General features: G+C 46.6%; 1 protein-coding gene across 5 annotated transcripts; it reads right to left on the bottom strand.

Annotated features, from left to right (window-relative positions):
* Positions 1-102,544: 102,544 nt before the first annotated feature.
* On the bottom strand, positions 102,545-282,280 carry CDC25A (cell division cycle 25A). 5 transcript variants are annotated; one of them, XM_069210821.1, is made up of 17 exons: positions 282,167-282,280; positions 281,317-281,534; positions 280,045-280,130; positions 253,852-253,897; positions 253,695-253,733; positions 252,914-252,950; positions 252,523-252,615; positions 252,054-252,173; positions 251,470-251,607; positions 250,775-250,846; positions 249,967-250,125; positions 249,730-249,825; positions 248,749-248,811; positions 237,074-237,172; positions 204,057-204,187; positions 135,520-135,631; positions 102,545-103,516 (listed from the first exon to the last, which is right to left on the bottom strand). In XM_069210821.1, exons 2-17 carry the CDS (start codon positions 281,496-281,498, stop codon positions 103,376-103,378), a joined length of 1,614 nt encoding a protein of 537 aa, XP_069066922.1. In that variant the 5' UTR covers positions 281,499-281,534; positions 282,167-282,280; the 3' UTR covers positions 102,545-103,375. The 5 variants fall into 5 exon arrangements, with proteins under 5 accessions (XP_069066922.1, XP_069066925.1, XP_069066923.1 ...); XM_069210824.1 differs by having other exon boundaries at positions 252,914-252,947; XM_069210822.1 differs by lacking the exon at positions 282,167-282,280 and adding an exon at positions 282,057-282,157.
* Positions 282,281-288,358: the final 6,078 nt, after the last annotated feature.

Genomic DNA, 288,358 nt, shown 5'->3' with positions numbered 1-288,358 from the left:
CTTTCTTCTGTTAGCTGAGGAGCCACCCACTCAGGCTTAACAGTTGCCTGACTAGCCAGGCCTTCTTGTGGGTCAGGTTGGACTTCACCAGTGCCACTTTTGGAGTTCTCTCCTAAGGGAGCAGAATCTCCTTGCCTTGCTGGAACCTTGGCTAAAGGTTGTCCACCCTTCCTGTACTGTTTTCTTTTATTTTTCTTCTGGGGCCCACTTGCAGTTACTGCAGGGGCAGCACCTCCAGAATCCGTGGGAGAGGACTGGCACTGGACCAGTTCTTCTCTTGGTCTCTGACTAACTTCTGGGTAGTCATTTCCAAGGAAACAATCAAGGGGGAGGTCGGTATTGACTACCACCCTTCTCCAGCTAAAAGTCCCACCCACATCTAGAGGCACAAAGCCACAGGCCTATCAGTGACCTTGTCTGGGCTAACTCTTACTCTGGCAGTCTCACCTGGGATGTACTGGTTTGAGAACACCAGCCTGTCATGTACAATAGTGTGACTGGCACAAGTGTTTCTCAGGGCAGTAGCTGGGATTCCATTCACCAGTAGGTGGTAGACGTGTCTACTTTCCTCTGGAATCTCCAACTCACCTGTTTGGGCCCTTTTTCCAGCTGAAGGCTATGAAGACCTCCTCATCTGAGGAGTCATCCCCAATGGCTACACTGGTCACCCCTGGGATTTTGCTAGGGGGTTTGTTTTTGGAACAAGAAGTGTCCTTGGTGTGGTGCCCTGTCTGTCTACAGTTTTGGCACCATGTCTTAGTGGCATTCCAGTTCTTACCCTGGTATCCACCTTTGTTTTGGGTTGTGTCTTGGGGCCCACCCACCTGGACAGGTTTTTGGGGGCCTACAGAGGACTCTTTTCCTTTATTTCCAGTGTCACCCACTTTCTCCTGGGGAGGCTTTGTAACCCCTTTCTTTTGGTCACCCCCAGTGGACGTTTTGGTCACCCTAGTCTTGACCCAGTGGTGTGCCTTATTTCCCAATTCTTGGGGCTAAATTGGACCTAGGTCTACCAGGTATTGATGCAACTTTTCATTGAAGCAGTTACTTTACTTCATAAACAAATTATAAAGCCCATCATAGTCATGCACTTCATTTCCAATTACCTAACCATCCAGTGTTTTCACTGAGTAGTCCACAAAATCAACCCAGGTCAGGCTCAAGATTTTCTGAGCCCCCCTGAACGTAATCCTATACTCCTCAGTTGAGAATCCAAAGCCCTCAATCAGGGTAGCCTTCATGAGGTCATAAGATTCTGCATCTTTACAAGAGAGTGTGAGGAGTCTATCCCTACACTTTCCAGTGAACATTTTCCAAAGGAGAGCTCCCCAGTGAGATCCGCCTAATTTTCGGGTTGCACAAGCCCTCTCAAAAGCTGTGAACCACTTGTTGATATCATCACCCTCTTCATATTTAGTTACAATCCCTTTGGGGATTTTTAGGATGTCAGTATTCTCTCTGACCCTATTAAGGTTGCTGCCACCATTGATGGGACTTAAACCCATCTCTTTTCTTCCCCTTTCTATGGCTAGGAGCTGCTTCTCCAAAGCCAGTCTCTTGGCCATCCTGGCTACCAGGAGGTCCTCGTCATTGAGGCTGTCTTCAATGCTCCCAGAGGCACTGGTCTCACCTGTGGAAGAACCAGGCTCTCTGACTATGATTTGTGGAGTCAGGGTTCTAGGAACCCTGTCTTCCCTATTTAGGACAGGAGGGGTGAGTTCTTCCTCCTGTTCACTAATTTCCCCATCTGAGGGAGTATCCTCCAACTCAGAAGGGTGGTCCCTTGTGAACTCTGCCAAGAGCTCCTGGAGCTTTACCTTGGTACGGTTGGACCCAGTCTTTATCTTTTTTAGCTTACAGAGAGTCCTTAGCTCTTACATCCTTAGATGCAGGTGTAGTGTAGCCATTTTTAATGTAGCTTTCTGCGCGTTTGCTTAAAGTATTAGGCCTCTGTGCACTTTGCCCTAGATGCATTTTATTTAGCCTCGCACTGTTATTTTACAATATCCAGTTTCACAGTCTTGTTTTATTTTCTTCTATCATACTGTTTAGCTTACTTCAGCACTGAAGTTCTCAAACAATACATTCTTGCTTGCTCTGTGCTTCAGTCAAGGATACAGTCTGGTACATTGCCGATAGACGTGGTAGAAGTTTAGTCTTTAGGGTTCGTAGAAAGTACACATTCTTACGTAGGGACGTTTCTTAGAACACCGGCGTATTAGTTATATAAACTTCCTAGTCCTGGTACACGTAAGAGGGAGATTCCGACCAGGAACCCACAACTAGACGCTGACTGCCCTGTTGCAGATGCTGATCCCGATAACAGGCCTTTGCTCAGGTATGAGGGTCGATGTCCTCCCAGGGGAACCTGAAAGGCAGGCTTAGAGCTTAACATGCTGTGCTCCAAATAGAACTTAGAAGAGAGAACGTAATCTAGTTGCACTATGATAGCGTTACTCTTATGTTTCACTCTCGTCGTTACTATTTCAATCCTACTGTGTTGTATGGTTCTGGTTATTGCGGCTCACGCCTCGTTATCTAAAATGCAGTTGTTTTATTAAACCAATCTTTAAAACTCAATCTGCCTTTGTCATTTATATATGAGACCATACTGTGTATGAGAGAACTGGTTGGGACCTGAGTGACCACGACTTCCCTGGGAAGCACTAAGATATCTTGCGCTCAGCTGCCCAATTGCCCCTTCCTTTTGGGAGAGATATGGTACTGCTAGTTAGCCGGAGCTCAACCCGGATTTGGGGTGACAAGGGTCCTTCGCCATGGGTTAGACTTAGGGGGTCATTCTGACTCCCGCCGGGCGCGGTCACCGCGCGCCCGGCGGGAGCCGCCAAAATACCGTACCGCGGTCGGAAGACCGCGGTGGGTATTTTGAGGTTTCCCCTGGGCTGGCGGGCGGCCTCCAAAAGGCCGCCGCCAGCCCAGGGGAAAATGTCCTTCCCACGATGAAGCCGGCTCGTAATTGAGCCGGCGGAGTAGGAAGGTGCGACGGGTGCTACTGCACCCGTCGCATATTTCACTGTCTGCTAAGCAGACAGTGAAATACAAGCGGGGCCCTCTTACAGGGGCCCCGCAACACCCCCTACCGCCATCCTGTTCCTGGCGGGCGAACCGCCAGGAACAGGATGGCGGTAGGGGGTGTCAGAATCCCCTCGCCTTGGAGGATTCCAACGGGCAGCGGAAAACCGGTGGGAGACCGCCGGTTTTCCATTTCTGACCGCGGCCAAAGCGCCGCGGTCAGAATGCCCTGCGGGGCACCGCCAGGCTGTCGGCGGTGCTCCCGCCAACCGCGGGCCTGGCGGTCTAAGACCGCCAGGCTCGTAATGAGGGCCTTAGTCCCCCACACTGTGAACGATCTTTCCGCCCAAAAATCCAGTAGTCTCATTAGGATAATGAGAGCCTACGTGACATGGCGCCGCCAACGATTGGTCTGGCTCAAATTTTTGGGTCCACCAGTCTCTCTTGGTTTCATATATTATAATGATCCCTCAAGTTCCTTTAACGGAGACGTCCGTGGCACTGAGGACTTCCACCACCGTGATATAGGTAACCCTAAATATAGCGGATGGTTGTTCAAGCTTGAACCTTAAAAGGAAAGACCCCGTTTTGGTGTGCCTTCTCTGAACCATAATGGCGAATCCCCAGGTAATACAAATAGCTCTTGATATGAGACAGCTGCTCACAGTACATTTGCTTGCACATGGTCTTACGATCCAGGGTGGTCCAGTCAAGTTTGTGGTGGCCGCCCATGCAGCCTATAGAACAGAACTTTTCTACTCCTGGGTCACATTTCCAGCAGTTGATGGGAATACAAATACATTTCACACATATACGGTTGCGAACGCGCCTGGCCAGTACAGGGCGTACGCATACCTAGAGATACCTCTATCTTATCAAGAACATAACAATTGGCTTGATGGCACCCTACCACATACAATATTGCCAGTAAGGTTAGGTCCACTGAGTAATGATGGTCCGACCTGGCCTTTATTGGCCACATTTACACCACATCCTGCGGTTGCAAATATGCCGGTGGCTGAAGTTTGTCGTTTATATACAGACTCAACAGCTACATATAGACGCTTAGGACAATTTGTGATGCAGACACTAGATACAAACCCAGCGTGTGCTGCTCCAGCACAACCACATGCAGTAGCACCAGGTATAAACCCGGTGACTGTACACTGTATCATGGGTAAAGTTCCAGCAAAACGGGAGGAGACTCCATTTTGGATGGCACAGAAAATTAATACGCTGGAGGCGGTATTTCCCCATACGGGACCTCAGGACAAACATAGAATATTAACTATGTGTTTACCACTTGGCATGGTTCCCACAGTGGAACATTGTAATACATGGGGCACGGTGTTTGCCACGCTCTATACAACGGCACACGGTACACCGACCTTGGCCAACCTACCGGAAGTGCTTAAACAGACTCAGGATGAATATGGGGCTGCTCCAGCCTTAGATTTAGGAATGCAACTGATGGGCGACTTTGCCACGGTTTCTTCAATAATACTAAAAAAGGGGGAGGCGGTTGCACTTGTGGTGCGTATGCGTCTTTGTGACGTCCCGCAACTAGATCAGGAGCGGGAACTGCCTAAAATAATAGCGGAAACATAGTCCAGTATCGGTCGAGAGAGCCTAGGGGCTAGACCGCAAAAACAACAGTTTCAAGGAAAAATTTGTAAAGACAATGCTAAACAGCAACCTGAGGGTAATAAGAAGCGCTGGGAGAAAAAACAACAGACACCTAAAAAAGAAAGGGGAGAATCTCCGCGTACGGAGACCCCTCAGAATAGGTATAATCTCAGAAATAGGGATAATTTGAAGACGCCTGATATATATCAATACACTGATACACGCCAATCTTGTTCCTTTCAAGACTCATCGGAAAAGAGAAATGAGAGAGGTGGGCGGTCAGAGCGGAGAACAGAGTACGTGAAACCAAGACAGGAATCACAACGCTCTTCTGAGGTTTCTGTCAAGAAGGAAGAGAAACCGATACAACAAAAACAACAGTTTAAAAAGAAAAAGGTGGCGGCAGTCTCAGTTAGACATGCCACACAGGAAGAGAGTTCTCTTGACGAACAAGACATGGGCACTAGCACTGCTAGATAGCGTGGCAGAGGTCACAATAGTTCGCCGAAATCTTCTAGAGCATCTGGAGTTGAAAGCAACTGATGACTTCATACAAGTTGCAACAGCAGATATGCGTGTCTCTGAACCCGATAGGGTGTATACAGTGACTTTACAATTGGAAGGAGACATTGAACGCACTATAAACACAATCTTTTGGGATCGTGTAGTCAAGATATATGACATTTTGCTGGCTGAACAGGATTGGCCGCCTGACTTTGTTCGCACCTGCCCAGTTGGGGAGGAGGTTATTAAACCTTCGTTCTCACCACTTGTTCCAGGGGAACACACAGAGTCCTATTGCATCAAATGGGCTCTAGCACAAGCACCTGCCTTATATAGAAATCACATAGGGTGGGATAGGGATTCTCCATATCATGTAATTCCGATTAAAGGTGAACCTCAGCCACAACCGCAGTATCCAATAAAACATGAAGCAAGGGCACTGGTGAGGGAAATACTTACACAACTGGAATACCAGGGGGTAATTGAACCCTGTGTCTCACCGATGAATAATCCCTTATTCCCTGTAGCTAAACCGGACCATTCATATAGAATAGTCTTAGACTACAGTCATTTGAACGGACATACACATGCTATACAAAATTCACATAGCGCCGCACTGATGAACAACATTGAGCGGAAAAAATATAAAACGACTTTAGACATCTCAAATGGATTCTTCTGCCAGAACATAGCACCCGAAAGCAGGGATTTGACAAGCTTTAGCGCATTAGGCTCCCAGATAAATTCTGTCGTTTGCCTCAGGGGTATAAGAATAGCCCGGGACTGTTTGCGTCTCGTGTGACTGTAATTTTACACGAGTTGGACCCTGAAGCATTGTCATATGTAGATGATATATATCTCATGGATGATGAGTTACTACAACATTTAAGACGGGTTGCCCGCATTGTTGTATGGTTTGCCAAAATTGGCTACAAATGTAACTTCAAAAAATCTAAAATTGCCTTCCTCAGTGTTATGTTCCTGGGATATGAGCTGTCGAATGAAGGAAAGAGCCTAGCGCCATAATTTTTAGTAAAGTGTGCACAATTGCAACCACCTAATACGATTAAGAAACTCCAATCATTGTTGGGCTTTCTAAATTTTTGCAGAACATACATTCCTGATTATGCTACACGCATAAAATCTTTCTACGAATTAATCCATCCTGATTTTTCAAGCAAATTCTGGACAATTGAACATACACATACTCTTTGGAAGTTACAAGCAGACCTACTAGCAGCAAAACATTTACATACACGGGACAATAAGATTCATTTGGTCATCAGGGTGATAGCTTGGGCCATTGGGTTTACGTATGTCACATTTAATGAAGGTGAGACAGTCCCGATTGGATCCAAGTCCCACTTGTATTCGGCTGCTGAAAAACGATTTGCACCAACAGAGAAAATTCTCACTGCTGTACAGATGGCCGTTATTAAGGAACGACTTCTTGCCCAGGGTAAACGCATTATTGTTGTTTCCCCTATTCCGGCCCTGGAGGCTGTTACAAAAGCGAGCGCTCCTAACGCAAAAGCACTACACCCGCGATGGATACAATGGGCTATGTCTTTAACAGCCACTGATGTAGATTACATTTTTGACCCAAAGTTACAAACTCAGGAATTTCTGCAGTATGAAGTTGAATATCCAGTTCCCGTTGACACGTTGCCTATTGATCAATATCAAGTAGTCATGTACACCGATGGCTCTGCGCAACCAGTGGTGGGGACAAAACACCAATATTCTGCTGCATGTGTGGTAGTGAGCAGCCATATGGAAGGGGAGAAATTCTGCCCCCAACATACTTATACACAGACCTTAGGGGATTGTACAGCACAGTTGGCTGAGCTGAAGGCTCTACTGACGGCATTAGAACATACCGATCCAACGCAGTTTACACTGATTGTTTGTGATTCATATTATTGCGTCCAGTCTTTTAATGAATACCTACATTACTGGCGCTTGAATGGGTTCAGAGATTCAAAAGGTAACACCATAAAACACAGACTACTGTGGGGGAAGGTAGCAGACCTGAAGGAGACGCTACCCAAAGTCCATGTTGTACATACTCTTGGACACTAGCGGGTTGGAATACACGTTGCTGGGAATACTTTGGCTGATGAAGCCGCAAAGTCAGCAGTGGCAGTTGCCACTGTGGCCGCAGTGACTCGTTCGAGTTCCAAACCAGACACAGAAATTCTGGCTGCCATAAAAGCTACGGTTGATGGCACGCCATATCCTAAAGGATTTCCTAATAAATATCAATACTTCATGGGAAGTATGCTCAACGCTGAGGTTAAAATACCTAGTGTAGGCATACGCGAGATCCCCAAAAAAGTTGTAAGACCACAATTGAGAAATGCAGCGCATGGGGGAGTGGCATCTGCACATACTGGCGTGGCCGCAACAATTTCGCTATTACAGGCCTGTTACTGGTGGCCTGGTCTCTATAAAGAGACTAAGCAGTATGTCCTTTGTTGTGACATCTGTCAACAAATTAAAGTTTCAACTGCCAAGCGCCCGCCGCAGACACCCCTCTTAATATCCAACAGACCCATTACAATGTGTGTACTTGGATCATTGCGGTCCGCTCACACCGGATAGTGCATACAAATATATACTAGTGGCTGTTGATTCTTGCTCCAGATTTGTGTGGGTGTGGCCACAGCGCTCGGCTGACGCTCGAACTGTTATTAAAGATTTGCGTGTCTTTGTCTGTACACATGCAGTTGCGGCATTCCATTCGGACCAGGGCCCTGCTTTTGCCTCAAGGGCATTCAGGGACACCATGGCTTCGTTGGGGGTCCAGCACCAGTTCTCGTCTCCATTTCATCCCAAGGGAAATTCTGTTGTGGAGCGATTAAACCGCGATTTAAAGCAATCCTTAACAGCCAGAGTCTTAGGTACGGGTCGTAGTTGGCTAACCCACCTGTATGGAGTTCAGAGAGCACTAAATAACCTGCCTAGAAGGTTCCTGGGGGGTCGTACTTCATATGAGTGCCTGTTCGGAACATGAATGTGTGTTCCGGATCTTGATGGTCCTGGTGTGGAGGCAGCGGAAACGCCTTTTGACATAAATGATCGTGTCACTGTTTTGCAGGAATTACAACAGTTCCGTGAAGAGAACTCTTCTAAAAGTGCTGCCTCCACAGGAATTAAGGATGTGCCAGTAACACCTACTGGTTGGATTCCCAGAGTTGGGGATCTTGTGCGTGAAAAGGTCGCAGTGAAAAAATAATTTGGCCCTTCTTATCGAGCACCAGTCCCTGTGTTGGGGATACACGGAACGAGAACTGTTATTTTACAACAGTTGCCAGGTGCCAAAGAAAATCGCTTTGTTTCTATTGACAATGTCAAGTTACAACATGTGGCCGATTCTGTACCGCAGACCAAGAGGAACGTCCAGTAGTTCTCGAATCCCTCTCACTACTGGGGAAGATGTTCTGCTCCAAGTTATTTATACCAACACTGTTGCCTCTCCGAGCTTGGGGAGGGTGGATGATGATCTTGCTTTAGTTCCACTGGCAAAAAATAACTTGAAAACATTTGATCGAGTCACTATGACTACTGACGTTGCGGATGGTACCACCACGAGAAACACCAACTCCTCCATTAAATACGGCGACACCTTTTGCACAAACTGCCTCTGGGTACTTTGCCCACAACAACAATGGTCTATCGGACTCGTTTGCCTCTTCAACTACTGACCCAGGTCCACGTAAGCTGATGTGTTGGCTTAAAGATACGTATTTTGTTTTTCCTTGGAACTATCTGTGGCTCTTATTGACTGTCAGCATTTTTTCTCTGGATAGGGTTTGTCATTACCTTTTTTCTGTTGATACAAGGTAATTTTCTTCCTGAGAGATCAGCGGTTGAACAGGTGGAGGAGGTGTTAAAGCCACATTTTTCATCACATAAGGTTCGAAGAGACTTGTCCTTTCTGAACATTTCTGCAGTGCCAATTCCGGATGGGATTGTGTGGGATAAAGTATGTTTGATATATACGGTCCCACTGAGATAATTCAAATACCGTATGTCCTAAAGATATCTATGAATGATACATTAATACCAGGCATTGTATCTGATGATTGGGATGTTAAGACAGTTGATTCCATGATGACTGAATTACAATATTATACTGTCTATGAAAATGAAGATGTTTACTAGTTTAAAGACAATTATGGTGACATGATTTGCTATAATTATTATGGGCACCATTTCATACATAAAGCAAGTAGTCTGAAAACGATATTTGACTATACGCAATGGGAGCATTGCCCAACTCCCCCGCAAGGGAGTTCCAAAACTTATGCCGACAAATTTACGCACCTTTCTGGGCATCATCAAATGAATGCTAAGTCATATTATTTTAAGTTAACTCCGTCTAAAGATAAGCAAATGTTGTTGACTAATACGAAATTCATATACTCAGATTCCTTTGTTTCCCGACTGTCGATTGAAGGTTATGAATATTGGTCAAATAATGTTGATTTGAAAAGTGTTTGGGGAACAAAACATAGGCAGACGAAGGGTAGAGAAACATTGTTTAGAGCATGTCTCATTGCCGTCCAAGTGATTTTTTTAAATGAAACAGTACAACAGACTAGCTGTTTGGGCTTAGCAACGATTAGAGAATTGAACATGCCTAGTATACCTGTCCCTACAAAGATTTATAACTGGCAGAAATACATAAATGCCACTTTTAGTGAGCTTACAGACTGGGTCCAGAATGGTACATTTAACACTTCATTGACACGTCTGGGCGGGTGGTTATTGTGGCCTATAGACACCAATGGATGTCATCAACGTTTTGTCACCTCCTCTGGGGGTTTCAGGACGAGTCGGGCAGACCCTCGCTATATATCACCAGAACATGCTGAAATTATTACTACATATAGGGGGTCATTACAACCCTGGCGGACGGTGTTAAAGCTGCGGTAATACTGCAAACAGGCAGGTGGAAAAAAAAAGGGAATTATGACCGTGGCGGAAACTGGCAACATAGACAGCCACTTTAACACTCCGACCGCCACGGCAGTACAGACAAGCAGCGCGGCGGTCACCGCCAACAGACAGACGGAAGACAAAGTACCGCCCACACTATTTCAACCCACCAATCCGCCACCTTTTCCGGGGCGGATTCACCGTGGATAAATAAAAACACGGCAGAAACAGCTTTTGCAATGGGAAAACGCTCACCTTAACACACTCCACGAGGAAGGAGGCCACCATGGAGCCGGAACTCCAAATATTCCCTGCGTTTGTCTTCCTGCTCCTCTACGAGCACCAGCAACGGCGGCGCCGAAGACAACGGTGAGTACTGCACCTACGACATAGGGGAGGCAAAAGTCAGGGGGACACACACGCAACACCCCCACCCTCAACCCGACCCTCGCACACTACAACACACACACCAATGCATTTCCAAACATCACAGTAACAACCCCCAACTCCACGGAAGAATGCAAAGACAAAACCAAATTACTTGAACCATTGTAATGTATCCAAATACAGTAAGCTCATATATACAGAAATATATACACATTCCAAATATATACATCACGATTAGTAGTGCAGGTATGCACATTTCAATGTCCGTGGACCACTGGGCCCACAATGCATGGGCGAGGCCCACACTAGATACCTGTCCACAAACGGAGAGAACACTGCAGGGGCATCAGATAGAAATACAACGGGCACCTCAGGGGGAAGGGAAGGGGGGCACCTCAGCCGGATGAGTGCACCACGCCAGATCCACGACGGGGCTCCATGCCCATTGATGTATCCTGGGGAGTGCAAAGCCACAGTCTCTCAAGTCTCTAAGGTGGGTGGGTTGCCCACTGTACCATTCTGGAGAGTGCAAAGCCACAGTCTCTCAAGTCTCTACAGTGGGTGGGTTGCCCACTGTACCATCCTGGGAGTGTAAAGCCACAGTCTCTCAAGTGGATAACAGTCTCCACTGGTTCTGGAGGGGGACTGGTGCCCAGAGTGCTTCATCCTGTGAAGGATTCATGTAGTGGATGCAGTTCTCCACTGGTTCTGGAGGGGGACTGGTGCCCAGAGTGCTTCATCCTGTGAAGGATTCAGGTAGTGGATGCAGTTCTCCACTGGTTCTGGAGGGGGACTGGTGCCCAGAGTGCTTCATCCTGTGAAGGATTCATGTAGTGGATGCAGTTCTCCACTGGTTCTGGAGGGGGATTGGTGCCCAGAGTCCATCACGCTCCCCGTGACGGTCCCAGTTCCGTCACTGTCCCAGCTGCACATGGGCTAACGATGCTTGATTTGGCGGTCTTTGCCCTGTTCAGCGGTGCTTGACTTTGCAGTTTCTGACCTGTTTAGCGGTGCTTGCCCGGTTCAGCGGTGCTTGCCCTGTTCAGCGGTGCTTGACTTTGCCGTCTCTGACCTGGTCAGCGGTGTGTGGCATGGCGGTCTTTGCCCTGTTCAGCGGTGCTTTGCCATGGTGGTCTTTGCCCTGTTCAGCGGTGCTTTGCCATGGCGGTCTTTGCCCTGTTCAGCGGTGCCTGACTTTGCAGTTTCTGACCTGTTTAGCGGGGCTTGCCATGGCGGTCCTTGCCCTGTTCAGCGGTGCTTGCCATGGCGGTCTTTGCCCTGTTCAGCAGTGCTTTGCCATGGCGGTCTTTGGCCTGTACAGCGGTGCTTGACTTTGCAGTTTCTGACCTGTTCAGCGGTGTGTGGCATGGCAGTCTTTGCCCTGTTCAGCAGTGCTTGACTTTGCAGTTTCTGACCTGTTCAGCGGTGTGTGGCCTGGCAGTCTTTGCCCTGTTCAGCGGTGCTTTGCCATGGCAGTCTTTGCCCAGTTCAGCGGTGCTTGACTTTGCAGTTTCTGACCTGTTCAGCGGTACTTGCCATGGCGGTCTTTGCCCTGTTCAGCGGTGCTTGACTTTGCTGTCTCTGACCTGTGCAGCGGTGTGTGGAATGACGGTCTCTCAGTGACCAGCGGGGCTGTGGCTGCCGGGGCCCTCCAGGGCACTGACGCTGGCGGTGGTCTCCGGACCAGTGACGATAGTGCTGCCCTCCAGGGCACTGACTCTGGCGGTGGTCTCCGGACCAGTGACGATAGTGCTGCCCTCCTGGGCACTGACTCTGGCGGTGGTCTCCGGACCAGTGACGATAGTGCTGCCCTCCTGGGCACTGACTCTGGCGGTGGTCTCCGGAGCAGTGACGATAGTGCTGCCCTCCAGGGCACTGACTCTGGCGGTGGTCTCCGGACCAGTGACGATGGGGCTGGCAGTGACGTCCTGGCCAGTGGGCAGGATGGCGACCTTCTCCGCCGTGCTGCTCTTACCAGACTTTGGAGACTTCTTCTGCCCCTTCACCACCTTGGGAGGAGGCACAGCTGACTCGGCACTCCCCCCCGGACCCTTGTGAGCGGCTTTGCCGGCAGTAGTCTTCACCTTCTCCCGTCGGGCACTGTCTAACTTCTGGTGCTTTACAGGGGGTGGACTAGCAGTGCTTTGGCTCCGTGTCACACTGGCTGCCCTGGTGCCCGGTGCACTCCACATACCTCTCTAACACGCACCACTGGAACCGGACTTTTTTTGGCTGAGGTGCTAGTACGGGACCTATGAATTGGAGGGGGGGGTGGTGGGAAAGAGGTCAAAGTTGCTCAGGAAAAGTTTCTGACGAGCACTGGGACGGGTAGCTGGAGTGGGTCTGGGAGTGGAGGAAGAGGAGGTGGTTGTAGGAGGTGTAACTTTAGATGATTTGGGTGCAGGTGCATGTTCCGGAGGCTGTCGTGAGGTGGATGGATGTTGGGTGTGTGGGTGCCCGCGTTTGTGTACTTTGGGAGGGGGCGTCACAGACACACTGGGAGAGGACACAGGGGACGTGTAAATGGTAGTGGGGTGGCGAGTGCAGGTGAGCGGGGTGTGGTGCTGGGTGTTCTGGTGCGAGTCCTAGTGGCTGTAGATGTAGTGCATGCAGGTGAAAGTGTAGACGACACTGGGAGGGAGGAGGGAGACGACGAGAAGGGTGACACAGGGGAGGCAGTGGATGTTGCTATGTCTGTATGTGGGTCATGCTTGTGTGAGTGCCTGTGGGATGTGTGGTGCCTATGTTTGTCAGAGCCACTTTTGTGTGTTGAGGTGTGTGCATGCTGGTCTGATGGTGTGCTTGGGATAGGCTGGGGTACAGGGGATTGGGTCTGGGTGGAGGAAGTTGAAGGGGGGAGGCTAGACACAGGGACAATGGGTGCCATCAGTGCTGAGGCCAGAGATTGCAGGGTTCGATGATGGGCAGCCTGACCAGAATGAATGCCCTCCAGGAATGCATTAGTGTGTTGCAACTCCCTTTCTACACCCTGGATGGCATTCAAAATGGTAGACTGCCCAACAGTGAGTGACCTGAGGAGGTCAATGGCCTCCTCACTGAGGGCAGCAGGGGTGACAGGGACAGGGGCTGAGGTGCCTGGGGCAAAGGTGATGCCCACCCTCCTGGGTGAGCTGGCACGGAGCAAAGACTGAGGGGCTGCTTGGAGGGCAGTGCAGGTAGGGGGGGTGGAGGCTGTACCTGTAGAAGTGGGGGGCACAGATGGAGCCGCCACCACAAGGGAGCTCCCATCGGAGGACGAGTCCGTGTCGCTGTTTGCTGATCCGGTGACCGACGTGAAGCTCCCCTCGCCCTCCGTCCCACTGGTGTATTCGGAGTCCGTGGTGTGGCCCTCCATGGCCATGTGGGATGCAGCTCCCTCATGCTCCGGTGCCACTGTACCTCCGCCTGATGATGCTGATGCACAAAAGAACAGGGAGAGCACAAAAAGGGGGGGGATGACAGAAGAAAGACAGGTTGAGTGCATGGCTTACCGCTACCGTTGGCGGACAATACAGACACAGCAGCCCCCTGCACTACACCGTGCTCTTGGCCTCTACAGATGCAGTTCCTGGCATATGGCCTACATGGCTATGAGTGTCATCTGTCCACATAGATGACACAGGGGCATGTATACCTGTACTTGGCACTCTACAGAGGTGGAGTGGCACATGGCCTGCATTCTGGAGGGGCCTAGCCTACGGAACTCGCCCTGGTCTAGGGAAACACACAGCCCTCCTCCCCCACCCAGACCCCTCCACTGCCCGCAAAGTCATCAGAATGATGTTGTACTCACCCCCTTATGTGTGCTGTGAAGCTCTCAAGCGCCCATCCAACTCAGGATAGGCCACCGCCAGGATCCGGAACATCAGGGGGGTCATGGTGCGATGGGCACCCCTCCCACATTGGGAGGCCATCCCCAGCTGAGCCTCCGCCGTCTTCTTGCTCCAGCGGCGAATGTCCTCCCATCTTTTACATCAGTGGGTGCTCCGTCTCTGGTGGACCCCCAGTGTCCGGACGTCCTTGGCGATGGCACGCCAAATATCCTTCTTCTGGTGGGCGCTGACCTACATGACAAGTACAGGGGAAGAAGAGAAGTCATCAGCAACAGCACCGTCAAAGTGAGTGGCCCACATCCCTGCCCTTGCCATGTGGTGCATGCATTCACACTCCTTCATGCTCGCATAACTCTGCCCCCTTCCTACTTACATCCAGCCCTCTCCACCCAGGCATAGCCCATACAACTTGCACCCTATGTACTCACCTGTTGATCTGGAGGATCGTAGAGTAGCGTGTACTGGGGGAGGACCCCGTCCATGAGCTTCTCCAACTCCTGTGCAGTGAAGGCAGGGGCCCTTTCCCCAGACGCACGTGTCATTGTCTCTTCCAGACCGAGGTCACAGCAGCACTTGCAGTGTAGGTCCTCTCCTGTCGAAGATCAGGTATCGAGTGATTGAACAGATAGAAAATGGCGGTCACGTCCGCGGCGGTGCGTATCATCACCGCCGGCGCTCTTCGTCATTGGCTCCTGGGACCCATAGGGTCCAATGTTAACCAATGCAGCATTGCGCCGCGGTCTCCGACCGCCTACCGCGACGGTGTACAACGCCAGCGCAGTTACCTCACATCCCATTGTCCTGCTTTAGAGGTCAGGCAGCCGCCATTTCAGGGGCCCACATGGCTTCATTTACAACTGCGTCACACATACCTAGGCCTGGACTCAACACACTTACAGACAACTTTTTGGATTATGTTTCGTGATCTGTGTAGCTGTGGGTAAATACCTCTGAGTTGGCTGACTCTGTGGTCGCTGTTGTCCTTCCTAGGCACCGTCAGCTGGGACATGTCAGGAGATTGCGGAATCCTCCAGTGTACCGACCGCTGGTGGACCTGTTGACAATGGAGGAGCGACATTTAATCATCACCTACAGGTTTGACCGTGCCACAATCCAGGAACTGTGTACCCAGTTGGAGCCAGATCTGATATCACCAATCCGCCATCCCACAGGAATCCCCCCTCAAGTGCAGCTGCTGTCAGTACTCCATTTCCTTGCAAGTGGGTCATTTCAAACAACAGTGGCCATGGCATCAGGGATGTCCCAGCCTATGTTTTCCAACATGTTGTCCAGAGTGTTGTCTGCCCTGCTGAAACACGTGAGGAGCTACATCGTTTTCCCTCAGGTGGAGGATTTGGCTACAGTTATAGGTGACTTCTATGCCCTGGGACATATCCCTAACATCATAGGTGCCATTGATGGGACCCATGTGGCTTTGGTCCCCCCCACAGGAGTGAACAGGTGTACAGGAACCGGAAGAGTTATCATTCGATGAATGTACAGATGGTATGTTTGGCAGACCAGTACATCTCCCAGGTAAATGCTATGTTCCCTGGCTCAGTGCATGACGCCTACATCCTGCGGAATAGCAGCATCCCTTATGTGATGGGTCAACTCCAGAGGCACTGTGTGTGGCTATTAGGGGACTCTGGTTACCCCAACCTGTCATGGCTATTGACCCCAGTGAGGAATCCCAGGACCAGGGCAGAGGAACGCTACAATGAGGCCAATGGGCGGACTAGGAGGGTGATCTAACGCACCTTCGGCCTCCTGAAGGCCAGATTCAGGTGCCTCCATATGACAGGTGGCTCCCTATTCTACTCACCAAAGAAGGTGTGCCAGATCATCATCGCCTGCTGTATCCTTCACAATCTTGCTTTGCGACGCCAGGTGCCTTTTCTGCAGGAGGATGGTCCAGATGATGGTGTTGTGGCAGCTGTGGAGCCTGTGGACAGTGATGAGGAGGAAGCAGAGGAAGAAGACATTGATAACAGGGACTCTGTCATACAGCAATATTTCCAGTGACACACAGGTGAGAACAATCTTTTTACTATTACATTTACTTTCACACTTCTACCTCTATCCTGTCTGTCAATTTGAAGCAGCATATGCTAACTGAGTGGTACATTTCCATTACCGTTTCACAGGTGTGGTTACCAAGGTGTGTCATCTGCTTATATCCTTCATGGGCTAGTGATGTGTGAAATAGGTATGTTGACATTACATTTTCGAACGGATTTTGTCATTGTCATAGATAATACACATTTTCATAATCACAGACTGACTCCAGATTATTTTGTGGTTCAAGGGTGTTTATTGAAGTGCTAATTATTGGAGGGGGTGGCAAAATGGTGATGGGTGATGGTGGAGGAATGTCCATGGCAGAGTCCAGTTTATTAGTCTCACAGGTGCGCTGCCCATATGGGCATAGGAAGTGGAGCTGGAACAGTTCCAATCCGGACAGGGTAACAAAGTGGGACGGTGGGATGACAATCAGGGTGGTCTCATTTCCTGGCGGGGGTCTTGCTATCTTGCTCTGTCCTGTTCCTGGATCTCAGGGACCGCTTGCGGGGTGGTTCTCCGTCTGCAGGGGGTGGGGTGGTGGTGTGGTGGTCCTGTGGCGGGGCATCCTGTCCACTAGCGCCGGCGGAGGTGGTGGGCAGTTCATCGTCCAGGCTAGTGTCAGGGGCCCATTGGAGTGCCACGGTGTCCCTCATGGTCTTCTGTATGTCCTTCAGCACCCCTACGATGGTGCCCAGGGCGGTGCTGATGGTTCTTAGCTCCTCCCTGAACCCCAAATACAGTTCGTCCTGCATGCGCTGGGTCTCCTGAAACTTGGCCTGGACCGTCGCCATCGTCTCCTGGGAGTGGTGGTATGCTCCCATGATGGAGGAGAGGGCCTCGTGGAGAGTGGGTTCCCTAGGCCTGTCTGCCCCCTGTCGCACAGCAGCCCTCCCAGTTCCCCTGTGTTCCTGTGCCTCCGTCCCCTGGACCGTGTGCCCACTACCACTGCCCCCAGGTCCCTCTTGTTGTTGGGGTGGTGGATTATCCTGTGTTCCCTGTAGTGGTGGACACACAGCTGATTGACGTGTCCTGGGAATGGAGGTATGGGCCCGCTGGGTGGGTGCTGTGCTGGTGTTACCAGAGGGTGGAAGGTCAGTGTTGGGCTGTGCCTGTGCGAGGGGAACGGACTGTCCCGAGGCCCACGATGGTCCGGGCTGGTCATCTGGATCCAGTTGGCCAGAGCTGCTGTCATCACTGTGGGCCTCTTCTGTGGGTGGGGTAGAGATGTCTGGACCCTCCTGTCTGGTGACGTTAGGTAGTGGTCCTGCAGGGGTATAAAAGCATGATTATTGCATGTGTGTGTCTCATGGTGTGCAATGGGTGGGTGAGCGTGTACCCGAGTGCTAGCATTCCTGTGTGGGGGCTTGTGTGATGATGTTTAGGGGTTGTTATGGGTATGTGCAGCGGGCATGCTTAAGTGATGGATGCCCATGCTTTGTTGTGTCATGCAGGGCTTGGTATTGGGATGGGTGGTTTGTGTTATTAGTACATTAGTGAGGAGTTGGAGTGATAGGGGAGGGGGTGAGGGTGGGGGTGTGTGATAGCATGCAGGTAGGGTGGGGGATATGATAGTTAAGATTTGACTTACCAGTGTCCATTCCTCCACCGACTCCTCCGAGGCCCTCTGGATGCATAATGGTCAAGACCTGCTCCTCCCATGTTGTTAGTTGAGGGGGAGGAGGTGGGGGTCCACCGCCAGTCTGCTGAATCGCGATGTTGTGCCTGGAGACCACGGAACGCACCTTCCCCTGTAGGTCATTCCACCTCTTCCTGATGTCCTCCCGATTTCTTGGGTGCTGTCCCACTGCGTTGACCCTGTCCACGATTCTTCGCCATAGCTCCATCTTCCTAGCCATAGAGGTGTGCTGCACCTGTGCTCCAAATAGCTGTGGCTCTACCCGTACGATTTCCTCCACCATAAACCTGAGCTCCTCCTCCAAAAACCTGGGGTGTCTTTGGTATGCCATGGGGTGGTGTAGGTGATGTGTGGGGTGGTGTATGTGGTGATGAGTGTGGTGATGTGTAGTGGTATGTGGTGTTTTGTGCATGGATGTTGTGTTGGTGATGGTGTTGTGTGCCTCTGTGTGGTGGGGTTGTCTATTGCTGTGCTCTCTCTGTCGCCTTCGTCTCTATTTTTTGGTCGTAGGGGTTTGTGGGTGATGTGGGTGTGTGTTTTATATAGTGTTGGGTGTGTGGAAGTGGTGTTTGCATGTGTATCAGGTGTGTGTATTTTGAATTGTCCAATGTGGCGGTGTTTTGGAGATGTGTGTGTATTTTGAGCGTGGCGGTGTGTACCACCAATGGATTACCGCGGTTGAAAGACCGCGGCGTGGATCCGTGGGTCGTAATAGCATGGGCGTGTTTCTGTTGGCGTGACGGTGGAGGTTTTGTTTTCGCCAGTTTATCACTGACCTTTGGTGTGGCGAACTTGTGTGGGTGTCTGAATTTCCGCGGATTCCGAAATGTGGGTCATAATAGCTGTGGCGGAATTCCGCGGCCGCGACGGTGTATTGGCGATCTTCTGCACGGCGGTAAGCGGCTTTTACCGCCGATGTTGTAATGACCACCTGTATGTATTTATGCTTACTGCAGGCAACATTTGTCATAAAATATCAGACAGACAAACACCACAACATGGCCATTACGTTAGCCCACAAAATTCTGAGTGATATAATAGATAAAGAGCTGGGGGGGGGGATATTGGTTTGTGGGTGAGTTTGGCGCATCTCGGGAACTGCGAATCCCAAAATAAGCAAGTACCTCTGTCGCACCGGCCTGTAAGGTAATATGGCAATGTTCGAATGAGTGGTCTGACAGGTCAGTATGTGGGCCAGCTTTTTACTTTGGATCTCTCTGAAGGTACAGCAAGCAAGCACAAATGCAGTCCATACCTTGCAAAACACCTACACAGAGTGTATTTACCAGTTCAAATCTGCCCTGATTTATAAGCGTAGCTCTTCTTTTTACCAATATGATGGGGGAGCACATTTCTTAGTAAGCACAATGTTCCCATGAGGAGCGCAATAACGCCCTCCTTAGGGACGCAAGTGTGCCTCCCAGGGAAAAAGCTAACTTTTAGCCTATATTTTCCGCTAATGGAAGAATGCATACACAGCCTTGCCAAGATTCCCAGGCCCATGCATTATTTGCAGCTCCAGTCCCATTTTTTTCTTTGAACTCAGACTTTTTTTTCTTGTTTATTGCATTATAAAAAGAACTGGAAGTCCTAGAATAAAAAGGAAAAACCTGGTCTAGAGCAGCACATCAAGCATGGACCTGGGAAACTTGCCAGCTATACATAGCCACTTTATTTTTCCCCATGGAGAAGCGAATGCACCCTCCACGACTCCATGGGGGCGCAACTGCAGCCTCCACAGGGACAGAATCGCACCCTCCATAGGGACACGACCATTTCCCCACAGCACATCAACACATGGCCACCATTTTGTTTTCACCTGGGGGGTGTGCAATCATGCCAATGGGGTAGTGAGCACACCCTCGGAGGGACAACAATTTTTTTTGAAAATATAATGCTCCTATGGAGGTTGACCAGACCCCCAAAACAAAGAAATCTGTGCCTCCAACTACAACCCCCGCCATGGGGGACGTCATCATGCCACCATGGTCGTGCACTCACGCCCCCAGGGGAAATAAAAATCTTCACATTTATAAAACCTGCCTCTCAGTGAAGGTTGGGCCATGTGACACAGGGGCAGACCCACCAAATACACGGCAGCCATTTTATTTCTCCTGGGGAGCGTGAGTGTAAGCCCCTCCCCCCTAGGAAAAACAAACTTATTTTTAAAATAAATTGACCCCCATAGGGGGTCAGCCTTTAAACTAGGAGACCGTCCTCCAAAACAAAAAACGTTTGTGCCTGTAACTTTGTTCCCCACAAACATCCTGAAATTTGAAAACAATATGCACCATTTGAGGGTTGGCCCATGTCCCAAGAGGGCTGGACCCCCAAATGTCTAATCCCTGGTTTTTAGTGGTTCCTGCTTATGGATAGATGTCCATGCACAAGCAGGAAAGGTTATGAGAAAGGCATTGCTGCAAAGGGGAGTTTTGCGGCGCACTGAAATCACAGGTGGGTAGGGGGGCAAACAGAAGCAACTTCGCTTCGCCCCCAGATTTTTTATTTTTTTTATAATAATGAAAGAAAAGATTCCTCCAGTACAAGTTACCAGAGGATCCTTTCAAGCCCTCTCCAGGGTAAGCCAATGGCCGACAGACTCAATTGTGAGGTTAACCTCTCAAAAGGATGTCATGAAATTGCATCATGGCAGAACACCACCATATGTCCTTCCCTTTCCCTTCTACCTACTTCATTGTTTTTTACATCCTTTCAGAGCCATATCCCTTAATAAAAGAAATAATGTAGCTTTGAATGGTTGACTACCTACTTGGTCCAATAAACGTTTCAAATTAATACTTTGCACAGCAGAAAATCCAACAATTGTGATGTATTGCTTTTGTAACTTGTGAAAAATAATGTAATGTTTACGTGTGTTATGTTTATGTCTAGGACCAAAGTACTCTAGGCTCCTGTGAAGGATGGCAGAAGAGACCATCAGGTGGAAGGAGATGGAGTGACTACTGGGACAAGTTTTGTAAATTCAAATATGTTTATTTTGGAATAAATAGAATCCTTAAAACATCATAAAAGATAAAACACATAAAATACAATAGCTGGAAACAAACAAGTGCATAGAATCATTGCAATCAATACATCCTTGCATAAGTGGGTGTTCAATAAGCTAGGAGTAAACTCATTAATGTAAAACAAATGAATACCCAGATTATTTTTTGCAGTAATTAAGCTCTACTGGATACCCATTATGGGCACTAGGGCGCTAAATGAAATAATAGATCTTCAAGGGTGGGCGGAGCGCCACACACAGGTTGTATGAGGTACAACCTATACACCTCAGGCTAGGACCATCACAGACAGTGGTTGGCACTACATTAAAAACAATATCCGCACAGTTAAAGGTGCTTCATATAAAGTGCTACATGTAAACAGCACATACTTATTTTCCAGTGCAAGGGCTCGGTTATCATTAACATTCACTGTAGGAAGCTGGCTGTGTCTATACTATAGCAAAGAGAGATATAGGTGGTCATTACAACCCTGGCGGACGGTGTTAAAAGACAGCCACTTTAACACTCCAACCGCCACTGCGGTACAGACAAACAGCTTGGCGGTCACCGCCAACAGACAGGCGGAGGACAATGTACTGCCCACAGTATCACAACCTACCAATCCGCCACCTTTTCCGGGGCGGATTCACCGCGGATAAAAACACGGCGGAAACAGGAATTTAGAAGGAAAAACACTCACCTTCACACACTCCACGAGGAAGGAGGGCACCATGGAGCCAGAACTCCAAATTCTCCCTGCGATAGTCTTCCTGCTCCAATACGAGGATCATCAACGCCAGCGGCGAAGACCACGGTGAGTACTGCACCTAGGACATAGGGGAGGGGGAGGCAAAAACACAGACACACACACAACCAACATCCCAACCCCACCCCGACCCTCACCCACTACAACACACTCACCAATGCATATCTATATATTACAGTAACACCCCCCACCCCCTCGGAAGAATGCAAAAGACAAAAGGAAATGAGTTGAACCATTGTAATATATCAAAATACAGTAAGGAAATATATACATATATATATATATATATATATATATATATATATATATATATATATATATATACACACAATATACAAAATATACACCACGATTAGTAGTGCAGGCATTGCACCATTCATAGTCCGTGGACCACTGGGCCCAAAATGCATGGGCGAGGCCCACAGAAGATACCTGATCAAAACGGAGAGAACACTGCAGGGGCATCAGATAGAAATACAACAGGCACCTCAGGGGGAAGGGAAGGTGGGGCACCTCAGCCGGATGAGTGCACGACGCCAGATCCACTAGGGGGCTCCATGCCCATTGATGTATCCTGGGGAGTGCAGAGCCACAGTCTCTCAAGTCTCTGCAGTGGGTGGTTTGCCCACTGTACCATCCTGGGGAGTGCAAAGCCACAGTCTCTCAAGTCTCTACAGTAGGTGGTTTGCCCACTGTACCATCCTGGGGAGTGCAAAGCCACAGTCTCTCAAGTCTCTACAGTGGACAGACGGAGTGGATGCAAGTCTCCACTGGTTCTGGAGGGGGACTGGTGCCCAGAGTGCAGCACAAACCCCGTGACGGTCCCAGTTGCGTCACTGCCTCTGCCGCAAATGGGCTAGCGGTGCATTCCATGGCGGTCTTTGCCCTGTTCAGCGGTCCCAGGCCTGTTCAGCGGTGCTTGAGTTGCCAGTGTCAGACCTGTTCAGCGGTGCATTTCATGACGGTCTTTGCCCTGTTTAGGGGTCCCTGGCCTGTTCAGCGGTGCTTGAGTTGCCAGTGTCGGACCTGTTCAGCGGTGCATTCCATGGGGTCTTTGCCCTGTTCAGCGGTCCCTGGCCTGTTCAGCAGTCTTTGAGTTGCCAGTGTCAGACCTGTTCAGCGGTGCATTCCATGGCGGTCTTTGCCCTGTTCAGCGGTCCCTGGCCTGTTCAGCGGTGCTTGAGTTGCTAGTGTCAGACCTGTTCAGCGGTGCATTCCATGGCGGTCTTTGCCCTGTTCAGCGGTCCCTGGCCTGTTCAGCGGTGCTTGAGTTGCTAGTGTCAGACCTGTTCAGCGGTGCATTCCATGGCGGTCTTTGCCCTGTTCAGCGGTCCCAGGCCTGTTCAGCGGTGCTTGAGTTGCCAGTGTCGGACCTGTTCAGCGGTGCATTCCATGGGGTCTTTGCCCTGTTCAGCGGTCCCTGGCCTGTTCAGCAGTCTTTGAGTTGCCAGTGTCAGACCTGTTCAGCGGTGCATTCCATGGCGGTCTTTGCCCTGTTCAGCGGTCCCTGGCCTGTTCAGCGGTGCTTGAGTTGCTAGTGTCAGACCTGTTCAGCGGTGCATTCCATGGCGGTCTTTGCCCTGTTCAGCGGTCCCTGGCCTGTTCAGCGGTGCTTGAGTTGCTAGTGTCAGACCTGTTCAGCGGTGCATTCCATGGCGGTCTTTGCCCTGTTCAGCGGTCCCTGGCCTGTTCAGCGGTCCTTGAGTTGCCAGTGTCAGACCTGTTCAGCGGTGCATTCCATGGTGGTCTTTGCCCTCTTCAGTGGTCCCTAGCCAGTGACGATGGGGCTGGCCTCCTGGCCAGTGACTCTGGCGGTGGCCTCCTGGCCAGTGACGATGGGGCTGGCCGCCTGGGCAGTGACTCTGGCGGTGGCCTCTTGGCCAGTGACGATGGGACCGGCGGTAGCCTCCTTGGCAGCGGGGATGATGGCGGTCTTCTCCGCTGTGCTGCTCCTCCCAGACTTTGGAGATTTCTCCTGCCCCTTCCCCACCTTGGGAGGAGTCACAGCTGAGTCGACACTCCCCCCGGGACCCTTGTGAGCGGCTTTGCTGGCTGGAGTCTTCCCCCTCTCCCGCCGGGCACTGTCCAACTTCTGGTGCTTCACAGTGGGGGGACTGGCTGTGCTGTGGCTCTGTGCCACACTGGCTGGCCTGGTGGCCGGTGCACTCCACATACCTGTAACAACAGGCACCACTGGTCCCGGGGAGTTTTTGTCTGAGGTGCTAGTACGGGACCTATGAGTCGGAAGGGGGGTGTGGTGGGAAATAGGTTAAGGGGGGCCAGAAAAATTGTTTTTGGGAGACACTGGGACGGGTAGATGGAGGGGGTTTGGGAGTGGAGGAAGAGGTGGTGGTTATAGGAGGTGTAACTTTTGTCAATTTGGGTGCAGGTGCATGGGCTGGAGGCTGTCGTGAGGTGGATGGCTGTTGGGTGGGTGTGTGCCTGTGTTTGTGTATCTTCGGAGGGGGCATCACAGAGACACTGGGAGAGGACACAAGGGACGTGTAAATGGTAGTGGGTGTGGTGAGTGCACGTGAGCGGGGTGTGGTGGTGGGTGTGCTGGTGCGGGACGTACTGGCTGTAGATGTAGTGCATGCAGGTGTGAGTGTAGATGAGACTGGGAGGGAGGAGGGAGACGAGGAGGAGGGGGACACAGTGGAGGCAGTGGATGTTGGTGTGTCTGTATGTGTGTGATGCTTGCGTGAGTGCCTGTGGGATGCGTGGTGCTTATGTTTGCCTGAGCTTCCCTTGTGTGTTGAGGTGTGTGCAGGCTGGTCTGATGGTGTGCTTGGGATAGGCTGGGGTACAGGGTATTGGGTCTGGGTGGAGGAAGTTGGAGGGGGGAGGCTAGATACAGGGGCAATGGCTGCCATCAGTGCTGAGGCCAGAGTTTGCAGGGTTCGATGAAGGGCAGCCTGACCAGAATGAATGCCCTCCAGGAATGCATTTGTGTGTTGTAATTCCCTTTCTACACCCTGGACGGCATTCAAAATGGTAGACTGCCCAACAGTGAGGGACCTGAGGAGGTCAATGGCCTCCTCACTGAGGGCAGCAGAGGTGACAGGGGCAGGGGCTGAGGTGCCTGGGGCGAAGGTGATGCCCACCCTCCTGGGTGAGCGGGCACGGGGCACACGCTGAGGGGGCTTCTGGGAGGGCGGTGCTGGTAGGGGGGGGTGGCGGCTGTACCTGTAGAAGTGGGGGGCACAGATTTTGCCGCCACTACAAGGGAGCTCCCATCGGAGGACGAGTCCATGTCGCTGGTTGCAGATCCTGTGACCGCCGTGGTGCTCCCCTCGCCCTCCGTCCCACTGGTGTATTCTGAGTCCGTGGTGGGGCCCTCCATGGCCATGTGGGATGCAGCTCCCTCGTGCTCCGGTGCCACTGTACCTCCGCCTGATGATGCTGATGCACATAAGAACAGGGAGACCACAAAAAGGGGGGGGGGGACAACACAAGAAAGACAGGTTGAGTGCATGGCTTACCGCTACCGTTGGCGGACAATACAGACACAGCTGCCCCCTGCACTACGTCGCGCTGTTGGGCTCTACAGATGCAATTCCTGGGATATGGCCTACATGGCTATGGACGACATCTGCACACATAGATGACACAGGGGCATGAATACCTGTACTTGGCACTCTACAGAGGTGGGGTGGGGTGCCACATGGCCTGTATTACGGAGGGGCCAAGCCTACGGAACTCGCCCTGGCCTAGGGAAACCCACAGCCCTCCTCCCCCACCCAGACACCTTCACTGCGCACAAAGTCCGCTGAATGATGTTGTACTCACCCCCTTGTGTCTGCTGTGATGCCCTCAAGTGCCCATCCAACTCAGGGTAGGCCACCGCCAGGATCCGGAACATCAGGGGGGTCATGGTTCGATGGGCACCCCTCCCACGTTGGGAGGCCATCCCCAGCTGAGCCTCCGCCATCTTCTTGCTCCAGCGGCGAATGTCCTCCCATCTTCTACGGCAGTGGGTGCTCCGTCTCTGGTGGACCCCCTTGGCGATGGCACGCCAAATATCCTTCTTCTGGTGGGCGCTGACCTACATGACATGTACAGGGAAAGAAGAGAAGTCATCAGCAACAGCACAGTCAAAGTGAGTGGCCCACATCCCTGCTCTTGCCATGTGGCGCATGCATTCACACTCCTTCATGCTTGCATAACTCTGCCCCCTTCCTACTTACATCCAGCCCTCTCCACACAGGCATAGCCCATACAACGTGCTCCCTGTGTACTTACCTGTTGGTCTGGAGGACCGTAGAGTAGCGTGTACTGGGGAAGGACCCCGTCCACGAGCTTCTCCAACTCCTCCGATGTGAAGGCAGGGGCCCTTTCCCCAGACGCACGAGCCATTGTCTCTTCCAGACCGAGGTCCCAGCAGCACTTGCAGTGCAGGTCCTCTCCTGTCGAAGATCAGGTATCGAGTGATTGAACAGATAGAAAATGGCGGTCACGTCCGCAGTGGTGCGTACCATCACCGCCGGCGTACATCGTCATTGGCTCCTGGCACCCATAGGGTCCTATGTTAACCAATGCAGCATTGCGCCGCGGTCTTCGACCGCCTACCGCGACGGTGTACAACGCCAGCGCAGTTACCTCACATCCCATTGTCCCACTTTAGAGGTCAAGCAGCCGCCATTTCAGGGGCCCACATGGCCTAATTACCAACTGCGTCACACAGACCTAGGCCTTGTCTCACAACACAAATACAGGCCACATTTTGTGTATGAATGGTGTTCTGTGTAGACTGTGGGTACATACCTCTGAGTTGTTTGACTCTGTGGTCGCTGTTGCCCTTCCTAGGCTCCGTCCGCTGGGACATGTGAGGAGATGGCGGAATCCTCCGGTGTACCGACAGCTGGTGGACCTGTCGACAATGGAGGAAAGACATTTGATCATCACCTACAGGTTTGACCGTGCTACAATCCAGGAACTGTGTGCCCAGTTGGAGCCTGACCTGATGTCAGCAATCCGCCATCCCACAGGAATCCCCCCTCAAGTGCAGGTGCTATCAGTGCTCCATTTCCTTGCAAGTGGGTCATTTCAAACAACAGTGGCCATGGCATCAGGGATGTCCCAGCCTATGTTTTCCAACGTGTTGTCCAGAGTGTTGTCTGCCCTGCTGAAACACGTGCAGAGCTAAATCGTTTTCCCTCAGGTGGAGGATTTGCCTACAGTTAAAGGGGACTTCTCTGCCCTTGGACATATCCCCAACATCATAGGTGCCATTGATGGGACCCATGTAGCTCTGGTCCCCCCCCACAGGAGTGAACAGGTGTACAGGAACCGGAAGAGTTATCATTCGATGAATGTACAGATGGTATGTTTGGCAGACCAGTACATCTCCCAGGTAAATGCTATGTTCCATGGCTCTCTGCATGACGCCTACATCCTGCGGAATAGCAGCATCCCTTATGTGATGGGTCAACTCCAGAGGCACCGTGTGTGGCTATTAGGGGACTCTGGTTACCCCAACCTGTCATGGCTACTGACCCCAGTGAGGAATCCCAGGACCAGAGCAGAGGAACGCGACAATGAGGCCCATGGGCGTACTAGGAGGATGATCGAACGCACCTTCGGCCTCCTGAAGGCCAGGTTCAGGTGCCTCCATATGACAGGTGGTTCCCTATTCTACTCACCAAAGAAGGTGTGCCAGATCATCGTGGCCTGCTGTATGCTTCACAACTTGGCTTTGCAACGACAGGTGCCTTTTCTGCAGGAGGATGGTCCAGATGACGGTGTTGTGGCAGCTGTGGAGCCTGTGGACAGTGATGAGGAGGAAGCAGAGGAAGAAGACATTGTCAACAGGGACTCCGTTATCCAGCAATATTTCCAGTGACATACAGGTGAGAAAACATTCCTGCCTACTACAACTACTTTCACACTTCTACCTCTATCCTGTCTGTCGATTTCAGCCAGTATATGGTCACTGAGTTGTCACCTTCCCTTACGGTTTCACAGGTGTGGTTTCCAACGTGTGTCATCTGCTTAGATTCCTCATGGATTTGAGATGTGTGACATAGGTATGTTGACATTACATTTGAAAACGCATTTTGTCACTGTCATTGCTAATACACATTTTCGAAATCACAGACTGACTCCAGATTGTTTTGTGCTTCAAGGGTGTTTATTGAAGTGCTAAATATTGGAGGGGGGTTGTAAAATGGTGAGGGGTGATGGTGGAGGAATGTCCATGGCAGAGTCCAGTCTATTAGTCTCACAGGTGCCTTGCCCATATGGGCTTAGGAAATGGAGCTGGGGCAGTTACAATATGGGCAGGGTTACAAAGTGGGACAGTAGGATGACAATCAGGGTGGTCTCATTTCTTGGCGGGGGTCTTGGCATCGTGCTCTGTCTTGTTCCTGGATCTCAGGGACCGCTTGCGGGGTGGTTCTCCGTCTGCAGGGGGTGGGGTGCTGGTGTGGTGGTCCTGTGGCGGTGCCTCCTGTCCACTAGGGCCGGCGGAGGTGGTGGGCAGTTCATCGTCCATGCTAGTGTCAGGGGCCCCTTGGAGTGCCACAGTGTCCCTCCTGGTGTTAAGTATTTCCTTCCGCACCCCTACGATGGTGCCCAGGGCGGAGCTCATGGTTATGAGTTCCTCCCTGAAGCCCAAATACTGTTCCTCCTGCATGTGCTGGGTCTCCTGAAACTTGGCCAGGACCGTTGCCATCGTCTCCTGGGAGTGGTGGTATGCTCTCATGATGGAGGAGAGGGCCTCGTGGAGAGTGGGTTCCCTTGGCCTGTCCGCCCCCTGTCTAACGGCAGCCCTCCCAGTTCCCCTGTGTTCCTGGGCCTCCGTCCCCTGGACTGTGTGCCCACTTCCACTGCCCCCAGGTCCCTGTTGTTGTTGGGGTGGTGGGTTATCCTGGGTTCCCTGTAGTGGTGGACACACAGCTGATTTACGTGTCCTGGGGATGGAGGTATGGGCCCGTGGGTGGGTGCTGTGCTGGTGTTACCAGAGGGTGGAAGGTCTGTGGTGGGCTGTGCCTGTGTGAGGGGAACCGACTGTCTCGAGGCCCACGATGGTCTGGGCTGGTCATCTGGATCCAGTTGGACAGAGCTGCTGTCATCACTGTGGGCCTATTCTGTGGGTGGGGTGGAGATGTCTGGACCCTCCTGTCTGGTGACGTTGGGTAGTGGTCCTGCAGGGGTGTAAAAGCATGATTATTGCATCTGTGTGTGTCATGGTGTGCAATGGGTGGGTGACCGTGTACCCCAGGGCTAGCATTCCTGTGTGGGGCTTGTGTGATGATGGTTGAGGGGGGTGTTATGGGTATGTGCAGTGGGCATGCTTTAGTGATGGGTGTCCATGCTTTGTTTTGTCATGCAGGGCTTGGTGTTGGGATGTGTGGTTTGTGATATTGGGACATTTGTGAGGAGTTGGAGTGCTGGGGGTGAGGGTGAGGGTATGTGCTGGCATGCAGGTAGGGTGGGGGGATGTAATAGTTAAGATTTGACTTACCAGAGTCCATTCCTCCACCGACTCCTGCAAGGCCCTCAGGATGTAGAATAGCCAAGACCTGCTCCTCCCATGTTGTTAGTTGTGGGGGAGAAGGTGGGGGTCCGCCGCCAGTCCGCTGTACCGCGATGTGGTGTCTTGAGACCACGGAACGGACCTTCCCCCGTAGGCCGTTCCACCTCTTCCTGATGTCGTCCTGATTTCTTGGGTGCTGTCCCACTGCGTTGACCCTGTCGACTATTCTTCGCCATAGCTCCATCTTCCTAGCTATGGAGGTGTGCTGCACCTGTGATCCAAATAGCTGTGGCTCTACCCGGACGATTTCCTCCACCATGACCCTGAGCTCTTCCTCCGAAAACCTGGGGTGTCTTTGCCGTGCCATGGGGTGGTGTAGGTGATGTGTGGGGTGGGGTGTGTGGTGATAAGTGTGGTGATATGTCGTGGTGTGTGGTGTTTTGTGCGTGGCAGTTGTGTGGGTGATGGTGTTGTGTGCCTGTGGCTGTTAGTTTGTGGATGGTGGTGTCTCTCTCTGGCCTTCTCTCTGTAATGGTGGTCGTAGGGGTTTGTGGGTGTGTGTTTTAAATTGTATTGGGTGTGTGGGAGTGGTGTGTGTATGTGTATCAGGTGTGTGTATTTTAAATTGTCCAATGTGGTGGTGTTAGGGAGATGTGTGTGTATTTTGAGCACGGCGGTGTGTACCGCCAATGGAATACCGCGGTTGAAAGACCGGCGCATGGATTCGTGGGTCGTGATAGCATGGGCGTATTTCTGTTGGCGTGACGTGTTGGTTTTGTTTTCGCCAGTTTATCACTCACCTTTGGTGTGGCGGACTTGTGTGGGTGTCTGAATTTTGTCGGATTTCGAGATATGGGTCATAATAGCTGTGGCGGAATTCCGCGGCGGTGTGTTGGCGGTCTTCTGCACGGCGGTAAGCGGCTTTTACCACCAATGTTGTAATGACCCCCATAGTGTGCACAGAGTCCAGGGGTTCCCCAGAGGCTTGACAGAGGCAAAAATAGATAATACTAATGCTCTATTAGTGGGAGTGTGGTCGAGCAGTTAGGCTTATCAGAGGGTTGTGATAAGCATTTGTTGTACACAGACAAGCAATAGAAGAAACACACACTCAATGACGTAACTCAAGACCAATAGGATTTTGTATAGAAACAATATGTTTTGGGAATTTATTTCTAGAACCACAAGATTCAATTTGCAGGTAAGTACATAAAATAAAAGGTACTTTGCATATATATGATCAGGGCTTTGAACAGAATCAACAATGTATACCGTTTTTCTTAAAATGGCAAAAAGCTATTTTAAAAGTGGACACTGCATTTTTCAACAGCTACAGTACTTATCTCTGGCGTTAAGTTAGTCAGTAGTTTGGACTTCAAGTTAACCCCAAACACCCATCACCAGCAACACTGGGCCGGTCGGATGCAGAGGTCAAAGTGGAACCAAATTATCGTGGGGTCCTATGGAGATAGGAGGTACTTGGAATCCGGCCAGCAGGTAAGTACCCACGACTCAGAGGGCAGACCAGGTGGGTTCAAGAGAGCACTGGAAGAGCCCAAGTAGGCACCAAACACGCACCTTCAGCGGCACTGGGGAGGCTGGGTGCAGGGTGCAAACAGAGCGCCAGGTTTCAATGCAACTCTATGAGGGGACCCTGGGGGTCACTCAGAGGCTGCAGGCGAGGTCCAGGGGGGCTTCTCGGGCAAACCACCAGCTGGACAGGGAGAAGAGTCACCTGCTGGTCGATGCTGCACTCCGGGTCAGTTTCTCCAAGGCCTGGGGGCTGCGGATGCAATGTGTCTTTTAGGCGTCAGATATCTTCATCCAGAGCTTGCGTTCAGGGGGAGGTCTTCGGAATTTCCTCTGCAGGTGTCGTCGTGGAGGTTGGAAGTGGTCAACCCAGGGTGAGCTCTTGCTCCCAATCGCCTGGGGACCCTTTCCTGCTGCTGGGTGAACCACCTGGACATGGGCTGTGTGCTTTGGGTGCACAGGAGTCAGGACTCACGCATCTGAAGTGAGGTGGGAGTCCTTAGTTGTAGGTTTCTTCAGACAGAGCTGCAGTCTTCAGGAGTTCTTGGTCCTTTAGGGTACAGGGCAGTCCTCTGAAGTTGGCAGAGGTCGCTGGGCCTGCTGGACGCGTCGCAGGTCTTTTTGCAGGTTCTTTGAAGCAGGAGACAGGCCAGTAGGGCTGCGGCCAAAGCAGTTGTTGTCTTCCTTCTTCTCTGCTTGGGTTTTCAGCTTAGCAGTCCTTCTTCTTGTAGGTCGCCAGGAATCTGACGGGCTGGGTTCAGAGAGGCCCTTAAATCCTAGATTTAGGAGTGTTTTAGGGGTCAGAGGGTAGTAGCCAATGGCTACTGTCCCTGAGGGTGGCTACACCCTTTTTGTGCCCCCTTCCTTTGGGGAGAGGGGCACATTCCTATCCCTATTGGCCCCTGTCCTCCAAACCAAGATGGAGAATTCTGCACGGAGGGGGTCACCTTAGCTCTGGACACCTTAAGGGTGGTCCTGGCTGGGATGGTCACTCCTCCCTGTTTTCCCTAATGTTCCCGCCGGACTTGCCGCCAAAAGTGGGATTTTCTCTGGGGGGGGGGGGGGCAGGCATCTCCACTAGCTGGAGTGCTCTGGCGCACTGTAACCCGAGGCTTGAGCCTTTGAGGCTAACCACCAGGTGTTACAGTTCCTGCAGGGGGAGGTGTGAAGCACCTCCACCCAGGACAGGCTTTGTTTCTGACCACAGAGTGCACAAAGGAACTCACCCTATGTGGTCAGAAACTCGTCTGAAAGTAGCAGGCTGGCACAGACTGGTCAGCCTACACTAGCAGTTGGGCTAACATGCAGGGGGCATCTCTAAGATGCCCTCTGTGTGCATTTTTCAATAAATCCCACACTGGCATCAATGTGGGTTTATTGTGCTGAGAGGTTTGATACCAAACTTCCCAGTATTCAGTGAAGCCATTATGGTGCTGTGGAGTTTGTAATGACAAACTCCCAGACCATATACTCAGTATGGCTACACTGCACTTACAATGTCTAAGAATGGACTTAGACACTGTAGAGGCATATTGCTCATGCAGCTATGCCCTAACCTGTGGTATAGTGCATTCTGCCATGGGGCTGTAAGGCCTGCTAGAGGGGTGACTTACCTATGCCTCAGGCAGTGGCTTGTGGGCATTGCACCCCGAGAGGGGTGCCATGTCGACTTTGCCTTTTTCTCTCCACCAGCACACTCAAGCTGCAAGGCAGTGTGCATGGGCTGAGTGAGGGGTCCCCCAGGGTGGCATAATACATGCTGCAGGCCTTAGAGACCTTCCCTGGCCACAGGGCCCTTGGTACCATGGGTACCTTTTACAAGGGACTTTACTGTGTGCCAGGGCTGTGTCAACTGTGGAAACAAAGGTACAGTTTTAGGGAAAGAACACTGGTGCTGGGGCCTGGTTAGCAGGGTCCCAGCACACTTTCAATCAGAGTTGGCATCAACACTAGGCAAAAAGTGGGGGGTAACCATGCCAGCGGCACTTTCCTACATTCACTCAATAGCAATGTGGGTAGTCAGCCTTTAAAGCCAGGATGTGCAGAATTAGTGACTACATACATTATCAGTGCACCTTTGCATGGTTTTTGCATGGTAACTAAACACTGTAGCCACCCTTCAGTGGTGCTAGAAAGGATGAGAACTTCTATTCAGAGTGCATACCAAGCTGACTGGCAGTTCAGGCTGGACTGTTCCTATGAGGGGCAGGATCAGTGGAGGCTCAGGTTGCAATGACCATTTTGCTATAGTTTTTTGTTTAAGGTATTCCTTCCTTTCTTTCAAGCCCACTTAACAATCATTTTCTAAATTATCTCAGTGTCCAGCCTCCTATGTTTCATCTCATCCTCTCTACTATTCAGTTATTGGAAGAAAAGGGGTGGTGACCAATGCCCACTCCCCTACAACTTACACCATTCCTCCTGTCCCACCTAGACCATAAATTGCAATCCCATCACAGCATGTGTCACAGTTCTCCCACAGTTTCTGCCCAAGTGACTACTTTCATGGGTTCCATTACTGTTCCATCGTCTACCTCCCCGTAATAATGTGACTAAGCCTATTACCGTGTGCTACCCTACCAGTCAACAGCCAAACAAACCTAGTCCGCAGAACCTTTTGCACCAGTGAGCCAGGTGGAAGCTGTGGAGACCTTTTTTTAATAAGGGGAAGTGGGGCTTGTGGCAGGTTGAGGGTAGGAAGACAGGTGGGGCAGGGTGTTTTTGGGGTTCAAGTGAGGGGGTCGGGCTGTTGCGGGAGGAGAGGGTGTGGAGGACAATCGGGGAAAGGGTATTTTGTTTTTTGTGTGTGTTTGGGATGGGCCCCTTGTGGGATGAAAGGGTGTGTTTGTTAAATGGGTTTGTTACTAATCAGGAGTACAGTATAAGTCTATGCTCTACTGGGTAAAGTAACATTTCACAGTTAAAGAGGAAGTGCTACCAAAGCAGTGATGACAGAGGCTATTTTGTGCAACTGTGCCATTGCAAACCAATCGTCCCACTGTGTCCATAACCTTTTCCCCTTCAAGTTTTTAGTATTGACCTGCCTGATTTTCCGTTTGATGTGTTAAGTAGGGTTCTCACCCTACTAATTCCAGTCCAGACCTCCCCCCCATGCAAACAGTGTTGTAAAACAGAGTATGAGACACCATACACAACACTCCTACCCTTTATTGGCTTGATCAGGCTGCGTAGTTCCCATAAGTGTCAGTAAATATTTGTACACCACTTACTGCCCTTCCCTCTGCCACAAGTGTCCACTAATGAGGTACATCAAAATACAACAAAAACAATCCCTCCTTCCAGAGAGCTTATTTTCTTACCAGAGTAGATAAAGTGATGTATGCTACATAATCAGTCCATTTCTTAAATTTAGGGTTTTGCAAAGGGCATTCTTAATGCTAAGCGTAATGGACCAACGGTGCTAACAGGGACGAAATCACTGAATTTTCAGCCATTCTTATTCCAAATTAATCTCATGAGATTAACTAATGCATTACTGTCAGCAACTAGCCTAAAAGAAAACAGAATCAGTGGAAAATCCAAAACAGACTACCATGATAGAAACAATTAGGTACATAGTGTTGAGTTACTTACTAAAGTAAGCACAATGAAACCCTAAAGTCATAGGAGGGGTCAGAAGGACTCAGTAGGTTACTTCTGTAAAATACATGGGGTGTAGACTGTGGATAAAACTGAACACTACTAATCCTTGGACACAGTGCTGAGTCTTGAATACAACAGAAGCCTTTTCACGCATGGGTGGGAGGTTTGGCATGGGCAAATGTCAATTTTGTTAACCACAACCTGTAACAGTTAGTGTTGCTTTAACCACATTCACCCCAACAAGTGTGGGATCCATTGATGGTGGAAATTAACCTAACTCAACTGATCACACACCCCGGGGAAGAAGATTAGGGGTTTTATGGCTTGATGGATAGGAGGAATTAATGAGAGGTTTGTCTCTCACTTTCATCGAGTTGATGATCCCATCACATCTGTTGTGGAAGGAATAGGTGACAGTTCAGTTACCAAATGCAAACAGTTCTTTAGCCCCCTGACCCCCAAGTTACCTAATGAATATGTTAACTTGGCTTCAAAAATGCAAAATAGGGATGACTCCCAGTTCAAGAAAAATGTTAGAAAAAGAAAAACAATACTGTATACAAATGGATGGTGCACCTGTATTCTTCTGGGACTGTCCACCTTTGGTAAAGGGTTGAACTGCAAAGCTGGAGCGCTATGGAACATTCTTTCTACAGACAAGATGGCCTATGGAACGCAAAAAAATGCCAGTATTGGAGAGGTGCCTGAGGAGCAAGAGCGCATAGGCTGGTGCAGTTGTGTTCCATTAACTAAGTGAGACGAACTAATCTTGTTCCACCATTGTCAGACTATTAGTTTCATAATACCTGGCTCACCACTCTAACAATTACATTATGCTGTCCAGTCAAGCGGACGACAAGTCAACCACTTTGAGTATGCCATTTGAGGGACTACTTTGCATTTTCCTTATCAAAGCACCTCTCAGGTACAAAAGGGTAGACCTCTGAGTACTCTTGTTTCCCCCAAATTGAAGCAGATAAGCAAAGGTCGCCCTTCTGGTTGCCAACAGTACTTTAAAACTTCACCTAGACCTCAGGTATTGAACAAGAAAATTAAAAGAATCTGAAGATTAGCAGCCTTGAGGATCAAACTGGCTGGTCTCAGAAGAACCTAGAAATGATGTACTTAAGTTAACAGAAGGAAAATTAAAGTATATATCCCAACAGAACGTGAAAGACAAGCGCTTACGCAGAATGATCCCCAGTAAACATTACATTATCCATTGTAGCTTACAACACCCTTGCATCCACAACATGAAAACACAAGGCAGTATTAAGAACAGAGATGGGAGATGTCTTGTTCTTAAATTTCTTTTTAGAAAACAAAGGCTTATTATAGAAGAGTATCACCATTTGCTCATTTTAAAGTCAACAGTTGAAGCAAAGATTGAATTAGCCACTCAGCTCTCACTGCTCGGCCAGCCTGTGTCCTCCTTGATTAACTATCAGCGTCATGAACACTGGTCCACTTTGTTTCAGTTTATTATTTACAATAGGAAGTGTGAGCTATACACCAAATATAAATTATATATACTTTTTTTTTAACTCAGTCCTCCTGCATGTAATTTATGTTGTATTAGTCAGGAAAGTAGTTTGTTCTCAAACTCAGGCGTCGTTGTCTGGAGAATAATCGCTGGTCAAATATGAGATGTCAGACCAATTGCCCTAGTCATCCTCTGCTGTTTCAGGAACACTATCGACCTATGGAATGAAGTGTTTGTTCATTTCAAACACCACCAGTCTCTACACGTTTTGAAGGGAGAAATTTGTCCTGACTGACAATTGCACCAGCTACACTGAAAACATGCTTTGAAAGAAACACTGGCTGCTGGACATGCTAGATATTATTTTGCTTGTCTCATGAGTTCTGGCCACAGTGCTGCTTTCTTCCAATATCAATAGATCAATGGGTCTTGATCCTAGTTCATCTCTTTTGGGTCATCCAGATAGTCTTGCACCTTTGCACTTGGCTTAAGTCCTGCTGAATGAAACCAACCCGTTCCAGAGGTGGCAATGAACCTGAAGCAGTTCCTGCTGTGGATTTTGGAGTGGCTGGCGATGGTGATGTTGGCTGAGGCAGAGCCAGCCAACAGCACCGCCCGGTATGGAGGTTGAAGACAGCACTTCAGAATTTCTGTCCTAGCCTCGAATTTGCAGTTCTTCTTGATCGCTCGCTTTACTGATGATCCAAGTGTTGTAAACCAAGTCACCCATTTTACTGAAAGGAATGAAAGTAGTCAATGCATTGGTGCATCATGGATCCAGTATCATAGCACAGATGTAGTCTTTGAAGGACACAATCTCTTTGCTGCCTTTGATTAGTGTTCAAGCAAAGGATTAAGTTATCCCTCAAAGAAGAAGCTTCTTCTTTGACACTGGTGAGCATTTGTTTCAAATTTTTAAATTGATCCTGTAGCAAATCCAATGGATTGCTGATCTCATGGTACCATCTTTCTTGCTGACTTCTTGTATCATAATCTCGAAAGGAAGTGGCATTTGTGTCAGGCACTTCAGTAGCCCTCATTTGTCTACCTCTATTGTCATATTTTTGACTGTCAATCCCTTCTCTCTTGAATTACATAACTTTTGACACTGGTGAACATTTGTTTCACCTTTTCAACTGATCCTGATTGCTTGGTTCAGGATACCATGATACAGCCTTCCTTGCTGAGTTTCTGTGTCAATCTTGAAAGGAAGTAGCATTTGTGTAAAGTACTCCAGTAGCCCTCTTTTTTCTACCTCCCGTAATGCATTTAGCAGTTGCATCACCTCTCCTTTTTTATGACAGAACTGTTGATAGATTTGTGCTGCTCAAATAGGCATTCCAGCATGTAGTAGGTTGAGTTCCAAGCTCTGAGCACCTCCTGTACTAGGGTTTTACAGATAGTTAAATAGCTTGATGTAGGATCCTCAAATGCTTCCTGGCTTTCAATGAGTGACTGAAATTTGTGCATGTTTCTGTGTACCTCCTCTTTATCGAGAAAATCCTGCACAAGTAGGTTGATGTAATGCTCTAAACTCAGGACTCTGAAATATCCACCATCAGTCATGGCTTTCACCATATCACGGACAGTGGTAAAAAATATAACTGAGACATCTGGGTAGATTGGTATTACTAATATGCATGAAGTGATGGGACTAGTTTCCATTTGGGTGATTATTTAACTAACTTTGCCATAGATGTGGTATGAGTGAACCCTTCTTTCTCTAAACGATGTTCACCAATCTCTTTCACTACTTTCACAATGAGCACGGGTGACATGATCATATTTCGGTGATGGAACAAGAAATTACAAGAGAACGCCTTTTAAAAAACGTTGATTATATCTGTAATTTTGTTATAGCCCTGAAGAAGTCATCTGTAATACAGGCAGCATTGACAAAATACGTGTTGACATGGGCAATGGAGTTTTGATTGAAGGAGAATAAAGCATATGCAAATACAAATATACAGTGTGGACTTACTTTTGAGTGATTAGAGATTCTATAGAATTTTGGAGGCATCTGGGTTTAAGCCATTCAGACCGTAATGGTAAAATCTTTCAAGTTGTTGGTAGCTATATGCACTCTCTGCTTGGCAAACATCACAATTGTTGCATGCTGCCAAATGCCATGAAGAGTATTATTAGCAGTGAGACCAGCAGCTAGCTTTTGCTTAACTACCTGGAAAGAGATCCAGTTTGCAGGGATGCACATATAATCTGCTGCTGGACAACTGGTTTGCATACCCATTGTGAGGTGGATAGGCTGAACAACGCTCTGCTTCACAGTATTGCCAACCACTTGCAGCACTTTATGATGCAGCACTGGCATGACTACTCTGGCAAAATAGGCCTTCCATTTTGGGCAGAGTGCTCCACAAAGTTCGGAAAGCCCACTCTTTCCCCCCCAAAAAAAGAATGAAGGTGGACAAGTGCAAACATTTTAGCAAGCTTCACATTGTAGAAACTGTTTTTTGTGGTTCGGGTGCTAAGGGGACTTCTTGGCAAACAGCCTTAGTAGTAGGCAGTGTTTCATATGCTACTTCTTCCATAAGTAACTTACGGGTACCAGCAGCAGGTAACAGTTTGGGGCGGAAGCTGCTGTATCACGCTGTGCCTTGTGCCATGCAGCTGTGTCTGTGGATGAGGATTATATATCATGGGGGAGGCTTACAGGGCCGCTTTGCGTGATGCTGCTGCTGGCATCCCCTTCCTCCTGCTGCATTCTTCTATAACTTCAACTACTGGTTCTCTTTTACCACCATCATCTATGTTTTATTAGGTGCTTGTCACATGGTTGTTTTTTTCAAATGGTACAATTGGCCTCCAGTACAGTAGTGCCCATCTGGCTTACCATGACAAACTTTCTTGTAGAAAATTAAGCATGTTGCAACATTATCCTCATGCTGGCTGCGGAGGGTGAACCTTCTAACTGTGCTGAAGCCTGAAGAACTATAAGCAGAGTTGGGTGGTTGTGTTGCCTTTCTGTAGGGCATGCTGCAACTGTAGTAAGGGTGGTGGTAGCTTCAGGATTCTGGGATCTTGAAAATATAGGAACCAGCAGTGTTGGTGGAACCACATGCCCTTGAGCAGGCTAATAGGGGTGATATGTATCTCCTCTGTGCCATTCTCCCCATTAATCACTGGCTTGTCATCACCACCACCTTTCTAACTTGCAAGGTTTTCAGGAGCCTTCCTTTTCCTTTGTTTCTCAGACTCGGCTGGGGCCAATCTATGTCCAGATAATCAGTAGGTGGGCTTGTAAAAGATAGGGAAGCACTTATTTTTCACTTTGCTGGAGATCTTGAAACTGACAGAGGCTGTGGGGGAGAGGGAGGAGAAAGGCAGTCTTCAACATCTTACTCAGGAGCCTCAACCTCCTATCCTACTCCTACTTACAGAAGATGTGTTGCTGACTGCTGTTCGTGTTGTCGACTTTTGTGCAATGATTCAGTTTGCGGCTGAAAATACCATTTCAGCTTCACTACATTCCATGACTACAGCACCACAACACTGAGACACAGGGCCCGAGGTTTTGGTGGTAGTGGTGCTGTTGATGCAGGAGTGATCCTCTCAGCCTCTTTCTGCCCAGAGGACGGTTTAGCAGGCAAGCCATGTGTCCTGATAAGTATGAGGGATTGATGCCAGTAGAGGCAAACCTGCTTCTTCTCTTGCCCACTGCCACTTTCTGGGTGATAACCTTTTTTGGGGTCGATCTTATCAGAGAATGACGCGGGAGTCACAGCTGATACCTTCGTATCAGTAGTGTGTAATGTCTTGTGCACCTGCAAGCAAAGCAACCAAAAATAAAAAGTCAGTGGAACAGTCAATCAAAATCTAGCTAATGTGACAAGTCAATTTCAAAGGCTCACCAATACTGCGCCCAAAACATGTGATAAAATAGTTTATGCTTGACAACATACACATAAAATGTTAGTTTGTGTTCATCCAGTGTCACAGAACACCATAGGAGCTCCGGGGTACAGGAAGAAAAAAAATACATTATATTATTGTTGGTGCCCCATCAGGTCCCATGGGGCCGCTATGGAAGGCAGGTGAAAATTGAAAAATGGAATAACACTGTACTACAATCAGTCACAGGCACAAATATATCAGGAAAATAATTGACAAATGGCATATGCCTCTTCTATCAATGTCCTCAAAATGCTTTTACAAGTGCAATAAAGGATTTGAATCACACACTGCTAGCACAAAATGGTGGAAACCAGCTCATCAAAGTCATGACTGCTGAATGAGGCAGCACAGAAACCAAAGACAAAATAGCTAAACACACACTAACTGGCTCCACCAAATGGTGGTTGCTGCACGTCCAGCAAAGGAGGTATACAGAAGAAAGACAAAATTGCCACCACAAGTTACACAAAACTGCCACCACTGCATGGCCAGCAAATGAGGCATAGAGAACAAAGACAATTGGCCACAATACACCATATATATATATATATATATATATATAGACACAAATTTGGCATGGTGGCTGCGCACCTAAGCGCCGGTGGTGCTCGACACCTAACGTGCGCCACTGCGTTCATAAATTTCCACTTTCCTCTTTCAATAAAATAGAGGATCAGCACTCCAAGGCGTTTCAATATAGTTTATTCGGAAGTAACAACAGGAACGCGTTTTGGCATTCCTGAAAATGTTGAAACAGGCCTGTTGAGGCCAACGAAGGCAGAAATGCCGAAAAGCGTTCCTGTTGTTACTTCCGAATAAATTATATTGAATACACGCCTTGGAGTGCTGATCCTCTATTTTATTGAAAGAGGAAAGATATACATCTAGTATACAAAATGGCTACAGCCACATTGCCCACAAAGAGGAGGCATGGATTTACAACAATCCAATAAGTCCAAACATTTTATGTTTAACCCCCTAAGCCTGTTGGGACTTATTGGCTGATAGCTGATGGCACATCTTTATTTCAACCATATAATGGCAAGGTAGAAAAAGGTATCTATCTGTGGTAACAATGATTCTGGTGCATACTCCATCTATCTGCAGATTCCTCACCTGTAGAACAATCTGAGGCATCAGACTAAATCTGGAAACTTAAAAGCTCTTACGTCTCGAGTGGAGGACACTGGCTTCAAACTGGCGCAGTAAGTGGGGTCAGGTAATGTCCTTGAAAGCCATATAGCCGCCAACACAACAACATCTGTTTCCATTCCTTTTTTCCCCACTGTAGGAAAGTGCCCCTTTTGGCATGGTCCCCCCCCCCCACTTTTGACTGATATCTGATGCTAACTTGACTGACTGTGTGCTGGGAACCTGCTAACCATGCCCCAGCACCTGTGTTCGTTCCCTAAACTGTACCATTGCTCCCACAATTGGCACATCCCTGGCACACAGCTAAGGGGGTCATTCTAACCCTGGCGGTAAAAACCGCCAGGGCGAATGACCGCGGTAGCACCGCCAACAGGCTGGCGGTGCACCGCTGGGCATTCTGACCGCGGCGGTTCAGCCGCGGCCAGAAACGGAAAGTCGGCGGTGTCCCGCCGACTTTCCGCTGCCCTTGAGAATCCTCCATGGCGGCGGAGCGCGCTCCGCCGCCATGGGGATTCTGACACCCCCTACCGCCATCCTGTTCCTGGCGGGTCTCCCGCCAGGAACAGGATGGCGGTAGGGGGTGCCGCGGGGCCCCTGGGGGCCCCTGCAGTGCCCATGCCAATGGCATGGGCACTGCAGGGGCCCCCGTGAGAGGGCCCCAAAAGGAATTTCAGTGTCTGCCTAGCAGACACTGAAATTCGCGACGGGTGCTACTGCACCCGTCGCACTCCAGCAACTCCGCCGGCTCCATTCGGAGCCGGCTTCATCGTTGCTGGGTCTTTCCCGCTGTGCTGGCGGGCGGCCTTTTGGCGGTCGCCCGCCAGCACAGCGGGAAAGCCAGAATGGCCGCCGCGGTCTTGTGACCGCGGTGCGGTCATTTGGCGGTAACCGCATGGCGGGCGGCGACCGCCGCCCGCCGCGGTTAGAATCACCGCCTAAGTCTCTAATAAAAGGTACTAGTGGTACCAAGAGCTCTGTGGCCAGGGAGGGCCCCCAAGCGCTGCTGCATGTATTATGCCACCCCACGGGATCCTTCACCAAATACATGCACACTGCCATTGCAGCCATGGGGTGAGAGCCTGACTCTCAGGAGTCAGAGACAAAGCCTGCTCTGGGTGGAGGTGCTTCACACCTCTCCCCTGCAGGAACAGCAACACTTAGCGGTGAGCCTCAAAGGGTCCTGCTATTTGTTTTGCTGCCTCAGGGCACTCCAGCTAGTGGAGATGCCTGCCCTGGAACCAGACCCCACTTACGGCAGCAGGACCAGTGGGAAAATTAGTAGTCACCAGGAGAAGTGTCCAACCCAGCTGGGACCTCCCCTAGGGTGCCCAGAGCGGAGTTGAACCTCTCCTGGCAGAAATCTCCATCTTGTTTTGGAGGGTGATAGCCAATAGGGGTAGGAATGAGCCCCCTCCCCCAAAGGGAGTGGGCACAGGAAGGATGGAGCCACCCTCAGGGTCAGTAGCCATTGGCTACTGCCCTCTGACCCCATGTAAAGCCCCTAAATCTAGTATTTAGGGGCACCCCTGAACATTGATCATCAGATTCCTGGTGACCTCAAAGAAGGAGGAATGAAGAGCCACACCAGCAGAGGACTCCAGGTAACAACTGACTTGGCCTCAGCCGTACCGTCCTGTCTGCATCTTCAAGACTCCTGCTACAAAAAGGCGGCGAATGCTGCAGGACTAGCAACCTCCACAAACCCCGTAGAGGACTGCTTGCCTACCTAAGGACCAAGATCTCCTGAAGACAGCAGCCTTGTCCACAAAGGAACACTCCAAGAAGGACTATACACCCCCCGGGATCCGAGAGTCCTGCCCACTCTGCACCCGATGCCCACGGTCCGGTCCAGAGAAGGTCCCCAGTCAATTCCAACCATGAGTCCACCTTGGGTTGACCCCTCCTGACCAACCTGATGAAACCTGCAGCCTAAATCTAGAGGACCCTCCGGACCGCACCCAGCTCCAGTGAAGATTTCAAGACACCTAAAGGTACCCCGGGACCCGCAGCCTGGACCAAGCCTACATCATCTTTGTGACCTCCAGAGTTCCTTAATTGAAAAGCATTGGGTGCCAGATGCTGTGTTTGAACCCTGCCCCCAGCCGCTCCCGGGCCACTGAGGGTGTGTGTTTGGTGCTGACTTGTGGCCCCCACAGTGCTTATCTAAACCCCAAAGTCGCGGGTACATACCTGCAAGCTGTTTCTTTTTAAGTGCCCCTCAGTCTCCAAAGGATTCCATTGGGCGCCCAACACCAACTTTGACCTCTGCATCCCGTCGGCCCTGTATTTCTGGTGGTGCACCCTTGGTGTGTTCCTAAACTTTGCTCTGTTGACACCCTAACCCCCCAAGACTGGGATTGTACTTACCTGTGAATTGTGTTGTTACTTTTCCTCCCCTAGGACTGCATTGCTTTCCATGAGAAATTGCACTGTCTATTTTTCAAACTGAAAAGTATTACTTACCTGAAAACTGTTTTATCTGTAAATTCTATACAAAGTGCATTTGATACTTGAAAGTGATACATTGTTGAAACTTTACTTACCTTCACCAAAGATCCTTTTGGTTCTAGAAATAAAGTACCAAAGTATATTTTTGATACATAAACATTGGCCTGGAGTTAGTCATTGAATGTGTGCCTCATTTCTTGACTGTGTGTAAAACAAATGCTTAGCACTACCCTCTGATAAGCCTAACTACTCGACCACACTACCACAAAACAGAGCATTGTTATTATCTACTTTAGCTTCTGTAAAGCCTCTGGGAATCCAATGGACTCAGTGCACACTATAGCTTACTTTGGTATAGTGTATACAGAGCCAGCTCTCTACATTGGTGGATCAGCGGTGGGATCTACGACTGCATTTGCTGGACTACTCAGCCAACATCTGATCACACAACTAAGTTCCAAAATTGCCTTCAGAATCAATTGATTTCTGAATAGACAATTTTTAAAATTATTTTAAAAGTCCTGCTAGGGCCTTTGTTAAGCCCCCGTTAGCATGTTTTTTTTTTAAGTTCAAAAAGTTACCATAGTTAGGGTTAAGTAGCTAGAAGTAGTTTTAGTTCCTAAAAAGAAATCCCCAACCTTAGTAACAATGAGCAGCTCAGAGGACATGGTTGAGGAACTCAACCTCACCCCTTACCTCCATCTCAAGATGAGAGCTAAGGTCCCTCTGCAGCCTCAAAAAGATTAAAACTGGTTCCAACCCTACCAAGATCAAGCTCCAGGAGCTCTTGATAGAATATACAAAGGAACACCCTGCTGAGGAGGAAGACCTCCCCTCAGATGGGAATTATGTTAGGGATCAGGAGGATGACCTCCTTCTCCTAAGCTAACTAGGGAGGACAGGGCCCCTGTGCCCCTGACTCCAAGGATAGTACTCACAGGACCGGAGTCTCCCACAGGGGAGCCAGTTTCATCTGGGACCACTGAGGGCAGCCTCAGTGAAGTGGACCTCCTTATAGCAAGGATGGCCAAAAGACTAGCTTTGGAGAGACAGCTCCTAGCTATAGAGAGGGAGAGAGCAGAAATGAGCATAGTGGTCATTAATGGTGGCAGCAACCTGATACTTAGGGACAGAGAGCAATCTTATGACCCTAAAATCCCCAAAGGGATTGTCCCCAAGTATAAGGATGGTGATGACATCACAAAGTGTTTCACAGCCTTTGATAGGGCTTGTGGCATGAAGAAAGTAAAAAAAGTGTCGCTGGGGAGCCCTCCTTTGAGAACTGTTCACTATTAAGTGTAGGGATAGACTCCTCACTGGAGCAGAGTGCAGGAAAGTCCCCTCTTTCTGGCATTGTTACCCCTGCTTTTTACCTGATGTCAGTGTGCTTAGACTGTTTTTACTGGGATCCTGCCAATCAGAACCCCAGTGACTGTGCTCTCTCCTCCAAACGTGGTTATTTTGGTACTTTATATGCCCTCAATTGGCATACTGGGATACCCCTGTAAGTCCCTGGTAAATGGTACCTAGGTACCCCGGGCATTGGTACACCAGGGGTCTCTCATGAGCTGCAGAACATATTATGCCACCCAGTGGAGCCAATGCAAAATGTGTCTGCAGGCCTGCCCTTTGCAGCCTGCGTGAAATGGTGCATGCACCCTTTCACTGCTGGTCACTACACCAGGTAAATGAAAGTCACCCCTATGGTAGGCCCCTTCAGCCAAAATGGCAGGGTGCAGGTCCCTGTGTGTATGGGCACCCCTGCAGGAGCAGAAGTGCCCCTACGAACTCCAGTTACAATTCCCTGGGCTTTGTAGGTGCTGGAAAGCTATTTTATCTATGTACTGGCCACTGGTCACTACCTGAGGTCCAGATACATAATGGTAACTCCGAACCTGGGCATGTTTGGTGACATGTCGGAATCATACCCCAATACTGATTCTAGTATTGGTGGTATGATTCCATGCACCCTGGCGGTTCCTTTGAGGATCCCCCACAGTTCTGCACATACCAGTCTTTTAGGGTCTGCAGGCAGCCTGCACTGCTGCAGCCCCCAGACACGATCCTGCCCTCCTGCTGCTTGAGCAGGGGACAGCAAGACAAAGGATTTCCTATACGAGAGGGGTGCAGCCTCCTCTCTTTTGGCAATAGGTGTTACTGGACTACAGAGGGTAGCCTCCCCACACCACCGGACTGCTTTGAAGGGCACATTTGGTGCCATCCTTGCATAATCCAGTTTGCACTGGTCCCGGCTCAGGCGTGAAACACACAAAGGCAACAGGGAGTGATCACTCTCCTGTCCATCTCCACCCCTAGGGTGGTGCCCAGATTTCCTCCAGGTGGCCACTTAGTTCTGCCATCTTGGAACCGAAATATGCTGAGGCCTCTGAGAGCATCTGACTGGGTAGGCCAGGTAGCTGACGTCAGTGACCCCTCCTGATAGGTGGTCGCCCCAGAGAATGAACAAACCCCCTTTTTGGGCTATTGAGAGACTCCCTTGTGGGTGGGTCCCCAAATTTGCACTGCAAAACACTGAAAGGAACTCTCTGCAAGACATATTTTACTCCTGGCCTCTGGAACCGCTGCTGGACTACACAGGAACCAGACAGGACTGCACCGCCTTAGAAGACTTCTCTTTGTTTCCGCGGCTCCTTTCAGCATTCTGCAACATCTCCAAGGCTGTGCATCCTCTGGGGTTGGCATGACTTTGACTGCACCAAGAAGGAATTTCCCTTGGAGTGAAAGAGTCACTCCCCTGTATCCGCAGTCACCTAAGGCAACAATGTCCAGCTGGTACGATCTTCTGTCCATCAGATCTGCAAAGATTCTCCAATACAGGTGGTGGTTCTGAGGGATCTCCTGGGTCCTCTCTACTTTCTATCCAACGTGAGAGATGGTGAGCCCTTGTCTCTGCCTCTGGGACAGAACCACTGTGCAGCACAACTGTTGCACTAACCAAGGCTCGGTGACTCCTGCTCCAAGGGCTCTTCAGACTTCAAGTAGCTCCAGCCCCCAGCCCTCTACCTCTCAAGGACAGTCTTCTCTGTGCAGCTTCAGCAACATGGGACTCCTCTTCAGGTATGCTGACTGGGCTTCAGTGCGACTTACTGTGCCTGCTGCCAGTGGGTTGTCGTTGTGGATTCCGAATGCTTCCGCTGGGTCTCCTGCGTCCTGAGAGTCACCCCAGGCTCCACCCCAAGGTTCCAGTCCCCAACACCTTGATGGCCATCCACAGCCTTGCAAAACCCTCAACAGCTCATTTTGCATTTGCCTGTGTTTGTTGCTGGTCTTCCTGACCACTAACCCATCTGCAATCCGGCAGCCATCAAGGGACAAATCATAGGTGACTTCAGGGACTTCTCTGCAGCTTTCCTGGACCTCACTTCTGGAATCCAACCATCACTGTCGACCCAGATCTTCAGCTACAGAAGGGTGGGCATTGCCTCCTGCCTCACCTAGACACTCCTGGCTGGACTGGACTCTGTCCCCTTCTTTTTCAAGTCCTCCTCACCCGGAATACACCCTTAGGTTCCACTGGCCTGGTCCCATTTCTGCATTCCTTCAACCACAACGTCCCCGTTTTAGCCTATGGGAAGACTGGGTAACCTACCTCTCTGCACGAGGCCGCTGGAGATCTTCTAGGAACTTTCCTTTTGGGGTTCCACTCTTCCCCTGCCCTTGGCTAACTATTCCATACACTCTGGTGGGTGACAGCCTTTAGCATTCAATTTTTTAGTATATGGCTTCGACCCCCTTATAAGGACCTTGCTAATTCATGCTTTTCCTGAGTACTTACGAGTGTATATGGAGTCCATACCTCCAGAGGGTGGTATATCAATGTTAGTCTAGTTTGGTGTGCATATAATAAAGTACTTTTATTTTTGCAACACTGTGTCGTCCCTTTCATGTGTGATAAGTTACTGTGTGACTACTGTTGTATTGCAAGTGCTTCACATGCCTTCTAGATAAGTCTTGGCTGCTCACCACAGCTACCCTAGAGGGCCCTGGCTGTCTAGACACTGTAACACTATCTAATCAGGGTTGCCTGGACCCAGTATAATGTGTGACACCATAAACTGTGCCAGCTTCCTACACAGATGCTGAGTCCTATGATAATATGAAGGCTACCCTGATTTAGGGCTTTGGACTCACCACTGAGGAGTATAGTATTAGGTTCATGGGGGCTCACAAAACCTCAAGCCAGTCCTGGGTTGATTTCACAGACTACTCAGTCGAAACACTAGATGGTTGGTTAGCTGGAAGTGAAGTGCATGAATTTGTTAATCTTAAGTAACTGCTTTAATTAAATGTTGCATCAATATCTGGCAAACCTAGGTCCAATTTCTCCCCAAGAATTGGGAAAGAAGGCAGACCACTGGGTCAAGACTAGTGTGACCATGACTTCCACTGGGGGTGACCAAAAGAAAGGGGTTGCTAATCCTCCCCAGGGGAAAGGTGGTGAGACACCTAAGGATAAAAGTAAAGAGTCTTCTAAAGGCCCCCAAAAACCTGTTCAGGATGGTGGCCCCCCAATCTCTTCACCGTCCACTTATGGGTACAAAGGTAAAAACGTTAATCCCAAAATGGCCAGGTGTTTCAACTGTAGACAGAATGGACACCAAACTGGAGACTTGGTCTGTCCCAAAAAGAATCCCCCTAGTTCTGCACTAGCTACCACTGGTATGGCCAGTCTCCAGGTGGGATCTACAGTGTGCCCAGATTAATTCAGGGTCCACACTGAAGCTATTTTGGTCTCTGAGGGTGGGGTAGATGTTGCGACTCTTGCTGTCTGGCTCCCTAACATGAACACATACAGACAGCATCTCTTGATTAATGGGACTAGAGTAGAAGCCCTGAGGGATACAGTTGCCAGTGTCACCATGGTGACAGAAAAACTGGTTTCCCCAGGACAGTACTTGGCTGGACAAACATATCCAGTTACCAATGCTGATAATGTAACTAAGGTCCATCCCATGGCTATGGTGACCTTAGAATGGGGAGGGGTTACTGGCCTGAAACAGGTAGTGGTCTCTTCTGCAATCCCAGTTGAATGTCTGCTAGGGAATTACCTGGAGTCCTCAGCATGGGCTCAATCAATCAATCAATCATGAATTTGTAGAGCATGGCTAATCACCCATAGGGTCTCAATGTGCTGTTTGTGGGTGTGCTGCTCAGTCAAAGAGACAGGTCTTGAGGTCCTTCCTGAACTGCTTCAGTGATGCAGTCTGCCTGAGCTTGTGAGGTACCGTGTTCCATGTCCGGGCTGCTAGGTAGGAGAAGGATCTTCCTCCTGCTGTGCTTTTCTGGATCTTGGGGACGGCTGCAAGGGCGAGCTGGGAGGAACAGAGGCACCAGTTGGGAATGTAGAAGACAAGGTGGTAGTTGAGGTATGGCGGTCCTATGTTGTGCAGTGCCTTGTAGGTGTGGATCAGGAGTTTGTATGTGTTGCGCTTGTGGACTGGGAACAAGTGTAGGTCTCTGTGGTGGAAGGAGATACGGCTGTGTTAGGGGATTTCCAGGATGAGTCCGGCTGCTGCATTCTGGACTCTTTGTAGTCTTGATTGAAGTTTCTTGGTAATGCTGGCATAGACTGCGGTGCCGTAGTCCAGTTTTACAGTGATGAGCACATGGGTGATTGTCTTCCTCGTGTCAGAGGGAATCCATTTGAAAATCTTCTGCAGAAGTCTGAGGGTTTAAAAGCATGGCAAAGAGACGGCGTTGACTCGGTGGGTCATGGATAGAGAGGAGTCCAGGATGATGCTGAGGTTGTACGCGTGGTCTGTGGGTGCGTTTCCCAGAGCAGTGGGCCATCAGGAATCATTCCAGGCAGAAGGGATGGAGCAGATTATGAGGATCTCTGTCTTGTCCAAGTTGAGCTTGAGGCAGCTGGCCTCCATTCAGGTGGCGACTGCTCTCATCCCGTTGTGGGAATTTTTCTCGGCCTCCTCGGACAGAGAGATGGACAGGGAGAGGATCAGAGGCTGAGTTAGAGGTTGTGTCACAATCTGCACGATGCTTCTCACCTTTGACTGAAGGGTTTGAAAGAGCACCCGGTCTTCTTCTGGTTCTGGAAAGACCAAGATAAAGGCGACCCTTTCTAGTAGCCACAATGCTGCTTGACAGGAAAATGCCAAAGCAGTACCCTCCAGAAGGAGTCCCAGAGGTAAAAAAAACCAAAATTGGAAAAACCTCAAAAACAGGAACTCCTGAAAAAGAGGAAAAAACAGGAATGAAAACTGGAAAAACAGAAGAAAAATTCACAACCAGAGGAACAGGAACTGGAAAACAAACACCAAGAGGAAGTGTTTGCAACGCAAGGCAGATCAGGACTGAGTGACTTATATACTGGAAAACAGGAAGTGACAAAACAGGAAAAGGTAGCAACACCATCTTGGATTGGGAAAAGGCCCATAGAAGAGAATGGAAAAAAGTAGCAGTATAAGAGAAAAAGGGCATTCTGGGAAAAAGGAACAGAAAAAGACAGCATGAAACCCTGCAAGGGGACAGCATGGAGACCAGAAAGAAGAAAAAGACAAGAGCACAGAAAATACAGAAGAAAAGAAGAAAAAGAAAAAGGAAGGAGTCCACCACCTACAGAAAATAAAAAATAAAAAATATTACAAGGACAGGTAAGGACGACATGACCAGGAACATGAAAAATGGCTTCATGGCACACGTTGCGAGAGCCGGGCAAAAACACGGAGGACGGCACTCCAATAATCGGAGGCACGGTCCGACAGCGGTTGTAAACAGAGAAGCCGTAGTTAGGCGCGGCGTCACAGGTTGAGGTAGAACTCAAAACCCATGCAGCCATGCTGGGAATCCCTGAGATGGTGTAGGTGAAAATAAGCACACAGAGCCAAGCACAGGTGAAAAAGAAGTGTTAGAGCCTAAAATAATGGCCGAACCTTCGAAGAAAAAGGGCAAGAAGACTGGGAGACCAGCGTCTAAACAGCCAAAAGCTCAGGACACCTCTTCCCAGGAAGAGGACTTACCCACCCCATAGGGAACTGAGCCCATGGAACTAGAACCTTACCAGATTGAGCTCTTGGGCCCAGGGGGACACTCTAGGGAACAGCTGTGCCAGGAACAGAGTGCCTGTCCTACTGTTGAACACCTGTGACAGCAAGCTGCTGCACAGGAGAAGGGAGATGTCAGTGGCTCCCACAGGGTCTTTTGGGAGGAGGGACTCTTGTACACTGAGGCCAGAGACCCCAAACCTGGTGCCACAAGGTGAGTGGTGGTGCCTCAGCAGTTCAGGGAATTCATCCTCACACTAGTCCATGACATCCCCCTAGCTGGGCACTTGGACCAAACCAAAACTTGGGATAGGCTAGTCAGCCATTTCTTTTGGGCCAACATGTCTCAAAAGGTGAAGGAGTTTTGCAGCTCCAAAGTCACATCATGAGTTAAGCACAAGAAATGAATCGCGCGTCTTGCCAATTCGAATACCACTGTGACTGCCACAAAATGGTAGCGCACAATGAGTAACATGAATTCAGCACAAGAAATGAATTGCGCGTCTTGCCGATTCGAATGTTACCACGTAAATGCCATGAAATGGTAACACACAATGAATATCATGAATTAAGCACAAGAAATGAATCGCACGTTTTGCCGATTCGCATGCTACCTTGCGAACGCCATGAAATGATAGGGCACACTGAATATTCATGAATTAAGCACAAGGAATGAATTGCGCGTCTTGCCGATTCGAATGTCACCATGTAAATGCCATGAAATGGTAGCGCACAATGAATAGCATGAATTAAGCACAAGAAATGAATCGCGCGTCTTGCCGATTCGAATACCACCATGTGAATGCCATGAAATTGTAGCGCACCATGAATAACATGAATTAAGCACAAGAAATGAATTGCGCGTCTTGCCGATTCGAATGCCACCACCTGAATGCCATGAAATGGTAGCGCACGATGAATAACATGAATTAAGCACAAGAAATGAATCTCGCGCCTTGCCGATTCGAATGCCACCATGTGAATGCCATGAAATGGTAGCGCACAATGAATAACATGAATTAAGCACAAGAAATGAATCGCGCGTCTTGCCGATTCGAATGCCACCATGTGAATGCCATGAAATGGTAGCGCACAATGAATAGCATGAATTAAGCACAAGGAATGAATCACGCGTCTTGCTGATTCGAATGCCACCATGTGAATGCCATGAAATGGTAGCGCACCATGAATAACATGAATTAAGCACAAGAAATGAATCGCTCGTCTTACCGATTCTAATGCCACCATGTGAATGCCGTGAAATGGTAGTGCACCATTAATAACTTGAATTAAGCACAAGTAATGAATTGCGCGTCTTGCCGATTCGAATGCTACCTTGTGAATGCCATGAAATGAATGCGAACAATGAGTAACACGGATTAAGCACAAGAAATGAATCGCTCGTCTTACCGATTCTAATGCCACCATGTGAATGCCGTGAAATGGTAGTGCACCATTAATAACTTGAATTAAGCACAAGTAATGAATCACGCGTCTTGCCGATTCGAATGCTACCTTGTGAATGCCATGAAATGAATGCGAACAATGAGTAACACGGATTAAGCACAAGAAATGAAACGCGCGTCTTGCCGATTCGAATACTACCTTGTAAATGCCATAAAATGGTAGCGCACAATGAATATCAAGAGTTGTACACGAGCAAATAATCACGCGTCTTGCCGATTCGAGTGTCAGCATGTAAATGCCATTAAACACCAAGCGCACATTCACACGCACAAGAGCAAAATTGTTTTATCATCTAAATTAGGCCCAAGAACTCAAAAGCCTTCGAGAACGGGATCGGGGGCGCAGCCCGACCTCCGTCTTACCGCCCTGATCAAGAATCACCAACAATGTGAAAGGGCAATGCCTGGAAGATCAAAGTAGGCCTCCGAAACAGGAGCTCAGGAAGTTGCTGCTGCTCTGCACCGGGACCTCTGAATAGTGAGCACATGGAGCTGGGCTGGCTCCCTTATATAGAGTCTTGGCCCAGCCCACAAACCACACTTAGGCATGCTGCAGGGAAAGCTTCTAGAAGGCCCTGGAAAGGGACCACACCCTGACACAACTCTGAAAGCCTGCAGCAATATATTGTAAATGAACAGTATTTATAACCACCTTGAACATAAGTCTTCAGGATTAAACTCTGCAATGCAAAAGGTTAAACAGCAGCATATCAGCACAATGCATAAATTACGTTATCTTGAAAGTGCTGGGTTTTTGCATTCTAGTCGCCCGTAGAGCGTGCACTGCCCTGATGTTGACAGTACTCCCCTCTCCCAGACACGCTCTAGGGCCTGGTTTGACTGGATTGAGACAATGAAAGCGCCTCACAAGTACTGGAGCATGAACATCAGATGCGGAAACCCATGAGTTACTTTCTGGGCCATAACCTTTCCATGAGATTAAGTACCATAGGTTACGCCCTCTCAGTTTGGAATCCAACACCTTCTTGACTTCGTATTCTACTTCTCCCTGTACTAGAAGTGGAGCTGGATGAGGGCGGACCTTCTGGACTGCCTTTTTCAAGAGGGAAGTGTGGAACACTGGATGAATCCGTAATGATCTTGGCAATTGCAGTTTATAGGTAACAGGATTGATTTGCTGAAGGACAGTGTAAGGACCTATGAATTTGGGGTTAAACATGTGCTTCTTTTTGAAGTCTATAAGTCTATATGTCTTGTAGAAAGCCACACTTTATCACCTGGTTGATACTGAGGTCCCTCACAACGTTTCTTGTCATAATTCTTTTTGTATTTTTGTTTGGCTTTTTCTAAATGCTGTTGAATCAATTTCTGGGTTTGATGAAGATGTTGAATGGTTTCTGACACAGCTGATGTAAGAGAACTTTCTTGAGGGATCGTGATGGGCAAGGTGTCAGGATGATAGCCAAACAAGCCAACAAAAGGTGTAACGCCAGTTGAAGTGTAGATTGAGTTATTGTAGGCTAACTCAGCTAACCAGAGCATTGATGTCCAAGAATGAAGTGCTTTTTCAGCGTAAGCACGCAGGTGTTGCTTTAGAGTCTGATTTAGTCTCTCAGTTTGACCATCTGTTTGAGGATGATGGCTAGTAGATAGTGTGGATGTGGCTTGAAGTGTTTTGCACCATGTCTTCCAGAAATTGGAGGCAAATTGCGACCCTCGATCGGAGATGATCATTTTCGGCAGCCTATGATAATGGACCACTCTATTCAGTAAAATAGTTGCCAGTTCACTGGAGGTGGGCAATTTCTTACAGGCAATGAAATGTCCATATTTCGTGAGACTATCTACTACCACAAAGATTACTGAATGTTGTTGAACCATTGGTAGTCCTGTAATAAAGTCTAAAGAAATTTGCTCCCAAGGACGACTTGGAGTTGGGAGTGGATGCAACAACCCTTTCGGTTTCAAATAACTTGTTTTAATGCGAGCACAGACTTCACAGTTTTTTACCATTGCTTTTACGTCTTTTGTCTGGGTGGGCCACCAAAAGTAGCGTTGGATTAATTCAAGAGTTTTAGGAGTACCTGGATGACCTGCCGTAGGTATAACATGCAACCAATGAAATACTATCTTGTGAAGTTTGGTAGTGGGCACTAACAAACGAGCGTCATGGAAAGGTAATCCTTGTTTGATTGACCTTTTGGGATCTGCTTGGGCCCATGTCTGCCATTTCTCAATGGTGAAAGAATTACGCATGTCTTCAAAGAAATCTTCAGTTTTTATGATGCATAGGACTTTGTCTGAAGTAATGATAGCTCTGGAGGTTTGAACTGCAGGCAACATGGTAGACTCTTGGCAGGACAAGGGGTCAGCTTTGCAATTGTCTTTACCAGGACAGAAAGTTACCACAAAATCAAATTCGGCAAAAAACAGCATCCAGCGTAATTGCTGAGGAGTGAAAAGTCTGGCAGAACTCATGAACTGGAGATTGCGATGATCAGTATATACTGTGACAGTATATTTGGCACCCAACAAATGATGTCTTCATTCTTTAAAGGCGTCACGAATCACCAGAAGCTCTTTTTCAGCAATGACATAGTTCTGTTCAGCTTCGTTCAGTTTCCGAGACATGTAAGCTACAGGATGAAGTTGGCCAGTGTCTTTGCTTTGTTGTGGCAAGACTGCACCTATTGCCACATCTGAAGCACCAGCTTCCACTATGAAGGGACGGTCTGCATCAGGGTGAGTCAAGACTGGGGCAGTGGAAAAAGCTTTCTTCAAAGTTGAAAGACCTTGGCCAGCTTCTGGGGACCATACAAATTTTTCTTTCTTTCTTGATAGCTTAGTGATTGGGGCCACTGTCTGGGAAAAATGATTTATGAACCTCCGGTAAAAATTTGCAAATCCCAGGAAACATTGTACATCACGAACAGTTTTTGGGGTGGGCCAATCAGATACGGCTTTTACTTTCTTTTCTGCCATCACCATACCTTGAGGGGTAAGGATAACCCCTAAAAACTCAACTATGGTAACATGAAACTCACACTTGGTTAGTTTGCAATATAAATGGTGCTTTCAAAGGGCTGCACGAATTTTCTTGACATGTTGTACATGTTCATTTTCATTGTCAGAGTAGATCAAAATGTAATTGATGTAGACTATGGCAAATATGTCGAGATACTCTCTAAGAACGTCATTCAAGAAAAATTGAAATGCTGCTAGAGCATTACACAGACCAAAAGGCATGACGGTGTATTCAAAGAGGCCATATCTTGTCATGAACGCTGTTTTCCATTCGTCGCCCTCTCTCATTCTGACCAAATGATAAGCACCTCGTAGATCGAACTTAGTGTAGATTTTAGATTTCTTTACTTGTTCCAGTAAGATCGGAATCAGGGGCAAGGGATATTTATTCTTGATGGTGACCTTGTTCAAACCCCTATAGTCGATACAAGTTCGAAGATCTCCATTCACCTTCGGAACAAAAAACAAAGGAGAGGCTGCAGGAGACTTAGAAGGGCGGATGAAACCATTCTCCAAAAATTGATCTAGATACTTTCATAAATGTTGATTTTCATGTTCTGAGAGGGCGTATACTCTACAGTTGGGGAGTATCGCACCTGGGATTAGATCAATTTGACAGTCATAAGGTCTACGAGGAGGCAAGTTTTCTGCTTCTTTTTCATCTAAAACATCTTCATAAGATGAATACTGTTTGGGCAATTTAACTTCTTTCTCCGCGGCAGCAGCTATGAAAGAGTTGCAAACTTTTGGTACTTGAGACTTTTGGAGGCATTATTCTTTACATAGCGCTGATGAGAACACGACCTTTCGTTCTGCCCAATTAATCTCAGGACTGTGATGAGTTAACCAGGGTAAGCCAAGGATAATTCCATACTGGGGAGCATGGATCACGTCAAAGCTGAGTTTCTCTTCATGTTTATTTCTTTGGTTCTTACCCTCACAGATCACCGACAAGGGGACAGTCTGAAGAGTTACCGTACCTCCAGTCAAGAGTTTTCCATCTACTGCCTGTATGATTTCTGGAGTCTTCTTCTCAATACATGGGATCCCCCATGCACTAAACAATTGGGGGTCAACAAAGTTCCTGGTAGCCCCAGAATCTACTAGGGCCTTCTTGAAATAGGTCTTTTTTTTACTTGAACTTTTATGCCCAGCTTAAGATGTCTAGATTGTGAAGGGTCCACGGTGACACCCAAGAGCAACCCTTCTTTACATCTTGGGTGTTTTAGTTTTCCGACTCGACTTGTGCATTGGCTGCAACTTTCTGGACAGGACCTCGTTTGCTCTTTGGTTTGATTGGACATTCTTTGGTGAAATGACCCTTGCACCCACAATAAAGACATTGTCCATTCTTTCTACGTAGGTCCTTTTCGTCTTTGGTCAAAGGTCTCCTGATTGTTCCAATTTCCATCGGTTCTGGCGTTCTTTCTTTCTGAGTTCTTGATTCTCTATTATCGTGAACACGCCAGGAATATTTTTCAGTCTTTTTGCGTGTTCCCCTTCGTTCTGCTAAACGATGATCCAGTCTCAAAACGAGGTTTATCAGGTCTTGACAGTCTGTAGGCTGCGGGCCTATTTGAGCTAGAATATCTTTTAACTCCTCTTTGAGTCCCTTGTAGAACAAGGCCGCTTGCCTTTCTTCAGGCCGGGATGTCTCGGCTACCAGCCGATTGAAGTTGGCTAAATATGACACTAAATCCTGGTTACCTTGTCGTAAGTCTAATAGTTCACGATCTGCCGACAATGTTACAGTTCTACGATCAAATACTAGTTGAAACTCACAAACAAAATGTCTCCACTTGTAAAGCAGGGGACTGTATTTACGCACAAGAGGAATAGCCCAGGTAGCTGCATCCCCAGTCAGGTATGATAACAAGAAAGCCACTTTGGACTTGGCATCAGGGAAAGTATGTGGTCGGCAGGTGAAGTGTAATTCCACTTGAACCAGAAAAGATTGCGCTTTCAAGGGATCGCCTGAGAAACGTTCTGGAGGAGCTAAAGGAATGGGTGAAGGAACATTGAGGGAAATGTTTGTAGAATTACCTCCAGAAGTCTGAGAAGAAGGACCTGGCCAAGACACACCTGTGGGATTTTGTTCCTTCTTCTCTACCTTATCCTGTAATTGACTCACTCTCTCAGCTAGGCTAGCAGCCAAGTCTTTTGATGACACCACCTCTGCTTGGAGCTGCGTGATAGCCTTGACTAGCTCGTCCAATGTGGCCATGCTGAGAACATAAGCAAACCAGGAGGATTATTAATTCGTGGGCTCACTATTCTGTCAGAGTCACCAGATCCTCGGGGTCTGCGCACGTTCCCAACACGTCCACCACAAGACAGCTCTGATTAGAATGTCACAGAGTCTAAGAGAGTCCAAGTGGGGAAAAGGGGATTAGGTAGGGAACAGCTGGGAAGGAGACCTGTAGGAAGCAAAAGGTTAAAACATACAATATCAAGATTATATCATATTAATCATTACTAGACTATGATTCTAAGCATTGTCATGCTGGAAACATGGATAACTTAAACGTGGACTAAATAACTAGGCCTCAAGATATCTGGTTACCTGTGAAGTATTCAAGAAGGCTTAATACAACTTTCCAATGAACCTCTCAATGAAATGTTACACATGGATTAGAAACATCAGAACCTTCTAGAATTACGTTTTCAAATTCAAGCATAGACTGTTGCATGAGGACAAGAAAATAATCTGAATGAATTCTATAACACCATAGGAATTGTACTTAAAGCACTTATTATGCACACACAATATAACATCTAGAATTCTAGCACTTTAGTTTCTTAAAATGCAGGAACATGAATTGCACACATTGCGGATTTCCACAAGAGTTTGTAAATGTCATGAAATGGTTGCGCACAATGAATAACATGAGTTAAGCACAAGAAATGAATCGTGCGTCTTGCCGATTCGAATGTTACCACGTAAATGCCATGAAATGGTACACACAATAAATATCATGAATTAAGCAAAAGAAATGAATCGCGCGTTTTGCTGATTCTAATGCTACCTTGCAAATGCCATGAAATGATAGCACACACTGAATATTCAGGAGTTAAGCGCAAGGAATGGATCGCGCGTCTTGCCGATTCGAATGCCGCCATGTAAATGCCATGCCTTGTAGCGCACAATGAATAGCATGAATTAAGCACAAGAAATTAATTGCGCGTCTTGCCGATTCGAATGCCACCATGTGAATGCCATGAAATGGTAGCGCACCATTAATAACATGAATTAAGCACAAGAAATGAACCGCGCGTCTTGCCGATTCGAAAGCTACCTTGTGAATGCCATAAAATGGTAGCGAACAATGAGTAACACGGATTAAGCACAAGAAATGAATCGCGCGTCTTGCCGATTCGAATGCTACCTTGTAAATGCCATAAAATGGTATCGCACAATGAATATCAAGAGTTGTACACGAGCAAAGAATCGCGCGTCTTGCCGATTCGAGTGTCAGCATTTAAATGCCATTAAACACCAAGCGCACATTCACACGCACAAGAGCAAAATTGTTTTATCATCTAAATTAGGCCCAAGAACTCAAAAGCCTTCAAGAACGGGATCGGGGGCCCAGCCCGACCTCCGTCTTACCGCCCTGATCAAGAATCACCAACAAAGTGAAACGGCAAGGCCTGGAAGATCAAAGTAGGCCTCCGGAACAGGAGCTCAGGAAGTTGCTGCTGCTCTGCACCGGGACCTCTGAATAGTGAGCACATGGAGCTGGGCTGGCTCCCTTATATAGAGTCTTGGCTCAGACCACAAACCACACCAGGCATGCTGCAGGGAAAGCTTCTAGAAGGCCCTGGAAAGGGACCACACCCTGACACAACTCTGAAAGCCTGCAGCAATACATTGCAAATGAACAGTATTTATAAGCACCTTGAACATAAGTCTTCAGGATTAAACTCTGCAATGCAAAAGGTTAAACAACAGCATATCAGCACAATGCATAAATTACGTTATCTTGAAAGTGCTGGGTTTTAGCATTATAGTCACCAGTACAGCGCACACTGCCCTGATGTTGACAGGAGAGACCTCTCCATGAATCTAAGCAGAATGTTGTGCACTATGTACTGGGCCTACATTCCAGGATGGCAGAGTACATGGAGAAAGCATCCGAAAAACCTTGAAGTTGAAGCAGTGGTGTGACCAAATGGCTACACTGGTGGAGTTCCAACCAGTGCAGAAGGTGTGGGTTCTGGAACGTGTTTCTCCAAGGGCAATACAGGAGTGGTGGAGTGGTCCTTACCTTATCCTTGAGGAGAAAAGTGAGGTCACCTACTTGGTAGACCTGGGCACTAGCAGGACACCCAAAAGGGTAATCCATGTGAACCGCCTCAAGCTTTTCTGTGATAGGGCTAATGTAACCATGTTGATGGTTACTGATGAGGATCAGGAAGCAGAGGGTGAACCTCTCCCTGACCTCCTCTCTTACAGTCCAAACATTGGTTCAGTTGATGGGGTTGTCTAGTCAGACACCCTCACTGCCCAACAGCAGACTGACTGCAGGCAAGTCCTGCAGCAGTATGCAGAGTTTTTCTTTTTAACCCCTGAACAGAAACACTTGTGTACCCTTGATTTGGACACTGGAGACAGCTTGCCTGTCAAATCCAAGATCTATCAGCAGTCTGACCAAGTTAAGAAGAGCATCAAAGTTGAAATCAACAAGATGATGGATTTAGGGGTTATAGAACCCTCTGATAGCCCCTGGGCTAGCCCAGTGGTCTTAGTCCCAAGCCTCATCCCCAGGAGGGAAAGAAAGAAATGAGTATCTGTGAGGACTACAGAGGCCTCAACTCTGTCACAGACAGATTCTCACCCCATATCCAGAGATGATGAACGCAGAAAAGTTCCTCAGTACCTGACCTGACTGGAGTTTACTGGCAGATTTGCATGGCACTAGGAGCAAAAGAAAAGACAACATTCTCCACGCCTGATGGGCGTTATCAGTTCACTGTTATGCCCTTTGGTTTAAAGACTGCCCCTGCTACCTTCCAAAGGTTGGTGAATCAAGTTCTTGCTGGATTGGAGTCCATTAGTGCAGCATATCTAGATGATTTTGCTGTCTTTAGTTCCACCTGGCAGGACCACCTGGTCCACCTTGGGAAGGTTTTATAGGCCCTGCACTCTGGAGGCCTCACTAAAAAAGCATCCAAATGCCAGATAGGGCAGGGCACTGTTGTATACTTGGGCCACCTTGTAGGTGGAGGCCAAGTGCAACCCTTACAGCCCAAGAACCAGACAATGCCGGACTGTGAAGCTCCTACCACACAGACTCAAGGCAGGGCATTCCTTGGCTTGACTGGTTATTATAGAAGGTTTGTGAAGGGGTATGGATCCATTGTGACCCCTCACAGAACTTACCTCTAAAAAGATGCCCAAAAAAGTTAACTGGACAGTTAGTGGTCAAAGGGCCTTTGACACCCTGAAGGAGGCAATATGCTCAGCACCAGTTCTCAAAGCTCCAGACAACTCTAAGCAGTTCATTGTGTAGACTGATGCCTCTGAACATGGGATAGGAGCAGCCCTAACCCAAACCAACGATGATGGCCATGACCAGCCTGCTGCTTTTATTAGCAGGAGGTTACTCTCCAGGAAACAGTGTTGGAGTCCCATTGAGAGGGAGGCCTTTGCTGTCATTTGGTCCCTGAAGAAGTTGAGACCATATTTGTTTGGTACTCATTTAATTGTTCAAACTGACCACAGACTTCTCAGATGGCTTATTCAGATGAAAGACAAGAACCTTCAGCTTTTGAGGAAGTCCATCCCTACAGGGAATGGACTTTACAGTGGTACACAGACCTGGGACTGCCCATGGCAAGGCAGATGGACTTTCCAGATTCTTCCACTTAGACAATGGAGACTCTCTTGGAAAGGTTAGTCTCATCCTCTGTCGTTTGGGAGGGGATTGTGTAGGAAAGTGCACCTTTTGGCATGGTCAAACCCCCCACTTTTTGCCTGACATCTGATGCTAACTTGACCAAGTGTGTGCTGGGATCCTGCTAACCAGGCCCCCGCAGCTGTGTTCTTTCCTTAAACTGTACCATTGCTTCCACAATTGGCACACACTAAGCCCCTTGTAAAAGGTACCAGTGGTACCAAGGGCTCTGTGGCCAGGGTGGGTCACAAAGGGCTGCAGCATGTATTATGCCACTCTAAGGGACCCCTCACCAAACACATGTACACTGCCATTGCAACCATGGGGTGAGAGCCTTTGTGTTCTCATGAGTCAGGGACAAAGCCTGCTCTGGGTGGAGGTGCTTCACACCTCTCCCCTGCAGGAACAAAACTTGGCGGGAGCCTCAATGGGCCTTGCCATTTGTTTTGCTGCATCAGGGCATTCCAGCTAGTGGAGATGCCTGCCCCAGGAGCAGGCCCCACGGGAAAATGAATAGTCACCAGGAGGAGTGTCCACTCCAGCTGGGACCACCCTTAAGATGCCAAGAGCTAAGGTGAACCCCTCCTGGCAGAATCCTCCATCTTGTTTTGAAGGGTGATAGCCAATAGGGGTAGAAATGTGCTCCCCTTCCCAAAGGGAGTGGGCACAGGAAGAGTGTACCCAACCTCAGGGTCAGTAGCCATTGGCTACTGCCCACCATCCCCTGTAACACCCCTAAATCTAGTATTTAGGGGCACCCCTAAACCTTGCTCCTCAGATTACTGGTGACCTGAAAGAAGAAGAACTGAAGAACTGCACCAGTAGAGAAGACTCCAGATGACAACTGACTTGGCCCCAGCCCTAACGGCCTGTCTGGTGCTTTAAGACTCCTGCTACAAAAAGGTGACACATCCTGCATGACCAGTGACCTCTACAAACACCCAGAAGACTGCCTGCCTACCTAAGGACCAAGATCTCTGAGGACAGGAACCCTCCAAGAAGGACTCCAGACCGTCCTGGATCCGCAAGTCCTGCCCACTCTGCACCTGACTCTCATGTCCCGAGTCCAGGTGGCTCACTGGTATACAGAAGGTCCTTAGGCAATTCTGACCTGGAGTCCACCCTGGGTTGACCCCACCTCACCAACACAATGACACCTGCAACCTAAATCCAGAGGAACCCCCCGACTGCGACTAGCTCCGGTGAATATTTCACTATGCCTAAAGGTACCCCTGTACCCTGGCCTTGGGTAACCCAACCAACAGTCCACCAATGTCTGGTGGGCTCTCCACTTACCTGTCCAGCTATTGGTCTTCTTCAGCTGGCTCCCTGGACCATCCCTGCAGCATCTTAGTGACCCCTGGGGTTCCTCCATTGGAAAGCATTGGGGGCCCAATGCTGTATTTGTACCCTGCATCCAGCTGCCACCGTATCGCTGAGGGTGTGGGTTTCGTGCTGACCTGTGGCCCCCATAGTGCTGATCTAACCCCCCCCCCGAGTCTCTGCCCTGAAGAGGCGGATACTTACCTGCAAGCTGTTTCTAACTGCCCCCATTCGCTATAGGATTCCATTGGGTGCCCAACACCAACTTGTGCATCCAGCCAGACTTGTGTTGCTGGTCGTGCACCCTTGATGTCTTCCTAAACTTTGCCCTGTGAACACCCTAACCCCCGAAGACTGGGGTCCTAAGTAGAGTACTTACCTGAAAATTGTGTTACTTTCTATAAGAAATTGCACTATTTTTTAAATTTAAAAGCATTACTTACCTGAAAACTGTTTTATCTGTAAATTCAAAACAAAGTGCATTTGATACTTGAAAGTGATAAAATCTTGAAACTATATTTACCTGCAACAAAAATCATTTTGGTTATAGAAATAAAGTACCAAAGTATATTTTTTTTATACATAAACATTGGGCTGGAGTTAGTCATTGATTGTGTTCCTCATTTCTTGACTGTGTGTACAACTGCTTAGCGCTACCCTCTGATAAGCCTAACTGCTCAACCACACTACCACAAAAGAGAGCATTAGTATCATCTATGTTAGCCTCTGGGGGTCCACTGGACTCTGTGCACACTACACCTTACTTTGGTACAGTGTATGCAGAGTCAGCTTCCTACACCCATGTCTAAGGCGAGTGATGGACTGAGATTGGTAGAGGTGTGGAATACCAAAAACAAAAATTGGGATTTTATTAATACTCCCCATAAAGCATCCATCAAACTGGGACATGAGGGGTTCAGTAAGGAATCTGCAGGTAGATTGAGTATCCTCCAGAAAGATTATTACAGCAAGTAGGTAACTTTCTTCTGATTGATACTTCTACCTCTAGATTTTTCACTTGTATAACAGATTACAGAGCAATACTCTGCCTCTGGAGGAAATTTAATGGATAGCTGGACAAACGTTCTGCAGAACAGCCATCTCTGTCTTTCAGATTTCTGCCACAGATGCTCCTGGCAAGGGCCAAAAAGGTGAATTTAGAATGGACACTGGAGATTCTTTGCCAAAGCGCAGAGAATGATTCACCTGGATAGAGTTCTTCTGCACCAGTTTATCCTTTTTAGCACCTCAGTATACTATGAGAAGTTGGTCATCTATTCTTAGGTCCTTAGTGCAGTTCAGATGAATTTTGACATGACAACCCATCTAGGATTCAACTGATGCAACAGTTCCTCCTCTTTAGTATGGTTATGGATAAGAAGCTGGGAAGGTGATTGACTGACTGAGATGGGTGTCACCACTTTTGGCAGAAAAGCAGCTGTTGTTCACAACATCAAATTGTCTGAATAAAATGAGGTAAAAGGGGATGGGACTGAGTAACTATGTTGCGACTCAAAGCAAGTTCCCACAAGAAAAGTCATGACTAAGTTAAGGATTCCACTTGGGCACAACAACGGATTGAAAGATACATATTAATGAATCCCTTCAAAACATTGTGATAATAGAGGACTTCTAGAGGTATGGCTGATCCGGCAAAGGAATGCAGACATTGCAGCTAAATCCCCCTTGAAGGTGACTATCGCACAAACCCTCTAAGTAAGAGAAAGTGCGTATTGCAGGAACAAAAATAGCATGGCCTACAAGGGGTCCATATTGTCTGCACCCCATGCACCAAAGTAGCTCTACCTGCCTGAGTAAGCAGACTTGGTTGAACGGTGACAAGCTGACATCTACCACCTCTGGTGGCAAGTGAAAAGAATTCAGAAGTCACAGCTTAATCTCCAAGTATATAGGTGGAGTCTGATATTTGGGTGGTGAAGAATTTCTCCCCCCGACTGGGAGCGAAGGTTCGGCCTGAATGGAATTTGTAACGGGGGAAATGCGTAATGAAGTTGAAAGTTCCACCTCCAATGAAACACCATCTCCTGCCCTCCTGTCCCCCTCCAGAAAAGCTCTCTTCGACTGATACTAGATGGTAAAGAACTGCTGGCAGTGAGAATTTCATGAGAAGTCAACCTTAGATGTGCCCCACTAAGTGAAGATGTCCTGGAATATCTCAAGTAGAAAACAGCACTCGTGGTCAGCAAATTAAGACCAGCTTGCAGTTGTTGGTTCTGACACTCTACAATGAGTCAGATGTCTTGGTGTGCCCAAGACTACAGTCTCAAAACATCAGGGCAAAGGAGGTGGGACCATACTCTTTTTTTCTTTTTTTTTTTTTGGAATACATTTTATCGATTTTACAACAGGAGCAAGGAAATGCCCCAAGCAATATCATTGTCACAATACCATGGTCACACATCAATCTTTCATACGTCCATTGTAGCTTCACCACACGCTGACCGCCAAAGCCATGTATAGCAGTATAGTTGTGCACATCCCACTTGTTCATGGGGCTTTGTGGGCGTTGTCCCCCCAAGTATTTTCAAACCCCCAATAAGTGCCCATGGCCCGCTAGCACACTGCTCCTGTTGTAGCCCCATGTAGTCCGTCCAATCCTCTCAAATCTTGTAATGTTTCTGGGGGCAGCCCCCGTACAGGTATATCGGACGTTCCAGCACCATACAGTGGTCCATGCATGTGGCCCATGCCTCCACCCTGGGGCCTCAATCACCTTCCAAGCCTTAGCAATATCCCTCTTGGCGACTGTTAGAAATGGGGTCTTTGGTTGACAGTCAGGTTACCCCTTGTTCAAGCAAGGACCCTCACTCTAGTCAGGGTAAAAGAGAATCACCATCAGCTAACCCCTGCTTACCCCCTTGGTAGCTTGGCAGAGCAGTAGGCTTAACTTCAGAGTGCTAGGTGTAAAGTATTTGTACCAACACACACAGTAACTTAATGAAAACACTACAAAATGACAACACCAGTTTAGAAAAATAGGAAATATTTATCTAAACAAAATAAGACCAAAACGACAAAAACCCAACATACACAAGTCAAGTTATGAATTTTTAAAGATTTAAATTCAAAAATAGCACTTAGAAACAAAAAAAATGCTTTGATGAGGTGTTAAAACGGCGTTGTGACGGAGTCGTTCCCAACAAGCCGACACCAGCGGCGCCGGACACGGAATCGCGTAGACCCCCAAGTACAGTACCTTTGGTGAAGAGTGAAAACAAGCCGATGCGCGAAGTCGGGGATCGCGGCGTCTGTGCGAAACGTTGAATCTGCGCACTTCGAGCGGCGTCCATCATGACGTGGTGCGGCGACTTCCACGGAGTCGTGGACTTCAGCGAGGCTGAAGCGGCATCGGGCCTGCGAAGAGCATCGCGTTCCAGCGAAGGTCACAGCGTCGGGTGCAGGCGGTGTCACTGGATTCAGCAGCGGCGTCGGTCCGAAGTCGATTTCCTTGGATTTCCACCAGCTTTCCTTTCAAGGACCCAGGGACTGGATAGGGCCCCACTTGTGAGAGCAGGAGTCTCTCTAGAGACTCCAGGTGCTGGCAGAGAGAAGTCTATGCTGTCCCTGAGACTTCAAACAACAGGAGGCAAGCTCTAAATCAAGCCCTTGGAGATTTCTTCACAAGATGGAAGGCACACAAAGTCCAGTCTTTGCCCTCTTACTCTGGCAAAAGCAGCACTGCAGGAAAGCTCCACAAAGCACAGTCACAAGCAGGTCAGCACTTCTTCCTCAGCTATTCAGCTCTTCTCCAGGCAGAGGTTCCTCCTGGTTCCAGAAGTGTTTCTAAAGTCTGTGGTTTTGGGTGCCCTTCTTATACCCAATTTCTCCTTTGAAGTAGGCCTACTTCAAAGTAAAGTCTCTTGAATGTGAAATCCAGCCTTGCCCAGGCCAGGCCCCAGACACTCACCAGGGGGTCAGAGACTGCATTGTGTGAGGACAGGCACAGCCCTTTCAGGTGTAAGTGACCACTCCTCCCCTCCCTCCAAGCACAGATGGGTCATCAGGAAATGCTACACCCCAGCTCCTTTTGTATCACTGTCTAGTGTGAGGTGCAACCAGCCCAACTGTCAAACTGACCCAGACAGGGAATCCACAAACAGGCAGAGTCACAGAAATGGTATAAGCAAGAAAATGCTCACTTTCTAAAAGTGGCATTTTCAAACGCACAATCTTAAAATCAACTTTACTAAAAGATGTTTTTTTAAATTGTGAGCTCAGAGACCCCAAACTCCACATGTCCATCCACTCCCAAAGGGAATCTACACTTTAATTAGATTTAAAGGTAGCCCCCATGTTAACCTATGAGAGGGACAGGCCTTGCAACCGTGAAAAACGAATTTAGCAATATTTCACTGTCAGGACATATAAAACACATTACTATATGTCCTACCTTAACCATACACTGCACCCTGCCCTTGGGGCTACCTAGGGCCTACCTTAGGGGTGCCTTACATGTAAGAAAAGGGAAGGTTTAGGCCTGGCAAGTGGGTACACTTGCCAAGTCGAATTTACAGTGCACATTTACACACACAGACACTGCAGTGGCAGGTCTGAGACATGATTACAGGGTTACTTGTGTGGGTGGCACAACCAGTGCTGCAGGCCCACTAGTAACATTTGATTTACAGGCCCTGGGCACCTCTTGTGCACTTTACTAGGGACTTATCAGTAAAACAAATATGCCAATCATGGAGAACCAATTACATACACATTTTAAACAGAAGCACTTGCACTTTAGCACTGTATAGCAGTGGTAAAGTGCCCAGAGTAATACAAACAGCAAAATCAGAGTCCAGCACACATCAATAACCTGGGGAATAGAGGCAAAAAGTTAAGGGAGACCACGCCAAGGATGAAAAGTCTAACACGTGTCCCCCCCCCAGCTAAAAGTGGGGAGCAACTACCCAACCTCATGGGAGTTCTCATCACTAAGGCGGAAGAATTTGGACAGACCATCAACATTGGCGTGTTCTGTACCAGGACGATGTTCCACCGTAAAGTCCATCCCCTGTAGGGAAAAGGACAAACTCAACAGTTTTGGATTCTCACCCCTCATCTGCATTAACCATCTGAGGGGCCTGTGGTCAGTCTGAACTCGGAAGTGAGTCCCAGACAAGTAGGGTCTTAGCTTCTTCAGTGCCCAGACCACAGCAAACGCTTCCCGTTCTATGGCACTCCACCTACGTTCCCTGGGTAGTAACCTCCTGCTAATGAAGGCTACGGGTTGATCTAGGCCCTCTTCATTAAGCTGTGAGAGTACTGCTTGAATACCATGCTCTGAGGCATCTGTTTGCACAACAAACTCCTTGGAGTAGTCAGGTGCCTTCAGCACAGGTGCTGTGCACATGGCAGCCTTCAGGGCATCAAAAGCGTTCTGGAAAGCCTCTGTCCAGATCACTTTCTTGGGTTGCTTCTTAGAAGTCAACTCAGTTAAGGGGGTAACAATGGTACCATATCCCTTAACAAACCTCCTGTAATATCCTGTGAGACCTAAAAAGGCTCTCACTTCAGTCTGGGTCTTGGAAGGCTCCCAAGCCAGAATCGTTTCAATCTTAGGCTGTGGGGGTGCAACCTGGCTACTCCCCACCTGGTGTCCTAAGTACACCACAGAACCCTGCCCTATTTGGCACTTGCTCGCCTTAATAGTGAGGCCTGCCTTCTGCAGGGCCTCTAACACTCTCCAGAGGTGTTGCAGGTGTTCCTCCCATGTGGAACTAAACACAGCAATGTCATCCAGGAAGGCGGCACTGAACTCATCCAGTCCTGCCAACACCTGGTTGACCAACCTCTGAAAGGTGGCAGGGGCATTCTTCATCCCAAAGGGCATCACGTTGAAGTGGAAGTGCCCATCTGGGGTAGAGAATGCTGACCTCTCCTTTGCCCCCTCAGTTAAGGCAATCTGCCAGTACCCAGATGTTAAATCAAACGTACTGAGGTACTTGGCAGCTCCTAACCGATCAATGAGCTCATCAGCTCGGGGATGGGGTGTGCGTCAGTCTTGCTGACCGCTTTGAGACCCCGGTAGTTCACACAGAACCTAAGTTCCGGAGTGGCACCAGGAGCAGCAGCCTTTGGGACCAATACCACTGGGCTGGCCCAAGGACTGCTGGAGTGCTCAATAACCCCTAGGGTTAACATTTTGGAGACTTCCTCCTTAATGTAAGCCCTGACCCTGTCAGTCACCCTGTAAACCTTATGTTTAACAGGTGTACTGTCTCCAGTGTCCACATCATGTGTGCACAGGTGTGTGACTCTTGGGATCAGGGAAAACAGCAAGGCAAACTGTCCCAACACGTGGCGACAGTCCCTCTGCTGTTCCTCAGTCAGGGAGGGGGAGAGGATCACTTCCTCCACAGACCCATCTTTCTCTTCTGCAGACAGGAGGTCAGGAAGAGGCTCACTCTCTTCTTCCACCCCGTCATCTGTCGCTAGGAGCATGGATAGCTCAGTTTGCTCAAAGTGTGGTTTGAGGCGGTTGACCGCCTCAAAGGGTTCCTGGGGGATTGCAAGTCTACCAGATAGGTGACCTCGCTCTTTCTTTCCACCACTTCAAAAGGCCCAGTCCACTTATCTTGGAGAGCCCTAGGCTCCACTGGTACCATGACCCACACTTTTTGTCCAGGCTGAAACTCAACCAGAGTGGCATTCTGGTCGTACCACCGTTTCATATCCTCCTGGCTTGCTTCCAGGTTCTCCTGAGCGAGACTCCTGAAGCGGGCAATCTGGTTTCTTAGTGCCAGCATGAAGCTAAATACATCGTGGGGTGGTTTACTAGGAGCTTTCTCCAAAGCCTCCTTCACCAGACTGAGCGGTCCCCTCACAGGGTGGCCATAGATGAGCTCAAAGGGGCTAAAGCCAGGTCCCTTTTGAGGCACCTCCCTGTAAGCGAACAGAAGGCATGGCAAGAGGACGTCCCACTTATGCCTAAAGGGCTCTGACAGGCCCTGAATAATGCCTTTCAAGGTGCGGTTGAATCTCTCAACCAGACCATTACTTTGGGGGTGGTAAGGTGTGGTGAACTTGTAGGTTACCCCACAGACCTTCCACAGAGACTTCATATAAGTGGATATGAAGTTTGTGCCTCTATCAGATACCACTTCCTTGGGGAACCCCATGCGGGTAAAAACTCCCATCAAGGCACGTCCCACCACAGGGGCAGTGACCATCTTTAGAGGAATGGCTTCTGGGTATCGTGTGGCATGGTCCACCAAGACCAGGATGAACCTGTTGCCCATGGCTGTCTTGGGGTCCAGAGGCCCCACAATGTAAATTCCTACCCGTTCAATGGGGGTACTGACTATTGGTAAAGGTTGGAGAGGAGCTTTGCATTTCCCCCGACTCTTCCCACTTGCCTGACAAGTCTGACAAGACCTACAATAAGCAGCTGACTGCTTGTGCATCAAGGGCCAGTAAAAGTGGGAGACAAGCCTCTTATAGGTCTTGTCCTGGCCTAGATGTCCTGCCAAAGGCACATGATGAGCCAAACCCAGTAGGAAGGCCCTAAAGCACTGGGGTACCACCAGTATACGAGCTGACCCAGGCTCAGGAACCTTAGGCTCACTATACAGGAGGCCATCCTCCCAATATATCAGGTGAGTACCTGCCGCCTCGCCAGCCGCCTGGGCTGCAGCCTGCTGCAGCAGACCCTCAAGAGTAGGGCACTCCTGCTGCGCTGTGCAGAAAGCTTCACTGGTGGATCCCCCTTCCTGTAGCCACTGTGACAGCTCAGGGACCTCCCCAGTTCAGCCACCTGCTCCCCTGTAGGTTCCGGGGCGTCACCCTCAGGCTCCGCCTCCTCCCGGACCGTGGGAACCTCTGGGGCCGATTTCCCGCACCCCCTGCCCTTCCTCTTCTTGGCTGTCCCCTGGGCCACTGTTTCAGGCTCCAGGGGCTCTTGACTACCCTGATTGGCTGCCATAGACCGGGTGGATACGCATACCCACCCAGGCAGACCCAACATCTCCAAGTGAGACCTGTGTTCCACCTCCTTCTAAGGGGAATCCTCCAGGTCGTTGCCTAGCACACAATCAACAGGCATGGTTGGACTCTCAGCTACTTTCCAGGAACCTGAGACCCCCCCCCTCCCCTATTCAAAGGAAACCTGCGTCACTCTGCAGAGGCGCTCAGAGTTGTCTACCACAACTACTTGGTGAAGTACCCGGGGATCAATCTGCTCTTCAGACACCAGGTGACTCCTCCCTGTAGTCACTCTGGCTCCTGTGTCTCTCAGAGCCTCCACCCTCTGTCCATTGATGGTCATCCATTGCCTGTACTTCTTAGTGTTATCAGGCACTAGGTTTCTCTGGACCATCTCACTGTCCCCCAGTGAGACAAGGGTAATTTCTGCTGGCTCCCACCCACCTGGAACCAACTCCTCACCAAGCGCTACACTGGCCAAACCCTGGGATTGCGCACCAGTGGGTGCTGGTGTATATTTGGGGCATTTGGGGTCCCCCCTCACATGACCAATCTGGTCACATGAATAGCACTTACATGGGGGACCACCTACCGGTGGCTTCCCTTTGGAGAACCACGGCTTCTTTTCACTGGGAGGCTGGGAATCCTTTCCCGACGGATCAGTTTGGGGCCCTTTAGAGAACTCCCCCTGTTTACCCTTACCCCCCCTTTCTTCTGAGAGGGACCCTGCCTACCCTTGGCGTGGTCTCCCCGTACCTCCTTTGGACCCTGGTGCTCTCCCAGCGGTCCGCTTCCTGTGCAAGCTTCCTGGGGTCAGTCAGCTTGCTGTCAATGAGGTGCTGGCGCAGCTCTGGAAAATATAAACTGTACAAGTGCTCCCAAGCAATTAAATTGTAAAGCCCCTCATACGTGTTTACCTTACTGCCCTTCACCCAACCATCCAGTGACCTGCAAAAAGAATCAACACATTCCAACCATGTTTGGGATTCCTTTCTCTTGTAGGATCTAAACTTCTCCTTGTACTGCTCAGGGGTGAGACCACACCTGGTGAGTAAGGCCTCCTTCATGGCAGGGTAGGTGAGACTCTGAGCATCCCCTAAGGCTGTCAGTGTGTCCCTCCCCTCTGCCTCAAAATCCTTCCACAGGGCTGCCCCCCAATGAGCTTCAGGGACTAGGTTCATGTGGAGAGCTGACTCATAACCCTTGAACCACAAGTAGATATCATCTTCCCTCTTATAATCCCTCACAAGGTCTTTTGGGATGTATACCCTTCTCTCAGGCTGCACTGTAGGATTGCTGCCACCATCCCTACTGGACTGGCTCCTCTGATCTAACTCCTTTAAGTTAAGCTCATGAGCCAGCTGCATCTTCCTTTCCTCAAGGACTGCTCTTCTCTCATCTCTTTCTTTCTCCAGATTGAGCTTCTGCAGCTCCAATTGGTATGCCCTCTCTGCCTGTCTGCCCTGCAATTCTTCAGGCATCAGACCTTTGGAGGATACACTGCTACCTGCCCTAGAGACTCTTTCCCTGGGAATAACAGGTCCCCCCACTATACCATTATGTACTGATTGCCCTCCCTCCTCCTCCTCATCCTCAGTGTGCCCTCCTGTGCTTCTGGTTGTCACCCAGGCCCTCAGCGCCATTTTCAGCTCATCCTTCTTGGAAGAGATCTTAATGGGACAACCAACATTTTTACAAAACTGCTTTAGCTGAGCCTTGTTATAACTATCCAATTGCTTCAGGTCAAAAACAGCTTCAACTGATGTATCTCCAAGTTGAGACATGATGAAAGGTTAAAAGAGTGCAAAGTTCCAAATGCAGAAACAAGTTCCCAAATGAAGTTCAAAGTCAATCAAAGATGAGCGAAGAAAAACAAAGTGGACGTAGGGAAAAATCCACAAAAAAAGAAAAAGCAAAAATCTCAATACAAGCAGTATGTGGTCAAGTAGTGGTCTGCACTCAAAATAATAGTGTACACTTAATCACTGTATGTCAAGTACAAATACAAGTCCAAATCCCAACCGCTGATCACCAATGTTAGAAATGGGGTCTTTGGTTGACAGTCAGGTTACCCCCTGTTCAAGCAAGGACCCTCACTCTAGTCAGGGTAAAAGAGAATCACCCTCAGCTAACCCCTGCTTACCCCCTTGGTAGCTTTGCAGAGCAGTAGGCTTAACTTCAGAGTGCTAGGTGTAAAGTATTTGTACCAACACACACAGTAACTTAATGAAAACACTACAAAATGACACAACATCAGTTTAGAACAATAGGAAATATTTATCTAAACAAAACAAGACCAAAACGACAAAAACCCAACATACACAAGTCAAGTTATGATTTTTTAAAGATTTAAACTCAAAAATAGCGCTTAGAAACAAAAAAAATGCTTCGATGAGGTGTTAACACGGCGTTGTGACGGAGTCGTACCCAACAAGCCGACACCAGCGGCGTCGGACACGGAGTCGCGTAGACTCCCAAGTACAGTACCTTTGGTGAAGAGTGAAAACAAGCCGATGCATGAAGTCGGGGATCGCGGCGTCTGTGCGAAACATTGAATCCGCGCACTTCGAGCGGCGTCGATCACGACGTGGTGCGGTGACTTTCACGGAGTCGCGGACTTCAGCGAGGGTGCAGGCGGGGTCACTGGATTCAGCAGCGGCGTCGGTCCGAAGTCGATTTCCTTGGATTTCCACCAGCTTTCCTTTCAAGGGCCCAGGGACTGGATAGGGCACCACTTGTCAGAGCAGGAGTCTCTCCAGAGACTCCAGGTGCTGGCAGAGAGAAGTCTTTGCTGTCCCTGAGACTTCAAACAACAGGAGGCAAGCTCTAAATCAAGCCCTTGGAGATTTCTTCACAAGATGGAAGGCACACAAAGTCCAGTCTTTGCCCTATTACTCTGGCAGAAGCAGCACTGCAGGAAAGCTCCACAAAGCACAGTCACAGGCAGGGCAGCACTTCTTCCTCAGCTATTCAGCTCTTCCCCAGGCAGAGGTTCCTCTTGGTTCCAGAAGTGTTTCTAAAGTCTGTGGTTTTGGGTGCCCTTCTTCTACCCAATTTCTCCTTTGAAGTAGGCCTACTTCAAAGTAAAGTCTCTTTTGAATGTGAAATCCTGCCTTGCCCAGGCCAGGCCCCAGACACTCACCAGGGGGTCGGAGACCGCATTGTGTGAGGACAGGCACAGCCCTTTCAGGTGTAAGTGACCACTCCTCCGCTCCCTCCTAGCACAGATGGGTCATCAGGAAATGCAGACTACACCCCAGCTCCTTTTGTGTCACTGTCTAGTGTGAGGTGCAACCAGCCCAACTGTCAAACTGACCCAGACAGGGAATCCACAAACAGGCAGTCACAAAAATAGTATAAGCAAGAAAATGCTCACTTTCTAAAAGTGGCATTTTCAAACGCACAGTCTTAAAATCAACTTTACTAAAAGATGTATTTTTAAATTGTGAGCTCAGAGACCCCAAACTCCACATGTCCATCCGCTCCCAAAGGGAATCTACACTTTAATCAGATTTAAAGGTAGCCCCCATGTTAACCTATGAGAGGGACAGGCCTTGCAACCTTGAAAAACGAATTTAGCAATATTTCACTGTCAGGACATATAAAACACATTACTATATGTCCTACCTTAACCATACACTGCACCCTGCCCTTGGGGCTACCTAGAGCCTACCTTAGGGGTGCCTTACATGTAAGAAAAGGGAAGGTTTAGGCCTGGCAAGTGGGTACACTTGCCAAGTCGAATTTACAGTGCACATTTACACACACACAGACACTGCAGTGGCAGGTCTGAGACATGATTACAGGGTTACTTGTGTGGGTGGCATAACCAGTGCTGCAGGCCCACTAGTAACATTTGATTTACAGGCCCTGGGCACCTCTAGTGCACTTTACTAGGGACTTATCAGTAAAACAAATATGCCAATCATGGAGAACCAATTACATACACATTTTAAACAGGAGCACTTGCACTTTAGCACTGGATAGCAGTGGTAAAGTGCCCAGAGTAATAAAAACAGCAAAATCAGAGTCTAGCACACATCAATAACCTGGGGAACAGAGGCAAAAAGTTAAGGGAGACCACGCCAAGGATGAAAAGTCTAACAGCGACCACCAATCCAAGCCATAGGAGCGCCTTCTAGTATTGCGTGCCCCCCAGGTTGTCTGTGATATGAAAGAGTATGATTTTGGAGTCTCGGGGAATGGCCAAACCCAGCACAGTCTCAAGTCCATCCAGCACTTCTTTCAGAAGCAGACCAGCCCCAGGCAATGCCAGAATGTATGTAGAAGGTCACCCTGCGGGTCATCACACAAAGGGCAGCTCCCTGCAGTGAACAGCCCAATGCAGTGCAGTCAGGCTTTAGTGAAGTAAATCATGTGGAGTATCTTTAGTATTTTTAAACTAAATTGTGAGGTAATGACCACCTCCTCTGGAACCTCCAGTCTCCCTCCAGTCCTTATTCTCAAAGGCACCCAACTCCCCCTCCCAGGTCCTTCTGACCCCCCCTTCCATGGGGTCCAGGAGACTGATATATACAAAATGTTGTTGCGCATATAGTTTGGGCTCTGTGAGATTCGTAAGGAGGATCTTAGCCCCCCCATCGGGGTGAGCTCAGGGATGTCCTCCATCGGCAGAGTAGGGCATGGCTGAGCTGCAAATACAGGAAAAACTTAGTATGGTGCAAGTCATACTCCCCTTGCCGGTCCAGGAAGGACTTCAGCGCCCCCGCATGGAGTACATCTCCCAGCTCAGAAATGCCTACGACATCCCAAGTGGAAAATCCCCAAAGGGCAGTAACCTGTGGGATTAACACCCTGCCACAATAGGGTCTCCAGAGTGAGACAGTTCGTCCATCCTATTCTCTTCATGGCCGTGCTCCCTATCTCCAGCACTTCCCGTGTGGCCAGTAGAAACGCCATGGGGATCCTCCCTCTGTACAGAAAGTGAGAGAGATCCCGATCTCCAAGCATCCAACCCACAGCCCCATATGTCAGGTCTCAGAAGCTGCCAAACCACCACTCATTCAGCACCAGTAAGTGGACTACCTAGTAATAAAGGAACATGTCTGAGGTGACAATGCCACCACATCAATTACTGGTTTACAACACTTGCCCAAGGAAATGTGGGGTGTACCTCTTCCCAGAGCAACAATCTAAGTATTGCATTAACTTTAGTGTAAAAAAAAAAAAAAGTTTTAGTAATCAAGTATGGGTGGTCTGTAGGTGGTAGAAGAGATGCGGAAGGGAAACCATCTCCAAAATTGCTGAACGTCAGGCACAATGGGAGAGCAAATCAGAACTTGATGTTTCATCCAAGACCCGTCAGCTGAGGTGCCAGACTGCGATCAAAGTAACGGGTTGCGTTGTCCATAAATTATACCCCTAGGTACTTAAATCCAAGGGAAAGTCTCAGGAACCCTGCCACCTGCAGTAAGTCCATCGGGCAAGGAGCTATTAGATAAATTGCCAATTTGAGGAGTTCATCCGTAGGCCAGAATAGAACCTGAAAACATCTAAGATTTGGAGCACTCTGTGGCCCGAGGTCGCCAGATCACCTATGGCACCTCAGGCGATTCCCTGATGCAGCGGTTCCCACCCTGTGGCCCACAGACCCCCCCCGCCCCCTCCCCCCCAGTGGTGGTTCGTAACACATTCCCAGGGGGTCCGCAGGGCTGGATCCAGCAGGAAGGCACTTCTCCAGCTGGGGCCTATCGCTGCATGTTTTTATATTTATTACTTAATTTGCGCAGCAGTTTTAAAAGCACTGCAAAGTTCCTTGTACATCCAGCTGCTTTCAGGCAAAAATAAAAGTATTACAATAACTCTGGTGATGAATGTACCTGCTGAACAGAGATGGGAGTTTTGTCTAGTGGCAGGTTTGACTCATCTAAGGATAACGCAGATGGTTAATAGAGGAAAGTGTACCACGCAAAGAACAGCATTTTATGTGCATAGCACAGTGGGTTACTGCTTTTGTCACAGAGATCCTTTTGCTACTGTGGAGTTCATAATTTACAATCATAATCTAGCACAGTGAACTATGAACTTCCATCAAAGAGTTGCATGCAAACTGCATGGAACAAATTAGAAAGTTGTTCTTTCCAGTCTTTCATTATCCTTATGCTGCTAAAAAGCTTTGCTCGCATAGATATGTATTCTTATTAATAAAGAAAATGCTACCCACTGTGTTACGTTCTGAATCCTGAGTTTGTGCTTCTCCAAAACAAGCATTCTTAGAAAATGCAATATGGATGACGTGAATCCTACACCTTGTAGTCCCATGTAAAGTGCTCCGACACTCTACACTGGTATAAGAGGTGCTATAAAGTAAATGAATTACATGTAAAAGAGAGGCTATGGAGAGAGGAGAGGCCCTTATGGTTTTACTTTGTTTCCCCACCACATATTTATGTGGAAAATATTTCTTGGATCTTATGTACCTAAAAATTTTAAACTGAAATCGCTCATAAATGTAGAATCTGACCCGAGTCAGCTTTCCTAAATAAAACAAAACATTGAAAAGTTAGTCGCCAATATGCAGTGCTAACCTTCCCATTAAAATTTTTAACTTTTTATATATACGTTTTCAATATAAAATAATTATATCTTTAGTAATTTGAGTATTTGTTTGGTGTTAGAAATAGGGTCTCTAGTTGGCAGAGGTATAAACCCTTGTCCAAGTAGGGGCCACAATCCTAGTCAGGGTAAGTCACACACAATCCAAATTATCCTGTCCCCACCTTCTGACAGCTTGCCACTGAGCAGTCAGGCTTCACTTAAAAGGCAATGTGTAAAGTATTTGTACAATAAATCATGCAACAACACAGTGAGAACACCACAAAAAGACACCACACAGGTTTAGAAAAATATAGGATATTTATCGGATTAAATTAAGGTCAAAACTATCAAGATTTAATAATCACAAAATGAAATATCACTTTTGTAATGATGAGTCTTAAGTTCTTAAAAATAACAACATTTGTCTCTTGCAAGCACAAAGTAGCTGGTTTGCGTCAAAATTACACGTACGAGGACCGCAGAGGAGGAGATGCGTGGAAAAAGGCAGGTGTGCATCGGATTTCCGGACGCCCAGAAGATGCGTCGATTCTTTTCCACGCGGCAAGGGCTTTGCATCAAATTCTGGCGCACAGGCTTGAATCCTCTTTGCGATGTGGGGTCTTTTGACACCCAGGGACGATGCGTGGAAATCCTGGGCATGCGGGGCAAAGTCATAGCTGTTGCGTCGATCCGGTGGGTGAGGCCGTGGAATTTCTGCCACCCGGCTGACGCTGCGTTGATTCCTCTTGCAAGAAGTCGGGCTGCGTTGTTCTGGCTCGGCGATACATCGAAGTTCCGGTTGCAGCATTGGTGCTGCAATGATCGCCACTCGGGGAGCCGGGCTGCGACGTTCCAGTTTGGTGATGCAGTGTTTTTCTCACTATTGGACAGGCTGTGCGTCCATTTTCAACGCACAAGTTTCTTTGCAGAGATGTATGGCCCTGAGACTTCAGGAAACAGGAGGCAAGCTCAATCCAAGCCCTAAGAGAGCACTTCTCAGCAGAGCCATAGGCCAGCAAGGCAGCAGTGTTTTACAGCAAAGCAGTCCAGGTGAGTCCTTTGGGCAGCCAGGCACCTTCTCGGCAGGTTGCAGGTTCTGATGCAGAGTGTCTGTCCCAAGAAATGTCTCGTTTGGTAGGGTCAGGGAACCAGTTTATATACCCAAAAGTGCCTTTGAAGTGGGGGAGACTTCAAAGAGTGGTTTTGAAGTGCACAAGGTCCCCTTTCAGTACAACTCTGTCTTCCAGGGTCCCAGTAGGGGGTTGGCAGTCCTTTGTGTGAGGGCAGGCCACTGTCCTTTGAAATGTGTCAGGCCCTCCACCCTTCCAGCCCAGGAAGACCCATACAGTATGCAGGTGTGACTGAGCATCCTGTGTTTGTGGTTGTCTGGGTGAAATTAACAAGGGAGCTGTCAACTAATCCAGACGTGGATTGGAGACAGGCTGTAAGGCACTGAAGGATTTAAGTGCAGAGAAATGCTCACTTTCTAAAAGTGGCATTTCTAAAATAGTAATATAAAATCCAACCTCACCAGTCAGCAGGATTTTGTATTACCATTCTGGCCATACTAAATACGACCTATTTACCTCTTTCTAATCAGAATCTACCACTCAGTTTATGAGAGTAGCCTTAATGTTAGCCTATGAAAGGAGCAGGCCTCACAGCAGTGGAAAACAAATTTAGGAGTTTTACACTACCAGGACACATAAAACACCCAGATATATGCCCTGCCTTTTACCCACACAGCACCCTGGGTTAACTAGGGCCTACCGCAGGAGTGACATATGTAGAAAAAGGGGAGTTGAAGGCTTGGAAAGTACTTTTAAATACCAAGTCAAAGTGGTAGTGAAACTGCAGACACAGGCCTTGCAGTGGCAGGCCTGAGAAAGGGTTAAGGGGCTACTTATGTGGGTGGTACAATCAGTGATGCAGGCCCACTAGTAGCATTTAATTTCCAGGCCCTGGACACATACAGTGCACTTTCCTAGGGACTTACAAATAAATTAAATATGCCAATTGGGTATGAGCAATGTCACCATGTTTTAAGGGAGAGAGCATTTGCACTTCAGCACTGGTAAAGTGCGCAGAGGAACAAGCAAAAACAGTGTCAAAAAGTGGAGGGAGGCAGGCAAAACGTTGGGGTGACCACCCTAAGTCTGTCAGGTTTAACATTTGGTGAAATTTATTTTTTATTTTTAGGCAAATGACTGTTTTGATGTTTTGCCCAGGAGGTGAGTCTCCTGAAGCAGTGCTGTATCTGCATTGGTCCATAGGGCCACCTTAATCACCACTCCTCTCTTAAGTTTATCCAACATCCTATTAACATTTCAAGAGAGGAACTTTAGCATATTTATGGGTATGTGTCCTTGCTCAGTCTTCAGTGGACTAGTATTGTCTGCCATGTCACTGGTGTGCCCATGTATTGTGTCAGAGGATAACGTGCGATTTGTGTGTATATGCGCTCCTTTGCCGCAGCTGAAAAGAAATACAAACAGCAACAATCTCCCAGCCTCCCCACCCTCAACTCACTCCCCATACTTCATGAACTGGAATTACCTATTGTGGTGCAACTAGGAACCATAGCCAACCAGGCTGTTGTGTAGTACATGTCTCCTATTCTGCCCATGTCCCCCAACAAAACCAACCTCAACAAAAAGAAAAACAGAGTGTGGGCAAACCAGCGGCAAAGGCACAGCCAGTATAGCTTACATAGGCATTGCGCTAGCAGGACCAACCCCACTCAATTGCAGAGTCTATGCATCCTGTTGGGGATCATCATCACAGCCCCAGGGGTCACTACTTGTCGCTTGCCAGTGCCCAGGCCACACTGGACAGCTCCTCCCACAGGTGCACAGTGCCTCTCTCTTCACCCCCCCCCCCCCCCATAGAGCTCAGGGCCTCCTTGCACACGCATACGCCCAGCTCCACAACTCCACCACCAGGCCTGCTGTGCCTCCATCTGCCACGGCCCTTCTTTGTCACCTACAGACCATCAGTGGCGTCCCACAGGGCCACCATCTCCTGGGGAAGGCTCCTGGCCAAGTCTCTGGGGCTGCTGCTGCAAAGGCTGTCACAGCCCGCGTCTCTTCACGTCCTCTAACCTGCATGGTTCACATTCAGACTTTCTTCAGCCACCCATGCCAAAATTGGTCCTCAGCAATGGCGAATCAGAACTGGGGCAAGATAGCCCTGGGGACAGGCAGTAGATCACGGATTCACTGCCAGGTGCATCATGCTCCTTTACAGAGCGTTCACTGTCTTCACCGGCATAGCCACGCCAAGTCCCCCCCGGGTGACCTAGGGATGAAGGGGGAAGCAACCTGGAGCAGCAGCTGCATCGTCTCCAGCTCCAACAGGTTGATGTGAAAAACCTGTCCTTCCAAAGCCTAGAGGCCTTTGATCTCCAAATGGGCTTCCCACCCTAGGGTAGAGGCCAAGACATCCACCATTACCGTAGTCAGTGCTGGAGGAGTGAACGCAATCCCAGAGCTCAGATTAGTCTTGCCACAGTGCTGGGGGATACGGCAATGGAGTCGGACATGTCTCCCCTTTACTGTAGCCACGGCTTGCAGAAGCACTACTGCAACCCATCATGTGCCAACATGCATGAGTCACTAGATGAATGCAGTAAGCCACCAATCCTAGGAATTTTCACACTCTTAGGGCTGAATTTGTGCTCCTTGCTAGAAAGTTTGAACCATTATCTGGATATCAGTGATCCTTTGTGGTGAAGAAAAAGCGCAGAGAAATGAGGTGTCCAATACTGACCCTATGAACTGGAGTTGTAGGAAGGACTACAGGTGAGATTTGTGGTATTGATTGAAAAGGCCAGGTCGAACAGCAGGTATGCGGTTGACTCCAGATGGTGCAGCATCACTTCTGACAAACTAGCTTTGATCAGCCAGTTGCCCAGATACAGGAATACTGGGATGAACAAACTTCTAAGTAGGGCCATGTAGGAGGCTGGCCCTGTATGTAGTGTGCAAAAATAGGCACACTGTGCAGGAAGTAAAGGCAACCACATGTTGGTTTCCGGAGGTAAAAATTAGAGCGTGAGGTGATCTAGTTTTTTAGGTAGCTTGGTCAAGCAGAAAGGCCAATCTTGGAGAAGTTCAAAGCATTTTTTGTACTCACAGTATCAATCATGCAACTCTCACACTCAAAGGAATAACAAGACCAATTTATAAAAATACTTCAGATTTTTATATAATTTGTGACCAAGATTATCTATATCGGTAGGCACTTTTTAAGATATGGACTTTTTAAGTTTTAATAAATTCAGTCTTTCTGTGCGTAATTACACACCATAGGAATCAATAGGCAGTTACTCTTAAAAATGCATATAAATTCATACAGTTGGTTTACCAAGTTCCGCTTTTGCAGGTTGGTCGAGGTCATCGGTGGGCACACTGGCAGCTGGAGAAGTTTGGGCAGCTCCTGGCTCCGGCGGGAGCAACAGTGGAAAGTCTTTTGGAGCTGGTGGAGGGCCACTGAGGGGGACCACTTGGAAAAGGTCTGTTCTCAGATTTAAATGTGGTTCCTGGAGGTTCCCTTGGAGTGTTGAGGTCGTAAGGGGTGAGGGGGACCCTTGGGGCACAGCTGGTTCTTCGCTGCAGGGCAGAGGACAGCCAGGTGCAAAGCAAATTGGTGTGCCAGCTGCTGTGCACAAAGGAGCCCTTTGGGGCTGCAGGTAGGTCTCTTCATCGGTCACTTACAGGTGAACAGGGCACTCGCAGGAGGTCCGGGGTGTTCCTTAAGTCCCTAGACTAGGGCTTCCTCCTGGCCCTTTTTCAGCTCTGGGGGGGAAGCTGGTTTTCTTGGTGTCCGACATCCACTGACAGTACTTAGGGTATTGGCACAGTCTAGCCACTGGAGAATGCAGTGCCACCAAACGTGGGACCCTTGCAGGGTTTGTCCTCTTGGTCATTGGTGTGTCGTCAGGTCCAGCTGCAACTTCCAATTCGGGAGATATTGTAGTGACCTTCACTGGGTTGCTGGTTCTTGGTTTGTTGCAGAGTGGTACCTCCACTCTGGAGGGAGTTCTTGGGCGATTGGACTGACCTCAAGAAACACTGAGGACCGCCAGGCATCAACAGTGTCCAGCTCCTCCGCAGCAGCAATTGTCGGGTTCTGGGTGCAGCAAGCAGGATTTGGCACCTTTTCTTGGTGCAGCAGGTCCACAGTTCTCATGCCTTTGACCTTCTTGGTGCTGTTCTTTGTGTCCTTCGAATCTTATTTCTTGGTCTAGGGGTGCCCACTAAATACTGAATTTAGTGGGTGTTTTGGGGGGGGGGGGGGGCCCTGGTAGTGTCCAATGGGGCACTTACCGTTGGGTGGATACACCCACTATAGTGACCACTTGCTGTGGGAAGGGTCACTACCCTAAACCTCATTGGCTATTTTCCTTCCATCTATGATGGATGAAAATAAAATGGAAGTTCCACCTCGCAGGCAACACCTTAGGGGTAGTGCATGTCAGGTGGGACCTCACCTCCTATCCTTTGGGTGGTCCCCTGCCTTTGCTCCCACCAAAAGTGGGTGTTTGCAAAGGGGGAGGCCATCTGCTTCTAGCGGTGGGCTTTAGGGTCGAGTTTCAAGTGCGGTAAGACCTTTGAAGCTTATCGCTAGGGCAGTGCACTTTCCTGAGGGAGGGGGTGTTAGCTCCTCCACCTAGGAAGGGGATTGTTTTACAAACCAGAGAGACTGGGCTCTCCCCCCAGGTTTGTGTATTGGCTGCCTGGAGGTGGCATGCCGGATGGAACCAATCAGCAACCATGCCAGGATAGTTAGATTTTGGTGACCCCTGGGTACATTTAGGGATAAACCGAATACTGGTACAAGCCTGGATTTATTCGGAGTTATTTGATACCAAACAACCCAGGGTTCAGAGGGGCCATCATGTAACTGGGGAATTCGTGTTTGACCCGTGTCCAGCACATGTATTAAAATGGCTGCTCTGTTCACTCACTATGTCCCAGATTTGACAAGGACACAGGGGGGGCATATTGCTCATTCAGCTATGCCCTCACATACAGTCTGGCACACCCTGCCTTAGGGCTGTAAGGCCTGCCAGAGGGGTGTCTTACCCATAGTAAATGCAGTGTATGGTGGACAGGGCACACAGGCAGTGCACCATGTCGAGTTTGTATTTTTGGTTTGTCCAGGTCACTAAGCGTGCAATGGCATGCTGGGTGCATCTGGATGCATGGCCCTAGAGGGTGGCACAATTAATGATGCTGCCATCAGGGGTCCACCCATAGTACCCCATGCCCTGGTCACATAGGTGCCCACTTACTAGGGACTTATAGTGGTAGCTAAGTGTGTATCCAATTTTGTCAATGCATCACAACAGTTTTAGGGAAAGAGCTCTGGCCCAGGGAACCTAGTTAGCAGGGGCTCTGGGCACTGCAACTTCCAGCCTACATCAAACATCAGGGAAAAAGTGGGGGCTAACCATGTCAAAAAGAGGCCTTTTCTCACACACTGCCACCACTGCAATTTCCTTCATGAAGACACCAGGCACAGATAGTAAGCCAAAGGGTAGTAAAACAAATTGAAAGTACTTTCAATGTGAACACAGGATATGGTAGCGTGCATCCTGCAGGTCAAGTGACCCCATCCAGTTCCCAAATTTAAACACTAGAAGTACATGAGCTAGGGTCAGCATCTTGAACTTTTCCTTTTTGAGGAATAAGTTCAGATCCTTGGGGTCCGGGATCGGACGCAGACCACTGTCCTTCTAGAGCACCAAAAGGAAACATGCATATCATTCTTGGCCCTTTTCCTGTTCTAGCACTAGCCTCACTGCTCCTTTCAATAGGAGTGCTGCTACTTCCTGTTGTAGTATGGCAAGGTGGTTGGTGGGGAGCAGGGGGAAGAGGGCGGGGAGGTGGAAGAGGGCAGAGAATAATGGGCAGAGCCTGGAGGGAAGGTTGTAACCCCTTTCCAAAAGACCCACTAGTCTAAAGTAAGGGCCTCCCTAAGCCAGTAGAGAGCAGTACACCCATCCTCCCACAGGCTCATGGTGGGTTTGGGGAGGCAATCTAAGCCTGCTTTCCCGTGGTGCAGTAGAGTAGGAGGTGGTCTGCAGGGTGGGTCCACAACACCGTCCACTGGCTCTGCCCCTGTACTGTTTGGCTGCCATTTAGTTTACAGCTCGTATTGCCGATGTTGGTGAAAGGACAATCCCTTAAACAATCATTAAAAATACAGAAACTGGTGGTAATTCCACATGAGGCGGCAATTGCAGACCCAGCGAGCAAGCAGTGGCCTTGCTGGTCTTAAAACACTCCAGCGCTGAATCAGCCTTATCACCAAACAGGGGCCCTTCTCAAATGGCAGGTCCATTAGGCTTCCCTGGATATCCAGTGTATAGATGTAGGACCTGAGACAGTCATGTCTGAGGATGCTTGAGCTGCTCAGGCCTCCAAGTCCACTCTATTCAATCCAGATTTCATGAAATGCCAGAAGGCATCTTGGACGCCTTGCATTACCTCTGAGAATCGCTGCCGTATTTCCTCCGGCATATGATGGACCAACATATGGGCCATATCCCAGAAGGCATGGGTGAAACGTACCAGGAGACAGGTTTTATTTGTGAATGTCACAGAAAAAGGCTTCTTTTCTCTGGACTACATTCACTTTGATTCCCTGTCAGCAGGGATTGTCAGTAAGGCTCCCGATTGACCAGATGCTGAAGCCTGAATGATTCAGCTCTCTAGTGAAGTGTGAAGAGAGAGTAAAAGGTGGATCAGTGGGCACTTTACATCTCATTACAGGGGAACAAGGGCCAAGCCACAATCTCAGGACAAGGACTTCTGGAAGGACATTTGTTTTGATATCAGCAGTTGGGAGCTGTAGATCGAATACCTTTCAGTATAATCTAGTGCAGGGAGACCACTTCAGGTGCTGGGGGGGAAAAGGGTAAATCTATAGACAGTTCTGGGGAGTTGTGCAAGCTATTAGAGTGGAAAACCCTGGATGTCACCCTCAAGTTCCTCGGGAGTGTCCTCAAAATGCCAGAGATCCAGAGGGTCTGAATCCTTCAGAAAGTCATGTAATGTATTTCAGTATTCCTCTGCACCAGAGGAATGTAATCTGGTGCCAGAGGTGGCTCTAGTGACTATGGTGCAATCTAAGGAGATGTTTATTGGAGGACCAAGTAAAAAACAAAAAACAGTCTGCATGCTGTGGAAAGTATGGCGCCAGGGGCAGAGGACCATTTGATTGTCCATATGGAGCCAACAGAACCGCAGAAACGCCAGATTTCATAGACGCTGTAGGAAGTTGGCTCTGTGCACACTACCTCTCACTTTGAGATTGTATATACAAAGTCCAAGAGTTCCCCTTAGAGGTTGATAGTGGCAAAATTAGATAATACTAATGCTCTATTTTGTGGTAGTGTGGTCGAGCAGTAGGCTTATCAGAGGGTAGTGTTAAGCATTTGTTGTACACACACAGGCCATAAATGAACACACACAAAGACTTAACTCCAGGCCAATATGTTTTTTTTATATAGAAAAATATTTTCTTAATTTATTTTAGAACCACAAGATTCAGAATTCAAGTAAGTACATAAATTGTAAGGTACTTGGCATAGGTAAATATGGAACTTTACATTCAAACAGTTATGTACAATTTTGGCAAAAATGGCAATAAGCTATTTTAAAACTGGACACTGCAAAAATCAACAGTTCCTGGGGGAGTTAAGTATTGGTTAGTTTTTCAGGTAAGTAAAGCACTTACAAGTTCAGTCTCTGGGGCATAGGCAGCCCACCGTTGGGGGTTCAAGTCAACCCCAAACACCCAGCACCAGCAACACAGGGCCGGTCAGGTGCAGAGGTCAAATTAGGGCCCAAATAGCATAGGCGCCTATGGAGACAAGGGGTGCTCCGGTTCCAGTCTGATAGCAGGTAAGTACCTGCGTCCTCAGGAAGCAGACCAGGTGGGTTTTGTAGAGCACTAGCAGGGGGAAGGGGGGGGGGGGGGGGGGGGTGGAGGGAGGGGGGGAAATGGGTGTCACAAACAGGCACACAAAATACACACTCAGCAGCACAGGGGCGGCCGGGTGCAGTGCAAAGAAGGTGTCTGGTTTTAGGTTGAAATCAATGGAGACCCGAGGTCACTCTGGCGATACAAGCAGGGCATAAGGGGGGCTTCTCGGGCTAGCCACCCACTGGGCAAAGATAAGAGCCGCCTGCTGGTCACTCCTGCACCAGTAGTTGGCTTCTCTCAAGCCTGGGGGTTGCGGGTGCAGTGCTTCTTCCAGGCGTCGGGTTCTTTGTTACCAGGCTGTCCGGGGGAGCATCTGGATTCTCTCTGCAGGCATCGCTGTGGGGGTGCAGGGAGGTAGTCTCAGGGTGTCCACGTCATAGGAGTCACCTGGGGGTCCTCTCTGCAGTGCTGGTTCTTCTGGACACGAGACGGGGGCGTTGGGTGCAGAGTGTTGGGGACTCACGCTTCCGGAGTGAGGCTGGAGTCCCTTTAAAGATGGTTTCTTTGTTGCTGTTTGGACAGACGGTGTCCACAGCAGTTTCTTGGTCCTTTGGTTGCAGGGCAGTCCTCTGAGGTCGCTGGTCCCACTGGATGCGTCGTTGTGCAGGTTCTTTGAGTCTGTAGACAGGCCGGTACGGCTGGGGCCAAGTCAGTTGTCTCAGTTGGGCTTTCAGGTCAGCAGACCACCTTCTTGTAGGTCATCAGGAATCTGGTTTCCTGGGTTCAGGGTTGCAACTAAATACTCAATTTAGGGGTGTGTTTAGGTCTGGGGGCAGTAGCCAATGGCTACTGTCCTTGAGGGTGGCTACACCCTCTTTGTGCCTCCTCCCTGTGGGGAGGGGGGAGTACATCCCTAATCCTATTGGGGGGAATCCTCCAAAACAAGATGGAGGATTTCCTAAGGCAGGGGTCACCTCAGCTCAGGACACAGGGGTCTGTGTCCAAGGGTGGGGTGGGGGGCATCTATCTCCACTAGCTGGTGTGTCCTGGGGTGCTCTAACACCAGGCTTGAGCCTTTGACAAAGGCACTCACCCCATGTGGGCAGAAACCCATCTAGATGTGGCAGGCTGGCAGAAGCTGGTCAGCCTAGCATTAGTAGCTGGACTGGTATACAGGGGGCACCTCTAAGATGTCCTCTGTGTGCATTTCTTAATAAATCCCACACTGGCATCAGTGTGGATTTATTGTGGCGAGTAGTTTTATACCAAACTTCCCTGTATTCAGTGTAGCCATTATGGAACTGTGGAGTTCATGTTTGACAAACTCCCAGACCTTATACTCTTTATGACTACCCTGCACTTACAATGTCTAAGAATTGGCTTAGACACTGTAGGGGCAACTGCTCATGCAACTATGCCCTCATCTGTGGTATAGTGCACCCTGCCTTAGGGCTGAAAGGCCTGTTCGAGGGGTGGACTTACCTATGCCACAGGCAGTGGGTTGTGGGCATGGCACTCTGAGGGGAGTGCCATGTCAACAGTCTTTCTCCCCACCAGCACACACAAGCCGTGAGGCAGTGTGCTGAGTGAGGGGTCCCCAGGGTGGCATAATACATGCTGCAGCCCTTAGAGACCTTCCCTGACCACAGGACCCTTGGTACAAGGGGTACCATTTACAAGGTACCTATCTGTGTGCCAGGGCTGTGCCAATTGTGGAGACAAAGGTACAGTTTAGAGAAAGAACACTGGTAATGGGGCCTAGTTAGCAGGGTCCCAGCACACTATCAATCATAACTAGCAGCAACAAAAGGCAAAAAGTTAGGGGGGGTAACCATGCCAACAGAGGCATTTCCCTACATATGCCTTTGGAAAGGTGTTTTACAAATGCTGCCAAATTCAACCCAAGTGTTGGAAATTCAGGGAAAATTTGTGCCGGCACTTGGAAGCTGAAATGCAGTCCAGGGGCCAAAGGATCCTGTTGAGTCAGAGGCTGATCTGGGGTACGGTCAAGAGGGGTCACTGGAGTCTGGCTGCTTTGAGGGAGATCCACTCGGGACAAGACTAACAACTCCAGCTCTAAGGATGAATGTCCTTTGGGAATGGGAGAGTAACAAGGTGACTTACCCCTGGAACGTTTCTAGGCTTTATCATGCTGCTTCCTTTTGCTTAAAGATAAGGAAATGGCTCCTTACTAGTCGGAGAAGTTTTGCGGGTTGAAGAGCTTTCTGGATTCACATGCTGTGTATCTACTCCATCTAGTGATTGGGTCAGGAATCTTGTCTTTTTGAGTGTGGGTGTTGACCATCATTTGGTAGCAAGTCAACACTCTGTGTGACAGACGGCAGCCCAGAAATTCCTAGCATGGTCGCCATCTTCAGATTCGTTTCGTCTACTGGCATCTGTTGTTTGGCGCTTCCTGTGTTTTGAAGTGTTTCTCATCTCACCCATTTGCTTAATCCCCATTTCTGAGGCCACAGGTGGGTTGCATTTGAATCCAGAAAACTCTTTAGTCTGCAAGACTATTTGCAGCATGAATCATTTTCTGTATTCACATGCTGTGCGTCTAATAACGTAGCTGTGTTTGGTTCCTTGTGAAGGATAGGCTGCAATGTGGGTGAATTAGCAAACAGATGCTGTAGTGTGATCTGTCCCAGTTGTGCTCCCTTGTTAAACTGGATGTGAAGGGGTGTGAGGATGGCCAAGTAGCAACCATGCAGAAGTCACCAATGGGTATGTTTGCTAGGAACACTAGAGTTCCTCCCTACTTCCTCATCTAGTGTGCCAGCAGCTGGTGGGTTACATTTTCACTGTCTTTGAAAAGCAGATTTGGATCGTTCCCACTATCTATTGTGCAACTGCTCCCTTTGTCTCCTTTGCCTGGACCAGCAAATGTCCCCCACTGACAAATAACTAGTTCCACTTACAAACTGCTTTGGCCTCTTGTAGGTAGTACATGAGTGTTCTTAACATGTGCAAGGGGTGTAGTGCTCTTTTGGATGGAGTTTAGATCCCGCAAAAAGGCCAGTATTTGGATGATTTGGTGGATGTGGAATTGTGATACCACCTTTGGTAGGAACTGGGGTTTGTGACCCCATTGACTTGAGGGCATGCTTCCTGGCTGTGAGAGCTTGTAGCTCATCAACTCTGCTGAGTGACATGATTGTTCTTAACAATTCTGTCTTTATTCGGGATGTAAAATACAACAAAAAAAACACAAAACTTTAAACTCCATTTTGTGTACTGTCTCAAATGGCTGTCAGTTGTGTGAGTACTGTGTTCAATTTCCACATTGGTGCTGCACTTGCTGACACCACTCTTTGATCCTTCCAGGAATCTTTCACTACCAGTAGCATGAAGGGACTGTTGTGCGTTGTTTCTCTTAGTTATGCGACTACGGCAGCCAGACAGACCTTTAGTGATGCATGCATCAGGCCGCTATCCAGTACGTGGATAAGGTATGTTAGTACTGTACCATGATCCGTCAGTTTGCCCATCTTTTTGTTGTCCTTACACCAGTGGATGTATCTACTCCATTTGCCCTTGTAGCACTTCTTAGTGCCTAGCTTTCTAGACTGTCAGGATTGCCATTATCCTGCAAGGCATCTGCCCGAACTCTAGGTATTCAGGAGCCAAGATGCTAGGTGGAGTGTGGCAGGTTCGGGGTGGAAGGTTCTTTCGTTTTGCATAGCTAACAAGTCCTGTATTGCTTTGATTGAAATAACCTGTCCTCTGGACATCTCTAGTATGTCCAAATACCATGTCTGGCCAACTACAGCACAATGAGTGAGTGACGTTCCTGGTTGTCTGGCCTTGTCCAGTACCCTTAGATCAGGGAACATTGGTGGAAAGATGTATGCAGATCTCCCTGACCAGTATATCAACAGTGCATTCCCCTCAGACTAGTGGTGTGGAAACCTGAAACAGAAGTTTTCACATTTTGCATTTTCTGGACTTGCAAAAAAGTCTATGCCTGGTGTGTCCAGCATCTTAACACATTGTCCAGTACTTCCTAATTTCTCTTCCATACATGGGAGGTGTGCTCGTCTGCCTCGGTTTTCTGTTCCTGTGGGTGGTATATTGTTACCAGGGTGGTGTTCCTTTGGATCACCAATTTCCATATCTTTAGAGCTAGTTTCAACAGCAGGAAAGACTACCCTAGCTTGCTTGTTGAGGTAGAACATAGTTGTGTAGTCAATTTGAATGAGCACGGTCTGTCCCCCTTGTGTGTGACTGGAATGTTTTTAGCGCTATGAATACAGACTTTAGTTCCAGGTAGTTTATGTGCTTTATGGTGCACACAAGTCTCCAGAGTCATCTCAAATTCAGATTGCCCATTTGTGCTCCCCAGCTCGAAGGAGGAGCCAGTAGTCAGTCCTCAAGGGGGCTGTTAATTTGAAAAGTTTTCCTATACTCACATTTATTGTGTTCCAAAAATAATTTTACTTTCGAACCCTTGCTGTGCCAACCCCTAGATCCTCCAAGCTCTTGGAGGCTTCTCACCACCCTTTGGAGAGACATTCCTGTATGGGTCACATAATCAGTCTCATGCAGTATAGGGGTGATGAACGATTCCATCATGCCCATCAATTTAATGACATACCTCACTGTCAGACTGCCCTTTCCGATAGAGATTAGTTTGCTTTTCTATTGCCATCACCCTCTTGGTAACTGAATATGCACATGCTGTTCTTGAGTCATCATTGCCCCCAGGAACACCTTCATCTGCTGCGGGAGTGATGAGTTTTCCTGGTTTACAGTGAACCAAGGGCACTGTAGCATGACAATAGTACGTGTTGGTGGCAGTTTTTATTTTATTTTGAGTGTGCCTTCACTAGTAGATCGTCCAGGTATGGGTTGGCATGCATTCTCAGGCGTGCTGCCTATGCCACGGTCAGGAGGCTTTATGTAAACACCCTTGGTGCACATTTTATACCAAAGGCTAGCACTCTGAGCTGGTAGTATACCTTGTCCAGTATGAACCTGAGATACATTTGGCGCCTCGGGTTCATTGGCACGTGTAGGTAAGAGTCTTTAAAGCTTAGGGTGGGCAGGTTATCTCCCTTGGGAGTGGGATTACTTATTGTAACATTTTGAAGTGTTGAGTTCATGTGAACTTGTTTAGGTATCTGAGACCTAGAATCAGTCAAGTCTTTTTTTGGTACTAGGAAGTACGTGGAGTGCAGGAAGCTGGGTTCTAATTGCAGTACCCCAACGCACTTTTCTGCCTGGTTTTTGATGCAGCTTTGACGGATGCTCACTGGGTTCCTGCTAACCGGATCCCCAGTGCCAGTGTCCCTTCCCCAAAACAAGACCCCTAGTCACTTAAGGGGCCAGGATGTTTAGCACCTCTAAGTCCCTAGAAAATGGTACCCCCCCAGTACTCAAGGCATGGGTACTGAAGAGGGCCCCTAAAAGCTGCAGCACAATGTTGGTCAATCTAAGGGACCCAGCACCAACCTCATCCAGACTGCCATTTCAGGCTGTGTGACAAGGTGCTCACAAAATTGAAAACTACATGGCACACAGCCTGTGTGCCAAGTCCCCTAAACACTGCATGTAATATTTTTAAGACACCCCTAGAGCAAGCCTCACAGCCCTAAGGCAGGGTACATTAAATTACATATGTGGACATATCTCCAAGAGCAGATATGCCCCTACTTGTCCATTGATTCTTGGACATAGTAAGTGAACAGGGAAGTCAAGTACATGTACTGGACACTGGTCAAATGAAGTTCCCCAGCTACATGATGGCGTCACTGAAACTAAGTATGTTTGGTATCAAACAGCTCATTAATAAAACCTCACTGACACCAGTAATGAATTTATTAATACATGCACTTCTAATCAGTCTGGCACCAGATGAGAATCTAAACCCCCCCCCCCCCAAAAGGTGGGGGCCTTTGCTCTCGGTGGAGGTCAGAAGAAAAAGCCTGCTCTGGGACAGGTGTTTACACGCCACTCCCAACAGGATGACCCGCAAATATGCATGTCAAGGCAGGCAGCTTCAAAGAAGCCCATCCCCATTAGTATGCAGAACTGGCTTTCCTCAGATGAAGAGACCAACCCCCTGCCTGTTTTCAGTGTGTTTGACTGTGTTCACTGGGATCCTGCTAATCAGGACCCCAGTGATTATGCTCTCTCCCTTCTAACTTGGTAACTTGCACCCTGCCCTCTGAAAATGGTACAAGTACCTGTGTGTGAGGGCCCCCCTGCACTAACAGAGGTGCCTCCACAAACTCCAGTGCCATTTTCATGGACTTTGCGAGTGTGGGGACACCATTTTATGTGTGCACTCGACATAGGTCACTACCTATGTCCACCTACGTAATTGATATCAAACATGCCTATGTTTGGAGTTTCTAACATGTCGTAGTCAAACTCAAATACTGTTACCAGTATTGGAAGTATGATTCTATGCACTCTGGGGGTTCCTTAGAGGACCCCCAACATTATACCTACCAGTCTAAGGGTTTTCCAGGCAGCCCAAGCTGCTGCCACCCCTTGTAAATAGGTGTTATGTGGCTTGGGAGGATCAGCCCCCACCAAGCCACTGGTATGGTTTAAAGGGCCTATTTGGTGCCCTCCATGCATAAACCAGTCTACACTGGTTCAGAGACCTCAAGTTCCTGCTCTGGCGCAAAACTGGACAAAGGCGAGTGACCACTCCCCTGTCCATCACCACCCCAGGGATGGTGTTCATAGCTCCTCCAGAGGCACCCTGGGTTCTGCCATCTTGAATCCAAGGTTGGCAGGGACCTCTGGAAGCATCTGAGAGGCCAGGCAGGTGATGTCAGAGCCCCCACCTGATAGCAGGTGACCACCTAAGGGATCAATCCCTCTTTTCAGGGCTATTTAGGGTCTCTGTTAGGTGGGTCCTCAGATTCGGCTCGCTAGATTCCAGCAGGATTCTTCTGCAACCTTACTTTAATTTCTGGCCAGTGGAACCGCGACTGGACCCTTCAGGAACAGACAATCTGCATCCACGAAGAAGACTCTTCTTGCAACATTGTTTCCACGGCCCCTTCCAGCTTCTGTATAATTTCCCCAGCTGTGCATCCTCTGAGGGCGGCAAGTCTTCAGCCTGCACGACAAGGCAGAAGGAACCTCCCTTGGAGTGAAGGAGTCACTCCCCCCTGCATCCGCAGGCACCTACTGCAACGACAACCAGCTGCGTGGATCTCCTCTCATCCTGAGCTGCATGGATCCTGTATCATAGGGGGTAGTCCGGAGTAGTCCTCTTGGTCCTCTGCCAGCTGTCCAACGTTGGTGAAGGTAAGCCCTTGCCTTCCCAGACAGGACAGTATCCCATGCACCATGTCTCTTGCTGCTGCCAAGGCATGTTTGCATCTCCAAGGGAACTCCAGGTTATGTGTAGCTCCAGCCCCCCAGCACACTTTCCTGCAACACACAGCCCTATGCATGGTTCTCCTGTGGCGTGGGTTCCCTTTCTGTAGTGCTGTGTGGGATCCTCCTGTGCGACTCCTGAGGGTGCTGCATCTGTTCCTGTGGGCTCTGTCACCGAGGATTCCCTGTGACTCCCCTTCTGGGGAGAGTCCACCTGTGCCTTGCTGGTCCCCAGCAGCACCTCTTTTCCTCTAACCATGAATTTGCCTTTGCAAAGGATTGTCGGTGGAATTATTGCACCGACACCCATCTGCAGTCATCATTTCAGCGTAGGACATCAGCATTCCTCAGAAACTCTTCTCCGGCTACAGTGCTGTCCTGTTCTTCCTCACCATCGACCAACTCCTGCAAGTACAGCTAGGTGGGTAGTAGCTCCTACTCCTCCTGGACTCCACTGACACTCTTGGACTTTGTCCCCTCTTTCCACAGGTCTTCCGCTCCAGGAAGTCACCGCAGGTTTCTTGCAGTCTTGTGTGGTGTCTTCTTTTCTTCCTTTTGGGTAGTTTGGGGAAATTCCAGTGATTTATTCCTGCTTTCCTGGTCGCTGTGGGGGTACTGTGTTACTTACCTCTGGTTTCCTAGTACTCCTAGCTCCCTTCTACACATTCCACTTACCAAAGTGGGGGTCCTGTGTTTGCATTCCATTTTCTTTTTAGTATATGGTTTGGGCTCCCCCTAGGGTCACTATTGGTTATTTACATTTGTACTGTTGTCTAACCTTCTCTATGCCTATTGCGGATTACTAGTGTATATAATTAGTGTATTACTTACCTCCTTTTGGAGGGTGGCTCTTCTAGTATCTTCTGATAGTGTGACCAAAAATAAAGTGCCTTTATTTTTGTACAACTGAGTTTTTTCTTTCATGTGTGTAAATGCCTTGTGACTACAGTGGCTTTGCATGTCTCCTAGATGAGCCTTGGCTGCTCATCCACAGCTACCTCTAGAGAGCCTGCCTTCGAGACACTGCCTACACTTCCCTAAAAGGGGATACCTCGACCTTGTATAAGGTGTAAGAATCTTGGGTACCCACCACACACAAGGCCAGCTTCCTACACTTAGTAAGTCTGTCTTTGGTTCAGCCCATAAAGATTTTTTGCTTCATGCTCCTTTATAGCCTTGAGAAGGATACTGCGATGAACATGCTCATGAGTCATGGTCCGAGCCCATGCACCGGAAGCAAACAGTGTGCGGTCCGGGATGGAAATCTGCCCCTTGCAGTAACTACAAAGTTTAAAAAAGACTTTTCTGACAGGGGCATAAGGTATTTAAATATTGTGAGTGGAAAAGGCCCTCAAAGTGCAGGTCCAGGTCTGCATTTAAAGCACGAGAAAAAGGGAACAGACATTGCACCAAGGCAGACACTATATGGCTTTGGTGACGTCACCTGGCTCCACTTCCGCATCATTACAAAGACAGCACCCCTACCAGCGACGTGAGAGGCTTGAAGTTTCCAGATGCAATTTGACATCTGGAATCCTTCTATACTTCGATGTGAGGTATCGGCAAGTAGAAGTAGCTATCAGGAAAAAAAAGCTTATTGAATTACAATTGGATCTCTCAACCAGAGACTTGCATAGAAAACTACTTGATGAATACAATTTAGTGGGACTTCAACACCAGGGGTTCCTGGATGTGAGAAAAAAAAAAAAAAAAAAATCTCAAAGTGCTCCATAGGGAGCCTGTGGTGTTTGCACATCCAACACACATGAAGCAAAAGCAGATGAAGCATGCCACCTTGGTTAATGAGTCATTGTATCCTTCAGACCATAGACATTTGGTGACTCAGAGGAAAGTACCCCTTTTCTTGGAGAACACTGCTCAGAACACAGTCACTTTTTTGGATAAGTAGTAAGCTGGGTGAGGGTGCCATAGACCCCTAAAATAACCTCTCGCTCCCCCTTTTTATATAGGCTCCAAACAGCATGTGCACCACATTACCCTTGATGAAATCAAGTAATTTGCATTTATTTTTAAGACCCATTTTTATTGTTATAAGCGGAGTATGAATGAAGCCATGCAATAAGCTGAGGACCCCTACACCCAAGACCAAACAAAAGGATAAGGTGCTTTACTTTGGTAATACATTTTCTGGAAGAGACTACCCTCAGATTCCTCACCTTTTGAATATTCCCATGTGTCAGACTGGATCCAGGAAATTTTCACCAGTAGATTGCATCACACAGCTACGCAATGGTGGTGTTCCACTCCAGGAGTGATATGCAGAGTCATATATAGGTGCCACCCATGTGCACTGAAATCAGTACTTTGACCTGTCTGTGCCCTCAGACAAACACCAATCGCAGATTGGCTAGGACCAGTCTGCAGATCTCTAAAGTGGAACTTTTTTTTTTTTTTTTTTAAACTATAAAAGCACAAGCATAGTTTAAAAAAAAAAATCAATGCCTGTCCACCTAGGACTGGCAGGAGTTTCTTCTCATACTTTAAAAGACTGCTGCAGTGTAAATAATTCTAGGTAGCATCTGCAATACCATAGATGCAAATAGTTACTTTGGGACACCCAACCCCAAGGAGGGAACATTTGATTTTCCACTGCACACTGGTTAGATAAAAAAAAAAAAAAAAAAAAAAAAAAAAAGCAATATTAAGAATGAAAAGGTCACTTACCCAGTGTACATCTGTTCGTGGCATCAGTCGCAGTAGATTCGCATGTTCTGCAATAGCTCGCCATCTGGTGTTGGGCCGGAGTGTTACAAGTTGTTTTTCTTCGAAGAAGTCTTTCGAGTCACGGGACCGAGTGACTCCTCCTTTTGTCTCCATTGCGCATGGGCGTCGACTCCATCTTCGATTGTTTTTCCCCGCAGAGGGTGAGGTAGGAGTTGAATTGTAGTAATAGTGCCCATGCAATGGAGTGACTAAGTATGCACCTATTTAAGGTTGAGATGATACATATATAAATAATTGAAGGTAACTTCCAAACTGCTACAGGCTCCCGGGGAGGCGGGTGGGCACATGCGAATCTACTGCGACTGATGCCACGAACAGATGTACACTGGGTAAGTGACATTTTCAGTTCGATGGCATCTGTCGCTGTAGATACGCATGTTCTGCATAGACTAGTAAGCAGTTATTTCCCCAAAAGCGGTGGATCAGCCTGTAGGAGTGGAAGTAGTCTGAAATGTTCTTAATACAGCTTGACCTACTGTGGCTTGTTGTGCGGATAACACGTCTACACAGTAGTGCTTGGTGAATGTGTGAGGCGTAGACCATGTGGCTGCCTTACATATTTCTTGCATTGGGATGTTTCCTAGAAAGGCCATGGTAGCACCTTTCTTTCTGGTTGAGTGTGCCCTTGGTGTAATGGGCAGCTGTCGTTTAGCTTTAAGGTAGCAGATTTGGATGCATTTAACTATCCATCTGGCTATACCTTGTTTTGAAATTGGGTTTCCTGCATGAGGTTTTTGAAATGCAATAAAGAGTTGTTTAGTCTTTCTGATGTTTTTTGTTCTGTCAATGTAATACATCAATGCTCTTTTGACATCTAATGTATGTAGCGCCCTTTCAGCTACGGTATCTGGCTGTGGAAAGAACACTGGAAGTTCCACTGTTTGATTTAGATGGAACGGTGAAATAACCTTTGGCAAAAATCTAGGATTGGTCCTTAAGACGACTTTATTTTTGTGTAGTTGTATAAAAGGTTCCTGTATTGTAAACGCCTGAATCTCGCTTACTCTTCTTAGGGAAGTAATGGCGATGAGAAATGCCACCTTCCAGGTTAGGAACTGTATGTCGCAGGAGTGCATGGGTTCAAAAGGTGGACCCATAAGTCTAGTTAGGACAACATTTAGGTTCCATGAAGGAACAGGTAGTGTTCTTGGTGGTATAATTCTCCTAAGGCCCTCCATGAATGCTTTAATGACTGGTATCTTATATAGGGAAGTTGAATAGGTAGTCTGCAGGTATGCAGAAATTGCTGCAAGGTGTATTTTAATGGAAGAGAAAGCTAGGTTAGATTTTTGTAAGTGAAGCAAGTAACCCACTACATGTTCTGGAGTTGTGTGTAATGGTTGTATTTGATTAATATGGCAGTAGCAAACAAACCTCTTCCATTTACTTGCATAACAGTGCCTGGTGGATGGCCTTCTGGCCTGTTTTATGACTTCCATACATTCTTGGGTAAGTTGTAAGTGCCCGAATTCTAGGATTTCAGGAGCCAGATTGCTAGATTCAGCGATGCTGGATCTGGGTGTCTGATCTTTTGGTTGTGCTGTGTCAACAGATCTGGCCTGTTGGGCAATTTGATGCAGGGTACCACTGATAGGTCTAGCAGCGTTGTGTACCAGGGTTGCCTTGCCCAAGTTGGTGCTATTAATATGAGTTTGAGTTTGCTTTGACGGAGTTTGTTTACCAGGTAAGGAAGGAGAGGGAGAGGAGGAAAAGCGTAAGCAAATATCCCTGACCAGTTCATCCATAGGGCATTGCCTTGGGATTGTTTGTGTGGGTATCTGGATGCGAAGTTTTGGCATTTTGCGTTCTCCCTTGTCGCAAACAAGTCTATCTGAGGTGTTCCCCAGAGTTTGAAATAAGTGTTCAGAATTTGGGGGTGAATTTCCCATTCGTGGACCTGTTGATGATCTCGAGAGAGAGATTGTCTGCGAGTTGATTTTGGATCCCTGGTATAAACTGTGCTATTAGGCGAATTTGGTTGTGAATTGCCCAATGCCAAATTTTTTGTGCTAGCAGGCTTAACTGCGTGGAGTGCGTCCCCCCCTGCTTGTTTAGATAATACATTGTTGTCATGTTGTCTGTTTTGACGAGAATGTATTTGTGAACTATTATTGGTTGGAAGGCTTTTAGTGCTTGAAAAACTGCTAGAAGTTCTAGGTGATTGATATGCAGTTTTGTTTGATGTACGTTCCATTGTCCTTGTATGCTGTGTTGATCGAGGTGTGCTCCCCACCCTGTCATGGAAGCATCTGTTATTACGTATTGTGGCACTGGGTCTTGGAAAGGCCGCCCCTTGTTTAAATTTATGTTGTTCCACCACAGAAGCGAGAGGTAAGTTTGGCGGTCTATTAACACCAGATCTAGAAGGTGACCCTGTGCTTGAGACCACTGTGATGCTAGGCATTGTTGTAAGGGCCTCATGTGCAGTCTTGCGTTTGGGACAATGGCTATGCATGAAGACATCATGCCTAGGAGTTGTAATACCATCTTTGCTTGTATCTTTTGTGTTGGATACATGCGTTGTATGATGGTGTTGAAATTTAGAATTCTTTGTGGACTTGGAGTGGCTACTCCCTTTGATGTGTCTATTATGGCTCTAGGTATTGTTGTACCTTGCGCGGTAGAATGTTGGATTTTGTAAAGTTGACGGTGAACCCGAGTTTGAAGAGGGTTTGTATGATCTGATTTGTGTGATTTGAGCACTGTATGAACGAATGGGCCTTGATTAGCCAGTCGTCCAAATATGGGAACACATGTATTTGCTGCCTTCTTATGTGTGCAGCGACTACCGCTAGACATTTGGTAAAGACTCTTGGTGCGGTTGTTAATCCGAAAGGCAGTACCTTGAATTGGTAATGTATTCCTTTGAATACAAACCTTAGGTATTTCCTGTGCGATGGGTGTATTGGTATATGGAAATAAGCATCCTTGAGGTCTAAAGTTGCCATGTAGTCGTGTAGTTTTAGCAATGGCAATACTTCTTGTAGTGTGACCATGTGGAAGTGGTCTGATTTGACGAAAGTGTTCACTACTCTGAGGTCTAGGATTGGTCTCAGTGTTTTGTCCTTCTTTGGTATCAGAAAGTACAGTGAGTAAACTCCTGTGTTTATTTGTGTGTTTGGCACTAATTCGATTGCATTCTTTTGCAATAGTGCCTGCACTTCTATCTCCAGGAGATTGGAATGGTGTGTTGTTAGATTTTGTGCTTTTGGTGGTATGTTTGGAGGGAATTGTAGAAATTCTATGCAATAACCATGTCGGATAATTGCTAGAACCCAAGTGTCTGTAGTGATTTTCTCCCATGCTTTGTAATAATGACCTATTCTTCCCCCCACTGGTGTTGTGTGGAGGGGGTGAGTGACATGTGAGTCACTGTTTAGTAATAGGGGTTTTGGGGCTTTGAAATCTCCCTCTATTTCTAGGGAATTGCCCTCCTCTATATTGTCCCCGAAAACCTCCTCTATACTGTCCCTGGTAACTGGACGGTGTGGCTTGTGAGGTGCTGGCTTGTGTGCTTTGACCCCGAAACCCCCCCTCGAAAGGGCGTTTTACGGAATGTGCTGTAATTCCCTCTGCTCTGCGGGGAGTAGAGTGCGCCCATGGCTTTGGCAGTGTCTGTATCTTTTTTGAGTTTCTCAATCGCTGTGTCCACTTCTGGACCGAACAGTTCTTTTTCATTAAAAGGCATATTGAGAACTGCTTGTTGAATCTCTGGTTTAAATCCAGACGTTCGGAGCCATGCATGCCTTCTGATAGTTACAGATGTATTAATTGTCCGTGCAGCTGTATCTGCAGCGTCCATGGAGGAGCGTATCTGGTTGTTGGAGATGGTCTGTCCCTCTTCAACCACTTGTTTTGCCCTATTTTGTAAGTCCTTGGGCAGATGTTCAATGAGATGTTGCATCTCGTCCCAGTGGGCTCTGTCATAGCGCGCAAGTAGTGCCTGGGAGTTCGCGATGCGCCACTGGTTTGCAGCTTGTGCTGCGACTCTTACCAGCTGCATCGAACTTGCGGCTTTCTTTATCTGGGGGTGGTGCATCTCCAGATGTGTGAGAGTTGGCCCTTTTCCTAGCTGCTCCTACAACGACAGAGTCTGGTGGCAGCTGTGTAGTGATGAAAACCGGGTCCGTAGGAGGCGGCTTATACTTTTTTTCCACCCTTGGTGTGATTGCCCTACTTTTGACCGGCTCCTTAAAGATGTCTTTTGCGTGCCGGAGCATACCAGGGAGCATAGGCAGGCTTTGGTATGAGCTGTGGGTGGAGGAGAGTGTGTTGAATAAGAAATCATCCTCGACCTGTTCTGAGTGGAGGCTTACGTGGTGAAATTGTGCTGCTCTAGCCACCACTTGAGTACGCGGTGCTGTCTTCTGGTGGAGATGGCTTTGTAGGGTATGCCTCCGGACTGTTATCTGACACTGGGGCGTCATATAGGTCCCATGCGTCCTGATCTTGGTCACCCTGGCTCATGGTGGTGTGAGCTGGGGAGTGTGATGGAGTTTGTGCTGGTGAAACGTTAATCACGGGCGGAGGAGAGGGTGGTGGTGTAACTCTTTTCACCACTTTTGGTTGTGGTGTTTGTTCCGTCTGGAACTCCAACCTTCTCTTTCTCCTAATGGGGGGGAAGGGTGCTTATTTTTCCTGTCCCCTGCTGAATGAAGATACGCTTTTGCGTATGGTCCACATCAGTTGCTTGTAGCGCTTCCTCAAACCTATGCTTCTGCATTTGGGAGGTTAGCGAGTGCTCTTCTGTATAAGAGCCTGAAGCTGGGTCGCTTGCAGTCTGTTTCGGCATCGAAACTTTGTCTGCGTGTTTTTTCGGCTCCGAGGTGACTTTTTTCCTTTTCGGGGCCGAAACCTCTCGGCATCGATCTGTTTCGGTGCCGCTGTCTCGGCGTCGAGCCATGTCCACACCGGCATCTCGGTGTCGAGGCTTGTCTCCAGCACTTTCTCGGTCCCGAGAAGGCTGCGTGCCGGTGTCTTGACCGGAGTCGGACGATCTCGGCACTGTTTGGCCCTTTTTCGGTGCCGACGGTCGGTCACCGATTTTATGGGTCGAGCCATGGCCTGGTGGCAGTGGCGTCCCCTGGGCCTTGTAAATGTTCCTTTGAGTGGATTTCGACGTCTTACTCACGGTTTGTGTATCGTCGAATCCTTCGGAGTCTGAGTCTTGGATCGAGAAGGTACCTTCCTCTTCTTGTTCCTCGAACTCTCGGTGGGCTGTCGGAGCGGACGCCATCTGAAGTCTCCTGGCTCGACGGTCTCGGAGTGTTTTTCGGGACCGGAACGCACGACAGGCCTCGCAGGTGTCTTCGCTGTGCTCAGGTGACAGGCACAGGTTGCAGACCAAGTGTTGGTCTGTGTAGGGGTATTTATTGTGGCATTTGGGGCAGAAACGGAACGGGGTCCGTTCCATCGGCGTTCTTCAGCACGCGGTCGGGCCGACCAGGCCCCGACGGAGGATCGTAAAAACTACCCCGAAGGGCACCGGAGCTCTCCGATCTTCGATGCGGTGTGGAATCTAAGTACGCCGATCCCGAACGCAACAATACCGACGAAAATCTTCCGAAATTAGCTAATTTTCCGTTCCGAAACTCGGAGCGACAGGAACACGTCCGAACCCGATGGCGGAAAAAAAACAATCGAAGATGGAGTCGACGCCCATGCGCAATGGAGACAAAAGGAGGAGTCACTCGGTCCCGTGACTCGAAAGACTTCTTCGAAGAAAAACAACTTGTAACACTCCGACCCAACACCAGATGGCGAGCTATTGCAGAACATGCGTATCTACAGCGACAGATGCCATCGAACATTACATTTTCAAATGTAAAACACTTGCTACAAAATGGAATACTATTTACTCATGTTGGGGTTTTAAGTTGTTTATTTTCCTGTGCCTGCCAGCAAAATGATGTTACAAAGAAAATACCCAGGGCTTGCAATTGAAACCCCCCCGCCCTTTGCTCCAAATCATGGCTTAGTCCATCCCTCCACCCCCAACCTTCACTTTGGGTTCCCCCATAAACAAATGTGCAAATAGAAAAGTAACAAAGGATCAAGTCCCATATAAAAACGTCCCTTGCTGCTTTACCTGAATTAAGGGAAAGAACCACTGCAGCCCTGAACTACCATCAGTGTCAAAATCTTTCCACACTGTTCTCAGCAGCACAATATACAAGAACATACGCATGAAGCCAGTAACTACAATATCAAAACACATTGCAACCAGGTTCAAAGCGCATTAAGTTCTGGTCCATATTTGCACCATAATCCTGCCAAGTCAAATGATAACCGAGTCCAATAGCACTCATGACAGTTTTTGGTGCAATGGGAAAATACTGCCCAAAGAAGGTTGCCAAGAATTTCTCAGGTCAATCTTCCCCTCTTTCTGTGTGCTTTAAAGCGCAATCAACAGAAATGTTTCCCAGGCACACAACATTAATGTAACAAGGTACACATCGGTTGGTCATGGTGGATGATAAATCTGTCATCATGATGACCCAGTAAAGGCAACCCTGCTCCAAACACCACTTAATACCACTATGGAATTTATAGAACAGTATATTCCATCCATGGCTAAGTACTAACTTTAGGGTTGTGTTTCTACAAAAACGCTCAACGAGAAACAGAACACAGATTTTCAAAGTTTAAGTGAATCAATGATTCAAAATAAAAATCTCTCAAGTGTGAGAAATTATATAAAACATTGTGAAAGATGAAGGTTGCCAGCATGACAAACTGACAAGGGTGAAGGTACCTGCAATATCTTGTTTTGGTTTGTAATACTCAAGAAAATAAGGTAGCATAATTGAACATTAAGTAACTGAAAGATATAGGATTAAAGAATTACATTAAAGGTATGCTGAAAAGCAAAGATAAAAATGGAGTGCATAGATGTACCAGAGAGCAGACACCATTTAAAATCTTTAAAATAGAGTAAAACAATGGAGTATGTTTAAGATGAATTAAAAGAATCATTTGACTGTACAGGCTACACTAGAACCATAATCACAAGTGCTTCGCTTTGAAACATGAAATTCTAGTCTACACCAAAAATAAAACATGTATTGATAACCTGCAGTGCGTAAGACCAAAAACAATCTACTGTATGAGAAATGTGTTCCCCAGCCTCGTCCTCAATACCATGGGGATTCAGCGTCAAAATATAGAAATGCTAAGTAAAGAGGACATGCCTTTCACTACTGGGGTGAGGTGTGCAGGACTGGGGATTAGCTGTTCATTGTTCCTACCCCAGAATCAATTTGTTCAATGCAAATTCGCTTCAGGTAGAATAATGACAACACTAAGTAAAAATGGGTAATGCAACTCCTTCAAAGCCAGGTGCAAAACTGCAATTTTGCACATTCACTTTTCACGAAAAGCAGAATATGGCCAAGATGGGGTACGAACTTCGAGCATAATCTCATTCTAGGTATTCAAGCCTAGTATAGTCGCTATTGTTTTGCGTTCACAGTCTTATTAAACTGCGACATTATCAAGAGCAAAATCTGCTGGTTATCAACATAGCAGTAACACCTTCAACAGTTAAAAACGTCCCCAGCAGACTGCAAATAAGCTATTACAGATATTAGAAGGGTGCCACCTCCATCTTTTAAATCCAATGGAAAGACGTTTCTATAAAGGCAGCAAGATTTGTACTCTTATGTTTGAGAATGTTTTCACTATACTCAAAAATGTCACCGGCCAGCAAACATTAAACATCTGCATAAATCTAATTGTCCAATGCTCAGTGCTTCAACTGGTTAAAGTTTCTTCAGGCGACTGTACAGTTCACGCTTGCTTTTCTCGCCTGCCCACGTTCTGCTTCTTGTGCGAAACCGTCGAAGGTCCTCTTTGAAGTCATCATGATTCATTGGCCGGTAACTCTGCGGCTCACAAGAGGCCTGGAGAGCAGAAGCAATATATAAAAAAAAAAAAAAAAAAAAAAAAAAAACACAATGATTAAGAATTCATTCAGAGGCCTCAGATGTACAATCAGTGTTCCATCTAAATTTAAAAGGTTAAAAGTTTCTGCCTTAATACATATGTAAAATAGTTCTGAGGAAATGTTCACTGAACCTTTGACAAATGTTTCTTTATGGTGTTCTACAGTTTGATGAGACGAAACCGAGATAAAGAAAAACATTTTTTTGGGGGAAAAATAAAATAAAAAAAATCCAGCTTTGTTTTTAAAACGGGGAGGGTTTCTCCCTTAAGTCCACTCAACTGCTGTTCCCTTCAATACCCAAAGGCCTCAAATCCTCCTACTTTATGTTTATCTACTACTTCCCCCACCCCTTCTGTTTACCCATCCTATACCCTACACCCACAACTTCCTTTAATACACATACCCTCCTACTTTCCTTTTACTACTTGCTCTACACCCATTACCATTTGTTTCATCCTATAAACCATTTTACTCCCTTTTATTCTGTCATCTCCCCTTCCACCAATACCCCATTTTCTACCCTTGCACTTTGGCTTTTTAATTTAATTTTATTAAATCTACATCTCCCCCTATGTACACACCCTTCTGATTTTCTTTTTACCTTTCTCATGATGACAAACCTTTCACACAAAAGCATACTATTTTCATAGAAAAGAAATTTAGCCATTTGTCCATCATGGAATTGGGCTGACTGGATTTGTGAAGCTGATTTAACTCGCTAGAAACCTGTGACAGTGAACCATTTAAAAAGGTCACAACTGAGACATCAGGCTCCACCCAGCAAAGAAGACTAATGAGAAAAGAAAATGTGGTTTGTGTTTAAGAACATGGAAGGAAAAGTTAGATACACGTGGCCATAGTTGTGCATGAAATCTTCATTAAAGTCCTAAACCTTCAATAATTCTGTGCTGCTTGTGGGGACCCCAGAACACCTTTATCAATATATATTTAAAGAATCCAAGAAAAAGAACTTGAAGTGTTTATCGACGAAAGTCCTTTTCCATAGTCACAGTGTAGACTGTCAGATGTATTTTCCTGAGGAATGGTGACGGAGAGATAAATGAGAATATATGCAGCAATAAAGCCTTAGTTCTTGCAACACTGTCGTAGGAAAAAGGCAACCCATAAACAGCATGAAAAGGTTGAATAAGACCTGTACTTTTAAGGACTCCAGAGGTGCCCCATCCCACAATGCACTGCAGTCGCAATTTGCCTCAGAGTGTCAGTTCTTTTTTTATTTGATGCACAGGCTATAAGTACACTGACAGCCAGGGAGAAGGGAGGGTATTTGACGTCAATGAAGAATTCTATGATGCAGAACTTTTCCTTCTGCCTCGTAGGATCTTCATTGACAGCTTGCTACTCTAGTCCAGGTTTGACTGAGAAAAACACTCATGTACCACAGCGGTCAGGCATCCATCCCCTGAATCTGTTGTGTACATAACATGGGATAAAGTTGAGAAAAGAAAGGAGTCCAGGCCGGCCAGCCAGGCCAAACTAATTATCTGAATAGGTTTCTTATCCAAATTTTGACTCAGCCTTAGCATCAGTGTTTAGACAGTAGTGTCTTGTAACCGTGTGTGGACCAGCCTAATCAAAGCTGTGGTTGCTGCCATTTCCCCTTGTCAAATGAGCATTTGGCTTGCCTGCAAAGGTCTTTTTGGCAATCTGGTAGCATAGATAAATGCTTGAGACATACATCAGGCTAAGAAAAGGTCGATAATCCCTGCCTTATGCCTCTAGTTTATGAACAGGAGCGTTGATTTACATATAGATTTGGTTTTATCCAAATAGAAACACAGCACTTTTTTTTTTTTTTACTTTAAGATAACAAAGTTCTCTCTGCTGCAGTTACACCACTTTAGGTGAAAGGAAGGGTGCATACGTAAAAACTATTATGATGGAAAACTGAAAGGTTCCACTGAAGACAGAGCCTTCAACTTCCTAACTCTACAAGCGGACGTAGTGGCTATAAAAAAAAAAAAAAAATACAAAAGCAGTATCCCATGACTAGTGTTGCAGCAAGCCTTGGGGATGGGTTCAAATGGAGGTCCCATCAATTTTGACAATGCCAAGTTCACTTGCCAAGGAGAAGAAGTCTGACTGCCAGGAACAGTAAGTACACGAGGATAACTTCTGTACTTTAAAAAGGCTCATGGTTGTTAGCACAAGTGTTTCCATTCAAAAGCTATCATGCTCTTGTGGATGGACGTTAAGCTTCTTTCAAAATGTTCATGCAATCTTGCAGAAGATTTAAATGGCCATACTGGGTGATCTCAGTAGTCATGCTGCCAGATCCAACATTAGGATTGTTGGATGTAAGATTCTCCCCTGAAACCTGTGATGTACTATGGATAACTGGAGGAGATCTATGTACCACAACTGTCTCAGCTAATCTGGAGCAATCAGTATAATTGTTATGTGCGACTTCATCAACTTCGAGATTACTCTTGATACAAGCGGCATTGCTGGAAAAGCGTACACAAATGGAGTCGACTAGTTTATCAAAAAGGCATTGCCTGAGACTGCGATTTTAAAGCCCTGGACGCAGAGCCTTGGCATTTTTTGTTTTGGGCGGTGGCTAACAAGCCTGTGTGCCACATTCTTCGAAGAGGTTGTCCACTAGTTCTGCCGCTATGTTTTGGGCTTCTGGAATTTGAAAAGCTGTGATTGAAAGCCCTCTTACTAGAGCCCAATGGCACATTATTTGAGCTTGAGATCAGAAAATTAGTTACTAACCTGTAACTGCAGTTCTCCAGTATCACTATATTTTATGGATTGACATGCTTGAATCTTTCCTGAAGTGGGAGTCCCACAGTACTATAATAAAGCTATATGCATGACAATAAGAGGTTAGTTATAGCCTATGTCCTTTTTTTTTTTTTTTTTTGTTTAAAAGGACCAAAATGAAAAACCTCAGCCAATCAAGTGACAGATATGTTATTTTAGGTGCCAGGGATCATTTTTTTTTTTTTTTTAAATAGAGGTGGGGAGTGGGGGCTGAAACCACTTCGGCACCAGGGATTGGAGGGTGTGTTTTCTTTGGTTTCTTTTGTGTGTTGGGGGGGGGGGGGGGCGGGGGGGGGGGGGGGGCGGCAGGAATGCTTGGGTAAGGGCACATTACTGTTGGTTGGCCATATCGGACCCCAAGGGGGTAGATTGACCTATTTTTGGAAGGCCCAACTAGGATCACCGGAGAAGATTTTTTTTTCTCCAAAATAAGAGGGTGGGGGTATGGAAATCACACATTTTTCCCACATTTTTGTGATGGAACCTTCCGGAATCTGCATGAATCCATAAAATTCCTACCACCCAGCATTGTCTCATCTATACTGACAAAACTTCTGCTGCACTTGTCAGCCTAAAAATGTTTTTTTTTCCCCTCCAAACTGCCCTTTTGGACCAGCTTTGGTTTCCCCTCAATTTCGACACGTTTTTGGCTCTTCCCTGTCACAAACACTTGGCCCACCTACACAAGTGAGGTATCATTTTTACAGAGAGACTAAGGGGAACGTTGGGTGGTATGAAATTTGTCCCGGTGCAGTGATCCCACACAAATGTGATTTTTACCTAAATTTGAGGTTTGCTGAGGATTCTGGGTAAGAAAACATTGGGAGATCCACGCAAGTCACACTTCCCTGGACTCCCTCGGGTGTCTAGTTTTCAGAAATGTCTGGGTTTGGTAGGTTTCCCTAGATGGCTGCTGAGCCCAGGACCAAAAACGCAGGTCTCCCCTCCCCCCCCCCCCCCCCCTTCCACCTCATGGAGAAAAATGGCTTTTCACCTCAATTTCAATATTTTTTTATTTAAGCTGTTATTTTCTGTAGGAAACATGTAGGATCTACACAAATTATCCCTTGCTGAATTCAGAATTTTGTCTATTTTTCAGAAATGTTTAGCTTTCTGGGATCCGGCATTGGATTCACACCCATTCCTGGCACTAACTGGAAGGAGGCTGAAAGCGCACACAAAAAAAAAAAAAAAAAAAAACATTGTAAAAATGGGGTATGTCCCAGTAAAAAGCCAAAATTGTGTTGAAAAATGTGGTTTTCTGATCCAAGTCTGCCTGTTCTTGAAAGCTGGGAAGATGGTGATTTTTGCACGGCAAACCCTTTGTTGATGCAATTTTCAGGGAAAAACCACAAGCCTTCTTCTGCAGCCCCTTTTCCCCATAATATTTTGCTGTATTTTGGCTAATTTCGTGGTCTCCTCCAGGAGAACCCACAAACTCTGGGTACCTCTAGAATACCTAGGGTGTTGGGGGGGGGGGGGGGGGGTGCAAATTTGGAGTGGATAGCTTATGTGGACAAAATGTTGAGGGCCTAAGCGCAAACTGCTCCAAAAAGCCAAAAAAAGGCTCAGCACGGGAGGGGAAAGGCCTGGCAGCGAAGTGGTTAACAAACTAAACGGACGGTGGAAAAAAAGGAAAGACGCTCATCTTACTGAAAGAAGTCTTAACACTGCCTGTCCCACAGGCGCATCAGTTATACAAATCTTAACCAGGCAATAATGCTTCATTAATGTGTTGCTGCTCAGCAGATATGCTGGAGAGGCACACCAGCAAAAAGAGCTGCAGATGTGGACACAGGTCTGGGTTGAATGGGCCTTGACTGTCTTGCAATGGCTTTCCTGCTTGTGCATGACAGAACTGTATAGTTGCTGCAATCCATCTAGAGATGGTTTGTTTAGTTATTGGAAGTACTTTTCTGATATCCCCATATGCCCGAAATAATTGGTATGCTTTAAGGAGCTGTTCGGTCCTATGTAAGCTAAACTTTATGTATTGTTTGAAGTCTAGAGAAGGCAAACATTTTTCTGAAACCGTTTGAGGATTTGGGAAAAATGTTTGAAGTACCACTGGTTCATTTAAGTGGAAGTCTGCTCCTTGGGAATAAATGTAGGATTAGTTTGAAGTGTGACTCTCTGAAGTGAACTGAAGAAAGGATTTCTTTATGGCAAAGGCGTGAATGTCACTTAATCTTTTGGCAAATGTTAGAGCAAGTAGAAGTGCAGTTTCTCAAGTAAGTTACTTCAGCTGTGCATTGTGGATGGGCTCAAATGGTAGTTTCATTAGTTGTCCCAACACTTCATTCAGGTGCCACGCAGGTGGAGGTTTCCATACAGGAGGAAAAGTCCTGAAGAGGCCTTTCATGAACTGCTTTACCATCCTACTAGACCATAAAGACTGCATTCACTGGAGTGCTGAAACCTGGAATTTGCCACCAGGTGCGCAGTCATGGAAGAATGAGTAAAGCCAGATTTTGCTAGGTGGAGTAGATACAGAACGGTTTGCTCCGGTGGTGATGTAATAGGGTGGACAGAGTTGACCCAAAGGCAGAAGAGTTTCCATTTGTGTTTATATGTTTTGTTGGTTGTGTCTGCTCTTACTTTGGCAAGAATGTCTCTGCAGTGCAGTGGAATGTGTATTGTGGAGGACTCCCTGAACTCAGGCGCCAGGCTGATAAGAGTAACAATGTTGGATCTGGAAGCTGGACCTGTCCCTGATCCATGGTCCATGGTCAACAGTTCTGGTACCGGTTTGAGCCGAACATGGGGTTGGTCAGAGAGGAGTGGGAGCTCTGTGAACCAGAACAGTCTGGTCCATGAGGAGCAGTCTGGAAGGCTCCTTTATTTATTTTTTGAGGACCTTTGGGATCAATGGGAATCGATGGGGTTGGGGGAGAATAAGCACAGATTCCTGCCCATGTCTTAGAAAACGCATTCACCCACAATTCATTCTGGTGATGCCAACTTGCAAAGAATGGGCATTTCTTGTTCTCCCTCGCAGCGAATAGGTTCAAGCTCAAGCTCTGTGGAGTGTCTGGAACGTGTTGGTTTAGTTCCCACTCGTGGTAGGGAATGCTGGTCCTGCTTAGCAAGTCTGCGAGGTTAGATATCCTTGGTATATGTGGGGCAAATTGATGCTGAAGAGCCCAGTTCCAAATATCCTGCGCTTGAAGAAATAGCGCTGGCGAGCGTGTTCCCCCAGTTTGTGGAGACAAAACATACGGGTGGTGTCATTGGTGTGTATGAGCACCGATGACTGCTATCATGGGGAGAAATTACTTTAGTGCTAAGACGACGGCTTTGAGCTCTAGTTGGTTGATATGAAGTTTTGTTTCTTCAGGGCTCCTTTTGCCACATCTGTAAATGGGTACCCTAACTTCCTAGGGAGGCATTTGTTGTAATGACATAGTTGGTAATTTGTCGCAGATATGAGAGCACCATGGACAGATTTGAACCCTGTGTCCACCACGACACGGCTACCTTCATTGTTGGAGTTATTTGAATGAGATCCTTGAAGGATCCATTTGTCTGAAGCCATTGTTTTTCCAGTTCTTCTTGCAATGGACGCATCTGTAGTCTGCAATTTAGAACAAGAGGGATGCAGAAAGAACTCATTCCCATGAAGGGTTTGTAGATATAACAGAAACTCACTTTTTGTGGACAATGAGCTAGTTGTTGAATTTTTCCTTGCCTGTCCTGTGGGGGAAAATGCTAGGTCGTTTGCTGTGTCTAGGACAGCTCCTAAGAATGTCAAGTGTTTTGTGAGTTGCAGGTGAGATTTCTGACGGCCGATTGTGAAGCAGTTTTGTAAACAATTTTAGGCAAGTGGAAGTTGCTGTTGCTGCTTGTTAATGTGTAGGAGCTTTTAAGAGCCAATCGTCCAAGCATGAAAATACTGTGTTCCCTTGTTGTCTGAGATGAGCAGCTACCGGGGATAGCATTTTAGTAAAAATACTGGGCTGATTTCAGTCTGAATGGAAGAACCTTGAATTGTAAGTTGGTACTAGCTACCTTGAAATTGAGGAATTTGAGTGTATGGGGATGTGGAACTCTGCATCTTGAAGGTCCAGTGAGGTCATATGACCTCCCGTATTAAGGAGGTGCAATATATATCCTGGAGCATCACAATGTGAAAAGATTGCTTTTTCAAAAAATGTGTTCAATTTTCTCAGGTTGAGAATGGGAAGCCAATCCCACAAGAGTTTTGACTAGAAGGAAACTGGAATAGAACCTTCATCCCTTCTGAAGCATTGGAACAACTTCTATCGCTACTTTAAAATTATTATTATAATTTTTTTTTTTAAACATGATGGATATTTGAGGAGTTGTTTTAAGTGTGGGGGGGGGGGGGGGGGGGGGGGGGAAGATGGTCCTGATGGTGTGGTGTTTACAGTTTCTCCAGAAACCTTCAGAGTGTCCTCGGGAGATCACATTGAGAACCTATTTTTCCAATGTTATTGTGGACCATTGATTAAATTTTTTCCAATTCGACCTCCAATCCGGTTTGAGGATAGAGGGTAGTCAGTACCGAATTGTGGTCTCTGGTTGTGTCCCTGCCACAGGCAGACAGTTTTCCGCAAGTGGGATGCTTGTATGCAGCCACTGTGGGTGGTCTAAATTGCTGCTGTTGTCCATAGTGGAAACTATACTGTGTTAGTCCCGATTGAAACTGTTGCCGGTAGGGCTGGTAACCACCCCTAAATGAATAAGCTCCTTAAAAAGGCTGCCTCCTTACTGGAGAGTCACAAGGGACTTAGCCGTATAGGTGTTCACCTTGATGGATTGGAGGGCAACATCCACGTTTGCCAAATAACGATTCACCATCAAATGGCATATCCAGTATCTTGCTTTGGATCTCCAGATGGAAGGTTTATTTTAACCATCCTTGTCTGCAAAAACTGCTGCTCCTGCAAGTTGTCTGAACCCAGTGTGGGCCACATCAATGGTGCACTCAATCATCTCCGCCAATATACTCTCTCCCCCCTGGAGAATCTTAAGAGCTTCCTTTTTGGCGTTGTCAGGCAGCAAATCCATGTAAGTGGACATAGCCGACCACATTTGGCTATTATAACAGACGAGTATGGTCATTGAGTTTGCGGTCACTGTCGTGGCTGACATTGCTGAGAATCTTTTCCCAATATTATTGAGCGGATGACCACCCTTATCTGGAGAAGAGGAGATGGTGTTGAGGGTTTTTTTTTTGACCGCCGCTATGCTGCCTGCGATACAACAGTCTGGTTTCAGTTGCTGTAGGAAAGTCCCTCTTTCTGGCATGGTTTGCCACACTTTTTGCCTGTTGTCAGTTTGCCTGGTGTCAGTGTGTGTTTAGACTATAGTACAATGGGTCCCTGCTAATCGGGACCCAAGTGCCTGTGCTCGCTCCTCTAAATTTGGTTGCTGGTAAACTTTTGCACCCCAAAATTGGCATACTGGAAACCCCATATAAATCCCTGATATATCATACTTTGGTACACCAGGAGTCTCCCATGGGCTGCAGGATGTATTATGCCATCCACAGGAGCATATGCAAACTGTCTGCAAGCCTGCCACTGCAGCCTGTGTGAAACGGTGCATGCACCTTTCACTGCAGATGTAAGTTACCTTATATCACGGTCACTGCACTTGCACACTAAGTCAACCCTTTGGTAGGCCCTTCAGCCCAAGTGCAGGATGCATGTCCCTAAGTGTGAGGGTACCCCTACAAATACCAGATTCCATTCCCTGGCTTTGTAAGTGCAGGGAAGCCATCTTAAGATATGTAGTAGACACTGGTCAAAACGAGTGGTCCAACCACAGAATTGCTTCTCCAAACCTAGGCATGTTTGGTATAAAACATGCAACTACACGATTCCAGTGCTGGTTGCACGATACAATGTACTCTGGGTATGGCTGCCAGCCCATGCTGCTGCAGACCACAGGCCCTATTCTGTCCTCCTGCTGCTGAGCTTATCTCAAGCAGGGGAAGGCAGAACTAAGTATCTCCTGCAAGAGAAGAGTGAACACCTCTTTGAAATGGGTGTCTCTGGGCCAAGTGTCACCAGACTGCTTTGAAGGGCACATTCAGTGCCCTCCTTGCATAATCTGTCTTGCACCAGCTCAGGAACCGCCAGTTCCCACTCTGGCGCAAAACAGCACAAAGGATAGGGGAGTGACTATAGTCCCCCCGCGTCCAGCTCCTCCCCTAGGGAGATGCAGAGCTCTGTGAGGTGGCCACTTGATTGTGCCAACTTGAAAATAAGATGTGCAAAAGCTCCTGGGAGTTAGAGTGGGCCAGGGACGTAATCTACCTGGCCTAACCAGTCAGATAGATGGGTCACTTCAGAGAGTGATCAACCCCCTTTTAGGGATACTTAAGGGCTCCCCCTAGGGTGGGTTCTCAAATTAAGCGAGAAAGACTCTTTAAGAAACTCTCTGAAAGATATCTTCTGCTCCTGGCTTCCAGAACCGCTGCTGGTCTGCTTTTGGAACTGAAACAAGACTGTATCCAGCTGGGAGGTCTCCCACTGCAACGCTTTGTCCAGCTCCTGCAAGATTTTAGCAACATAGTGGCTGTGCATCCTACAGGGTTAAGGTATCTGCCTCCGTCCAAGAATGACTCTCCCTTGGAATAAAGGAGTCACTCCCCTGCATCCGAAGGGCACCGCAAGACGACCAGCTGGTGGATCCCGCTGTCCCATGGACAGCCAAAAGGCTCTGCTCACAGGTGGTGGTTCTGTGGTCCTCTCCGGGTCCAACTTGTCTGCTGACCAACTTGGGAGACGCTGGACCCTTGCTGCAACCACTGGAACAGAACACCCTGTGCACTGCAATGGTTTCTCTTGCCAAGGCTTCTTGGCTCTCCCAAGAGATCTTTGAGCTCCAAGAAGCCCCAGCCTCCAGCACTCTGCAGCTCCAAGATCAGTTTCCCCTCTAAAGCTCCTTCTATGTGGGACTCCGGTTTGTTGTTCTGCTGAGGCCTCTGTCTTCCTGTGCCTGCTGCTAGTGGGTCACTAGTGGGGGCTCCTCTGACTCCAGCTGGCTTTCCTCACTGAAGGCCTATCCTGACTCTCTTCCAAGGGTCAAGTCTCCAGGACCTTGCTGGTCCCTAAAAACCTATGCTACCTATTGGCATTTGCCAAGGCTGGTTGGTGGACCTCCTGGCCACTGACCCTCCTTAAATCCAGCAACCGATGTAGGACAGCTTGTGGGCAACTCCAAGGATCGCCTGCATCTCCTGGACTCTACAGCTGGACTTCTGCCTTCACCGTCCTGCAGAAACTTCACCTCCAAAAGGGTGGGTATTGCCTACTTGCGGACAACTCCAAATTGTCTGGTCACTGTCTCCTTACTCAGGTTCTTCCCATCAGGAATCCACCTTTGGGTTCCACCGACCTGGTTCACAGGTTACGACAGCAGCTAGACAGCTGAGGCTTCCACCAACTTCAACAAGGGTTTCCGATGCCACTTAACCCCATGCACCTGGACCCCCTTGTTTAGGAACTCTGGTCTTCTGGGTATCCACAGGTGGGGGGCACTCTCCAATCTTTGTGACAACTGGGTTCCTCAGGGTCCACTGGGAAGGGTACTGAATTCATAGAAGTCCAACCACGACGGTCCTGTGTTAACCTATGGGACACCTGGCTTGATAACCACTCTGCAACTGGGCACCTGTGGGATTTTTTAGTACTTAACTCAAGTAATTTCCTGCTTCCCCAGCCCTTTGGATTCTACCTTGGTTGGGCACCACCACTTTCTAAGTAAATGGTTAGCCCCCACCCCTCCCCCTAAATAGAGTCCCATGTATTACTATGCTTTTACTGCATGGTGCTTATTGTATATTGTGTGTAGATATCTCCAAGTGGAGACATAGCAATGTTCCTATAGCCTTAGTGTTTTCATGAAGAAAACTATTTTTGCAACATCTGGTGTGGTTTTTTTCTTGTTAACAGTTACTGACTATTGTGGTATAGCAAGTGCTTTACACTCCTAGATAAGCTTTAGCTGATCACCACAGCTACCCCTAGAGAGCTTTTGCTATCTGGACATCCAAACATTATCACTACAGGTTGCCTTACCAAGGTGTACACCAAAAACTGAACCAGACTCCTACACTAAGTGTTGCTGATTTTACTGTGGCTGGTGTCAGAAATGTTTTTTCCACAATGTGGAAAATACCTGGAAGAAAAGGGAGAAGAGGCCTCAGAACAGCTCTTGGTTGGAAGATCTCCAAGATCACCGACACCAGTTATGGAGGGGTGACATGTGTGGTGTTTGCACCTGTCGCCTGGGTGTCTTGGGAGATGTCAACTGGTCAGACCCTAGCTGGAGAGGTAGGATTGTACAACATGTTTGAATTCCTATTAGGGGATCCTGATCATATTGATTTTGAAATGGGGTGAGGGTTGTCATGTCTTATGAGAACATGACCATAGTGGGAGCAATCTAATCTGTGATGGAGCTTTCCATTTCCGAATTGGAGAGACAGAAGTTGCCCTTGAAGACAGTTGTACTGGAGACATCTGTTAAAGTTTGTAAATTATGCTGCACAGGTTTAGTGTCTGGAATTCCGGCCTGATAGGAGGAAGACCAGTCTCTGGTTCAGATGAAGCCTCTGAATACTGTGACGATCAAGACCAGTGAGTGGAAGATGAAACATCCACCTGAGGTGGTGTTGACCTCAAGAGTAGAGTTAGACATTGTGTGCATTTTTTTGGTCAAAGATAGTCTTCAGAGGATAGATGCGTCTCTTCGACCCCCCAGTGGGTCTTTGCTTTGAAGTTGAGTGGTGCTATCTCTACGCCGAACTGTGAGATCTTGAGGACGAATGATGGGACTTTGATTTGGGCCAATGCAACCTTGATGTCGAGTGATTAAACTTGAGCCCTCCTTGGCAGGGGGAACGGGATGGCACCATACCACTAAGTAAATGTCCTTGACATCAGCGAATGGCATAGATAATGATGGCGTTGTCAAGAAGACTTTTTTTTTTTTTTAAAGTCTTCTTTTGTAGGAGTCTGAATCTGTTTTTTGCCTCTTTTCATGAGTGGTAAAAGGAATAGCTCTACATTTCCTTTTCATCCTTTCCTAGTCAGCCTTTACATCTTCCATCCAACCACAGTCTGAAAATTTCTCCATCCTTAAGGGTTCTTTTAGACATTGTGCTGCAAATGTCACAGCCCTTAGTGAGGTGTTGATGTGAGTGTAGGAGGGGGTACCTCAGGGGTCCTTAAAAGTACAGACCTCTTTTCTAACCTATTCAGTGAGTCTATCAGGGTGTCTTCTTTCTAAAGCGGGCTCTGGTTTATGGAAAGTTTTTCCTAAGACAAAGTTTTGCAAGTTTTAGGGCTTTATTGGTGCACATTTTCCCCATTTATCTCTCTGCTAGCATCCCTCAGGAAAATACATCTGACAGTCTACACTGTCACTATATGGAAAGAGCTTTCAGTGCTAAACACTTCAAGTTCTTTTTCTTGGATTCTTTAAATATACATTGAAGGACTTCTGGGGTCCACGCAAGCAGCACAGAATTATTCAAGGCTTAGGACTATCAACGAATGTACTACAATGCAGAACATGTATCAACATGGTCTATGGTTAAGTCAAAATAAATTACAGCCCCACATTTTGCACAGAAGACTGCACGCAATTAGATACTGCATTCACACACTGCATTGGGAGCACTCTTTAGTATTGTTATCCTAATATTTGTACAACGGAACAAAGCTGAGTTGGCTCTACAGCTGTCTCATGGGAGGAGGATAATATGACCCAGTTTGTAATGAATGGCTGGTAGAAGAGGCTTTTAGTATGACCTATGTGGGCGACGGGGACAAATGGAGACGTGTTTCAGGCACAACACCTATGTGCAAAGGGGTAAGGCAGATGGAGCAATGAGATTCTACATACAACAACCCTCTGCTTTCAGTAGCTGAATGGTTTGGCTTGGTAGCCACAATTGAACAAAAGTATCTTGTCTTTGGCAACAGCTAGGGCTTCACTAGTATAGGGAGGTCCAGGTAGTTTGGTCAGTTTCTTACTTCAACAGGGAGGGAAATAGAGTTTCACTTTATGTCAAAGATGATTTACTAATGTACATTTTCACATCTCACAATGGTCAGAAATGGGGCCAATATGGATACAAGAGTCCTTCTTGGGTAGGAGGCACAAAGTATTTTGTAGCAGAGTAGCTCACTGCAAGAAATGCTTTGGTGGGTGATGCAGTTTTTCCTGAAACAGACCACTCCTGCAACTGGGAGCTAAGGAATCATTGAGGAGAGGGTAATGTGATCACATGTGCAGACATTAAAATGCAGTCCAGCACCCATGTTCTGGCTACCAAAATGAGCAAGACTGCCTTACAATAACATGGAAATCTGGAATCTCTTAAGAATTAATTCCAAAAGTGTGATGTATTGTTCATCCCAATTAGCTACAACAATCTTAAGCTCAATCCTAACAAAGCATTGCTTTCAGCCTCAGTTCTATCAGCTGTTCAACAAAATGTTGGACTCTCAAGAACTGAATTTGCCCACTACCAATGCAATATTGGCATTTTTAGTGAACTATTTTTCTCAAACATTTCCTCCCAAAGTTTTAGGGTTAACAATTCTAGGAAGAATTGTAATTTACCGACTGCCCGCTGTTGGCTCACACCTCAACTGCAGTTGCCTATATCTTGAACAAGCAAACCTTCAAACATGCCTTCAAAATTGTGATGTCAGTCTTATGGAACCAACGTTTAAACAACCCACATGTCTCTCCACTTAAAACATCTGCACTGGTTATCACCTGGAGAAAGTAGATCCTAAATATTTGCAGCACAAAACGCTACACACCTCAAGAGATGTTATCTAAACTTAGTTCTACCAAACATGCAGGGCACTTAAGATTTCTTAATTCATGCATTTGTTGCCTAAAATTAAAAAACCTTGCAATGCCAAGGTCGAGAATGGAATCCTCTTCCATTGCATACATGTACAATAGCTTTCAGCATGAAAAAAAGCCCTTAAAACTGGCTTCATAAACAGTTTTTGCTACTTTGGTCAGGCTCTATAAACAAAACAAAAAAACAACAAAAAAAAAGATAAGATTCTCCCGGTGATGGTATCTTTTAGTTAGTTAAAATATGTATAAAGAACATGAGTACCAAATACTTGGTGTCTTGGCACCAGCTGCCAGAGACAGAATTATTCCTTACTACTTCAGAGTGTTGGAAAACCTTCCAATTTGCCCAAATACCCATCAATTTATTATAATCCTAATAGATTGATGGACTGCTGAACAAACAGCGTTTTAAAAGAGCTTTCTAAAAAGAAAGTTATTTAAATAACAAACAAGAGTACACTACAGGATTTAGCCATAGCAGAGGAAAAAAAAAAAAAAAAAAACTGCCCCAGTAGACTGTGGCACGAACTTTTGAAATCTGCAATATGAAAGAATTGTTCAGATCGTAAACTTCTGGTAGGTCTGTGCCTGGAGAATCTTTTGCCATGAATTCAAGGGCGGTGGAGTACATTGCCCTGTGAACAATAATCATAGCCTTGAATAAAATTCTTCTATGGACCCGAAGCCAGCAAAGAGTCTCTCGCCAAGTAACCAAATGAGGTTTCTTGTTTTGTCCGCAAAGCAGACGATAAAGCATTTGGCAGCAGTCTGAAGAAAATGATTCCTTTGGTGGCAGCAGGTAATTTCAATCATTTAATAAAGTTCAAGTTACTTAACTTCAGAATCAAATTTCCTGGTAGAAACAGACTACAGATTGATCATTTTGTGAATTTCCAAAGGCACTAGCCTGGAACTAGAAACTTTAATGGCAATGCCACAGCACATTGGCAGGTGCAGCTCCGCACCAGTTCCGCTTGTGATGTTAGGCACGCTATAAGACCGCCAACCTCTGACTTTGGTTACTTTCTGATTTCAGTCTGTGCTTATGGACACAGTCCACTGAAACCAGAAGTGAAGTTTGCAAATGTTTCATATCTGGGATCTTATTAATGTAATAGGAGTCCATTAAACAGAATGGGGAGGAGGGTGGGTCGGTCAGGAATGTGCAGCTAAAGTCTCTACCATAAAAGGCATTACTGAAGGTAAGCAATTTGTTCGGATAGAGGCACACTCTAGATGCCTCAGCTTGTGAATGATTCCAAAGCAGTACCTCCTCAGTTAATGGGTCTGTAGAATTACTCCAACCAGGAAATCATGCAGGACAGATCAGGCTAAGTGCCCGTCCTGAAGGAACTAGTTATCCAGGCAGTAATGCTTTGTGAACATGTGAAGGGGTGCCCACATAGCAACTTGCAAAATGTCCCTGAGTGGCATATCATGCACCAGTGCAGTTGTGGTGGCAATATAAAATGGTTCTCTTTTGCACCACTTTCCTTCACTCCAAAGCAGCAAATGAAAAGTTAACCATCTAGCAGACATTCTCTGGTATGATCAATTTAAAAACTGAGAGCCCTCTTGGTAAGCAAACTCGTTCCTTTTTATAGAGGCGGGTTGAAGCATAGAAAGCCAGCGTGGTGATGGTTGCCTTATGTAAGGGAGCATAACGACCTTCAACAGAAAAGCCACCTTGTCCGAAAGACCAGTTAGTCTGGAAAGAACAAAGTGTATGGGTGCTGGGCACACAGGTTTTGGAGTTCACCAACTAGTCTAGCAGAGGCTACTGCGTGAAGGAACACAGTTTTAATAGTTAACAGGAGTAAGGGACAACTATGCATTGGTAAGAATGTAGTGCACATTAGATAAATAAGAACCAAATGTATGTCCCACTGTGCCATCAGGAAAGGAAGGTGGGAGTGCGTGGATCAGTCCTTTAAAAAAAACACGGCACAATAAGTACCTTGGAAAAGGATGGCATACATGGCTCAACATAAAAATGCAGAAAGATACGACAAACAACCGTTTACTGTAGTCACAGCAAGGCCTTGATGGGCAAATGAAAGACGATCGGGAGGATATCTGACAAACTTGCTTGCAGGGCTTGAACATGATGCAGATAGCACAAGGCAACAAACTTCTCCCTGCGCCTAGACTAAACAGACTGCCATCCTGACAGCTAGGCACCACTCTACTTCAGGCAGAAGATACAAAGCCATCAGCTGTTGCTCCTCAATCTCCACGCATGGAGCTGAAAGATGTGCAGACTCATGTTGCAGCAGCATGGAGAGGTGCGGCACCAAAGTTCTGAACAGGCAGCCGGATTGGGAGACAAATGCTCAGGGCCAGAAGTTTCAGACACCCCTCCCAGTGCGGAGACACTAGCATGAATTTGGCCTGGTCATTCTGGATTATTTTTTGTAGGGGAGGGGCTGAAAGGCCTACCATGAGTCCCAAGCCCTAAAGCAGAAGGGAGGAGTCTCCCATTGAGGACTGCCTTGAGAACTACAACACACTAGTTTTGACACTACGCGTTCTCTGCTGTGGCAAACAGATTGAGCCAGGGTTCTCTCCATTGCTGGAAGACACTCAATGTCACCACTGAGTATTTGCCATTTATGATCTTCTGGACACCAATGGCAGTTTGTCCGTCCTGAAATTGAAAGATCTTGCTGGGTTATCAGGGGGATGCCGTAAGCGTTCAGCCACTTCCAGAGGCACAGAGTCTTCATAAATGACTTACAACCCCACCTTGCAGATTTTGTCAGTGACAGCACGACTGCTGTGTGGTGATACAACTCACACCTGTTCCCCCTTGATATGAAGAACTCCTTCAATAGCACGCAAATCACTAGCAACCCCATCAGGTTGATGTGGAGGTAAGTCTCTGCTGGAGAGCAAGGCATCCAAAGATCTGAGCCTTTAAAAAAACCTACAGCTCAATTTGGACCAAAATAAGTCTACAGCTAATGAAAGATCAGAAAGTTGCTCTACTGTAAAACTTTCTCTTCTAAGGCTGCTGTTTCATCCCAGGCACCAGATCTTCATATCATTTTATCATAATAGATCAATCTGGATCATGTCAATTAGGTATGCTAGCACTATCAACTATCTGTGTTGGGACAGAAAAGTCATCTGCATGGTACGAGACCTGTACCCCTGCCCTGACTTCCCAACTCTACTTTTGTCTGGATCTGTAATTCTGATTTTTGTCATAGGCGAACATGGATCATGCGGCTGTGCCATGACATAGGCCTGTCTCATGGATTGCTGTCTTGCTGGCCCGAGAAGGGCACCAAAAGCACTATCCCTAGAGTAACTGACAGCTACCGCCTTTACCAAGAGTTAAGCAGCATGAGCGAGGTGGTGGCAGCATGCTGTTCATTGCTCAGTAGAAGTGAACAGGACCTTTTTACCCTGCGTCACTCAAGTGAGGCCTACAGGCTCACTCACCTTTATCAAAGGGGCACTGTGTGCGTAATGTACCCATGGTCTACGTGAGGTATGATTCAAGTGCTGTGCAGTTTTAACTGTGCTGGTTGTGTGCGTGCCTGGTAGGGGTGAAGCACAGGGATAAAGCAATACTGTGTCATGTATGTGTGGTTAGTACATGTACTGGGTGTATGTATGTTTGGGAATAATACATTCCATGGAATTGTAGTGCTGTGCAGTGAATGGGAGGATAAAGCATATGCTTGGTTCATGTCCGCTTGTGTGTAATAAGATACATAAAGAGTGGAGTGCTGTACAGCGTACACAGTGAAGGTGTGTGCTGGCAGCGTGCGTTTCTGACTAACACCCTGGATAAACAGAAAATCTTCAGTGGTGAAAAGTGCTTGCAGACAGTTTGCTGAATGAGTGTGTACATGTGATGTTACAGTGTATGAAGGAGACAGTACTGTAAATGCACAGTTTGACTGCAATGGTACATTGTATGAAGGATTGGCTTCCGTTTTGGGAATTCCAAGCCTGCCTGGTAAAGACATGATAAGTAATACCCCCAGGCAGGTCTGTTTATTGCCGCTTTCCTGTGAGCATGGAGGGGACACAGCGGATCTCCCCTGCAATATCAAAGGAATGCTCTTTGATTCAGTGATGTGTGAGCAGGCTGCTTCCTTTTGATACAACAGGAAGGGAGATGGGGCCGATACTAATCATAAAAGTAAGGCTAGGGGTCTGGGATTAACCTTTTGATGCATATATTACTGACTGTCATACAGGGGTGAACTTTGGTCATTCCCATGAATTGTGTTGTGGGTCGATCAGTTTCAGATTCTTGCTTGATGTGACAGACATCCTTTCAGGAGGAATGTACACTTCAAAAGAAGCAGAACCCCAACAAAGCTTCAAGGACCCAGACCCTAAATCACATTTGGTATCTGGAAAAGTATTATAGGAAGGGCGGGGGGGGGGGGGGGGGGGGGGGCTCACCCAGGAAAACCAAGACATGCACAGGAGCCTCGAACACCAATGCCTGCCTGCCAAGACCAATGTCCCCTGTGAGATGGGGGAGAGAGGTCTGGTGGGGAGCCCTACCGTGAGGACTTCCTGTGCGAGGTATGAGGATTCTTGTGGGCACAGATCAGGTTGTAAGCCTGTGAGCAGAATTGTCATTTCAGGCAACCTCCACAGTGGACAGAGCCGTGTGTGGAGTGCTGTGCAGCTCTTGCTAAGCCTGGTTTGCCATGCTATAAGGGGTTGCTTTTATTCATTCAAGGTTGGTTTGAATGGTATTTTACCAATCCAAAGCTCTAAAACTGTCTGGAGTGGTAAAAGCCAATAGGTCTGCCTTATATACTTTTATATTGTGACACCTTGATAAAGCCAGTTGTCCAGCCTTCTATATGACAACACTTTATGGTGTGATTTACCTCTGGTGTGGATGTGTAATAGGATATGAGGGTGCCACCAAAGCTTCAGAGTTGTGTCTGCTGTGTCAGACATCTTCATGAAGGGAGATGAAAAGTTGAAGTGCCCACTTCAAAAGAAGCAAGACTACAACATAAGCCTCAAAGCCTAAATTACATTTGCTGTCAGGAAAAGGACTAGACGAAGGAGCACTGTCTCATCTGCCAAGTAACCAGACAACCTGTGTGAGAAGGTGGAAGCGCTGCAAGAGTTCTTTCTAGGATTAGGACTGGGGGCCAAGCCCTGCCAGTCTCCCAAAGTGAGGGGACATCGCTCAGGAAGAGAGATGCAGAGGTTGCCTGCCAAGACCAGTGTGCCCTTTGAGGAAGAGGTGAGAACTGGCAGGAGCAAGGCCCAGTGGGGATTCCCTGTGCGAGGCATTAGGGTTCAGCTGAACGAGTTTGTTTTTGGACACCCTCATATGGGAAGAGAGGTCTGTCGTAGGCTGAGCCATGTGTTGAGCACCGTGCAGGTCTTGCTACACCAGTACCCCGTATGCCAGAGGAGGCCACTGGTAAACTACCATCTCAAGGAGCGCCAAGGCTTGACTGCGAGCCGGCTGCAGAGGCTGGAACAGCCTACACTCATATCACCATATACAGCAACAACCCCATGTGAGGAAGGATGCACCAACTGCACTGAACAAAGTCAACTTACAGCTTCTTTTTGAACAGGGACTTCCTCGGAAATCTGAGAGACCTTGACAGCGCCACTCCAGAGGGAGAGCCTGCTGCGAGTCGCCAGACCGCTGCGAACTGAGCAGACTCATGGGTGCACATTCAAAGGCACCCACAGCATCCTTGAACTTTTCTGTGCTGCAAGAGTGTGTAAGCTGAGAACTGGGCCAGTTGGGCCAAAGGGGAATTTGCTGCTAATGGTATTACAGTACCATAGACACTTTGGACTAAGCTCCTAAAAGGGTCAAAAGGGAAAACTCGAGTACAGAGTATTAGTATACATTCTCGTGTGGTCAGCAGTGAATGAGGACTAACCCTGACCACATTACATAAAGGAGGGTAGGACAGGAGCAACTGACAACTACTATAGCCCAGACCACAAGGGGGTTGTGTTACTGCATTTGCAGGTCAAATTTCCGTGTAAAGTTTGAATTAAAATACTTGTTTTTCCCTTATAAAAGTATTTGACTGGGCAATGATATATGGTTCACACTGTTTGCATTTTGAGTTCTGAGTTATGTCCACTCAATTCTATCTACATCACCAATGAGAGCGCCACGAGTGCTCAATCACAGCTATCACTTAGTCAAGTGTATTCAGGGTACTTGGCCCAGTTAAGCAGGATCCATAGTAAGTCAGACCCCAGGAATAAAAAGGCTTCAACCACCACAGTTGGGCACAGTAGCCTCTGCGTGCCCAGTGGCCCTCTGGGTTCTGACACCAAGTCTTCAAATGTATAGAATATTTGGGCCAAGATTAAAAAAAAAAATGGTCAAGTGTACCAAACACTTATCAGTCACCTGCATTTGATTACTATTTATATCCCAAATGAGCAACAGTCCAATTGTACTGCTGCAGCTGTGCTACTAGATTTGATACGAGTTGGTTAGCTTATTTAAGGAGTGAATTCTGGCACGTAAGCATAAAGGACAGCAAAGTAGAGCCAGTTTGTTATGAGATATAGGAAAGTGCCGTTTTTGACATGGTCACCCCACCTTTTTTTGTCACGGATACTGAGGTTTTTCGACTGAAGGTGCACTAAATTATTGCTAACCAGTGCCAATGCGCTTTCCCTTAAACAAGGTAAAAGGCCTAATTGTGTACAAATGGCACACACTTTAGTACTTCTAAGTCCCTAGTAAATGGTACCCCTAGTACCTAGGGCATGGATACTAAAGAGGGTCTCCTAAGGGCTGCAGCATGTATTATGCCACACCAAGGGAATCACCCCCCCCCCACCCAACATTGCACACAGCCTACATTATAGGTTGTGAAAGCCATGAGTGAAAATATGACATGGCACACTGTGCCATGCCCCAAATCACTGCATTTAATATATGCAAGTGACCCCTACAGCAGGCCTTAGAGCCCTAAGGCAGGATGCATCACATTATTTATGAGGGCATATCTGCATGAGCAGATGTGCCCCTGTGATGTCGAATTCGATTACTAGATGTTACAAGTGAACAGGGAAGGTATGTACTGGGCATTGGTCATTACAAGTTGCCCAGCTAACTGTTTTCACTGAACCCTATGATGCTTGGTCTCAAATACTTAGTCTTATTTCCAATACTAACAGTATGGATTTATTATAATGACATGCACCCAGAGGGCACCTTAAAGGTGCACCCTGTAACCTATTAAGACTTAGTGTGCTGGTTGACTCGCATCGGCCAGCCCGCCACCACTGACAGGTTTCTGATCCCCTGGAGGTCAGAGCACCTACTCGGAGGCCAGGATTAATGCCTGTTGCAGAAGATGGTATCACCTCCTCCAGCAGGATGGCTAGCAAACCTGCATACCAAGGCAAGGAATTAAGTCCCTACTGCTTTTGTATGCAACCCTGGTTCCCCCCTGCGACCTGGGAGAGAGCACCCCCTGCCCAGAAGCCCATTTGGCACCAGGACAGGTGGGAAATTAGCTATACAACAAGGTGTGTACCACTACCAGGCTAGTCACACCCCTGAGGTGTGCAGTCTGATGTGCACCACGATAGGAGGGTTCCACCACTGTTTTTGGTGGAAATAGGAACTCTGGGACAGGGTTAGGCCCACTCACAACAGGAAGTGGTCATAAGTGGTGTAGTCACCAGGGTTAAGTAGCCCACTGGCTCCACTCCAAGTGCCCCTAACTTTAGTATTTAGGTGCCCCCTGACACCAGGAACACAGATTCGATTGACTGAAGAGGAAGACAAAGAAGAGCTGACCAATGTGAGAACTGGGGACAAGGTGAGGACTTTTGGCACCAAAACCTGCCAACCCACTGCTATCCCAACAATCACAAGAACACAACTCGTCCTGCAGCTGAGCATCCTCCAAAAGCCCGAGAGGGCTGCCAGCATTTCACCAACCAGACAGCATCTCTCTTGGAGTAGAGGAATTACTTCCCTGCATCTTCAGGCACTGCCTGACATGCCCACTATTACGTTTTGCTGGCCATCGAGCCCTCAGAGGCAGCAACTTGCCAGGAGATGGCTGTTGTGTGACGAGGAGAACGGCACGAGGCGTCTACCAATCCTCAAGATGCTGCCCCTTTCAGGAACCTCACAGCACCAGTACATAAGGCACTGGAGCATTTGCTGTAACCAAAGGTGTTTGCGTGTGTCTGGTCCAGACACTACAGCCACCAAGACCAACCTGCTCACTGAATGACAGCTGAACCAAAAGTCGCCCTGCTTTTCCTTACCCTTCTGCAGATGTGAACAAGCACCATGAGCACTTTCAACGCACAGGGACAGCTGACCAACACCCTTTCCAACAGAGCTCCCCGGCCCCATAAACCTAAAACTGTACCCCCCTGACCTCAGGACCCTCAAGAACTAAGCCCCTAGCTGGGAGCTTCAGGACTTGTCCCCAAGTTCCCCACTGCAGCCTGTTTCTAGGTGCCCCCATCCTCACCAACCATAAAGCGTGCAAGGAACCCATCCCGTCCAGCAACTCTGCACCCGGATACCCCAGGGCAGGTAAAATCGAACTGCTGGTGATTTGTGACCTTGCCCCCGGCACCTGATGACCTAAAGGAGACCAGAGATTCAATTGCAAATATTTGTATGTAGTCCGTTTCTTCTCAACTGAAAGCCATTACTGCTTAAAAGCTCACTGTGTGTAATACTTACCTCACTTTGCAAAGTAATATCTCAAACAGTATTTACCTTATGTTGAAGATTGTTGGTGTCTAAAATATAAAATATATTTTTCTACAATGGGTATAAATTTTTCTTGAGCGTCATTTGACTGCATACACAATAAATGCTTAGCACTACCGTCTGATAACCCTGAGCTGCTTGCCCACACTACCAATGAAGAAAGCATTTAGGGTTACTTTAACCTCTGTCAGCCAATAAGGGTCACCTGTACTATGTGCATATTGTACACCTACATTGGTACACTGCATAGATGGCAAGTGTCCTACACTTGGTCTAGAGGTAGCTGTTGAGAGTTTGGAGAAAAAGTAAGGTGCCATGGCACTAAAAGGGCTTACGAGGATCACAGTTGAGTGGGGCATTCTGGAATTTAGAGATTAATTCAGGAGTTTTCAGGAAAGGTATTTTCAATCATGCACTGGGCAGTGGAACTTTTTTGATCTGAGGGTGGACTTCACAACTTATGGATCACTTTTCAGGCTGTCCTCAAAGTTATTCGTAAGGCTCAATTTTTAGCTTTCACTACCTTGGTCTTTTCATACTCAGCCAATCTTGCATCAGTTTTAGAGTAGAAGTTTTGATTCACAGAGCACTGTCCAAAGCAGTGGTCAGCCAATGGTAAATCTTTAATACTGTCAACACTGGTGGAGAACAGCTGAGAAAAGCGAAGTGCACCAATGAAGTGTTTCTTCTATGGGAACACACGGATTGTGGTACATGCTCTGTGCAAAAGACATTTAGATAGAAACCTTATGGGTTAGTCGTCACTAGGTCATGGAACTAGGTTCCAGTTGGGGTCACTTAAGCAACAAAAAAAAAACAAAAAAAAAAAAAAAGGGAAGGAAAAAAGATACAATTGAGTATCGGGCAGAATAGGACACTACAGACCAATTAGTGTAGTTCAGATTTGTTCAGATTAAGGGAGATATCAGACAAGGATTAAAATACTTCTCAGAAGACTGCGTGCAGAGGTCTCTCGATTAGACACCAGGAGAATGTAGGACGGAGATAATTTTACAAGTGCAGATTCAAATTCAGCCCCTCCATGAGGCTGAAGACCTAAAATATGACGTACTCCACCAGTTTTCTATTATGTTCTGTTACTATGCAGGATTTGGCAGCCATATTAATGAAAGCATGCAAAATTAGCCCCCCCACCTCCACGCCCCACCATGTTTCACTTATGAAGCTGTGAGCTCAGGCTGTAGAAATAATACTATTAGTCATGATCTGGCATGGAGGATGCAGGACAGGAGCAGAATAAAGTGAGACGTAAATAAGTTACTTGTATGTTACTGTAGTTCTTCAGTATAGGACTTTCGTAGATTCATGCTTGAATCCTTCCCCGTTGAGATGGGAGTCCCCGGTATTTTAGAAAGCAATGTCTTTAATTTTTATTTTTTTATTAAACGGACCAAATCAATCAGGTCACACCACCCTTTAGAACTATCCTGAGGGAGGCTGCTTTCCCTCAGATTTTCTAATCAATAGTGCGTACATATGGTACAACACTGAGGGAAATAAAGTTGAGCTTCTATGGAGAGGCGGGGTCGCAAGTGAATCTATGGAAGATTCCAATACTGGATAACTACAGTTACAGGTAAGTAACTTATTTTCTTACTCCAGTACTGGTTCTTTCATATATCCACATGCTTGAATCAGAATAGCAAGCAGTAAGAAGCATATTTCTTGCCCTAACAGGCAGATTCAGAAGCTATAGAGAAAAATATGCTTAAAACAGATAAAGCGGATGGTGGGAAGACAAATGGCTCACCTTTATTGAAAGAGGTGTCTTGGTACCGCCTATCCCACTGCTGCACCCTCAACACTACTGTGGATGCGGAAGTCCTGAGTGAAAGTGGGTGCAATCTTCTATGTTGCTGCATGGCAGATATTGGGTAACTGCACCCCCGTAAACAATGGCATGGAAGTGGGCATGGCTCTTGTGGAATGAGTATGCACTCGAAGGTAAGAACATAATGCGCTGGAAATCCATCTAGAGGTGCTCTGCTTTGTTAGACAACAACTTTCCCTTGGTGCACTTTAGGCCACAAAGAGCCGATTAGTTTTTAGAAAATTATTGGTTCTGTCCAAGTAGAGGTTTGAAGGTTCGGAATAATGATTTGAGAATTACAGGCTCATTAAGATTAAAATCTGACAGGACTTTAGAAATAAACTGGGTTAGTACGTGAAATGACTCTTCTCTGAACTGAAGGAATGGTTCTTGGATGGTAAAAGCCTGAATCTCGCTGACTATGTGCAAAACGAGCCACCTTCCACAATCACTTCTGTGGATGGATTCAAACCACACTTATCAATTGCCCCCGAATACTGTGTTTTGCTGCCACGTTGGAAGAGGGGGCTCTAATTGGGAGAAAAGTCCTGAACAATCCCTTGAGACATTGCTTAATGGACCTGACTGACCACAAAGATAGTTAATCGGATGATCTACAAAAAAGAGAAATGATAGCAAGATGCACCTTAATGGAAGCGTGTGCCAAACCAGATTGTGCCAGATGTAAGAGGTATGGCAAAATCTCTTCTGGAGACGAGGCAATTGGATGCAGTTTAGCAGTTAGACACCATAGACAGAATCTCTTCCATTTTAAGCAGTTGCTTTTATTATTACTGTTCACCAGTGCCTTGCCAAGTATGTGTCTGCAATCTTTAGCAATGTTCAGATAACCACATTTTTGGAACTCAGGAGCCAGGCTGATAAACAGAGATGGAATCCGGATGCCAAACTTGTCTCTGGCTCATAGTCCGTGTAAGGAAAAGCCTCCTTGGCATGGTTACCCCCTGACATTTTGCCTTTGCTGATGCTATGTTTTGATTTGAAAGTGTGCTGAGGCCTGCTAACCAGGCCCCAGCACCAGTGTTCTTTCCCTAACCTGTACTTTTGTTTTACACAATTGGCACACCCTGGCATCCAGGTAAGTCCCTTGTAACTGGTACCCCTGGTACCAAGGGCCCTGATGCCAGGGAAGGTCTCTAAGGGCTGCAGCATAGCTTATGCCACCCTGGGGACCCCTCACTCAGCACAGACACACTGCTTGCCAGCTAGTGTGTGCTGGTGAGGACAAAACGAGTAAGTCGACATGGCACTCCCCTCAGGGTGCCATGCCAACCTCACACTGCCTATGCAGTATAGATAAGTCACCCCTCTAGCAGGCCTTACAGCCCTAAGGCAGGGTGCACTATACCATAGGTGAGGGCACCAGTGCATGAGCACTGTGCCCCTACAGTGTCTAAGCAAAACCTTAGACATTGTAAGTGCAGGGTAGCCATAAGAGTATATGGTCTGGGAGTCTGTTTTACACGAACTCCACAGCACCATAATGGCTACACTGAAAACTGGGAAGTTTGGTATCAAACTTCGCAGCACAATAAATGCACACTGATGACAGTGTACATTTTATTGTGAAATACACCCCAGAGGGCACCTTAGAGGTGCCCCCTGAAACCTTAACCAACAACCCGTGTAGGCTGACTGGTTTTAGCAGCCTGCCACACTCGAGACATGTTGCTGGCCACATGGGGAGAGTGCCTTTGTCACTCTGTGGCCAGTAACAAAGCCTGCACTGGGTGGAGATGGTATCACCTCCCCCAGGCAGGAGCTGTAGTGGCGGTGAGCCTCAAAGGCTCACCCCCTTTGTTCCAGCACCACAGGGCACTCCAGCTAGTGGAGTTGCCCGCCCCCTCCGGCCACGGACCCACTTTTGGCGGCAAGGCCGGAGGAATTAATGAGAAAAACAAGGAGGAGTCACTGGCCAGTCAGGACAGCCCCTAAGGTGTCCTGAGCTGAAGTTACTAACTTTTAGAAATCCTCCATCTTGCAGATGGAGGATTCCCCCAATAGGGATAGGAATGTGACCCACCTCCCCTTGGGAGGAGGCACAAAGTGGGTGTACCCCACCCTCAGGGATAATAGCCATTGGCTACTAACCCCCCAGACCTAAACACGCCCTTAAATTTAGTATTTAAGGGCTTCCCTGAACCTAAGAATTTAGATTCCTGCAACTTACAGAAGAAGAGGACTGCTGAGCGGAAAAACCCTGCAGAAGAAGAAAGAAGACACCAACTGCTTTGGCCCCAGTCCTACCGGCCTGTCTCCTGCCTTCAGAAGAAAACTGCTCCAGCGACACTTTCCCTGGGACCAGCGACCTCTGAATCCTCAGGACTGCACTGCTTCCAAGAGACCAAGAAACTCCCGAGAACAGCGGCCCTGTTCAACAAAGACTGCAACTTTGTATCCAGAGGAGCAGATTTAAAGACCCCTGCAACACTGCACCCGGCGACTCCGACTCGACTGGTGGAGAACCAACACCTCAGGGAGGACCCTCCGGCGACTCAGAGACTGTGAGTAACCAAAGTTGTCCCCCCTGAGCCCCCACAGCGACGCCTGCAGAGGGAATCCCGAGGCTCCCTGACTGCGACTGCCTGACTCTAAAATCCCGACGGCTGGAAAAGACCCTGCACCCGCAGCCCCCAGCACCTGAAGGATCGGAACTTCAGTGCAGGAGTGACCCCCAGGAGGCCCTCTCCCTTGCCCAGGTGGTGGCTACCCAGAGGAGCCCCCCCCCCTTGCCTGCCTGCACCGCTGAAGAGACCCCTTGGTCTCCCATTGAAATCCATTGGAAACCCGACGCTTGTTTGCACACTGCACCCGGCCGCCCCCGCGCTGCTGAGGGTGTACTTTCTGTGTGGACTTGTGTCCCCCCCCGGTGCCCTACAAAACTCCCCTGGTCTGCCCTCCGAAGACGCGGGTACTTACCTGCTGGCAGACTGGAACCGGGGCACCCCCCTCTCTCCATTAAAGCCTATGCGTTTTGGGCACCACTTTGAACTCTGCACCTGACCGGCCCTGAGCTGCTGGTGTGGTAACTTTGGGGTTGCTCTGAACCCCCAACGGTGGGCTACCTTGGACCCCAATTTGAACCCCGTAGGTGGTTTACTTACCTGCAAGAACTAACATTACTTTACCTCCCCCAGGAACTGTGAAAATTGCACTGTGTCCACTTTTAAAACAGCTAAATGTGTTTTATGTAAAAAGTATATATGCTATTGTGATTTTTCAAAGTTCCTAGAGTACTTACCTGCAATACCTTTCAAATGAGATATTACATGTAGAATTTGAACCTGTGGTTCTTAAAATAAACTAAGAAAAGCTATTTTTCTATAACAAAAACCTATTGGCCTGGAATTGTTTCTGAGTGTGTGTTCCTCATTTATTGCCTGTGTGTATGTACAACAAATGCTTAACACTACTCCTTTGATAAGCCTACTGCTCGACCACACTACCACAAAATAGAGCATTAGTATTATCTCTTTTTGCCACTATCTTACTAAGGGGAACCCTTGGACTCTGTGCATACTATTCCTTACTTTGAAATAGTGCATACAGAGCCAACTTCCTACAGTCAGTAACAATGGAATTGGCTTGAGTCTGATGGGAGGATGTATTGACAGCAGGAGAAGCTGTGTACTAGTGCTGACGCGCCCACCCAGCAACCAATATTATGATCGGACAGGGCTCGGTTTTCATCTTGTTCAGCACTCTTGGAAGGACAGGAATTGGAGGAAAGGCGTAAGCAAATATTCCAGAACATGCAATCAAAAAGGCACCCCGCTCCCCCACAACTCCCGATGGTGATGTCCCCTTGCAAGGTACTGGCATTTGGATGTGAAGGAGGCCACTTGCTGCAGAGCTGGAGGTAAGCTCCCCATCCACCCAAGGATGCATCTGTTGTAATGACTAGCAGGGAGGTTTGAGGTAAAAATGCAAGGACCACTTTGCAGGGCTTGTCTACCAGTTGAGTGATTTGTCTATGAGCAGTTACTTGAATGATATCCTCGAACTGTCGCCTGCTTCCATTGGATAGCTAGTTCTTACTGAAGAGGACGCATATGCAGGTGACAGAGCATGAGACGGATACAAGAGGACATCATCCAGAGAAGAGATTTGTAAAAGCGAACTGAAAGTGACTATTTTGCAGTCTTGCTAGGGTTGTTAATTTTTGTTATATCCTAGGTGTGGGGTAGGTCATATCTAGTCTTGTATACAGTATGGCTCCCAAGAAGGTTATTCTCTATAATGGTTGGAGCACCAATTTCTCCAGGTTGAGAGTGAGCCCTAGCTTGAAAAGGCATAAAGTAGCTGTGGTAGACTACTGCCAACTGGTGGGAGCGGTCATAAACCAGGTAAAGGTATGGAAATACTTGATGCCTGTTGCCCGAGATAAGTTGGGACCGGTCTCAAGTCTGCGCCCCATATTGTCACCAAATGCCTAGCGCCAAAGGGCAAAACTCAAATTTTGAAAATGTTTGCCGGGTACCGTAAATCTTAAGAATTTTCTGTACTTTGGATGGATGTGAACATAGGCATCTGGAGGTCTAGGAAGTAAATGTAATCTCTGTTAAGGAGCTGCTATTTGTCAGAGTGTGACCATGCAAAACAATGAACTCGAGAATTGTTCTCCACTGTCGTGACTTCTTGCGGATTAAGAAGAAACTGGAATAGAAACCTTTTCCTTTCTGGAAGCAGGAACGCTTTCCATCACTTCTTTTTGAAACATGGTTCTACTTCTAATCCGAGCAAGCACAGATGTTTTTGTACTTCCGTATGAGGTGATGGGGTGTCTGTGTACAAATTAAAAAGGTGTACGGATTCAACTGTTGAGGATCCACTGGTCTATGGTTATCCGCCTCCACCGATGCATGTTGTTGGTAATTCTCCCTGGTACCTTGGATAGGGGGGAGAGTGGTAGCCAGCTGGTGGTTTAAGTCATTGCCTGTGGGAGGAGTCTTTGTCCTGTCTTCTGGACTTTTCTCTGGAGGTTGGATGTACACAGCCAATAGTTGTTGCCTCTGATGGTACAGAGACTGGATCTGTTGAGTACTGGAGCTGTATGTTAGATAGCGATACTGGTGATATCCTCCACAAAAGGAGGGTGCACCTCTTCCTCTAGTGCCACAGAAAGGCACTTTTCTGTACTGCAACGTGCCTAGAGACCTAGCCATGCCTGTGTCTGACTTAATGGTTTGGAGAACTTAAACATGATTTCCAAACAAAGCCTCTCCATCGTATGGAAAGTCCAGTATTTTTGTTTGAACCTCCGGTCTGAAATTAGTAACCTTAAGCCATGCTTGACGACGTAGAACTGCAGCCTCAACCAGTTCCCTGAATCCAGTAGAGGCAATGATTAAGGCACAATATAAAATCTGACGAAGAACACTGGCCTTCCATCAACACCTTCTTTGCTTTCCCCGCTGATATTTTCTGGAAGCTCATCCAAATACTGGGACATATCTGACCATAGTGGTCTGTCACAATGGCCGAGGAGTGCTGGGGAATTTGCAGCCCTTACAGTAGAGGCAGACATTGCCAAAAATAATTTGCCAATGTGATCAGACATCTGTCTTTATCAGGTGGTTTTGTCAGATGTGTGGAGGGGTTTTGTGATCATTTGTGCTGCCTGCGAAATGACAATCAGGTTTAGGGTGACCTGTGAGGCAGGCAGGAGCATCCTCCGGGGCTTTGTATTTTTTTTTTAAAATCCAGTTTGGGAAACACAGCAGGTACTATGGCTTGATTGCGCATGATTTTTAAGCCCTGGTTCCACACAATCACTGAGTATGGCCCTGACTTTTCTGGTAGGGCTCTTTCAAAGTCATAAAGGAAACAGTCCTGTTGAGTTGCAGGCATAGGTAATTCGAAACATGTTGCTGCTCCTTCTAAGAGGTTGTGGAAACCTATATCTTCTGGATGTGACTCAACTGGAGGTGGTGTAGGAGATGCTGGCCTAGGCAAGATGCAATTGTCCCATTCATCTTGGTGTCTGAATTTCACCTTCCTCTCTCTCTCTTCAGAAGAAATGGGTCATGTAGTGGCACCACCAGTGGAGAGCGGTGCAAAAGCAGAGTTGTAGGCAAACATGGCGGAGGAGGAAACTCGCTAACCAGGAGTAGGTACTGGAGGGAAGTGCGTAATATATTCTAGCAGACTGCACTTCAGATTTAAGAACTGACGAAAGGCATACCAAGTGTTGGTACGGTTGAGGTTGTTGACATTCTTGCAAGAAATACTGTTAATATGCGCCTTGATCTAAGAAGACTTGACACCAAAAGTGGTGACAGTTGTAACAGAAGAGACTGTGCACAGCGATGTTCTTGTTGATAGATGCTGTTGACGATCCGTCTGTTGGCAGTGCAGAAGCGGATTTCTTTTTAAGATATGTTCCCCTTTAGGTGGTGGTGGTGGTGGTGGTGAGAGGGGCTCCGAAGTCAATTTGTTTGGATTTCAAAGGGAAATCTGACCTGTGTGTCCTTTTGTGGCAATATGGTAAGTCTACAAGATGATCTTGGGTGTGGGGGGAGTGTGAGGGGGTGCTGGTGTTTTGTAGAACACAAGACTTTTTGGATGCCTTTTTTGGAGGATCTTGAGAGGTAGGAGGAACGGGAACTTCTCTAGCTCGCTTTACCAGCGTTTCAGAGGTCAAAGTGGAAGAGGAGTCACTTTCATCAGAGACAGGGTTGTCTCTGGATTTGAACATCTGCAGCCAAGAAGATGTCACTCATGGTCTTTTAAAGTCTTCGCAGAAAACATGCAACATACCTTACAGCCTCTTGTTTTGTGCTCAGGGTAAAGGCAGAATATACATTCTTTGTAAGGATAGGCAGCCTCTTCTTCCAAGTGCCACAAGGTCTAAAAAGCCTCTTAGCCCTTTCTGGTGTCTGACCTAATGAGTCATGTTGAAGCAACAAGCTGAAGAGGACAGCTTTCTATGAATGAGAGAAAATGAGAAAACTATACTTTTGAAGTAGCTGTGACGAGAAGAAAACTGAGCAGAGCTCAGAGAAGACTCCTTAGCACAACGTGCGGTGGGAAAATCAGAAGGAAAGCAGCTTCTCAGGAAGGTTCTAAAGGGGGGTGTGACCAGATTGGTTGACCGTACATTTGGTCCTTTTAATTAAAAAAAAAATAAAAAAGGAAAAATTGACTAATACGATACTAAATTAAAGTCCTAAAATGTATATTTCTATTAAGACACTGCTTTCTAAGATACAGTGGGACTCGCATATTGGCGAAGGAAAGGATTCAAGCATGTGAATCTATGAAAGTTCCAATACTGGAGTAATGATTAGCTTTAGAGTGGGTAGGTGAGAGCACTGAGAGGCTTCATGAGGGTTCAGTCAGAGCTGAAGAGAACTGACATGATTAAGGAATAAGGGTCGGGAATGGCAAACAGCATCAGAGCAAGAAGCAGGAAGGGGCAGAGTGTGGGTTAGAAGTGAGGCCTGTGGCAGTGAGCTAGTGTTGATAGTGGGTGGTAAGGCTGTTGCTTTTTGGTAGTCATGCGAAGGGACAGGGATAATGAGGATCAACTAAATTTGCGGGCAAAGATGAAAGTGTGGTATGTTGATTTGACAGTGGATTTGTTGGGCAGAGTAATAAATGCAGTTCTGTCAAATCAATACCAGAACGAAGATCACTACCCACTACATCAACAAGTGATTACTTGATGAACAAAGGTGTAAAGGAATTCAGAGTGTTACACCTTTGTTTTAATTTTCCAATAAAGCCTTACCCGACACTTCAAAAAGAAGTCTTTGTAGCCACCCTTCAGGACATAGAGCTCAGGGTAGCTCAGTGCTGGATAGTCATTATTTTCTCTGTCCTTTTCACGTACAAAACGACACCTGGGGTAAAGAGGGAGATTAGCACTAAAAGGTTAGTCTGTGCACTAGGGTAATGCATTATAAATGTTCCAATCAGATCAGTTAACATCCTGAAACACAGCTAAAGCAGAAATGTTAAATAGCAGGAGACTATATTGATACTTGCTACACATGTAATGACTGGGTCTGGATGTGGATAAGAAATTATTGTACAAGCCTTACTTCTGAATCTATTACGTTGAATCCAATAAATTTCACAGTAGAATGTTGGGTAGAAACTGAGATATGGCAGCAATAACAGATTTGCGATATACTCAATGAAAGTATGTCTGTATTGGCTTGGAGCCTTAGTAAAGTATTAATTGTAGCATGTAAAGTAAAGATACTTACCATTGTAACTCCTTTTGTTGTGGAGACTAATGGCAGATTCCTCACTTTGTGAATTTCCTCAGAAACCAGACTGGATCTGGAAGATTTTCCATAGCAACTCCTTTGCACACTGGTAGGGAGAGCCTTGCAGCTCCCCGTTGGGCAAGTTCTGCCCTGGATGGGACGCCGGGACCACTATATTTACAAAACGTACACACTCAGTTTCTATCTAAAAACTTTGTCAAAGCAGTTGGACACGGAACACACAAATTACAATATATCAAAAAGCAGTTCTCTAATTTTGGGAACTTAATTAGCTTTTAGTTCACTCTACAGAAAGGAGAGGATGACTGATCTGTGAGGAATCTGCAGCTAAAGTCTATACCAGAAAAGGTGTTGCTAAAAGGTAGCTTTTTCTTCTGATACTCTTAACCACAGATTACTCACGTCCCAATAGATACCAAAGCAATACCTGCTCAGGTGACGGGTCTGTGGAATGACCCAGAATTGTCAAGGATTCAATAACTCTTCCACTGATTTCATCTGCAGTACTATATTGCTGGTTCTTTATCTAAATGAACTTATTGTATACATGGCTAGACTAATTATGGACACTAGCTGCATTCGGCAATAAAGTGTTCTTTTAATACAAAGTTGAAACCTATACTTCGCATGGACAGCAGTTTGGGTTAACAACACCACCACTTCTGACTTTGTTCTGGTGTGCTCCACACCATCCTACAAATCCACAACACATTAGAGCTAGGATCCAGGTATTCCAAACTTTAACCAGGGTTCTCAGTGAGCGGCTTCTTGGCATGGTTCACGAGCAGGATGCAGGAGAACAAGTGGAACATACAGTCTCTACAGAGGTCTCAGCCCCAATGGAACTTCTCGGTTCCAACCAGGTGTGCAAGGACACTGAGAAAAACCTGCAGTGGGGTTGCTCAACTAGAATTTCACTGGCAGCAGATTTCCCCCTTGCACCCCACACAAAAGTTGTGACTGAGGAATAGCGCTGGGTTGGTGAAGTCATCTGGGAGAAGTGAAGATCGGATGACTGATCTCTGGTGAAGACTGGCACAACAGTTTTAAACTAACTTAACTTTGCGTTTCAAGCAATGGCAAAGCCCAAGCCTTCCGTTATAATATTTTTAAGTCACCTCTAAGACTGGTTTAGAGAGCCCTAAAGGAAGGGTCCATTATATTGAAGGACTGGACCTTTCGTTTCATGTTATTAATGTCCCAACAGTGTTTCTAAAAAAAGAAAGAAAAAAAACAAACTGTCATTTTTACTGTTGAAAAGCTAGTAGCCTCATTGCAAGTGCAAAGTCCCTGCTAACTTCTGAATGGGTCTAACAAAGGTATCAAAAGAATTAGTGCAATAAATCAGATTTAATTGTTAAATCGATGTAATGTCCCTGGTGGTCAAAGTGCAAGTTTAGTAAGTTGCCCAATGTGTCCAATACTCGCTGGCTGTTGAAACACAGACGTCTGCCCTCAAGACAGCCTGCTGTCCTCCTCGGGAGAAGTGTAAACGACTCCAAGAAAACCATTCAAAGGATCTGCAGGGTGGGAGCCCTAAAGGTAAGCTTCAAAGCGGAAGCTGCCTTTGATGGGCAAATGGCACGCACACAAGGTAGAAAGTAGGATGTCGGACAGCGAAGGGAAAACACTGGTCAGACAATTTTTTTCTTTCTTGGGTGTGAAGCCCAGAGGTAGCCAAGCCTCTAGGGTGAGCCATCAGGCTCCACATACCAAGAAAGGAGTTCAGCTATATTGGCAGTGCGCAGAATATAGCATAACAAGATGCCACCTTTCAAAGTAAGTTGTCATCAGGCAGGAGGAATTCAGGTAGCCAATGTCTGCGACTGTGACCTCCCCATAGGGCACTTTGAGCATAAAAAGCACCCTGGGACCACAGAACCCAGATTTAGCCTGGGTTTGAGAAAAGGGCAGAAGGAAGGCCCTGCTGACCAAGAACATAGCAAAGAAAGGCTGCACTAGCTACTCCTTGCGCAAGTAAAGAGGTGTATACCAGCAGTATCCTGCTTGTGGAGAAGTCCCCCTACGAGCTCAGCCTGAAGCAGACACTCCAAGAACCCGCAGCACATGGACACAAAAGCAGAGCAAGTCTGCTTGGGCAAGTTGGTAGCCCAGGTCACAGGATCATCACTCCTCACAGCAGTGCAGACTGGGTGACAGAGTTCTGATGCTCAAAAGTTGAACCAGAGTTTACTGTACCCAGAAGAGCTGTTGGAGTGGAGATTGGTCACCCAGAAAGAGCCACCACAAGGAGAAGGGAACCAAGTTTTGTCTGTTCCTGCAAACCAGTAGTCCAGAAGTGAGTGGACTTCTGCTGGACCAACGAGGTCTTTGGAGACTTTGGCCACAGGGGGGTTGATATCCCTCAAAGCGGGACTGTGGTCCAAGGATTAGCCCCAGAAGTCTGAACTGCACACCAATTTCAGCATCCTGTAACTCTTGCAGCAGGACCGCCCCAGAGCACTTAATGGCAACCAGCCACAAGCCCTGGACCTGGACTGGAAACTACTTTTCTTGCAAAGATAACTTTCATTCGACGCGGATGGTCCTCCAGACTGGTCGTTCAAAATAATTTAGTCACAGCATTCATCCAGTATGTAACTTGCTTGAAAACATTTTTAAGTGTCAAATTTATTGAATGTGCCAATGCTTGCTCACGGTTGAGTGAGGTTTTGAGTTTTCTTTAAAAATCTATATCTCAGGACCCTTCAGGAAGACCTTTCTTTTTGGTGTCCATAAATTCAGAAACATGCAGTTTATTTGTATAAAATGGTGCCTGATATTTTGCATTGTCTTTCTTCAGCTGTTCGGGTGCCGTTTAAATGCTTTATCCTGGTTCCTTAGCTAAAGCATGATTGCTCGAAGTCACAGCTACCCAGTGCTGAGCTAAGGTTTGACAGACAAAGCCTGACTTGTCGTAGGAAGGGTTGAAGTATATTACACAGTGTTCTCATGACCACACCATAGAATACACCCAATTTTCTCACAGTATTGAAAAGATCCCAAAGACTGGGCCCGAAGTCATCCTGGTGACTCAGGACTGGTCAAGGAGCGTGGAACCAGAGACTTCAGGTGCTCAGATTCAGCTACCCGTTTGGACGGACTTGTTTCAACAGGACTGGGCCTTTAAGAGTCCACACAACTTAAACCTCCATGCATGGAGACTGAAACCGCCACCTGACAGTTGATGGGTTTCGAACTTCCTCCTGAAGTAGTTGGTGACATCCTGGCACCTCTCCCACCATGCACCATTTGTAGTGTGGTGGAAGACGTTTGGTGTTCATCCCCTGACAACTAGCCCTTAGACATTTTATTTTGCACTTCCTACAGTTACCCAGACAGCCATCCCTTTTCAAACCCCAGGTTGTGATGGGTTTATTCATGGGGCTGATCCACATGTTTTCACCAATACTTTTTGTAATGCTGCAGTAGGACATCAATTTGGCGCTCACCTACTTGATGTGTAGTGTAGGAAAGTAGGATCTCCAACATGGTTACCCCTACTTTTTGCCTGGTGTCAGTGTTTAGACTGTAGTATACTGGGATCCTGCTAATCAGTACCCCAGTGCCTGTGCCCTCTCCACCAACTTTAGTTGCTGGTAAACTTACACCCCATAATTGGCATAATGATGCACCCATTTAAGTCCCTAGTTTATGGTACTTAGCAGCCTAAGGCATTAATACACCAGGGAACCCCCTGTGGGCTGCAACATGTATAGTGCCACCCATGGGGGCCCATGCAAACTGAGTCTGCAGGCCTGCCATTACAGCCTGCGTGAAATGGTACATGCACCTTTCACTCCAGATATAAGGCTTGCTTTATACCCTGGTCACTGCACTTAGATACTGTATGTCACCCCTCTGGTAGGCCCTTAACCCCAAAGGCAGGGTGCATGTCCTTAAGAGGGAGGGTACCCCTGCATGAGCAGGGTACACCTACAAACCCCAGACTCCATTTTCCTGGGATTTGTTAGTGCAGGTACGCCATATTAAGGTATGTGGTGGGCACTGGTCAACATGAGAGGTTTAACTACATACGGGTTTCCTGTAACCTACGCATGTTTGATATCAAACATGTTGAAATCATAGAACACAGATTCCAGTGCTTGCTGCATGATACCATGTACTCTGGGGGTTCCTTAGAGGATCCACCGGCGTGCCAACCCGCACTGCTGCCGACCCCAGACTCTGTTCTGTCCTTCTGCTGATGAGTCCAACTCAATCAGGGGAAGGCAGAACAAATAATTTCCTGCAAGCGAGGGGGTAACCACTTCTCCCTTTGAAATAAGTGTCTCTCGGTTGGGGTGGCCTTTGAACGCAACCAGACTGCTTTGAAGGGCACATCTGGTGTCCTCCTAGCATAATCCGGTTTGCACCAGTTCAGGTTCCTGCTCTGGAGCAAAAATGCACAAAGGACTCTCTCCCTCTAAATTTGGCTGCTTAAGACAATTGGCATACTGGTGTCCCCCCCATATAAGTCCCTAGGGCATTGGGGAATCGGTGGTTCCCCAGGGACTGCAGCAAGTATTGTGCCACCCATGGAAGCCCACGAAAAATGCCTGCAGGCCTGCCATTGCAACCTGCATGAAAAGGTGCATGCACCCTTTCACTACAGATCACTGCAAATCACCCCTAAGGTAGGCCCTCCTAGCCCAGAGGGAAGGGTGCAGTTACCCATGTGTGAGGGCACCCCTGCATGAGCAGAAATGCCCCTAATGAACTCCAGCTCCAATACACTGGACTTCGTAAGCATGTGGAAGCCATTTTATCTGTGTACTGGACAGCTACATAATGGTAACTCCCAACTTGGGCATGTTTGGTATCTAACATGTCAGAATAATACACCAATACTGTTGCCAGTATTGGTTGTATGATTCCATGCACTCTGGGGGCTTCTTAGAGGACCCCACAGCAACGCTCCTACTAGTCTTCTGGGGTTTTCCATGCAGCCCGTGCTGCTGCCTCCCCCTCATACAGGTTTCAACCCTCCTGCCGCTTTACCAGCTCAGGCAGGGGAAGGCAAAAGAAAGGATTTCCTGTGGGAGAGAGAGTTAACACTTCACCCTCAAAAATAGGTGTTACATGGATTGGGAGGGGTAGCCTACCCAAGCCATTGGTATACTTTTAAAGGGCACATTTGGTGCCCTCCTTGCATTAACAGGTTTGCACGAGTCCAGGGACCCCCTTCAGTCCCTGCTCTGGCGCTCAACTGGACGATGGAAAGGGGAGCGACCAATCCCCTGGTCTCACCAGCCCAGGGGTGGTCCCCAGAGCTCCTCCAGGTGGCTACTTGATTCTGCCATCTTGAATCCAAGGTGGGCAGAGGCCCCTGGGAGCATCTGAGTGGCCAGGTCAGGCAGGTGACGTCTCAGCCCCCACCTGAAAGCTGTCATGGTGCTAGGTGACCAATCCCCCCTCTCTTTCTGGGCTATTTAAGGTCTCCCTCTTTGGTGGGTCCTCAGATTCAACGTGCAAGATTCCAGGAGGACTCCTCTGCATGGTTTACCTCATCTTCTGGCCACTGGGACTGCAACCAGACCCTTAAGGAACTGACAATCTGCAACTTCAGTGACGACTCCACTCTGCAACCTTGTTGCACTGGCTCCTTCCTGCAACTGCAACATTCCCCCCGCTGTGCATCCTCGGAGGGTGACGAGTCTTCAGCCTGCACAAGTAGTAAGAAGGAATCTCCCCTGGAGTGAAGGAGTCCCTTCCCTGCATCCGCAGGCACCAGCTGTAATGACGACTGGCGCGTGGATCCTCTTTTTCCAAAACTGTGTGGATCCTGCAGCACAGAGAGTAGTCCACCCCTGTTACCCTCTACCAGCTGTCAAACTGGGCAGACTGTAAGCCCTTGCTGGACAGTACCCCTGTGCACAGCGACTCTTGCAGTCTTGTACTAAGGCTGGTCTGTTCCTCTTCAAGGGATCTTCAGGCTCCGTGTAGGCCCAAGCCCCCAGCATTCCATCCTGCAAAGCAGTCTACTGCCTGCTGCGCCAGCGACATTTGGTGGCGGTGGTGGTCTGTCTCCTCTTCAGGTGTGCCCGATGCCCGTGGGTCGCCTGTGTGTGGGGGGCTGCATCCTTGTGACTCTCCCAGCTGCTGAAGGTCACCCTGGACTCCTCCCCTCCTTGGGAGGAGTCCCCTGGACCTTGCTGGTCCTCTTCAGCCTTGCAAAACCTTCCAACTCTTGCATTTGCCAAGGATTGTTTGTGGTTTTCCAGCACCACTGACCGACTGCATCACGACCGCTGATGTGGAAAATCACTTGCATCACTCCTGCAACACCTCTTCTGCTCCTGTGCTGGACTGCTGACCTTCGTCCACCATCAACCTGGTCCTGCATCCACAAAAGGGTGGGTTGTGGCTCCTGCCACTCAGTCGAAAACTGGACTTTGTCCCCTTACCTTGCAGGTCCTCTTCTGTCAGGATCTACCTTTGGAATCTTCCAGTCTTGTCTGGGTCTTGCACAGTCCTTTTCCAAAGTCTTCCTGTTGGTTGTGGGGAAAACCAGGTACTTATCTCTGACCCCCAGTGACCAGGAGAGCACTCAGGTGCTCACCTCTTGGGACTCCTAGTTCCTCCCGCTCCCATCTACTGATCCAATTTCCTCAGGTGGGAGGCTACCTTTCACATTCCACTTTTTTAGTATATGGTTTGGCCCTCCCCTAGCACCGTCACTATTTGCTACTGCTTTTACCAATGCCTATTGCTTTCTATGCGGATTGCTAATGTCTATATAATAGTGTGTTTACCTACCTCCAGTTGGGGTACTGTCTATACAGTATTTTAGTATTTGTTTTACTATAATAAAGTACCTTTATTTTTCTAACACTGTGTGGTTCTTTCATATCTGTAAGTGCTGTGTGACTATAGTGGTATTGCATAAGCTTTGCATGTCTTCTAGGTAAGTCTTGGTTGCTCATTGACAGATACCTCCAGGGAGCCCTGGCTTCCTAGACACTGCCTCCACTTCACTAATAGGGGATACCTGGTATAAGGTGAAAACACCATAGGTGCTCACCACACACCAGGCCAACTTCCTTCAGATAGGTCCTCCGATTCGTCGAGCAAGACTTCAAGGAACTCTGCAAGACATCGGCTCCTGACCTCCGGAACCACTGCGGTCTGCTTTTAGAACTGAAACAAGACTATATACAGTTGGGAGGGCTCCCACTGCAACATGGTTTCTCCAGCTTCTGCAGGATTTCTGCAATATCTGCAGCTGTGGATCCTCCAGGGTCACAAGGACTCTGCCTGCATCCGAGAAGCAATCTCTCTCTAGGAGTGAAGGAGTCACTCCATCCGCAGGCACCTCAAGACAACTGGCTGGTGTATCCTGCCGTCCCACAGACAATGTAAAAACTCCTCACAGGTGGTTGTTCTGTGGTCCTCTCCAGGTCCAACTTTTCTTCTGACCAACTTTGAAGATGGTGGACCCTTGCTGCAACCACTGGAACTGAACCCCTGCGCACCTAGACAATTGATCTTGCCAAGGATTGTTGACTTCATTCAAGAAGGTCTTCGAGCTCCTAGAAACTGTGCAACTCCAAATTCAGCTCTCCCTCTGCAGCTCCTGCGATGTGGGACTCCTGTTTGGTGTGCTGAGGCCTGCTAGCGACTCCCTGTGCCTGCTGCCAGTGGGTCACTCGTGGGCACTCAGACTCCAGACGGCTTTCCTTCCTGCTGAAGGCCTACCCTGATTCCCCACCAAGAGTCGAGCCACTAGGACCTGGCTGGCTCTCCAAATCCTGTAAACTTCCTTGCAACCGCTATTTATATTTGCCAAGTTTTGTTGGTGGTCCTACTGGCCACTGAACCTCCTGCAATCCAGCAGCCGACATGGGACAGTTTGTGGGCGACTCCAAGGATCTCTTGCATGCCCCTGGACTCCGCAGCTGGACTTTTCACCGTCCTGCCGGAACTTCACCCTTCAAGAGGGTGGGCATTGCCTACCTCCATCGCCTGGACCTCTGAGTGATCTTGCTGCTATCCCCTTTTTCAGGTTCTTCTCATACAGAATCCACCTCCTGGCTCCCGCTGATCTGGTCCACAGGTCGCAACAGCAGCTGGACAACTGAGGCTTCAATTGACTTACACAAGGGTTTCCAACGCCACTTCCCCCATTGTACCTGGATTCCCTGGTGTAGGTACTCCGGCCTTGTTGGTATCCACAGGTGAGGGCACTCTCCAACCATCTTTGTGCCAACTGGTTTCCTCGGTGTCCACTGGGAAGAGTCTGTAAACTATAAAAATCTAACCACAACGGTCCTGTGTTAGCCTATGGGACACCTGGTTCGATAATGAGACTGCCCCTTGGGCGCCTGTGGGATTATTTTTAGTACTTACCTCTGGTAATTTCCTACTCCCACCAGCCACTGGGATCCTAACACTTACCTTGGTTGGGCAACTTCATTCTTATCTGTCCCATCTCATCTGTCCAAGGAAGATTAGCCGTTTGCTCCTAAGAGGGCCCTCGGTTTTCATATTGATCGGACAAGAAGACTATCAATTGTACCGCTTTCCCAAGAAAAGGCCAAAAAAGCTGTGGGTCTAAAGGAGATTTCTTTCCACAATGGATTTTGTTATGCATAAAGATATGCAATTAATTAGCCAAGAAGCAGCCTTCAGAGGCCTTGTGCGTTCATTCCACCAGAATAAAGGCTGCTACTGCTTAGCATACTCAAGGTGCCAATTTGACATCTGCCAGGCTGTTATGAGGGCATCCCGCCATACATTCACAAAAGCAGTTTTGCCTGGACAGCTAGGTCTGGTGGATGGGCGCTTCTCTCAATCTGTTGTGCAGAATCCTGTAATCTGTAATGTTCTGGACTTGAGGTGGTAGGGGAAGGCTTGGAAAAGAACTGTATCCAAGACAGCCCCCTAGGAAGGGGAGCCATTGTGAACATGTCAGTACATTTATGGAAAGCCCAATGATTCCAGCAATCGCCTGAAAGTTGTCTACAACTATCCGCGGTGCGCCTCCCTTCAGCAACCAGTCATCAAGTTATGGAAAGACTGGTATTCCCACCTACACACATTGGCTGCGACCACGGCAATCATTTTTGTGAACACATGAGATACACTGGTAAAGTCAAATGGGAGCACCGAGAACTAAAAGCTTGTCTTCCCAGAAGACACAGTTAACGCCTGTGGGACTGCAGGATGGGAATGTGGAAATAAAAGTCCTTCATATCCAACACTACCATCCAGTTTCCTGAATCCAGAGCAGTAAACTTGGGCCTCAGTGAGCATTTTGAACTTTTCTATTAAAAAAAAAAAAAGGGTAGGGAGTAACTGCTCCAAAATTTGGTGCACATATTGGTTGGATGATGCTCCTCCACACGGAGAGGTATAAGGTGATGAGACCTACCACTGTGTGATCGTTGTATGAAAGTACCTTTGACATGGTTACCCCCCTCACTTTTTGCTTAGTATTTGATGTGATTTTGACTGAAAGTGCACTGGATTCCTGCTAACCAGTTCCCCAGTGCCACATTTCTTTCCCAAAACTGCAGTCTCCCCCCCCCAAATTGGCAAAACCTTTAGCACCACTGCAAGTCCCTAGTAAATGGTACTCCTGGTACTTGCGGCCTTGGTTACTAAAGAGGGTCCCCTAAAGGCTGCAGAACTCAGTGCCACCCGGAGGGACCACTCACCAAGCAAATGACAGGCTGCCATTGCACGCTGTGTGTCTTGGTGCAGACTAAAGTGAAAACACAACATGGTACACAGCCTGTGTGCCATGTCCCCTAACACTGCATGCAATATATGTAAGTTGACCCACTGGCAGGCCTTACAGCCCTAGGGAAGGGTGCATGATATTACATGTGAGGGCATATCTGCATAAGCTATGCCTACTAGGTCTATTGAACCTCAGATACAGTAAGTGACCAGATAAGCCATTTTAAATGCAATTGATGGACACTGGTCAATGCAAGCTCCCCAGCTACATGATGGCTTCACTGAAGCTAGGGATGTCTGGTATCAAACATCTCGTATTGGTGAACCCACACTGATGCCTGTGGTGTACTTACCAATACATGCACCCAGAGGGCACTTTCTAGGCACCTACTGAAACCCTACCAGCCTCTGGTGTGCTCACTGACCAGTTTCTGCCAGCCTGCCACCCGAGACACCTTTTTGGACCCCCAGGGTGAAAGCCTTTTGCCCTCAGGAGGCCCAGAGCAAAAGCCTATCCGGGAAGAGGGTGTAACAACCCCTCCCACAGGATGGACTGCTGATCAGCATTCCTAAGGTAGTAAGCCTCAAAGGGCTGCCACCTTTGAAATACAAATCTAGCTCCCCTTACAGGAGACCATACTACACTCCTGTCCAGAGGTCATTTGGAACCTGGACAGGCAGGAAATTTAGCTAGTCAGGTAGGCATGCCACTCCCACGCTAGTACACCCCTATGGTGGGCTATTACAAGGTGACAGTCTTACCATAAGTAGCCATCTTTGTGATGGCATACTTACAAATTCTGGGACAGGTTTATACCCACTTCCCACAGGAAGTGGTCATATAGGAGGCAGAGCGACCAAGGGTTAGTAGCCTGTTGCCTAATACCTTACACACCACTAAATTAAGTATTTACGGGAGCCCCTGGTACCAGAGAAGCAGATGCTGAGGACCTAAGACGACCAAGGACACAGAAGGGCCACAACAGCAGATGAGAAGAAAAGCAGCAGCTGAAATGGTAACAATTCCGCCGGCATGTCTCCATCGCTCACCAAATCTGCACCCAAGTCGACTCGTCCCAAGATTCAAGACCTCCTATGAATAGTGGACCTGCTCTCCAACAACCTCCAAAAAGAAGTCAGAGTCCATTGTAGTTTTACCCCTGCTGGACTGGTGCTGTCTTGGACCCTGCCTGCTACTCACCTTAACCCCAGGAGATTGGTCTTATAAGTCACAGTACTCCACCTGTTTCCAGAACTTGTTTTTCCTCAGACAGGATAAGATTGCAGAACTCCGAAATTGCACGGTGTCCACTTTATACAGTGAAAAGAATTCCTATTTAAAAACGTAGTTACCTGAATGATTTTTCTCTGATGCCTAATCATATATAAAGATACTTGTTATTTTTTATAAATTGGAGTGGATGGAGTCGTGACTCATTTGTTGACTATCCTGTGTATTTGTAGATGTCTTGCACTCATCTGTGTTAGGCCTAAGGCTGGTCCACCACACTACCCCTAAATAGAGCACTTTGAGATTGCATAGCAAGCCCTCTCCACTCACTGGGGAAACCCCTGGAGCCTTTACACTGTATTCACACACCACATAAAGGGCCAGCTTCGATTAATTATGCACTGCAGACAGTGAATAAGTGGTTCTGTGGCAGCTGCCGGAGGGGGTTGGGATTTGGATATAGTTGGGCCTGGAGAAGAATCCAAATGTAGCATCTAAACACATGGCTGGTGCCAACTGTGTCCCAGGCAGTCCCAGCTGTGCCCCGGCCCGATCAAATGGAGTACTTTTCCCCATGTTTCCAGAGCCCAGATAATATCCGCGTGGGTGAGGGTGCGCTTTACAAATACACATTACATATCTTGTCAAACTTTAACAAGACAGAGGTCTGGCCTTACATAGTCTTGGACCATGGGCAAAATAATGGGCACCATGTTCCATTACATGAGAGTTTAGCTCCCTAGGAGGCAGCGGTTATTGACAGATCTAGGAGTGAGAATAGCAGAGAAGAACATCTTTTTGACAAATGCCTGGATACGATTTGACTGTGGCTGACTAGATACAAATTAATGTGGAAATGGCTGGGGGAAGCTAATAGCAGAATTGCTGGTGACAGGTGGAGGAGAAAGGCAGGGTCCCCTGAAGGAAGCCTGTACGGTCTTACAACCGGTCAACTGACTGGAGTGCAAGATCTTACTTTTGCCCAGGTGCCTAACCGTGTGTCAGTAAGGACCGCACATTGGCAATGGAGGCTCCTGGTTAGTTTGTCAAGGATAAGGCCATTCTGTTGAAACATCAGTGGTGGGACCCAAGACTTCAAAAGCCCTCCTTAGCACTGTGGCAAAGGAGGTAGAACATCTTTGGCTACATTTGGAAGAGGTGTGTGGAGGTCTGTGACAAGGGAGGTATCCATGCAAGTCCAGAAAATAGTTCTAGTCATCATAAACCTGACTAGAATAACAGTCTCCAAACTCATGTGGGTATTGAGGGAATGATTTGAGGTCAGAAGTGGGATACAGCTGAGTTCTGGGTTCGCCTGAGTCCAAAGGGACAATCTGCTCTCCCTTCCAGCATGAGGGCTTTTGCGCCATAAAAAAGCATAGACAAAGATGGAAGCCAGTGTGTGGGGGCAGACCCGCTGGTGTTGACTGTAGGAGGTAGGCTCAGTTTATGGTGTGGCACCCTATATGGAGTCCATGAAACCCTTAGTGATAGTATTTTGGAGCCTAGATAACCAAAGCTCTCTAGGGGTAGCTGTGGAGAGCAGCTCAGGCTTATCTTGGAGTGTAAAGCACTTACAATACCACAGTAGTCAGTGATGTTCACACAAGAACCACACCAAGTGTTACAAAAATAAAGTACTCTTTATTACAACACTAAGACTATAGTAATGCTGGTATATCTACTTGGAGATACCTACACAAAATATACACTTAGTAACAAGCAGGAAACGCATAGAAATAGCCATTTTTTTTTGGGGGGGGGAGGCTGGCAAACCTAAGAAAGTGGTAAAAGAACGGAGGTGCCCAACCAAGTTAAGTGCGCTCGAATGCCTGGGGGAGTAAGAATTTACCAGAGGTAAGTACCAGAAATCCCACAGGCACCCGGATGCAGAGTTGTTAATGAGCCGGGTGTCCCATAGGCTAACACAGGACCGCTGTGGTTGGATTTTTATGGATTTAGGACCCTTCCCAATGGACCCCAAAGAAACCAGTCGGCACAAAGAAGGTTGGATAGTATCCCCAACCGTGGATACCTAGAAGTTGAGTACCTACACCAGGGAGCCCACGTGCATTGGGGTGAAGTGACGTCGGAAACCTTTGTTGGAGTCAATGGAAGCCTTTATTGTCCAGCTGCTGTCCTGACCCGTGGACCAGGTCAGTGGAATCCAAGGGTGGATTCCAGATGTGAAGGACCTGACGAAGAAGGGAACAGTGTGCAGACTACTCAGATGTCCAGGTGGTGCAGGTAGACAATGCTCACCCACTTGGCGGTGATGTTCCTGCAGGACAGTGAAAGAAAGTCCAGCTGTGGAGTCCAGGGAGATTGTAGAAGATCCTTTAAGTCGCCCACGAGCTGCCCCACGTTGGTCACCGGATTGCAGGAGAGTCAGTGGACAGCAGGGCCACTAACAAGTCTTGGCAAACGTGAATAGTTTTTGCAAGGAAGATTGTAGGTTTTCGCTGACCAGCAAGACGCTAGTGACAACCCTTGGAAGAGTTAGGGCAGGTCTTCAGCAGGGAGGAAAGCTAGCCGCACCTACGAGTGACCCACTGGCAGCAGGCACAGGTAGGCCTCAGCAGCACAACAAAACAGGAGTCAAGTCACAGTAGCTGCAGAGTGGAAGCTGATCTTTGAGTTGCAGAGTGCTGGGGCTTCTTGGAGCCTGAAGATCTGGAGTAAGAGTCAACAAGTCTTGGCAACGGCAACAGCTGTAGTTCACAGGGGTTCCGTTCCAGTGGCTGCAGCAAGGGCCCACCATCTCCCAAGTTCGTCAGAAGACAAGGGAGACCTGGAGAGGACCAAAGAACCACCACCTGTGATCCAGAGCCTTTTGTTGTCCATGGGACAGCAAGATCCACCAGCTGGTGGTGGTTGTGGTCTTGAGGTGCCTGTGATGCAGTGGAGGGACTCCTTCACTCCAAGGGAGATTCCTTCTTGCTTAGATGCAACCAGACCTTGTGACCCTGGAGGATGCACAGCCATGGATGTTGCAGAAATCTTGCAGGCGCTGAAGAAACCGTGTTGTAGTGGGAGCCCTCCCAACTGGATACAGTTGTTTCAGCTCCAAAAGCAGACTAGCAGCAGTTTCGGAGGCCAGGAGCAGATATCTAGCGGAGAGTTCCTTGTAGAGTCTTGCTCGATGAATTTGAGGACCCACCCTCGGGGAGCCCTTAAGTAACCCTAAAAGGGGTTTGGTCACTATGTAGTGACCCACCCATCAGAGGGGACAGGGAAAGCATCTACCTGGCCTGACCTGTGAGATGCTCCCAAGGGCCTCTGCCTCCAGAACCAAGTGTACACCTGGGAGAGCTCTGCGCATCTCCCTAGGGGAGGAGCTGGGCAGGTTGAAGGAGGGGGGTTCACTCCCCTTTCCTTTGTGTGGTTTTGCACCAGAGCGGGAATTAACAGTTTACCTGTAACTCCAGTTCTCGCGTAGGGAAATTTCAATGGTAAGTCATAGGCACTGAACAATCCCGCCCACGTGCATTGGCCCTGAAGCACTTCTTCAAAATATCTTAAGTGGAAGTTTTCCCCTTTCTTCAGGAAGGCTTGTAAAGTTGCTTAAGTAATGGACAGATAGTGCTATGTAGGTAGGCTATGCTGGCTTAACTTTTCATCTTAAATTAAAAAATGGGCCAGCACAATATCATTTGAAAGTCAATTGTCAACAGAATTAATCTCCCTCACAAACCCCTTTTGCGTACTACAGATGGACAAGGACGGAGTAGCACCATAGGCTGCCATTATATGGCCAAAAATAAAGAAAAATAAAAAAGACTATGCCTTGAAGAAGTCAGAGAGACGACCAGTATCCCATCATGCACAGCTGGTTCAGTTCTTCTGAAGGCGACAGACTTACATAGTGTATCAATACCTCAGTCTATTCTTCTGGGGAGGAGGGAGGGTTGCTTATGACTTATGGAAATTATCCTACGAGAGAACTGGAGTTACAGTTAAAAAATGGTTCCTTCTCTTGTAGGGGATTTCCATGTACAGTCATAAGCACGGACTAGAACAAGCCCATCCTTGCAGAGAGCAGGGGAAAGAAGAGGAGAAGATATAAACATTTTTAAGTAAATAGGTTCCTGAGGAAAGCCTGTCCCACTCAAGCGTCTGCTCTAGCAGAGGAGTCTAAGCAGTAGGGTTTAGTGAATGTGTGAACTGATTTCCAGGTTGCTGCCTTGCAAATGTTAGGATAGGAATACTGCGCAGCAAAGCAGCAGTAGCTGCTTTTCCTCTAGAAGAGTGTGCTTTTGGACTAGTAGGGAGTGTTATTTTTTTATAGCAGAATAAAATACATGAGACTATCCATCGCAAGATGGATTGCTTCGAGGTGGTTAACAGATCCGCTTTGCAGATGCTTTGTTTCTCAAGGTAGAATGAGAACTCTTTACATCCAGGAAATGGAGTGATGTTTACACTGGAGTAGAAGGATTTTGAAAAAAAAAAAAAAGTAGGCGAGGAGATGGTTTGGTTGGCATGAAAATCCAAAACCACCATCAGGATGAATTTGGGAGAGTTCTCATGACTACTTTGTTGGAATGAAATACTGTGTGTATGGCTGTGTGCCTGAATTTCACTAGCTCAAGGGCAGTTGAAATGACCACTAGGTAAGCAGTTTTTCAAGATAAATGTCGGAGAGGCAATATATATGGGCTCAAAGGGGTCTTGCATAAGGCATGAAAGAACTATATTTTGCTACCATGGAAGACAAGGGCACCTAATGGGGGGGGGGGGGGGGGGGGGGGGGACTTATTAAACCATCCAGGAAATCCTTAACATGGATTCAGAAACGAAAGGGAAAAAAATAAAAAATAAAATAAGTGGTTTGCGTAGGACATTTTCTGTATGTAGTAAGAGCTGTCAGGTGGACTTTTATAGAAGAAAACTGCAAGCCAAATTGTGTCAAATGGAGTAAGTATGGAAGAATTACATCTTCCTGGCAGGTGGTAGGGTCATCTTTCGATGAACACCTTTGGGAAAAACCGCTTCCATTTCAAGACATATGTAGCTCGTGTGGAAGGCCGCTTTGCTCTCTAAGAATGACAATGCAGTCTTGAGGAAGATTCAGGTGACCATATTGCACTAGCTCAGGAGCCATGCTGCCAAACTCAAGGAGGAGAGATTGGGAGGTAACATCTGGCCTCCGAATTTCGTTAATATATCTGGTCAGGATGGCAGATTGAGATGTGGATGGATAGATTGGTGAAGGAGGTCCATGAACCACTGTTGACGTGGCCACTCCGGAGCTACAAGTATCACCTGCTGTCATAGAAGTGGAAGCTGTGTCATGAGTTCTCGTTGCTACCACTACCAAGTCCAGAATTGGGTCCGAATGAAGGAAGGTCGAATCTTGTACAGAAGGTCAGTATTTTTTCTGAAGCCTTGAAGGTGCAGCCTTGATGGATGTCAGAGTCAAGAATCGGTCCGTGGCTGGTTCCAAGAGACCTGGAACCAAAGGTATTAACGGACATGAGGCTGACCTGTGCTATAAGGTTTCAAAGATGACGTGTTGGTGTGGACACTGGTATATTTAACTTGTTTGCACCAGACTAGTTCTTTATGAGATTTAGAAATGCCATCTATCGATGAGATGTGCAGTGGAGGAGAGTGGGAAGGGGTTGGGGAATATCTCCTTGTGGATTAATTATCTGTGGTATGCCTGGAACAAGACCTGGTGTAACCGAATCAATGATGTGAGCGTCTTGGTACTGTAGGCAGGTATTGCATATGTGGACGGTGGCTGGAGCACTACCTAGAATGGTGCCTTGAAGATCGAGAACTGGTCCTCACAGGAGATGCTGCTGGTGGTGGTGGTGGTGTCAACTGAGGTGGAGGAGGAATCATCACAGGATCACTTAAGGGCAGCTCTGGATGGAGAATAGGTGTGCAAATAATCAGAATGAGGCTACTACAGATTTGTCTCTACTTTCTGCACCCTTCTAGAGGTGAAGAATCTGAAATGGTGATCGACTGACAAATGAGTCCTAGACGTTTAAGGTCTTCGGTGTGACGACTGTGTCACTGTCATTGTTTTTCGCTCCAATGTCAATGTGTGGTGTTTCTTCGACATTGACCCATGAAGATGTGAACCGGTTGGTGCTGCACCTCTGACACTCAACAGTGACCGGGACCAACAATATTTTTCAGGTCTTCTTCGACTAGAGCGCCCTCCAGAGGCCGAAGACAGAGCCCTTGTAGAGGACTGTGCCTCACCCATAGATGCCACCTCTAGATTGGGTCTTCCACTTTCGCCACTCTTCCAAACATTGAAGGCTAATCTGCTATCACGTAGGGTGCACCGGGAAAATGTCTTGCAAATTTTGCACAAGTCAGGTATGTTGGAATCTGGAAGACCTATAATACAAACTCTAAGAGAATCAGTCTTGGTCTTTTTCGTGCCACAGTCTGGACACTTATCAAAAAGAAGGCATTTTGATAATAAAAAACAGTTGTCAGAAAATGGCATAAAAAGGTGGAGGAAGACCAGACACTGAGTGAACTAGTTGCCAATGAAATTCAGAAGTGAATTTTCCTGGGAAAAATAAATAAATTACATTGGTCAAGTTCAATGCTCCAGGGTCCTTTTCTCCTAATTTTCCCTTTTTTGATTTTTGATTTATTGCACAATGTTTGCATGATTATATTTATGACCACTGTTGGGCACGACTCGGTGCTTTGTCTCTTATTATGTTTTCTAGGGCGACCTGACTGTGACTTAGCCTATTATTCCTCAATGTAAGTGACTGGCTTTGGTAATAAATTTGTTTAATTGGAGAAGAGCGTATTAATATTTTGGTCCTGATGAAGCGTCATGGGATCCGTGGGGACCACACGACACGAAACATGTTGACCCCGTCTAAGGAGGACTCCTAATAGGGTTTTTCCTCCCAGCTTATTGCTCATTGAAAGTATTTGAGCATTGACACTCATATTACTTTCTCTTGTTTTTTAACCTTGGTGGCATCCCTGACTATTGATTAAAATGATGATATATGTAGGGTTGTTGTACCAATTTTATTTTTAATTCTTTTTGTTCTCTCCTTTGGGTATAGGTGCTTGAATGGAAGCACTTACCGGTTTAGATATTTAGTATCCATCTACAACTATCAGAACAATACGGTTTAGTGCTCCTCCTTGTGGGGAGCCCGTCAGGCGTTGCACTGCCGGCCTGGCGAGGAGCATTACCCAATGATGATGCCAGTCATCTATTATGATGCTTGAGGGTTTTTGCTCCTGATATCTCAGGTCTCTCTAGTTTTTCTTTCCTTTCCTTTCATGGAACAGTGTACTTTAGTTGTGTTGCACTATTGTAGGGAGAGTGTACACTGGACCAATTAATCTCCCGGTCCCTCCCCTCTCTTATATTATCCTTTCAGCAGGAGCCAGAAAAAAAAAACTGAAGCAACTGCCAACAGATGTGCATCTGACTTCTTTAAAAGGCAGTCTATTTTTAGCCATATTAAAGGCAGCCTATGAGGCTACTCTATCAATCTCATTCATCTCTACCATGCAAAAAAAGGGTTTGTGAGAAATTCATTCTGTTGACAAATTATATTATGCTGGCCCTTTCGAAAAGTGTAGCCAACGTAGCCTATGTACATAGGCTGTATTATCTGTCCATTTCTTAAGCAACTTTACAAGCCTTCCTAAAGAAAGACGAAAACTTCCACTTAAGATATTTTGAATAAGCACTATGGGGTCCACGCACGTGGAAGGGAATATTCATTGCTTATTACTACACATGGAAATCCCCTACGAAAGAACCTGGGGTTTCTGCACTGGTGCAAACCCTTCATGCAAGAAGGGTACTGTAAGGAAATGCCTCCTTGGCATGGTTACCCCCTGACTTTTTGCCTTTGCTGATGCTATGTTTTGAATTGAAAGTGTGCGGAGGCCTGCTAACCAGGCCCCAGCACCAGTGTTCTTTCCCTAACCTGTACTTTTGATTCCACAATTGGCACACCCTGGCATCCAGATAAGTCCCTTGTAACTGGTACCTCTGGTACCAAGGGCCCTGATGCCAGGGAAGGTCTCTAAGGGCTGCAGCATGTACTATGCCACCCTAGAGACCCCTCACCCAGCACAGACACACTGCTTACCAGCTTGTGTGTGCTAGTGAGAACAAAATGAGTAAGTCGACATGGCACTCCCCTCAGGGTGCCATGCCAGCCTCTCACTGCCTATGCAGTATAGGTAAGACACCCCTCTAGCAGGCCTTACAGCCCTAAGGCAGGGTGCACTATACCATAGGTGAGGGTACCAGTGCATGAGCACTGTGCCCCTACAGTGTCTAAGCAAAACCTTAGACATTGTAAGTGCAGGGTAGCCATAAGAGTATATGGTCTGGGAGTCTGTTTTACACGAACTCCACAGCACCATAATGGCTACACTGAAAACTGGGAAGTTTGGTATCAAACTTCTCAGCACAATAAATGCACACTGATGCCAGTGTACATTTTATTGTAAAATACACCACAGAGGGCACCTTAGAGGTGCCCCCTGAAACTTAACCGACTATCTGTGTAGGCTGACTGGTTCCAGCAGCCTGCCACACTAGAGACATGTTGCTGGCCCCACGGGGAGAGTGCCTTTGTCACTCTTAGGCCAGTAACAAAGCCTGCACTGGGTGGAGATGCTAACACCTCCCCCAGGCAGGAGCTGTAACACCTGGCGGTGAGCCTCAAAGGCTCACCCCTTTGTCACAGCACCGCAGGACACTCCAGCTAGTGGAGTTGCCCGCCCCCTCCGGCCCCGGCCCCCACTTTTGGCGGCAAGGCCGGAGAAAATAATGAGAACAACAAGGAGGAGTCACTGGCCAGTCAGGACAGCCCCTAAGGTGTCCTGAGCTGAGGTGACTAACTTTTAGAAATCCTCCATCTTGCAGATGGAGGATTCCCCCAATAGGATTAGGGGTGTGACACCCTCCCCTTGGGAGGAGGCACAAAGAGGGTGTACTCACCCTCAGGGCTAGTAGCCATTGGCTACTAACCCCCCAGACCTAAACACGCCCTTAAATTTATTATTTAAGGGCTCTCCCTGAACCTAGAAATTAGACTCCTGCAACAACAAGAAGGATTGCCTAGCTGAAAACCCCTGCAGAGGAAGACCAGAAGACAACAACTGCCTTGGCTCCAGAAACTCACCGGCCTGTCTCCTGCCTTCCAAAGAACTCTGCTCCAGCGACGCCTTCCAAAGGGACCAGCGACCTCTGAATCCTCTGAGGACTGCCCTGCTTCGACGACAAGAAACTCCCGAGGACAGCGGACCTGCTCCAAAAAGACTGCAACTTTATCCAAAGGAGCAGCTTTAAAGAACCCTGCAATCTCCCCGCAAGAAGCGTGAGACTTGCAGCACTGCACCCGGCGACCCCGACTCGGCTGGTGGAGAACCAACACCTCAGGGAGGACCCCCGGACTACTCTACGATTGAGTACCAAAACCTGTCCCCCCTGAGCCCCCACAGCGCCGCCTGCAGAGGGAATCCCGAGGCTTCCCCTGACCGCGACTCTCTGAAACCTAAGTCCCGACGCCTGGAAAAGACCCTGCACCCGCAGCCCCCAGGACCTGAAGGACCGGACTTTCACTGCAGAAGTTACCCCCAGGAGTCCCTCTCCCTTGCCCAAGTGGAGGTTTCCCCGAGGAAGCCCCCCCTTGCCTGCCTGCAGCGCTGAAGAGATCCCTTGATCTCTCATGGACTTCCATTGCGAACCCGACGCTTGTTCTAACACTGCACCCGGCCGCCCCCGCGCCGCTGAGGGTGAAATTTCTGTGTGGGCTTGTGTCCCCCCCCGGTGCCCTACAAAACCCCCATGGTCTGCCCTCCGAAGACGCGGGTACTTACCTGCTGGCAGACTGGAACCGGGGCACCCCCTTCTCTCCATTGAAGCCTATGCGTTTTGGGCACCACTTTGAACTCTGCACCTGACCGGCCCTGAGCTGCTGGTGTGGTAACTTTGGGGTTGCTCTGAACCCCCAACGGTGGGCTACTTTGGACCAAGAACTGAACCCTGTAAGTGTCGTACTTACCTGGTAAAACTAACAAAAACTTACCTCCCCCAGGAACTGTGAAAATTGCACTAAGTGTCCACCTTTAAAATAGCTATTTGTGAATAACTTGAAAAGTATAGATGCAATTGAAATGATTCAAAGTTCCTAATGTACTTACCTGCAATACCTTTCAAACAAGATATTACATGTTAAATTTGAACCTGTGGTTCTTAAAATAAACTAAGAAAAGATATTTTTCTATAACAAAACCTATTGGCTGGATTTGTCTCTGAGTGTGTGTACCTCATTTATTGTCTTGTGTATGTACAACAAATGCTTAACACTACTCCGTGGATAAGCCTACTGCTCGACCACACTACCACAAAATAGAGCATTAGTATTATCTCTTTTTACCACTATTTTACCTCTAAGGGGAACCCTTGGACTCTGTGCATGCTATTCCTTACTTTGAAATAGCACATACAGAGCCAACTTCCTACATTGGTGGATCAGCGGTGGGGTACAAGACTTTGCATTTGCTGGACTACTCAGCCAATACCTGATCACACGACAAATTCCAAAATTGTCATTAGAAATTGATTTTTGCAATTTGAAAAGTTTTCTAAATTCTTTAAAGTCCTGCTAGGGCCTTGTGTTAGTCCCTGTTAGCATTTCTTTTAGAGTTTAAAAGTTTGTTAAAAGTTTGAATTAGATTCTAGAACCAGTTTTAGTTTCTTAAAAAGTATTCCAACATTTAGAAGCATAATGTCTAGCACAGATGTGAATGTGGTGGAACTCGACACCACACCTTACCTCCATCTCCAGATGAGAGAGCTAAGGTCACTCTGTAACATAAGAAAAATAACAATGGTCTCCAGACCTACCAAAGCACAGCTCCAGGAGCTGTTGGCAGAATATGATAGAGCCAACCCCTCTGTGGATAACACAGAGGAGGATGATAGTGACTTGGAGGTCGATTCCCCACCACCAGTCCTATCTAGGGAGAACAGGGCCTCTCAAGCCCTGACTCCAAAAATAATAGTCAGAGATGCTGGCTCCCTCACAGGAGGGTCCAGCCTCTCTGAAATCACTGAGGATAACTCCAGTGAAGAGGACATCCAGTTAGCCAGGATGGCCAAAAGATTGGCTTTGGAAAAACAGATCCTAGCCATAGAAAGGGAAAGACAAGAGATGGGCCTAGGACCCATCAATGGTGGCAGCAACATAACTAGGGTCAGAGATTCTCCTGACATGTTGAAAATCCCCAAAGGGATTGTAACTAAATATGAAGATGGTGATGACATCACCAAATGGTTCACAGCTTTTGAGAGGGCTTGTGAGACCAGAAAAGTGAACAAATCTCACTGGGGTGCTCTCCTTTGGGAAATGTTCACAGGAAAGTGTAGGGATAGACTCCTCACGCTCTCTAAAAAAAGATGCAGAATCTTATGACCTCATGAAGGGTACCCTGATTGAGGGCTTTGGATTCTCCACTGAGTATAGGATTAGATTCAGGGGGGCTCAAAAATCCTCGAGCCAGACCTGGGTTGACTTTGTAGACTACTCAGTAAAAACACTAGATGGTTGGATTGAAGGAAATGGTGTAAATGATTATGATGGGCTGTACAATTTATTTGTGAAAGAACACCTATTAAGTAATTGTTTCAATGATAAACTGCATCAGCATCTGGTGGACCTAGGACCAATTTCTCCCCAAGAATTGGGAAAGAAGGCGGACCATTGGGTCAAGACTAGGGTGTCCAAAACTTCCACAGGGGGTGACCAAAAGAAAGGGGTCACAAAACCTCCCCAGGGGAAAGGTGGTGAGACAGCCAAAAATAAAAATAGTAAAGAGTCTTCTACAGGCCCCCAAAAACCTGCACAGGAGGGTGGGCCCAGAGCCTCTTCACAAAACAATCCTGGGTACAAGGGTAAAAACTTTGATCCCAAAAAGGCCTGGTGTCGAAACTGTAGTCAGTCTGGACACCAAACTGGAGACAAGGCCTGTCCCAAGAAAGATACCACTTCTAACTCCCATCCAGCTAAAACTGGAATGGCCAGTCTCCAAGTGGGATCAACAGTGTGCCCAGAGCAAATCAGGTGTCACACTGAAGCTACATTAGTCTCTGAGGGTGGGGTGGATTTAGCCACATTGGCTGCCTAGCCCCCTAACATGCAAAAATACAGGCAGCAGCTCTTAATTAATGGGACAAGTGTAGAGGGCCTGAGGGATACAGGTGCCAGTGTCACCATGGTGACAGAGAAACTGGTTTCCCCTGGCCAATACCTGACTGGACAAACCTATCCAGTCACCAATGCTGACAATCAGACTAAAGTACATCCCATGGCAATGGTAACTTTAGAGTGGGGAGGGGTCAATGGCCTGAAACAGGTGGTGGTCTCCTCAAATATCCCAGTAGACTGTTTGCTTGGAAATGACCTGGAGTCCTCAGCATGGGCTGATGTAGAACTGAAAACCAATGCAGCCATGCTGGGTATCCCTGAACTGGTGTGTGTCAAGACTAGAGCACAGTGCAAGGCACAGGGTGAAAAAGTAGAGCTGGAGTCTGGAAAAATGGCCCAGCCTACCAAGAGAAAAGGAAAGTCAGCTGGGAAACCAGCTGCAACACAACACCAAAAAGAGAACCTCTCTTCTCAGGAAGAAGTTCTGCCCTCTGAGGGAACTGAGCCTATGGAGCTGGAACCTTATCAGGTTGAGCTCTTGGGCCCAGGGGGACCCTCAAGGGAAGAGTTGTGTAAGGGACAAGAAACCTGTCCCTCTCTTGAAGGCCTTAGGCAGCAAGCTGCTGAAGAGTCCAAAGGCAAGAAAAATGGAACACATAGGGTCTATTGGGAAGATGGACTCCTATACACTGAGGCAAGAGATCCCAAACCTGGTGCCACTAGGAGAGTGGTAGTGCCTCAGGGTTTCAGAGAGTTTATTCTGACCTTAGCCCATGATATTCCCCTTGCTGGGCATTTGGGACAAACCAAGACGTGGGAGAGGTTAGTCAACCACTTCTACTGGCCCAATATGTCCCAGAAAGTTAAGGAGTTTTGCCTCTCCTGCCCCACCTGTCAATCCAGTGGTAAGACAGGTGGGCATCCAAAGGCCCCCCTCATTCCACTTCCAGTGGTGGGGGTCCCCTTTGAAAGAGTGGGTGTGGACATAGTTGGTCCACTAGAACCTCCCACAGCCTCAGGAAATATGTACATCCTAGTAGTAGTGGATCATGCTACTAGGTATCCTGAAGCTATTCCCCTTAGGTCGACTACTGCCCCTGCAGTAGCCAAGGCCCTCATTGGTATCTTTACCAGAGTGGGTTTCCCTAAGGAGGTGGTGTCTGACAGAGGTACCAACTTCATGTCAGCATACCTAAAACACATGTGGAATGAGTGTGGAGTGACTTACAAATTCACTACACCATATCATCCACAAACTAATGGCCTTGTTGAGAGATTCAACAAGACATTAAAGGGCATGATCATGGGGCTCCCAGAAAAACTCAAAAGGAGATGGGATGTCCTCCTGCCATGTCTGCTTTTCGCTTACAGAGAGGTGCCTCAGAAGGGAGTAGGATTCTCACCCTTTGAACTTCTGTTTGGCCACCCTGTAAGGGGACCACTTGCTCTTGTTAAAGAAGGCTGGGAGAGACCTCTTCATGAGCCTAAACAGGACATAGTGGACTATGTACTTGGCCTTCGCTCAAGGATGGCAGAGTACATGGAAAAGGCAAGTAAAAACCTTGAGGCCAGCCAACAACTCCAGAAGTTGTGGTATGACCAAAAGGCTGCACTGGTTGAATTTCAACCAGGGCAGAAAGTCTGGGTTCTGGAGCCTGTGGCTCCCAGGGAACTCCAGGACAAATGGAGTGGCCCTTACCCAGTACTTGAAAGGAAGAGTCAGGTCACCCACCTGGTGGACCTGGGCACAAGCAGGAGCCCCAAGAGGGTGATCCATGTGAACCGCCTTAAGCTCTTCCATGACAGGGCTGATGTAAATCTGTTGATGGTAACAGATGAGGACCAGGAAGCTGAGAGTGAACCTCTCCCTGATCTCCTCTCATCAGACCCTAAAGATGGCTCAGTAGATGGAGTGATCTACTCAGACACCCTCTCTAGCCAACAGCAGTCTGACTGCAGGAAGGTCCTGCAGCAGTTTGCTGAACTCTTTTCCCTAACCCCTGGTCAGACACACCTGTGTACCCATGATGTGGACACAGGAGACAGCATGCCTGTCAAAAACAAAATATTTAGACAGTCTGACCAAGTTAAGGAAAGCATCAAGGTGGAAGTCCACAAGATGCTGGAATTGGGAGTAATTGAGTACTCTGACAGCCCCTGGGCTAGCCCAGTGGTCTTAGTCCCCAAACCTCACACCAAAGAAGGAAAGAGAGAGATGAGGTTTTGTGTGGACTACAGAGGTCTCAACTCTGTCACAAAGACAGATGCTCATCCCATTCCTAGAGCTGATGAGCTAATAGACAAATTAGGGGCTGCCAAATTCTTAAGTACCTTTGACTTGACAGCAGGGTACTGGCAAATCAAAATGGCCCCTGGAGCAAAAGAAAAGACAGCATTCTCCACACCTGATGGGCATTATCAGTTCTCTGTTATGCCCTTTGGTTTAAAGAATGCCCCTGCCACCTTCCAAAGGTTGGTGAATCAAGTCCTTGCTGGGCTGGAATCCTTTAGTGCAGCTTATCTGGATGATATTGCTGTCTTCAGCTCCACCTGGCAGGATCACCTGGTCCACATGAAGAAGGTTTTGAAGGCTCTGCAATCTGCAGGCCTCTCTATCAAGGCATCCAAATGCCAGATAGGACAGGGAACTGTGGTTTATTTGGGACACCTTGTAGGTGGAGGCCAAGTTCAGCCACTCCAGCCTAAGATCCAGACTATTCTGGACTGGGCAGCTCCAAAAACCCAGACTCAAGTCAGGGCATTCCTTGGCTTGACTGGGTACTACAGGAGGTTTGTGAAGGGATATGGATCCATTGCGACAGCCCTCACAGAACTCACCTCCAAGAAAATGCCCAAGAAAGTAAACTGGACTGTAGAATGCCAACAGGCCTTTGACACCCTGAAACAAGCTATGTGCACAGCACCAGTTCTAAAAGCTCCAGATTACTCCAAGCAGTTCATTGTGCAAACAGATGCCTCTGAACATGGGATAGGGGCAGTTTTGTCCCAAACAAATGATGATGGCCTTGACCAGCCTGTTGCTTTCATTAGCAGGAGGTTACTCCCCAGGGAGCAGCGTTGGAGTGCCATTGAGAGGGAGGCCTTTGCTGTGGTTTGGTCCCTGAAGAAGCTGAGACCATACCTCTTTGGTACTCACTTCCTAGTTCAGACTGACCACAGACCTCTCAGATGGCTGATGCAAATGAAAGGTGAAAATCCAAAACTGTTGAGGTGGTCCATCTCCCTACAGGGAATGGACTTTATAGTGGAACACAGACCTGGGACTGCCCATGCCAATGCAGATGGCCTTTCCAGGTTCTTCCACTTAGAAAATGAAGACTCTCTTGGGAAAGGTTAGTCTCATCCTCTTTCGTTTGGGGGGGGGGGGGGGGGGGGGGGGGGGGCTGTGTAAGGAAATGCCTCCTTGGCATGGTTACCCCCTGACTTTTTGCCTTTGCTGATGCTATGTTTTGAATTGAAAGTGTGCTGAGGCCTGCTAACCAGGCCCCAGCACCAGTGTTCTTTCCCTAACCTGTACTTTTGATTCCACAATTGGCACACCCTGGCATCCAGATAAGTCCCTTGTAACTGGTACCTCTGGTACCAAGGGCCCTGATGCCAGGGAAGGTCTCTAAGGGCTGCAGCATGTATTATGCCACCCTAGAGACCCCTCACCCAGCACAGACACTGCTTACCAGCTTGTGTGTGCTAGTGAGAACAAAATGAGTAAGTCGACATGGCACTCCCCTCAGGGTGCCATGCCAGCCTCTCACTGCCTATGCAGTATAGGTAAGACACCCCTCTAGCAGGCCTTACAGCCCTAAGGCAGGGTGCACTATACCATAGGTGAGGGTACCAGTGCATGAGCACTGTGCCCCTACAGTGTCTAAGCAAAACCTTAGACATTGTAAGTGCAGGGTAGCCATAAGAGTATATGGTCTGGGAGTCTGTTTTACACAAACTCCACAGCACCATAATGGCTACACTGAAAACTGGGAAGTTTGGTATCAAACTTCTCAGCACAATAAATGCACACCTATGCCAGTGTACATTTTATTGTAAAATACACCACAGAGGGCACCTTAGAGGTGCCCCCTGAAACTTAACCGACTATCTGTGTAGGCTGACTGGTTCCAGCAGCCTGCCACACTAGAGACAGAGCTCGGAGCAAAACGGTCCAACCCTAAACTCAGAAAACCTAATTGTAAATCTCTCTAACCACGAATTATCCCCCACAGATCAATCAATCCTTAATTGGGGTCTGTCCTTTTGCCCTACTAATACCTGGGATATCACTCAAACCAAAATTGACCTCTTCAAATTCATTCGTCACTTGAAACTTAAGTCCTTCTTTGCCTCTACACCCACACCCCTTACCCCATCTTTTTCTACTCGTTACACACAGGATATTACGATTCAAGATCTATCTGACATTTCCGTTTTATGTAACCTCTCTAACACCACTGAACCAGATATCACTCTACACTCTATTGCTGAGGAACTTAACCTTCAGACTAACCAATACTTTTCTTCTGATCTCCGCCCTCATTCTACATTTACCCCCACGCTTCCAGCGGGCAACTCCATTGATCTGTTTTCCACAGCAGTTCTCCATGATCTTGATCATGAATATAAACGATATTGTGACCAACGTAGATACTTACCTACTAACATTCACGGTGGCCATATTGAGGCGATAAAACAGCTGAGGTCTAATTACAACATTACCATTAAGGAAGCTGATAAAGGAGGCAATATTGTTGTCCTCAACACGGATGACTATCTCACCGAAGCCTATCGCCAGCTTCAAGACAAGACATGCTACAGGAAACTCACATAACCCGACAGCTGAAATACAAAATAAACTGTCAGAAAGATTGGAATACTGGCACTCCCGCCACACTCTCTCCAGCTCCGAAAAGACTGCCCTTTTTCTCCAACATCCTACTATCCCGACCCTGTACCTTTTACCCAAAATCCATAAAGCAGGTCATCCTCCAAAGGGCAGACCTATTATTTCTGGAGTTAATTCAATATGTTCCAAATTGGGATCCCTTATTGATCAAGAGCTCCAACCTTTCATGACAAACCTGTCATCATATGTGAGAGATACCAAAGATATCTTACAAAAGCTACAAGATATTGAGTGGCAATCTGATTTCTTCCTTGCAACGATTGATGTAGTCAGTCTTTATACTTCCATCAAACACACTGATGGATTAACAGCAGTGAGCAAATGTCTGTCTACTAGATCAGTTCAATATTTGACACGAAATGCTATGATCCTGGACTTTCTCAAATTCAGTTTGCAAAATAACTACTTTCTCTTGGACGGCAACTTTTATCTACAGCTGCAAGGAACTGCGATGGGAGCAAAATTTGCTCCATCCTATGCTTGCATCCTGATGGGAGCTGTTGAAAACCATTGGCTCTGGTCAGACCGTTCCGACCAATTTATCAAAAACATCATCTTTTGGGGACGGTAGATTGACGATATCTTGCTTATCTGGCAAGGCTCAGAGGCTCAACTTCACAAATGTATTCAGTCATTAACACCTAACCCTTGGGAGATTGAAGTAACTTACCAAATTTCTAATTCCTCCATTGAATATCTAGATCTTTTGATTTATGTTGAGGATAACAAACTCCTGACAAAGTTCTTTCGCAAAATGACATCTGCCAATTCGATTCTCCATGCCACCAGTTGTCACTCGGCTAGTACCATTCGGAATATACCCAAAGGAGAATTCCAACGTGCTAGACTCAATTGCTCCAATATAAATGACTATGATAGAACGTCTTCTGAAATGACTACGAGATTATTTTCCAGGGGGTATAATCAGGCCTCTCTCAACACTACCAGAAATGAAGTGAGAAGTATGGATCGAAATTCTCTGCTGAATAAACCTAAACAAATCAACAAGAACACGACCATTCGCTTCATCACGGCCTTTCACAATGGGCACAAGCATATTCGTAAATCACTCAAAAAATTTTGGTTTTTACTGGTGAATAACTCTTCGATTAACCAACATATTACTAGCTACCCACAAATAGGATTTAGGAGGGCACCTAACTTACGTAATAAACTGTGTCCTTCATTCTTTCAACGCAAGTCTCCCACTACTTTCCTACCATCTAAACCTGAAGGCTTCTACACTTGCAGCAAATGTTCTATATGCAAATAATGCTTACTGCTGTAGATTTAGGCAGGCCTAAACAACTGCACATATCGGATCACCGACTTTATAAACTGTTCTAGTACTTCTGTTATCTATGCCATTTGGTGTCCCTGTAACTTGACTTATATTGGCAGTACGATCCGGCCTTTAAAAATTCGAATACAGGAACACTTTCGGAATATACAAAAGTCTGATACTCAAGCACCCATGGTGGAACATTTTATTAAGTATCACCAATATCAACGTACCTTTACTTTTTGTGGTTTAAGACGTATCACACCCTCCCCTAGAGGAGGCAACACACCATTGCGACTACGCCAGGAAGAGAGCCGTTTAATAATAAAATATGATACTGTAAACAATGGGCTCAACAAAGACCAAGAATGGCATTTTTGGCTAATGTAAAGAACCTGTAACCTAATGTCTTTTTCCACTTTTTTCCTTTTAGCTTTCTTTTCTTTCTTTCTATCTTTTTTCTCTCTCTTTCTTCTTTAGTCAAAACTTTTGCCTTTTTTCTCCTTTCTTTTCTTTTTTTCTCTTTCTCTACCCTCCATTATTTGCTCTCATATTGCCCTTCAGGTTTCATTACAAATATACTTCGTGACCACAATTTAACTAACTAGAGTTCGCCTGGAGAAAATGCAATCGGCTGATTTATTACTTCTATTTTCCTTTTGTTAGGCAATTAAACAGTCTTTCTTTTTGTACTAGATTGGAAGAAATACCTATATAGCATTAATAGATTCTATCGTATCAGCACTCATGTATTTATTTGACTCTTCAGGACAACTATTTGTTTACATTCTTTAACAAAATGGCGCTACTTAGCGCGTTACGGGAGAGTCCTTTCTCCCTTTTGATTATATTCATTTCGACACGGGTTATTTAAACGCGACTTTAGACGCGGGCGCGTCCGTCCCGTTTCCCGTGTTCTTTCTTTTTTTCTGGCCGTATTTGCACGGCACTTTGATTCCGCAGCGCTTGAGGGAAGGGAAAAGACTATTAATGTTCTTAAAGCGAACGTTCGGGCTCTCTGAATGCCGTAACTTCGTTTTCTATGAAGATGGACTTAAGTTCTACACACTGTGCCTGCCATACAGCTGTAGTTAAACTACGTTTTCTATACAATGTGATTGTGCTCTGAAACTAACGGATCTATTGATCGATACTAGCCGCCTTGTTTCATTGTTTTTTGTCCAGTACGTCATATTCAATATATTACCATGTAGCATTTTTCCCTTTCTTTTTCTTCTTTTCTTTCTGATTTAAGTTTCCCAGTCGTTTTTCCTATCTTGAACACTGCAATGTAATTTCTGAATTTTAAGCCATATGATGGTTCCTGTTCACATTCTCAAGTATAAGTACTACTTTCAAAAATGTTAAATGTTGTAATGTATTTTTAAATCTGGTCTTTCAGTTGCTTGACTTATTGTAAGATACTCTCTTATATACTTACTGTTAAACCCTGAATGTTTTAACTGATAGACTATTGTTATCTTACAGAAAAGGATTATTACAATTTGTTACTAATACATGTCTGCCTCATTTCACGAGGTATGTTTGTCAGTACCTTAGCATTTCCACCCTTCAGTCTCGAGCACTAGCTAACCTAGGTGGTACTTTAGCCTTATCTGACACTTGGGATTTTGGAATTAATTGCAGATTATTATTTTTTCTACAATCTCACCATTTCTCTTATCATTACTTTATCTTGGAAAATACCACAGGTTGTTTCTCTTTTTTCTTGGTCTTTCAAATACGTCGGGGTCTGACTGTAGTCACTAATTGCACTTACGCATCAACGTTTCTTCCTTTTATCTAGCATTGGGCTCCAATTATCTCACATCCTGACTTACCACACTCCCTTCGATCCTTGCATGGGATTCCCCTTTTCGTTCACTTTCTTGATGGTGCCTCTCAATGACATTTCATCTACTCACATGAATATTTCTGAATTGCAATTTGTCATCTCTTTTTATTTTCAGCCTTGAGAAAGCCCCGGTCTATATATAGCCAGAGGGGGCGAAACACGTGTTGGCTGATCTTCTATTCATCCTATGTTTATCATATTTGGATTTTGGACTTTGTTCTCTGTCCTACTAACCAGTGACTGACTGTGAAACTGGGACTTTAATGTTTGCACAACAATAAAATCAAGAACTCTGAGTGGGACTTCACCTCTTTTTGTTTACTGTCTTGCCTTAGAGGACGTGGGTCCCTGTCCTCTGGTCAAGTCCCCCAACCTATAAAATAGGCATTTATACAGGAGTCTAGTGGTTCTTGGGCCCTTCCGCTTTTGGATCTGTTTGTTCACACTAGAGACATGTTGCTGGCCCCACGGGGAGAGTGCCTTTGTCACTCTTAGGCCAGTAACAAAGCCTGCACTGGGTGGAGATGCTAACACCTCCCCCAGGCAGGAGCTGTAACACCTGGCGGTGAGCCTCAAAGGCTCACCCCTTTGTCACAGCACCGCAGGACACTCCAGCTAGTGGAGTTGCCCGCCCCCTCCGGCCCCGGCCCCCACTTTTGGCGGCAAGGCCGGAGAAAATAATGAGAACAACAAGGAGGAGTCACTGGCCAGTCAGGACAGCCCCTAAGGTGTCCTGAGCCGAGGTGACTAACTTTTAGAAATCCTCCATCTTGCAGATGGAGGATTCCCCCAATAGGATTAGGGATGTGACACCCTCCCCTTGGGAGGAGGCACAAAGAGGGTGTACTCACCCTCAGGGCTAGTAGCCATTGGCTACTAACCCCCCAGACCTAAATACGCCCTTAAATTTAGTATTTAAGGGCTCTCCCTGAACCTAGAAATTAGATTCCTGCAACAACAAGAAGAAGGATTGCCTAGCTGAAAACCACTGCAGAGGAAGACCAGAAGACAACAACTGCCTTGGCTCCAGAAACTCACCGGCCTGTCTCCTGCCTTCCAAAGAACTCTGCTCCAGCGACGCCTTCCAAAGGGACCAGCGACCTCTGAATCCTCTGAGGACTGCCCTGCTTCGACGACTACAAGAAACTCCCGAGGACAGTGGACCTGCTCCAAAAAGACTGCAACTTTATCCAAAGGAGCAGCTTTAAAGAACCCTGCAATCTCCCCGCAAGAAGCGTGAGACTTGCAGCACTGCACCCTCGGCTGGTGGAGAACCAACACCTCAGGGAGGACCCCCGGACGACTCTACGACTGAGTACCAAAACCTGTCCCCCCTGAGCCCCCACATCGCCGCCTGCAGAGGGAATCCCGAGGCTTCCCCTGACCGCGACTCTCTGAAACCTAAGTCCCGACGCCTGGAAAAGACCCTGCACCCGCAGCCCCCAGGACCTGAAGGACCGGACTTTCACTGCAGGTTACCCCCAGGAGTCCCTCTCCCTTGCCCAAGTGGAGGTTTCCCCGAGGAAGCCCCCCCCCTTGCCTGCAGCGCTGAAGAGATCCCTTGATCTCTCATTGACTTCCATTGCGAACCCGACGCTTGTTCTAACACTGCACCCGGCCGCCCCCGCGCCGCTGAGGGTGAAATTTCTGTGTGGGCTTGTGTCCCCCCCGGTGCCCTACAAAACCCCCCTGGTCTGCCCTCCGAAGACGCGGGTACTTACCTGCTGGCGGACTGGAACCGGGGCACCCCCTTCTCTCCATTGAAGCCTATGCGTTTTGGGCACCACTTTGAACTCTGCACCTGACCGGCCCTGAGCTGCTGGTGTGGTAACTTTGGGGTTGCTCTGAACCCCCAACGGTGGGCTACCTTGGACCAAGAACTGAACCCTGTGTCATACTTACCTGGTAAAACTAACAAAAACTTACCTCCCCCAGGAACTGTGAAAATTGCACTAAGTGTCCACTTTTAAAATAGCTATTTGTGAATAACTTGAAAAGTATACATGCAATTGAAATGATTCAAAGTTCCTAATGTACTTACCTGCAATACCTTTCAAACAAGATATGACATGTTAAATTTGAACCTGTGGTTCTTAAAATAAACTAAGAAAAGATATTTTTCTATAACAAAACCTATTGGCTGGATTTGTCTCTGAGTGTGTGTACCTCATTTATTGTCTTGTGTATGTACAACAAATGCTTAACACTACTCCGTGGATAAGCCTACTGCTCGACCACACTACCACAAAATAGAGCATTAGTATTATCTCTTTTTACCACTATTTTACCTCTAAGGGGAACCCTTGGACTCTGTGCATGCTATTCCTTACTTTGAAATAGCACATACAGAGCCAACTTCCTACAGGTACCAAATGTGCTATTCAAAGCAGTCTGGTGGCGCTGGAAGGCCACCCCAGCCCAGCAACACTTCATTCTAAAGGAAAGGAGGTCACACCTCCCTCCTACAGGAAACCCTTTGTTCTGCCACCTTCCCCTCCTGGTGTTAGGCTCAGCAGCAGGAGGGCAGAACTGTGTATGGGTTCTGCAGCAGCGTGGGCTGGCATGCAGACCCTGCAAAGCTGTACAGGCTGGACTGAGGGATCCAGTTGGGTTTTGGCATCCTGGTACCTACCTTTTGGGGTTCCTATTAGTTCCTCCAGCGCCCCTCCACAGATTCCACTTCCTTGGGTGGGAGACTGCCTTTCACATTCTACTTAGTATATGGCTCAGTCTCCCCCTAGGGACTTCACTATTTGCTATTGTTTTTACTATCTGCTATTGCTTTCTATGCTAATCACTTCTAAAGTGTATATAATAGTGTGTCTACTCACCTCCTACTGCAGTATTGTCTATACAGTATTTGTGCTACTATAATAATGTACCTTTATTTTTGTAACACTGGGTGGTTCTTTTATGTAAGTGCTCTGTGGCTGGAGTGGTATTGCTTAAGCTTTGTATGCCTCCTGGATAAGTCTTGGCTGCTCATCCATAGCTACCTTTAGAGAGCCCTGGCTTCCTAGACACTCTACACCTCACTAATAAGGGATACCTGGGCCTGGTATAAGGTGATAGCACCATAGGTGCTCACAACACACCAGGCCAGCTTCCGACACAAGACTCCACCTGGACTCCTCTGCATCGTTTACTTCTATTTCTGGCCACTGGAACCGCAATTGCACACTTCAGGAACAGACAAGACTGCAACTCCTGAGACAACCTCTCCTTGCAACATTGTTTCCCCGGCACCTTCCAGCAACTGCAACATTTCCCCTGCTGTGCATCCTCTGGGGTCCGCAAGATTGTAGCTGCCCCAAAGAGCAAGAAGGAATCTCTTGGAGTGAAGGAGTCACTCCCCTGCCATCAGCAGGCACCTACAGCAACAAGGTCCGGCAGTGTGGATCTGCTCTGCAACGGAACTGTGTGGATCCTGCATCACAGGCAGTGGTCTGGAGTGGTCCCCTTGGTCCTCTCTGCTCGCTGTCCAACTTGGGACACGGTGAGCCCTTGCAGGACAGTACCCCTGTGCACTCTTGCAGAAACTCTTGCAGCAACCAAGGTTTGTTGTCTCCTGCTACAAGGGATCTTCAGGCTCAGAGTAGCCCCAGACTCCAGCACTTCATCCTGCCAAGGACAGTCTGCTCTCTGCTGCTCCAGTGACATGGGACTCATTTTCAGGTGTGCTGACTGGGCATCACTGGAACTTACTGTGCCTGCTGCCAGTGGGATGCCTGTGGGGACTGGGACCGCTTTTGTGAACTCGACTGCAGAGGGTCAGCCTGGACTCCCCTTAAAGGTCAGAGTCCCCAGGACCTTGCTGGTACTTCAGCCTTGCAACGCTCCTCTTGCCTGTGCCAAAGCTTGTCTGTGGCTCTCCTACACCACTGACTATCTTCAACCCGCCGACCGACATGGGACACCATGTGCACCACTTCAAGGACTCCTCTGCAGCTCCTGGGCTCCACAGCTGGCCTTCCCCAGTCAGCCCAGATCTTCATCCGCAGAAGGGTGGGTAGTAGCTCCTGCCTGGATACTCCATTGTGGACTGGACTCCGTCCCCCTTCTTTTTGCAGGTCCTCTTCTTCCAGAATCCACATTTGGTTCCCTCTGGTCTGGTCCTGTTCTTTGCCAATCCATTTTCTAAGCCCTCTTGTTAGCCCTTGGGAGACCCAGGTACTTACCTCTTGGGGTCCTGAGTTCTCCCAGCACCCCTCCAAATACTCCATATCTTTGAGTGAGAGACTACTTCATATTCCATTATTTTAGTATAGTGTTTGGCCCTCACAATTTTCTAAAATTCTTGTCCAGCACCTTGAGACACTCACAGGTGGAGTAGTTTCCCTCTACAAAAACTGATTGATTGCCAATGCTTGTTGTTTCTATGCTAATTTCTGATTGCTATTGTGAATATATAGTGTAGACTTACCTCCAGCCAACGGGACTGCCTAACAGTAATCCATTGTGGTGTTACTGTAATAAAGTATCTTATTTTTGTAACACTGTGAGGTGCTTTCATATTTGATAAGTTACTGTGCATCTATTGCATAAGCTTTGCATGTCTCCTAGACAAGTCTTGGCTGCTCATCCGCAGCTACCTCTACGGAGCCCTGGCTTCCTAGACACTGTCTTCATTCACTAAAAGGGATTGCCTGGACCTTGTATGAGGTACCAACACCACAGCTGTTCACCACACACCATGCCAGCTTCCTACACTGTCCATAAAGAATCATGCAGTGTTTAAGTAAGGAAGAAAGTGATCAGCTAATGTTTTTGACATTATGAAACTGGCACAGTGCACCCAATTCCCTGAAGCCCAGGAACTTGCTCTGAAGGCCTTCGAACAAATGCATGTTGAATGATTTCATAAGCAGTAGGTGTAAAATGAAGCCCTGAAGGCATGTTATGCACTGTTAGCCAGATACGTAGAGTTAAATGCCTTGCAAAGGAGGCTGTAGGCCTAAAACAACTCTGGCCACAGCTGGATAGACAGCAGATCTGGTGACTAAAGCCAGTTATGCACAACCAAAGGTTGCGAGCATCAGCATTTACCATGACCACCGCCTATGATCACATTAGAAATTGAATTTTGCCACGGTAACAAAGGCATCACTCAAGTTGCTAATGTTTAGAGCAGCCTGCTGCTCAGAGTAAAACTATTGCCACAGGTCAGTATCTCTACATGCAATAACTGGAATTCGATCAGGATCTGCACAGGGGTGCAGCCAAAACGACCATCATTGTGCATAGTGATCTCAGGGTGCTGGGCCCAGTTTTCAGCCTTGTCAGACACAAATCAGGGAGCATGCAAAGGTCAAACTTTCCCTTGGACGGAGGATGTGACTAATGAGAGCCTCTATTCAATGACATCACATAACACAATCTATGTGTGGCTTTGCACAGTGATCTTTCTAAAACCCTACATTTTAATTACATATTTTAGAATAGTTTTTTTTTTTTTTTTAATTAAACACAGGAAAAAGCATAGTTCAGTTTTCACTTAAGCTTTTCAATAAGCATTTCCAAATTTGAAAACTGCAGTAAAAGGAACATATATACAAAAGCAGCTGAAAAATGTATTACATATGTTTCCAATCTGCGTTCTTGAGACAAACCACTTGTCTAGTTCATCAGAACCTTGTTTGCAATGTAAGACTGATATAGATCTCCCCTCAAAAAAAAGTTAAGAGTGTTAAGGTAAAAAATAAAATAAAGCCAGCTTACTTATAAGCACCTAGTATATGATACCTAGGCTATGCAAGTTAGAGGGTCACTGAAGGATTGCAGAACTGGTTGTGCCAACCTGGATGCGAGCCAAATAAAACATGTCTCCCAGTCTGCCACTCCAGGCTGAAAAAGCAGTTTTAAACTACTAGCCGACTGCCATTTAAAGCAATGGCAAAATCAAAGCTTTTCTCTGCAATGAGTGTAATCACCTTTAAGGCAGGCCTACAGAGCCCAAGGCATAATGCAGCATATTTCATGGGCAGAACATGTAGTTTACATGTTCTGGCAGAAGAAAAAAAAATGCTAATTTGTCATCTTTACTGTGGTAAGACTTGGTCAACCCAGTGGCAATTAAAATTACACGCTGACCAGCAGTGCTGACGCAAAGTCGATAACCTAAGGTATCAAACAACTTGTTACATTAATGTCAACTTGATAATTAAGTCAGGCTTAATCTAACATGAGGAGGTTTTGTAAAGTTGCCACTTTACTGCCTTTAATTCTGAGACCCTGTTCTGGGCAGCCTTCTGACCTCCTGGGACGATATGCCAACAAATCCCAGGAAAGAAAACAGAAGCCTGTGCGGGAGAGAGAGGTTTAATTCTCTGGCAATAACCCACACACTTTTAGCCCAAAATGGTAAAATAGCTTCAAAGGTGAAGTAACATATGAAGAGCAAATGGGGAACACTTGGGAGAGGGACTACCCTGCTGTTGAAGTAGACAGGCTAGCACTCAGACAGAAAAGGCAGAAGCAGTTGCCAAACTGGTTTTCAGCCTCCTTGGTAGGCACTCCTAGTTGAGCTAGAAGCACCACATGCTGAGGAGAAGGGTTCTGCAGTATTGAAAGGGAGCAGAATGTTGCATCTTGGGATGGCCTGATGCCATACTTTGCAGGAAGAGATCCTGAGATAGGAAACCTATATGCCCATCAGTTACTGTAAGGAAATGTCTCTTCTTCGTATGATTCCCTCCAAGTTGTTTGACTGATGCGGTCGGTTTTTCAACAGAGGGTACTGAGGACTGCTAACCAGATCTCAGCATCTTTAAGTCCCTAGTACAAACACTAACTACTCTGCATCTGCATGGCCAAAGGACTCCATGGCACCATAAAAGGAGATCTCTTCTGTACGGGAAAAAGGACCAAAGGACTGCCCTGCTGCACCATGGAACTGACAGATAGGCTGCACAACATGGACAGCACCTCCTTAACATGGGGGCTAGCAAAGAGAGTAACTGCCTGCTGTGTCCTGCTCGTGAGAAGTCGTCTCTGGAGCCAGGCTAAAGCAAGAGACTCCAAGTTGACTGACCACCTGTTTGCAGCACAGGGTCACAACAGCTAAAGAAGCCTGGTGGGGTGAGTTGGTAGCCCAAATCTTCAAGCGGTCACTTGTCAATAAGCAGCACCAGGAAAGCAGAACTAGACGCTAAAAGCTGTATCAGAGTTCGCTGAACCCAGGAAAGTCACCAGGAGTGCAGATTGGTCCCCATTAAGGGAGTTACCACCCAATAAAAGATTCCACTGTGACTGCGGTACCAGGTGACGTGTGGCCCAGTGGCGACTGGACTTAAGCTAGGACCAAAAAGACTTTGTGGGACGTCTATGCCTATGGCCAGGGCAACCTCATGAAGCCCATGGACCAAGAAGTAGCTGCAGGAAGGCCTATCACATTTACACCATCCTTGAGCATCTTAAGAATTCTGCATCTCTAGCATCAGGGCCACTCTACAGGAACATACTGCAAAGGGATAAAATTGCCTCAAACAAGGGGTGATCAATTTAATAAAATATCAACTTGCCCATGGGGTAGGTTGCTTCATAAAATCTACTTGTCCTGTAAAAAGTAGACACTTGTTCTTTTGGTGCCACATAGCGCTGCGATAAATTATGTCAGCAATCGTATTATATAAGAGCTCTGATAGTCTCTCTCGTGCCAAAGCTCTTACTATAGTAGGGCTTGAACTCAAGCAATTCTCATATTTTGCCACCTTTCCACAGATTTACATTCTAGGGCTGCAAGTAGCAGTAAGGAATAGTTTCAGGGTTGGAATGAACTTTTGAGCCTTCGCAAAAGTACTAACTTGCACGTTTTAGGGGTTTTGCCAGCTCTTCTCTTATCCCATACTGAGAAAGGTTGGAAATTTACACCTAATAAGGGCAGAAGTAAAATTTCTTCCACTGATGGGGGAAAAAAGTGTTTATAGGAAAAGTGAACTCATAAAAGCTCAACAGGTTTTTGCATGAGCAAATCTACACATGCATATTTGTTTGCACTAAAATTAAGTTCAAATATTTTCTAGTACTACATATTCCTGGCCTAATTCTGTAAATTATTGTGAACTCATGAACGCTGTAAATTAAATCTGCACTAATGCAAGGGCATATACCATGTGTCCACTTTTGTGACTAAGAATTGGGCCCCCTATTCAGTCTTAGGTTAACAAGATCTTTAGTTTAATACAGATCTGTCCATCTATAAACTGGATTCACTGTGAGTGACAGCATTCTGCTCTTTCACAATGAGCATATCAGCACACAAAGTAGTTTTGTTCAGTTCCAAGGACTACTGTGGCAATGTATGCTTGGAGGCAAAAAAATATTTGTCTTCTGATAATGTTTGTTATAATGTTGAGGGCCTGGCAGTTCCCACAACAATAATGTTTTACAAAAAACATGTCAAAATATTTTATGAATGGACAAAAGCAAAAGGTTGACCACCAATATCAGCCTATTAGCTTTGCCAATAATTGAAACATGACAGTAAAACAATCCTGTTGAAAACGATTTTCTATTATGAATATTTTTGGGAATACTAGCATGCATCACATTTTACTAGTTGATGCTTCAAATAAATGGTACCTATAATTTAATAGTTGAACAAAACACGTTTTCCTAGTTGCATTTTTTGTGAACATTTAATTTGAATGCAAAGACTTCTCAATCTTGCTTTCAAGCTTCTGCTAATATTTTCATCTAATCATAGGAGCATTATCCATACGTTGCAAAAGTACGTATACTTTTTATACTGGGGCCACCATCAACAGGGCAGTCTGAGCTTACAACATTTCCTTAAAGTGCTCACCCTAATAAAGGACTTTGAAGTAATGAACCATAAATACAATTTCGAACAGCAATCACATATGAACACATTACTTGAGTGGGTAGACAGTGCCCGTTCCAGATTCATAATTCGGTACAGTAAACTGGCAGCCAAAGGGTTTGTGCTGCAGAAGGGTCGGCTAGCTTGTCTCAAGGACAACTTAAAAAGGAAAGATTGTTGTCCTTGACCCAAAACAATGTGTCCTGGGAGTCGGGCTATAGGAATTCCACATCCCTGTTGGAACTCACTGAAGACTGCTCCGAACTATGAGGTAACTATTTCTGTGGATCCTGCTGGTCCCCCAGACTGGCTCCATGCCAGAGTTGGTTGTCTAAAGTAACTTTAGGTAACCGCATTGACACATATCCAAAGTAAGTGTCAAATTCATTGAATTTCCCAATGCTGGTTTACAGTTAGGTGAAAAAGTGCATATTTACCTTAACTTGTAAATTCTGTAGCTCCAGAACCTTGGGAGGAGGATTTTATTTTTTTCACTGTGGTATCTAAAAATACAGTCTTTCTGTAATAGAGTGCGATTTCTTGTGTCATGTAGGTCTTTTGTTTTGGTGCAGTTGTAGGGCTTTAAATCTATTCCCCCGTGTAAGTTTTGCTTGCTCAGAGACACAGCTACCTAGGGTTGAGCAAGAGGGTTTAACAAACAAAACCTACTAGTCCTAAAGGGGTTGGTAAGTGTAGTACACAGTGAGATCACACACCATATAAGAAAATAAGTTACTTACCTGTAACTATAGTTCTCCAGTATTGGAATCTTTCATAGATTCGCATGCTTGAATCATTCCCCGTCGCTGAGATGGGAGTCCCCGGTACCTTAGAAAAGACAATGTGCCAAAAGACATAACAGCAATAACTTACACCTCTACTTTTAGTTATCTATCCAAGTCTGTATGTAAAAAAAGGACCAAACTGCAGCATTAACCAATCAGATAACCCCAAGCCTCTAGAACCCTCTTGAGAGAAGCTCCAGTACCTCAGATTTTCTAAGCACTGGTGCATATCGTAAAAGTTGATCGAGAAAGTAAAAAGGTGAGCTTCCCCCGGGAGGTGGGTGGGTCGCATGTGAATCAATGAAAGATTGCAATACTGGAGAAGAAAACAAGTGACTTACCTGTAACTACAGTTATCCAGTATTGGTATCTTTCATAAATTCACATGCTTGAATCATCCCCGAAGTGGGAGTCCCACGGTACATGAAAAGCAATAATGAACAAAATTTCTTCCCTATAGGTTTTAATGGTAACCCAAATCACTCATACAGCCTATCTATGAAAAGGACCCACACTTGGCTGCTGGCCAATCAGGCACCCTCTAGAACACTCTCCAGAGAGGCTCTTTCCCTCAGATTTTCTAGCACAAGAGTGAAGACTTTGACCTGAGAAGTAAATGCAAGCGTCTAACAGGAGGAGGGTGGGTCGCATGTGAATTTATGAAAGATACCAATACTGGATAACTGTAGTTACAGGTAAGTAACTTGTTTTCTTATCCATTATTAGATCTTTCATAAATTCACATGCTTGAATCTGAATAGCCAGCAGTACTCTTAATAAACATCATGCCCACTGTGGATGGTGGGTGCGAGCATAGAAATCCTCTAAAACATATTACCAAATAACAAGCTTATAAATCTTGTGTTATGAGTATATATATATATATTTATTTTTTAAACAGTATCTTAAGCCATATTGCATAGCAACTATAGACTATTGCATATAGAATTGTCTACATAATAAAGGAAATCTCACCTTTGTGAAAGATGACGTTAAACAGCCTGTCCAACTAGTGTCAGGTCTTTGTGAGGACTCCAAACAGTAGTGCTGCGTAAAGGAGTGAAAAGTCTTCCACGTCGCAGCCTGACATTTTATCCAGAGCGATGCCCTGGAACAGAGAAGCCGATGTGGAGACAGCTCTCGTGGAGTGCGCTCTCGGGCGCTTAATCAACGGTTTTCCTGCTTTCGTGTGGCAAAACTGAATTGTAGATGCGATCCACCAGGCTATGGTGGTCTTAGTGACCCCCTGCCCCTTGCCGTCCATGAGCATAAGATAACAGCTGATCTTGTCTTCCTAATCTGCTTGTTACTTTGAAGGTAAAACTTGAGGCATCTCTTGATGCCCAAGGAATACAGAGTCTTTTCTGCGATTGTCGATGGATTTGGGGAAAAAGTTCTTAGTATTATTGGCTCATTCAGGTGAAATGAGGAGGGCAATTTAGGAATGTACCTGGGGTTAGTCCTGAGCAGGACAAAGTCAACTGAAAAAAAAAAACAGAAAAAAGTTCCTTAATAGTAAGGGCCTGTGTATCTCGGACTCTCCTGGTGGAGGTAAGAGCAAGCAGAGTTGCCACTTTCCATGTGATGTACTGGAGTTCCACTCTGAATGGGTTCGAACTGAGCTTTCATTAGCTGGGAAGGGACTACATTCAGATGCCACTCTGGCAGAGGTGGATGCACCGGAGGAAAAGTGCGGAAGAGGCCTTTCATGAACTGTTTAATAATCCTGGGTGAGCCAGTGAGAGCATATCAGCAGAGCGTCTATAGGAGGCTATAGCTGCCAAATAGATATTAATGCATGGCATAGCCCAGCCTTTGAGGGTGAGAAGATACAAGAGAATTTGTTCCGGCTTAATCTGTAAAGGATGGAACTTGTTCTGCAAGCACCAGACAAAATCTCTTCCATTTGAGCTTGTATGTCTTATTTGTACTGTCCGCTCGTGCACTAGATAAAATCAGTCTGTATTCTTGGTCAATGTTCATACCCTGGAACTCACACGCTTGGCTCGTTACTGCAGAGATGTTGGATCCGGACCCTGAGCCTTTGTGAGAAGGTCGTGGTTGCAGGGAAGGTGCACGGGACTGGCCACGGACAGGAGTAGGAGCTCCGTGTACCAATACTGTGTGGGCCACCTGGGCGCTACGAGTATGATCCAGCAGCCCTCAGACTTAATCTTCCTCAGGAGTCTGGGGGAATCAATGGTATGGGGGGGGGGGGGGGGGCGGGGAGCTTACCCAAAGATCCCGGACCATCTCAGCGGAAGAGCATTTCCCCACGACCCCGGGAGTGGGTATCGACTGGCATAGAATTCGCATTTGGCGTTCTGATTGGTGGCAAACAAATCTAGGGTCAGTCGTCCCCAGCATTGGAAGACGCCGTCCAGTACCTTCTGGTGGAGTTCCCCCTCGTGGCAGTTGTCGCCAGTCCTGCTGAGAGTCCGCCAGGATGTTGACACCTGTATTGCATGTACAATATGATTTTTCAAATTGTAACACAAAAAAAATGTGATCTACTGTATCTTGTGCCCGTGTAACAGAGCATATATTGGCCAAACTTCACAAGTAGTGAAAAGCCGTATTCTCCAACATCGGTCGAGAATTAAATGTGCTATAAAAGGTGCACCGTTAGTTGAACATTTTTGGGAATTCGATCATAAGGCAGACGATATTCAATGGACAGTGCTGGCTGTAGTACAGCCAAAGACAGACGGGCCGACAACCTTGACAAGGCTTTTGAAGTTGGAAGCAAGAATGATTGAGAAATTTCAAACAGCCAAAACGGGACTTAATGACTGATGAAGCTTGGTCCCTAATTAGGTGATGCAATATCTGTGTTTGAGACTTTGTTGATGCGATTCGATTACAACATAAGATGAAAACAACAACATTTGTTAGGCATCCACTAACATATTTAATATTGAAAATCTGTCTTAATGCCCTATCTACAAAGTGAAATGAAAGAATGATTCAAAAAGTATCTTTACAATTACTGTATAATTGAATGTAATACTGAACAACATAGGGAGGTTTTACATATATGTGTGTGTAATTGACCATCCTTACCAGGTGGATATGAGTTAAGGTGTAAACTTTGGGCAATAAGGCATGAGAGTAAGGCTCTTGTATGTCTAATATGATTCGAGTATTTTTAAGATGGCCACCGCAGAGGATTATATCTTGGGTCTGTTATTTATTTTTTAATAGGTTAAGAGATGTTGTTGAGTGGTTTGAAAGCAAGAGTAGCGTTGGTCTTATAAATGTATTATCTTCTGATAGATAAGAGGAAGCGTGCAACCTGGTGGGTTTCTGAGACACATAATGGAAGGGAAGTGGCGTGGTACTTTCAAGATGGCACCCACGCCTTTCCATAAGAAAAAACAAACGCGGGCCAGTTCCAGCCCGATGTACAACTTAAAATGCTTCTGCATGTGAGTCGGAGCTTACGCGACTCATGAAATAGTGAAAGCAGCTTCTTGGTGTCTCCCGGCAACGCAAGGGCTGTGAACGCATGTGGAGTAATAGGAGAAGTAAGTGCACGAGTGCCGTGCTGAGAGAGCAATACAGTTATACTAACGAGTGTTTAGAACCATCTGAAAGACTTGAGGTTTTAGGAGTTCTTTACATGTTTACAGAATACAACGTTCTAGCATATATATGCTGATACTTAGAACATGGTTATTAGTCAAAATAAAACAGCACAAGTGCCATCCAGTCTTTTTGCCGGCTTCTTCCTTCTTCATTTTTGCTGAGTAGAAGTAATCGAGAACGAATATAATAATTTATAAGATCGGACACTCACCATAATGGAAAGAAAGGTATGATTCACAGTTGGGATGAACACATAGGCTGCATGACTAAGTTTGCATGCTTGACAACTCTAGCCACCTGGGAAAGGCTTTGCGGTTCTGGTCTAATTTGGAAGTGACATAAACCAATGGTATATAGTTACTAAATGGGAGTTTCTTTTAAAGAGCAATATAGAGGTTCTAGCAAAGGGACACTGGGATTTAGTGGTTTAAGTCTGTTACTGAAACTTGGCACATGTGGTGTTGGATGGTGTAGATATTGATTGAATTAGGATGATTTTAATTTGTTTGTTAAATTTTTGTAGTGGTGCCAGTGCCCTCCGACAGTCCGGACAGTGTTGAGAGGGAGAGAGATATGACCTGAGACCACCATCGCAAAGCCTCCAGCCTTCTTGGTGTAACACTTATTGAATCCTCGAAGGATCCTTGCGACTGGGTCCATTGGAGATGTAATTCCTCCTGCAAAGGTCTCATTCTCAACCTTGCTAGATGAACGAGGACGACTGCTGAGGAAATCATACCTAGGAACGACTTGAACAGTCGTACTGAAACAGACTTTTTTCTGGAAATATTGACAGCCAAGTTGGTTAGTTTCTGCTGCTGTGCCGGAGTGAGGTATGCCTCGTTTACGATGGTGTCTAGTTCTGCACCCAAGAAGTCTATCCTGCGTGTGGGAAGGACGACTGACTTCTGGAAATTTACTGCTAGTCCCAAACTGTGAAATAATTCTAGGCAGGCGTTTGTAGCCCTGGACACTAGTTGTGATGAAGGAGCTTTAATGAGCTAGTCGTCCAGGTATGGAAACACCTGAAAAGCCCTGTTGCGGAGAAAACCTGTGACTGGGGCAAGACATTTTGTGAAAATTCGTGGAGCTGACTTCAGACCAAATGGGAGAACTTTTAATTGATAATGGGCACCGGCCACAGTAAAGCGGAGATACTTGTGATGGTTTTGATGCATCGGTATGTGGAAATAAGAATCCTGGAGATCCATTGTTGTCAAAGTCTCCAGGATTCAAAAGATGTAGGATATCCGACAGCGTGATCATCCGAAAGGATTGCTTCTGAAGGAACTGGTTCAGCTTCCTGAGATCTAGGATCGATCTCTATTCCCATGACCTTCTTTATTAGAAAGAACCGGGAATAGAACCAGAGTCCTATTTGCTGAACCGGAACCTCTATCGCTCCCTTGGCGAGCATCAGGAACACCTCTTGCTGAAGCAAGCGAAGATGGAACGGTTTGGATGTTCCTACCGGATGGTGTGGTGGTTTTTATATAAATTCCAAAGGTATGACCACGTGCCACTATATCCAGCACCCATTTGTCTGATGTTATGCTTTTCCAATTTTGGAGGTAATTGGAGATGTTCGCTCCCACTTGGTGATTCTGTAAATAGTGGGGAAAGATAGCCAGTGCCTAATAATGATCATGGTTTTCTAGGTTGATCCCAGGTTTGGGAACTCTGTTTTCTCCCCGTCTGTCGTATGAGGCAGTGGATGGTTGTCTATACTGCTACTGATAGGTCGGTCTATATTGAGTCTGTTGATACTGCCTGTGATAGGAACCTCGAAATGTGGTAAATCCCCTTTCCTCTTGCACCCCAAAAGGGCTGCTTCCGGTACTGCAAAGTACCTAGGGACCTAGCAGTATCTGTGTCAGCCTTGATGGCCTGCAATGCGTCGTCTACATGCTTGCCGAAGAGATTCTCCATCGTACGGCATGTTAAGAATTCTGGAATGCACCTACAGTCTGAAAGAGGTGGCTTTTAGCCAACCCTGGCGGCGTAATACTGTAGCTCCAGCCAATTGACGAAAGCCGGTGGAGGCTATATCTAGGGCGCAGTCAATTATCTCTTCAGACGTACGCGCTCCTTCTTGGAGGATCTTTCGTGCCTCTTCTTGTTTGCTTTCCAGGATGAAGTCCATGAAAGCCTGCATATCGGACCACATTTGTCGATCATACCGTCCCTAAATCGCTAAGGAATTTGCTGCCCGAACAGTTATGGCTGACTAACGAGAATCTCTTGCCCACATTATCTAATCTCCTTCCTTCTCTATCCGGAGGAGTAGATATAGGCGCCGACGGGTTCTTGGAACGCCTTTGAGTCGCTTGAGAGATGACAGTCTGGCATGTTTGACTGGCCATCCAAAGCCAGAGAGTCCTGAATTGCCTTCTATTTCTTGTCGAGTTTCTGTGGCACTGGTGGAACTCTTGCCAGGTTGTGCATGATCTTGATCCCCTCGCTCCATATGAAATCAATGATAGGGATGGCCCTCACACTTCCTTGCTTGCTCTTTAAAAGTCATGGAGGAAGCATTCAGACTGCGAGACAGATGTTGCAAGTGAAAACGTGTGGCCGTCCTATACATTAAATTGTGATAACCACCTATATTCTCCGGTGGAGAATCTGAAGGGCGAGGAGGTGGTGGCGAAGGAGTGGGGGCTAGATAGTCATCCCATTCCTCACTAAGACGTCGATATTTCACCTTCATCGTCCTCTTCCCCCAATGTCGAAACGTCATCTCCAGGGGGAGCAGCTAACAGAATGCGGAGTCATCCTAGGAGTAGCTGGAGGTACGCTCCTTGGCGCAACAGGCGAAGTTGGAGGTGGCGGTTGATCCTCTGCTGTAGCTGGGAACCTCCTCCTATAATCCTGCAACACTGACTGCAAGTCTTGGGTCAAGGAGGCAGGCATCTGGACAAAGTATCTTGGTTGAGGCAGCAGTTGATAATAGTGCCCCTGATGGAAGTAATAAGGCTAATATTTATCATACTCATCATCCTCTTCCTGATGATTAACATACAACTGGGATGGGCTGTGCGCATACCCAATTGGACTCTCATCCGACTCTTCCCAGTCCAGCAGATGACTAGGTAATAATGTTGACACCTTACTTGGTGAAGCATCTGTAGGATAGATCGTCAATCTGGACATTGCTGTGATTTTAACTGTGGCTTGAAGATCAGGAGACCCAGAACAAGTAGGAATAGCCTCCATTGGCATCGATCGTCCCGTCGACGGCACTGCCATAGTGGAAGATGTTTCCATCAACGACTGTCTTGTCGACGGTGATGCAGCAGACGGAGCTCTTGTCAGCTGTGTTGCAGTAGACTGGGCTTTCAAAGACTGTCATCAACGACGATGTTCTCGAAGGCGTCAATGTTGACTTCAGCTACGCAGTTTTTTTCTGGAGGCTTCGTCGATGGAGGTTTATTAGAATAGGAGCCTTTACCACAGACATTGACGAGGTGGTGGAGACTGTAGATGTGAACACCACCGTCGACTTGATTTCGATGGATACCTTTCTAAAAGTAGAAGGCTCAGACGAAGGAGAACGTGAGATGACGCCTCCTTTCGTCAAGGAGGGGATGGCTAATATGAAATTGAGCCCTGTAAGCCTTTTGCACCTTCCTTATGATGCATTTTTTGCCGCTTTCTGGATCTTTCCGTCTGACCCAGGTCCTCAGATTTGGACCTTTTATGTGGCCTTTCTGACTCACTCTTCTCACCTGAAGTAGTGTTTTGCCTGTAGCCATGTTAAGAGTCTACCCTCACGGTCCCCGAGGGTTTCTGTAGAGAAAGTACAGCATATCTTGCAGTCTTTCACCTGGTGTTCTGGGTACAGGCAGTATAAGCAGTCTATGTGCATCATCCACATGGATCCTTTTCCTGCCACAGGTTTTACAAGGGCGGAAAAGGCCTTTTCTAGAAGAATCCGACATCCTTTAGAGGTGTGATGAGAGGAAATCTTCTGAAGTAGAAAAACTGAGCAGAGCTCAGGGAGACTCACAACATGCGGTAGAAAATCTGAGGGAAAGAGCCTCTCTGGAGAGTGTTCTAGAGGGTGCTGGGTGCCTGATTGGCCAGCAGCCAGGTTTGGGTCCTTTTCACAAAAGGACTTAGATAGGCTAAGTGAGTGATTTGGGTTACCATTATAGCCTATAGGGGAAAAAATGGTCTGTTCATTTTTGCTTTTCATGTACAGTGGGACTCGCACTTAGACGACGGGGATGATTCAAGCATGTGAATTTATGAAAGATCCAATACTGGATAATGAAAATGTCACTTACCCAGTGCACATCTGTTCGTGGCATCAGTCGCTGAGATTCACATGGTATGCATGAGCTCGCCATCTGGTGTTGGGTCGGAGTGTTACAAGTTGTTTTTCTTCGAAGAAGTGTTTTCGAGTCACGGGACCGAGTGACTCCTCCTTCTGTGCTCATTGCGCATGGGCGTCGACTCCATCTTCGATTGTTTTCCCCGCAGAGGGTGAGGTAGGAGTTGTACTATAGTAATAGTGCCCGCGCAATGAAAAATGTAAGTATGTACCTATTAAAGGATTAAGTAATATATATACAAATGTACAAAATTGAAGGTAACTTCTGAACTGCTACAGGCTTCCGGGGAGGTGGGTGGGTCCATGTGAATCTCAGCGACTGATGCCACGAACAGATGTACACTGGGTAAGTGACATTTTCAGTTCGATGGCATCTGTCGCTGTAGATACACATGGTATGCATAGACTAGTAAGCAGTTAGTTCCCCATAAGCGGTGGTTTAGCCTGTAGGAGTAGAAGTTGTCTGAAATAGAGTTCTTAATACAGCTTGACCTACTGTAGCTTGTTGTGCGGATAGCACATCTATACAGTAGTGTTTGGTGAATGTGTGAGGCGTAGACCAAGTGGCTGCCTTACATATTTCCTGCATTGGGATGTTTCCTAAAAAGGCCATTGAAGCACCTTTTTTCCTTGTTGAATGTGCCCTGGGAGTAATGGGCAGTTGTCTTTTTGCTTTAAGGTAGCAGATTTGGATGCATTTAACTATCCATCTGGCTATACCTTGTTTTGATATTGGGTTACCTGCATGAGGTTTTTGGAATGCAATAAATAGCGGTTTAGTTTTTCTGATGTTCTTTGTTCTGTCAATGTAGTACATTAATGCTCTTTTGACATCTAATGTATGTAGTGCTCTTTCAGCCACAGAATCTGGCTGTGGGAAAAATACTGGTAGTTCTACCGTTTGATTTAGATGGAATGGTGAAATAACTTTTGGTAAAAATTTTGGATTAGGTCGTAGGACGACCTTATTTTTATGTATTTGTATAAAAGGCTCTTGTGTTGTGAACGCTTGAATTTCACTTACTCTTCTTAGAGATGTAATGGCGATGAGAAAGGCAACTTTCCAGGTTAGGAATTGTATTCCGCAAGAGTGCATGGGTTCGAAAGGTGGGCCCATGAGTCTTGTTAGAACCACGTTTAGGTTCCATGAAGGAACAGGTGGTGTTCTTGGTGGTATAATTCTTTTAAGCCCTTCTATAAATGCTTTGATAACTGGTATCCTATACAAGGAAGTTGAATAGGTAGTTTGCAGGTATGCAGATATTGCTGCAAGGTGTATTTTAATAGAAGAGAAGGCTAGCTTTGCTTTTTGTAAATGGAGCAAGTAATTTACTATATGTTTTGGAGTTGCATCTAGCGGTTGTATCTGATTATGATGGCAGTACCAAACAAATCTTTTCCACTTACTTGCGTAGCAGTGTCTAGTGGATGGCCTTCTGGCCTGCTTTATGACTTCCATACACTCTTGGCTAAGTTGTAAGTGTCCGAATTCTAGGATTTCAGGAGCCAGATTGCTAGATTCAGCGATGCTGGGTCTGGGTGTCTGATCTGTTGGTTGTGTTGCGTTAACAGATCTGGTTTGTTGGGTAGTTTGATGTGTGGTACTACAGACAGATCTAGCAGTGTTGTGTACCAGGGTTGTCTTGCCCACGTTGGTGCTATTAAAATGAGTTTGAGTTTGTTTTGACTCAATTTGTTTACTAGGTAAGGAAGGAGAGGGAGAGGAGGAAAAGCGTAAGCAAATATTCCTGACCAGTTCATCCATAGGGCATTGCCTTGGGATTGCTTGTGTGGGTATCTGGACGCGAAGTTTTGGCATTTTGCGTTCTCTTTTGTTGCAAATAAGTCTATTTGTGGTGTTCCCCAGAGTGTGAAGTAGGTGTTCAGAATCTGTGGGTGGATTTCCCATTCGTGGACTTGCTGGTGATCGAGAGAGATTGTCTGCCAGCTGATTCTGGATCCCCGGAATAAACTGTGCTATTAGACCAATTTGATGGTGGATTGCCCACTTCCATATTTTTTGAGCTAACAAGCTTAACTGCGTTGAATGTGTTCCTCCTTGTTTGTTGAGATAATACATCGTTGTCATGTTGTCTGTTTTGACAAGGATGTATTTGTGGGTTATGATTGGTTGGAAAGCTTTTAGTGCTTGAAAAACTGCTAATAATTCTAGATGATTTATATGCAGTTTTGTTTGATGTATGTTCCATTGTCCTCTTGTGTTGATTGAGATGTGCTCCCCACCCTGTCATGGAAGCATCTGTTGTTATTACGTACTGTGGCACTGGGTCTTGGAAAGGCCGCCCTATGTTTAAATTTATACTGTTCCACCATAGAAGCGAGAGGTAAGTTTGGCGGTCTAGCAACACCAGATCTAGAAGGTGACCCTGTGCTTGAGACCACTGTGAGGCTAGGCACTGTTGTAAGGGCCTCATGTGCAGTCTTGCGTTTGGGACAATGGCTATGCATGAGGACATCATGCCTAGGAGCTGTAGTATTGTTCTTGCTTGTATTGTTTGGTTTGGAGACGTGTTGAATGACTCTGTTGAAATTGTGGATCCTTTGTGGGGTTGGCGTTGCTACTCCTTTTGTAGTGTCTATTATGGCTCCTAGATATTGCTGTACTTTGCTTGGCAGAATGTTTGATTTTGCAAAGTTGACGGTGAACCCTAGTTTGTAGAGGGTTTGTATGACTTGATTTGTGTGGTTTGAGCATTGTGTGAGCGAACTGGTTTTGATTAGCCAGTCGTCTAGATACGGGAACACATGTATTTGCTGCCTTCTGATGTGTGCAGCGACTACTGCTAGGCATTTTGTGAATACTCTTGGAGCGGTTGTTAAACCAAAAGGCAATACTTTGAATTGGTAATGTATTCCTTTGAATACAAACCTTAGATATTTCCTGTGTGATTGATGTATTGGTATATGGAAATATGAGTCCTTGAGGTCTAGGGTTGTCATGTAGTTGTGTTTTTTGAGCAATGGTAACACTTCTTGTAGTGTGACCATGTGAAAGTGGTCTGATTTGATGAATGTGTTTACTACTCTGAGGTCTAGAATTGGTCTCAGTGTTTCGTCCTTTTTTGGTATCAAGAAGTACAGTGAATAAACTCCTGTGTTTATTTGTGTGCTTGGTACTAATTCTATTGCATTTTTTTGCAGTAGTGCTTGAACTTCTATCTCTAGAAGCTGTGAATGGTATTTTGATAAATTTTGTGATTTTGGTGGTATGTCTGGGGGGAATTGCAGGAATTCTATGCAATAACCATGTTGGATAATTGCTAGGACCCATGTGTCTGTAGTTAGTTTGTCCCATGCTTCGTAATATTGACGTATCCCCCCCCCCCCCACTGGTGTTGTGTGGGAGGGGTGAGTGACGTGTGAGTCACTGCTTGTTGGTAGTGGTTTTGGGGCTTTGAAATCTTCCTCTATTCCTAGGGAATTGCCCCCCTCTATACTGGCCCCGAAAACCTCCCCTGTACTGTCCCTGGTAGGTGGGCGGTGCGGACTGTGAGGTGCTAGCTTGTGTGGCCTGACCCCGAAACCCTCCTCTAAAAGGTGTTTTGCGGAAGGTGTTATAAGATCCTCTGCTCTGCGGGGAGTAGAGTGCGCCCATGGCCTTGGCAGTGTCCTTCTTGAGCTTTTCTATGGCTGTGTCGACCTCCGGACCGAACAGAAGTTTTTCGTTGACTGGCATGTTAAGCACTGCCTGCTGAATTTCTGGCTTGAATCCAGACGTTCTGAGCCATGCGTGCCTACGGATGGTAACCGACGTATTAATGGTCCTCGCGGCTGTGTCTGCTGCATCCATGGAGGAGCGTATTTGATTGTTGGAAATGTTTTGACCCTCCTCAACAACCTGTTTTGCTCTTTTTTGCAGATCTTTTGGGAGATGTTCAATGAGATGCTGCATCTCATCCCAGTGGGCTCTGTCGTATCGCGCTAGCAGCGCTTGTGAATTTGCGATGCGCCACTGGTTTGCTGCTTGGACAGCAACCCTCTTCCCGGCTGCATCGAACTTCCTGCTTTCTTTATCTGGGGGAGGTGCATCCCCAGAAGTGTGTGAATTTGCCCGTTTTCTGGCAGCCCCTACCACCACAGAATCTGGTGGCAGCTGAGAGGTGATGAATACAGGGTCCGTAGGAGGCGCCTTATACTTTTTGTCCACCCTAGGCGTCACTGCCCTACTTTTAACTGGCTCCTTGAAAATGTCCTTTGCATGGCGTAGCATGCCTGGGAGCATCGGCAGGCTTTGGTAGGAGCTGTGGGTTGAAGAGAGGGTGTTAAATAAAAAATCATCCTCTACTTGTTCCGAGTGGAGTTCCACATTATGGAATAGTGCTGCTCTAGCCACCACTTGTGAGTAGGCTGTGCTGTCTTCCGGTGGTGATGGCCTAGTTGGGTATGTGTCTGGGCTGTTATCAGACACTGGTGCGTAGTACAAGTCCCACGCATCCTGATCTTGGTCATCGTGGCTCATGGCGGTGTGAGCTGGCGAATGTGACGGGGTGTAAGTTGGCGAAGCCTGAGTTACAGGTGGAGGTGAGGGAGGAGGTGTTACCTTTTGTGCTGTTTGTTGCTGAGAAGTAAACTGAAGGGTTCTCTTTCGTTTGACAGGTGGAAGGGTACTGATCTTCCCAGTCCCCTGCTGAATAACGATACGCTTTTGCGTGTGATCCACGTCAGTGGATTGCAGTTCTTGTTCAAATCTATGTTTCTTCATTTGAGAAGACATAGAATGCTCTTCAGTATAGGAGCCAGAAACAGGGTCTGATGTCGCTTTTTTCGGCTCCGAAAACCCTGTCGATTGTTTTTTCGGCTCCGAGGTAACCTTCCTCTTTTTCTGTGCCGAAAATTCTTGGCCTCTATGGTCTTCGGCGCCACTGTCTCGGCGTCGATCCGTGTCGACACCGAACTCTCGGTGTCGATGCTTCTGTTTAGCACTCTCTCGGTCCCGAGGGGGCTGCGTGCCGGTGTCTCGACCGGAGTCGGACGATCTCGACACTGAATGGGCCTTTTTCGGTGCCGATTGTTGGTCACCGAGAATTTGGGTGGAGCCATGGCCGGTTGGCAGTGGCGTCCCCTGGGCCTTCTTTCCTTTTTTAAGGTCTGATCTCGACGTCTTACTCACAGTTTTTGTAGAGTCTAGCTCGTCGGAGTCTGAATCCTGGATGGAAAAGGATTCCTCCTGTTCCTCTTCTGTCTCGAACTGTCGACGCTCTTTTGGCGTGGACGCCATCTGCAGTCTTCTCGCTCGACGGTCGCGCAGAGTTTTTCGGGACCGGAACGCCCGACAGGCCTCACAGGATTCTTCGCTGTGCTCGGGTGACAGGCACAGGTTACAGACCGAGTGTAGGTCCGTATAAGGATATTTGTTGTGGCATTCGGGGCAGAATCGAAACGGGGTCCGTTCCATCGGCGTTGTTCTCCACGCGGTCGGGCCGACTAGGCCCCGACGGGGTGCCGAAATCTACCCCGAAGGGCACCGAAGCGCTTCGATGTTCAACGCGTCGTCGTATGTGTCTATCTCGAACCGGATCGCAACGATACCGTCGAAAATCTTCCGTTTTCAGCTATCTTTCCGTTCCGAAACTCGGAGCGACAGGAACACGTCCGAACCCGATGGCGGAAAGAAAACAATCGAAGATGGAGTCGACGCCCATGCGCAATGAGCACAGAAGGAGGAGTCACTCGGTCCCGTGACTCGAAAACACTTCTTCGAAGAAAAACAACTTGTAACACTTCGACCCGACACCAGATGGCGAGCTCATGCATACCATGTGTATCTACAGCGACAGATGCCATCGAACCTATAGTTACAGGTAATTAACTTATTTCTTACTCCAGTATTGGAACTTTCATAGATTCACATGCTTTAATCAGACTATAAAGCAGTACTTGCAGCACACTGCATTGACAATAAATCGTTGGAATTGCTGACAGATAGCTGCCTTAACCAGAAAAAGGAAAGAAAAGGCCTACGGAGATGTTCAATTGATCTGACCACAAGTGGAGCGCTTAGATAATGCGAGCAGTCCCTGTGATGGAATTGTTGAATGAGCCCTCTTTTTGAATCCATTGGAGGTCTAGTTCCTCTTGCAGGGGGAGATTCTCAGACAACAAAAAGGAACTAGCTGAATGCAAGATGACATCATCCCCAGAAGAAATTTGTAGATGTGTACTGTAAGGAAATGCCTCCTTGGCATGGTTACCCCCTGACTTTTTGCCTTTGCTGATGCTATGTTTTGAATTGAAAGTGTGCTGAGGCCTGCTAACCAGGCCCCAGCACCAGTGTTCTTTCCCTAACCTGTACTTATAATTCCACAATTGGCACACCCTGGCATCCAGATAAGTCCCTTGTAAGTGGTACCCCTGGTACCAAGGGGCCTGATGCCAAGGAAGGTCTCTAAGGGCTGCAGCATGTCTTATGCCACCCTGGAGACCCCTCACTCAGCACAGACACTGCTTGCCAGCTTGTGTGTGCTGGTGAGAACAAAACGAGTAAGTCGACATGGCACTCCCCTCAGGGTGCCATGCCAGCCTCTCACTGCCTATGCAGGTATAGATAAGTCACCCCTCTAGTAGGCCTTACAGCCCTAAGGCAGGGTGCACTATACCATAGGTGAGGGCACCAGTGCATGAGCACTGTGCCCCTACAGTGTCTAAGCAATACCTTAGACATTGTAAGTGCAGGGTAGCCATAAGAGTATATGGTCTGGGAGTCTGTTTTACACGAACTTCACAGCACCATAATGGCTACACTGAAAACTGGGAAGTTTGGTATCAAACTTCTCAGCACAATAAATGCACACTGATGCCAGTGTACATTTTATTGTAAAATACACCACAGAGGGCACCTTAGAGGTGCCCCCTGAATCTTAACCGACTATCTGTGTAGGCTGACTGGTTCCAGCAGCCTGCCACACTAGAGACATGTTGCTGGCCCCATGGGGAGAGTGCCTTTGTCACTCTGAGGCCAGTAACAAAGCCTGCACTGGGTGGAGATGCTAACACCTCCCCCAGGCAGGAGCTGTAACACCTGGCGGTGAGCCTCAAAGGCTCACCCCTTTGTCACAGCACCGCAGGACACTCCAGCTTAGTGGAGTTGCCCGCCCCCTCCGGCCACGGCCCCCACTTTTGGCGGCAAGGCTGGAGGAAACAAAGAAAACAGCAAGGAGGAGTCACTGGCCAGTCAGGACAGCCCCTAAGGTGTCCTGAGCTGAGGTGACTAACTTTTAGAAATCCTCCATCTTGCAGATGGAGGATTCCCCCAATAGGATTAGGGATGTGACACCCTCCCCTTGGGAGGAGGCACAAAGAGGGGGTACTCACCCTCAGGGCTAGTAGCCATTGGCTACTAACCCCCCAGACCAAAACACGCCCTTAAATTTAGTATTTAAGGGCTTCCCTGAACCTAAGAATTTAGATTCCTGCAACTTACCTGAAGAAGAAGGACTGCTGAGCTGAAAAACCCCCTGCAGAGGAAGAACAGAAGACACCAACTGCTTTGGCTCCAGACTTACCGGCCTGTCTCCTGCCTTCCAAAGAAACCTGCTCCAGCGACGCTTTCCAAGGGACCAGCGACCTCTGAATCCTCTGAGGACTGCCCAGCTTCAAGAAAGACTAGAAACTCCCGAGGACAGCGGCACTGCTCCAAGAGAACTGCAACTTTGTTACAAGGAGCAGATTTAAAGACCCCTGCAACTCCCCGCAAGAAGCGTGAGACTTGCAACACTGCACCCGGCGACCCCGACTCGACTGGTGAAGAACAACCAACTCAGGGAGGACCCTCCGGCGACTCTACAACTGTGAGTAACCAAAGTTGTCCCCCCTGAGCCCCAACAGCGACGCCTGCAGAGGGAATCCCCAGGCTCCCCCTGACCGCGACTGTCTGAACTCCATTTCCCGACGGCTGGAAAAGACCCTGCACCCGCAGCCCCCAGCCCCTAAAGAAACGGAACTTCTGTGCAGGAGTGACCCCCAGGAGGCCCTCTCCCTTGCCCAGGTGGTGGCTACCCCGAGGAGCCCGCCCCTTGCCTGCATCGCTGAAGAGACCCCTTGGTCTCCCATTGAAAACTAAAGGAAACCAGACGCTTGTTTGCACACTGCACCCGGCCGCCCCCGCGCTGCTGAGGGTGTACTCTGTGTGGACTTGTGTCCCCCCCGGTGCCCTACAAAACCCCCCTGGTCTGCCCTCCGAAGACGCGGGTACTTACCTGCTGGCAGACTGGAACCGGGGCACCCCCTTCTCTCCATTATAGCCTATGTGTTTTGGGCACCTCTTTGACCTTGGCACCTGACCGGCCCTGAGCTGCTGGTGTGATAACTTTGGGGTTGCTCTGAACCCCCAACGGTGGGCTACCTTGGACCAAAAACTGAAACCTGTAAGTGACTTACTTACCTGATAAAACTAACATTACTTTACCTCCCCCAGGAACTGTGAAAATTGCACTGTGTCCACTTTTAAAACAGCTTATTGTGTTTTATGTGAAAAGTATACATGCTAATGTAATGATTCAAAGTTCCTAAAGTACTTACCTGCAATACCTTTCAAATGAGATATTACATGTAGAATTTGAACCTGTGGTTCTTAAAATAAACTAAGAAAAGATATTTTTCTATAACAAAACCTATTGGCTGGATTTGTCTCAGAGTGTGTGTTCCTCATTTATTGCCTGTGTGTATGTACAACAAATGCTTAACACTACTCCTTTGATAAGCCTACTGCTCGACCACACTACCACAAAATAGAGCTTTAGTATTATCTCTTTTTGCCACTATCTTACCTCTAAGGGGAACCCTTGGACTCTGTGCATACTATTCCTTACTTTGAAATAGTGCATAGAGCCAACTTCCTACATTGGTGGCAGCGGTGGGATACAAGACTTTGCATTTGCTGGACTACTCAGCCAATACCTTATCACATGACAAACTCCAAAAATTGTCATTAGAAATTGATTTTTGCAATTTGAAATTTTTCTAAATTCTTAAAAGTCCTGCTAGGGCCTTGTGTTAGTCCCTGTTAGCATTTCTTTTAGAGTTTAAAAGTTTGTTAAAAGTTTGAATTAGATTCTAGAACTAGTTTTAGTTTCTTAAAAAGTATTCCAACTTTTAGAAGCATAATGTCTAATACAGATGTGAATGTGGTGGAACTCGACACCACACCTTACCTCCATCTACAGATGAGAGCTAAGGTCACTCTGTAAAATCAAGAAAATAACAATGGGCTCTAGACCTACCAAACAACAGCTCCAGGAGCTGTTGGCAGAGTATGAAAGAGCCAACCCCTCTGTGGATGGCAACACAGAGGATGAGGATAGTGACTTGGAGGAAGATTCCCCCCTACCAGTCCTATCTAGGGAGGACAGGGCCTCTCAAGCCCTGACTCCACAAATACTAGTCAGAGATGCTAGTTCCCTCACAGGAGGGACCAACTTCTCTGAAATCATTGAGGATAACTCCAGTGAAGAGGACATCCAGTTAGCCAGGATGGCCAAAAGATTGGCTTTGGAAAGACAGATCCTAGCCATAAAGGGAAAGACAAGAGGTGGGCCTAGGACCCATCAATGGTGGCAGCAACATAAATAGGGTCAGAGATTCTCCTGACATGTTGAAAATCCCTAAAGGGATTGTAACTAAATATGAAGATGGTGATGACATCACCAAATGGTTCACAGCTTTTGAGAGGGCTTGTGTAACCAGAAAAGTGAACAAATCTCACTGGGGTGCTCTCCTTTGGGAAATGTTCACAGGAAAGTGTAGGGATAGACTCCTCACACTCTGGAAAAGATGCAGAATCTTATGACCTCATGAAGGGTACCCTGATTGAGGGCTTTGGATTCTCCACTGAGGAGTATAGGATTAGATTCAGGGGGGCTCAAAAATCCTCGAGCCAGACCTGGGTTGACTTTGTAGACTACTCAGTAAAACACTAGATGGTTGGATTCAAGGCAGTGGTGTAAGTAATTATGATGGGCTGTACAATTTATTTGTGAAAGAACACCTATTAAGTAATTGTTTCAATGATAAACTGCATCAGCATCTGGTAGACCTAGGACCAATTTCTCCCCAAGAATTGGGAAAGAAGGCGGACCATTGGGTCAAGACTAGGGTGTCCAAAACTTCCACAGGGGGTGACCAAAAGAAAGGGGTCACAAAACCTCCCCAGGGGAGAGGTGGTGAGACAGCCAAAAACAAAAATAGTAAAGAGTCTTCTACAGGCCCCCAAAAACCTGCACAGGAGGGTGGGCCCAGAGTCTCTTCACAAAACAATTCTGGGTACAAGGGTAAAAACTTTGATCCCAAAAAGGCCTGGTGTCGTAGCTGTAGTCAGTCTGGACACCAAACTGGAGACAAGGCCTGTCCCAAGAAAGATACCACTTCTAACTCCCATTCAGCTAAAACTGGAATGGCCAGTCTCCAAGTGGGATCAACAGTGTGCCCAGAGCAAATCAGGTGTCACACTGAAGCTACATTAGTCTCCGAGGGTGGGGTGGATTTAGCCACACTGGCTGCCTGGCCCCCTAACATGCAAAAATACAGGCAGCAGCTCTTAATTAATGGGACAAGTGTAGAGGGCCTGAGGGATACAGGTGCCAGTGTCACCATGGTGACAGAGAAACTGGTTTCCCCTGGCCAATACATGACTGGACAAACCTATCCAGTCACCAATGCTGACAATCAGACTAAAGTACATCCCATGGCTATGGTAACTTTAGAGTGGGGAGGGGTCAATGGCCTGAAACAGGTGGTGGTCTCCTCAAATATCCCAGTAGACTGTTTGCTTGGAAATGACCTGGAGTCCTCAGCATGGGCCGAGGTAGAACTGAAAACCCATGCAGCCATGCTGGGTATCCCTGAACTGGTGTGTGTCAAGACAAGGGCACAGTGCAAGGCTCAGGGTGAAAAAGTAGAGCTGGAGTCTGGAAGAAAGGCCCAGCCTACCAAGAGGAAAGGAAAGTCAGCTGGGAAACCAGCTGCAACACAGCAAGAAAAAGAGAACCTCTCTTCTCAGGAAGAAGTTCTGCCCTCTGAGGGAACTGAGCCTATGGCGCTGGAACCTTATCAGGTTGAGCTCTTAGGCCCAGGGGGACCCTCAAGGGAAGAGTTGTGTAAGGGACAAGAAACCTGTCCCTCTCTTGAAGGCCTTAGGCAGCAAGCTGCTGAAGAGTCCAATGGCAAGAAAAATGGAACACATAGGGTCTATTGGGAAGATGGACTCCTGTACACTGAGGCAAGAGATCCCAAACCTGGTGCCACTAGGAGAGTGGTAGTGCCTCAGGGTTTCAGAGAGTTTATTCTGACCTTAGCCCATGATATTCCCCTTGCTGGGCATTTGGGACAAACCAAGACGTGGGAGAGGTTAGTCAACCACTTCTACTGGCCCAATATGTCCCAGAAGGTTAAAGAGTTTTGCCTCTCCTGCCCCACCTGTCAAGCCAGTGTTAAGACAGGTGGGCATCCAAAGGCCCCCCTTATTCCACTTCCAGTGGTGGGGGTCCCCTTTGAAAGAGTGGGTGTGGACATAGTTGGTCCACTAGAACCTCCCACAGCCTCAGGAAATATGTACATCCTAGTAGTAGTGGATCATGCTACTAGGTATCCTGAAGCTATTCCCCCTAGGTCGACTACTGCCCCTGCAGTAGCCAAGGCCCTCATTGGTATCTTTACCAGAGTGGGTTTCCCTAAGGAGGTGGTGTCTGACAGAGGTACCAACTTCATGTCAGCATACCTAAAACACATGTGGAATGAGTGTGGAGTGACTTACAAATTCACTACACCATATCATCCACAAACTAATGGCCTTGAGAGATTCAACAAGACATTAAAGGGCATGATCATGGGGCTCCCAGAAAAACTCAAAAGGAGATGGGATGTCCTCCTGCCTTGTCTGCTTTTCGCTTACAGAGAGGTGCCTCAGAAGGGAGTAGGATTCTCACCCTTTGAACTTCTGTTTGGCCACCCTGTAAGGGGACCACTTGCTCTTGTTAAAGAAGGCTGGGAGAGACCTCTTCATGAGCCTAAACAAGACATAGTGGACTATGTACTTGGCCTTCGCTCTTGAATGGCAGAGTACATGGAAAAGGCAAGTAAAAACCTTGAGGCCAGCCAACAACTCCAGAAGTTGTGGTATGACCAAAAGGCTGCACTGGTTGAATTTCAACCAGGGCAGAAAGTCTGGGTTCTGGAGCCTGTGGCTCCCAGGGCACTCCAGGACAAATGGAGTGGCCCTTACCCAGTACTAGAAAGGAAGAGTCAGGTCACCTACCTGGTGGACCTGGGCACAAGCAGGAGCCCCAAGAGGGTGATCCATGTGAAACGCCTTAAGCTCTTCCATGACAGGGCTGATGTAAATCTGTTGATGGGGACAGATGAGGACCAGGAAGCTGAGAGTGAACCTCTCCCTGATCTCCTCTCATCAGACCCTAAAGATGGCTCAGTGGATGGAGTGATCTACTCAGACACCCTCTCTAGCCAACAGCAGTCTGACTGCAGGAAGGTCCTGCAGCAGTTTGCTGAACTCTTTTCCCTAACCCCTGGTCAGACACACCTGTGTACCCATGATGTGGACACAGGAGACAGCATGCCTGTCAAAAACAAAATATTTAGACAGTCTGACCAAGTTAAGGAAAGCATCAAGGTGGAAGTCCACAAGATGCTGGAATTGGGAGTAATTGAGTACTCTGACAGCCCCTGGGCTAGCCCAGTGGTCTTAGTCCCCAAACCTCACACCAAAGAAGGAAAGAGAGAGATGAGGTTTTGTGTGGACTACAGAGGTCTCAACTCTGTCACCAAGACAGATGCTCATCCCATTCCTAGAGCTGATGAGCTAATAGACAAATTAGGGGCTGCCAAATTCTTAAGTACCTTTGACTTAACAGCAGGGTACTGGCAAATCAAAATGGCCCCTGGAGCAAAAGAAAAGACAGCATTCTCCACACCTGATGGGCATTATCAGTTCACTGTTATGCCCTTTGGTTTAAAGAATGCCCCTGCCACCTTCCAAAGGTTGGTGAATCAAGTCCTTGCTGGGTTGGAATCCTTTAGTGCAGCTTATCTTGATATTGCTGTCTTCAGCTCCACCTGGCAGGATCACCTGGTCCACCTGAAGAAGGTTTTGAAGGCTCTGCAATCTGCAGGCCTCTCTATCAAGGCATCCAAATGCCAGATAGGGCAGGGAACTGTGGTTTACTTGGGACACCTTGTAGGTGGAGGCCAAGTCCAGCCTATGATCCAGACTATTCTGGACTGGGCAGCTCCAAAAACCCAGACTCAAGTCAGGGCATTCCTTGGCTTGACTGGGTACTATAGGAGGTTTGTGAAGGGATATGGATCCATTGTGACAGCCCTCACAGAACTCACCTCCAAGAAAATGCCCAAGAAAGTAAACTGGACTGTAGAATGCCAACAGGCCTTTGACACCCTGAAGCAAGCTATGTGCACAGCACCAGTTCTAAAAGCTCCAGATTACTCCAAACAATTCATTGTGCAAACAGATGCCTCTGAACATGGGATAGGGGCAGTTTTGTCCCAAACAAATGATGATGGCCTTGACCAGCCTGTTGCTTTCATTAGCAGGAGGTTACTCCCCAGGGAGCAGCGTTGGAGTGCCATTGAGAGGGAGGCCTTTGCTCTGGTTTGGTCCCTGAAGAAGTTGACCATACCTCTTTGGTACTCACTTCCTAGTTCAGACTGACCACAGACCTCTCAGATGGCTGATGCAAATGAAAGGTGAAAATCCAAAACTGTTGAGGTGGTCCATCTCCCTACAGGGAATGGACTTTATAGTGGAACACAGACCTGGGACTGCCCATGCCAATGCAGATGGCCTTTCCAGGTTCTTCCACTTAGAAAATGAAGACTCTCTTGGGAAAGGTTAGTCTCATCCTCTTTCGTTTTGGGGGGGGGGGGGGGGGTTGTGTAAGGAAATTCCTCCTTGGCATGGTTACCCCCTGACTTTTTGCCTTTGCTGATGCTATGTTTTGAATTGAAAGTGTGCGGAGGCCTGCTAACCAGGCCCCAGCACCAGTGTTCTTTCCCTAACCTGTACTTTTGATTCCACAATTGGCACACCCTGGCATCCAGATAAGTCCCTTGTAAGTGGTACCCCTGGTACCAAGGGCCCTGATGCCAAGGAAGGTCTCTAAGGGCTGCAGCATGTCTTATGCCACCCTGGAGACCCCTCACTCAGCACAGACACACTGCTTGCCAGCTTGTGTGTGCTGGTGAGAACAAAACGAGTAAGTCGACATGGCACTCCCCTCAGGGTGCCATGCCAGCCTCTCACTGTCTATGCAGGTCACCCCTCTAGTAGGCCTTACAGCCCTAAGGCAGGGTGCACTATACCATAGGTGAGGGCACCAGTGCATGAGCACTGTGCCCCTACACTGTCTAAGCAATACCTTAGACATTGTAAGTGCAGGGTAGCCATAAGGGTATATGATCTGGGAGTCTGTTTTACACGAACTTCACAGCACCATAATGGCTACACTGAAAACTGGGAAGTTTGGTATCAAACTTATCAGCACAATAAATGCACACTGATGCCAGTGTACATTTTATTGTAAAATACACCACAGAGGGCACCTTAGAGGTGCCCCCTGAATCTTAACCGACTATCTGTGTAGGCTGACTGGTTCCAGCAGCCTGCCACACTAGAGACATGTTGCTGGCCTCATGGGGAGAGTGCCTTTGTCACTCTGAGGCCAGTAACAAAGCCTGCACTGGGTGGAGATGCTAACACCTCCCCCAGGCAGGAGCTGTAACACCTGGCGGTGAGCCTCAAAGGCTCACCCCTTTGTCACAGCACCGCAGAACACTCCAGCTTAGTGGAGTTGCCCGCCCCCTCCGGCCACGGCCCCCACTTTTGGCGGCAAGGCTGGAGGAAACAAAGAAAACAGCAAGGAGGAGTCACTGGCCAGTCAGGACAGCCCCTAAGATGTCCTGAGCTGAAGTGACTAACTTTTAGAAATCCTCCATCTTGCAGATGGAGGATTCCCCCAATAGGGTTAGGATTGTGTCCCCCTCCCCTTGGGAGGAGGCACAAAGAGGGGGTACTCACCCTCAGGGCTAGTAGCCATTGGCTACTAACCCCCCAGACCAAAACACGCCCTTAAATTTAGTATTTAAGGGCTTCCCTGAACCTAAGAATTTAGATTCCTGCAACTTACCTGAAGAAGAAGGACTGCTGAGCTGAAAAACTCCTGCAGAGGAAGAACAGAAGACACCAACTGCTTTGGCTCCAGACTTACCGGCCTGTCTCCTGCCTTCCAAAGAAACCTGCTCCAGCGACGCTTTCCAAGGGACCAGCGACCTCTGAATCCTCTGAGGACTGCCCAGCTTCAAGAAAGACTAGAAACTCCTGAGGACAGCGGCACTGCTCCAAGAGAACTGCAACTTTGTTACAAGGAGCAGATTTAAAGACCCCTGCAACTCCCCGCAAGAAGCGTGAGACTTGCAACACTGCACCCGGCGACCCCGACTGGTGAAGAACAACCGACTCAGGGAGGACCCTCCGGCGACTCTACGACTGAGTAACCAAAGTTGTCCCCCCTGAGCCCCCACAGCGACGCCTGCAGAGGGAATCCCCAGACTCCCCCTGACCGCGACTGTCTGAACTCCATTTCCCGACGGCTGGAAAAGACCCTGCACCCGCAGCCCCCAGCCCCTAAGAACTGAACTTCTGTGCAGGAGTGACCCCCAGGAGGCCCTCTCCCTTGCCCAGGTGGTGGCTACCCCGAGGAGCCCACCCCTTGCCTGCATCGCTGAAGAGACCCCTTGGTCTCCCATTGAAAACTAAAGGAAACCAGACGCTAGTTTGCACACTGCACCCGGCCGCCCCCGCGCTGCTGAGGGTGTACTTTGTGTGGACTTGTGTCCCCCCCGGTGCCCTACAAAACCGCCCTGGTCTGTCCTCCGAAGACGCGGGTACTTACCTGCTGGCAGACTGGAACCGGGGCACCCCCTTCTCTCCATTATAGCCTATGTGTTTTGGGCACCTCTTTGACCTTTGCACCTGACCGGCCCTGAGCTGCTGGTGTGATAACTTTGGGGTTGCTCTGAACCCCCAACGGTGGGCTACCTTGGACCAAAAACTGAAACCTGTAAGTGACTTACTTACCTGTTAAAAGTAACATTACTTTACCTCCCCCAGGAACTGTGAAAATTGCACTGTGTCCACTTTTAAAACAGCTTATTGTGTTTTATGTGAAAAGTATACATGCTAATGTAATGATTCAAAGTTCCTAAAGTACTTACCTGCAATACCTTTCAAATGAGATTACATGTAGAATTTGAACCTGTGGTTCTTAAAATAAACTAAGAAAAGATATTTTTCTATAACAAAACCTATTGGCTGGATTTGTCTCTGAGTGTGTGTTCCTCATTTATTGCCTGTGTGTATGTACAACAAATGCTTAACACTACTCCTTTGATAAGCCTACTGCTCGACCACACTACCACAAAATAGAGCTTTAGTATTCTCTTTTTGCCACTATCTTACCTCTAAGGGGAACCCTTGGACTCTGTGCATACTATTCCTTACTTTGAAATAGTGCATACAGAGCCAACTTCCTACATGTACTGAAAGACTTTCTTCTTTGAACTCTGCTTGTTAGAGATATGAGCTTGGTTTGTCTCTCCGCTGAAAGAAAGGCCTTGTCCCTGATCGGGTCTTATCACCCCTAAAAAGGTTGTTACTCTTGTTGGTAAGATCTTTGACTTGTTCCAATTTAGAGTGAGACCCAGTTTGTCAAATAATTCCATGCAAGCCCTCATTAAGTAGTGAGCCTCTTGATATCACCACGCTTTTATTAGCCAATTGTCTAAATATGGGAAAAATCTGATTTTTTCCTACTCAGCCTAGCCACTACTCAAGCTGGACACTTTGTAAAGATTCTGGGGGCAGATTTCAAGCCAAATGGGAGAACTCTGAACTGGAAATGGCTGCCGGCTACTGTGAAACGCAGATATTTTCTGTGAGCAGATGAAATCAGGATTTGAAAGTATGTACCCTGTAGATCCAGGGTTGCCATAAAGCCTCAGTGATTCATGTGGAGGAGAAGTCCTGCAACGTGACCATGCGAAAGGTTTGAGGTATTTGCTAAAGTCCCCGAGATCAAGAATGGGACGCCATCCCTCCCAGTTTTTGAGTACTAGAAAGAAACTGGAGTAAAAAATAAAAAAATAAAAACTGCCCTCTTCTGAAGGAACTCTATAGCCCCCTTCTTTAGCATGGTCTCGACCTTCAGCCGGAGTTTTTAGATGCTTTTCAAGGAAGCTATGTGGAGGGCGTGAAGCTGGGATTTGGATGAACTCCAAAGTGTGGCCATATTTAACTATCAATAATACCCACTGGTCCGATGTTATTTCTTGCCATTTCCGAAAAAAGTGAGATATTCTTCCCCCTATTCTGTGAATTGGTGGGGATGTAGCCGGAGCCTGTAAGCGGTCATTGGCGTTGAACTGCATCCTTGCTCTGACGCGCTCTACCCCCTAGGGGGCATGGAACAGGACGGCTAGGGGTGGCTGTTTCTGAATACTGCGGTCGGAACTGCTGAGTCGCATACGAGGGATAACAAAAGTTTTGAAAACTCCCTCTATTTGATGGGACTCCATGACCCCTGGAGGCTCGAAAAGGCAACTTTTTGAACTGTAGGGTCCCCAATGATCTGGCGGTGTATCAGTTTTTAAATCACTTGCAAGGCTTCATACACGTGTTTCTCCCCCCACCCCCCACATAGGCTGTGGTACTGGGGTGGCAGGGACCAACAGTGAAGGTTCTGCTGGGATTTTTTCCAACTGTGGTGCCGACAGAAACCTTTTCTTGTAATCGGACAACATAACCTGCAGATCAGAGATAAGGGAACTTGGGATACAGACCATATGCTCTGGCACACCTGGTTGGTCTCTGAGAATAATACTGCTGAGAATATTCCTCTTCAACACTTAATGTAGAGCGGGGAAGGACTATGGGCTGCCGCAAATGGCCCATCATCAGAATCCTCCTCCAGTAGATGGGCTGGAAGAAAAGGTGACACCTTACTTGGGGATGTGGCATGCGGAGTTACATCCCCTTTTCCAGTCAAGACCGGAATTTATCGTCGATGGTGGACGCCGGTGCTGTTGACGAAGTAGTATCCATCCGCGAGAGTCCGCCTCTGGTCTTGGTCAACGGTGTCGCCGACGATGCAGTCATCTGAATAGTCAACGACAGTGCCATCTGAATCAGACGACATCCTTCTCTTCAATGTCGACAGTCTGGGTTTAGTTACCGTCGACGTATACGACGAACAGGAAGCAGTCGAGAGGCTGGTAACTGTCGACGTTGTCGATGCAGCCGCTGTATATGTTCTCATTGACGACAGTAGAGTCGTAGTCAACCGTGTCATCCGGGGCTGAAGGTGGCTTTCTGAAAGTAGTAAGAACTTTCGGTGGAGACGTGGAAGGCTCTGAAGAAGATTTAGACCCCTCCTTTGAAGTTGAAGGCCGATGTTTACACTTTGAGGAAGATTTCTATGCATGAGGTGATGTTGATAGGCTGCGGCCTTCACCAGACCCCTGTGAGGTCTTTTTGAATGTTTGAGGGGTGTCCTGATCGCTTTTCAGAATGAGGCGATCTTGGTCTCTTTTGGGATTTCTCAGAAGACCTGGAAGATTCCTCACTGTCAGAATCTGAGACAGGGTTCTTCCTTGTTTCAAGCTTTTGGAGCCATATAAGCAGTCTTCCCTCTCCATCCTTCAAAGTTTCAGGAAAAAGTACGACATACCTTGCATTCAGCAGCAGAATGTTCAGGATAGAGGCAACCTATACAGTCTATGTGGATCCTCAGAGTGGAGCCTTTTCTTTCAACATGTACAGCAGGCTCTGAAGAGACTTTTCCTCTGTCAGACATTATGGTGATAATGTCAGGCTCCAGAAATTCTGAGTGTGAATGAGAAACGCAATGATGAAGAAATCCAGATGTAGTGGCAAAATCTACTTCAACAGGAACAAAATGAGCAGAGCTCAGAGGAGACTCCCTAGCCTGACGTGCGGAAGAAAATCTGAGGTACAGGAGCTTCTCAGGAGGGTTCTAGAGGGTGGGGTTTTCTGATTGGTTAAGGCTGCAGTTTGGTCCTTTTTCACATAAGGACTTGGATATATTACTAAAAGTAGAGGTGTGAGTTATTGCTGTTATGTCTTTGGGGACATTGGCTTTTCTAAGGTACCGGGGACTCCCATCTCGACGACGGGGAATGACATGTGAATCTATGAAAGTTCCAATACTGGAATAACACGTCCCATTTCCTCACTCATTCCTAGGAATAAACACCGGTCAAAACCTGGAGTTACCTCAGTGAAATATTTAGTTAACTTACATTCTAGGCCCACGCTCCGAAGAGAACTCACAGTGGAAAACAATTATAATTCTCTTTCCTTCATATGGCACAATGGGTTTCTTCAGCAGCAAGGATTCAACATCCTGTTCCATGTGAAGGTTGACCGCACCCTTAAAAAGAACATTTTGAAAAGATGAGTAACGAATCTATGTTTAGTAGGCTGCTGGCCTCCATCCAAAAAATGCAAGAATAACGGAAGAGAGCAGTGGGGAATTAATGCAACTCATGGATTAAAGCGTGGTCACACAAGCAACACAAAATGCAAAAATTAGAGGCCTTGAAGTACAAGGTCTATTTCAAATACCTGCACAACAATTTGAAAGCAAAAATTAATTTAAAAAGCCATCCATCAAACTTGAGAAAAAAAAATAGACGCACCATACTTTCAAATTGTAACAAATCCCCCTTGGGGACACACAATGTAATCTACTGGTTGATGATGCCGATTATGTCACAAATCATAATCTATGTGCAATTACTTTAACCACCTTGTCTGGTTCATGTTCTCTTAAAAAAAAAAAAAAAAAAAACACACGCCAAATACGGCTTCTGACCATCAGTATTTATGTTCAAATTGTCAACCAGCCCATGCCAGATAAAAGACTGCCTCAGTAAATCCTTTCCCTTTTTGAAACATTAGTTGGAGACCACTGTTCTGGTAAGTGACACACTCTCCACGTTATCACCAATGCCCTTTAACACATTTAAGGAAATTGTACTTAAAAAATAAAATAAAAAACATTTTGGCTTTTCTCTCAAAATTGTGCAGCAATACACCTAGGCAGGTCCTTACTCGGTGCACCAGAAGATATTGGAATATTTCAAGGTTAACCTTTCAGATCCTGTGGCTCAATATCAAATTTATATGAAAAACCTGCATCAATAACTAAATTTTTCAAACTTTGCAGGCTATCTGAATCAACTTTGAAACAGCTGGACTCAGGAAATGGCTGCAGGCTAGCAACCCTAAACTGCCATTCCTCATTCTGCCATTATTTACACAATGCCCTTCGCCAGTAATCTTATCTGTGGCAGTGCTCCCCAACCCATTAATATCAATGAAACCACTACCCTTCATTGTTCAAAGGATGTGCATCACATGGCACCCTATAAGGGAAGTAACATAAGGTTATGAAGGGCTGGGCGAAGACGAGTTGGGAACAAAAGCACAGTGAAAGGACAGGTACAGTGGTAATTAGTCAGATTTCAGTGGTGAGGACAGTAGCATTTGTACAAGCTTCATGTACACTGCAACTCAGAGATGTTTTGTCACTCCCTATATCACTCAGTAAAATCAAGCCCTAGATGAAGATACGAGGCTCATCTCTATCAGTGTATAAGCCCCTCAATGCAACTAAACATTCCAAAAAATCCCCACTGTCCCCATCTGTCCTCTTCTTGTACAAAGACCTCCTGCTTGGTAGTTAGATTTGCATAACAAAACAAAAAAGCAGAGAACACTGCATTCTACAGCTGGAGGAAAAGTCAATTACTCCTAATCATAGATGCGTCACAGGTAATTCTCTTTGAAACCTAGGAATATCTACACATCTGCAGGATGACCAGACCACCAGTATGAATTTTTTTTTTTTTATAATTAAAGCAACTGAAGGAGGAAATATTTATTATATTTTGGTGTTATAAAGTACACCCAATTAGTCAAATTAAAAGTATAATACAAGTAGCTAACACCACTGTGCTAAACTACATCACTGCCTTTACAGCATTGTTGCCATGCATTTAGAAAACAGATAGGTTGTATTGCGTATAGCTTAAAAAAAGAAAAAAGAAAATAAAAATACCTATAACTGAAATATTACAGATAATTAACTTTTCTTTTTGGATCTCTTCGATACTCATAAAATATTAGCTCACAACCATAACCTAAATTACGCTCATCCCTCAATAAGCACTCTGAATGTGAAGCACCAAAGAAATTCAAAGAAAATTATGAGCAGGAGGCTTGACCTCCAAGAATGTCCTAGCGTTTGAATCAATATATTAATTGCCGAACATGCAAACCAAACTCTTGGCTGGTGCTCTGTAAATGTCTGGACTGGGGACATTTAGCAGCAGGGCAGCAATAGCTGCATTTATTTCCCCGTGAAGAATGAACCTTAGAGTAAGAGAGGTGGATAATTACACAGTGTTTGACACCTCACTGTAATAGCATAATTTTGTAACACATCAAGTTAATTTGTAAAACTAGCTGAGCCCTGGGTAGCTGTGGCACAGACTACAGAGGAACAAGTATAAAGCATCAAGTACCCCAACTTAAAATAAGAAAGCTACACAAAAATTGAGACTAGATAATATAGGTTGCATTCTTATAAACATCTCTACAGGGGGGGGATCCGGATCTAAAGATATTAATTTTAGGAAAAACAATCACTTTCCACTCAGCGCCCTATATTTCCCCTGCCAAAATGGAATAGAATGCCAGTACCCTTACCGAAGCGCCAAGTAACAGGTAGGGTAGGCCGGACTGTGAAGCTAGACCATAAAATACCTAATAAATTTGGCATGGTAAAGCGCCCACCCAAAACGAAATTATGGCCAAGGTTACATCGGAGGAGTTTAAGGAGTTGTTAAATACTGTACAATCCCTGGAATCTTTTGGTAAATTACAGAACATATGATCTCCACTTGTGCACAGCTTCTACAATCAGCTCTGGCACCAAGAGTGGTTAACACCCTCCCCCCCAGCCCCCCCCAAAAAGTATTTACTATGTACCATGGTGTGGTTAATAATATAGCTACTAGGGCTATGCAAACTGGGGGTTGCAGTGCATCAGACGGTAAGAGTAGGATGTTTGCCTGGCAACCAGATCGTGGGTGGACATTCTGCTCTGATGGTGCAAACGAATACAAGTGGATTAAGCCGGGAACACAGCTCTATAGCATTAGAACAGGTGTCTAGAAAGGATAAAGTGATAGCTGACAAGGTTGGAAAAGTTAAAATTTCCCGATTTACTGCCTGCTGCATCACCTTATATGGTGGTGTTGGCTAATGTACCAAACCTCCCGCCAGCAGCGGGGACTAAAGAAACATGGATATCATGGATGACTAAAGCCATACATTGGCTATGGGAGAATCCAGGCTCTCACGCAAACTGTTTGAGGATATTAAAATGGTTATGGGAGTGAAATGGATGGGGAGGGGACAGAAAAAGCTATAGGAAGATTGTGTGGTCATGTCCTTTAAAACTCCGCGCCTTGTAGTAACTATATCAAATAGAGTGGGTGTGTGGGAGGAGATACCAAATCATGACTGCCCCCTGGTTACTTTAAGCAATCTTATGACTGGCAGAAGCGCCTAATTGCTCCTCAAGCCGGGGTGAAAGATTTCCCCCATTCATTACTAGTAACGGTTTTTCAAGTCTCGAAGGCTTATGACTATATGGACTTGATATTACTGCAATTCCCTCAACAGGGGACAGGGTGGTGCCTCATCCTGGATTCAAATGTGGTCTGCTAAAAGAGCTTAATAGCCCTGATGGTAATGGTGCAATAGTTCCCCCTGTACAGATGGCCGGACGATGGGATAGGGTTAAGTCATAACTCCCTGGAAGTCCTTCCTGTTACTAGAGTTGTATCTGGTACAGTGAAGACAAGGGTAGCATTTTGGAATGTGGCAGGTTTGCTGACTAAATTGGTAATAAACTGGAGTGAATTTTTAAACAGCTTTGACATACTTTGTTTTCAAGAGACTTGGGCAGTAAACCCAATTCATCTAAATGGCTACAGAACCCTTCATACCACTGGCAGTGCCATAGAATTCAGGGAGAGCAAAAGGGGTGGGATTTGTATTTATATGTCTTATTCACCGATGGCTTCCAGCACAAGTTCCACAATCCTTAAATCAGATTCGAATTGTTGAATTCTCAGCTACATGTGTGTTGGCATTAACTCATTTTTATAACATCCTGAAGGCGGAGGTAAAATCATTTCTGATTCAATAATAACATTTAAAAAAAATTAAAAAAATTGAAGCTATTAGGAATGGGATTTATAAGGATGTGGTATTTCTGTGGGAAGGGGATTTTAATGTTGAATTGTGCACCAAGGGATCAGATAAGATCTGTGGCATAAGTGAAAGTGGGTACGATAGGCATTCACACTTCAATATTAAAAAAAAAAAAAAGGTCACCATAGTGTGTGAGATCTGGCATTTTGTAACGAGATTTGTTCCCTGACAGTTCCATTTATGTATACATTTAATGGACGGGGGGAGAGATAATGGACGGATTATATGTTGGTAACCGACTTGCCGCGAGGGTTAGAAATTTTACTACCCACACTATTGCATGTAGTGACCATTACTCAGAGTATTGGCTTGGTTTACTGTTCAAGGATTGATCAGCTCGGGTGCTACATTTAAAAGTACTCCACAGTGGGTGATATTGATATTGCAAGGCATAATGGGTATTCCCTGCGATGGTCTTAAATAGATTCTCACAAGTTTTTAGATAAAGTTGATTTGTGGTAATAAACAGGCCACTGAGAAATGTTTAGTTATGGACACCAGTCTTGAAGATATTATTGAGGGTTTCCAGAGGACTCCTAGGGGCATTAAGGATGAACTGGTGGCTGCCAGCAGGGGCAGTAATAATAAGAGGTGGTTTGATGGGTTCTGTACTAAGGTCCCTAGTATATTAAAAACAGGCTTGCTTAAAAGCCCAAGCTTTAGTCACCATTGGAAATGGCCCTTTTTGCAGGGTTATCCCCAAACTTTTTGCCTTCTTCCTCCTATTTGTTTTAGGTCCGTTTTTCTGGTTTGTCTCTGCGCACTTTACCACGCTAATCAGTGCTAAAGTGCAAGTGCCCCCTATAGAAATTGTACGGTTGATTGGTTTATCCTTGATTGACATATTTGATTTACTAGTAAAATGCACTAGAGGTGCGCAGGGCCTGTAAATCATGCTACTAGTGGGCCTGCAGCACTGGTTATGTCACCGACATTAGTAGCCCTGTAAACATGGCTCAGACATGCCACTGCAGTGTGTGTGTGTGCGGTATTAAACTGCAAATTCGACTTGGCAAGTGTACCCATTTGCCAGGCCTCAACCTTACCTTTTACTACATGTATGGCACCCCTACGTTAGGCCCTAGGTAGCCCCATGGGCAGGGTGCAGTGTATGTTAAAGGTAGGACATATACTAGTGTGTTTTGTATGTCCTAACAGTGAAATACTACCAAATTCGGTTTTCATTGTGCAAGGGCTCTCTCTCTCATAGGTTAACAGGGGGGCTTCCTTTAAATATCCTTAAAGCGCAGATAAAAATGGGGAGTTGAGGGTCTTTGAACTCACAATTTAAAAGTACATCTTTTAGTGAAGTTGGTTTTTAAATTGTTTGTTTGAAAATGCCACTTTTAGAAAGTTGGCATTTTTTTGCTTATACCATTCTGTGACTCTGCCTGTTTGTGGATTGTCTGTGTGGGTCAGTTGGGCTGTTCACACCACTCCTCTAGACAGTGACACAAAGGGGGTCTGGGGTGTTGGCAGTTGCTGCTTCTGCCTGAAAAGAGTGCAACGGGTGAACTTTGCTGTGTGTCCTGCTTGAGAAAATTCTCCAAGGGCTTGGAGTAGAGCTTGCCTCTTGCTGGAAGTCTCAGGTACACCAAAGACTGCAGTTTCCTCGACCTGCAGCACTGGGAACTGTATGTTTTGTGCTGTTCAAGAGGGGAAACCACCTGGCCTGCACCGTGACCTGACGCCGCCACACGGAGTCGCATTGTCCCGTGACCCTGGTCTCACCAACGCCGTCATCAGACGACTTCACCGAGCCGCAGCTCGCACCGTGACCTGTGGGCCCACACTGCAGCATCGCCTGCTCCCACAGCAGCCTGGGCATCCCCGACGCTGCTCCAGATGACACCGGCGCCGCTGCCTGCACTGTGGCCTGTGGACACAGCTCGTGAGGTACACGAAGAACCATCCCATCCCGCACCGTAGCCCCGGTCCACCGACGCCTGAACCATCAACTCCTGTGTCGTCACCAGGCATCCTGCCTGCACTGTGGCCTGTGGACACAGCTCGTGAGGGTCACGAAGCACCATCCCGTCGAGCACCTCTGGCTTGGTCCTACCAACAACAGCGTTTCAGCAACTACACCGCTGCTGCCTGCACCGTGACCTGTGGACACCACACATCGCACCCCTGGTCTCACTGACGCGCACCAAGCCGCTGCGTGACCTGTGGGCACTGCACGTCACACCATCCACGCCGGCGCACCTGACTTCAGCCTGGAGTTCGATCTGCAAAGCATGTGACCTCAAGCGCCCGGAGACTCCTGCACCGACTCCAGAACCAACACCGCAACGTCAGTGACGCCGCTCTCCAGACACCGTAGGTGGCCCGCAACGCTGAGGCCGGCCTGAACTGTTGGTTTTGTTGATCACGATGTCGTGATAGCCCCAGGCTGAGCTAGCGACTTCAAGGAACTGCAGTTTTGAGTAAATCTTGCAGAATTCATTTTTCTTACTTTATGTTGGATTTTTATCCTATTTGGTCTTGTTTTATGTAGATAAATATTGGCTATTTTTCTACAACTGGTGTGGTGTCCTTTTGTAGTGTTTTCACTTATTACTGTGGGTTATGTGCAAATGCTTTACATATTGCTTCGGAGATAAACCTGACTGCTCGTGCCAGGCTACCAAGGGGGTAAGCAGGGGTTATCTGAGCAGGTATCTCCCTTACCCTGACTAGAGTGAGGGTCCCTACTTGGACAGGGTGCAAACAGACTGCCAGCTAGAGACCTATTTTTTTTAAAAGTCACAAAATCCAGGCTGCTAGGAAAAACTATAATTGAGTTTTAATTCGGAGGAAAAAGTGCTGAAAGAAGGATTGTGGGATAAATTGCAAGAAATCAGTCTTCGTGAAGATTTCTGCTTTTTTTGATGCGTAATTAATTCTCCTTATATCAGGTCAGACGACAGACCATGCCTGGAAATTGCAATTAGTGAGGCAGATTGGATCGCGCAGTTTGCGGTCATCTATTTGAGTCCTCCTGATAGGCTAAGTTTAGTTGATAACGAGGCCCTTGATCACTGTTCTATTGGACCTGTTAACTTTCGAATTAATCTTGTATTTACCTTCGAGGAAGTTATTACAGCCTTAAATGCAGGTAAAGGTGGTAAGGCGCAGAGCCAGATTTCTCTGTAGACTTGGACGGAATCTCTATTTGTGCCAATTTGGGTGGGGGGGGGAGAGGTCAGGCATAGTCCAACTTGTTACCAGCCAATTTCTTTACTAGACCATGTTGAAAGTGCCAGGTCGTATTGTCCTGGAAAGATTACAGAATTGAGCTCAGGAGAAGAATGCATTATCTGACCTACAGTATTGGTTTTGTGCCGGAGTGGAGACTGTCGAGCAGGGACTCAATCTTAAGATGTTGATTCAGAAATATTACATTATCAAACAAGGGAGACTATACCTGCCTTTTGTTGCTCTGTCAGGAGAGTGTGTAATTCACAAACTGTGGGTTATGATGATGAATCTTAGGGTGGACCCACCGATTATACAATTCCTCAGGCAAATGTGTCAGGGTTGTAGGGCCAAAGTGCGGTATGGATTATCAGGTGAATGCACCCTGCCACTTAGCATAGTAATTATATATTGATAGTTTGGGCAGTACGTTAAGTGCTGATTGTAAACATTTGCCCCAAATAGGATATCGCCCTATTCCCGCACTGCTATATGCTGTGCTCATAGCATGCACACCTCTTGCACTACAGTAGTTATTAATGCGATTTTTATCCTATATGGGAGGAATTAGGACTATTAGTCAATAAAAGCAAGCCATTTGCTATGAGGTGTGGGAAAGCGATATCGAAATGACAGTTTCATTATAAAAGGCACAAGAATTGGTTATGGTAATTCCTTTTCGTATTTGGGGGTTATGTTTGACCAGTATGGGTCGTGGTCGACAGCAATCAAGACCAGGAGGTTACCTTTTCAGAAAACTAACAGCGTTGCGTAGCTTTGCCTGGAATCTTGGAAAGAAACTTCCTAGGTGGCTACTAGAAGTCTGTAAGGCTAAATGTATGTCTGCAGCCTTGTATGAGCCAGGCCTATGGAGTTATGTAAATAGCGAATTCCCTGCAAGTTATTGAGAACCCATTCGCCCCCCCACCCCCATAACCTTTTGCTTCAGAGTAGCCCATTTTATGTGTGCCATGGCGAATTAGGGTTCTCTTCTCAAGTTTAGCTAATAGTCAACCGTTTTATTATTATTATTATTTTTTTTTTTACTGGCAAAGTATTGCCCTCCGAGCATATTAAGTTGAATCAAGATTATTGGGGAGTGTCTCAGGTCCACTCAAGTACAGTGATTAGACTAGGTTGAGAATTTCTTTGACCAATCCGGGGCATCAAGAATTTAATAAACCTGAAACTAAGGACTGTAGCAAGAAAATCCCTGAAGAATAAGTGCTTGTCACATTTTCAATAATTAAGGCTATCTGCAGAACTGCTTAAGCCAAGTGTTACAATTAAAAAAATAAAGAAAAACGCAGCTTATTTGGCATGCAATTGCACTTCACCGAGGTGAGCAAAGACCAGCACAGATTTGTTTTAACTAGGTTTAAAGTGGACATTTTTCACCACTTGGTGAGTTTTCCAGCTATGAACGACTGGTTGCGGCATGTGGAAAGATGCCGGTGTGACAAGTTAAGTGACCAAAGTACCCTTCATACAATTCTATTCTGTAACTTGTATAAGATACAAATAAGGCTGTTAGCACTGTTCAGATCTATGGATTTGGTACAATGTCGCCCAGCTTATGGACTTTTACAATCTTTACCAACTGTAGTGAAATGTGTGTTTTGACCACTGACTGAGTTGCACCACTTTGCACCTGGATTAGCTGTCCAATGTTCACCAGTTAGACTGCATTTTGTATTCAGTTTAGCCTTAGATTAATTATGCCTATTGACTTCATCGTAGCATTAGACACTGCCATGTTAAAGGCTGCTCGGAATTTTCCACGTTGTAAACTGTGCATTCTGTCTTGTTTTCATGCTTTTTCTCACCAATGGCTTTGGTTGATAAGGATGTACTCAAATGGCAGCGAACAGCCTTGTTTTGACTTGACATCTTGGGATTGTGGCCCAACCCCAATGTGTTATTTTCAAAGCATACCTAAACTTGCCAGCATGTTTTAATCGCAAAATGAGGGTTTTTTTTCCAGAAAGCTTCTTTGTTTTTTTAAGATATAAAAAGACCCAGTGCGACAGGGAGGTTTGGAGTGGCCCCAATCAGGGTTCAGATGCCTGATACAGAGTTCCCGTGAGGGCAGAGACCTCTTTTTCTCTCCGTCAAACGGGGTCATCGGCTTGCTGGCTTGAGAAAGATGAAGCACCTGCCAGGCCCTACAGTGATGCATTTTAACTTCATTATTTGCATTATAATATAGATGCATATATTTGCTATGTATATTGCAGTGGAGAATCATTTTGGTATGTTTTCATTTGATTGTTGTGATTTTTTTATTTTTTATTTTTTTTAAACGTGTGCTTTCAACATGCTGATCTCCTTTTAGGAACCTTACTTAGTGAAATAATGTCTTCTTTGGACTAAGAGGTGCATTCCAGAGATTTGTCAGCTCGGTCATTAGTGAAAAGCAAAACACCAACTATGTATATTTGCAATGTTATGTCTGAGTTTATGGGCCATTTTAAGGAGTGTTGGAGCTAGTCTATATTTTAGCTGTAAATGAATTAGTGTTAATTACAGTTTTTTATTCTGCGTATGATTAACAAAACAAAAAAAAAAAAATGAATAAAGCAGATTTTGGTGATTCAAGTTGTCAGCAACTCACCAGGGGGTCTACTAGCCTTACTACATTAAAAACAAAAATGCAGGGTGTTTAATGACTTCACATGCTCTAACGGTAAACGTGCTTTCTGTAATAGTGCACCCTGCCTTTAGGGCTCATTAGACCTTCTTTAAGGGTGACATATTAAAAAGGAAGGTGTGTGCTTTGAAAGAGGTTAGAGAGGCAAAATCAAGCTAGCAGTGTATTAATTGCTCTACCAGTCCGCAGTGAGACTGGGAGTTATGCTTTATCACACTCTAGGTTTCATAATATGTGCTTCAGTCGAAGAGGAAAGCATAATTTACAGGCCCACGGTACGCCTGGTAACCAATTAAACATACTGTAAGGGCCAGAGCACTAGGCCCTGGCAGCCTAGTCGAAAAACCAGCAGCCCCAGTCCAAAATTTTGGATGTAATCACACAAAAGGAGACATTTCCTTACACTTGCGTTTACCTGGAAGAAGTAAGTTAGCCATTTGTAAACCAGTGATTATATAGCTATGGTGGTTTAAAGGAAGTCAATTAAGTGGACACAGCACCATAACTCAAAATTAGCTGTTTGCACTAATATTTTTTCCTCACTGAAATTCCTTATCGATTGGAACGGTTAAAAAGGTAAAGAGATCTCTTTATGGGCAGTGATGGCAGCCACCAAACACACCTTAATAAATGAAAATGAAGGATAGAATGTATTTGCTAAATAAAGTAGGTGAGGCAGCAGTTTACACTATTAGGTCACCTCAAACCATCAAGTGCAGAACCTCTTCCACTTGAAGGCATATGAAGAGCGTGTAGATGGTCAGCTTTTTTTTCCTCCATACATTCACTTGGAGAATTTCACTTCATTCACCTGAAAGGGTCCTATTATAGATACTCAGGAGCCAGCTAGTGAAGTTCAGCAAGTGCAGGTTTGAAATGATTATGCCCGGCATCCTGGAAAGCAGTTCTAGCTTGTGTCATAAGCAACAGCTAAAGTAGATCCAGAACCAGTGGTCTCTGCCAACAGAGAAGAATGAGAAAAATTGCGATCTTTCACTGCATCACCTTGTGGAGGAAAGATGTAAGGAAAAGTGCAAGTGAATGCCCTTGACCAGTCTATCTAAAAACGGATCCTCATTCCCTCCCCCAGATCTGGGGGTCTAGGAGTGTGGATAAAAATAAAAAAAAGACGTGAACTTTACATTTAAATTTTTCTCCTTAATGGTCTATATGCCAAGGGCCCCACTTGCAAACCTACCTTGCAGAAAGTATTTTTGCACCCACTTATGATGCTCTGGGAGATGCCTGCTGTGCTCAGTTTTTTAATGGAATGTCCCCCTACTGACAGTTCAAATATAATTCTCCTCACAGCTTGAGACCTCAATTTTGTTCAGTTTATGGATACGATGCACGGATGTATTGTCACATCGAAAAACTACTACTGTTACAGAAATGGACGAAGGAAAGGTTTCAGAGCCAAGAAACAGCCTACCATTGTGGAATGTTGATATGGTACAGATTTTTCTTTGGCGACCATGGACCCACAAGGATCCCATGTGGTCTGCCAAAGCTTTCACGGATACATTCATTACAGACAGGAGTGAAATGTTTCGGCTGTGTAAGGCCATGTAGCGTGTTCATACACTTAAACAATCATAGGAGAACAGTGTGGCATAGTTTGTCAATTTTAGCTGCTCTTCCCAGTCCCCTGAACACTACTTTTCTTCCAGACATTCCTGCAGTAAATATACAAGTAGTCTGACATATGGGACTACAAAGAAAAAGTTATGATGCCCAGGAGTGATACTGGTTAGAGTAATCCAGCTCATGTTGCCTTCACAGAAAGAATTTTGAGAATGGATAGATGAGCCCTCCCTCTCAAGGAGACACTTGATTGTAGTGCTGGTTGTGGCTCCAAGTATTAGATTCTGTGCACTGCACATAGAATGGATTGTACTAGGTTCATCTGAGTATCTAAATCAGAGGATGCTCAAGGTAACCTTGAGGTCTTGAAGTCTCAATTTGATCTTCACCAAATCAGTGATCCTTGTTAAGATGGGGAAAAACTTCCTTTCCATTGGGGCACTAAAGCCATCCATTTGAGTAACTCTTGGAGTGGACTTCCGTCAAATGGAACACAATAGGAGAGCTTCCCTCTAAAAAGTGAAAAAGCTTAGCGTCTTGCAGAGGGGAAGTGTATGAAGCGGACATACAATAAACCTACTAGTGCTATCAATTCTCCCTAGCAAAAGGGCAGACGTTTTTCATGGTGCACCAGCATGCAGAATTTACTAATCTTGACCCATTTGTCAGGATATTTTAGATCTTGACTACATACAAACTTTAGATTTAGTCTTATGTTCCAACAGATAGCAAAAGTACCCTACCAGAGAGTGTCCATGCCTGTAAATTTATTCTCAGGCAGTCTGTCCACCGGCTAGATCTAGGTACGAGTTATGAAAATGTGCACAGTGGCAAAATAAACCCTTGAACAAGATCCGACCTAGCCTTTGATTTTGGAATTCTCATAACAACTTAAGGTTTATACATAGGTGGTGATACCAGTAAAAAAAAAAAAAAAAAACACAGTTCCTCATCTGGTCTTTGGCAAAGCAGAAGACACTAGAGGTGTCAGAACCCCAGGAGGCAACGCTGAGGAAAGAGATGAACTTTTGAACTCTAGACTGATGACAGTGGCTCTCTGCCTTGAACTTGGGAAGGGCTGGGGTAGGTTTAGGTTGCTGTGGCATAAAGGGTAAAACAATGAGGCAGGAAATTAGTCTGTGCTGGTGTGTACTTGCATGACACTGAAATGGTGTCCCAGTTAGATTACTGAAGCACAAATAGGCCAAATTTTGCTTGACTACCAGACTAAACTCATGCTTCACTATCACAAAACAAGCTTAGTGAAAATGTTAATCACCACAGAGTTTTGAAAACAGGACAAGGGCTCAAAGTAATGAGCAGTTGTGGAAAATGAGCAAGACATGCATTACTGTAGTGAGTTTATGACAGACTAAAATAGCAAGTTAACATTTGGCAGTGCACATTTCTTGGGCAAACCATGAGCACGGGGCAACAAAATTCAGATCTTCACTTTCAGTTCATTAGGCTACCTGTGTCTGCTAGAGCACAAGTAAACTTAAACTGAATTTATATGGTGCTTACTAATACTAGCGGGAAGCTTTACTGCGCATATAGCTCCAGAATGAGGTGAGAGGGTGATCCAGTGGATATATATATATTTATTTTTTAATCACATTTTTTATTGTTGTTCAGGCAGTACTTATATTGTAGTTTTTTAAAACATTTTTCTATGACATTTTTTATGCATTACAGAGTCGTGTTTTAACATAATTTTATAAAAGTTTCATACAATACATTGCATCGCTTTATTGCCTGTTTCAACTTTTAACCGTTTAACATCGCTACTTAACTTTTATCAACTTCTTGGTCATCTTATTCCAGTTATACATAGGGTTTTTAGTTACCTGGACACAAGTTTGTACTATTGTTCTAGTTTTTTTTTTTTTTTCCCCCAACTTTGTAATTTCTAGTCTGTTGGGGGGTTCTGACATGTCTCTTCCTTTGTGTATTTTTTCTACTCCTCTTTTTCTTCACTCAGTGCCTCAAAATTTTCCATTAGTGTATCCCAATCTGGGGCTACCGGGCATTCTCTCATTCCAGAGTAATCTTCTCGCCTAAGTGCCGCACCCTCTGCTTTTCCCCATTCCATCACCTCTGCTTTCCATTGTGGTGTTGTGGGGGCTGTGGTTGCTTTCCAGCGCCTTGTTAGAAGGCGCTTCGCTAACAGTAGTGCTAGATTTATGAGTCTGAGTAGTGTTTTCTTTAGGTGCGGGAGCACACCGAGCATACAAGTCTCTGTTGTATATTGTATGGTATTACCAGTCATTTTGCCTAGTATGGGAGTTACTCCCTTCCAATATGCCGCTATATCAGGGCAGCTCCAAAGCATATGCAGTAAATCAGCATCTTCTACTCTGCACCTGGGGCACGCCGAGGATGTCCCCGGATATAGGATATGTAGTCTGTGTGGTCTGTGTGGTGTGAGGTACGCCCTGTACAGTATGGCAAATTGAATAAATTTGAATCTTGTATTACAGGATATTTGACTTGGGTACTTTAGTATGGTGGACCAGTCTTCTTTGGACAATTCCTTATCTATATCCGTCTCCCATTTGAGCTTAAGCGCTAACAGGGGATATGCCAAGTGAGTTCTGATTCCCTTATATAGCCATTTTATTAAGTGACAAGATCATGTGTAGGAGGCTCCTTATTGTCTGTTGTAGGAAGTTGGCTCTGTGTGCATACTATTCCTTACTTTGAAATAGTGCATAGAGTCCAAGGGTTCCCCTTAGAGATAAGATAGTGGCAAAGAGATAATACTAAAGCTCTATTTTGTGGTAGTGTGGTCGAGCAGTAGGCTTAACAAAGGAGTAGTGTTAAGCCTTTGTTGTACATACACACAGGCAATAAATGAGGAACACCCACTCAGAGACAAATCCAGCCAATAGGTTTTGTTATAGAAAAATATTTTTAGTTTATTTTAAGAACCACAGGTTCAAAATTCTACATGTAATATCTCATTTGAAAGGTATTGCAGGTAAGTACTTTAGGAACTTTGAATAATTACAGTAGCATATATACTTTTCACATAAAACACAATTAGCTGTTTTAAAAGTGGACACATAGTGCAATTTTCACAGTTCCTGGGGGAGGTAAGTTATTGTTAGGTTTCACAGGTAAGTAAGTCACTTACAGGTTTCAGTTTTTGGTCCAAGGTAGCCCACCGTTGGGGGTTCAGAGCAACCCCAAAGTTACCACACCAGCAGCTCAGGGCCGGTCAGGTGCAGAGGTCAAAGAGGTGCCCAAAACACATAGGCTTCAATGGAGAGAAGGGGGTGCCCCGGTTCCAGTCTGCCAGCAGGTAAGTACCCGTGTCTTCGGAGGGCAGACCAGGGGGGGGTTTGTAGGGCACCGGGGGGGACACAAGTCAGCACAAAAAGTACACCCTCAGCAGCGTGGGTGCAGTGTGCAAACACGCGTCGGGTTTACAATGGTTTTCAATGAGAGATCAAGGGATCTCTTCAGCGTTGCAGGCAGGCAAGGGGGGGCTCCTCGGGGTAGCCACCACCTGGGCAAGGGAGAGGGCCTCCTGGGGGTCACTCCTGCACAGGAGTTCCGTTCCTTTAGGTGCTGGGGGCTGCGGGTGCAGGGTCTTTTCCAGCCGTCGGGAAATGGAGTTCAGGCAGTCGCGGTCAGGGGGAGCCTCGGGATTCAGTCTGCAGGCGTTGCTGTGGGGGCTCAGGGGGGACAACTTTGGTTACTCACGGTCTCCGAGTCGCCGGAGGGTCCTCCCTGAGGTGTTGGTTCTCCAGCAGTCGAGTCGGGGTCGCCGGGAGCAGTGTTGCAAGTCTCACGCTTCTTGCGGGGAGTTGCAGGGGTCTTTAAATCTGCTCATTGAAACAAAGTTGCAGTTCTTTTGGAGCAGTGCCGCTGTCCTCGGGAGTTTGTCTTTCTTGAAGCAGGGCAGTCCTCAGAGGATTCAGAGGTCGCTGGTCCCTTGGAAAGCGTCGCTGGAGCAGGTTTCTTTGGAAGGCAGGAGACAGGCCGGTAAGTCTGGGGCCAAAGCAGTTGGTGTCTTCTGTTCTTCCTCTGCAGGGGTTCTTCAGCTCAGCAGTCCTCTTCTTCTCGTAGTTTCAGGAATCTAAATTCTTAGGTTCAGGGAAGCCCTTAAATACTAAATTTAAGGGCGTGTTTAGGTCTGGGGGTTAGTAGCCAATGGCTACTAGCCCTGAGGGTGGGTACACCCTTTTTGAGCCTCCTCCCAAGGGGAGGGGGGCACATCCCTAATCCTATTGGGGGAATCCTCCATCTGCAAGATGGAGGATTTCTAAAAGTCAGAGTCACCTCAGGACACCTTAGGGGGTGTCCTGACTGGCCAGTGACTCCTCCTTGTTTCTCATTATCTCTCCTGGACTTGCCGCCAAAAGTGGGGGCTGGGTCCAGGGGGCGGGCATCTCCACTAGCTGGAGTGTCCTGGGGCATTGTAACACGAAGCTTGAGCCTTTGAAGCTCACTGCTAGGTGTTACAGTTCCTGCAGGGGGGAGGTGTGAAGCACCTCCACCCAGAGCAGGCTTTGTTTCTGTCCTCAGAGAGCACAAAGGCTCTCACCGCATGTGCCAGCCTGCTGCTGAGAGACGAGTCAGTCCTGCACTGAACAATTGGGTAAAATACAGGGGGTATCTCTAAGATGCCCTCTGTGTGCATTTTTTAATAAATCCAACACTGGCATCAGTGTGGGTTTATTATTCTGAGAAGTTTGATACCAAACTTCCCAGTATTCAGTGTAGCCATTATGGAGCTGTGGAGTTCGTTTTTGACAGACTCCCAGACCATATACTCTTATGGCTTACCCTGCACTTACAATGTCTAAGGTTTTGCTTAGACACTGTGGGGGCATAGTGCTCATGCACTGGTGCCCTCACCTATGGTATAGTGCACCTTGCCTTAGGGCTGTAAGGCCTACTAGAGGGGTGACTTATCTATACTGCATAGGCAGTGTGAGGTTGGCATGGCACTCTGAGGGGAGTGCCATGTCGACTTACTCGTTTTGTTCTCATCAGCACACACAAGCTGGCAAGCAGTGGGTCTGTGCTGAGTGAGGGGTCCCCAGGGTGGCATAAGATATGCTGCAGCCCTTAGAGACCTTCCCTGGCATCAGGGCCCTTGGTACCAGGGGTACCAGTTACAAGGGACTTACCTGGATGCCAGGGTGTACCAATTGTGGAATCAAAAGTACATTTTAGGTGAAACACTGGTGCTGGGGCCTGGTTAGCAGGGTCCCAGCACACTTCTCAGTCAAGTCAGCATCAGTATCAGGCAAAAAGTGGGGGGGTAACTGCAACAGGGAGCCATTTCTTTACACAAGCACCCCGCCAGCCCACAGGCCAGGAGACTCAGCCAAAGCTGGGAGAGTCTTCCTAGTCGGTCAGGCGAGGAAGAGTAGAGGAAATAGGCTGGTTTGTTGCAGGGCCTACTCTGCCTTACATCCTCCTGTCCAGGTCATTCCCTCTGGGGAACTGACCCACTTCCACAGTGATAGGACCTAATCTGAACTGCCTCTTGTCTATGCTTTTAATGTCTTCACTCATTCTCTCTATTTTGGGGTTAGAGGTATCCACCTCTACTAATCTTATCTTAGCCAGGGTCACCCCTAGCTTACCCAAAGAGGTTACCCAGAGCTGGAGTAACCCCACCATGACCAACAGGGTCAGGGGGCCTAACTTGCTATTTGGCATGGGGGGTTTGACCACCATGCCAAGGATAGGGCAGCCATAAAGGCTAATACCCAGCAGAGGCCACTGACAGCTGTCAGTGCCCAGAACCACACCTTTAGCTCTTCACCTACAAGGGTAGGGGCTAAGTTACAGGCTTCTTTGGGTTCAGGGTGCCTGTCTGCTGTATTAGAGTGGGGGGTTACCACATCTTGTAGTAAACACCCTTCTTCCACTCTTTCTTCTGTTAGCTGAGGAGCCACCCACTCGGACTTAATTGCCTGACTAGCCAGGACTTCTTGTGGGTCAGGTTGGACTTTATCAGAGCCACTTTTGGAGTTCTCCCCTACTGGAGCAGAATCTCCTTGGCTTGCTGGAACCTTGGCTAAAGGTTGTCCACCTTTCCTACTCTGTTTCCTTTTCTTTTTCTTCTGGGGCCTACTTGCATTTACTGCAGAGGCAGGACCTCCAGAATCCTTGGGAAAGGACTGGCACTGGACCACTTCCTCTCTTGGGCTCTGACTAACCTCTCGGTAGTCATTTCCAAGGACACAATCAAGGGGGAGGTCTGTACTGACTACCACCCTTCGCCAGCTAAAAGTCCCACCCACTTCTATGGGCACAAAAGCCACAGGCCTATCAGTGACCCTGTCTGGGCTAACTCTTACTCTGGCAGTCTCACCTGGGATGTACTGGTTTGAGAACACCAGCCTGTCATGCACAATAGTGTGACTGGCACAAGTGTCTCTCAGGGCAGTGGCTGGGATTCCATTCACCAGTAGGTGGTGGAAGTGTCTACTTCCCTCTGGAATCTCCAACTCACCAGTTGGGCCCTTTTTCCAGATGAAGACCTCCTCATCTGAGGAGTCATCCCCAATGGCTACACTGGTTACCCCTGGGATTTTGCTAGGGGGTTTGTTTTTGGGACAAGAAGTGTCCTTGGTGTGGTGCCCTGTCTGTCTACAGTTATGGCACCATGCCTTAGTGGCATCCCAGTTCTTACCCTGGTACCCACCTTTGTTTTGGGTTGTGTCTCGGGGCCCACCCACCTGGTCTGGTTTTTGGGGGCCTACAGAGGACTCTTTCTTTATTTCTAGTGTCACCCACTTTCTCCTGGGGAGGCTTTGTAACCCCTTTCTTTTGGTCACCCCCAGTGGAAGTTTTGGTTACCCTAGTCTTGACCCAGTGGTCTGCCTTCTTTCCCAATTCTTGGGGAGAAATTGGACCTAGGTCTACCAGATACTGATGCAACTTTTCATTGAAGCAGTTACTTAAAATGTGTTCTTTCATAAACAAATTATAAAGCCCAACATAGTCATACACTTCATTTCCAGTTACCCAACCATCCAGTGTTTTCACTGAGTAGTCTACAAAATCAACCCAGGTCTGGCTCGAGGATTTTTGAGCCCCCCTGAACCTAATCCTGTACTCCTCAGTGGAGAATCCAAAGCCCTCAATCAGGGTACCCTTCATGAGGTCATAAGATTCTGCATCTTTTCCAGAGAGTGTGAGGAGTTTATCCCTACACTTTCCTGTGAACATTTCCCAAAGGAGAGCACCCCAGTGAGATTTGTTCACTTTTCTGGTTACACAAGCCCTCTCAAAAGCTGTGAACCATTTGGTGATGTCATCACCATCTTCATATTTAGTTACAATCCCTTTAGGGATTTTCAACATGTCAGGAGAATCTCTGACCCTATTTATGTTGCTGCCACCATTGATGGGTCCTAGGCCCATCTCTTGTCTTTCCCTTTCTATGGCTAGGATCGGTCTTTCCAAAGCCAATCTTTTGGCCATCCTGGCTAACTGGATGTCCTCTTCACTGGAGTTATCCTCAGTGATTTCAGAGAGGTTGGTCCCTCCTGTGAGGGAACCAGCATCTCTGACTATGATTTGTGGAGTCAGGGCTTGAGAGGCCCTGTCCTCCCTAGATAGGACTGGTGGGGGGGAAATCACCCTCCAAGTCACTATACTCATCCTCTGTGTTGCCATCCTCAGAGGGGTTGGCTCTTTCAAACTCTGCCAACAGCTCCTGGAGCTGTAGTTTGGAAGGTCTGGAGCCCATTGCTATTTTCTTTAGTTTACAGAGTGACCTTAGCTCTCTCATCTGTAGATGGAGGTAAGGTGTGGTGTCGAGTTCCACCACATTCACATCTGTATTAGACATAATGCTTCTAAAAGTTGGAATACTTTTTAAGAAACTAAAACTAGTTCTAGGATCTAATTCAAACTTTTAAACTCTAAAAGGAAATGCTAACAGGGACTAACAAGGCCCTAGCAGGACTTTTAAGAATTTAGAAAAAATTTCAAATTGCAAAAATCAATTTCTAATGACAATTTTTGGAATTTGTCGTGTGATCAGGTATTGGCTGAGTAGTCCAGCAAATGCAAAGTCTTGTACCCCACCGCTGATCCACCAATGTAGGAAGTTGGCTCTGTATGCACGATTTCAAAGTAAGGAATAGTATGCACAGAGTCCAAGGGTTCCCCTTAGAGGTAAGAGTGGCAAAAAGAGATAATACTAATGCTCTATTTTGTGGTAGTGTGGTCGAGCAGTAGGCTTATCAAAGGAGTAGTGTTAAGCATTTGTTGTACATACACACAGGCAATAAATGAGGAACACACTCGGAGACAAATCCAGCCAATAGGTTTTGTTATAGAAAAATATATTTTCTTAGTTTATTTTAAGAACCACAGGTTCAAATTCTACATGTAATATCTCATTTGAAAGGTATTGCAGGTAAGTACTTTAGGAACTTTGAATAATTACAGTAGCATATATACTTTTCACATAAAACACAATTAGCTGTTTTAAAAGTGGACACAGTGCAATTTTCACAGTTCCTGGGACAGGTAAGTTATTGTTAGGTTTCACAGGTAAGTAAGTCACTTACAGGTTTCAGTTTTTGGTCCAAGGTAGCCCACCGTTGGGGGTTCAGGGAAACCCCAAAGTTACCACACCAGCAGCTTAGAGCTGGTCAGGTGCAGAGGTCAAAGAGGTGCCCAAAACACATAGGCTTCAATGGAGAGAAGGGGGTGCCCCGGTTCCAGTCTGCCAGCAGGTAAGTACCCGCGTCTTCGGAGGGCAGACCAGGGGGGTTTTGTAGGGCACCAGGGGGGACACAAGTCAGCACAAAAAGTACACCCTCAGCAGCGCGGGGGCAGCCGGGTGCAGTGTGCAAACATGCGTCGGGTTTACAATGGTTTTCAATGAGAGATCAAGGGATCTCTCCAGCGTTGCAGGCAGGCAAGGGGGAGGGGGGGGGGCTCCTCGGGGTAGCCACCACCTGGGCAAGGGAGAGGGCCTCCTGGGGGTCACTCCTGCACAGGAGTTCCGTTCCTTTAGGTGCTGGGGGCTGCGGGTGCAGGGTCTTTTCCAGCCGTCGGGAAATGGAGTTCAGGCAGTCGCGGTCAGGGGGAGCCTCGGGATTCCCTCTGCAGGTGTCGCTGTGGGGGCTCAAGGGGGACAACTTTGGTTACTCACGGTCTCGGAGTCGCCGGAGGGTCCTCCCTGAGGTGTTGGTTCTCCACCAGTCAAGTCGGGGGTCGCATGGTGCAGTGTTGCAAGTCTCACGCTTCTTGCGGGGAGTTGCAGGGGTCTTTAAATCTGCTCCTTGAAACAAAGTTGCAGTTCTTTTGGAGCAGTGCCGCGGTCCTCGGGAGTTTGTCTTTCTTGAAGCAGGGCAGTCCTCAGAGGATTCAGAGGTTGCTGGTCCCTTGGAAAGAGTCGCTGGAGCAGGTTTCTTTGGAAGGCAGGAGACAGGCCGGTAAGTCTGGGGCCAAAGCAGTTGGTGTCTTCTGTTCTTCCTCTGCAGGGGTTCTTCAGCTCAGCAGTCCTCTTCTCGTAGTTTCAGGAATCTAAATTCTTAGGTTCAGGGAAGCCCTTAAATACTAAATTTAAGGGCGTGTTTAGGTCTTGGGGGTTAGTAGCCAATGGCTACTAGCCCTGAGGGTGGGTACACCCTTTTTGAGCCTCCTCCCAAGGGGAGGGGGGCACATCCCTAATCCTATTGGGGGAATCCTCCATCTGCAAGATGGAGGATTTCTAAAAGTCAGAGTCACCTCAGCTCAGGACACCTTAGGGGGTTGTCCTGACTGGCCAGTGACTCCTTGTTTCTCATTATCTCTCCTGGACTTGCCGCCAAAAGTGGGGGCTGGGTCCAGGGGGCGGGCATCTCCACTAGCTGGAGTGCCCTGGGGCATTGTAACACGAAGCTTGAGCCTTTGAAGCTCACTGCTAGGTGTTACAGTTCCTGCAAGGGGGAGGTGTGAAGCACCTCCACCCAGAGCAGGCTTGGTCTGTCCTCAGAGAGCACAAAGGCTCTCACCCCATGAGGTCAGACACTCGTCTCTCAGCAGCAGGCTGGCACAGACCAGTCAGTCCTGCACTGAACAATTGGGTAAAATACAGGGGGTATCTCTAAGATGCCCTCTGTGTGCATTTTTTAATAAATCCAACACTGGCATCAGTGTGGGTTTATTATTCTGAGAAGTTTGATACCAAACTTCCCAGTATTCAGTGTAGCCATTATGGAGCTGTGGAGTTCGTTTTTGACAGACTCCCAGACCATATACTCTTATGGCTTACCCTGCACTTACAATGTCTAAGGTTTTGCTTAGACACTGTGGGGGCATAGTGCTCATGCACTGGTGCCCTCACCTATGGTATAGTGCACCCTGCCTTAGGGCTGTAAGGCCTATTAGAGGGGTGACTTATCTATACTGCATAGGCAGTGTGAGGTTGGCATGGCACCCTGAGGGGAGTGCCATGTCGACTTACTCGTTTTGTTCTCATCAGCACACACAAGCTGGCAAGCAGTGTGTCTGTGCTGAGTGAGGGGTCCCCAGGGTGGCATAAGATATGCTGCAGCCCTTAGAGACCTTCCCTGGCATCAGGGCCCTTTGTACCAGGGGTACCAGTTACAAGGGACTTACCTGGATGCCAGGGTGTGCCAATTGTGGAATCAAAAGTACATTTTAGGTGAAAGAACACTGGTGCTGGGGCCTGGTTAGCAGGGTCCCAGCACACTTCTCAGTCAAGTCAGCATCAGTATCAGGCAAAAAGTGGGGGGGGGGGGGGGGTTTACAGCAACAGGGAGCCATTTCTTTACATCTGTGTACCAGTGTTTCTTGACGTAGTGTGTGGTACTAGCGTGTAGTAGAAAGCCTGAGGGGGTCAAACTGTGTTCATGGATATAGTCTGTGTGGTTAAGCAGTCGCCGGTCTTTAAACAGAGCGTCAACTGTGTTTATTCCCTCTTGTGCCCAGCTGAGTAGCGTGTTGTGGGTTAAGGTACCTGCTGTAACTGGTAGTCCCAGCAGCGGTATATTGGGAGAGTAGGGGAGTACGTCCGATGTATATTTTAGTGATAATCTCCAATACTGCAGGGCCACCCCTAGAAGTGGTATGTTTCCAGGGATCTGGTTTCCTGGGCATAGCCTAGAATGTATGCTGCCCTTGTCAAACATTAATTGGGTATATTCTATTTCTTGGAGGTTGCAACTAGCCAGCCAGCATGCCAGCCATTGAAGCTGGCTTGCTATGCAGTAGGCTTTAAAATCTGGCACACCCATGCCCCCTTGGTCCACGGACATCTGCAGTTTCAGCAAACTTATGCGATGTCTACTTTTCCCCATATAAGATCTAATAACATCGAATTGAGTGTTTTGAAGTAGGATTCTGGTACTCTTACTGGTAAATTTGCAAAGTAGTATAAGAGTCGGGGTAGCATTACCATTTTCGCCAGGGCCAGTCTGCCCACTATCGATATTGGCAGAGGGATCCAGAATTGAATCTGTGGTCTTAGTGCGGACATGGCTTTCTTTAGGTTCCCCTCTAGTAGGTCTGTCGAGGTGCAATATATCTGGATGCCTAGATAGAGGAATGTGCTTGTAGCCTTTTGTAGTGGTTGTTCTCTAAATGGTATTGCATCATCATTTGATTCTTGGAAGGTAAATGCTATAGATTTGCTCAAATTAATAGCCAGTCCCGACAATGGTGTGAATTTCTGGAAGATCAATGCTATTGTGTCAGGGGGTTTTTGAAGATCCTTAATATATAATATGTCATCTGCATATAATGAGACTCCATGTTTTGTATGTTCTATGTCTATTCCCCATGCTCCGCTGTCTTGTCTTAAAAGTTGAGCCAGGGGTTCTATTGCCAGGGCAAATAATAAGGGAGACAAAGGACATCCCTGCCTGGTGCCTCTATTTACCCAATATGCGTCAGATATACTCTGTCCTGTGCGTGCTCTTGCCGTTGGTTCAGCATACAAGAGACTGACCCATTTTGTGTAATCCAGTGGAATCCCAAATTTTTCCAGCACTGCCAGCCTATAATCCCAATGTAGGGCGTCGAAAGCCTGCCGCAGATCTAGTGAGAGGCACCCCGCGTGCGAAAGCCCCCTCTTGGCCACGTCCATACGTGAAACAAGCAGCCAATATTGAGGGAGGTGCATCTGGATGGGATGAAACCACATTGATCCGTGTGGATCAGGCCACTGATATAGCAGAGTAGTCTCTGTGGTAATATTTTTGCTAAGATCTTGTACTCCGAATTCAAGAAGGATAATGGTCAGTAAGATGAGATGTCAGTTGCATCCTTACCCGGTTTTAGTAGGGACGTCACTATTGCTTGTTTGGTAGTATCTGGGAGATGTCCCAATGTCAGTGAGGCTTGATATAGTCGTGCTAGGTGCGGGGCCAGCTGCGCGCTGTATGTGGAGTAAAACTCGGATGGGACTCCATCCGAGCCCGCTGTCTTGTTCCGTGCCATGTTCTTAATAGCTTCTCGTATCTCTCCTTGTGTTATTTGGGCGCTTAGTTTTTCTCTGGCCTCTTCATGTAGTGTTGGGAGTTCGATATTAGCTAGAAAGGCATTAATTTCTGCTCTCTCCATTAATGGTGGGGCGGAGTATAGGGCTGTGTAATAGTCTCGGAATGCATTGTTGATTTCTAGTTGTGTGGTTATATTTCCTTGGTGTGGGGTGTTGATATGTATTATAGGAGTAGGGGGGTGGATCATCCTTTATCAATCGTGCCAAGAGTGCGCCCGCCCTGTCTCCTTCGCTGTGTGCCCGTTGCCTGTATTTAGCATGGTCGATTTTTCTCAGTCTCTCGAGAAGGTGTGTGTTCGGTTCTTGCTTCCGGTAAGTGTTGGGCTTTGTGGGGCTGTGCTATTGATTCTTTTTCCAGTATTCCCATTCGGTTCTCTAATTGTTGCAGTTCTCGCATCAGTGTTTTCCACATCCCCCGATACATTGCTCATTAACATACCTCTTATCACTACTTTGAATGCCTCCCATTCAGTCAGAGGGGAAAACGCTGATCCTGTATTGTTTTTAAAATAATTAGTGATCGCCTGACTCACTTCCTCCCTCAGAGGAGTGTCCTCCAGCACCACTGGCTGCAGTCGCCACGTAGGGATAGGTGTAGACGACCTACCCCATAGTATGGTCAGCTCTAAGGTATTATGGGGAGAGAGAGTCTTTCCCAGGAATGTGGTCTTAGTCACTTGTGTCTGTAACGATGTTGTGCAAATCATACAATCTAGTCGTATGTGGACTTTGTGGAAGGGAGTAAAAGGAGTATTCCCTCATACCAGCATTTTTGGTCCGCCATAAATCTATAAGTGACCAGCCCTGCATCCAAGCTTTTAGCGCTTCCGCTTGTTTTTGGACGTTCGTTCCGGACAGTGGTGGGGTACTACGATCTAAGGTGGTATTAAGTATTGTGTTAAAGTCTCCCCCCAGTATCCACGGGATATGTGTCCATTGTAGCACCGTCTTCGATAGTCTCTCCAGAAATGCATCTTGTCCAACATTAGGGGCGTAGATGCTACATATTACTATGGGTTTTCCATCCAGGTTGCCCTTAGAGTGTATCTGCCTTCTGCGTCTATTTTAGTGTCTAGTACTTCAAAGGGTACCCCGGCCCTAATCCATACAGCTGCTCCTCGTGCGAACGACGAGTATGTGTGTAAAAATTGCCCCCTCCATTTCTTGCGGCGTTTTGAAACTTTGTGGGTGGTAAGATGGGTCTCTTGTAAATAAGCAATGTGTATTTTTCGGCGGTTTAATTGGGCCAGTATTCTATGTCTTTTTTGTATGGCTCCCATTCCCCTTACATTCCAAGTAACAATGTTCTATTCATGCTGTGCAGCCATCTTGGGGTGTTAGCCTCTTCATCCCTCCCATGACTCTCCATGCCTGGTGTCCCCTATGTATTAGTATATGCAGATTATTTGTAGATGACAACTGTGTGTAACAGTAAAAAACATTCCGTTTCTTAACTGAAATACCAGGCAGAGCATGAACCGGCTCTGCCAAACTGTTCTATAGTACATAACTATCATATTATAACAAAAGCATACGAATAGTGAGAAGCCTACGCAATGGGGCAGTACAAGATGTGAGGTCTATGGTTCTTTTGTGGATTAGGGAGATCGCAGAGCTCTACCGCCAGTGGATATTGTTAGTTGTTGGTCTTGTGGTCTCAAAAAGACCATCCCATGCTTTTGCTCCGGTGTGCTTGTTGATTAAATTAGTAGTAAAGTGTAATCATTAGTTGGGGTTGTGGGAGTTCATCCAGATAGTAGGCGGGGTTTGCAGAAGAGTTAGAAGAGATTAAGTACTGCATGGAATGGCATTCAAAAGGACAGGTTGTGAACTTTAAGATGAAGTGTGTGTAATTTGTAGGAATACAAGAATCAATATTTAGGTAAACATGCACGTTTTAGGGTCTGCTGTCCTCAGAATGGAGCAGACAAAAAAATAAAATAAGGTAAGGATTGGTTAAGAAAAGAGGGCAAGGCAACAATTGGAGGTTTTAAATCAAGGTCAAGTAGGGTTTTAGGAACAGAGTAGACTTTTGAGATAGCATGCACTCTAAGGATGCAGAACTGTGGAAACACATCTGCATGTGAGAATGCTTTATTAGGTGCTTTAGATATGCCCTAGAATCAGGTGTTCAGTGTGTCCGCTGCTAGGCTCCTGCTGGACTACCACTTAAGCAAGCAGGAATAGTGTGAAGTAATACCTGGATGCAGAGAATATATATATATAAATAATGTCACTTACCCAGTGTACATCTGTTCGTGGCATGAGACGCTGCAGATTCACATGCTGTGCATATCCCGCCATCTAGTGTTGGGCTCGGAGTCTTACGAGTTGTTTTTCTTCGAAGAAGTCTTTGAGTCACGAGATCGAGGGACTCCTCCCATTTCGGCTCCATTGTGCATGGGCGTCGACTCCATCTTAGATTGTTTTCCCCGCAGAGGGTGAGGTAGGAGTTGTGTATATAGTAATAGTGCCCATGCAATGGAGTAAGTATGTATGTACATAATGTGACTAAAAGTGTTATATTTACAAAATTACAAATGTACAAGTTTAGTTTTAATCAACTTATAACGGCTACAGGCTCCCGGGGAGGTGGGAGGGCGCATGTGAATCTGCAGCGTCTCATGCCACGAACACATGTACACTGGGTAAGTGACATTTTCCGTTCGATGGCATGTGTAGCTGCAGATACACAGGCTGTGCATAGACTAGTAAGCAGTTATCTCCCCAAAAAGCGGTGATTTAGCCTGTAGGAGTTGAAGTTGTTTGAAATAATGTTCTTAGTACTGCTTGTCCTACTGTAGCTTGTTGTGTTAGCACATCCACGCAGTAATGTTTAGTGAATGTATGAGGCGTAGACCATGTGGCTGCCTTACAGATTTCTGTCATTGGTATATTTCCTAGAAAGGCCATTGTGGCGCCTTTCTTTCTAGTGGAGTGTGCCTTTGGTGTAATAGGCAGTTCTCTTAGCTTTAACATACCATGTTTGAATACAGTTAACTATCCATCTGGCAATGCCTTGTTTGGATATTGGATTTCCTGTAGGTGGTTTTTGGTAAGCTACAAACATTTGTTTTGCGAAACTGTTTGGTTCTATCAATGTAGTACATTAGAGCTCTTTTTATGTCTAATGTATGTAATGCTCTTTCAGCTACAGAGTCTGGTTGTGGGAAAAACACTGGGAGTTCGTTTGGTTTAAGTGGAACGGTGATATAACTTTTAGCAAAAATTTGGGATTTGTGCGTAGAACCACTTTATGTTTGTGTATTTGTATAAAGGGTTCCTGTATGGTAAAGGCTTGTATTTCACTTACTCTTCTGAGAGATGGGATAGCTATTAGGAAGGCTACTTTCCAAGTTAAGTATTGCATTTCACAAGAGTGCATGGGTTCCAATGGTGGACCCATGAGTCGCGTAAATACAATATTGAGGTTCCACGAAGGAACTGGTGGTGTTCTTGGTGGAATGATCCTTTTTAGACCCTCCATAAATGCTTTTATGACTGGGATTCTAAATAGTGAAGTTGCATGTGTAATTTGCAGATAAGCAAAAATTGCTGTGAGATTTATTTTAATGGATGAAAAAGCTAACTTAGATTTTTGTAAGTGTAGTAAGTAGCTTACAAGGTCTTTAGTGGACGCGTGTAATGGTTGAATTTGATTATTATGACAGTAATAAACAAATAGTTTCCATTTATTTGTGTAGCAATGTCTTGTAGTAGGTTTTCTAGCCTGTTTGAGGACCTCCATACATTCTTGTGTAAGGTCTAGGTGTCCGAATTCTAAGACTTCAGGAGCCAGATTGAGCGATGCTGGATTCGGGTGTCTGATCTGCTGTTTGTGTTGAGTTAACAGATCTGGTCTGTTTGGTAGTTTGATATGAGGCACTACTGACAGGTCTAGTAGTGTTGTGTACCAAGGTTGTCGTGCCCAAGTTGGTGCTATTAGTATTAGTTTGAGTTTGTTTCGACTCAATTTGTTTACTAGATACGGAAGGAGAGGGGGGGGAAAGCGTAAGCAAATATCCCTGACCAACTCATCCATAACGCATTGCCCTTGGAGTGATGCTGTGGGTACCTGGATGCGAAGTTTTGGCATTTTGCGTTTTCTTTTGTTGCGAATAGGTCTATTTGCGGTGTTCCCCAGTTTTGAAAGTAGGTTTGTAGTATCTGGGGATGAATCTCCCATTTGTGGATCTGTTGGTGATCGACTGAGATTGTCGGCCAACTGGTTTTGAATTCCTGTGATGTATTGCGCTATTAGGCGAATGTGATTGTGAATCGCCAAATATTCTGTGCTAAGAGACAGTTGTGATGAGTGTGTGCCTCCCTGTTTAAGTAATACATTGTTGTCATGTTGTCTGTTTTGACAAGAATGTGTTTGTGGGTTATTAGCGGTTGAAATGCTTTCAACGCTAGAAACACTGCTAGTAGTTCTAGCTGATTTATATGAAGTTGTTTCTGCTGAGTGTCCCATTTTCCCTGGATGCTGTGTTGGTTGAGGTGTGCTCCCCACCCTACCATGGAAGCATCTGTTGTGATCACGTATTGAGACACTGGGTCCTGGAAAGGCCGCCCTTGATTTAAATTTACATGATTCCACCATTGTGTGTTTGGCGGTCTATCAACACTAGATCTTGAAGTTGACCCTGTGCTTGTGTCCACTGTGTTGCTAGGCACGGTTGTAAGGGCTGCTTGTGTAATCTTGAGTTTGGGACAATGGCTATGCATGAGGACATCATGCCTAGTAGTTTCATCACTAATTTTACCTGATACTTCTGGTTTGGGTGCATGCTTTGTATTACGTTTCGGAATGCTTGTACCCTTTGTGGACTTGGAGTGGCAATCCCTTTTTTGTGTTGATTGTTGCTCCTAAGTATTGTTGTATTTGACACAGCTGTAGGTGTGATTTTTGGTAGTTTAGTGAGAACCCCAGTTTGCGAAGGATTGCTATGACGTATTTTGTGTGTTGAAGACACTGTTCTTGAGTGTTGGTTTGGATTAACCAATCGTCTAGATACAGGAATACGTGTATGTGCGGTCTTCTGATATGTGCAGCTACTACTGCCAGGCATTTTGTAAATACCCTTGGTGCTGTTATCCCGAATGGTAACACTTTAAACTGGTAATGTACTCCTTGGATTACAAACCTTAAGTATTTCCTGTGTGAAGGATGTATGGGTATATGGAAGTACGCATCCTTGAGATCTAAAGTTGACATGTAGTCTTGTTGTTTGAGCAAGGGGATAACGTCTTGAAGTGTCACCATGTGAAAGTGATCTGATAAAGATTTAGTGCTCTGAGATGGGTCTCAGAGTTTTGTCGTTTTTGGGTATTAGAAAATACAGGGAATAAACACCTGTTCCTTTCGGATGGTTGGGTACTAGTTCTATTGCGTCTTTTTGTAACAACGCCTGGACTTATTTGTAATAGATCTAAGTGCTGTTTGGACATGTGTGTTCTTGGAGGCACATTTGGTGGTAATTGTAGGAATTCTATGCAATAACCATGTTGGATAATGGCTAGGACCCACGAGTGTTATTTCCTCCCAAATCTGGTAATAATCTGTGAGTCTTCCCCCCCCTCCCCCCCCCCCACCCACTGATGTTATGTGTTGGGGATTTGTGACACTGAAGTCACTGTTTAGTTTGAGGGGTCTTTGGGCCTTTCCCCTAGTGTTAGGGAACTGTCTGCACTGTCCCTGAAAGCCTCCTCTTGGATACTGGCCCTGGTGTGTGGGTCTGGTTTGTGAGGTTGAGGGTTCTGTGCTTTGGGCCCAAAACCCCCCTCTAAATTGTGTCTTCCTAAATGTGCCTCTGCTCTGTGGGGAGTAGAGCGCGCCCATGGCCTTGGCCGTATCAGTGTCCTTCTTCAGCTTCTCTATAGCGGTGTCCACCTCCAGCCTAAACAACTGCTGTCCATTAAAAGGCATATTAAGCACAGCCTGTTGGATCTCTGGTTTAAACCCGGAGGTGCGTAGCCAGGCATGTCTCCGAATAGTGATGGCTGTATTGACAGTTCTTGCGGCTGTGTCCGCTGCATCCATTGCCAATCGTATCTGGTTGTTCGGGATACTTTGGCCCTCCTCCACCACCACTTGTGCACGCTTTTGGAATTCCTTGGGCAGATGTTCTATAAAGTGCTGCATTTCATCCCAATGAGCTCTGTCATATCTCGACAATAAAGCTTGTGAATTGGCATTGCGCCATGGATTGGCCGTTTGTGCTGTAACTCTTTCCCGCTGCATCAAACTTTCGACTTTGTCGGGTGGTGGTGCATCTCCAGAGGTGTGTGAATTAGCCCTTTTACGTGCTGCGCCCACTACTACTGAGTCAGGTGTCAGTTGTTGTGTGATGTACACGGGGTCTGTAGGGGAAGGCTTGTACTTTCTCAACCCTAGGTGTGATGGCTCTGCCTTTGACGGGTTCTTGAAATACTAGTTTTGCGTGTTTCAACATCCCTGGTAACATTGGGAGACTTTGGTACTGACTGTGTGTCGACGACAAAGTATTAAATAAAAAGTCATCCTCAATGGGTTCAGCGTGCAGTGCCACATTGTGAAAAGCCGCTGCTCTGGACACCACCTGCGTGTAGGCAGTACTGTCTTCAGGTGGTGATGGTTTTGCTGGGTAGCAGTCTGGACTATTGTCTGATACAAGCGCATCATAGAGATCCCATGCATCTGGGTCATCCTGGCACATCCCTGTGTGCGTTGGAGATTGCATCATAGGGGGTGTTGCAATTGGTGCGGTGATGGTTGTGGCGAAGTGAGATGGAGTTACTGCTTTTGCCACTTTTGCTTGTGGTTGTTTTTCTTGGAAAACAAGTTTCCTTTTCATCCTTATAGGAGGGAGTTTTTATTTTCCCTGTATCCTTTTGAATATGGAGCCTTCTTTGTGTATAATCTGGCTCCCCTGCTTCTAGCTCTTGTCCAAATGTATGGCCTTGCAGTTGTGCTGAAAGGCCTTGTTCTTCGGAGTAGGAGCTTGTTTTCGGCTCCGAAGCTGGATGTTTCGGTACCAACATTTTTTACAGTCTTTTTTGGCTCCAAAGCCACTTTTTTCGGTTTTCCGATCTCTCGGTGCAGACTTCTCGGTGCCGGTACCTCGATGTAGAGTTTGGTCGGAACCAGGGTCTCGGTGTCGAGTATGTTCTGTTCCAGTATCTCGACCGGAGTCAGATGACTTCGACATGTGTGTGTGTGCCCTTTTTCGGTGCCGATGGACGGTCACCGATTTTACGGGTTAAGCCATGGCCTGCCAGCGGTGGCGTCCCCTGGGCCTTCTTGATTTTGGCGCGAGTTTGGCCGGGGCTGGTTTACTCACGGTTTTCGGCGTCTGCTCTGTTTCGGGCTCGTCTGAGTCAGCAATGGAGAAAGTCTCTTCTTCCTCGACGTCGTGGTGTCCTGGCGGCGCCGACGCCATTTGAAGCCTTCATGCTCTCCGGTCCTGTAGCGTTTTCTTCGACCGAAATGCCAGACAGGCCTCGCAAGTATCCTCTGTGTTCAGAGGACAAACACAAATTATGGACCAGCTGTTGATCTGTGTATGGATAATTATTATGACATTTGGGGCAGAAGCCCCGAAGGGCTACCGGAGCTCTTCTTTAATTCAGTGTCGATCTGCGTTAACTAACCCGATACCGAACGCAAACAATACAGTCAAATTTTCCGACACTTAACTAAGTTTCCGAACCGAAACACGGAGCGAAGAGGAACAAGTCCGAACCCGATGGCGGAAAGAAAACAATCTAAGATGGAGTCGACACCCATGCGCAATGGGGCCGAAGTGGGAGGAGTCCCTCGATTTCGTGACTCGAAAAGACTTCTTTGAAGAAAAACTCGTAACACTCCGAGACCAACACTAGATGGCAGGATATGCACAGCATGTTTATCTGCAGCTACACATGCCATCGAACACACACACATATATATATTATATATACACACGCACACACACAGAAAGAGCCCTGGGAGGGACTGGATGCACTTCAGATAAATAGTATTAAAACATACTGGGTAAATAAATTAAACATAAGGAAAACATTGAACAGTACATCCTGTAAATGCTGGAGTGGACACCTTCAGATATGTAGGCTTAAGGTCCGCTTCCCAGCATTAATTACCAAAGGAAATTATGAACCATTTGTATACTCCTGGCTTAGCATGGCACACATTGAGTGGAGAGTATGGCTCCCCAGACAGTGGAAGTGTATTGCTTAAATTCCTGCGCCTGAAAGGATAAGACCCAGACATTGAAGAGGAGGGAGAGACCGGGCTACTTTTAGAAATTCCATGAGGCCGTTTAACTAGGAGATATAGGTAAGATTAGTCTTTGTGAGGATTGGTAGATGGTAGGGGTGAAGAGTGGGGAGGCAGTCTGTTTTCCAAAGTGAGGAAGTTTCTAGGCCAAGTACAGTCTCTTATCCCAGGATGCTACTTCAGAAAGTAGGACTACACAGACGTGTTAAAATCGCACTTCAATGTGTTCATATTGTGGGCACTCCTGTTTGGAGTCTTCCCCGGCGCTTTCTGCTGTGAGAAACGTTTTACAAAAAGGCTGTGTCTTGGGGAGCCTGAGAAGGAGACTTGAAAGATAAACCACTTGGTGTAATCAATAATAAAGCTACCAATTGTAAACAGACTACATGTGTGCCTATAAATATGTCTGTTTCCTAGTACCTCTTGGCAAATATTTATACTGCCTAGAATTTAGCTTTCAAGCACCACAGAAATTCCTTTAAACGGTTAAGTCAGATCGATCACCACCCATTAAGAACTCTAATAGTGGCAATACATTCCCATGTCAGACCTTGCATTTATAACTTAATACATTCTGGTGTGTTTCATACAGTTTTTCATGTACCCAATCATGCCAATGAGAATGAACAGGGGATATCCTAAAATCAACCTAAGATTTGTTTGAAAAGATGGATGTTCAATATATGCAATCAACATCGATCCAAGAAATTGCAGCTCATTGGGCACATATGCACAAACTTAAAGGCTCAAGTGAATACAAAGGAGAAGAGTATGAAGATGTGCTTGCAGGCACTCATGCTCCTACCTTGATATGACCTCCTTCATATTCATAAGGATATCTGCAGTCAATTATAATGCATCTGTCAATGTAGGTCTGAAACTTGCCATTCAACACGGATTCCATCTAAAGTGGTGGAAAAGAGAAAATTAATGAACTCTTAACACTTGTCCGTACTGTGGAGTCAAAGATTTGAGAAGAGTGATGAGCAGTAGTGAGAACCATACAGCTCAGCACCTTGACGCATTGTATCCAAGAACTAATGCACTGAAGTCAAGTTACTGCAAACAGTACCAATCCTAGGTACCAAGTGGGCAGAATTATAAAAGTGCTTTTTTTTTTTTTTAAAGAAGTGCTGGGAATTATTTGCAGATGTGGATTTGAGCTATTATACTGCGAAGACATTAAGCTAAAAGTAGTTATGAAAATACATTTTCAAATTTGTAATAAATCAATTTGGTTTCAAAAACTCTTGCTGAAAACGAAATACCATGGGAAGAGACTCAACAAAAGAGATGGTTTTGCATGCATTAATTACTGCGATTCATCATGTACCCAGTATTAAAGGCCAGAAAAAGGCAATTACTGCAACACTATAACTGCCTGAAGTTCAAGATGGGAGACAAGCTTCCTGTTTGGCAAGTTATGTCCGTGGCCATTCACTTTTTTTTTTTTTTTTTTAAAGGATTCCAAATACAAACATTTATTAGAAATTCACTAATAAGACCAAAGGTTACAGGATTATAGTTGGGTTCAGATTGTACAACAAAACCACAGAAATTCAGCTGTTATAGTTATACTCATCTGAAGAAACTATACCTCGCTCCCCACACCTGCTAATTACCCTTCATATTATTTCAGTCATCTGCAATAAAATTATTGGTGAGAAAACTGCATAGTGGGGATGCTCGTTACTGTTACCTTAGGGCACAAGTTAGTTTCTTCAGATAAGTTAACTGCTGAATTTATTTGGGTTTGTGTGTGTTAAGTCCAAACCCATATATAACGTCCATGTAATCTTTGTTGTTTTTTTGGGTGAATTTTTTTTAAAGTTTTTCTTTTAAAAATGTTTAGCAATTGTAATGTCCCTGTAACCTGTGTGTATATATATATTTTTCACCCTAGAGTTCCCGAAATACTGAGGCTCATAAATGTGGCAGTCCAACCATGGATTCGGGGATTTCTATGAAATAAACTAAGCATTTCCTTATAGTAAAAGGAAAGGTCAGGACACTTCCAGCCCGTTGTAAAAAGGTGTGTGTGTGTATATATATATATATATATATATATATATATATATATATATATATATATATATAAAAATAATTTAAAAGAATAGAAGATCCTGCACATTAATGTGTCATAGTATATACTCCCAAAATTTAACAGCTGGTCTTTGGCTGCCTGTCTTTCAGCCAAGCTAAATCCACAAGACAAGGTGCAAGTCGTGGTGGAAGAAAAAAAACAAAAGAAAGAAAAAAAACTAGAAAAAAAGGAAAAAAAGAAGAAGAAAAAAAAAAAAAAAAAAAAAAAAAAAAGGAGGAGACCCCAACTCAGATCACAATTAAAACCCACGCACAAGGCAAAAGGAAGTGAGAAGAATAACCGAGGACTAGAAAGCTCAGGTTCTGCGCAGTCATCCCATCCGAGAAGCATTTTGTGTAGTCCATTACTGAATCTATCAAGACTGAAGCTGTCCCTGTGAGTGCTCCGTCCACAGCTCAGATATCTTCACACTTATCTTCAGACGAGGCAGTAACTCCATCGGAGTTGGCAAGGGGAGTCCCAATACTGGCGCCCGATCCTGGTCATGTCAGTCACAGGGGCTTTCAGGGGGGGGGGGGGGGGGGGGGAGGGAGGGCCCCCCCTTGTGGCAGCACAGGGGATGAAGGAGGGCTGAGATGGGGGGGGGGGACCTGAAATCGGAGGGTCACAATACATGATGAGATCGTCTGGTTTCTTCAATTTGTGAACATTTTTGCAGACAGAGATGGGATACTGAATAGATTAAGGCTATTAGCTCTCCTTCACTCAATCCAACAGCCAGTGAAGATTTCTTCTAAAGATATTGCTCTTGTTGCCTACCCTCAGGCTACAGGGTTATCTGTGGACTGGCCTCATGCCTGGGCCTATTCTCATACTAGGGTAGTGGCTGAAGAGGTCCTGAAATCTTTGGATGATCTTAGGCAGTCTGGCTACGATGTCTGTTAAACCAACTCGACAGCAGGCTTTTCCGGTAAACCATCCATTGTCAGCATCAAGGAGTGGGGTCAGGCCAGATCATCAATATTCTATCTTACCCAACTTGTTACCTCCTCCTGTGGTTGCTGGAACCTCTCCTGCCCAAGGGAGGGAACAGATACTTGTGGTGAAGATGAAACAGGGCAGAAATAATTTTGCCAAATGTGCAGAGAAGATAGAAATAAACCAGATTGCAAGGGCTATCAACTCAAAAAAGGAGTCGTTAAAGGCCCTATTTCATAATTCCTGATACTTGGGTGAGGGGGGGGTTGTTTAAACTTTGTCTTGAAACATTGCCGGTCTGAAAAGGAACTTTGAGACGCTCCAGTCTGTTATTAAGGATAATAAAATAGAGACTACTGCCCTGCAAGAAAACATAGGTGCATGCACCCTTCCACTACAGGTCACTGTAAGTCACCCCTATTGTAGGCCCACCTAGCCCAGAGGGCACTTACCTGTTTGAGGGCACCCCTGCACAAGCAGAGGTGCCCCTACGAACTTCAGCTCCATTGCACTCGACTTTGTAACTGCAGGGGAGCCATTATACCCGTGTGCTGGACACAGTTACATAATGGTATCTCTAAACCTGGGCATGTTTGGTATCAAACATGTCTGAATCATACCCCAATAATGTTGCCAGTATTGGTTGTATGATTCCATGCACTTGGAGGGCTCCTTAGGGGAACACCTGCATTGCTTCTACCAGTCTTCTAGGGTTTTTCATGCAGCCCACACAGCTGCCACCCCTCAGACAAGTTTCTGGCCTTCTGCTGCTTGACCAGCTCAGGCAGAGGAAGGCAAGGCAGAACAAATAATTTCCTGTGGGAGAGGGAGGCAACACCCTCTCCCTTGGAAATAGGTGTTATGACTTGGGAAGGGGTAGCCTCTCCAAATAACCAGTATACTTAGAAAGGCACATTTGGTGCCCTCCATACATAAAACTGGTTTGAACCAGCCCAGGGACCCCTGGTCCCTGCTCTGGTGCGAATCTGGACAAAGAAAAGGTGAGTGACCACTCCCCTGTCCATCACCACCCCAAGTGTGGTGCCCAGAGCTCTTCCAGGTGGCCATTGGTTCTGCAATCTTGAATCCAAGGTGTGCAGAGGCTCCTGGGAGCATCTGAGTGGCCAGGTCAGGCAGATGACATCACAGCCCACTCTTGATAGGTGGTCCCCTTGAGAACCCCCTTTTAGGTCTATTTAGGGCCTCTCCCTTGGGTGGGTCCTCAGATCAGACATGCAAGATTCCAACAGGACTCCTCTGCATCATTTACTTCATCTTCTGGACAGTGGTACTGCAACTGGACCCTCCAGGAACCAACAATCTGCAACTTCAGTGACTCCGCTCTGCAACATTGTTTTTCCAGATCCTTCCAGCAACTGCAACATTTCCATGGCTCTTCGTCCTCTAAGGGCAACAAGTCTTTAGCCCGCACAAGAAGTAAGAAGGAATCTCCCCTGGAGTGAAGGAGTCACTTCCCTGCATCTGCAGGCACCAACTGCAATGTCGACTGGCTGCGTGGATCTGCTCTCCTCCAGAACTGCATAGATCCTGCATCACAGATGGTGGTCTGGAGTGGTCCCCTTGCTTATCTCTACCATCTGTCCAATTTGAGACGGTAAGCCTTTGCCTCTCCTTGCATGGCAGTACCCCTGTGCAGCGTGACTCTTGCAGCTACCAAGGCTTGTTTGCTCCTCCAAGGGATCTTCAGGCTCCGTGTAGCCCTGGCCTCCAGCACTCCTTCCTGCAAAGCAGTCTCCTGCCTGCCACTCAAGCGACTTCGGACTTTTTGGGTGTGCTGAGTGGTTCTCAGTACGGCTCCTGTGACTTCCTGCCAGTAGGTTGCCTGTGGCAGCTGCCTCCTCTTCTTGTGATTCCCAGCTGCTGAGGGTGACCCCGGACTTCTCTCCTTGGGTCGAGTCCCCTGGACCTTGCTGGTCCTCTTAAGCCCTGCAAACCTTCTCAGTCTCTTGCATTTGTCAAGGCTTGTTGGTGGTCTTCCAGCACCACTGACAGACTGCATCTCAATCACAGATGTGGGACATCACTTGCATTACTCCTGGGACTCCTCTTTATCTCCGGTGTAGCACGGTTTACCTTCGTCCAGTCGAACTGGTCCTGCCTTTCACTTTACTATATGGCTTGGCCCTCCCCCAGGGCCCTCAATAATTGCTATTGCTTTTACTAATGCTTGTTTTCTATACCCTTTACTGATTGCTACTGTGTATATAAAAGCGTGTTTACATACCTCCATTTGGGGGATTGCCTATTCAGTATTCTAGTATCTGCGTTATGCTATAATAAAGTTCCTTTATTTTTGTAACATTGTGAGGTTCTTTCATGTAAGTGCTCTGTCTATATAGTGGTATTGCATGAGCTTGGCATGTCTCCTAGATAAGTCTTGGCTGCTCATCCATAGGTACCTCAAGAGCCTGGCTTCCTAAACATTGCCTATACTTAACTAATAGGGGATACTTGGACCTGGCATAGAGTGCTAACACCATAGTTGTCCACCACACACCAGGCCAGCTTCCTACAGGGGTAGTCCTGCAGCTTTGGTATCGGTGGATGATGATTAAGTGGTGTGTCATCTTTAGAGATTGTGCAATCTTTTTGGTATTTTAGTCGTCAGGCTTACCCTCACTGCAGTCTGCGAGAGGGAGCCATATAGGTGATCCAGAAAGGCTATTAAAATGTACCTTCCCCTAAAATTGTGAAGAGAACAAAATTTAAGGCGCTGGCACTTTTACTAGATAAGATTCAAGCCAGTTTCCCCCCTGGCACCTAAACTTTTGATTTGCGATTTAAATATAAACACTTCTTCAGGGCAGATGGGGGATGTTACACAGAGCTAAAGAAAGCTCTGACAATGGGAGAGCATCAGCTGCGATTAATTATGCAATTATCGCCTCAAAGCATTTTGGGATGGTGATGGATTTATCAGTAGGGGCCCTCGAAGGTAGTGACCACAAGCCTATAATCTCACTGGCCAGGGAGGCCATGCTAAGGCATCAGTGGTCTAATAGTTTGCAGCTGTTCTGCAAAAATAACCGTAGAATTGTGTGGTCTGCCAAACTAAAATGACACATCAAAAGCTATAAAGAAATTGCCTGAGGAGCTAGCTCGTACAGACATACACCACAGTCCATGACTTCGACACATGTATTTCCTCTAAAAGGGTCGTGGAGGACCCTGGGTTGAATAAAAGAAGGGTAGGTAACGCCAAGCAGAGCTAAAGGGCTCATGTAATAGCAATGTTGCAAATGTTTGCAAGATAATTAACCTGAGACATTTATGGGAGGTAGATTACAGGGGCCAATGACAGTCCTACTAGAAGGACATTAGAAGCAGATCTGTTAGGCGGTGGGCCTCGGTCAGGCTGGGCCAAGTACCCTCCTTTATTAGGTCAAGAGGAATCAGCCAGGAGGGGGGTCAGTTAGGGACCTTTTTAAGTTGGAATCACTGTCATTGGTGCATATTTGTCTTTTGTTGTGCCTTCATCAACATAAGATGGAGCATGCTATTACCGCTCTTCAGAAGATTTTAGGTATGCTATGTGAGAAATGGAGTGAATAATTCTTCAGTGTCACCACATGCCAGTATATTGGGTCATGGCCAAATTCTTAGAGGTGGTATCTCAAAAGTTAGCTATTAGATCCCAACTTATGAAATACTGCTTGTCGCAAACGTTTTGCATACTTTTTCTGTTGGGCATGCAAATGTAGTACTAGGTCACCATCTTTTAATGTTATGGAGGTTCTTATTTTGCCAACTGGATTTGCAAAGCCTACACATTCCATATTTGGCTTTTGTTTTGCTTAATGTCAATATTGGTCTAATTTTCTCCCTTCACTCGGATTTGTATGTTTTTTTTTTATTAAAAAAAGCCTCAATACGGGTATTATTATAAATGCTAAGGTTGTTTATTTACTATACAATCTGTTATCATTGGGGCCCTGGGCTGGATGATTTTTACATAAGTGGTTGAAACCAGGAATGGGGTAGGTCTAGTAAGCACGTCCTGAATTTGCAAGTATTTTCACATTTGAATGAATTATGCTTATTGCACTAATGTATCCAGATTTCTTATAAAATGTTATTTGCTCTTTCCACAACAATGGATGACTGGCAGCAGGTAGTACTGTATTATATGGTCAACTCTTAAAGCTAGTAATGTAGATCTTCAAAGGGTAGTCAGGGTTAAGAGGCATAGATTTGCATAGGATTGTTTTATTGACAGCTTATGAATTGTAAAGTGTATTCATTGTTTTACTGGTGGCTTAATTTTAAAGCATAGTGTATCTTTTACTGATACTTTGAGCTGCAGAGTTTGTATAGCCTGATTGGCTTTAACATGTACTGTCTAGGTAACCAGAGAGCTGCGAATGGCAGTGGGAGGAGGTGACCGGTCCCTTGAGGAATGTGGGGCTATGGGGATGCATTCCCACCGGGACTCCAGTTTAAGGGGCAGCGGTTATGAAACTGTACATCCCTGTGTGTACTTGTAAGATATCATTGAGTCCAGTACATCTCATTGCCAAATACGCTACAAAACGCAGGTACAGGTGATGACAGGGATCATATGTCCTGTTGAAGGCCATCAGACTTACAAGGGCGGAGTTGAATGGCTGAAACATGTTAACACAATAGCAAATAATAGGGGTGAACAGGTGATAATTCCCCAGTATCAGCACCACGATATAGGCTTTTAATCCTATCAAGGGGATCCATGAATAAAATTAGTTGAGGGTACCCATGTGGCAAGGATTTGTGGATCCTCCATGGCACTCCGTGCCTCCTCATGTGAAACTACAATGGATCCGCCGATCTAGGCCCCAACTTTTTTTTTTTTTTTTTTTTTTTTTAAACTGCTACTCTTACTCATAGCCACTCACACAAAAAATACCACACCCATTAAGACCCAGTCACACACACCCTAACACCTACAAAACCAACCACTACCACACCTAATCAGACCCACCAAACCACTCACATCCTCTTACATTTTAAGTCAAACGTGCACGGTCACACACACACCTACCCACCCACTAGGATACACTATGCCAGAGGTCTTCAAACTGGGTGATCCCAGGGGTGGCCCCAGACTCTGGCCAAAATAAATATTATACAGCTAACAGGCCTTTGTTTTAAGCAGAATCATGTTATTGCAGTTTTAAAAAGGTAACAGTACTTAACTGCAATGTTTAAATAGGTTTAGACATATTTAAACAATGCCATGTTTATAAAAATAATTGTGAAAAATTCTGAGGGGGGCCCAATGATTTTTCTTTTTCAACTGGGGGGGCGCGGCATTAAAACGTTTGGAGACCTCTGCACTATGCAGATAGTACAGGTTAATCTTGTTGGCTGACAGAAGTTAAAGTAATAACCCTAAATACTCTTATGGCAGTCTGGGCAAGCAGTTACTTACAGGACTGTTCTTCTGGAAGTTAAGTAGGGGCCAAGGACCCTAGAACCACCAGCAGTTTCAGGTTAGATGCCCTGGTGTGTCTGGGAGCAGAGGTGCTCCTAGCCGCAGTAGCCTTGGATGCTAAGCATTGAAGTCAATGGGAGCAATACCTCACCGTCTCAAAGACTGGGTGGGTCAACGGGGTGGCAATCCTGGACACTGAGTATATTTTCTGGCACGATGCTCCCACAGCAGGCCCAATGGTAAGTAAAACGAGTAAATGGACTGTCATGGTTGGTGCAGGGAAGTGGCTCCCCACCTCCAAGGGAGATACTGGCTGGTTGGCAAAGTGATGGCACTTTGGAGGATGCAGAAAGCATTGGGTACTTACAATTGTCTGGACTGGAGCAGAAAATCAGGGGAGAGTGGGCATAACTCCTGTCCGTGATTCCCAATTGCACACTAAACTAGATGGTGGAACCCCCCCCCCTCCTTCGTGCAGCACATTAGGCAGCCCACCATAGGGGTGTAAAAAGCCTGGTGGTGCAACACACCAACTTGCATGGATAATTTCACACCTGTCCTGATGCCAAAGGGACCTTGGGGCACGGGGTGGCATCTCACAGGACTGGGGGAAGACGGGAAGCCCATATGAAAGGCAGTAGGAACTTTGAAGTCCCTGGTCTTGGTATTCAGATTTTCTAGACATCCTGCTGGAGGTGATAATACCATCCTGAGGGATAGGCAGTGTTTCTAATCTCAGAGCATGGGCTCCAACCTCCACGGGGTCAGAAACTCGTTTGTGGTGGAAGGCTAGTCAATAGACAACCAGCACACAAAAGGACTAATAGGTTTACAGAGCGCATCTCTAGGGGGCCCTATGGGTGCATGTCAAATCCAAAACTTGCATCAGTAAGGATTTTTTCCAAGACAATGTGCTTGATACCAAACACCATAGGTTTTACTGAAGCCATTCTGTAGCTGGGTAACTTGTAATGACCAGAGCCCAGTACATACCTTAAGATGCCTTCCCTGTTCACTTGCAATATCTAGTTTTCACAGCTGATGCAGCACGACTATTGCATACCTCACTTCCTGCCTGCCCTGGTGCCAAATGGGCCTCATGGCAAGGGGTGGCATTCCCCCGGTCTGGGGGAAAACCATGGTCCAATATCAAAGGGCAGCAAAGGCTTTGAAGCCTCCAGCCCAGATATGCTGATTTACTAGCCACCCTGCTGGAGCAGGCATGGTTTGACCTCAGAGCACAGGCTCTCACCTCCACGGGGTCAGAAGCTTGTCTTTCGTGGCAGGTTGGTCTCCACAAGTCAGCCAGCACATCAGAAGGCTATTAGGTTTCAGGGGGCACCGGTCATGAAAAAACAACAATACTGGCAACAGTATAGATTTAAGACAAGATGTTTGATATGAAACCCCATAAGTTTCAGAGAAGCCATTATGTAGCGGAGTAACTCATAATGACCAGTGCGCACTACATACATTAAGATGGCTTCACTGATCCCTTGTAATATCTAGTGATCAAACTAGACATCACAGGGGCATATGTGCTCATGCAGTTTTGTCCTCACATAAAATGTAATGCACCCTTCATTAGGGCTGTAAGTTTTGCTGTAGGGGTGACTTACATATTATTTTGTGCCATGCCAGAGTCACTGCAAATGTGTGCCATGTGTTTTCATACATGGTTTACACCATGTCACAGCTTACAATGAAAGTTTTGTGGAATAAAAAAAAATTTAAAAAAAAAAAAAAAAAGCCTTTCGGTGGCATAATACATGCTGCAGCCCTTAGGGGCCCTCTAGTACCCACACATGTGGTCCATGGGTGCCATTTACTAGGGACTTACCGGGGTGCTAAAGTGTGTGCCAAGTGTACACAGTTAGGCGAGTTTACCTTGTTTTAGCGAAAAGCACATTTAGTGGACCTGGTTAGTTGGAACCCAGTGCACCTTCAGTTGAAAAACCTCAGGCACCCCCGCTTTTTGCCACAGGTACTGTCAAGAAGATTACAAAACCAGTGTGAAACCCATGAGTGATCCAGGAAAACTATAGATTTCTGCAAAGTACAACAAATTCAGTAAGGGATCACGTGTACATCCCTCATGGTTTCCCCAAACACTGCTGAAGTATTGAAAACAAGTAGGAAAAAAAAAAAAAAAAAAAAAAAAAAAAAAAGCTTTGTGTGACAATATTTTCATCTGTAATTTTGTCACAATGACCAATAAAAAAAAAAAAGAAACAAAAAAAGGAATGTACCATTATGTTAGCTAGACCCTTTTGGTTGTGGCGCTGTATAGGGTTTATAGGTTCTCCAAGAACCATAGGTACCCAGAGACAACAATTGAGCTGCTCCATACAATGTGTTTCATTGTGTACAGAGTACAGACCCAACTCATATGGTGAGATATTTAACCTATGTATTTCTGAAGTGGACACAAGATATAGAGCTTAGCAGCGGCAGTTATTTGTACATCTCTGAATTTGTGGGTACCCATTCAAGCATAGGATTAGATTATATTTTTCAAAATGTCTTCTTTCTTGCACACTGGCTTACGTTTGTAAGGCACAAATGCAGTGAAATCCAGTCAGTAATAACACATCTTACTATTCTATGCTCAGTGTCTTCAGTTAAACATCGTTACTTCACTTGTGCAGGTAGGCCTAGTGCCTGTGGCAGGAAACTGCACAAATCACAAAATGGATACATCACATTGTTCTACTCAAAACTGACCCCTTTTTTTAATCCAAAGTGGGTAGTTAAGGATTTTGACCACTAACTCACAGGGCAACTAGAAAAACCTAGCAAACCGGCACTTTTTTTTTATTTTATTTTTTTAAACTAGGCACCTAGGGGGGTGGGTAATTACTCCTAACATTTCCAGGCCTCAAGAAAATGTTACTAGAGCTGCAGGTTTAGCGACGTTATCTACTCAACCCAATTAGAATGCTCTTGACCCATATAACGGATTAAAATGTGATCCTAGTCATATTTTAATTCACTCAGCTGCCATTTTCACCTTTATCAAATAGGAGAGAACCTTCAAAACGTGCATGTTCAGCAGGTCTGCTGTACAAAAAAAATACTTGTTTCATTTCATATACTAAGCTCCATATTTAATACAAGTCTAGTCACATACAGAATACATATGACCGCTACTGACTTGCCTCTTAGTTCAGTAACAGCACTGTCAGAGCAGAGGCAGGAATGTTTCTCAAACCATGTTTAATGTCACTTTTTATAAATACATAACTAAAGCGTGAAGTGATAACACCCATTTGCAATCATCAGATTTTCCATTGAAAGGCCATAAAATGCCCCCACCAACATGCATTTACACTAAAAACTATACAACGTAGAAGGTTTTGAAATGGATTTTCTGCTAATTTGTCATTTGCACATCACCAAGTAAAGTGTTTTAAATGGGAGCAAAAATAAAATCTGTTCGCATCACACTTCTAAATTAAAAAAAAAAAAAAAGTGCTTTATAATTCCAGATATATTTTGAAATATGTGTACTATTCATTTACAAGCTGTTTAAATGTGTTAGTAAACAATACTGGCATCTTACAGCCTTTTGTTTCACAATGATGGTCAGATAGATCACCTGATAAAAACCTCTAACTGTAATAAGGAAGAAAGGTAAACACCATTTCCAGGATAAGCAGCAATATTAATAAAAGGACAAACTGACATTAGACCTCTGTCTTTGAACAGACAGCAAATGTGTCAAGATAAAATAAAAAAAAATTATATATATACGCATCTAGTGCTTATTCCGTTTCTGAATTAACAGAACAGTTCTTCCTTTCAAATTTAAGTTCACTCGCCAGAGCGGAGGAGGCCCTATAAATAGCTCGACCTGATAAAACCAAACTTGCCTAGCAAGTAGATTTAAAAAAACAAAAAAAAGTAAAGTTTTTTTTTTTTTTTGTCAAAAGACCCACTTTTCTATGTTTTCCAAAACACTTTACATGTCCCTGTACTGGTTAAACATTCACAAAAAAAATCATTTACTCCGTCTCAAAACAATTACCATTTCAGGAGTGATGTATTTTAAATCCTGGTGCCTCCCGTCAGTAGTAGGTAGCAGGTAAACCTTAAAGGGGAAGAAAACGACTTAGTATTAGTGCTACATATAGTTTTTAGCAGTGCTTAATGTGTTGGAAAACAAAAAGCATACAGTTTTTCCCGAATGCTGGGCTGCTACATGCCAATGCTGGCTAGTCTCTATTCCATTTCATGCCTCTTCTTCCTTCGCCCTGCAATTTGTCTCACACTTTGGCAAATTATTTTCTAACCTTCCTTTGTCACAATTTTCCTATCTTGTTCTGCTTTCACTCTCACCTGCTCTGTCAAGCAAGTCCCAGTCTTCAAAAATAAATGACTGTCCCAAACACCAGCACAAATTAACCAAAGGAAGACAATATTTCTGTGTGTCACAACATGTTCTACAGAATGATTCTCAAATATTAAGTTACATTTCATGGTCATTTTGTCTTACTACGCGAGCCCCACACCAAACACCCTTTTCAAGCTGCGTTCAATCCAGATACATTCTTTTGGACGGGAGCCAGAAACTTCATCACAAGGTCCTTGAAATGTGATGCTTATGTAAATCAGCTAAAGGATGTTATGTAAAGCTTTAGAGGATACAAACACTAAGAAATTCTACAGAGTAAAACTAAGGATACTGATCAAGGTATCCAACTTGGAGTCACAACTTAGCTTTAGTCCAAGAACCAAATAAACAAACTGCCATACAATGAGAAACTGAGTTTAGCTAAAGTCTCCTACGCATTAAAAATAGCAGCTGCACAAACATTTTCAGGGAAAGAACATCCAAACGGGACTAGTGAGACAAGCATTGCCCGAATTTCTTTTGAAAAGGGAACATGAACCAAATCACCAGTTCACTTCCCGGAAATAATGCTTCAAAGTACTTAAGCAAACAGGTTCTTGGTGTCCAATTTTAGCAAATGATCAAAAATTAGAGCGCTATTTGTTACTGGCTTACCTGTGAGAAATCACCTATAAGATCCCTCTGATCACAGTCTAGAACATTCTCAATTTCAGTATGGGAAAAAGACTTTGACCGGAGCAGCCTTTGATTCTGAAAGAAGTTTAAATTTTTTTTTTACAAAAAAGCACTGTCATGAATGGCATATTATGCAGTTCAACTGACAAAAATTATAGCAGACTGCAATCTCTCCATTTCAAGATGTCAGGCTGGTCATAGGAAGCAGCTACCAACCTTAGCGTCAGGCTCAGTTTCCTCTTGGACAGACACTTCGAGCATACTTTTTCTTCGCTTGCTTTTTCCAGGTGGGTCCTCTGCAGGTCTCTCCGCTCGCTTTAGCACTGGTTTTGGACTCAATATCGATGCAGAGCATTGGCTGTTGCTCAGATGATTCTAGATTATCAGCACAGCATTAGGGAGCTGGGTATTAGGTACAAGCTTCAGAAAAACAGTAAAGCATTTCAAGCTAACCGACTACAACTGCAGCTAAGCAATGAACAAACTGGGCACAATATACCCAAACTAGATTTGGCATAAATGTGGTACAAAGATCAGTGTAATAACAGTATACCTCTTGTCCCAGAATCCAACACCTCTCCTATCAATTGTTGACAGTTTGCGGACTATTGACCAGGTACATATCTTGTTGGGCCAAGTTCACACTATACAAATATCACATACACAAGCACATGACTAGCTATTAATAAAACAAGACAATATCAAGGAATGACCCATTTTTTTTTTTGTATATCCAATTGGTACTGTGCCTCAAACAGGTTTATGACCTAGTGATATGCACCATTAGTAACATCCAATAGTTTTGTATCGAAGATGAGCAGCAAAGGCAATATAGTCAAAGACCTATTGGAGAAGGCATTTCACATGCTTTTCCTCAATGGCCTTGTGATTGTGACCCATAGACTGAAAAGAGGAAACACCATCAGCAATAAGTTGATCTGGTTAGCCCTAACAAGGATACATTTTTGTATACAATCAATCCTATAGTAAATAAAACAAATGACAGTGACTGATAATCACTTACTTGATTCATGGCCTCTTTCATCACTAAGGGAGCAGTCCAGAGACTAGACATGCCAGGCGGTGCGTCATCATTCTAAGGTAAATAAGGGAAAGGAAAAAAATATATAATTAATAGCAGCTTCAAAAATCAGTCTCAATAAGGACAGTACATGAGTTTGCTGATGACTGCCATAATTCAAGGTCATATAGACAAATGCTACTTAAGTTTGCATTAGTGCTAGTACAGTGTTCTACAATAAACCAAAACACACATGAAAAATGTGTAAGTCACAGTGAACAAGGAGATTAAATGTGTGCGCAAAAGCAGAGAATCTGAAAATGCGCACCCTGAAGTACTGAGAGGCTGATCAGAAAGACAGAATGCCAGCAGAAAATACCTTTAACCAGGCCAAGTCCCGTCATATACCAACCATTCTAGTAATTACTGGTCTAAGTATCTAAGGTTGTCACAACAGAATGCTCAAGTTGAACCATAACACTGCAAAGGAATCGTTATCTTAGTATGGTGCAGAGGTAAGCGGACCCAATTTGTCAGGGCAATAAATTCTTCCAAAGTAGGTGTTACTCACACTGTATAAAAGCAATTTGATAGACCAAGTCAGCTGAGCAGGTTTAAGCAACAAGAGGGGGGGGGGGGGGGGGGAAAACAGCCTTTAGTAACGCAACAGATAGGAGATTCATTTGGATAAATTATACCTCAAAATCCTCGTTGTCAAGGAGCTCTAGAAATCCATCATCCTCGTCATCATTCACTGACGAAGTCTGTGATGGCTTATTCAAGAGTATACGAGTAAACTTCTCAGGCTCAGCTTCACTCCTCTCCGAACTGGGGAACTAGTTTGTGAAGAAAGACACCAGTTTACCACTGTCAACTCACTGAAAACAGTTCACTAAACAAGCAGTTTGACAAACGTGTCTGCTACATCATCTATAGTTACATAGATACTTTAGAGGCCGTTTGGAAGCCGCAAGGGCTTTTCCAAAAGGTCATGGGAACAACTCAAGACCTGTAATCTTTTACCATGGGTAATGAGAACCATTTGAAGTCCCAGTCTGGCTAATCTTTTCCAGAGCAACAATGGGAGACGTGCCCTTAATAGAAGGTACATCACAAGTCTTGACCCTAACCAGGAAGGCTACAAAAATACATAGTAACCACATCTCTACGTAGAAAATGGAGTTACTACGACACGTAAAAACAAACATTTAGTGCAGTTCAAGAAACTAGGTCCATTAAGGGGATGTATAATTTTATTATGATGTGATAACAGTTTACGTACCATTCGTGCGGGTGCAGAGTTCTGCCTTTGGACGAGGGGATCCTTCCCATCGCCCAAGAATCGAATGCGGAGATTGTTCCGCGAAGCTGGCCTGCCTGGCATCTTAAACTGGAAGGCCTCCTGCAAGACGACAACAAAAACACGCAAGCATCTAACTGGAAACTATTAAAAAGGCTAAATAAAAAAAAACGTTCATTCTCAGTTTTTTTTCGTTTTTAAACAATCTAATTGATTTAGAATAAGGATGGAGGCAAATCACTCCAGAGAATTGCATGGCAATCAATCTAGCTTTGGGCATGCATGAAGTACAACTGTGTTTCACTGACATTTCCCCAGGATCAGGATGCAAGCAACCCCCCCCCCCCCAATTTGCAAAGTAAAAATAAAAACATGGAGCAATATAATAAAACCCACAGAGCAGTGACCATAGTTGTGCTTGCCCTCGGTATCAAATATTACAATAACCTACATTTTCCTTGTTTTCATCATCTTGGTTGGAATGAAAGGGACACTGCTCAGAATGGTTGCTTTTGAGAGCTGGACTAGAGCCTAGAAGTCTCTGCTGAAGAAATAAAAAAAGAAAAAAAGAAACATTACTGCACATGAAAGCAAAAACCACCTATCACCAGACTATTCACGGCAACTACATGCATAGTGGGATTGGCTAAAATACTCATTTACTAATTTCATCCATAGAGTGTAGTCCCCCCCCACACACAGACCCCTATAAGTTATAAATCAGTTATGTCCTTGGTACTCAAACAGTTTTCCATTCACACAAGGGAAAAAAATAATAATAGGATACATCAATCCCTAGAGAAACCATCACAAGAAAAGCATTATTGTAATTTGTTACTTACTGGCATGGAGTTTATTCTTCTCATTGGCAATTTACTGCTAGAAAAATTAAATTAAAAAATATATTAACCTCTTATATTTACATTTGTCCGCAATGCGTTGAGAAATGCACAAATCAAGTAGATTATGGGGAATAAAGCTGGGAAAGACCTGTTCACACAGCAGTAAACACCCACTTCATAACATACATCCACCTTCAACATCCAAGCCCAGTCACTAATCTTGTTCCGACTAAATTTTCGTTTGCATTATCCAGAAGGTACACCTCGTATCAAAGGGATATTTGAAAATGCGTCACCTTTGAAATTGTGTCCAATGTTCCAGGAACTAAACAAAAAATAATAAAAGGGCAGGAACAGCACTAATATAGCATTATGAGATTAAGCACGAGCAGTGTTTGATGATAAATGGGAAATTAATCCATCGGGATCGCTGAATTAGTATCAGCACAGTGTCTAGGTACAAGATTACACAAATAGAGGACATGGTTGAGTGCAAGGAAAATCAAGCCTTAGGGCTTGTAAGCATTCCAACAGTTTGAGAAGAATGGCTTTTACTCACTTTAACATAACAAACACAAACTCTTTCCAGACAAACCATTATTTGGCAGGGCCTAAAGGCTAGGCCAGATGGAAAGATGCAAAAGCCAGTGAACCCCTTTAATAGCCTAGCAAAGTCAGACTAACTAGCAATAAAGGCTATTGATCATAAGCAGTCTGCTGTACAAGCAGAACCAGAACAAAGTGTTCACCTTTCCTGGAAACCCAACATTATTAAACTCACTTTATAACTTTCCTTGATTCAAGTAGTGCCTTTTCAAACCTACAAAAGAAATAAAAATAATTCAGAAAACGTGCTGACAAGTAAAACATGTCTAGTACTGCCCAGGCAACTTAGAGTCACATTAAAATTCTATAGGTAAACAAAAAAAGTGACATACGTTTCCTCCATGTCTTTTATGTCGAGTGGGCTGTCAAGCCCAAGGCCTGCAACAGAAATACAAATTTAGTTTTGCAGATTATTATTACAAAACAGAATAAGCCTTTTCCAGAAGTCACCGAGGTGTAATCCATTGAACAATACACTAAAAAGGCAAGGTGCAAAGAGATGCTCTGGTTTCCATTTAGACATCAACGACTAACCACTTCAATCGGGCCTCAAAACATGTCAATTTAACTACCACAGAGGGTAACCCTAATTAGCCCATAAGGGGTTTGAGTAATTATAAACAAAAAATCCCTAGGTACACAACACCTAATCACAAACAAAAACATACATTACCCTTCAAATATCTCAAAAACAATTACAAGTATATAAATATGTAATTACAATTTGACCTACCCCCATCATAGCAAAGAAAAAAAAAAAAAAAAAAAAGGAAAACCAGTGCCGAAAAGTTAAATAAATGTGCTGGTGTGTAATAAAGGAAAGATCCCTTTAAACCATTCCAAAAAAAAATCCTAAAAAATGTGTACACTTTAGAATACAGCCTATTGGTTAATCTTTTAACCACATTAAATCATATCATTTCTTTCTTCTCCAGGAATGAGCAATATCGTGGAAAATGACCCCCTCACGCTCTTGGGCCAGATATCTGCTCCATACGGGTCTTCATCAGGACTGATAGGGGAGCCCATATAAATCCACACTAATTCTAGTATCCTTCTTTATTCAATATCCTTACTGAGTACCTCAATCTTCATTCCCATAATCCACACTTCGGTATCCATACTACTTCGCTAGACTCTTAAGAGATACCGCCTCTGCTCCAATTGCACAACCTTTCACTCAGCAAACTCGTCTGAATCTGGTTTTAGTGAGATTTTTGATTGAAGGATACTAGAATTAGGCTGGATTTATATGGGAAGGCCCATATGGCGCAGGTATCTGGCCCAAGAGCGTTGGGGGGGGTGGGGGGTTCCGAAACATCCACGATATTGCTCATGCCTGGATTGGTTGTATCTCTTGGAGAGAATTGAAAATTGGAGGATAGGACTATCTTGAAGAAATGATATGATGATTCAATGTAGTTAAAAAGATTAACAGGCTGTATTCTAAAAGTGTACATATAATTTTTAGGATTTTATGTTGAATGGTTTAATGGGATCTTTCCTTTATTATTACACACCAGCACGTATTTAACTTTTCTGCACTGGTTTTCCTTATGATATGATGGGGGTAGGTCCAAATTGTAATTACATATGATATTTGTAATGGAATTGTTTTGGAGATATTTGAAGGGTAATGATGTATGTTTGTAATGAGGTGTTGTGTACCTAGGTTTTTTTTGCTCAAAATACATCAGCAAGGACTAAACAGCACTGAGACCCTTGACACAACAGACCACAAAAATTCAGACTGCCGCCGCCTATGAACTCGAAAGCACATTTTACATGATTAAGTCTAACACAAATGCAATCAAAACAGGACAATTGGACTAAGGGCAGAATGTCTGCACAACAAACCTACTACAATGACGCTTGTCCAGGCCCAACACGCCCCCACAAAATCCAAGTGCTCAAGGGCCTGCACAGCATCAAGTAAAGCATTCAATTCCATTCATCCAAAAGTGGAAGCGCCTTGGGGTTAATGCCAATGAGTACTTTGTGGTGTACAGAGATAAAAATATAGAAATGCAATACAAACAAAAACGGCAAAGAACCTCCATTGAATACCGCAGTCCATATGTAGGTTTCTGGAGCACTTGTACAACAAATTACCTTTAGGTCAAACGACCCACACACACCCTCCCATCTTTTCTTGCAAGCTCCAGCGTGTCAAAGAAACACATAAAACTTAAAAGCTTGGCAGTAACTACTCCACAAGCTTCATTTTACCAAGCAGCAAATTTTGCTCTCTTGCGGAATTCAGACACCCTGTGCTTAGCATTATGTGGGGAACAATATTCTAAGGAACGTGCTTGGAAAGCAACCCTTTCGAATAAAGCAAGGGTCCGCACTTTCTATGACATTAAATTAAGTCTTGTGAGAACATCGATCCAGAAAGACTCACAAATGGCATGTAAGTCGTATCATGTATTAAGTATTACAGTCACATTATTGTTCTGTTACCCCTGCTTTGTAGACAGTAATTCTTAACAGGCCACACGTTCCATCCTTCAGGAGGGACCTAACCTCCCCCAAGTGAACGACATTACAAAAATATACTCGACATTCGTCCAAGGATAAACCAGGTGGAAAAGCTTATTCCTTGTCTCAAGCCACAATGTGCCAGAAACCTGTAAATCTGGAGACACCTACAACGGGCAGTGCTGCAATAGCACTGTGAAGAGTCAAGCATTTGTAAATTAAAATACATAAAGCAATTGAGCCCAGGAAAAGAAAGGATATTGGACTTTGAAACAACACATTTCTTATGGACAAAGAAAGCCTATAGGTAAAGAATCATTCTTCTCAAGTGGGTTAGTGGTTTACTCTTCAGCTTTGTCACATGGATATCTAAATGTAATGCAGAGCTACCGGGACGTGATTTTATTAGCAATCCACCCAGGCTTGTGTGAAAGAATTCTCTTCCTTGCTACTGGAATTCATAAGAACTAAAGTTTTCAAGCAATCTCAACATGAAAGTGCATTACGTCTTTAAGGACGCATGTACTTAGCCAGACTCCATTAAACTATGCAAAAGAGACCTGGTAAAAAGCTGAATACCATAAACATTTACCAATTATGACATTCTAAAATGGACATGTATTCCTGCTTTTTTTTTTTTTTTTTTTTTTTTTTAAACAAACCCCGGACTTTCTGGGATGAAGAACATGGTTCACTACTTGAACAACATGATATGGAGATCTTACATTGATACTACGGGAAGGAGGTGATCTTTGCAATAGAATGTAAATTAAATCCTTGTAAAGGTTCAAGGTAGCCAGGTCAAGCAAAGACAAGTCACACTGGCACTACAAAATTGGTCCTGGTCACATACTGATCCATAAAGAGCCCTTGAATGGAGGGCACTTTTTTTAACATTTCCACTTTGAGAGATATGTGCCTCTGATACAGTGAATGTAGCAAAGTGCCAATTTGACATAGTTACGCCCCCTACTTTCTGCATGGTAGATGTGATTTTGACTAAAAAGGTGTCTGGGTTCTTGCTAAACAGGCCCCCAGTGCCAGGCCCCTTTTTTCCTAAACTGCATAGTTGTAACCCCAATTGCTAAATCCTTTAGCACCCTCTGTAAGTCCCTAGTAAATGGTAACCCAGGTGCCTGGGGTACTAAAGAGTTCTTAAGGGCTGCAGCACAAATTGTGCCACCCTAAGGGACACCTAAGCAAACATGCTGCAGTTGCCGGCTGCGTATCTTGGTGTTTACAAAAGGGAAAACATGACATGGCACACAGTCTGTGGCCATGTCTCCCAACACTGCATGCAATACATGTAAATCACCCCTTGGGTAGGTCTTGCATCCTTAAGGCAGGATGCATTATATTACATGTGAGGACAAATCTGCACAGATATGCCCCTGCTATGTCATGTCAGCCAGTTCTCAGACATTAAGTGACCAGGAAAACCATTTTACATGCATGTGTGGGATACTGGTCAATATGAGTTCCCCAGCTACATGATGGCTTCACTGAAGATAGGGATGTTTAGTATCAAACATCTCGTATTGGTGGACTCGCACTGATGTCAATGTTGGATTTACCAAGACAAACCCCCAGAGGGCACCTCAAAAGGTGCCCCCCCCAAAAAAAAAATCCCTACCAGCCTCTGGTGTGCTCCCTGACCAGTTCTGCCACCCAATACATCATTCTGGACCTCTGGTGTGACAGCCTTCTGTAATGTCCTGTGATGCTTTCACAGGAATGTGCTGTCACTATTGCAATTTTGTGGTTCTGTATTTATTAGTTGTTTTCTTATGTTTATAGGATTAGGACTCATCATGGTCCTTGCTACCTTGTAAGTATCCTTTACAACTGCTTTTAGGCCTTGATTATTGACCCACTTGCAATCCTTGAAATTATGTGGAGTGGATATCTGGTTATTTCACCATTGAAACTTATTCCAGAGGACTTTGGTTTATGTGGTTCATGAGATATCTGCAGTTTTAGTCCTAGTAAGCATGGTTAATGCTGGACTTGTGTCGCCAATAGGCTAAAATCAACTGGGCTCTATTAGTTACTTTGACATTGATGAGTCTGCCTTGCCACAATCCCATTTTTTGCTACTTGCTGGTAGGTTCTGGTAATGGCTTCACTTTGTTCTTTAGATCTTTGAATTTTTCTATTGCACTTTCCAGGCTCTTTACTCTTTGGCATTCTTAGTGCACTGTTTCAGGGTGTCTGTTACTGGGATTTCACTTATTCTATATGGACTTGGTAGGATGTCGCGTTTCATAAGTTATGTAAATTGATTTATACTGAATGTATACTCTGCACTTTGCAACCTTCAAAAAAGTCACATCCCGTTACAAAACACATTGGCAGTTGTGGAGTTATTTGACAATACAAAGGACTTTTTTTCCTGATTGAGACCGGATGTCTTTCAACTTTGTAAAAAGAAATGACATTGGTCAATTAAAAAGGCTATCAAATTGGAAGCTCTGACTTTTCTTGTGAATTGTACTACATTGGACTTGTATCAAGTGCTGTGGAAACTACCTCTAATTTTAGTCAAGGCCACTGCAGTAGATCCAGCTCAGCTGACTGGACCTTCCAGCGGGAGTATTTGCACCTGATCTAGAGCCCTACTCTAAAGGGAAAAGAAAGTGAGGGGAGGTTAATCCGAGGAACAAACGAGCCCGCACCACGAGCTCTGGCTCAGAAGCCAGGAATCACAACTCTACAATGCAACAAGATAATGCTGTTGGCCAAGTGGCGCTCGACCGAATAATAGAGCATATAAGGGAGGAGCTCGTTAAGAGATTGCACCCCATTGAAATGCGTCTTCAAGCCATCGAGGATAAACTTGGAGGACTTTAAGCCTCTTTTGTCTGACAACCCCTTGCAAGTTGATATCCAACCGCATAAGCAACCCTCTATTTTGGGCCATCCTCCCAGTGCCAATGACAGGACCTCCCCTAATCTGGAGGAGGGCCCCTTGTTATTTAAGGACCGCTGTGACTATTGTTGTCAACCGGAGGTGGGTCGGAAAGCCAGGTCCCTAATAAACTCAGTGGTTAATAGCCCCAAATCTATAACGCCCGCAGTCACCTTTACAAGGGGATCTGGAGGAGCATCTCTAATTCCTAATACCTGTGCCTCAGAGGTGGTACCGAAACCCGGCAGACTTAGTTCGGGAAATCAAGGGGGCAAGCTAAGTGTTTTACATTTACCCCCAGAACCATGTCCATAGGTTCTTGTTATTTCTAATGTGCCAAGATTACAATCTAACAGATTGGAATCCGACGAAGAGTTGAAAAACAAGGTCATACATTGGCTGCATGTTAATGCTAATTTCGAGTTTTGTATGGTACCCTCTATATTAATGGTGAGGAGGGTGGGTTTGTTGAACAAGATAGGAATGGGTGATAGTATTGTTGTTAACTTTGAGTCTCCTGCAATGGTTCAACAGCTGTTTTTAAACATGTGCAGACCTGGTCCAGCAGCAGTAGGAGTTTCATTGTGCAGACTTGTGACCGTTTACCCCTCAGTAACCAAAGGTGTTCCAAGCAGGACGATATCTGTTTTCAGAGATCCTCCCCGCTCTCAATTACAAAGTGCCTATCATTTTGAACGCAGGCATCTTTTCACCTTTTTTTACTGGTGTAGATTGACATAAAATTAATACCTCGCATGGTCCCCCAGAGATTCTGAGGAATAGACTAACTATTAGGGAATGTACTACTCCTAGTGTCAATGAGCAAGGAGGTCCTGGAGTAGGCATCCTAGAGGGAACTTTGCCTTTAATTACGGTCCCTAGGGGCTCTATGTGGACAGGGGAGAGTGATGTCATTGGTGATAAAGAAGCTCGGGGATTAATGGGGAGTCGTCTTTTGATAGCCCAAATGCGTAACACGAACCTTTTGAGCAACTTATCTAAGACAACCCAAATTACACCAGAAGCCTTGGTTGATGCACCCAAAGCTCAAGATGATACGCCAGGGAAAATTCACTGTTGAAATATAGCAGGCCTTGAGCACAAAATGCGAATTCCAGAATGGGGCCTTTATAGATAAGCATAAGATCTGCTTATTCCAAGAGACATGGGCTTTGGAGCCCAAGTTTAGGTGCAGTTTTAAAAGTTACTGGGTCCCAGCCCGCAAGGTGACTTCTGGGAGACCTTCTGGAGGGTTACTGACATGGGTTAGCTGTTCCCTTAAGTGCCAGATTGAAGAAATGGATACGGGCTGTGCCGACCTGCAAGGTTTGATATTGACGACCTCTATTGATAAACCCCTACTATTAGTAAATATATATAGTAGAAGTATGGGTAGTAACTGTGCATCTGATGTTTTGATTGCCTTAGACAATATTTTATCCAGCAAATCCGCCACCTACTAGGTTATAATTGCAGGGGATTTTAACACTACTTTTGAGCCCCATTCAGTGGCCCTGGAACTTTATGAAGAAGAGGACATTTATTGGGGTATCCCGCAACTATCACTGAATAAAAGCACTAGAATGAGCAAATCGGCTTACCAAATAATTGACATCACACCTGCATATGGTCTCCGTGCCTGTAACGGCCGCTCCTGCTCAGATGCCAAACCCAGCCGTACTTTTAGGCGAGGAGTGCACAAGAGCCATATCGACTATTTCCTACTGGACATTTGCTTGTGGGGACATATGATCGACATGGCGGTAATGGAACATGAAGTAAGTGACCACGAATCATTAGTCTTAATCATCTAGGGTTTGTTGCATTCATTAGATGCCTCTGAATCGCAGGACTATGTACAACAGCTTGTTATGACAAAGAACAAGCGCAATATTAAGTGGGACACTGAATTCATCACTGGGCTCCCTTGCATCTATATTTAGCCTACTAACAGATCGAATGGAGCATATGCTCTGCTCACCTGAGGATAGGGACAGGCTTTTGGCCGCACATGTGGAATTATTTAACTCCCTCAAAAACCATTTTACTAAAGAATCTGTTGTTAAAACAAGGAACAAACGGAGCGAGAGATGGTTCAACCACTCATGCAAGGAAGCTAAGTATAAGTTATTGAGGGACCTGAGAAAGGGGATCAGAGCCTATAAGACAATCAAGAGGGCTACAAGCAGGAGCTCATTAAGGCCCACAGGAGCTGGGAGGGAGAAAGGTGGGCTGCTCTTTTGGATTCCACTAGAGTGACTGATACCTCCAAGTTTTGGAAGCTGATTTCAAATGATAGTGGTGAACCTCGGCCACTGCCTGGGACCTCGATTCTTCCTGTAACATGGATAAGACACTTTGGGTCATTTTACACAGGGGGTGGATGTTTCATATCCCGGGGTCTGGTGGAAAAAAAGGGAAGTCTGATTTACCCCTGTAGGAAGTTGGCTCTGTATGTGCTATTTCAAAGTAAGGAATAGCATGCACAGAGTCCAAGGGTTCCCCTTAGAGGTAAAATAGTGGTAAAAAGAGATAATACTAATGCTCTATTTTGTGGTAGTGTGGTCGAGCAGTAGGCTTATCCAAGGAGTAGTGTTAAGCATTTGTTGTACATACACATAGACAATAAATGAGGTACACACACTCAGAGACAAATCCAGCCAATAGGTTTTGTTATAGAAAAATATCTTTTCTTAGTTTATTTTAAGAACCACAGGTTCAAATTTAACATGTAATATCTTGTTTGAAAGGTATTGCAGGTAAGTACATTAGGAACTTTGAATCATTTCAATTGCATGTATACTTTTCAAGTTATTGACAAATAGCTATTTCAAAAGTGGACACAGTGCAATTTTCACAGTTCCTGGGGGAGGTAAGTTTTTGTTAGTTTTACCAGGTAAGTAAGACACTTACAGGGTTCAGTTCTTGGTCCAAGGTAGCCCACCGTTGGGGGTTCAGAGCAACCCCAAAGTCACCACACCAGCAGCTCAGGGCCGGTCAGGTGCAGAGTTCAAAGTGGTGCCCAAAACGCATAGGCTAGAATGGAGAGAAGGGGGTGCCCTGGTTCCGGTCTGCTTGCAGGTAAGTACCCGCGTCTTCGGAGGGCAGACCAGGGGGGGTTTTGTAGGGCACCGGGGGGGACACAAGCCCACACAGAAATTTCACCCTCAGCAGCGCGGGGGCGGCCGGGTGCAGTGTAGAAACAAGCGTCGGGTTCGCAATGTTAGTCTATGAGAGATCAACGGATCTCTTCAGCGCTGCAGGCAGGCAAGGGGGGGCTTCCTCGGGGAAACCTCCACTTGGGCAAGGGAGAGGGACTCCTGGGGGTCACTTCTCCAGTGAAAGTCCGGTCCTTCAGGTCCTGGGGGCTGCGGGTGCAGGGTCCTTTCCAGGCGTTGGGACTTAGGTTTCAGAGAGTCGCGGTCAGGGGAAGCCTCGGGATTCCCTCTGCAGGCGGCGCTGTGGGGGCTCAGGTTTTGGTACTCACAGTCAGAGAGTAGTCCGGGGGTCCTCCCTGAGGTGTTGGTTCTCCACCAGCCGAGTCGGGGTCGCCGGGTGCAGTGTTGCAAGTGTCTTTAAAGCTGCTCCTTGAAACAAAGTTGCAGTCTTTTTGGAGCAGGTCCGCTGTCCTCGGGAGTTTCTGGTCGTCGTCGAAGCAGGGCTGTCCTCAGAGGATTCAGAGGTCGCTGGTCCCTTTGGAAGGCGTCGCTGGAGCAGAGTTCTTTGGAAGGCAGGAGACAGGCCGGTGAGTTTCTGGAGCCAAGGCAGTTGTTGTCTTCTGGTCTTCCTCTGCAGGGGTTTTCAGCTGGGCAGTCCTTCTTGTTGTCGCAGGAATCTAATTTTCTAGGGTTCAGGGTAGCCCTTAAATACTAAATTTAAGGGCGTGTTTAGGTCTGGGGGGGTTAGTAGCCAATGGCTACTAGCCCTGAGGGTGGGTACACCCTCTTCGTGCCTCCTCCCAAGGGGAGGGGGTCACAATCCTAACCCTATTGGGGGAATCCTCCATCTGCAAGATGGAGGATTTCTAAAAGTTAGAGTCACCTCAGCTCAGGACACCTTAGGGGCTGTCCTGACTGGCCAGTGACTCCTCCTTGTTGCTTTCTTTGTTCCCTCCAGCCTTGCCGCCAAAAGTGGGGGCCGTGGCCGGAGGGGGCGGGCAACTCCACTAAGCTGGAGTGCCCTGCTGGGCTGTGACAAAGGGGTGAGCCTTTGAGGCTCACCGCCAGGTGTCACAGCTCCTGCCTGGGGGAGGTGTTAGCATCTCCACCCAGTGCAGGCTTTGTTACTGGCCTCAGAGTGACAAAGGCACTCTCCCCATGGGGCCAGCAACATGTCTCTGGTGTGGCAGGCTGCTGGAACTAGTCAGCCTACACAGACAGTCGGTTAAGTTTCAGGGGGCACCTCTAAGGTGCCCTCTGGGGTGTATTTTGCAATAAAATGTACACTGGCATCAGTGTGCATTTATTGTGCTGAGAAGTTTGATACCAAACTTCCCAGTTTTCAGTGTAGCCATTATGGTGCTGTGGAGTTAGTGTTTGACAACCTCCCAGACCATATACTCTTATGGCTACCCTGCACTTACAATGTCTACGGTTTTGTTTAGACACTGTAGGGGTACCATGCTCATGCACTGGTACCCTCACCTATGGTATAGTGCACCCTGCCTTAGGGCTGTAAGGCCTGCTAGAGGGGTGTCTTACCTATACTGCATAGGCAGTGAGAGGCTGGCATGGCACCCTGAGGGGAGTGCCATGTCGACTTACTCTTTTTGTCCTCACTAGCACACACAAGCTGGCAAGCAGTGTGTCTGTGCTGAGTGAGAGGTCTCCAGGGTGGCATAAGACATGCTGCAGCCCTTAGAGACCTTCCTTGGCATCAGGGCCCTTGGTACTAGAAGTACCAGTTACAAGGGACTTATCTGGATGCCAGGGTCTGCCAATTGTGGATACAAAAGTACAGGTTAGGGAAAGAACACTGGTGCTGGGGCCTGGTTAGCAGGCCTCAGCACACTTTCAATTGTAAACATAGCATCAGCAAAGGCAAAAAGTCAGGGGGCAACCATGCCAAGGAGGCATTTCCTTACACAACCCCCCCCCCCCAAACGAAAGAGGATGAGACTAACCTTTCCCAAGAGAGTCTTCATTTTCTAAGTGGAAGAACCTGGAAAGGCCATCTGCATTGGCATGGGCAGTCCCAGGTCTGTGTTCCACTATAAAGTCCATTCCCTGTAGGGAGATGGACCACCTCAACAGTTTAGGATTTTCACCTTTCATTTGCATCAGCCATTTGAGAGGTCTGTGGTCAGTTTGAACTAGGAAGTGAGTCCCAAAGAGGTATGGTCTCAGCTTCTTCAGGGACCAAACCACAGCAAAGGCCTCCCTCTCAATGGCACTCCAACGCTGCTCCCTGGGGAGTAACCTCCTGCTAATGAAAGCAACAGGCTGGTCAAGGCCATCATCATTTCTTTGGGACAAAACTGCCCCTATCCCATGTTCAGAGGCATCTGTCTGCACAATGAACTGCTTAGAATAATCTGGAGCTTTTAGAACTGGTGCTGAGCACATTGCTCGTTTCAGGGTGTCAAAGGCCTGTTGGCATTCCACAGTCCAGTTCACTTTCTTGGGCATTTTCTTGGAGGTGAGTTCAGTGAGGGCTGTCACAATGGATCCATATCCCTTCACAAACCTCCTGTAATACCCAGTCAAGCCAAGGAATGCCCTGACTTGAGTCTGGGTTTTTGGAGCTACCCAGTCCAGAATAGTCTGGATCTTGGGTTGGAGTGGCTGAACTTGGCCTCCACCTACAAGGTGGCCCAAGTAAACCACAGTTCCCTGCCCTATCTGGCATTTGGATGCCTTGATAGAGAGGCCTGCAGATTGCAGAGCCTTCAAAACCTTCTTCAGGTGGACCAGGTGATCCTGCCAGGTGGAGCTAAAGACAGCAATATCATCAAGATAAGCTGTGCTAAAGGACTCCAAGCCAGCAAGGACTTGATTCACCAACCTTTGGAAGGTGGCAGGGGCATTCTTTAAACCAAAGGGCATAACAGTAAACTGATAATGCCCATCAGGTGTGGAGAATGCGGTTTTCTCTTTTGCTCCAGGTGCCATTTTTATTTGCCAGTACCCTGCTGTCAAGTCAAAGGTACTTAAGAATTTGGCAGCACCTAATTTATCTATGAGCTCATCAGCTCTAGGAATTGGATGAGCATCTGTCTTGGTGACAGAATTGAGCCCTCTGTAATCCACACAAAACCTCATCTCTTTCTTTCCATCTTTGGTGTGAGGTTTGGGGACTAAGACCACTGGGCTAGCCCAGGGGCTGTCAGAGCGCTCAATTACTCCCAATTCCAGCATCTTGTGGACTTCCACCTTGATGCTTTCCTTAACATGGTCAGACTGTCTAAAGATTTTGTTTTTGACAGGCATGCTGTCTCCTGTGTCCACATCATGGGTACACAGGTGTGTCTGACCAGGGTTTAAGGAGAAGAGTTCAGGAAACTGTTGTAGGACTCTCCTACAATCAGCTTGCTGTTGGCCAGAGAGGGTGTCTGAGTAGATCACTCCATCTACTGAGCCATCTTTTGGGTCTGATGACAGAAGATCAGGGAGAGGTTCACTCTCTGCCTCCTGATCCTCATCTGTTACCATCAACAGATTCACATCAGCCCTGTCATGGAAGAGCTTAAGGCGGTTCACATGGATCACCCTCTTGGGGCTCCTGCTTGTGCCCAGGTCCACCAGGTAGGTGACCTGACTCTTCCTTTCTAGCACTGGGTAAGGGCCACTCCATTTGTCCTGGAGTGCCCTGGGAGCCACAGGCTCCAGAACCCAGACTTTCTGTCCTGGTTGGAACTCAACCAGTGCAGCCTTTTGGTCATACCAAAACTTCTGGAGCTGTTGGCTGGCCTCAAGGTTTTTGGTTGCCTTTTCCATGTACTCTGCCATTCAAGAGCGAAGGCCAAGTACATAGTCCACTATGTCTTGTTTAGGCTCATGAAGAGGTCTCTCCCAGCCTTCTTTAACAAGAGCAAGTGGTCCCCTTACAGGGTGACCAAACAGAAGTTCAAAGGGTGAGAATCCTACTCCCTTCTGTGGCACCTCTCTAAGCGAAAAGCAGACATGGCAAGAGGACATCCCATCTCCTTTTGAGTTTTTCTGGGAGCCCCATGATCATGCCTTTTAATGTCTTGTTGAATCTCTCAACTAAGCCATTAGTTTGTGGATGGTATGGTGTAGTGAATTTGTAAGTCACTCCACACTCATTCCACATGTGTTTTAGGTATGCTGACATGAAGTTGGTACCTCTGTCAGACACCACCTCCTTAGGGAAACCCACTCTGGTAAAGATACCAATGAGGGCCTTGGCTACTGCAGGGGCAGTAGTCGACCTAAGGGGAATAGCTTCAGGATACCTAGTAGCATGATCCACTACTACTAGGATGTACATACAGGGAGTGCAGAATTATTAGGCAAGTTGTATTTTTGAGGATTAATTTTATTATTGAACAACCACCATGTTCTCAATGAACCCAAAAAACTCATTAATATCAAAGCTGAATATTTTTGGAAGTAGTTTTTAGTTTGTTTTTAGTTTTTGCTATGTTAGGGGGATATCTGTGTGTGCAGGTGACTATTACTGTGCATAATTATTAGGCAACTTAACAAAAAAAAATATATACCCATTTTAATTATTTATTATTACCAGTGAAACCAATATAACATCTCAACATTCACAAATATGCATTTGACATTCAAAAACAAAACAAAAACAAATCAGTGACCAATATAGCCACCTTTCTTTGCAAGGACACTCAAAAGCCTGCCATCCATGGATTCTGTCAGTGTTTTGATCTGTTCACCATCAACATTGCGTGCAGCAGCAACCACAGCCTCCCAGACACTGTTCAGAGAGGTGTACTGTTTTCCCTCCTTGTAAATCTCACATTTGATGATGGACCACAGGTTCTCAATGGGGTTCAGATCAGGTGAACAAGGAGGCCATGTCATTAGATTTTCTTCTTTTATACCCTTTCTTGCCAGCCACGCTGTGGAGTACTTGGACGCGTGTGATGAAGCATTGTCCTGCATGAAAATCATGTTTTTCTTGAAGGATGCAGACTTCTTCCTGTACCACTGCTTGAAGAAGGTGTCTTCCAGGAACTGGCAGTAGGACTGGGAGTTGAGCTTGACTCCATCCTCAACCCGAAAAGGCCCCACAAGCTCATCTTTGATGATACCAGCCCAAACCAGTACTCCACCTCCACCTTGCTGGCGTCTGAGTCGGACTGGAGCTCTCTGCCCTTTACCAATCCAGCCACGGGCCCATCCATCTGGCCCATCAAGACTCACTCTCATTTCATCAGTCCATAAAACCTTAGAAAAATCAGTCTTGAGATATTTCTTGGCCCAGTCTTGACGTTTCAGCTTGTGTGTCTTGTTCAGTGGTGGTCGTCTTTCAGCCTTTCTTACCTTGGCCATGTCTCTGAGTATTGCACACCTTGTGCTTTTGGGCACTCCAGTGATGTTGCAGCTCTGAAATATGGCCAAACTGGTGGCAAGTGGCATCGTGGCAGCTGCACGCTTGACTTTTCTCAGTTCATGGGCAGTTATTTTGCGCCTTGGTTTTTCCACACGCTTCTTGCGACCCTGTTGACTATTTTGAATGAAACGCTTGATTGTTCGATGATCACGCTTCAGAAGCTTTGCAATTTTAAGAGTGCTGCATCCCTCTGCAAGATATCTCACTATTTTTGACTTTTCTGAGCCTGTCAAGTCCTTCTTTTGTCCCATTTTGCCAAAGGAAAGGAAGTTGCCTAATAATTATGCACACCTGATATAGGGTGTTGATGTCATTAGACCACACCCCTTCTCATTACAGAGATGCACATCACCTAATATGCTTAATTGGTAGTAGGCTTTCGAGCCTATACAGCTTGGAGTAAGACAACATGCATAAAGAGGATGATGTGGTCAAAATACTCATTTGCCTAATAATTCTGCACTCCCTGTATTTCCTGAGGCTGTGGGAGGTTCTAGTGGACCAACTATGTCCACACCCACTCTTTCAAAGGGGACCCCCACCACTGGAAGTGGAATGAGGGGGGCCTTTGGGTGCCCACCTGTCTTACCACTGGATTGACAGGTGGGGCAGGAGAGGCAAAACTCCTTCACCTTCTGGGACATATTGGGCCAGTAGAAGTGGTTGACTAACCTCTCCCACGTCTTGGTTTGTCCCAAATGCCCAGCAAGGGGAATATCATGGGCCAAGGTCAGAATAAACTCTCTGAACGACTGAGGCACTACCACTCTCCTAGTGGCACCAGGTTTGGGGTCTCTGGCCTCAGTGTACAGGAGTCCATCTTCCCAATAGACCATATGTGTTCCATTTTTCTTGCCCTTGGACTCTTCAGCAGCTTGCTGCCTAAGGCCTTCAAGAGAGGGACAGGTTTCTTGTCCCTTACACAGCTCCTCCCTTGAGGGTCCCCCTGGGCCTAAGAGCTCAACCTGATAAGGTTCAAGCTCCAAAGGCTCAGTTCCCTCAGAGGGCAGAACTTCTTCCTGAGAAGAGAGGTTCTCTTTTTCTGACTGTGTTGCAGTTGGTTTCCCAACTGACTTTCCTTTTCTCTTGGTAGGCTGGGCCATTTTTCCAGACTCCAGCTCTACTTTTTCACCCTGTGCCTTGCATTGTGCTCTTGTTTTTACACACACCAGTTCAGGGATACCCAGCATGGCTGCATGGGTTTTTAGCTCTACCTCAGCCCATGCTGAGGACTCCAGGTCATTTCCAAGCAGACAGTCTACTGGGATGTTTGAGGAGACCACCACCTGTTTCAGGCCATTGACCCCTCCCCATTCTAAAGTTACCATTGCCATGGGATGTGCTTTAGTTTGATTGTCAGCATTGGTGACTGTATAAGTTTTTCCAGTCAGGTATTGGCCAGGGGAAACCAGTTTCTCTGTCACCATGGTGACACTGGCACCTGTATCCCTCAGGCCTTCTACACTTGTCCCATTAATAAAGAGCTGCTGCCTGTATTTTTGCATGTTAGGAGGCCAGGCAGCTAGTGTGGCTAAATCCACCCCACCCTCAGAGACTAGAGTAGCTTCAGTGTGGACCCTGATTTGCTCTGGGCACACTGTTGATCCCACTTGGAGACTAGCCATTCCAGTGTTACCTGGATTGGAGTTTGGAGTGGAACTTTTCTTGGGACAGGCCTTGTCTCCAGTTTGGTGTCCAGACTGACTACAGTTTCGACACCAGGCCTTTTTGGGATCAAAGTTTTTACCCTTGTACCCATTGTTTTGTGAAGAGGCTCTGGGCCCACCCTCCTGTGCAGGTTTTTGGGGGCCTTTAGAAGACTCTTGACTATTTTTATTTTTGGCTGTCTCACCACCTTTCCCCTGGGGAGGTTTTGTGACCCCTTTCTTTTGGTCACCCCCTGTGGAAGTTTTGGACACCCTAGTCTTGACCCAATGGTCCGCCTTCTTTCCCAATTCTTGGGGAGAAATTGGTCCTAGGTCTACCAGATGCTGATGCAGTTTATCATTGAAACAATTACTTAACAGGTGTTCTTTCACAAATAAATTGTACAGCCCATCATAATTACTTACACCACTGCCTTGAATCCAACCATCTAGTGTTTTTACTGAGTAGTCTACAAAGTCAACCCAGGTCTGGCTCGAGGATTTTTGAGCCCCCCTGAATCTAATCCTATACTCCTCAGTGGAGAATCCAAAGCCCTCAATCAGGGTACCCTTCATGAGGTCATAAGATTCTGCATCTTGTCCAGAGAGTGTGAGGAGTCTATCCCTACACTTTCCTGTGAACATTTCCCAAAGGAGAGCACCCCAGTGAGATCTGTTCACTTTTCTGGTTACACAAGCCCTCTCAAAAGCTGTGAACCATTTGGTGATGTCATCACCATCTTCATATTTAGTTACAATCCCTTTAGGGATTTTCAACATGTCAGGAGAATCTCTGACCCTATTTATGTTGCTGCCACCATTGATGGGTCCTAGGCCCATCTCTTGTCTTTCCCTCTCTATGGCTAGGATCTGTCTTTCAAAAGCCAATCTTTTGGCCATCCTGGCTAACTGGATGTCCTCTTCACTGGAGTTATCCTCAGTGATTTCAGAGGTGTTGGTCTCTCCTGTGAGGGAACCAGCATCTCTAACTATTATTTTTGGAGTCAGGGTTTGAGAGACCCTGTTCTCCCTTGATAGGACTGGTAGGGGGGAATTTTCCTCCAAGTCACTATCCTCTTCCTCTGAGTTGCCACCCTCAGAGGGGTTGGCCTTTTCAAACTCTGCCAAAAGCTCCTGGAGCTGTATTTTGGTAGGTTTGGGGCCCATTGTTATTTTCTTTATTTTACAGAGTGACCTTAGCTCCCTCATCTTAAGATGGAGGTAAGGTGTGGTGTCGAGTTCCACCACAGTCACATCTGTGCTAGACATTTTGCTTCTAAAAGTTGGAATACTTTAAGAATCTACAACTAGTTCTAGGTTCTAATTCAAACTTTTACAAACTTTTAAACTCTAAAAGAAATGCTAAACAGGATCTAACACAAGGCCCTAGCAGGTCTTTTAAGAATTTAGAAAACTTTTCAAATTGCAAAAATCAATTTCTAATGACAATTTTGGAATTTGTCGTGTGATCAGGTATTGGCTGAGTAGTCCAGCAAATGCAAAGTCTTGTACCCCACCGCTGATCCACCAATGTAGGAAGTTGGCTCTGTATGTGCTATTTCAAAGTAAGGAATAGCATGCACAGAGTCCAAGGGTTCCCCTTAGAGGTAAAATAGTGGTAAAAGAGATAATACTAATGCTCTATTTTGTGGTAGTGTGGTCGAGCAGTAGGCTTATCCAAGGACTAGTGTTAAGCATTTGTTGTACATACACATAGACAATAAATGAGGTACACACACTCAGAGACAAATCCAGCCAATAGGTTTTGTTATAGAAAAATCTCTTTTCTTAGTTTATTTTAAGAACCACAGGTTCAAATTTAACATGTAATATCTTGTTTGAAAGGTATTGCAGGTAAGTACATTAGGAACTTTGAATCATTTCAATTGCATGTATACTTTTCAAGTTATTGACAAATAGCTATTTCAAAAGTGGACACAGTGCAATTTTCACAGTTCCTGGGGGAGTTAAGTTTTTGTTAGTTTTACCAGGTAAGTAAGACACTTACAGGGTTCAGTTCTTGGTCCAAGGTAGCCCACCGTTGGGGGTTCAGAGCAACCCCAAAGTCACCACACCAGCAGCTCAGGGCCGGTCAGGTGCAGAGTTCAAAGTGGTGCCCAAAACGCATAGGCTAGAATGGAGAGAAGGGGGTGCCCCGGTTCCGGTCTGCTTGCAGGTAAGTACCCGCGTCTTCGGAGGGCAGACCAGGGGGGGTTTTGTAGGGCACCGGGGGGGACACAAGCCCACACAGAAATTTCACCCTCAGCAGCGCGGGGGCGGCCGGGTGCAGTGTAGAAACAAGCGTCGGGTTCGCAATGTTAGTCTATGCGAGATCAACGGATCTCTTCAGCGCTGCAGGCAGGCAAGGGGGGGGCTTCCTCGGGGAAACCTCCACTTGGGCAAGGGAGAGGGACTCCTGGGGGTCACTTCTCCAGTGAAAGTCCGGTCCTTCAGGTCCTGGGGGCTGCGGGTGCAGGGTCCTTTCCAGGCGTCGGGACTTAGGTTTCAGAGAGTCGCGGTCAGGGGAAGCCTCGGGATTCCCTCTGCAGGCGGCGCTGTGGGGGCTCAGGTTTTGGTACTCACAGTCGGAGAGTAGTCCGGGGGTCCTCCCTGAGGTGTTGGTTCTCCACCAGCCGAGTCGGGGTCGCCGGGTGCAGTGTTGCAAGTCTCACGCTTCTTGCGGGGAGTTGCAGGGGTCTTTAAAGCTGCTCCTTGAAACAAAGTTGCAGTCTTTTTGGATCAGGTCCGCTGTCCTCGGGAGTTTATGGTCGTCGTCGAAGCAGGGCAGTCCTCAGAGGATTCAGAGGTCGCTGGTCCCTTTGGAAGGCGTCGCTGGAGCAGAGTTCTTTGGAAGGCAGGAGACAGGCCGGTGAGTTTCAGGAGCAAAGGCAGTTGTTGTCTTCTGGTCTTCCTCTGCAGGGGTTTTCAGCTGGGCAGTCCTTCTTGTTGTCGCAGGAATCTAATTTTCTAGGGTTCAGGGTAGCCCTTAAATACTAAATTTAAGGGCGTGTTTAGGTCTGGGGGGTTAGTAGCCAATGGCTACTAGCCCTGAGGGTGGGTACACCCTCTTCGTGCCTCCTCCCAAGGGGAGGGGGTCACAATCCTAACCCTATTGGGGGAATCCTCCATCTGCAAGATGGAGGATTTCTAAAAGTTAGTCACCTCAGCTCAGGACACCTTAGGGGCTGTCCTGACTGGCCAGTGACTCCTCCTTGTTGCTTTCTTTGTTCCCTCCAGCCTTGCCGCCAAAAGTGGGGGCCGTGGCCGGAGGGGGCGGGCAACTCCACTAAGCTGGAGTGCCCTGCTGGGCTGTGACAAAGGGGTGAGCCTTTGAGGCTCACCGCCAGGTGTCACAGCTCCTGCCTGGGGGAGGTGTTAGCATCTCCACCCAGTGCAGGCTTTGTTACTGGCCTCAGAGTGACAAAGGCACTCTCCCCATGGGGCCAGCAACATGTCTCTGGTGTGGCAGGCTCCTGGGGGTCACTCCTGCACTTGAGTTCCGATCCTTCACATCCTGGGGGCTGCGGGTGCACAGTCTTTACTAGGCGTCGGGATCTGGGAAGCAGGCAGTCGCGGTCAGGGGGAGCCTTGGGATTCCCTCTGTAGGCGTCGCTGTGGGGGCTGGGGGGGGGGGGGGGGCGCAACTCTGGCTACTCACAGTCGCCGGGGAGTCCTCCCTGAAGTGTTGTTTCTCCACAAGTCGAGCCGGGGGCAAAGTAGCAAGTCTCACGCTTCCGGCGGGAAATGCAGTTGTTTTAAAGTTGCTCCTTTGGAAACAAAGTTGCAGTCTTGGGTGAACAGAGCCGCTGTCCTCTGGAGTGCTTGGTCCTTCTAGAGCAGGGCAGTCCTCTGAGGATTCAGAGGTCGCTGGTCCCTGGGGAAAGCGTCGCTGGAGCAGTGTCTTTAGAAGTGGGGAGACAGGCCGGTAGAGCTGGGGCCAAAGCAGTTGGTGTCTCAGTCTTCTCTGCAGGGTTTTTCAGCTTAGCAGTCCTCTTCTTAGGTTGCAGGAATCTGAGTTCCTAGGTTCTGGGGAGCCCTTAAATACTAAATTTAAGGGCGTGTTTAGGTCTGGGGGTTAGTAGCCAATGGCTACTAGCCCTGAGGGTGGGTACACCCTCTTTGTGCCTCCTCCCAATGGGAGGGGGTCACATTCCTATCCCTATTGGGGGAATCTTCCATCTGCAAGATGGAGGATTTCTAAAAGTCAGAGTCACCTCAGGACACCTTAGGGGCTGTCCTGACTGGCCAGTGACGACTCCTTGTTTTTCTCATTATCTCCTCCGGCCTTGCAGCCAAAAGTGGGGCCGTGGCCGGAGGAGGCGGGCAACTCCACTAGCTGGAGTGCCCTGTGGTGCAGTAACAAAGGGGGTGAGCCTTTGAGGCTCACCGCCAGGTGTTACAATTCCTGCAGGGGGAGGTGTGAAGCACCTCCACCCAGTACAGGGTTTGTTACTAGCCAGAGTGACAAAGGCACTCTCCCCATGTGGCCAGCAACATGTCTCGAGTGTGGCAGGCTGCTAAAACCAGTCAGCCTACACAGGTAGTTGGTTAAGGTTTCAGGGGGCACCTCTAAGGTGCCCTCTGGGGTGTATTTTGCAATAAAATGTACACTGGCATCAGTGTGCATTTATTGTGCTGAGAAGTTTGATACCAAACTTCCCAGTTTTCAGTGTAGCCATTATGGTGCTGTGGAGTTAGTGTTTGACAACCTCCCAGACCATATACTCTTATGGCTACCCTGCACTTACAATGTCTACGGTTTTGTTTAGACACTGTAGGGGTACCATGCTCATGCACTGGTACCCTCACCTATGGTATAGTGCACCCTGCCTTAGGGCTGTAAGGCCTGCTAGAGGGGTGTCTTACCTATACTGCATAGGCAGTGAGAGGCTGGCATGGCACCCTGAGGGGAGTGCCATGTCGACTTACTCGTTTTGTCCTCACTAGCACACACAAGCTGGCAAGCAGTGTGTCTGTGCTGAGTGAGAGGTCTCCAGGGTGGCATAAGACATGCTGCAGCCCTTAGAGACCTTCCTTGGCATCAGGGCCCTTGGTACTAGAAGTACCAGTTACAAGGGACTTATCTGGATGCCAGGGTCTGCCAATTGTGGATACAAAAGTACAGGTTAGGGAAAGAACACTGGTGCTGGGGCCTGGTTAGCAGGCCTCAGCACACTTTCAATTGTAAACATAGCATCAGCAAAGGCAAAAAGTCAGGGGGCAACCATGCCAAGGAGGCATTTCCTTACAACCCCCAATCAAATTTACCTTAGCAGAAACTAAGGCAGCAGTAACCTTTTTGAAGTGGGCAAGGCCCCGGGTCTTGACAAAATTCCCGGCGACCTCTACAAATAGAATCCTGATATTTGGGCTCCTATTTGAAGTTGGTTTGTAATGCGGTCGCCGCACGAGCACCCACCATCCTCCCCGGACATGGAATGGAGCTGAGATAGTTCCCCTTTTCAAAAAAAAAAAAAAAAAAGGCAGTCCTAGTGACCCCTTTAATTATCACCCAATTTGTCTACTTGACAACTTACAAAAACTTTTCGCAAAGCAGATTCTGCTCCACCTTGATGAGTGGATTACAGAGAATGGAGCCATTTTGGATCTTCAGACAGGGTTCAGACCTGTAGTTAGCACAATAGATCAGGTTCTGAGGTTCCTAGCAATTAAATGGAAGACGGTGGATGTTTGAGGCGGGAACCTATTTGTGGTTTGTCGATCTGAGAGCGGCTTTTGATCTGGTCCCTAGAAATAAACTCTGGCTGACATTATCGAATATGGGTGTAGGAAGTTGGCTCTGTATGCACCATTTCAAAGTAAGGAATAGTATGCACAGAGTCCAAGGGTTCCCCTTAGAGGTAAGATACTGGCAAAAATAGATAATACTAATGCTCTATTTTGTGGTAGTGGGGGTCGAGCAGTAGGCTTATCAGAGGGTAGTGTTAAGCACTTGTTGTACACACACAGGCAATAAATGAGGAACACACTCAGAAACAATTCTAGGCCAATAGGTTTTTGTATAGAAAAATCTCTTTTCTTAGTTTATTTTAAGAACCACAGGTTCAAATTTTACATGTAATACTTTAAATGAAAGGTATTGCAGGTAGGTACTTTAGGAACTTTGAAAAATCAAAATAGCATATACAGTCTTCACATAAATCACATATAGCTATTTTAAAACTAGACACCGTGCAATTTTCAACAGTTCCTGGGGGGGGGGGGGGGGGGGAAGAGTAAGAGTTTGTTAGTTTTTGCAGGTAAGTAAACCACCTACGGGGTTCAAGTTTGGGTCCAAGGTAGCCCACCGTTGGGGGTTCAGAGCAACCCCAAAGTTACCACACCAGCAGCTCAGGGCCGGTCAGGTGCAGAGTTCAAAGTGGTGCCCAAAACACATAGGCTTCAATGGAGAAGGGGGTGCCCCGGTTCCAGTCTGCCAGCAGGTACCCGCGTCTTCGGAGGGCAGACCAGGGGGGTTTTGTAGGGCACGGGGGGGGGAAAGAGACTCAAGTTAGCACAGGAAGTACACCCTTCAGCAGCACAGGGCAGCCGGGTGCAGTGTGCAAACACGTCGGGTTTCCAATGTAAAATCAATGGGAGACCAAGGGGTCTCTTCAGCGATGCAGGCAGGCAAGGGGGGGCTCCTCGGGGTACACCAACTGGGCAAGGGAGAGGGCCTCCTGGGGGTCACTCCTGCACTTGAGTTCCGATCCTTCACATCCTGGGGGCTGCGGGTGCACAGTCTTTACTAGGCGTCGGGATCTGGGAAGCAGGCAGTCGCGGTCAGGGGGAGCCTCGGGATTCCCTCTGTAGGCGTCGCTGTGGGGGCTTGGGGGGGGGGGGGCGCAACTCTGGCTACTCACAGTCGCCGGGGAGTCCTCCCTGAAGTGTTGTTTCTCCACAAGTCGAGCCGGGGGCAAAGTAGCAAGTCTCACGCTTCCAGCGGGAAATGCAGTTGTTTTAAAGTTGCTCCTTTGGAAACAAAGTTGCAGTCTTGGGTGAACAGAGCCGCTGTCCTCTGGAGTGCTTGGTCCTTCTAGAGCAGGGCAGTCCTCTGAGGATTCAGAGGTCGCTGGTCCCTGGGGAAAGCGTCGCTGGAGCAGTGTCTTTAGAAGTGGGGAGACAGGCCGGTAGAGCTGGGGCCAAAGCAGTTGGTGTCTCAGTCTTCTCTGCAGGGTTTTTCAGCTTAGCAGTCCTCTTCTTAGGTTGCAGGAATCTGAGTTCCTAGGTTCTGGGGAGCCCTTAAATACTAAATTTAAGGGCGTGTTTAGGTCTGGGGGTTAGTAGCCAATGGCTACTAGCCCTGAGGGTGGGTACACCCTCTTTGTGCCTCCTCCCAATGGGAGGGGGTCACATTCCTATCCCTATTGGGGGAATCTTCCATCTGCAAGATGGAGGATTTCTAAAAGTCAGTCACCTCAGGACACCTTAGGGGCTGTCCTGACTGGCCAGTGACGACTCCTTGTTTTTCTCATTATCTCCTCCGGCCTTGCAGCCAAAAGTGGGGCCGTGGCCGGAGGAGGCGGGCAACTCCACTAGCTGGAGTGCCCTGTGGTGCAGTAACAAAGGGGGTGAGCCTTTGAGGCTCACCGCCAGGTGTTACAATTCCTGCAGGGGGAGGTGTGAAGCACCTCCACCCAGTACAGGGTTTGTTACTAGCCAGAGTGACAAAGGCACTCTCCCCATGTGGCCAGCAACATGTCTCGAGTGTGGCAGGCTGCTAAAACCAGTCAGCCTACACAGGTAGTTGGTTAAGGTTTCAGGGGGCACCTCTAAGGTGCCCTCTGGGGTGTATGTTACAATAAAATGTACACTGGCATCAGTGTGCATTTATTGTGCTGAGAAGTTTGATACCAAACTTCCCAGTTTTCAGTGTAGCCATTATGGTGCTGTGGAGTTCGTGTATGACAGACTCCCAGACCATATACTCTTATGGCTACCCTGCACTTACAATGTCTAAGGTTTTGCTTAGACACTGTAGGGGCACAGTGCTCATGCACTGGTGCCCTCACCTATGTTATAGTGCACCCTGCCTTAGGGCTGTAAGGCCTGCTAGAGGGGTGACTTATCTATACTGCATAGGCAGCGTGAGGTTGGCATGGTACCCTGAGGGGAGTGCCATGTCGACTTACTTGTTTTGTCCTCACCAGTACACACAAGCTGGCAAGCACTGTCTGTGCTGAGTGAGGGGTCCCCAGGGTGGCATAAGACATGCTGCAGCCCTTAGAGACCTTCCCTGGCATCAGGGCCCTTGATACCAGGGGTACCAGTTACAAGGGACTTACCTGGATGCCAGGGTGTGCCAATTGTGAAAACAAAAGTACAGGTGAGGGAAAGAACACTGGTGCTGGGGCCTGGTTAGCAGGCCTCAGCACACTTTCAAATCAAAACTTATCAGCAAAGGCAAAAAGTCAGGGGGTAACCATGCCAAGGAGGCATTTCCTTACAATGGGCGTCCCTAAAGGCCTCTTAAATCTTATAGTCTGACTGCACGAAAGCACTTTTTCCCAGGTCAGGTGTGGCAAAGATGGCCAATTAACTGACCGAGCTGCTATTGAAAGAGGAGTTAGGCAAGGCTGTGTCTTAGCTCCTACCCTCTCTCTTTTATATATAAATAACTGCATTAATTACTTAACCAACTGTAACGATTCACCTAAACTGGCAGTAAGAAAATCCCAGGTCTGATTTATGCGGATGACACCATCTTATTAGCCAAAACACCTAAGGGACTACAAAATTTGGCTGACCAATTCTGTTTGTTTTGTAGACATTTTGACCTGGAGGTTAATGTTAGGAAAGCCAAGTTCATGATATATAGTTCACGGAAAATCAAGCAAAATTGACTAGCTCAATTAATTCCACTCCTTTGGAAAGGGTTGCGGAGTAGGATTATTTGGGGATTAGATTAATGGATTCGGGTAATTGGGATGCGGCCATTAGAAAAGCAAGAAGTGTAGTCAGTCCACATTTAAACCCTACTTTTGAAATATATAAAGTTCAAATCCGAGGTGCAGCATTGTATGGGGCAGAGCTCTGGGGTTTTCATAGGCAGCTGGATGCCCTTCAAATTAAAAAATCACTTTATTAGGTATATATCTAGGTTGGGGAAGGGCACACCGATGATCCCGCTTAGATTTTGGAACAAACAGCATTAAAGATATAGCAGGCCTTAAGCCCCTTCTATATTGGATCCGCATTTGGAAAAAAGAAGAACTGGCTTCCTTCCGAGATGCAATCAAGGACCTTACAAAGACCCAGTGTAACTGGAAAAAGGTTATATGGTTAAGGGAGTTGAAATTGGCTGGGGACAAACTGGCTCTCCCCCTTTTTTGGGAGAGGCCGGAGTTGATTCCCACCAATCCCATCCCACTAGTTAAACAAAGGTATTGGGAGAAGGCCAATGAGGAGATCCTCCATAGCAATGGGGTGGGACGATTGACATCTGAGTTCCTGATGGTCAAACAAGAACCAAGGCCTGAGCAATTTTTGGATCTCGCCATACCCGCCCATGCATGTGTCCTATTCCTTCAATTCAGATATGGAACCTTACCAGTTAATAGTTTCACTGCCCGTTGGCCGCAGAATAGTTCAGAGGCCAATAAATGTTTACATTGTAACACATGTGAGGAAACTATTGAACACATCTTATTCTTCTGCCCTCTGAACAAAAATCCAAGGGGAAGATGGATCATCCCGCTTTGTAAAACTCTGCTATTATATGATCGAGCTAATGCTTACAGAATATGTAAATATGATTTGTCTACCCTGGTTGTAAGTGCGGTAACCAAGTTCCTGACAGCAGCTTGGTCTTTTCGTCTCAGGGTTATTTCAGTGTCCGATCTCTAACATTACATTAGAACGCAGGATCACTGGGGACTCATAGTTGGGCCTGCCTTTGGGGAGGTTTCTTTCCCATTTAGTGTCTATTTTATGGTTTTAAACATGACATTTTTACATCAAATGTTATCACTATCCATAACGTTAAAATCAGGACAACAAATAGCATTTGTGCTTTGGGCCCCTGTGTTTGAATAGTTCCCTATGCTTTTAACATATCCCATTTTAATTAATTATGATTGGTAATTTAATAGTTCATAAAAGATTGTAGGAATGAGCGGACGATTGGACCCTAGGCTTAGCCCCCTTAGGAGTCCTAAGGAGTTTTCCCTCTCCTCAACTATGTATTGTCGCTTGTCTGATTGCATCCAATTGGTCTACATCTGGCCCGATCAAAGACTTAATGCAGCTTGCTTTTTTAAGGAAGTTGCCCAGATTATAACCTGTTTGATCCTTCTTGCTGTGTTTTTTTATGGCAAGCTCCATGTATTATACCGTCTCATATTACATTTTTAATTTATGGAGGTGCTTCATGAGTTAATCCCCATGTTTACCCAAAATGAGTTTATATGGATGCATTCATCTTTTTTAGAAATTGTGTGATTCGGACTTGTGTAGTAATTTCAAACTCTGTGGGTTACACAGATGCCCAAATGTTTTATGGGGCTGTGCATGAATGCACATGGATTTTTGTTAACTTATGAATTCTTATGATCATTTATACTGCATTTGACTTATTTTAAATTGTTTATTATTCCTTTTGCGTAGTCTTAGGAGTGTACAGCTTTATTATGTGCTTTAATGGCTCGAGAACAGCCGAATAAAGTCTATGACGATGATGTGCTATGGTTTTATCTTGATTTATTGCATTATATGTACTCTACTAAGCATGTGTCTATGCCTTGGGGTAGAGGGTAATAGGCAACCATCTAGCACCACACCAAATTTTGACGGAATCTGACTTATGCTACGGTATGACACTCACAGGAGGTGAAGTTAATTACCACTACTATCCTCCCTTTATTTTTTCTTTATTTGCTATACCAGATTCATGGACCAAAAAGTTGCAATATCCTTTGGATATAATGAGGCTGTGCCATGTACCAACAAACCTGCATCTGACGAATCTGAAGATACAGTCCTCTGCCAACTGGCACCAGTCTCCAAACACATCCTCTTCTTAGGTGTCTCAGAAGGGCTAAGGGAAAAAAGAAAGAGAAAAAAAATGTATACCAGTGGAACAAGAAAGTGGTAATGGCAGATTGGGTGCAGTTCCACAGTTGCACTAACAAAATCCCAGCCGCACAATTAAGCAAATTGCGTTTGGCTTGTAGGGCTTAAGGACGTCTGAAGTCACACCAAACTTGAGGGGGAAAACGTTAATGCAACATGGCCCGTGTATCGCAAGAGCCCTGCTCTAGTAAAACTAGAACTAACCTGCAAGCTCATTACACTGAAGCGTGCATCTTACGAAGAGGAAAGGCTGGGGAGAAAAGAAGCCCGTGAACCTAGAAGGGTTCGTGTGATGTAAGATATAGACCCATTTTGTAGTGCCAGTGGGATTTTATTCATTAGGCCCATCTTAAATCTCTTTCAATATTTCGTTATATTTCACAGCGAAGCCCTACCCCTTCCCTACTGCCCCACAATAGGAAATCCAAATGATATTACAGATAAAGAAGTGTTCCTTTACCACACCCTCTTACCCGTTTGTGGTATTTTTATTTTTGTCTTCACACACAGGACTGTTTTAGAACAGGCAGCTTCTAAATAGAATAAACTTTATTTCCTCAAAATCTCACGGCTTAAACGAGCTTACGCTGCATGGGTTAGCAACTTAAATTCAGACCTACTAGATTGACCAATGCATAACTGAGTTCCATAAATTATTTAAAGACTATTGAAATTTAAAGTATGTATATATAATTTGGAACTCCAGTTAAGATAATTAAAACGATATAACACTGCAACAAGACATCCCTGTTAGCGTGGCTAAAACGTTTGACACGTGTACCCATTTGTGTGGCTGTTACACTTCCCGATTATTCTGGTATAATGTACCACAAGTTCCAGTTTTATTCCCGATTATTTTTAACATTTACAGACTGCTAGCAGTTAGTTCATAACTTCACATGCAGGTGACACCCAACTGCTGTTGAAATTCGATCAGTCTATAAATGCTGCAATACAAGTTACGTACACACGTTCTAAACCCCCATTGGGGGTAACAACTCACCCCGCTCCTAATTACAGTTTAGAATATCTCTCAAAATGTACTCTGCGAGTTCGGAATGCTTTTCCAACTCACCACTTAGGGTTTTACCATACAGCAGAAAACTATTCCGTTGATTCGGGTAACAAGCAAACCAAATCCTTAAGCTTACCTTCCCAACCCTTGCAGTTGGTCCATAGTGAGAGCTAGGTTGGTCATGGGAGACAGCACAGATGGGGTGGTCTCGGAACTGAAGAGGGCTTTGGAAACTGGCAGAGAGAGGCCAGGGGAGCATGAAGCGGGCAGAGAGAGGCGGCGGGTTCCCCAGGTCGGAGCAGCTCGGTAGCCGTCCATGGTCTCGATAAGGTGACGCGGTGGGGTTCTTCACGCCTGCAACCAAACAACGTAAGCATTATTAAATTAATGTGTGTACGGTTTAGTGGACCACAGACATACAAGAATAAAAATGTTGAAGCTGTGATTCGATAGATGTCGATCGGTTCAGAAATAACAAAAAACATAGTACTCAAAGAATACACACGAGAGAACAGATGTAAACACGACAATTATATTTTTTAAAACACTGAATGTCAGACCAAACAGCCATAACATATCAACCTAGCGTGCAACCGAATGACTCCTGTAAATGAATTAAGTCAAATAGTTTATAGTCACATATAGCTAAAAAGAAACAGCAGGTAGACAGACCAACAAGAAAAGGTCACACAGAGGCCAGGGAAACCAAAAGAACACGCGCCGAAAAGTCACAAGAGCGACGCATGCGGTGGCAACATATAATAAAACTTATTAAAACGTCTCCCATTCTCGTAGATCCACTATTAAAAGTTTGCTCTGTGGACGACGAAATGGGTCAGTATACCAGGATAAATTGCCCGTAAAAGGCGCGGATACCTGGAGGATAGAACTGACAGACTAGACTTTAAAATCAAACCAAAAAACGTATTACAGTTTGTTATAAAAGTAAAACACAAGTGAATAGCGAGGAGAGCTCATGGCCGCACCTGGGCACAGGCAGCCCGCCCCTACTTCCGGCTTGTTCTCTGCCGCGACCCCAGCCTCTGACCGCTTGGCGCCTTCTCCCTGGCCCTAGCAACTAAAACTGGCGCCAACTTGCACTAGCCAATCAGCGCGCGCGCTAGAAAGACCAACGTCGGGCTACAACCAATCGCGTCACGGCATCCATTAACTCTAGCCTCATCTGTCAGGTCATTTATGCGGAACGTAAGGTTTGATTGACAGCATCGTTCGCGAACCGGTAAGTAATTATTTTCGCGGCATTCTAAAACGGCCAATAGAAAGCCAGCGTCAGGACCTTGGCTTGGGATGTAAATATTCCAATCGCCAAAAACTCCCGGGAAAGGAGCTCGAGACCAAGTGATTCGCTAGCTGTCTATTTCGCAGGGTCGCGTCCTCGGTGCCGTACAGAATATGATTGGCTGATATTCCGCCGTTTCCCATTGGTTGCTTCTGAAAATGCGAGCGACCTCGCTCTTACATTTTTTGTTTTCGGCTTTACCACGTGCTGCATTTTCTTTGAGAGCACGGGACAAATACCCAAAATAAGGCATTTTTTTATTTTTTTAACGATAATCAGGAAAAAAGTGCTTTGGCTAAAAGTGTCTGGTTTTTCTCATAAAAATGGTTTCAACTAATGGTTTGATGTGCTAAAGTCTTCTATCCTCCGAGTTTTCGGGAATATGCAGAGCAGACTCAAACAAGGATTTGCAATGCAATAAGTCTTCCACTTGTGTGTGAGAGAGCGCTAGTGATGTAAATTACAATGTATTTTACCTTTGTGTTCTGGTTTGGAGTATAGTGGTTGTATGTTAGGTGCCACATCAACCCTCCCAGGCCTGGTGCTGCAGGAGAGAGGGCTCAACAAGGTTACCCTCTTCGGAGTCTTTTTGCCTCATTCCTCCAGACTGCGTTGCCCTAGAGATGCAACCCTTTTTAGTGTGTTTACCTAAACCTATATAGCAGCAAGCAAGCCACAAAGAAGCACCTTTGTGGCATTTAACCCAGAGAATGAGGGGGTTAAAAGACTTTGGAGCACAGAAGGGGGGGGCATATATTTCTGTGTGTTAAACTTTTAAAAGAATCGAGGGCGCCTCCTCCATAAGGGTGGAGGAGCGTCACCCCCCCAACCCCCACTCCGCCAGTAGTGGCAGCTGCAAACCTTTTCCCCAAAAACCATAATAAACTTTATAATTTTTTTTGGGGGGGAAGGGGGCAGGGCCACAGGGGTGACGAGAGCGCATGTGTGTTTGGCTGGCCGTCTCAGGCCAGCCAAACACACATGCGCACAGGGCTCTTTGGGCTGGAGAGAGCATGCACAGTCTGCCAGGGAGCTCCCTGGCTGGCCGCTCTTAGCCAATCCTGATGCTGCTCTGAGCAGATCAGAACTGGCACAGGGCAGGCTGGGTGCCTGTGCCTGCAGAGGAGGCAAGTGTTTTTTTTAATTATTTACTTATTTTTAATTTAATCTCCCTCTGCCCTTTCTGCGTCGTGTGAGCCGCAACCTAAAAGAATAAAACATTTTTGAGCTATTGCATCAAGAATTTTAGATTCTATTATGGACACAGAGGTGAGGATTATGCTTCCCTTTACTGGTCAAACAACAGCCAATCAAAATACACAAAACTTTAAACTACATTTTCCATGAGCCTCTATCATGGCCTCGTCCAATCATATCACTTCCATGTTTATAGAAGTCCTGGACACACAAGCCCTTCCTCTTTCTTTGCAAACTTTAATGAACCAGTTTAAGAAGAGTACAACATTGTGAAGAACATCCCCATGAAGAATCTAACACCTTTGGAACTGCGCCAGATAATGATGCTGTAGAACTCGAGAGGCAGCGTCCATAGCGAGATGCATACCTGGAACTGGAAAGAATCAACCACACGGATTCCTCAAGGATATTCAGGTAGATGAAGTATTTGTCCCTTGTGGAGACAAGAAATGGAATAAGCCAAATGCCAAAAAAGAAACAACCATATCCTTGGAAGGGTAATTTCTTAAATGATAATAAAAGTACACGTTTACTGAAATCATCAATTACATGAAATTACATGAAGAACATAACATGAAATGTTTGTCTGAGTGAGATAATCCCCGCCTCCGTGTCCCTAATAGAATCTAAATTTCTTGATGCAATAGCTAGAAAATGTTTTAGTCTATGGCAGGACCGGAGGCTTCTGATTATGCTAGTTTAAAGTTGACTCACCACCCCAGATGCTACATCAACTATTGGCTTATGATAAAACACTTTAAAGGTAGAATCAGAAGACCAATCCACCTTAGACATGATATCTCCCACTCTTGAACCAGAGGAAAAAGCTTTTGAAGCCAAAGCCCCTCTAACAGAGTGAGCCCCAAAAAGGGACACATCTATACCTGCTTCAGCTAACAACCACTTAACCCAGCGGGCTAATGTCGCTGAAGAAACCAGGCGGAAATGTTTCTGCAAAGAAATAAGCAATTGTCCAGATACATCTTGTCTGAATTCAGGTGTACAGTCTTCATATGCCTTAATGTATTGAACCATACACAATTTCTTATTGTGAGGAAAAGCAGCATAAGCTATACAACGTGATGCAATCTTGGTACATCTTGATATAGAAAAAGGCACTTCTGATGGGAGTAAATACTCTACCTGTAATATCCAAGGCCCGCACGTCTGATAGTCGCCTACAGGAAATCAGGCATAAAAGTAACATCAATTTCGTAGATAAATGTTTGCGAGATAGGTCTTCATTACAGGGTCAATTCCTAAGGAATCTCAGCACCACTTTGGCATCCCATATTACTGAATATTTAGGTTGAGGAGTCTCAACTATGTGGATGCCAGAGGGAAGTTTTCAAATCAATGGGAGCTCACCTATTGGTTTTTCCTATATGTGAGGATGCCCTGCAGAGGTAGTCGAACAGAAATTATTAATTGTTCTATATGCCAAACCCTGGGTGGCCCAATCCAAAAGAAATTTCATGATCCCATGAATTTCTGTCCCCAAGGGATCCACACTCTGTTCACCACACCAATGAACCCATCATTGACAGGCTTGTCATTTGAGTAGAGGAGGCCCAGGACTGTGATAGGAAAAACAGTGCAAAATCTGAAACTCCATGCACTTGCCAGCGTCTCCGGGAAGACTCAACACCATGAGGGACAACAGACCCTGCATTATCAGAGGGTGTGGGAGTCCCATTGGATCCAATAGAATATCGGAGAAGCGGTAGCTGCACTCGGAGAAATCGCATGACAGTGCCATCGCTAAAGGGAACCAGGACTGAGCTTTCCAACATGGTGTCAGCAAAACCACTTGCGTCCCGACAATGTATTTGGGTGAGGACTCATGATATCATCGAGAATGATGGAAATGCATACAGAAGAACCTGTGACCACGTTTGAAGAAATGCACCGGAACCCACCACCTGAGGGTCCGTCTCCAATTGAAAAATGTTGATAGTTGTGTGTTCAGGCAGAAGGTAAATATGTCTATTGTGCATGAACCCCCAACAATGATGCAAAGCTTGAAACACTAGAGGAAGACGTTTTCAATCACGGGAATCGCGCAGCAAGTGCGAATTCCAGTCCGCTGTCACATTGGACCAGCCCGGAATGTACTCTGCTACTACCAAAATCTGATGCTTGAGGCAATAATGCCAGAAGTCCTTCACTATCTCTGCCAATAGGCGAGATCTCGTACCCCTCAGATGATTTATGTATCTGAATGCGGACACATTGTCCATCTTGAGAAGAATACAGCAATCAACTTTACAGAGGGGATAGAGACCGTATCGCAAACACTTCCGCTAACAGCTCGAGGCAACTGATGTGATAATGCTGCTCCTAATGTGACCAACGGCCTCCCGTCTCCATAGGACTGCAACACGCCCCCCAGCCCCACCAGCTGGCATCTGACTCTACTGTTACTTCTGAAATGGAGGCGAAAAGCACCCTGCTGTTCCATGCATCAGTTAGTACATCCAACCTTAATGAGTAAACTTACAAGGGGACGCGAATAGGTCGATGAACCATTTGACTCTCAATTAAGATGGTCTTACCATAGCTCCAGTACATGCAGATCAATAATCAACAACCAATACACAATATCAATAATCAACAACAATCAATAACAGTAATAATAATCAATAGAGTCAGTAATTGTCACACACCATGACCTTTCAGTCATGAATAACCACACCTTCTAGCAAAAGTTAGAATATTTATTTCCCTATATTAACAATGCTAAAGCCATGTAGATTAAGCTCAAAATCAAATGAAACACATACAGAAACAATACTGGCTGTCCACAGCGGCGGAAGAAACGTAATCTAATCAAAGCTTGAACCAAAACACATTCTAAGGTTATGGTGCAAATTAATAACAGAGTCAACTGCGTCAAAGTGATTATATACATTCAAATTCAGCAGAGAAATTCATCAAGCATTATTCCCTATCAGCATAATTTCATTAGTGAGGATCCTTAACTAACACCTGTTTAGCATCAGCATGTTAGGCTTCATGCAAAACAATTCGGCATCACAAATTTGGAAAAAGATCTAACTATGGCTCTATCAAAACAGTGCAATTGGCACCTGGAAAGAAAAAAGCAAATATGCATGATAGTCAACAGTCTAATTCATAATACCTATCCTCAATGTGGATATGCAAGCAGAGTCAGTCTTCGCCCTCAGGACAACAGTCGATCAGCAAGGCATCAGGATTCAGCATCAAAGTTCAGAAAACGCAAAGTATTTAAGCATTAAAGTTAAGCACAGGGCGTGGCCAAGATGGCGGCGTGAGTGGACGCACTCATCTGAGCTCCGCCGCCCGGGCCCCAGAATTTAGCAGCGTGACCCCGGAGGCTGACGGGCCGGGGCGCCCAGAGCTGGCAGCAGGTGCCGCGGAGCGGTGGGGCACCCTGAGAAGCCTGGGACGCCCGCAGTGGGCGAAGGAGGGGATGCGGAGTCGCACGGCCTGTGCCTGAGGCCGGTGAGCTCGGCGCCCGGAGCCTGTGCCGCGCGGTCGTCCCGGACTCGGCGATCCCCGGGCAGTGGGAGTCGTGGCAGCAGGAGCCCAGGCGTGGACGGTGAGGCCGCAGCAGAGCGAGGGTCGCTCCGGGGGCCCGGAGCAGAGAGAAGTGAAGCTGAGGGGCCGCCGGCGGAGAAGTTCCCCGAGACACGTGGGGAGGTGGTGGTGGATGAGGAGTCCCCGGTCACAAAGGGCTTCCTTACCTCCTTGTTTGACTCACTCCGGAATGATATACAGGAACTTCCAAGGGACATTTCGCAGGAGGTGAGAGAGTTGCGAGGGGAGGTCACATCCCTGGGCAAGCGAGTGGGACAGATGGAGGACGGCGAGATCTCCTGTGGCGAGGAAGTGGCGGGCCTGCAACAGGAGCTCGTTCACCTGCGGGAGCAACAGGACCTCCTACAGATAACGGTGGAGGACTTGGAAAATCGCTCGAGGAGGCATAATATCCGAATCAGAGGGGTGCCGGCTGGGGGGAGAAGAAGGACATTGGAGATTTCGTGGTGGAGCTGTTTCGCTTGTTGCTGGGACCGGAGGAGACCCAGGAGATTACGTTAGATAGAGTTCACTGAGTAGGCCGTGCAGGTGGAGCTGGAGATAGGCCACCAGATATTTTAGCCTGCGTTCAGAGTTTTGGGCTTAAAGAAAGCATTCTGCAGCGGGCTCACAATCTTCCACAGGTCCATTTTAGAGGGCATGTGCTTCAACTATTTCAGGACCTCTCGGCCCGGACCTTGCAGCGGCGGCGTGAATTCAAGCCCATTACGGAGCACTTGCAAGCCCATGATGTAACTTACTCGTGTGGTCACCCATTCCGCCTTGCCTTCAGCTGGGAAGATCAGCTCCGGCAGGTGAGGACTGTATCGGAGACGAATCGTATCCTGCGCCTGGAGGGCGAGGACCAGGACCCGGGTGCTAAGAGGGGCTCGGCTGGCGGTAATCGTCCGCGCTGGCGACGGAAAGAGAGGAGGCGGAAGCAGCAGCCTCCTACGGCGCTGGAGCAAATGTCGGAACGGGAGGCGGTATTGAGTAGCATGGCCGACCAAGACATATGCACGGCTTGACTTCTTCTGGCATCACAGGAGCTCCTCTCCCGGGTTAGGGAGACTACGATTGAGCCTAGGGCCTTGACTGACCACGCCCCTATCACTATAGT

Source organism: Pleurodeles waltl, chromosome 10 (assembly GCF_031143425.1).
Source record: "Pleurodeles waltl isolate 20211129_DDA chromosome 10, aPleWal1.hap1.20221129, whole genome shotgun sequence".
NCBI lineage: Eukaryota > Metazoa > Chordata > Amphibia > Caudata > Salamandridae > Pleurodeles > Pleurodeles waltl.
This window is presented reverse-complemented; position numbering and strand designations above follow the sequence as displayed.

Coding starts and splice junctions, on each gene's coding strand:
- CDC25A (XM_069210821.1), bottom strand. CDS start 281,498: ATGGACGGCTACCGAGCTGCTCCGACCTGGGGAACCCGCCGCCTCTCT. Junction 250,847..251,469: donor TTGACAACGAGGATTTTGAG/GTATAATTTATC, acceptor TATTTACCTTAG/AATGATGACGCACCGCCTGG. Junction 135,632..204,056: donor TCGGAGCGTGGGCCTAGAAT/GTAAGTTAACTA, acceptor TCTTTACCCCAG/GTGTCGTTTTGTACGTGAAA.